The sequence below is a fragment of the Sus scrofa genome, chromosome 16, assembly GCF_000003025.6.
Source record: "Sus scrofa isolate TJ Tabasco breed Duroc chromosome 16, Sscrofa11.1, whole genome shotgun sequence".
In the NCBI taxonomy this organism is placed as follows: domain Eukaryota; kingdom Metazoa; phylum Chordata; class Mammalia; order Artiodactyla; family Suidae; genus Sus; species Sus scrofa.
In genome coordinates this window covers 13,880,393-14,168,750 of record NC_010458.4, presented here as the reverse complement: position 1 = coordinate 14,168,750, position 288,358 = coordinate 13,880,393, and the positions used below count along the sequence as shown (strand labels likewise).

Here is a 288,358-nt window from a genome sequence, read left to right as displayed (position 1 = left end):
AAAACCATGTATGACTCTAGTGTTTATTTATTAGTATTCTAATTTTTCTCCAGTTTCAATCATCCATTTAAATGATATTTTCCTGTTAAAGGATATTTGGGCTTGGAGAGCAATGGCAGCATCCAGATTCATAATCTCATTTTTACCCATCTAAGCAATGATAAAATCAATAAGAGCAACACATATTTTCAACATCAGTAGGAGACAGAGAAAACCACAACCCTAGAAAATCTTTAAGTAGAAGGAAATGAATAAAAGAATCCCAATGGAATATCAACTACCATTCCACGTCTGTTCTCAACCTGTGGGTAGAGGAGCATGAAAGGGGGTGATGAAAAGATTCCATGGCAAAGAACAGACAGGAACAGAGAACTCAGAAGAAGCACACAAAATCATTGTCAGAAAGAGAGTGAAATATTAGGTATAAACATACTGAACACAGACTGGGAATCATTAGTTCATAGTAGCCATAGACTAATGATTTAGTTAGTTAATTTCATTTAGTCATGAACCAAAAGCTTGGAGATGTGTGGAATCATAGTGTCAACTTCTTGAAGAAGAAACTTCAAGTGTTTCTGGGGGAGAATCTGAAAAAAAAATTGGCATATCTTGGAGACGATGGAGTGAAGAAAATGAGGGAAATAGAGGGGGAAATTAATTATCTTTCAGAAATGAAAGAGAAAAGACAATACCAATTTTTTTCCTTTCTCTTCTCACAATCATAAAATAAAACACACGGAATTGGGCAGAACTGACAGAGGAAGGAACAGCAACTAGGAACCCTGCCAGTTCCTGGTTTATTTATTCTAAATAAAAGACAACAAATAAATAAAAAATTGCAATGCAAAACTACTGCAAAAATTCAGATGTTGCAAGATAGGGATTTTTCTACTGGTGTAAAATCTCAACAATAAATGAACCACAAAGCTGAAGAAAACTCACAAAACATTGCAAACTGAACTAAATATCCTAAAACTATTAGAAATATGAAATATCAACTTGAAAAAGAAATATAAAATATAAAAATAGACATACAAAAGGATTAAGGAAAGTTAAAAAGTTTGTTGAAATCAGGAAATAAATATATATAAAAGGCAAAATATTATCAGAAAAGAAGGGAAAATTACAGGGTGCCCATGATGAATAGATCTGAATGAGCATTTAAAAAAATATATTGAATCAAGGCAAGAAAATAATCAAGGTAGTGAATCTGAGATTTATAAAAACAAGTATAGAGGACCAGAACAAAAGTGTCTGAGATAAAAGACAAGCAAAGAAGGGTGAATATTTGTATTATTAGTTTTCCTAAAGAAAAAATATATAAAAATAATGGACCAGAACTAATACTTCCAACTATAATCCAGAAACAATTCCAGAATTAAATGTATTCTTGATATATAAAGTCTCTCTTGTCATATTTGGGTAGAACCAGGCTGCTTCTGACCAATGTACTGTGCATGAAATTATTTTGGGAGACTTTGGGAACAAATAACTTAATATATGATTTTCCATGCTCTTTTCTCCTGCCCCAGTGATCCTGAAACCCCATATTAGGATGTACGTGAAAATATATTACTACCTCTCAAAATACTAAGCCACCAAATGAAGGAGAGTTGAAGAGAGACTTGCTGGGACACACTTTGATATTTGAAGGAGTGAGGAATGAAGCTTGTTTTACTATACCACTGAAATTTTGGTGGTTTACAAGGCAACACAACTTAACCTATTCTGTCTGATATAGTTATTCTTATTAAAAATATGAAACAAACTATGATTTTGTGAAATGATATATATAAATTAATAATGAATTATAAAATAAATACCAAACTCTAAAATTGATGAACTCTGCCTATTAGAATTACTTTGGGTAAAGTCTAGAAATTGCTATTTTTAAAAGGTTCACCAAGTTCAGCTATGGATGAAGATCTCCTTTATGAAAATACTTCAGTGAAAATCTGTTTCAAAACAAGATATATGGAAAGTTTATCATTACAGAAATCGTTATTTTTCTTCTCCAGAAGATTTTTTTCAATGTGATTCCATATGATCATGAATGATTTGCACCTGTTGATGTTTTGCAAAATTCTTCATTTCTAAGATGATTGCTTTGTGTAGTTGGCACTTCTTCTATTTGAATTAGCATCATCCTCTGAATAACTACTTGTTTCTGAGCTAGGGTTCTCATTAGAGTTTTTATGGCTGATTGCATTTGATGCGTACCATATAATCACAAAGCTTAGTCACATAGCTTGGAACAAGTATGGCATCTAGTCTTTCTTAGAAAGTAATTAGGTAAAATTTAACATCTTTAAAACTAAGATGTCCTTTTCTTAACTAAGTTCTTTTCCACCTGTCTTCAACTTCGTTTTCATATAACATTTTTAGCTTTTTTTTCTAATGATTCTTCTATGTCCTTCTATTTTTATTTTAGATGCAGCTACCTCTGTAACTTCTGAGTCTTTAAAAAATTATATGTATTTTTTTTATCATTTCCCCTGGAATAATATCTTTAATGAATTATCATCCTAAAAATCTCTCCTTAACACTTATTTTCTTTCTCATAAGAATCTCCTGTTGATAATATTTTTATCCACATGTATTCTTCCCTTATAGTGGTTTGGATTTTTTTATTCATTCATTGTCTCATCCCATGTAAAATCAAGTTGCTCTTTTAGGAAAGATTTTCTTTTCATTTCACTTACAAACATGAAACACACAGGGCCTACCATGAGCCTTCTATGTTGGCAACCACTTCAAAAAGTTAGTTATGATGTAGTGCAAAGGGAGTATTCATCAAAGACTGGGTGGGTATGGGAAGGTTGAAGACCTGTACAGGGTAATTTACAGTGTGGTGAAAAAGAAACTATTCCTAAGTGTAATTCATGTTGTATGCTATCCATCATTCAACTTTATATGATTACTAATGCACTATATTCTTAATAATATATTGATCTAGAAATTCCACATGTTGAGTTGTTAATCTTCTGAAGATGTCTATAATGGCTAAAAGCTATACATTTTGCAAGGTTTTATTAGTAAGTAAGGTGTATGGCTTTAATTATGTCTCCCAAATTATATGATGAACTCTTAATCACAATTGCCTCAGAATGTGATCTTATTTGGAACTAGGGCCATTTCAGATATGATTTAGGTTGGGCCCTTAATCCAGTATGACTGGTGTGCTTATGAGAAGAGATATGACACAGAGAGAGAGACACACACAGGGAGAGTGTCATGTGATGATGGAGGTTGATATTGGAGTTATACAGCTGCAAGCCAACAATGGCAAAGATCTCCCAATACCAGAAACTAAGAGCAAATGACAGATTGTCCCCTGGAGGTTTCAGAGAGAACAGTGCCTTGTCAATGACTTGATTTCAGACATTTATCCCCAGAACTGTGAGAGAATATATATTTGCTTTTAGCTACACAGTTTGCAGTACCTTGTTACAGTAGCCCTAGAAAACTAATATACAGGTTAATGATAACACTTAATCTAGTTTGGGTGACATCTTGCCTTGAGTTTTGAGGCTACAGACCCACCAAGGTATCATCAACAAACTCATTTTTATTGTGGCTTATCCTAATTTGCTTTCTGATTTTGTTTAAGGAATATTATACAAATATGTAATATAACACATAGGTAGATTTACTTCCCTAAGCATGAATATTGAAAACTCAGCCAATACATAGTAATATAGTAGCTAGGCACTGCCCATTATATTTTGTTTAGTATCTATTCCAACTGGTCAGTGCCTATTTCACACTTGTTAAATATTTTGACTAGCACTCTTGAAACACATCATTAAAATTGTCATCCTTAAAATTAAAGAACAGTGCCAGATAGGTAAAAACCCAGAAAATGTGGAATCTACAAACCACTAACTTAAAAACCAATCTTCTGCAATGAACTTTCAAGTAATATAAGACTAATCTGGAGCAAAACTTTAACTACAATGTGACTATGACTGTTGCAAAGGCCATTTATATTTTTTAAATATACATTTAAATATCTATGAACTTTTATAAATGTGCACCCACAGAAAAACTCAAATCCTCTGTAAAGCCGTTTGTATGATATCAACTATCGAAGAAATTATTTCAATCAGTGTCTTGATTACAGGCGCAAATGAAACAACAGAAGAGTCAACTGGTAGTTAAAATAGTTCCTTGATGTGAGAGGAATAAAATGGTTTTACATAGCCTGTTTTATTTTATTGAAACCGTCTCTTTTAGGTCTTTTAAATGTATTTACAATTGCTTGACCTTACTATTGGATTGGATTTTCTAGAAATGCTTGGGATTACGAGCTAACTCATAATATAAAGAAGTTTGCATTCTTAATTTTAAATGTCAGGGAAATTCTTTTTTGAGTCTTCTCAGCCCTGTTATTTTCCTCATGATTATGGCAGTTAGCTGTGTGCTGGAATGACTCTCCTGCTGTGGGGTTAATCAGATGAGAGAAGACCCTGCTGGGAGTTGTGGTAATTACACTGGGATAGTTCATCTCTTTTTGAACTCTCTCTAGGTCTTCATCTTTTCTAAGCAACAGTGATACTAATTAAAAATGGACGTTAATTATAAAAGTTTAAAATATCCTTCCTTTACAAGTTCATATATTTTTTCCACCAATGAAAGAGATGTTTTTAACATTCTTGTGGTTCTCCTGTCTAGCTCTTTGAAATGAAAAAAAAAAAGTTTTAATAAGACTATTTTTGTAAATGACAAATCTTCCTTTATACAAGATCATGTATTTTATTCCTGTTTAGGAATATTTGGGTCCCTAACTTCTCTTCATTTATTAATAAATAAACATATTAAACTTTATGGCTTATAAAATTGGCATCCTGCTTGCAAAAAAGCAGAGTGTTTACCGAGGCTTTGAAAACCAATCTTTATAGAGGGTTGCTAAACATCAACTAGCTGATGTTTTTTTCTAAAATGACAATAGCAAATAGAATTTGATATTAATGTATGTATATATCCATTGAAGTGTTTCACCAAAATTTCTTTTTTCCATTGAAATTCAATTCATAATAAACCTTGTATTGCAAATGAATATAAATAAAATTTATCAATAAAACTGTGCCTCTGAAAATAATACAATCAGCCAGAAAAATCACAAATACATTAGTAACATATGTTGGCCAAAGACAATTGAGAAAATTGCTAGTAAAATTGTGCTAATAGGATATGAATAGGAACATTATTATATGAAAATCTTATGCATTTTATGTGCTTAATTTAACAGCGAATCAGTAATTCAAAGTTTAGAACTATTAGTTGTGCTTTGATTTAAATTTATTTTTTATTTTGCATTAAAAAAGTATTAAAATGTCCAGAAAACATTCTCTGAAGAGTAAACATTTGTGACTCATAAGAACCAGATAAAGTTCTAGCAATTATTCCATGAAATCTGGGACAAAAAAGCTAATTGAGTGTATTATCATAAAACTCTAGGGGGAGAAACAACAAGTTCAGCAGAACTGTCAAAGGTTTAGAATATCTCTACCCTATATAGGATTAATCTCTCTGGAAACACAAGATTTTAAGCAAGTCATAAAAGAATAAGCCACATTTTAAGTGCTAATGTGACTGAAAAGGTTGTCATTTAAAGGATAACCATAGCATTTTTCAGTATTAGATACTCAAAAAAGTTAGGGTTCTCAATTTTAAATACTTCATCAAATTCTAAAATACACCATTATATCAAAAATCAAATATGTTAATATACTATTTAATAATAAATTGTATTTCTCAGTTTTAATAACATTTGAGTACTATAAATAATGTCAAGTGCAGTATAATTTCTTTGAAAATTTTGAGATTCTAATTTCTTTAAAGCTATGATCACCTTTGTGGATTCTGAGATTCCTTATTTTTAAAATTCAGAATATACAGTTCAGGTTAAGAATATGTAATTCATATTTATTTGTAGACACTATTCTAATAATAACCCCCTGGTGAAGGCCTGGATCTTGTAATTCCCCACAAAACAACCCAAAATGGATTAAGACAACTGTGATCCCTAAATGGTACTAGTTACAGGATCTGTACAAGTGGTGTGTACTAGAGAAGTAATATAGCATATAGGAAAACAGAACAAAAAAGTAAAAAGCTTGGTTTTCAATTATTTAACCATATGACTTTGGGGAACATAATTATTTGTGCGAGTTCCCTGCTGGCCTAGTGGTTAAGGATTCAACATTGTCAGTACTGTGGCTCAGGTTCAAAGTCTGGCTTAGGAACTTCCATTTGCCATGGGAAGGGCCAAAAAATTTAACATATTTGAGTCATAATTTCTTCACCAAATTTGTGATGAGAATTCAATGATATAATTAAATTTAGTAATGTTAAGTGGATATATGTAATCTATAATAGCATTGAGAAATCCTATACATAGGAGAGACGGGATTAAGATGGCAGAATAGAAGGACTGGAGCTCAACTTCTCTACTAAAAACAACAAAATTCACAACTAAAGACTGAGCACTCCTCAACAAAATGGACCAGAAACCTTAAAAAAGATACCATACTCAGAAGAAAAAGAGGAGGCCACATCAGGAGGTAGGAGGGGCGATTTCGTGATGTAAACAACCCCATACCTCCTGGGTGGGAAGCTCCACAGACTGGAAACTAACTGGTTCACAGAGACTCACCTACAGGAGTGAGAGTTCTGAGGCCCACATCAAACTCTCACGCGTGGGGATCTGGCACTGGGAGAAAGAGCCCTGGAACATCTGGCATTGAAAGCCAGTGGGGCTTGTGTGCAAGAACTCCACAGGACTGGGGGAAACGGAGACCCCATTCTTAAAAGGCACACACAGACTTTCACATGCACTGTGTCCCAGGGCAAAGCAAAGTCTCCAAGCTAATCTGGGTCAAACCTGACCGCAGTTGTTGGAGGACAACCTGGAAAAACAGGGATGAACATGGCTTATTGTGAGGGAAGGACATTGAAAGCGAAGATCTCGGGATTATTCAGCAGCAGTGCCTTTCTCTGGAGGTGGTCATTTTGGGAAAATCTGGCCCCACACATCAGCCAGCTGCTGAGAAGCCCGAGGGCAAACAACAACCCAGGTGGGATCACAGCCCCACACCTCAGTAAACAGACTACCTAAAGACCCCTCAGGCACACAGCTGCATCTAATCCCATACAGAGACTAAGCCCCACCCACCAGAGGGATTAGAATTGGCTCCACCTACCAGTGGGCAGGCATCAGTCCCTCCCATCAGGAAACCTACAGCAAGCCTCCATACTGACTTCAGCCACAAGGGGGGCAGACACCAGAAGTAAGAGAGGCTACAACCCTATTATCTGTAAGAAGGTTACCACACCAAAAACCTATCAAAATGAAAAGACAGAGGAGTATAACTCAGATGGTAGAGAAAGGAAAAACCCCAGAAAATCAGCTAAGTGATGAGGAGATTCTCACCCCCCAGGAAAAACACTTTAGATTGTTGATGCTGAAGATGATGCAAGACATTGGAAATAAACTGGAGGCAGAGATGGATAACTTATAGGAAACACTGAGCAAAGAGATACAAGATATAAAACTTAAACAAGAAGAGATGCAAAATACAATGACTGAAATAAAAAATTCACTAGAAGCAGCAAATAGCAGAATACAGGAGGCAGAAGAACAAATAAGTGAGGTGGAGGACAGATTAGTGGAAATTACGGATGCAGAACAGAAAAGAGAAAAAAGATTGAAAACAAATGAAGAGAGTCTCAGAGAACTCTGGGACAACATTAAACACACCAGTATCTGTATTATAGGGCTGTCAGAAGGAGAGGAGAGAGAGAAGGGGACAGAAAGAATATTCCAAGAGATAATACCCAAAAACTTCCCTAACATGGGGAAGGAACCCCTCACTCAAATCCAGGAAGCACAACGAGTACCATATAAAATAAACCCAAAGAGGAACACCCAGAGACACATATTAATCAAACTGACCAAAATTAAAGACAAAGAGAAAATCTGGAAAGCAGTTAGGGAAAAGAAACATATAACATACAAGGGAACCCTGAGAAGGTTATCAGATTTTTCAGCAGAAACTCTGCAGACCAGAAGGGAGTGGCATGATATACTTGATGTGATGAAAGGAAAAAAACCTCCAACCAAGATTACTTTACCCAGCAAGGCTCTCATTCAGATTTGAAGGAGAAATCAAAACCTTCACAGATAAGCAAAAGCTGAGAGAATTCAGCAACACTAAACCAGGTTTACAACAAATACTAAAGGAACTTCTCTAGGCAGAAAAGAACAAGAGAAGAAGGAAAGAAAAATGAGCAGCAAAAACAAATCCAAAGCAATTAATAAAATGGCAATAAGAACATACATATCAATAATTACCTTAAATGTGAATGGACTAAGCGCCCCAACCAAAAGATAAAGACTGGCTGAATGGATACAAAAACAAGATCCATATATATGCTGTCTTCAAGAGACCCACTTCACTTCTAGGGACACATACAAATTGAAAGTGAAAGGATGGAAGAAAATATTTCACGCAAACGGGGATCAAAAGAAAGCTGGAGTAGCAATACTCATATCAGACAAAATAGACTTTAAAGTGAAGACTATTTTAAGGGACAAAGAAAGGTCATTGCATAATGATCAAAGGATAAATCCAAGATGAGGATTTAACAATTTTAAATATCTATGCACCCAACACAGGTGCACCACCATATATAAGGCAACTGCTTACAACCTTTAAAGGAGAAATCAACAATAACATAATCATAGGGGGGGACTGTAACACCCCACTTACAGCAATGGACAGATCAACCAGACAGAAAATCAGTAAGGAAACACAGGACCTGAATGATGTATTAAACTAGATGGACTTAATAGATATTTATAGGACAGTCCATCCAAAAGCAACAGAATACAAATTCTTCTCAAGTGCACATGGAACATTCTCTAAGATTGATCACACCCTGGGCTACAAATCCAACCTCGGTAACTTTAAGAAAATTTAAATCATATCAAGCAACTTTTCCAACCACAATGCTATATGACTGGAAATCAACAACAAGAAAAAATCTGCAAAAAACACAAACACGTGGAGACTCAACAACATGCTACTCAACAACCAATGGATCACTGAAGAAATCAAAGAGGAAATTAAAAAATACCTAGCAGCAAATGACAACGAAGATACGACACTCCAAAAACTATGGGATGCAGCAAAAGCCGTTCTAAGAGGAAAGTTTATAGCAATACAAGCCCACCTCAGGAAACAAGAAAAAGCCCAAATAAACAAGCTAACTTTACATCTAAAGTAGCTGGAGAGAGAAGAACAGACAAGACCTAAAGTTAGTAGAAGGAAAGAAATCATAAAGATCAGAGCAGAAATCAATGAACTAGAAACAAAGAAAACCATAGAAAAGATCAATGAAATGAAAAGCTGGTTCTTTGAAAAGATCAACAAAATTGACAAACCCCTAGCCAGACTTATCAAGCAAAAAAGAGAGTGGACTCAAATCAATAAAATTAGAAATGAAAAAGGAGAAGCAACAACGGACACCACAGAAACAAAGGATCATAATAGACTACTATATGCAACTATATGCCAATAAAATGGAAAACCTAGAAGAAATGGACAAATTCTTAGAAAAGTACAATCTTCCAAGACTGAACCAAGATGAAATAGAAAAGATGAATAGACGCATCACAAGAACTGAAATTGAAACTGTGATTTAAAAACTTCCAACAAACAAAAGTCCAGGACCAGAAGGCTTCACAGGCGAATTCTATCAAACATTTAGAGAACTAACACCTCTCCTTCTGAAACTATTTCAAAAATTGAGGAGAAAGGGATACTCCCAAACTCATTTTATGAGACCAGCAACACCCTAGTACCAAAACCAGACAACTATTCCACAAAAAAAGAAAATTACAGGCCAATATCACTGATGAACATCAATGCAAAAATCCTCAACAAAATACTAGCAAACCGAATCCAACAATACATTAAAAGGATTATACATCATTATCAAGTGGGATTTATCCCAGGGACACAAGGGTTCTTCAATATCCGCAAATCCATCAGTGTGATACACGACATTACCAAACTGAAGAATAAAATCCACATGATCCTCTCAAAAGATGCGGAAAAAGTCTTTGACAAAATCCAAATCATTTCTGATAATAACCCTTCAGAAAGTGGGCATAACAAGAATCTATCTCAACATGATAAAGGCCATGTGTGACCAACCCACAGTGAACATCATTTTCAATGGTGAAAAGCTGAAAGAATTCCCGCTGAGATCAGGAACAAGACAAGGATGTCTGCTCTCTCCACTACTCTTCAACATAGTTCTGGAAGTCCTAGCCACAGCAATCAGAGAAGTAAAAGAAATAAAAGCAATCCAAATTGGAAAGGAAGAAGTAAAACTATCGCTATTTGCAGATGACATGATACTATACCTAGAGAATCCTAAAGACTCTACCAGACAACTGTTAGAGCTCATCCACGAATTTGGCAAAGTCGCAGGATACAAAATCAATACACAGAAATCGACAGCGTTTCTATATACTAACAATGAAAAAGCAGAAAAAGAAATTAGGGAAGCAATTCTGTTTACCATCATATCCAAAAGAATAAAATACCTAGGAGTAAATCTACCTAAAGAGACAAAAGACCTATAGTCTGAAAACTAGAAGACATGGATGGAAGAAATCAAAGATGACACAAATAGATGGAAAGATATACCATGCTCTTGGATTGGAAGCGTTGATATTATCAAAATGACTATACTACCTAAGGCAATATACAGATTCAATGCAATCCCTATCAAATTACCAAGGACATTTTTCACAGAACTCAAACAAAATATTTTAAAGTTTGTTTGGAAGCACAAAAGACCCAGAATAGCCAAAGACATCCTGAAAAAGAAAAATGGAGCTGGAGGAATTAGGCTCCTGGACTTCAGACTATACTACAAAGCAACAATCATCAAGACTGTATAGTACTGGCACAAAGACAGAAATATAGATCAGTGGAACAGGATAGAAAGCCCAGAAATAAAGCCACACACCTACAGCCAACTCATCTATGACAAAGGAGGCAAGACTACACAATGGAGAAAGGACAGCTTGTTCAATAAGTGGTGCTGGGAAAATTGGACAGCCACATGGAAAAAAATGAAATTAGAACACTCCCTAACACCATACAGAAATATAAACTCCAAATGGATTAAAGACCTAGATAGAAGACCAGACACTATCAAACTCTTAGAAGAAAACATAGGCCAAACACTCTCTGACATAAACGACAGCAACATCTTCTCAGATCCAGCTCTTTGAGTAATGACAGCAAAAACAAAAATAAACAAATGGGACCTAATCAAACTTAAAAATTTCTGCATGGCAAAGGAAACCCTAAACAACACAAAAGGACAACCCACAGAATGGGAGAAAATCTTTGCAAGTGAATCAACTGACAAAGGATTAATCTCCAAAATTTATAAACACTTCCTACCACTCAATACCAAAAAAACAAACAACCCCATCAAAAAATGGGCAGAAGATCTAAACAGACAGTTCTCCAAAGAAGACATACAATTGGCTGAGAAACACATAAAAAGATGTTCCACATCACTCATTATTACAGAAATGCTAATCAAAACCACTATGTGGTACCACCTTACACCAGCCAAAATGGCCATCATCAAGAAGTCTACAAACAAGAAGTGCTAGAGAGGGTGTGGAGAAAAAGGAACCTAGTACACTGTTGGTGGGATTGTAAATTGGTGCAACCCCTGTGGAAAGCAGTATGGAGATTCCTCAGAAAACGAAAAAATAGAACTACCATTTGATCCAGCAATCCCACTCCTGGGCATCTATCCAGAGAAAACCATGACTCACAAAGACACACATACTCCGATGTTCACTGCAGCACTATTTTCAATGGCCAAGACGTGGAAACAACCTAAATGTCCATCGACAGAGGAGTTGATCCAGAAGAGGTGGTACATATATACAATGGAATATTACTCAGCCATTCAAAAGAACAAAATACCAGCATTTTTTGCAACATGGATGGACCTAGAAACTTTCATGCTAAGTGAAGTCAGCCATACAATGAGACACCAATATCATATCCTTTCACTGACATGTGGAATCTGAAAAAAGGACAGACGGAACTTCTTTGCAGAACAGATGCTGACTCACAGACATTGAAAAACTTATGGTCTCTGGAGGAGACAGTTTGGGGGTGGGGGGATGTGCTTGGGCTGTGGGATGGAAATCCTGTGAAATCAGATTGTTATGATCATTATACAACTACAGATGTGATAAATTCATCTGAGAAATTAAAAAAAAGTGAAAGAGAGGAAAAAAAAAGAAATCCTATAGATAGCTTATATCATTCTGACTTTACTCTTTCAGTATATGATATATTTGTGCGAAATTTCAAGGTTCTTTGAAAAAAATAAATCATAAGTCAACAATATGGTTGTATTAGAAAATATACTGGAGAAACTATTTAGCAATGTGTGGACCAAATATATATGGGCATGTTATGATGGAAATTTTGTATACCACCTCTTAAGTTACTAAGTATTTGATTTATAATGACTCATTATTTATAAAATCATAGTTATGAAAACCATCCACTTTGACAGTGAAATTATATTCATATATTGCACCATTACAAAGTTACTGGTAATAGACCGGTTTTTTCCCATTTTATGTTCTGGCCTCCTTAGTCAAAGATTAATTGACCATAGGTGTCTGGGTTTATTTCTGGGTTCTCTATTCTGTTCCATTGGGCTGTATGTCTGTTTTGGTACCAGTACCACACTGTCTTGATGACTGTGACTTTGTAATATTATTGCTTGAGGTCTGGAAGTGTTATGCCTCCTGCTTGGTTTTTTTTTTTTCTCGGGATTGCTTTGGCAATTCTGGTTTTTTGTGATTCTACATAAATTTTTGGATTGTTTGTTCTAGTTCTGTGAAAAATATCATGGGTAATTTGATAGGGATTGCATTGAATCTGTAGGTTGCTTTGGGTAGTATGGCCATTTTTACAATATTAATTTTTCCAACCCAGAAATGGAATGGCATATCATTCCATTTCTTTACATCTTCTTTAATTTCCTTTATTAATGTTTTATAGTTCTCAGCATATAAGTCCTTTACCTCCTTAGTCAGGTGTATTCCCAGGTATTTGATTTTTTGGGGTGCAATTTTAAAAGGTATTGTGATTTTATACTCCTTTCCTAATATTTCATTGTTTGTATACAGAAATGCAAATGATTTCTGAATGTTAATTTTATATCCTTCTACTTTGCTGAATTTGTTGATCAGTTCATGTAGTTTAGGGGTGATTCCTTAGGGTTTTCTATATATAGTGTCATGTCATCTGCATACAGTGACAGTTTAATCTCTTCTCTTGCTGTTTGGATGCCTTTTATTTCTTTTGTTTGTCTGATCGCTGTTGCTAGAACAAAGGAGGCCAGAAAATAAAAATGGGAAAACGACAGTCAATTCTGCAAGAATTGCTGGGAAACCTGGACAGCTGCATTCAAATCAATGAAACTAGAATGCATCCTCACACCATGCATGAGAATAAACTCAAAATGGCTGAAAGACTTACATTAGGCAAAACATTCTCTGACATCAAGCTTATGAATATTTTCTCAGGTCAGTCTCCCTAAGCAAGAGAAATAAAAGCAAAAATAAACCAATGGGACCTCATCAAACTGACAAGCTTTTGCACAGCAAAAGAAACCAAAAAGAAAACAAAAAGACAACTTACAGAATGGGAGAAAACAGTTTCAAATGATGCAATGGACAAGGGCTTAATCTCTAGAATATTAAAAAGCAACTTATACAACTCAACAGCAAAAAAGCCAACCAACCAATGGAAAAATCGGCAAAAGACCTGAATTAGACATTTCTCCAAGGAAGATATACAGATGGGCAAGAAGCACATGAAACAATGCTCAACATCCCTGATTATTAGAGAAATACACATCAAAACTACCACGAGATACCACCTCACACCAGTCAGAATGGCCATCATTAAGAAGTCCACAAATAACAAGTGCTGGAGGGGGTGTGGAGAACAGGGAACCCTCCTGAACTGTTGGTGGGAAGGTAAGCTGGTACAACCACCATGGAGAACAGGATGGAGGTACCTTAGAAAACTATACATAGAACTACCATATGACTCAGCAAACCCACTCTTGGGCATATATCCAGACAAAACATTCCTTAAAAGACACATGCATCCTCATGTTTATTGCAGCACTATTAACAATAGCCAAGACATGGAAACAACCCAAATGTCCATCGACAGATGATTGGATTAGGAAGAAGTGGTATATATACACAATGGAATACTATTTAGCCTTAAAAAAGAACCACATAATGCCATTTGCAGCAACATGGATGGAACTAGAGACTCTCATACTGAGTGAAGTAGGTCAGAAAAAGAAAGACAAATACCATATGATATCACTTATATCTGGAATCTAATATATATGCAGAAATGAACCTTTCCACAGAAAAGAAAATCATGGACTTGGAGAATAAACTTGTGGTTGCCCGGGAGGAGGGAGAGGGAGTGGGAGGGTTTGGGAGCTTGAAGTTAATGAATGCAAGCTATTGCTCTTGGAATGGATTAACAATGAGATCCTGCTGTGTAGCACTGAGAACTATGTCTAGATACTTACAACACAGCATGACAATGGGAAAAAAAATTATGTATACATGTATGTGTAACTGGGGCCCCATGCTGCACAGTGGGGAAAAAAAAAAAAAGGTGTGTTGGGGAAAATAACAATAAAAAATAAATGTAAAAAAACCAAAGTTATCGGTAATAAACAATTACAAAATTGTTGGCTATAAATCTTCAATTCAAAATAAATACTCAGTTTTAATGAAGCAGCTCAGTCTCTCATTCTGCTTAATTTAAAAAGAAATACTGCAACATTCTCCTTTTGAAACCATAAATGATAGGAACAGATTTACCAGTGAAGGTCCACATTGAAAGTGTACAATGAAAAATATGTGGTATAAATCAGGAAAATTTTCCAGCAATTCATAAAGTTGATCCTCATTGTTCAAGGATTTTATATCTGTGAATTTGCTAACTTATTAAAACTGTTTGTGTCCCCCAAAACAATTCTTGCTGCACTTTTCTGATCATTTTCAAAAATGCACAGAAAGTGAAAAACTTGTAGTTCCCACTATAGCACAGTGGGTTAAGAATCTGACTGCAGCGGCTTGGATCTCTGTGGAGGCATAGGTTCGATACCTAGCCTGGAGTGGTGGGTTAATGGATCTGGTATTGACACAGCTGTGGCATAGTGGCAACTATGGCACAGGTGGAAACTGTGGCTTGGATTCAATCCTTGGCCTGCGGAACTTCCATATTCTGTGGGCGTGGCCATAAAAAATAAAATAAAAATAAAAATAATGAAAGTGAAAAACTTGAGAGTTACCCAACACTTATACTCTCACTGAGGATGAAAAAGGTACTGCTCCGCCTTTTGGTTTCAGCTCTCATACTATAAACAAGTGTCCTTTTTTGTGGTCTATCTGTGCCACATTTTTAGCATTTTTGTGCTTTCTGTTAGTGATTTCACTGTTTAAAATGGCCCTGAGAATAGTGCTGAGGTATTATCTAGAACCTAAGCACAAGCAGATTGCAATTTGCCTTCTTGTGAAACTAGGTTTAATTTTTAGATATGAGTTATACGACTATTGTTACCTGAGTTCACTGTTAACAAATCAACTATGTATGTGTGTATGTACACATAATTTTATATATATAAAATAAGCGTCTATACACAGAAACGCAAATAACAAAAGGTTATGTATTGATTGGTTGACAAAAATGTAGTGATCAGATATCTAACCTTGTATTTCCTTTAAAAGCAATTGTTCAGTAATGGCTAATTCTGTATTCTCCAAGACTGTACAGAATATTACTGTCTGAATAATGAGAATCATCTCTATTTCCCTTCCTTGATTATTTTTTATTTGTAAAAATATATTAACTTATTACTTGGTATAAAAAGTGGATTGGTTCCATCAATTGCACTCTTTGGTATTTATCAAAATAAGTTGAAAACTTACATCCACACGAAAACCTGCATATGAATGTTTATAGCAGCTTTATTTGCAATCGCTAAAGCTTGGAGGCAACCAAGATGTCCCTCAATAGTAAATGAATAACCAAACTGTGTACATCCAGACAATGGAATATTATTCAGCAATATAAAGAAATGATCTGTCAAGCCATGAAAAGTCATGGAAGAACATTAAATATATACTGCAAAGTGAAATTCATCTGAAAATATTAAGTATTGTAAGATTCCAACTAGCTGACATTCTGGAAAAGATACAACTATGGAGACAGCAAAAATTTCAGTGGTTGGCAGGGATGCACCAGAAGGAGAGAGGAATGAAAACACGGAGCACAGGGGATTTTTAGGGCATTAAAACACTGTAATGCTGAATACATGCCATTATATATCAGTCAATATCCACAGAATGTACAACACAAAGAGTGAGCCCTGATTTAAACTACGATCTTTAGTTAGTAGCAATGATCAACATTGGTTCTGCAATTGTAACAGATGTTACACTAATTCAATATGTTAATTACAGAAGTGGACTGGGGTGGAGATGGTGGTGGTGAGGAGGATATAAGGACTCTATACTTTCTGCTCAATTGTTTTTGTAAACCTAAAACTTTTCAAATAATAATAATTTTAAAAGGAAAAATAATTAAACTTCCTAGGTTCAAGTAAATTAAGCCAGGTTTAACTAATTTAGCAGAAATAAAATGGGGATTTCAGAGAAACAAGAATTGAGGAAAAAAGGTATTTGAGGCACTTTAAAGCAATACTGGGAAATATAATACAAAACTATTGCATCATCGACAGATACAATACTGTTATTTCTGTGGCCAGTGTAGTTGCTATTGGACTGAATACTACAGTAAACATCAATCCCCAGGGCTATCTCTGGAAACTTGAATTTGCTGCCACCACCACTACCCACAAATAGCTGTTTCTGCTATGACTTCTTTTATGTGTCACTAGCTCCTGACTGAATGAATGTTCATGGCTGGCTCAGGCAATGAACTGAGTCTTAATCTAGTGTCTGCACACCGACCTTTAAGGAGACTCTGCTTTCAATTAAGGTGAAGACTTCCGCACACATTACAAGGAGGTTCAGATTCTGAGGAGCCAAAAAGAATATTAATGTCACTGCAATAACATATTAATGAAATAAGTAACATGAAGATGTTGCTAACAGAGTATTTTTATCCATTGTAAAAATTTAGTAGTTGATGAACTAGTATAAGCAGTCATGCTTTTGAAAACTTAGACACCAAATCAGGATTTCCTACACATGCATTTTTTTTTTTTTTTTAGATTACTCGTTATGGCCTGATTGATGCTCATGAGGTTATACTTCTATTCTTCATTTGTTTTTCTAATACCAGTCTTGACAATTTCCTGTTTTACTATATATTTTTATAAGCAAGTTATTTCAAAGAACATTTTACCTATAGCTAGACGTCATCTACAGCATTTGTTTTTATGTTCCTACAACTTCACCACCATCATTATTAAGTTACCAATGCCCTCTAAAACTTTTTTATTTTAAATTTCATTTCAGCCTCTAACAAAGTTACAGCTACTTACTCTGTATAGGACTTCAGCCCTGAAATGCTCTGCCTCATCTCTTGCATGAAATCATAACCTATTACTCCCTATTTCTACTTATTACTTTGCTACTTCTTAGCAATTTATTCAAGAATGCCTAAAATCTAGACGGATATGAGTATCTTTTTGTTATACTCTCTCCTGGATGAACTCATCTAGGCTTATGTTGCTTTAAGCACCATTTATATACTCCTAATTCTCCCAGCTAATATTTTTGTTTCACTCTCCTTTAATACAGACTGAAATTCCCCCAGTGTCCTCTAATATCCTTTCATGCCCTATAAGTTAACATATCTTAAAACACTAAATCTACACCTCTGCCTATGGACTATTTCTAAATTAACATTGCTACCACATGGATAGGTTAAAACTTGGTCATTTACCTTAAAATTAGGACTCTGGGTCATAACAGCCAACCTGTCCCAAATCTTATCTGTTCTGCTGTATTTTCCCTTTTCCTTCTACCGCCAATGCTTTAGTTAGACACTTATTTTTTCTCTTCAAAGCTTTTTACGTGTTCCTAACTTTTTACTCCTCCCAATCACTTCCCTCACTAGTTTCTTTCACACAATTTATATGGTGATATTTAACATATATAAATCTCCTTCAAATTCTCCCTTGGCTTAACACAGTATAAAAAATAAGGTTCGTGCCTTAACTTGGCAGTCAAAGGCCTTCACAATGTGATTCTTACTACCTGCTCTTAAATCTAGGCTTTGTTCTCAATATAAACAAACTGTGACTGTATGTATTTACCTATATACCCCATCCTCTTTTACAATTTGAAGTTGAGAAGGTAGAATGCTGTATAGTAAAGATACATGGTAGGGATTTAGATAAATCTGAATATGAATCCTGCCTTTGCCTCTTACCTATAACTTGAGCAACATCAGTTCTGTGGACTGCAGTTTTCCAATGTATAAAACGGAGATATCTGACAAGAATGTGATGAGTTATAAACAATTTGATATAGTTCAAAAGTCTGGTCAATGAGTTCATTTTTATCTGGAACCTGCACAAACCTCTTGTAACCACCATTTTAGACATTCAATGATCAATTACTGAGTATCTATGTGCCAGACAATGCACTAAGAACAGGAGGGGGATACATGTTTCTATGAACAAAACAACCGTATTTCCTTTGATTGTTCCTGTCCTTTTCTCTTGCTTTTGATACTGCTGATCCAAATGTTTTTCTCTTCTTACTTTTCTGATAAACTACATTTGCAGACTCAAAAATTTCACATGCATATCCTCCCTCTCAAACTTATGAAATTTATTCAGCTTTAATACAGCTTACATGCACATCCATTATGACATTCATTACTTGATTTCCATTTATTTGTTCTTACTATTAGACAATAAACTCTACAATATTACAGAGTCCATATCTTATCATTTCAGTAGTACTTATAGCACATAATAAATAAAAGTAGAAATAATCCTATTTTCAGACATTTTAAACCAGGTGTTTATATTTACACATACATATTTAAAGCTATATATTAAGAACCATGTTGAAAAGGTTGTAGGTTAAAAAGTATAAAAATTATTACTAAAAGTAATTTGAGCATAAAAAGCATTTCAATGGGAAAAAAAAGTTGAATTGCAATGTAGTGCTCATAGTTTATTTGACTAATTAGTAGTTCAGGTAATAAATTCAATAAGAGTTCAGGGAAGAGAAACATCACTGTGGATTACTCCAGTTAAGTGAAATTTCCATGGAGAGTTCAACTTTAATGAGAGGAGAGAAAAGGCAAGGACATTCCCGGTGGCAGGAACGAAGTAAACAATGGAGCAGAGGCAGGGATTTGCAGCATATTTTATGGGGAAAATTAAATCAATTTTCTAAAGTAAGGAATTCACTTAGGGAAGTAGTGAGTGATAAATTTGGAGACATACAGACTGGCTTATGAGATATTTGAAGTCCAGTGTTTTAGCAGAGCTGTATGATTTAGGTACAGGAGAGTAATGACAGTTGATTCAGGAGATGCAGGTACAAAAAATGTTTTCAGAACATTTGGTCTGGCTTTGAGGTACCTGACAATTTGCCTTCCGAGTGTCTCTAGATCTAGGGAGATAGATAAAAGCCAATGGTGCTAACATTTATGTAAGTTAATGAGGACCAAGAGTAGAGTTTTGGTACCTTCTTTAGTCTTCCAGTGAATTTAATTCATTTGATGTCAAAGTCACTGCAACATCAATAAAATATGAGAAGTTCTTATAGAATACATAGTTTCCATAATAGTTTGCAATTTTATTGATTTCCAAAAGATATCTGAAATATACTGTATTAAAATTACATGGGATCCTTTAATTGTTTGCAATAAATAATACGTGTACTTCCTTACCCCATAGAAGAAGGAAAATGAATGGAATAATTTCTAGTTTCAAGATGTTTACAACCTATTATGGAGACAGTTGAATTTATCAAAATGATATCAAAAATAATGACTGGTCTATATTGTGCTTATAAAAATAAAAAGTCTCATAGGAGCAAAATTTCAGCAGAAATAATTAGAGCAAATGTCATTGAAAGAGTTCACATAGGCTCTGTTTTGTAGTTTGTGTGGAATTTTGAGCCACAGAGATGGATAAGTAAGTGTACAAGTGTAAGAATATCAAATAGGTAGAGAAAGAAAGACTGTTGAGGGTGGTTTTAGAAATTGGCAGGAACTCCATTGCGGTTTGAATAATAGACAAAAGGAAGAGTATTCTGAGATATGAAGAAGGTGAAATTGGCTATGGTTATGTGACTGCTGTGCTCATGTGTGTGGTGGGGGTGTGTGCGTGCACTTGGGGAGCAGATCTTTAAATACCACTCCATCGTTTTTTTTTAATTTTTTTTTTTTGTCTTTTCTAGGGCTGTGCCCATGGCATATGGAGGTTCCCAGGCTAAGGGTCAAATCGGAGCTGTAGCCGCCAGCCTACACCACAGCCACAGCAACGCGAGATCTGAGCCGTATCTGTAACCTACAGCACAGATTACTGCAAGTCCAGATCCTTAATCCAATGAGCAAGGCCAGGGATCGAACCCACAACCTCATGGTTCCTAGTTGGATTCGTTAACCACTGAGCCATGATGGTTTTTTAAATATTATTTTGGGTGGAGTTGGGAGCCATGGGTGAGGTAGGAGAAGGATGAAACCAGAGACTAAGAGTGATGTACTAGGGCCAGATCATAAGCATAGGGCAGAGATAAGCATAGGGCTGATGCAGGCCTCAAGGAAACACTGGAGATTTGTGAGCAGAGGAATAACATGGGTTATTAAATATCTTTGTTAGTGAAATGTAAGGGAGTTTGAAAATTAGACTCTGTGGGGAAAAAAAAAAAATCCACAAAGAGACCATTCAAAAGATTTCTGCAAGAGTTCAAATAAGATGCAAAGGTACCATGAAACTCTGCCTCCCTCCAAACACAAGTTAAGGATGTGTAGGGGAAAATAAACTGGATTCTAAAAGGTAAAATATGGTCATGTAATCCACAATTAAATACTGCAGTAACTATTTTAGATAACTAAAATTTATACTAACATTTTTTTTTCAGGCACAGTACAAAAACTAATTACATACACAACTAACATATAAAGGAGGAGAAATTTTAATTTTGTCAAAACCACAAAACCTTCTAGAAACAATTATAACATATTGCTTCTATTTAAAAGTTATATTCACTAACAAAGAAGTATAAAGTTTTGATTTTTAAAATTTATAAAATGTAGTTATATATATGGAAAATTTCAAAACTCTTTGAAGATTAAGTATTACTATAGTCAAGTACACATAAGGGCTACACATTCCTTAAAAAAATTTATTCCTCTTGTATAAAAATAATCTCTTATTGGTGATGACTTGTTTTCACTTCAACTAGAGAATAATTGTAAGAACCATATTTTGCTTTATTACATATGCACAATATTTTTGAATTTTGATGAAATTCAAAGGGCTAAAATAATCAACTTAGAACCAGAAATTTTGTAATTGAAAGTGGAGAAAACTTTATAAATAATACATTCTACTGAAGTGGGAATGGGCTATACAAGCCTGTTTCAATGGACTTGAATTATCTGTTACTGTTACTCATGAAAGGACCGTGGCTGTCAAAAAATATACCCTTGTCATTTAACAGATGGTAGAACCAGAATTAGATCCTAGGACATAACTCTCATTCTAGGTTTTCTTTTACCATACCATTGAGCTCTCTTAGGCTTTAGAGTACTTTAGATATCAACTCTATTTTACCTACTATAATTTTTTAAATTTGGAGAATCAGTCAATCTTAAAACAATGGGTTTTTCCCCTGTTTCCCTCATTAAAAACAATGTGATAAAGTATGTTTAATAAGAGTGCTCTTAATTTATTAAGACAATGACATTTTAATTGGGAAACATTATATCAGCACTTAAATGATGTAAGATTTTAAGAATTTACATAAACAGCATAGCTTCAACTTATTTTACCTATCATAAAATCAAATTGTGAAAGCCTTCTCTATAATCTTGGCATCTCTATAATCTCTATAATCTTATCTTCATTTGGTCAGTTATATAGTTTTAACTACCTTGTAAGATATTCCAGAGACAGTTTATCCTTTGTAGTGTTTGTTTTTCTTATAATTAAAGGAGAGTCTTATTTTTTAATATAGTTTGCAAAATGACTTACAAACATGAACTTATGCCTTTTCTACATATAGAATATTTGATGAGTACAAACTAACTTCCATAGTCTTTATCCTTATTTAAGGTACCTTCAATAATATTTTACATATTTTTCCCTTTTGTGGAATATATAGAGGCACTTATAAGCCTAGAGTTTTCTAGGAATACTACTAAATGGACAAAAACTTTTCTTTGAATTTAGTTCTTTACTTCTTAACATGTACATTAAGTAACATTCAGTATGCCAACTGAATCTCCATAGAAATATTTTTTCAATTTTGAGAGATCCCATTGGGAAACAAATACACGAGTTGCAAAGTGGCACAGCTGGGGCTCTGCTGGGGTAAGATAGTGATGTGGGAAAGGTGAACCACACTGCAAGGGACCAGGAGGCAATGCCAGGAGGAAGAAGTTCCAGTGACCTGGGTGATTCTGAGTCAGTCAGGGAGGTCTTCCTAGAAGAGGTGGAAGCATGCTTTTATCCTTATTCTGAGTAACTGACACTTAAAATTGTTTCTGGTTTCCAACATCTTTTTAAAGGATTTTAGTGTTCATCAGCATTATTTTTTTTTAGGATCTATAACACCATGCTATCTTGCTATCTTGGCACTGACTAGAGTGGATCTATCAAATAACTGAGTTCTTTCACAAAGCTCATCTGTGTTAATTTTTTTCTTTTTTAATAAACTGAGGCAAATGATTCTTTCTTCTGAATTTATTATTGGTCTTGTTCTTTTTTGGGGGGGTCTCATCATCTACTTTTTTTACTTAGAGATTTTTGTTTTGAAAGAAAGCTTTTGTAATGGTTGCTGTGGTTCCTACACTTCCACACAATTTTAAGAGAAGAGAAAAATGATTGGAATTCCAGGTTATTTTTGTCTCAAATATCTTACCTTATGTCATGAGAAGTAAATTCATTATTGCCGATGAACTAGTAATAATGTCTCAGGAATCTTACTTCATATTCTTTTATGCTATGACAGAGAAAACTCTCTTTCATAGTCTTAGAGTAAAATAATGCAGGAAAACAAGGGCATCCACATCACAGGATGAGGTCCTAAGTGGGGCATGGGTAATTTCTAGAAAAAGAAATATGCCAGCTTCACTTGCTGACATAAGGTTTTTGAGCCAGTGCCTATGATCCAGCTAACCTTGAGCCAGAATCCATAAAATGAGATAAATAAATGAGAAAAAGATAGCACATTTTTGGATTCTAAGACTTGGTCTGGTAGCCTGGGTAGCCCTGCCTATATATTACCTACTTTTTCTTTTTAATGATAAAAGCAAAAGCTTATAAAGATGAATTCTTCAACCAAGGATAAAAAGATAACGAGGATTTAGAGAGCTGAGCATTTTGTATCACCGAGCATTTTTGCACATCCTAAGATTAAGGAAATCAGTTGATAGAAAATGCTGAAATTTAAATAAAGTGTCTTCCTTTGCCTTTGTAAAAGCAACACATTTTTGGAGATGAACATATTTGAACATAATATATTAAATGTGTCCTCAAATTATGACAGCATTTTAAAACAGCTCCAGTTTAAACACTATTGTTCTATTTAGTCCTCATAAAGCTCTTTCTTTCATGCATCATTGATTTATAGACAGTTGTCACAAACAGGATAGGCCCATATGTTAAAGAACTTGCCATTTTTTTGTGACTGCCCTCAATCAGATTCAACGAATTAATGACAGTAATAATCAGCCATCCTGATTTTCAACTTCATGATCTTAACTACTCTACAATTTCAGGTTTGTTTCTTAATCTAAATCATTAATCTCCTTAGGACTTATTATTGCCTCTTTTAGGCATATTGATGTGCATTCAATTTGCACTTCTTTTGTTATGCCTCTTTCTAGTATGGGTTTTCATAGCAAAGTATTCTTGTTGATTGATGTGTGGGTGTGTTGTTACATTGTTTCACATTAAACACCTAATTTTCCCCCCACTGAATATCCTTGAGTCCACCATTTTAAATGTTCTAACCTCATATATGTCTTTGTAATGTCCTTCCATGTAAGATCAGGTACAGTGGGTTGACTATATTTTCCAGTGAAAATTAAAAATCCATTTGTTCAGCTTGACTTATGCTTAGTGACAGCTCTGTGTATTTTTCACTGTGATATGAATACATGAAGGACACAGCATAAAAACTGACTACATTATATTTCATCTACATTGTGAGATAAATGTGATTGGAGTAATTACTACTAAGTTTTTATTCCTTTTTTCATTAAAGCAGTTATTGTGCCAAGGACAAGGATAAATAATACCCAATACCTGGCTTTTATTAGTTTCTGTCTTTGTTAAATGTGAATGATGCGAATGGCAATAAGTAAGGCTATAAAAATCATAAATAAAACATTAGCACATTTTTTAATAGTGCAGGTGTAAATGTCACTAATGAAGTAAGAATAAATATGTGATGTTAATTACACTGGTTTCACTAAGTATAAAATGTAAAAGGAAATGCAGTGTTTGACAAGAATGAAAACAGAAAATCAAATATATTTTTTCCCCAAGGAAATACTCATTTTTTTTTTTACTTGCCACAATACTGATTTGACCATGTGTTAAACTTGTTTTATAGAGTGATATTCTAAGCAGAATGAGTTACCATGTTTGTCTATTATACTTTCACCAGCTGGCCCCAAACTGATATACATATATACACATCTCTCTCTCAAGTCCTAGAGTTAAGTTTTCTCTCTGTTTCTTCTGTCAGATTTTCAGCACACAGTACATGCTTTCATCAGTGCTTTATATTCTTTTCTTCTGTAAATGTAAAAATTAATCTTTTTTTAAAAAAATGTATGCAAACAGATAGGAAGGCCAAGTGTGTTAGATTTATATTTAACCAAGAATAGACCAGGAATCAACATTTAAAAACCCAACTGATAAAGTTCATGAACTAGAAACAAAGATTAAAAAATTTATTTGCTCTGTTTGTTTTGTTTGTTCCTCTGCTTGGTCCTGAAAGAAAAAGAAAGTGTTGAAGTTCATATTTGCTTTTGGATATCTCACTGTTTCCACTGGGATGGGTTGGGGAGACAGGGTACCACCTCACAGTTTCACAGAGTTGATAGCCACACAGAGATCAGATTCTAATAATTCCTCCAAGAGATTAACTCTAAATATCATTCACTCTTCTCTGATCATTGAATACCATTATATACAGTAAACCAAACCAAACCAAGCAAAATGCCAAAAAAAAAAACCCTCTCATTCTGCTAGCTTTATAAATTTATACATATGCAGCAATGGTTAAAATCGAAAAGGTTTATTAGCTTATAAATAATTTTGGGTCCCTGTTTTAGAGAGGAGTATCTCTGAATCAGAGGAGATAACTGACTCTTCTAACTTTACAGTCACTAAGTCTCAAAATCAAAATTCAAACTGTATTTCAACACACTTTGCAACCAAGCTTCAATGTTCATATATTCCAGAGAATTATCTCTAGCCCAGACCTATATCCTAAGGGTCATGCCAATTACAAAGATGTGGTTTTCAACACAATCATTTGGATTGTGCAAACACATTTATATCCTAAATTGCTAAAAGCCATCCTTCAGTTTTACTTATTTTAATGAATGACATTACCATGCAACTGATGTCTTAGGCCTAGAATCTAGTCTTCATATTTCACAACTCTTTCCCTTCTCACTACATTCAGTCCATCACTTTGTCCTGTCATCTTTAACCAGCAGATATTTCTTACATTCGTTCACATTTGTTCATCACCACCGACATTATTGATTACTACAGAACATTTCCCCATCTCTCTCATGGCTTTCCAAACACTGCAGTGACTTTCTAATAGCTCTACACAGTCATCATCTCCTCTCCCATTAATCACTTCTTCACAATGTAGTCAAATGATTCTCATACCAAATGAAATCAGAAAAGAAAATACCATATGATATCGCTTATATGTGGAATCTAAAATATGGCAAAATGAACCTATCTATGAAGCAGAAAGAGACCCATGGACATAGAGAACAGATTTGTGGTAGAAAAGGAGAAGAGGGAGGGAGAGGAATGGATTGGGAGTTTGGAGTTAGCAGATGCAAAGTACTACACCTAAAAAGGATAAACAACAAGGATCTACTGCGCAGAACAGGGAACTATATCCATTCTCCTGGGATAAACCATGATGGAAAAGAGCATAAAAATGAATATATATATCACTTTGCAGTATGGCAGAAATTGGCACAACACTATAAATCAACTATATTTTAATTAAAAAAAATAAGAGCCTAGTGTTCCAAATTCCTTTCATTTTATAACACTGTTCTCCTTACTTTTCATAGTTCAGCCACTCTAGATTTCTTTAAATATCTCAAACAAATCTCATGAACTCCTGCTTATAGTGCATTTGCATTGCTCTCCTACTTGGGAAGATGTTCACAACTGGAAACTTACTAAGCCCTTATCTACATCTATTCATCCTTTTTATTTAAGTTTAAATACCTAAATTACCTAGAGTCACCAAGAAAAGGAGAGAAAAACCCCAAATATACAAAATAAGAAATGAAAAATAAGTCACAACTTATACTCAGAAACACAAAAAAACATGGGAGAATACTATGAACAATTGTATGCCAACAAATTTGACAACCTAGAAAAAATGGACAACTTTCTAGAGACTTACATCCTGCCAAAACTGAATCAAGAAGAAACAGACCAACTGAACAGACCAATCACTAGAAATGAAATTGAAGAGGTCATAAAAACACTCCCTACAAATAAAAGTCCAGGACCAGATGGCTTCACAGGTGAATTCTACCAAACATACAAAGAGGAACTTATACCCATCCTCCTTAAACTCTTCCAAAAGGTTGAAGGAGAAGGAACACTCTCAAAGAATTTCTGTGACACCACCATCACCCTAATTCCAAAACCAGACCAAGAAACCATCAAAAAAGAAAACTACAGGCCAATATGTTTGATGAATATACCTGCAAAAATTCTCAACAAAATTTTAGCCATCCAAATCCAACAACATATTAAAAAAGATCATACACCACGACCAGGTGGGGTTCATCCCAGGTGCACAAGGATGGTTCAACATACACAAATCAATCAACATCATACACCACATTAACAAAAGAAAAGTCAAAACCACACGATCATCTCAATAGATGCAGAGAAAGCATTTGACAAAGTCCAACATCCATTCATGACCTAAACTCTTACCAAAGTGGATATAGAGTTTGGATATAGAGGGAACATACCTTAACATAAGGAAAGCCATTTATGACAAACCCATAGCCAATATAATACTCAATGGAGAAAAGCCAAAAGCCTTCCCATTAAAATCTGGAACAAGACAAGGATGCCCACTCTCACCACTGTTATTCACCATAGTACTGAAAGTCCTAGCCACAGCAATCAGACAAACAAAAGAAATAAAAGGCATCCAAACAGCAAGAGAAGAGATTAAACTGTCACTGTATGCAGATGACATGACACTATATATAGAAAACCCTAAGGAATCACCCCTAAACTACTTGAACTGATCAACAAATTCAGCAAAGGAGAAGGAAATAAAATTAACATTCAGAAATCAGTCGCATTTCTGTATACGAACAATGAAATATTAGGAAAGGAATACAAAATCACAATACCTTTTAAAATTGCACCCCCAAAAATCAAATACTTCGGAATATACCTGACCAAGGAGGTAAAGGACTTATATAACATTAGTCAAGGAAATCAAAGAAGATGTAAAGAACTATAAAACATTAATCAAGGAAATTAAAGAGACATAAAGAAATGGAATGATGTTCCATGCTCTTGGGTTGGAAAAATTAATACTGTAAAAATGGCCATACTATCCAAAACAATCTACAGATTCAATGCAATCCCTATCAAATTACCCATGATATTTTTCACAGAACTAGAACAAACAATCCAAAAATTCATATGGAACCACAAGAGACCCAGAATTGCCAAAGCAGTTCTAAGGACCAAAAACCAAGATTGAGGAATACTTCTCTCAGACATTAGGCAATATTACAAAGTCACAGTCATTAAGACAGTGTGGTACTGGCACCAAAACAGACATACAGACCAATGGAACAGAATAGAGAACCCAGAAATAAACCCAGACACCTATGGACAATTAATCTTTGATGAAGGAAGCAAGAACATAAAATGGGAAAAGACAATCTTTTCAGCAAGAATTGCTGGGAAACCTGGGCAGCTGCATTCAAATCAATGAAACTAGAACACACCCTCACACCATGCATGAAAATTAACTCTAAATGGCTGAAAGACTTCAATACAAGACAAGACACCACCAAACTCCTGGAAGAGAACATAGGCAAAACATTCTATGACATCAACCTTACAAATGTTTCCTTAGGTCAGTCTCCCAAGGTAACAGAAATAAAAACAAAAATAAATCAATGGGACCTCATCAAACTGACAAGCTTTTGCACAGCAAAGGAAACCAAAAAGAAAACAAAAAAGACAACTTACAGAATGGGAAAAAATAATTTAAATGATGCAACGGACAAGGGCTTAATCTCCAGAATATTAACAAGCAACATATACAACTCAACAGCAAAAAATCCAACCACCCAATGGAAAAATCGGCAAAAGACCTGAATTAGACATTTCTCCAAGGAAGATACACAGATGGCCAACAAGCACATGAAACAATGCTCAACATCCCTGATTATTAGAGAAATGCACATCAAAACTACCACAGGATACCACCTCACACCAGTCAGAATGGCCATCATTAAGAAGTCCACAGATAACAAATGCTGGAAGGGGTGTGGAGAACAGGGAACCCTCCTGAACTGTTGGTGGGAATGTAAGCTGGTACAACCACCATGGAGAACAGTATGGAGGTACCTCAGAAATCTATACCTAGAACTCCCATATGACTCAGCAATCCCACTCTTGGGCATATATCCCGACAAAACTTTCCTTCAAAAGACACATGCATCCTCGTGTTCATTGCAGCACTATTAACAATAGCCAAGACATGGAAACAACCCAAATGTCCATCGACAGATGATTGGATTAGGAAGAAGTGGTATATATATACAATGGAATACTACTCAGCCATAAAAAAGCACAGAATAATGCCATTTGCAGCAACGTGGATGGAACTAGAGACTGTCATACTCAGTGAAGTAAGTCAGAAAGAGAAGGACAAATACCATATGATATCACTTATATCTGGAATCTAATATATGGCACAAAGGAACCTTTCCACAGAAAAGAAAATCATGGACTTGGAGAATAGACTTGTGGTTGCCAAGGGGGAGGAGGAGGTAGTGGGGTGGATTGGGAGCTTGGTGTTAATAGATGCAAAATATTGCCTTCAGAATGGATTAGCAATGAGCTCCTGTTGTGAGGCACTGGGAACTATGTCTAGTCACTTATGATGGAGCATGATAATGTGAGAAAGAATAATGTATACATGTATGTATAACTGGGTCACCATGCTGTACAGCAGAACAAAAAATTGTATTGGGGAACTAACAATTAAAAAAAAAGAAAGAAAAAAAGACTATTACCTTAAAATAGCACTCACTGAGTTTCAGATTAATACAATTTCCATTTTACTTTGTTATAAATATTATATTTTATTTTATTTTATTTTATTTTATTTTATTTTATTTTTGTCTTTTTGCTATTTCTTGGGCCGCTCCAGCGGCATATGGAGGTTCCCAGGCTAGGGGTCGAATCGGAGCCGTGGCCACCGGCCTACACCAGAGCCACAGCAACGCAGGATCCGAGCCGCGTCTGCAACCTACACCACAGCTCACGGCAACGCCGGATTGTTAACCCACTGAGCAAGGGCAGGGAGCGAACCCGCAACCTCAAGGTTCCTAGTCGGATTCGTTAACCACTGCGCCACGACAGGAACTCCTCTATTTTATAACATTTTCATTTAATATTGAATATTAGGAGTTCCCATAGTGGCTCAGTGATTAATGAACCTGAATAGCATCTATGAGGATGCAGGATTTATTCCTGGCCTTGCTCGGTGGGTTAAGAATCTGGTGTTGCCTTCAGCTGTGGTGTAGGTCACAAATGTGGCTCAGATCCTGTGTTGCTGTGGCTCTGGTGTAGTCTGGAGGCTACAGCTCCGACTGGACCCCTAGCCTAGGAAGCTCCATATGCTGTGGATGCAACCCTAAAACGACAAAAAAAAGACCAATAAATAAATAAATAGGAGTTCCCGTCATGGTGCAGTGGTTAACGAATCCGACTAGGAATCATGAGGTTGCGGGTTCGGTCCCTGCCCTTGCTCAGTGGGTTAACGATCCGGCATTGCCGTGAGCTGTGGTGTAGGTCACAGACGCGGCTTGGATCCTGCGTTGCTGTGGCTCTGGCATGGGCCGGGGGCTACAGCTCCGATTCTACCCCTAGCCTGGGAACCTCCATATGCCGTGGGAGCGGCCCAAAGAAATAGAAAAAAGACAAAAAAAAAAAAAAGGGTAAATAAATAAATAAATAAATAAAACTGAATATTTACTTGTGTGAGTATTTAATGTCTTCTCTACTTTGTGTACAAATACGTCTTGTGAGTAAATTGAACATGTCTGATTTTTCTCATTGTTATATCCTGTGTGTCTAGAACAGTGCCTAGGACAAATTGCATAAAACATAATAATATGTCAATGAATTTAAGTCATGTTTCATGCTAAAATTGTTTCCATTTTATACTACAATGTTACCTAAATTATGTGTAATATCAGGCTAGAAATATTGTCTGTTTTCCAAATGGTTATTATGAAAGATTTAACTTTGAATAAATTTTGAAAGAATACAATGAACATCATCATAATCTTCACTAAAATTATTTTTGACATTTTGCCACACTTGTTTCATCTAGCTTGCTTTCTTTCTCATTCCTTTGGTTTTTCTTTCTGAACCACTTGAAAGTGAGCTTCACTAAGCATGACATGATACCTTCCCCCAATTACTTCAACATCTATGTCTTAAGAACAAAAACATTTTTATCTGTATCATAAATACCACGATAACATCTAGGATATTTAAAAATAGGTGTAAATCTATTGACGATTGTAATAAAAGAATTAATACATACTTCTGAATTTTATTATATCCATTATAAAATAAAATAAGATATATATAGTATTTAACAATATACTATTGCACCTATCTCAATATCCTAGAAAATGAATTTGATAGTTTCTCTTTCTACAAAGATTCTACGTGTTAAAAAGAGGATTCAAGTGGAAGTCACTGGAACTCTGAGGCATATTTATTATTCTACCATACATATCATGAAAAATCATGATCATATTACTGACATTGTTTCTAGGATTAACTGGAAATTAGACTATTTCTGAGGGTTTAAATAGAAAATGCAATGGAAAAAATTTCTATGCATATTTGGCTCTCAAGTGGATAACAGATGATTCTCCCAGTGTATTAAGATATTTTCTTCTCTAAAACTGGCTCTGTTATCATATGTGGATATATTTTTTTTCTGAGCCCATTATAGTATAACAATCACTGATAATTTCTATAGGTAGAGGTAAAATATTAAAACCTGTGTAATACTTTGTTCAAGACATATTGTTACAATGTTTTATTTATTTATTTTTAAATGTTATATTTAAAAATATTCAGTGACCAGTCTTAGAATACCGTTGAACAGAGTTGACCAAAAGACATTCTAGCCAGAAAGGAGTCCTTCATTTCAAGTTTTATTACCTGAGGATGTTTCTACCATCCATGTGACATTGCCAATTCCATAATTCATAACTTAATACCTTGAAAAATGCATAGATCTCTACCAGAAAAACATCTATCCAAGCATACATGTCACTCCTTTACACTGGGTCTCTGACTGAGGAATGAATTGAAAATATGTAAGGGGTATTTTTAGCACACTGTACTTAGCATGCAGAGAATGGTTTGTATTCAGGAAAAAAAATCAGATAAGCTGAAAAAGTTGAAAGAAAAAGTAACTATGGAGAAACATCTAATGAGAAATAAACTGATATATTTCAACAATATTTCATTCATACTCATATATTTGTATGAGAGTCCCCCCCCGGAATAATTCATAATTTATTTTATATTTTATTTTTAAATTTTATACATTTTTTAAATATTACATTCCATTCGCAGTTATTAAAAAATATTGGCTATATTCTCTGTGTTGTACAATACATCCTTATAATCTATCTTACACTCAATAGCTTGTATCTCTTATTCCCTCACCCATATATTGCCTCTCCCCTCCATACTGATAACCACTATTTTGTTCTCTATTTCTATGAGTCTCCTTTTTTTCCATTATATTCACTAGTTTGTTGTAATTTTTAGACCCCACATATAAGTGATACAATACAGTATTTGTCTTTTTCTGTCTGATTTATTTCACTTAGCACAATCCCCTTCAAGTCCATCCATGTTGCTGCAAATGGCAAAATTCTGTTTAGTTTTTTTTACGGCTGAGATGTATTCTATTGTGTGTGTGTGTGTGTGTGTGTGTGTGTATCACATCTTATTTGTCCATTCATCAGTTGCTGGACACTTAGGTTGCTTCCATATCTTGTAAATTATAAATAATACTGCAAAGGGTATTGGGTAACAGGTATCTTGTCAATTTTTTTTTTTTTTTTTTTTCAGATATATACCTAGGAGTGGAACTGCTGAGTCATATAGTAGTTCTAGTTTTGGTTTTCAACCTTCCATGCTGTTATCCACAGGGGCTGTGCAAATTGCATTCCCACCAACACTGTATGAGGGTTTCCTTTACTCCATATCTTTGCCAGTATTTGTTATTAATGTTCTTTTTGATGGTAGCCGTTCTGACAGTTGTGAGATAATATCTCATTGTGGTTTTGATTTGCATTTCCCTGATAACTAATGATGTTGAACATCTTTTCATGTGCCTATTTGCTATCTGCATTTAACAAAGCCAGAGGAATCAAGTCCCCTGATTCCAGATTACACTACAAAGCTACAGTCATCAAAACAGTATGGTACTGGCTCAAAAACAGAGAAATAGATCCATGGAACAGATTAGAGAGCCTAGAGATAAACCCACCCATTTATGGTCAGTTAATCTATGACAAAGGAGGTAAGAATATACAATGCCGAAATATTGTATCTTTGATAAGTGGTACTAGAAAACTGGACAGGTACATGAAAAATAATGAAATTATAGCACTCTCTGACATCATGTACAAAAATAAACTTAAAATACATTAAAGACCTACATGTAAGACCAGATACTACAAAACACCCAGAGGTAAACCTGGGCAGAACAATCTTTGACATAAATTGCAGCAATATTTTTTGGATCCACCTTGTAAAGTAAAGGAAATAAAAACATAAATAAACAAATGGGACTTTTTTAAACTTAAAATCATTTGCACAGCAAAGGAAACCATTGACAAAATAAAAAGACAACCTACAGAATGGGAGAAAATATTTGCAAATGATATGATTGATAAGGAATGAATATCCAACATATATAAACAGCTCATAAAACTCAACATCAAAAAAAACCCTCAATTTTAAAAAGGGCAGAATAAATGAATAGATATTTTTGTAAACATTTTATTTTATATTTTACGTGGAAAAACCCTTAATCTTTCTTTAAAGGCATCCCAGAACAGCATCCAAGATCACTATAATCTAGTTGTAATACTTTGTTTTTAGATTTCTTTATATGTATTTGCCACATATATTAACTGAAAAAAAACACTTATTTTATAAAATAAATATTTGCCATAATTTAACTGGGAAAAAAACCATGTGGCTCAGCAGGTTAAGGATCCAGCACTATAACTGCTGTGGCTTTGGGTTTCATACCCAGCCCAGGAATTTCCACATGCCATGTGTGTGGCAAAAAAATAAATAAATAAAGTAACTATTTAAGACAATAAATTCATCTACTTCCTGTTCATTAATTTTTCATTCATATTGATGCTATGCCAGTTTTTTAAAATCACACTATCTAGATAATTAAATTAATTCATTAAAAATATTAGATAAGAAAAACATCATTGAAAATGAAAAAAAAAATATAACATGGAAATCATGTTGACATTTAAAAACTACAACACAGAGAATTTGATGATCTTGCTGAAAAAAGGAAGATATAAAATTTCTATTTACTGGCCATAGTTTGACAGAAATGGAATCAGTTTAAAATCCTATTCACAGTAGTAACAGAAATCCATAAAATTACTTAGGAATACAATCCATAAAAATGGATGTTATATATAAACAACATTAGCCAAAATTTTTAAAATGCAATACAATTACTAAAAACTACAAAAATGCAAAATAGAGGGGAGTAATTAATATTCCTAGAGATTTTAATATTTAAAGGTATAATTTACACAGATATAATTCATTAATAAAATCCAAAATGTTAGGTGGAAAATATTTTTAATATTTATATGGTAGAATAAATTTCAAGAACTGTAGATATTCTTTTGAAAATAATAACTGAGATTGAAAGAAATATTTTACAATCTTCAGTAGAGTGGATATTTATAGTTTACAATCAAGCAATTTCATTTTTATTATATAATGCATATACATTTTCATAGAAGAAACTAAGAAACATAAAAAATACTGAGAATACAGTAAGAATATTTTTTCTAAATTCAGTATGTTGGAAAGTCCATCAACAAAGAAATGAATAAATAAATTTTAATATTCATACAATTTAATAATTTGCATAGATAAATATGTATGAATTAGACCACAGTGAAAAATAACGTAAGTATGGTGTTGCATGTTCAAGGAAAAAATTCTAAGAAAAATGCAATCAGTATATATACTTCAATAAAGTTTAAAAATATGCAAAATTATGATATAATATTTATGTATACATTTAATTATGTGTGTTATATTCAGAAATACATGGGAATAAAAAACATCAAATTCAAGATAATAGTTATCTCTGTCAAAAGGAGTTTATGCAATAAATGAAGACTGCAAAGGTACCTTAAACTGCCTTTGCTAATTTTTTTGATTGAATAGATTAGTACATAGATATTTCTGGAAATAGTTTCACAAAATTCTGGAGGTCTTAAGTATTTCATAACAATATTATTTATTTATTATTTATAATTTATTTATTGCATCTTGTCTTTTTAGGGCCACACCCACAGCATACAGAGGTTTCCAGGCTAGGGGTCTAATTGGCGCCATAGCTGCTGGCCTACACCACAGCCACAGTAATGCCTGATCCAAGCCTCATCTGTGACCTACACCACAGCTCATGGCAACGCCAGATCCTTGACCCACTGAGTGAGGCCAGGGATTGAACCTGCAACCTCATGGTTCCTAGTCAGATTCATTTCTGCTGTGCCACTACAGGATCTTCAACAATTTAATTAATTAATTAATTTTTATTACTCAATGAATTTAATTACATTTATAGTTCTACAATTATAAATTATAATAAATTACAACCAAATTATAGCATTTCCATCCCAAACCCCATCATAACAGTTTTAAAGAGCAGAAATCTTAGTATACATTACATACTTTTTAATTTAATTAATTTATTATTATTATTATTTCCTTTTAGGGCTGCACCTGAGGTATGGGAAGTTCCCAGGTTAAGGGTTGAATCGCAGCTGCAGCTGCAGGCCTACACCACAGTCACAGCAACATCAGATCCCAGTTGCATCTGTGTTCTACACAGCAGCTTGTGGCAATGCCAGATCCTTAAGCTGCTGATAAATGCCAGGAATCGAACCTTCATTCTCATGAAAACTGTGGGGGTTTCTTAACCTGCTGAGTCATAATAGGAACTCTTTATTTTACTTTTTTTAAAAAAATTATTGAAATATAGTTGACTTACAATGTTATGTTAGTTTCAGGTATATATAAAGTGATTCAGTTATATATATGTATATAAATATGTATTGTGTTTTTTACATTCTCTTCCACTATAAGTTATTACAAGATATTTAGTATAGTTTCCTGTGCTATAAAGTGAGCCCTCTGTTGGTTACCTACTTTATAGTAGTAGGGTGTATATTTCAACCCTAGCCTTCTAATTTATCACCACTTTTATCCCCTTTAGTAACCATAAGTTTGATTTTCATATCTGTGAAATCTATTTCTGTTTTGTAAATAGCTCATTTGTATCCTTGTTCAGATTCAATATATAAGTGATATCATATGATATTTGCCTTTGCCTGGCTTACTTCACTTAGCATAGTAATCTCTGGATCCATGCACGTTACTGCACATGGCATTATTTCATTAAGGGATTGATACAATGTTAAAATATATTTCATTTACATAGATGCTCATTACTATTTTTATTATCATTACTGATAAGCAGTTGTATCATGACTTCCATGGCTTTTTTTTCACATTCACTTGTTTTATATTATATAATATGTGTGTGATGGTAAGAATATTTGGTCTTAAGAATTATCAGATATGAATATATATCTTCTTGAACTAGAATTTTACATAATAAAGAACTATACTAGTTGCATTACAAAATGTAATTTGTACTAACTCAAATAATAAGAACAAATGAAAAGCAGGTTATGAAGAAGGTATTCTCTACCAGATGATAAAATTTTTTATAAAGGTCCAGTAATAGAGAGAAAATGCATATGAACATAACCAAATAGATAAATGGAAAGAAAAAAGACAGTTCCAGAAGATGTAAATAAATATGAAGACTCAGGAAAAACAAATAATAGAAGAGTAGTATTAATACACATATTTGTAATTGTTATGGCTGCGCCTGGGGCATAGGGAAGTTCTTGGGCAGGGGTCAAATCAGAGCTGCAGGTTTAGTCTACACCACAGCCCTCACGGGATCCAGGCCACATCTGCAACCTGAGACCTACACCGTAGATTGAAGGCAATACCAGATCTGAGCATTGAACTCTTATTCTCACAGGGACAATGCTGCTCCTTAACCTGCTGAGCCACAGTAAGAACTCCATAATAATAATATTACTAATATAGCTATATGGAAAGACTTTTATGCTCAGGCATTAATTAACTGGTGGATGTAAATCAAAACATCAATGAATTCTTTGCTATCCATTAGGAATGGTAATATTGCGGGCAATAGATAACTTCATATATTCTATTGTTAATAACCACTTAAAAATCATTTGGAAAAATCATGAGGGACTCTATTAATACTTTAAATATAGACAATGCTTTTAAAAATAGAACTTTAACATTTTGGACTTCACCTCTACAGAAATTCAAGAAAAGAAAATTTCTTAAATCAAAAGATGCAGGAAAATTGTTATTTAGGAAATAAGTGAGTAAATGCAAATTTGTGAGGCCACTTGCATGTTCATAAACAGGAGAACAATAGAGAATAGTGAATATAATATACATATATATCATAGAGAATATATAAAATGAATATATTTATTTAAAATATTTAAATTGCTAAATTTTGGCAAGGGTATAGGTCAAATTTTCAGAGAAAACAGATAAATACATGTAAATGTATTTAAGGATGTCATTTAAAATAAAATTAACTGTGTGAGTGTGTAAGTATCTATGTGTGCTGATGATCATAGAGAAAAGTGTAAAGGGTACACATAAATTATTTTTAATAGAAACCTAAGGAATTTGCATTGTAAGTATGAATTAATACATATGTTTCTGCATATCATCATTTATTTTGTTGCCATTAGCCTCTATTATTTGTGGGAAACACTTTTAAAAAGTCAGTCAGCACACAAAATAAATTAAAAATCATGATTGTGATATACTTTTTAAGTGATCCTAAGTCATGCATTTTAGAAAAATTAATATTAATTAGAAACAGAAGGATATAAATTATAGTAAAATTTATCTCCTACTATGCTAGTGTGTGACTTTTATCACAGTAGAATATACATATAATCCTCCTAAGACTTACTTCTATAGAAAATACATATATTTCTTTTTCTCCCACATTGTAATCTAATGCTCTATAATGAAGATTAACATCTGGAAAAGTAGAGATGACTTAATTGGCAATTGGAGAACCAATTCCATTCATGTGTTCAAGTCAAATTTTTTGGTAATGATTGCAACATGGTGTGAAATGCTTATTGCTAGTGAATCAGAGTTGGTCTGAAGAATACGTTGCTACAAAAAGAGCTTCCGATTCTCTAACTTTTAATAAGAAAAGGTTGTAAGATAGATCTGGCAAATCAGAACTCTGGAATAGTGTATTTCCATCTCTTCTAGGTGTAATACTGCCTCTTATTTTTTTAAGTGATGAAATCCCCTACTGTGCCTCAAACCTAAGGGAGATAAATGAAATAAAATAAAAATAAATATAATATTATAGTTTATATACTCTTTTAATCAATGAGATAGAAACACTGGAAAGGAGCTTAGATATGATTTAACCAAATCCCTTGGAAAAATTGGGACACAAAGAAGTGAAGTGATTTGCACATATTTATGAGAGAAAAGCTAGTCATTATTAGAACAGATTAACATTTATGATTGCTAGCCCTTGTTTGGTGATTTTTTTTTGTTTGTATAAAGAAAAAAATAACCAAGCACTTAATTTATCTAGTTGAAAAATAAATATTTAGTGTACACATTGTATTAATCAGATATTTTGAGAGGATTGAGAATAGGGTTAAGAACTAGATTACTGAGATAGGTTTAGATTCTAAAAGGGGAGACAGATAATAAAAAATAATAAAAGGGGACAAAATTATAAATTCAAATGTAATGCACAGAATAAAATGAATGAATTTGATATCACCTGACAAGGTAATATTTGAGCTAGGTCTTGGATAACAAGGGGTCTGCCTCATGAAGAAATAGGTTAAGGCCATTTCAGGCAGACAGACTTTATACTCTCAAATTTGAAAAATCAGAATGAATTTTAGGTATCCAAGATATTAAAAAAATGGCATATTTTAGTTAAAGCAGCTCTGATAATTGGCTGTTATGAATAAACTGATCTATAGAAAGGCAATAACAGAATCAGAGAAATCAATTACAAAGCAATTGCTTTAGTTGTTATCATACAGTGCTTTGACTAAAGCAACCACAATTTAGAAAGGGGTACCATTGTATACCTAGGTTTATACTTTGAGGTTAAACCTAACAAATCTTCAAAATAAATACAGCATGAGACTTAAGACAAATTAAGAGTACATTCTAAGTTTTGAACTTGAGCAACTCTATAGACTGTGGCATACTGTAGGAACAGGGCTGTGGTACAGTAAGAGTTGGGAATTCAAATTTGGACATATTGCATTTACAAACTGTATATATCTTGACAACAAGACAGAGTTGTCAAGTAGGCCATTAGTTATAGATATGAGTCTGGAGTTCTGGCACTCTTCTTGGAAAGGGGATAAATGTGAAGGTACCTGCACATAGACGTTATTTTGAATCATGTTGTTTAAGAAGTTTCCCTTTAGTGGGATTAAAGATAAATAGGGGCAGGAGTCTCCTGTGGCTCAGCAGATAATGATGTGGCATTTTCACTGCAGGCTTGACACTGCTGTGGTTCAGGTTCCATCCCTGGCCCAGGAACTTCCACATGCTGCAGATGCAACATAAACAAACAAACAAAACAAACAAATAAAAATAAATAAATAAATAAATAAATAAATAAATGGAATAGTGTAAAATCAAGCTCTGGGTATGACTAGTCCCATGAAGAGAAGGCAGCAAGAAAGTACATGTGTTTCAAGAAGAAAACTGGAACCAGCTCCATTAAATGCCATGGATAGGTCACATAAGACTTTTTTTTTTTTAAGTGTTATGGCCTTCAGATTTGTCATTTTGCAAGTCACCATTGACCGTGACAAGAACAATTTTATGGCATTCCAGTTGTGGATCAGTGGAAATGAATCCGACTAGGAACCACGAGGGTGGGGGTTCGATCCCTGGCCTCACTCAGTGGGTTCAGATCTGGCATTGCCGTGAACTGTGGTGTCACCAGTGTGGCTTGGATCTGGCATTACTGTGGCTGTGGTGTAGGCTAGCAGCTGTAGCTCCAATTAGACCCCTAGCCTGGGAACCTCCATATGCTACAAGTATGGCCCTAAAAAGACAAAAGACAAAGAAAAAGTAAAGAACAGTTTTATAATAAAGGATGGAGGAACATTATTTGAATTTATACATGATGCTATTTAAAAAAAAAAAAAGAACTGAAATAATCTGAATAAGTTTGAGAAAGAAAGATCATTAATAGGTTTCATCTAGCTTGTACTAACTTTCATGATTTGAGAAACTTCAATGGCATTTTCAATAAGAAAAATTTGGTCCTATATAATTAACCTGAGAATTTCATCTAGGCAAAAAGGTTAACGCCGACAGAAATGAAAGTTAAATCATAACTATTCAAGTGAAATAAATAGTCCTGCTTCACTGTGTAAAATGATTACCTCAAAAATGATGTATGAAGTGAGTCTGCTGGTTAGAGAGAACATCACATGGTTGATTACATGATATGTAAAATTACCCAGTACTTTAGAATAATAGATAACAATCTTGCCTCATTTCTATTTTTTCAATCCATTTCAAAAATATATTGCTTTCTAATTTATTTCTCTTCTTGAACTATATCAATGTTTAGACAGGGATTCCCTACGCCTAAATCACTCTAGAAATAAAAGAGACTGTAGAACAATTATTATGTTTTAACAATTCCAGATATTCTTTAAAGTTACTTTCCCTGCAGTAGAAGCTCCACCAATCAGTTATACAGTTGATTGGGTAGTTCTTTTTTCTGTGTTTAAGGCAGTTTTATTTTGATTGTTAAGACCATCATAATGATTTGAGAATATAAATTGTGTCAGTTGTATTCAGAGACTCTAAAAATGTACCCTCAAAAATAAACAGGACTGAAATCTTACTCTTCAATTAAGTACAGTTAAGTAATTCATTTGGTTAACATTGTTGGCTGGAGTAGGCAATAATTTTTTTTTTTTCTTTTTATGGCTGCACCTACATCTGCTGCATATGGAAGTTCCCAGGCCAGTGGTTGAATTGGAGCTGCAGCTGTTTCCTAAGCCACAGCCATAGCAATACTGGATGCAGCCTGCAGCAAGGCCAAATCCTTAATTCACTGAGCAAGGCCAGGGATCAAACCTGCATCCTCACAGAGACAACGCCAAGACCTTAACCCGCTGAGCCACAAAAAGAACTCCTAGAGTAAGCAATATTGAACCCCTAGAGAAAAAAAATACATTATCTATTGGTAATGAGTCAAGCTTATCTTGAAATGGAAGTCCAACTAATTGTAAGTACTAATTTTAATGAGTAATTTATATTTTTGATGCCATGAAGCTTCCCCCATTTCCATTACAGGCACTCTTTTTTTTTTTTTCGTAATAGTAGAATACCATATTGAGGTATACTTATTCAGAAACAACATATATCCAACCCTGGAATTACCAGCATTACATGGTATGGTATGGTATAAAAGATTCTTAGGAACATCCCTGTTCTTTTTGCTCCTGCAAGGTCTGGGGAGACAACAGCACTATAACTCTCAAAAATGAGGTTAAATACTACTCCGATTTATCATCTTGCTTTGTTTCCTTGAGAAAGACACACAATGCCTATGCTCATTTTGTTCTTTTTAAGGGTACTTTGACTTACTTCAAAACAATTGAGGGAATTTTTCCACTTAAAAAAAGCTATTTCCTAACATCCATTTTTACTGGAAGATTCTCAACTTAAAGATCTTCAAATGGGGTTGTTATCTGTAACAAATGCATTAATTTGGCATATGATTTTATAATAGAAATTTATAGAGTTAAAAGCAGAGAACGGAAATACTACACACTGAAAGGTGGACTCCAACTGCTCATAATTGTTTGTGAATGCAGAAAGTGAGAATAAGGGGAAAAAAAGCCAAATATTTCTGATTCATTTTCATGATCCACTGGCCAGCTGCTACCAGGAGAATCCTTAATGAAGCATACGGTTTCATGCTGCTTGGCCCCACAGCATGAGCTATGCTTCACCTTCTGGTACATTCTTTACTCTTTCCTAACACCAAAAAGGTCCATGTGTTTTGAACACATTAAAACAAGATATGTATATATTATCCAGTTTTCTTTGAAAGTCACTGACAGCTACCATACCATTTTCGAGAGTGACAGCATTCAGTGGAGCATTGTTCTGTGAAATGGAGTACCGAATCACATAGTGTGAAAGGAAAAATGTAAAATCAAAAGTTTTCCAGAAGCTATTATTTAGTAACATTTTTGTTAAGGAGTTAATAGTATAATAGCTCACCTGTAATTTTTGTTTCTTTTTCTGAGAAAAATTGGGTTTTGCTAACAATTGGATTGTAATATTATTACATGTGTTTGATGTTCCGATCACTTGTTAGTTTTGTGTTGCATTTCCTAGCACTTTAAAAAACTATGTGGTCTTTGACATCACGGCTTACAATTGAGTGCTGACAGCATATCAATGAGATTTTCTTACTAAGGTTATTCTTATAAGTTTTAAAATAGAAATTTATAAATGCACTTTAAGTTCTAGGATATCAGAAGTAAACAGCATTTATTTTTTTTTTTTATTAAGCTACCTACTGGTTACAGAGATTGCTCAGTTGATTTGAGAAATATAAATATGGAGCTCATTTTTTTTCTCTGCATCTTGTCTTGGTCTTGAAATTGAGATTGATTTTCAAACATGAACAGTTTGTAGAATTCCATCTGTGAATACTAACAGTCATTAAAAGATGAGCATGTATCCTATGTTTATCTACTAAAACATGCCTTAACTCAGAATGTTTAACCCAAGTTAGAAAATTCATTAAGTGTGCCTTCTTATACTATCTAGTTCATTATATCATGAGTTTGCTCTATGAATAATACATTATGCATACAAGGAAATTAGAGAAATCACACCAGCACGGAAGGCCACACTCCCAGCACTAACTGATTTAAAATTACAACCTAAGCACCTCCCTGAATATTGTGGGTAAAACAGAAATTCACTGTAGTTATCAATTGTTATAGAAAGAAGAATGGTAATTTTAAAAATCCTTAGGAACATATTTTTATTTTTTTCTAAGAATTCCTCATCTTTGGTTCCTCAGAAAATAGGCCCATAGGACCTGAGACAGATGGGAAGGTAATCTGTTGAGACAGTTTTTTTTTGTTTTTTTTTTGTTTGTTTTTTTATCAGAAAGGCCTGTATTGAGAAGTAGGATTAGACAGGGTCAGGAGTAGAACTTGAACATTGTGGCACAAGGACTCAGCTGGTTCAAAGCACAGCTTGGGAGCTAGGATGGATCTTGAAACTAGGAGGCCAGGACTTAAAATCTGACCAGAATTAGTCACTGGACATGTGCTGCTCTAAGAACAAGACATAGCCTTGGACAAGGTGGCTTTCTTTCTCTAAGAGCAATTCCTGGTGAGTCTCAGCTTTCACTCCCTGCCAAGTTTCTATCTACCAACACTACTTTCATGAAAATTGACAGTGGATTAAGGGATCGCTCAGTGCATTAAGGGATCTGGCATTGCTGTGAGCTGTGGCTGATGTAGGTGAGGTTGTACATGCAGTCGGTGGGGTTGTCTATTATTTAAAGTTTAGCATTGCTTTCATAATTAACAATATATAATATTACCTTAAATATTGAAATAGATCAGAAAGTTTTCATCCATTTTAAAAAAGAAAATGTTATATATTAATTTTTTCTGTGCTGCTAATGGTATTGATAGCTTAGAAATATGTGTGTTGTTATATTTGAGGGTATTAATATTTGTCAAAAAAAGCATTACAATGTCAGTTTTTGGTATGAAATCACCTAAATGTTTTGTTGTAGTTTGAGCACGTGTTTAACAAGTATATAAATAAATACTAATATGGAAAAAAAAGGAGAATTAAAAAAAAGGTCTTAAAGAAAATACAGCATTTGAAATATCTAAATATAGTTTATTATGAAAAATGTACTAGATAAATTTTAAAAAGAAAAAAAATCCCTATAACTTAAATCATATGATAAACTTACATAGAGTGGTGCTTAGCAATGTGATAATGGAATTCATTAAAACCTTCCACCCTTCAGAATTCCTAGAAGGGATCCTTATACTATAGCTTCTTGCCAATCTTTCACAGGATCAATGTAATTATCCACTTTTTACAGGTGAGTATATTGATGTTCAAAGAAGATAAAGAAATTTAGCTTAAAAACATGAAAATGTGATCAGGCCCCATATTCTCTTGAGAAACTTCCATCTAAAATCATTGATTGTGCTAATAGGAAGAATTGGAAAGAAAAAAATTACAAAAAGAAAAAAAGATGAGACACCATCTTGCACACTATTATAATGGAACATCTGTATATAGTAATGAAAGAGAAACATATCAATATGCATTGACTTGCTGGATTGCTATACCCCATATTTTGAGCTGTGATGATTTAGTTAAGGAGTTCAACAAAAGTGAACATCTGTTAGGTACCAGGGACAGACACAAAGTATCTTGCATTCACTGGAGCCAACTTTTGGAAATTAGACACTTTTCTCTCTCTTTTCTTTTTTTGCTTTTTTAGGGCTGCACCCATGGCATATGGAAATTCCCAGGCTAGGGGTCAAATCAGAGCTACAGCTGCTGGCCTATGCCACTGTCACAGCAATGCCAGATCTGAGCCACATCTACGACTGCATGTACAACCTCATCTACATCAGCCACAGCTCACAGCAATGCCAGATCCCTTAATCCACTGAGCGAGGGCAGGGATTGAACCTGCATCCTCATGGATACTAGTCCGATTTGTTTCCACTGCACCACAATGGGAACTCCCTAGAGACTTCCTCTTTAATTAGTGTGTCTTTAACCATAGAAAATGCATTGGTATAGGAATAAAGCTTTTTAAAAAGGGAGCTTGGATTTGTTGCTTTCTTAAAAAAAAAAAAAAACTAACAATAATTGATAACAATATATATGCATGTAACTTTAACGGTATCATTAAATAATCTATAAAATGCAATTATGAATTAGAATTTCAAAAATTTATCTGCAACTGAATGCATAGTGACATTTTGTCTTTGACTTGTTGAACCTGTTCCTTTCATGGAGTTAGCGAATAATTTGGTAGTGGCTAGGCAGATATTTCTGTACATATTTCAAAAAGGCATGATGCATTTCTAGAGTCTGTGTTCTTGCCTTTTTGATATGCAAACTTAATTCTAATGTAATTTCCAGTATGACTTTATCTGAGGATCCCCTTATGGCTTCTCCATGTGCTAAAATTTAGGAAGAAAGTTTACATAGAATGTTAATGTTTATATGTGAAGTTCTGAATACAAAGTCATGTGAGAAAAGTAAACATGATTTCTGGGACTTAACAGTTGTCAAAATAGAACAGAAAATAAAGATTAAAGTAACTTCTCATATGTAATTTTTAGAGGTATAGGCCTAAGGTCTGAGAAAGGAAAAAAAAAGAAAGTAAAGGAACAATGTGTTAAATAGAATCTATGTGTACAGAGAAGATTCTATATTTTTTCCAACATTTATTTAAGATGTTTAACATTCTGCAAAGGTAAAAGAAATGTACACTCAATATCCATCACCTACCATTAACATTTACATTAATTTTTTTTCTAGGGCCACACCTGCAACATATGGAAGTTCCCAGGCTAGGGACTGATTCTGAGCTGTAGTTGCCAGCCTACACCACAGCCACAGCAACACAGGATCTGAACCGCATCTGAGATCTACACCACAGCTCACAGCAACGCTGGATCCTTAATCCATTGAGCAAGGCCAGGGAGCAAACCCACATCCTCATGGATACTAGTCGTGTTTATTACCGCTGAGCCACAATGGGAACCTCTACATTAATTTTTATATGTTTAATTTAACATATATCTGCACATGTATCCAGCCTTTTTCATCCAAGGTTCTTTTTTTTAAGTGTTTTATTCCTTCCTTCCTTCCTCTCTTTTTTTTAAGGTTGTGCCTGTGGAATATGGTAGTACTGGGGTTACGAGCCCAATAGGAGCTACAACGACTGGCCACAGCAACACCGAATCCGAGCTGCATCTGCGGCCTACATGGTAGCTTGAGGCAAGGCCAGATCCTTAACCCACCAAGTGCAAGGCCTGGGATGGAACCCACATCCTCACAGAATGGACACTGTGTCAGGTTCTTAACTCACTGAGCCACAACAGGAACTCCCTTTTTATGTGTTTTAAAATTAATCATGTTATTATTTTAAAAGTATTAGTGAAGATTCTTATGATATATCTTATGAAGATCTTTGCAAAATATTTTTCTCAATCAGTCCTGTCTTGAACTTTCGATTCTATTTAAAATTGGAACTCTCCCAACATAACCCCTCCTTCACATATTTGGACATCCAAGTTGGTATTAACCATCTATCTATATTTTTACATTTCCCAGCTACTATGAATATATAAACACCATAAAGGTGGGAAGTTTTGTCTTTCATGCTCTAATTTATTTCAAAATCCCAGAACATAATCTGGTGCATAATATGACCTCAATATATGTTGTTTGTACTTTATTTTATTGTGTATATATATATGATGACACAAGATGTCTCACTGCAAAATATTCTCGTTTATAGCATTTAACTTCACACTTTCATATGCAATTATATAATTTTAACCTCTTATATAATTGTGAATTTATTTACAAGCCCATTCTCAATAGTATCTTCCATTAATTAAAAAAAATTTTGAGACATCAAGGGAAGACCACGTGAGGACTCAGGGAGAAAATGGTTATGTATAAGCCAAGGAAGGAGGCCTCAGAAGAAATCAACCCTGGCCACACCTTGATCTCAGGACTTTCACCCTCTAGAACAGGGAAGAACTTAGTTTCTGTCGTTAAAGCCATAAAGACTGTGGTACTTTATTATGGAAGCTCTAGCAAACCAAAATCCACCCTAGAAAAAGTCTCAACCATTAATAAAACTAAATTGGTAGTTTAAAAATCTTGACCCAAAGAACACAGCATGCTCAAATAAATAATTCTAGTTCTACCAAATATTTAAATGTTATATTATGTTATATTCAGATAATTTCTCCTCCAGAGAATAGATAAAAAGGTTCTGAGGCTAGCCTGACATAGATATAAAAGTTTCAAACAAAATATAAATAAACTGAATACAGTAATGTGTAAAGAATATAATACCTGATCACCTTACTTGATTGATCCTAAGAATTCAAAGGCAATTAATGCAATTCACCATGATAACATATCTTTAAAGAAGAAAATAAAAATAACACAGGCAAATCATTTTATATTATTTAGTGTTCATTCATAATAAAAATGTAGCAAGTTGACAATAGTAAATAATAAATTTTCTTTGTTTTCTTTCTAAAGTTATATCTCTACCCTAGACATATAATGTCTAAGGCATAGTTTTAATAAAGAATAATTACAAATAAAACAATTTTGTCCTTAGTTTGCATATCCACCATCAATTTTATTTTCACTTGTTGATTCTGCTATCATCTCTCGCCAAATTTCTTTTCTTTTATTTTTTTGTCTTTTTTTTAGGGTTGCAACCACAGCATGTGGAAGTTCCCAGGCTAGGGGTTGAATTGGAGTTGTAGCTGCTGGCTTACAGCACAGTCACAGCAAAGCCACATCTGAGCCACGTCTGTGACCTACACTGCACCTCATGGCAATGCAGGATCCTTAACCCACTAAGGGAGGCCAGGGATTGAACACACGTCCTCATAGATACTAGTTGGGTTCATTACTGCTAAGACACAATGGGAACTCCCTATTGTCAAATTTCCACTACTTGTTTCTACTACTTTTTTCTAGTTGTTTCTATTACTTCTTTATTAACATAGATATAAAAATTAATAAGGTAATTCAAAACCATGAAAACATAAAACATATAGTCTTTCCTGTCTCAAAGTCTCTCTCTAGAATTACACAGGAAAGATGAACAAACTTCCAAGATCAAAAGAGTAGTGTTAAAATGACAAAGCAGTAGGTTGGGTTTTTGATAGCTTTCCTATTCTCTGTCATGCCCTGTTTACACAAAACTTGGCTCCTATGTTTCCTATTTTAAGCTGTGCGGTGCTTTGCTGTTTTGACAATCTGTTTATTATGATGAGGTCTCAGTTTTGACTTAATCTTGACATCAGTTGGCTTTTAGCTGAGAATCTGCAATTGAGATGGTGAAGCTGTCATTCTTGCTGACCTTTTAACAGCCTGGTGACAGAGACTCATTTCCTTTTGCTAGACTTTTGTTAACCAGAGATTCTGCAGGCCAGTTTAAATTAGAGATTTGGAAACACAAGCTAACAACCTGACAAATAGGATTAAAACATTCAATGTGTGAAAACATGCTTGTTATTCCAGCAGATGATAGAAGAATTTTGGGTTGGCTTGCATAAGCTGCTTTTCAAAATACATGAGCCAAATTCAGCAGATAATTTTTTATTTTTCCCTTTAACTTTGCTTGTGAAGATGCCTCCTGAAAGTAAAACTCTTCAGTTTTAGACAATGTGGTATTTTAGAGTAAAAATTTTCTCAATAAAATTAAAGGGCAATAGACTTTGTACATCACAAATTAAAAATATGTATATAAATAAAGAGTGTTGATTATGGCTTAAACATAAAATACTTTTAAAATATTGAAAATAAATGTCTCTAGATTGTTAAGGTATAAAAATAAACAATGATAGTTTCAAAAACATAAATCTCTTTAATACAATATATATTTTCAGTAGCTACATTACTATAACCTAAACTTTAAATCTTGACAATACGAACCGATTTATCAGTACTTATGCTTTAAATTTAGATACACATTTAGAGGAAAGAATGTTATATATTTTATTTTTATCAAAAATTTATACCCTTAAATTGTATATAATTGTCTTCAGACATTTTCAGTAAAGGTGTATATATACATCACCTATATTTTGGGGTTATATTTTTCTCTCCTCACAGTTTTCCCTTATAATCCTTCCCTATCACATGCCTGATTCATATTAATCCTTTAATACTAATTCTACCTCATCATTATAATAAATCATTTTAATAAGCATTTTCAAAAACACTTCTGACATTCTTCTCAAGCATTTAATAGCACAAATTAAGTAAATGGCAAATCATGATTTCATTTGTATTCACTGTAATAATGTTATTCATAAGACATTATTTTGGCATTTGTGTAAATGCAGCTCTCAATTTCCATGGAAATTTATTTTTATTTTGTTCTTAATTGAGTCAATTTGACTCATTGTTCTAGATGGTTTAGTTAACTGGCTCAGAGTATCTAAGAATTAACGCAGGTACAAATAAGAGAAAAGAAGTTCCACACTTTTAGCAAGTGTTTCATTTGGCTTGTTTGATGTTTTAAAATATATTAATAATTAAGATTTGGGAGAATTTATCTATCAGTCAGAATTTCTGACATCTTCAAAAAGATGGTTGGGGGTGGTGGTGCAGGAATAAACTTTGTCTTTGGAGTATGTTCTCCAGTATAAGAATCTATTTTTCCTGCATACCATGCTGCTTCACTAGTTTTTTTTTTTATTTACTTCTTATCTCTTATAGACCAGTGTGATTGCATTGCTGATGACACAGGGTTTTTAAAGAGTATTGGGGAAACTGTCCCTGTGTCACCTGTTAAGATTGGTTTGTCACCCATCAAGATTAGTTCTAATCTCAGTCTAGGAGCAGGATCTTATGTAACTAATACTGTTATCAGTAGACAGGTAATTAGGTAGAGTACAATTTGTTAGGGTTTTAGTAAACCGAGAAGGAAATATTTGTAACAGAATCAACCACTTGCTTGGACTAAATACACAGTATTGATTACATGCAGGATACTCTCCCACCAGACAGATAATTGTCAAAATGGATCGGTTGCTTATGATTCTCCATGTTCATGACAATTGCTATATCTTAGTTCAAGGAACTGGGAAAATGTTACAATACCAAATTGGTTTTGAAGACACTGTCAGAAGAAAACATTAAATATTCCAACTATGATAGTCCTTGATGGTGACTATGTTTTGTTTTGTTTTCCTTTGTTTCTCCTATACTTAAATAAGATTCTAAACTCCACTTTTTCACCTCATTCAAGGCACTGCATTAGAACTAGGAGCTTAGATGATACTAGAAAAGTTGAATCAACTTTTTTATATCACAAAATACAACCTTATAAGTAAGCAAATTTTCTATTTGGCCATTATTATTGACTATAAGGTTCGTTGTCATTGTTTACAAAAGAAGACATGGAATAATTAATCTTCCTTGACACTTGATTTAATTTCCTCATCTTTCAAAGATGAGCCTTAAAATGCCTCATATCAGTTCATCCTGCAACACCCTTCCTCCTGTTGGTAAACTTTTATATTTTGTTAATATTAGTTTTTATCTTCTCTTTTGCATTTGCACTGTGATTGAAGAGAAAGTCTATCATTTGCAAAGACAGAAATTCTTATTTGGCCATTTTTCAGTGATGTACAGGGGACTGTCCAGATTCTGACCTTTACAATATAATTACCCTTTCTGGGCTTCTTTCATCCATAACTGTGTATAACAACGACTTGGTTGGCCCATCCCATAAAGATGTTTTGAGAGTCAATAATGATTGAGTTGAAATCAAAAACAAATATTAATAAAAGTCTTTTTATGCACTCACAGAGCAGTCTACAAAAAATTTAATACAAGGGCAAAGAGTTGGAGTTTATCTTTTTCTTTTAAATAATTACTAGCTGACTACCTAACACATTGAAGGGCAGATTCAGAAAAATTTTCCTGGCCCTGGATTGGAATTTGCACTAATTTACATATCTCAAAGCAAAATAAGTTTTATCACTGAAGGTTCCTATACAAAAAAGAAATATTTTTAGGTTAGATGAAAATGCATGTATTTTGCTAGTCATGAAACTAGGACTATTTTCCCTGATGCTTAGTAAAATGCTTATTAGGATATGAAATACTCTACCTTTAGGTAAGGAGTACTCATATTTTTCTTAAATCCTCTTGAATCCTTTGTAGTAATCTAAGTATCTGTGAATAGGCATATATTGAAAACAGATATTGGTATTTCTGTATTGCTAAGAAAGGTGTTTTATTTAACTTTGCCTTTTTTTTTGCTCTATATTATAATTTGTATTTGACTCTGAATATAAATAAAAGAAACATGAGGAACTCAGGCCAGTAACTGCCAGCACGGTTTTAACCACAGGGGAACTTGGTAGTTGGTGTCAAGTTTCCAGACAATTGATCACTAATTTGACACTGCTAACATGAAAGGGTATCATTTTATTACACTTTAGAGTAGATATTTGTAATAAATGATGTCTCTGAAAATAAGGAGATGTTTATGCAATTAAAATAGTAGTTCTCATGCTAACGTTGGCTCATACTATTCACTAGAATTAAACTCTTTCCAACTCAGAAAATGCTGCAAGAGTCAAACAGCCTTCAGGACACCAGAGTCTAGTCAATGATATGCCATTAGGCCAGAAGTTTTTGCCTATAGTAAGGATGTGACCATTAACATTTGTATTTTTCCTGGACTTCTAATCAGAGATGTCCTTAGGAATATCCCATGCTATTTCTGCAGTGCCTTGAGGGAGTTCTTAGGTTTGTTTTCTCAGTAGCTAAAGTGTTATTACTTAGCAAAGCTTATACCTCCAACTTTTAGCTGCAAATTTATTATCTCTATTTTTTTTTCTCAGCCTGCTCGCGTCAAGGAATTATTTAAGCATATTGGGAGCTAAACTAATACAACTGGTTCTTAAGTACAGTTATTCAAATGTCATGATAGATCTAAAATAAAGAGATATGCTTCATTATGGGGTAAACACTTTAGGTTCTTTGCAGGCAGGATACTCCCCCTCCAGACAGATAATTGTGCGAAATGGATTGGTTGCTTATGATTCTCCATGTTCATGACAATTACTAGATCTTAGTTCAAGAAACCAGGAAAATTACACAATCATTTCTATGTCTGGAAAATAAACATATTTATCTTAGCTGAGTGGTTTGCTTACTAATTTTTAGCTAGATTTATCATTAAAATGAAAATATCAAATTAGTGTTTTGCAGATAAAATGCCAAACCAAAATATATGAATCTATTTTGTTAAATTATTCTCAAGATTTAATAAAAAAGTAAAATACTTTCCAGGAGTTCCCGTCGTGGCGCAGTGGTTAACGAATCCAACTAGGAACCAAGAGGTTGTGGGTTCTGTCCCTGACCTTGCTCAGTGGGTTTACAATCTGGCGTTGCCGTGAGCTGTGGTGTGGGTTGCAGAAGTGGCTCGGATCCCACATTGCTGTGGCTCTGGCGTGGGCCGGGGGCTACAGCTCCGATTCAACCCCTAGCCTGGGAACCTCCATATGCCCCGGGAGCAGCCCAAAGAAATAGCAAAATGACCAAAAAAAAAAAAAAAAAAAGTAAAATACTTTCCATATGAGAATAGAATCTTTGTTTATAAGGACTAAGCGATACAATAAAGCCATTTAAATAGCTAAACCTGTACCTCAAATTTAAAGAAAAAGTTTTAGAAAAAGCACATACATTGTTACTCAGAAAAACAATACTAATGAGTATTGTACATTACAATTACATGCATTAAAACTCTTCATATGCATCACTTGTTCATGAATCATTGTTAGATTTTATAAGTCAGAAAACAATAGCAATGACGAAAATTAATGTGATTTAATAATTATATTAGTTACACAAATTATTCAAAGGCAACACTAGTAAACTCTTCTTAAAGGTGCACTGAATTAAAAAACTACTACACTAAAAAACGGTTTATCTTTTTTATGTAACCTAAACACAAAACTATACTTATATTTCCATTAATTCTTCTATGTGCAATACACAAATATTCACTTTAGGGTAATTGGAAAGAATGTTTTATCAGTAATTATAAATTATAAAATATTTTACTGTATTATATTTTATATAAAACTAGATTTATATTTTTGGAATGAGTTTTAGTAGATAGTTAAGGCATTTAATTATGAGAAATAAGAAATGATTTTATTTAGCTGAATTATTTGAGGTTGATTATTGAATACCTTGAAATTATTCTAAAATTTATATTTTTATACTAAATGAGAAAGATAATTCTGCACTGAAAAATCCTTAAACTGATATTGCATTTCAATTGTTTTATGAACATGGCACATTTTGTAAACATTTTCACTTGAAATTAAATTTACTACTTGGTTGAGAATAAAAGGCTATATAGTTCATCTTGAATGTACAAGCATGTAAAGGAGAAGGAATTTTGTATATTTAGCAGAAATATCTATTTCAGGTCTATTTTCTATCCATAGCATATCTAGATATGCTACCCTATGCTACAATCAAAAGGCAGATGTATATACATAGGAAACAAAGGTAATACCACATAGTTTCCTTGCCTCCTTTGTCATAGATTAGTTGGGTGTTGGTGCGTGGTTTAATTCTGGGCTTTCTACTCTATTCCACTGATCTATATTTCTGTCTTTGTGTCAGTACCACGTGGTTTTGATGACTGTTGCTTTGTAGTATAGTCTGAAGTCCAGGAGCCTGATTCCTCCAGCTCCATTTTTCTTTTTCAGGATGTCTTTGGCTATTCTAGGTCTTTTGTGCTTCCAAACAAACTTTAAAATATTTTGTTTGAGTTCTGTGAAAAATGTCCTTGGTAATTTGATAGGGATTGCATTGAATCTGTAGACTGCCTTAGGTAGTATAGGCATTTTGATAATATCAACTCTTCCAATCCATGAGCATGGTATATCCTTCCATCTATTTGTGTCATCTTTGATTTCTTTCATCAGTGTCTTCTAGTTTTCAGAGTACAGGTCTTTTGTCTCTTTAGGTAGGTTTACTCCTAGGTATTTTACTCTTTTGGATGCGATGGTAAATGGGATTGCTTCCCTAATTTCTTTTTCTGCTCTTTCATTGTTAGTATATAGAAACGCTGTCGATTTCTGTGTATTGATTTTGTATCCTGCGACTTTGCCAAATTCGTGGATGAGCTCTAACAGTTTTCTGGTAGAGTCTTTAGGATTCTCTAGGTATGGTATCATGTCATCTGCAAATAGCGATAGTTTTACTTCTTCCTTTCCAATTTGGATTCCTTTTATTTCTTTTACTTCTCTGATTGCTGTGGCTAGGACTTCCAGAACTGTGTTGAAGAGTAGTGGCGAGAGCGGACATACTTGTCTTGTTCCTGTTCCTGATCTCAGTGGGAATTCCTTCAGCTTTTCACCATTGAGAATGATGTTCACTGTGGGTTGCTCACACATGGCCTTTATCATGTTGAGATAGATTCTTGTTATGCCCACTTTCTGAAGGGTTTTTATCAGAAATTGGTGTTGGATTTTTGTCAAGGGCTTTTTCTGCATCTATTGAGAGGATTATATGAGGCAAGGATATACAATGGAGAAAGGACAGCTTGTTCAATAAGTGGTGCTGGGAAAACTGGACAGCCACATGGAAAAGAATGAAATCAGAACACTCCCTAACACCATACAGAAATATAAACTCCAAATGGATTAAAGACCTAGATAGAAGACCAGACACTATCAAACTCTTAGAGGAAAACATAGGCCAAACACTCTCTGACATAAACGACAGCAACATCTTCTCAGATCCAGCTCTTTGAGTAATGACAGCAAAAACAAAAATAAACAAATGGGACCTAATCAAACTTAAAAATTTCTGCATGGCAAAGGAAACCCTAAACAACACAAAAGGACAACCCACAGAATGGGAGAAAATCTTTGCAAGTGAATCAACTGACAAAGGATTAATCTCCAAAATTTATAAACACTTCCTACCACTCAATACCAAAAAAACAAACAACCCCATCAAAAAATGGGCAGAAGATCTAAACAGACAGTTCTCCAAAGAAGACATACAATTGGCTGAGAAACACATAAAAAGATGTTCCACATCACTCATTATTACAGAAATGCTAATCAAAACCACTATGTGGTACCACCTTACACCAGCCAAAATGGCCATCATCAAGAAGTCTACAAACAAGAAGTGCTAGAGAGGGTGTGGAGAAAAAGGAACCTAGTACACTGTTGGTGGGATTGTAAATTGGTGCAACCCCTGTGGAAAGCAGTATGGAGATTCCTCAGAAAACGAAAAAATAGAACTACCATTTGATGCAGCAATCCCACTCCTGGGCATCTATCCAGAGAAAACCACGACTCACAAAGACACACATACTCCGATGTTCACTGCAGCACTATTTTCAATGGCCAAGACGTGGAAACAACCTCAATGTCCATTGACAGAGGAGTGGATCCAGAAGAGGTGGTACATATATACAATGGAATATTACTCAGCCATTCAAAAGAACGAAATACCAGCATTTTTTGCAACATGGATGGACCTAGAAACTATCATGCTAAGTGAAGTCAGCCATACAATGAGACACCAATATCAAATCCTTTCACTGACATGTGGAATCTGAAAAAAGGACAGACGGAACTTCTTTGCAGAACAGATGCTGACTCACAGACATTGAAAAACTTATGGTCTCTGGAGGAGACAGTTTGGGGGTGGGGAGATGTGCTTGGGCTGTGGGATGGAAATCCTGTGAAATCAGATTGTTATGATCATTATACAACTACAGATGTCATAAATTCATTTGAGTAATAAAAAAAATCACATAGTTTGCTGCTTATAAATAAAGACAGATTGAACATAAAAACTGGGAAAATAAAGGAATACCATGGAAGGACTAATTATAAGAAAAGTAGAGTAGCTGTAAAACATCAGAAAAAAGCAGACTTCAAGAAAAGAAATATTTCCATATTTCCATAGATAAAGATAGACATTTCATGGGGAGTTCCCACCATGGCTCAGTGGAAATGAATCAGTCTAGTATACATGAGGATGCAGGTTCGATCCCTGGCCTTGCTCAATGGGTTAATGTTCCGGCATTGCAGTGAGCTGTGGTGTAGGTGTGGACTTGGTCTGTGTCAGTTGGATCTGGACGGTTGCTGTGACTGTGGTGTAGGTCAGAGGCTACAGCTCCAATTTGGCCCCTAGCCTGGGAACCTCCATATTCTGTGTGTGTGGCCCTTAAAAAAAAAAAAAAAAAGACAAAGGAGACATTTCATGATGGAGGAATCAATCAAAAAGATATTAAGAAACCTAAATCTGAATAACTAATAAAAGATCCAAAATCAGTGAAATATATAAAGTGTAAATAGTTCAGAAAATTAGTGAAATTAAAAATAGTTGCTTAAAAACCCAGTAAAATAAATCTCTGATGAAGAAAAAAGATTACACAAATTACTAATATCAATAAGGAAAGAGAGGTAGGAAATATTGACTTATTCTATAAAGCTAGCATTATTATTATAAAAAATCCAAATTAGAATATTATGAGAAGAAAAAAAAAAACATGATCATCTCAAGAAATGTAGAAAAGCACTTGACAAAATTCAACAACCAGAAAACTATGAATAAAAGAAAATATCCTCTCCCAATAAAAGACAATATGATAAAAGACAGCAGCAATCACTCTAATAGTTGAAAAAGTTAATATTCTCCAAATGATTAAAAAATAAAACAATGATTCTCACCTATGCTTTTATTTAAATTTTACTGAAATCTATACGCAGTACAATAAGGCAAGAATAACAAAGAAAATGCATGTACAGATTGTAAGACATAAAATCTCTCATCATGAAATAAATTTATCACATATTTATAAACACATACATATTAAATATTTATGTGAATATTCTAAGAAGTCTATAGGAACCTATTAGAAATAAACTAATTAGCAAGGTCATGGGATATAAAGTCATTACACAAAAATTAAAAAATGAACACACATACTTAGGGTTAAATTTAAGAATCTATGATAAAAATTTTTGAAAATTAAGAACAAAGTTATACAGCAGAAATTATAACAACATTGTACATCAACTGTAATTCAATAAAACTTAATAAAAAGAACAAAGGTGGAAGACCTCATCTTCCTGATTTTAAGATTTACTCTAAAGCCACAATAATCAAGAGAAAGTGGCATCAACATAAAGGTAGATATAAAAATAGAACAAGTAGAACAAACAGAAGACTCCAAAGCCAATCACATACATAATCACTTGATACTGTATAAAGGTAATATCATTCAATTGCACACAGATTCTTTACAAAGAAAAAAAAAAAAAAAGGAAAACCATACTGAACTCCTATATACCCATATGATAAAAATAGATATATTTACCCATATCTAAACAATCACATTTACCTCCATACACAGCACACACTAATACATAAACATGGGTTCTATAACTTGGAATTGTATAAAAATTTCACATCCTGAGATACTCTCTAGCAAAAAAAGGAATAAAGTACTGACCATGTAAAATGTTATGCTGAGCAGGAGGCAAATGTAAAAATAGGAACATTCTGTATAATTACCATCTATGTAAAGTTCTAGAAAAGGGGAAAAATAAAACATTTTATAGCAATAGAAATTCCTATGCAAGAACAAATGACTTTTATTCATGTAAATATTCTACTTTGGACTTCTGATTTTCCTATGTAAAGGAATCTTTATAAATCTAGGAATTATTTGACCTGTAGTTAAATTAATATATTACTTTTGCTCACTTTTTAAATGATTGGAGTCTCAAGAATTTACACAGGAATTTTGTAGTAGGTGATACTTCTTATAATATTGGTTTGGCTAAAAAAACCTGAAACAAAACAATCACAAATTAAGGGTTGTGCTTTCGGTTTTGTCAGTAATAAATATTTCCAATTAGGAGATTTTACCTGGGATGACACTAAAAATATTAAAGTTTAAATGTATCAACATTATTAAAATTCTTCCTCCCATCCCTTTTCTCTTTTTTTGCATAACTTTAGATATCAGTCTGCCGTCCTATTGGATAGGGATTTACAGATTTGAAGACGAAATAAAAGGTAGCAGCTTTGTATAGATAATATTTGGTAATAAGAAAAGATAGACAGAGATAAGAATCTGGAAACTGCAAAGGGAGAGAGAAACAATAAGTGACTGGAAGAGGGGTTTGGGAAATAAAAGAGATGAGGTATGAATGGAAGAGTTAACCTATTGTAAAATACCATCCAGTGGGGGGATTTTAAAGAGATTTTGCTGTGTGCCATGCATTACCATTTTCCTTTTTTTTTTTTTCTTTCTTTCTGAAAAGACCCTATATATAAAGCTACATTAATTTTCATTTAAAAATCAAATTAATGTTAATTTTGATCCATCCTATGCAGAGGTTTTCATCAAATGGCTCAATTTTATTTGTATCACACATATGTTGGGTTATGATATGGCATTTAAAAAACTGGCATTTTGATGCATTTATATCTACTCATCAGAAAGTTATCTTCTCATTCATGGTTATGACTTTCGGAAATTCAAAAAATTGTGTCTAACTTATTTTCGTTAAATGGTTCTGTTAAAAAAGCCACTCATAGTAGTTAATAATTAAAAACAATTATGCCTCCTACAATGTAAAAATTGTTGAGGAAATACAATTGGTTATAAAAAACAAAATTAAAAAAAAACCAGTAGAAGAGTTTTCTTATGGCCTAGCAGGTGAAGGATCCTTGTTACTGCAGTGGCTTGGGCCACTGCTGTGGCTGGGTTTGATCCCTGGCCTGGAACTTACACATGTCAAAACAAACAAACAAACAAACAAACAAACCGAATTATTTCCTTTTACACAAAGAATGCCAAAGAATATTCAAATGTATCTGTAATCTTGAACTCTTATTTATCTCTTATCTTCATTCAAAACATGCCTATTAATTAGTTTGTCCATTTTGTCATGATGGGGACTCTATATTTGTAGATGGTGATTTTTCAAAATACCATTGTGTCAGGCTTTTCTCTCGTCTTTATGATGGCAGATAAAATCAGAATTGGCATAGTTCAAATGGAATGGAATAGTTCAAAAGTAGTTCGGATAATCATAAAATTAGAGAATGCATCTCAAGCCTAGCACCTATGAAGACTGAGGCATCATATCATGCACTGCTATGTCCTTGGCATGTCCTATGTTTGCTGCCACATAGTAATTGTTCAGTAAATGTTTGATAAATGAGGTACAAAATAAGACTTTTTTTCCCCTGCTGGCTCTAAGAAGTATATTTTAAGCCTTGGTTGGGTAATGAATGTTCCAACTCTTCCTATATTTTTACTACATATAGAAAAAGGCAATAATTTCTAGTGGTAGAATAGGTTTATTGTGGAGACAGACTGCATGGTTTCAAATACCTGTTCTTCCACTTACAGATTGTATAATCTTGAGTAAGAAGCTAACCTCTGTGTAAAAAGTCTTAATTGTAAAAACAGAACATAATAATAGCTCATATCTATTATGGCTGATATGATAATCTAATACATTTATATCAATGCTGAGAATTAGTGAGCACTAAAGGGATCCTGCTTAGCTCATTTAATGAAATATTTGTGTACCTACTTTTATCAATATTCTAGTAGTATCTTTTAGAGTGACTTCAAATGACATAAGGCAAAATTGTTAGTATTTTATAAATTAAGCAGCAGTTGATTTCTTTTTTCTTTTTTTTCCTTTTTTTTAACTGTTATTTCCCCAATACAAATTTTTTTCTATGGTACAGCAAGGTGACCCAGTCACTCATACATGTAAACATTCTTTTTTCTCACATTATCATGCTCCATCATAAGTGACTAGACATAGTTCCTAGTGCTATGCAACTAATCCATTCCAAAGGCAATAGTTTGCATCTATTAACCCCAAGCTCCCAAGCCACGCTACTCCCTCCCCCTTCCCCTTGGCAACCACAAGTATATTCTCCAAGTCTATGATTTTCTTTTCTGTGGAAAGGTTCATTTGTGTCATATATTAGATTCCAGATATAAGTGATATCATATGGTATTTGTCTTTCTCTTTCTAACTTACTTCACTCAGAATGAGTCTCTAGTTCCATCCATGTTTCTACAGCAAGTGATCTTGTTTAATTGACATAGAAAGGCTATCTAGAAAGATACTTCTACTAAAAGAAAAACATGAAAAATAAGTGATTATTTTCAAAATAATTTAGAAATGTAAACCATCAAGATAATTAATTTTAAAATCATTTTAAGAAATAAACTCTAGTTCCATCCATAATAACAATCTATGCATTAGCCCAACAAAAAGATAAACCCATAGAAAAAGAAAGTACATCATATTTAGCAAATGAGGGTAAACATGTTAATGGTCGCCACTGAAAAATGTGTCCTTTGACACAAATAATCATCATTTGCAGCAACATGGGTAGAACCAGAGTTTATTTCTTAAAATGCTTTTAAAATTAAATATCTTGATGATTTATATTTCTAAATTATTTTGAAAATAATCACTTATTTTTCATGTTTTTCTTTTAGTGGAAGTATCCTTCTAGATAGCCTTTCTATGCCAATTAAACAAGATCACTTGCTGTCATATTTTAGAATTAATAGCAAAAAAAATACATAGGTAGGCAGGTGGAGAGAATTTTAATATTTCAGAAACCATTAATATCAACTGTAAAACTTTTACCCAAATATAGGGTCAAGGATATAGTTTTCAAGTGTGCTCTACAATGAAAATATGAAGAACACGAGAGATTACTTTTAATATAGAAGTACATTTTAAAACTCCACTTTCTTTAGAAATTATGAATATAGATTCTACTTGGGCTTGTTTTCCAGGGTAGAAATCTTTCTGATAGTCATTTTTATTCATTTTACTTGTTTGGATTCACATTTTCAGTGAAAAATTACATATTGGTTTCAGGATTTTCTCTATTGAATGAACATAGTAAACCCAGTCCCAAAGTTGCTGCAGTGGAGAGGTAACAAAACTAAGAATGTGAAGCTGAAATTGGTGACATATAAACAGTGCTAATACTCATTTTCCATACAGTCATATTATTCAGGTGTATGCTGGAAAAAGAGAGCCTTGAATAACTCTAAGAGTTACTTTAGAAAAATAATAAAGTGACTTTCCACTGTAAAAACTGATCATCTTTTTCAAAGAAAATATAGCTCATCATTATGAAAGTTGTAAAATTGAATTTATTCTATAGTACATAGAATAAACAGTAGAGTGTACTGATGGTGATAACCCTCCTTAGGTCACAAAATTATCATTCTCATTCAGCTGCATTTAGACAAAAGTTAATATCAAAATTTAAAGACTTTACATGATACTCCGAAAGACTCCAAGAAATCGGTCATATTTAAATGAATAAAGATTTTTCAATGAACAATAAATAAATGAGTATGATTTTTTGAATTGTTAGCTTTTTAGATGTACTCCTTTAAATTTACCTCTAATTCCTGTTATCTCAAGATATAATACAAAAATTCAAACAAAGTAAAGGTAATGTACAGTTAATCATAGACTATCTGGATTATTCTGATCACAGTATTTTGTATCCATCTGAAAACCATGCATTTATTTGAGATCTCTAACAGATATTATAATTATCAGATAATAATCAAATGAACACAGATAACAGTATATTCTTAAAAATTTGTTATATCAATTACCAAAAAAATGGAGCAGGATAAAAATATCTTCAATAATTGGGTAGTTAAGATAATTTCCAACAATGTAAAAAGCATATTCATGGTATGGGTAAGAAAATAGATTTTTGAACTATGGGGACTTGGACCAATGTCTTTAGTTCTACCTATCAACTAGCAGCAGTTTTTCCCAAGTAATTTAGCCCCTCTATTTTGTTTCTTGTTCACTAGAAGTAGGATAATGATATCATAATAATGTCATGAAATTGTTATAAGTAATATATGAGATAATTGTCTGGATTTAATGAGATTATAATTGACTAGTCCAGATAAATCACTTTCTAATTTATAATCACGAAGATTTATCATAGAGGTATTTGCTTTTCACCCACTTATGTTTATTTATTGAAATGGAAGACATATTATTTCCAGAATTAAGTTAGTTTTTATGATAATTGACTAATAATTAATGTATCACCATGAAATAGGTGATGCCAAAAAGTTTGTGACTAGAAGATATTAGGCACAGTCAAGTCATAATAGATGTCAAGTCTGAACTGCCAGTAAGCAAGAACTATTATAAACTATGTATCAGCCCAACAAAAAGATAAATCCACAGAAAAAGAAAGTCCATCATATGTAGCAAATGAGGATAAAGTGTTGATAGTCTCCACCGAAATGTGTCCTTTGACACAATTTTTTTTTCTGCTTTTTGTGTTATTTTATTTTTGTCTTGGGGCTATACTTGGCTTTTTTCTGCAAGTCTAATATACTTTAAGATAGGTGAATGTTGTTTAAGAGGACAGAAGTTAGTTGTCAAATGACTACACAGAAAAACATAATTTTTAACAAGTGTGTTGGTAGTATACTATTAGTAATTCAACCAAAATTTTAAAATAATATCCTTTTCTATAATATGTCATTGTTACATGGGTCTCCTTATAATTTCTACTTTATCCAAATTAAAAAATTTATTACTCAAATTCCATAGTTTTACTGGTTTTTTTTGGTATATTTTATAGGTTTTGAAAAACACATAATGACATGTTTCCGATATTATAGTATCATATAGTCCTCTGTGCTCTGCCTATTTATCTCTCCCTTACTCACAGCCCCGGAAATCATTTATATTCATACTATTCCCATTATTTTGCTTTTTACAGACTGTCATATAGTTGCAGTCATACAGTATGTAGTCTTTTTAGAATGACTTCTTTCATTCCGTAATATGCATTTAAGATTCTTTCATGGCTTTTCATGTCTTGATATCATATTTATTTTTAGCACTGAATAATATTCTATTATCATCATATACCAAATTTTATTTATCCATTTGTCTATTGAAAGATATCTCATACGCCCCCAAGTTTTGGAAATTATGAATAAAGCTGCAATAAACATAATATGCAGATTTTTGTATTGACATGATTTCACCTTTTTTTTTTTTCAACTCTTACAGTTACATACCAAGAAGTATATTTGCTAGGTCTTATGGTAAGAATAGGTTTAATTTAGAAAGAAACTGCCAAACTGTCTTCTTAAATGGCTCTAACATTTGACGTTCTTATCAACAATAAATTAGAGTTGTGTTGCTCCATATCCCTGCCAGAATTTGATACCCAGTGTTTTGGATTTTTGTCATCCTAGTAGGTATGCAGTGGTATCTCCGTGTTGTTTTAATATTCAATTCTCTGACATATTGTCTGGAGTATCTATTCATATGCTTATTTGGCAACTGTATGTCTTTTTGGTGAAGCGTTTGATCAAACTTTTTGCCCATATTTTATTCAGGTTGTTTGTTTTTTATTATTGAGTTTTAAGGGTTCTTTCTATATTTCGGTTAACTGCTGTTTATCAGATATGTCTTTTGCAAATTCTTTTTCCAGTCTGTGACTTATCTTCTTACTCTTGTCAATGTCTTTTACAGAGTAACTTTTTTTTTTTAATTTTAAGGAAATCTAGCTTATTAATTTTTTTCTTTTGTGGACTATGCCTTCAATATCATAATTAATAATTCATCATCCTTTGCAAGGTTGCCTAGATTTTATCCTATATTATCTTCTATAGTTTTATAGTTTTCTATTTGACATTTAATCTGTGATCAATTTTGAGTTAATTTTTGTGAAAGGTATAAAGTCTGTGTCTAGATTCACTTTTGTATATGTGGATTTCCAGTTACCCTAGTACCATTTGTTGAAAAGACTTTTTTCCCATTTTGCTGCACTTTCTCCTTTTTCAAAAATTGACTATATGTATGTGGATCTATTTCTGAGCTCTCTATTCTGTTCCACTGATGTATTTTCCTATTCTTTTGCCAGTAGCACCTTGTCTTGATTACTCAAGCTTTATAAGTCTTTTTTTAATAATGATTTTAATTTTTTCCCTTATAGCTGATTTACAGTGTTCTGTCAGTTTTCTACTATACAGCAAGGTGACCCAGTCACTCATACACGTAAACGTTCTTTTTTCTCACATTATCATGCTCCATCACAAGTGACTAGATATAGTTCCCAGTGCTATATGGAAGGATCTCATTGCTTATGCATTCCAAAGGCAGTAGTCTGCATCTATTAACCCCAAATTCCCAATCCATCCTACTCCCTTCCCCTCCCTCTTGGCATCCACAAGTCTGTTCTCCATGTCCATGATTTTATTTTCTTTGGAAAGGTTCCTATAGTAGATTCCAGATATAAGTGATATCACATGGTATTTTGTCTTTCTCTTTCTGACTTACTTCACTCAGTATGAGAGTCTCTAATTCTATCCATGTTGCTGCAAATGGCATTATTTTGTTCTTTTTATGGCTGGGCAGTATTCCATTGTGTATATCTACCACATCTTCCTAACCCAATCATCTGTTGATGGACATTTAGGTTGTTTCCATGTCTTGGCTATTGTGAATAGTGCTGCAATGAGCATGCGGGTGCATGTGTCTTTTTCAAGGAAAGTTTTGTCTGGATATATGCCCAAGAGTGGGATTGCTGGGTCATATGGTAGTTCTATATATACTTTTCTAAGGTACCTCTATACTGTTTTCCATAGTTGTTATACCAATTTCCATTCTCACTAACAGTGCTGGAGGGTTCTCTTTTCTCCATAACCTCTCCAGCATTTGCTTTTTGTGGACTTATTAATGATGGCCTTCCTGACTGATGTGAGGTGGTACCTCATAGTAGTTTTGAGTAACATTTCTTTAATAATTAGTGATGTTGAGTATTTTTTCATGTGCTCATTGGCCAAACGACCTGAATAGACATTTCTCCAAAGAAGATATACAGATGGCTCTACATAAGTCTTAAAGTTGGGTAGTATCAGGTCTTTGACTTTGTTCTTCTCCTTTCATGCTATATGAGGAAGTTTTTTTAATTTAATAAAATAAAGACTGAGAATTGTTATTAAAATATATTTTATATTCTAGAACAAGAACTGGGAAACATTTTTGCTAAAGAGTCAGACTATACATATTATAGACTTTTGGACAAAATAGTCTCTGTCTCAACTATTTAGTTCTGCTGTTTCAAGTGAAACAGACTTATAAAAAATATAAATGAATTATAGAGTTGCTGTGCTACAATAAATTTTGATTACAAAGCCAGGTGCTAGGCCAAATTTGACCCATGGTCCAGTTTTCTGAATCCCTGTTTTAGGGTGAGACTTCCTCACAGACAGGAACATCTATAGGAAAGGGAACATATCTGTTTTTACTACCTTGTAACTGGTACCAACAATGTTCTTGGCACATGTTATGGACTTAGTAAGTATATGGTAAAGAGATAAATACAAGAATTTTTTTTTCCATTGGAAATATCAATTAACATTTTAGTTCATAGAAATTATATTTTACCTATAATTTAGTAGTGAAGATTCCATCTTCATCAACACTTAAACTTCATTAAAAGTATTCTGGTTATAAGAAGCTAATGATTAATGTATATCTCTCAGTGAGAAGAGTATTACTGAATATTACTTTATGAATAACATACACAATCATCCACATCTTCTTATATAGCTTATACTTTGATAAGGAGTCTATAACATAGGAAGGAAAAAATTGATACTATTATCACTAGAGAACCTTAATTTCTATGTTTAATACTGATGATTCTATGTAAGGTTTGTAATAGAAAAATACATGGAGTTAAAATACATATTATATATACAAGTTTTTTATGGCTCTGAAGTATATTCTCTCACCCAAACAGATACAATGCTAACATTTTTCAGTAAATTTCATTGTTTAAGTGAGAGGTTTCTTTTGAAAACTCAATTTATTTCATACTTTAATTTAGAATTTCAAAATGTCTGCATAAAGTTATTTAGAAGCACATTTCTGTAAATTGCAGCCTATTTTAGTAGTCAATTGTGGTATTAATATTCATATTTCATTCTAGCCTGCTAATATATTTTATTCTAATCAAAATATGCAAACCTTTTGTTATTATTCACTGTTAACACCCCATTAACAAATCTCATGGGTAAAAAGTGTTCTTTAGCACATTGAGAGTGCAGTCTCAAAGAGGGATTTTATTCTTGTGGGATCTGAGAAGCATACCAGCAGAGATAATCGTACAGGAAATCGTCTAGAAAGGGGTTTTGTATTTGCTTGGAAAAAGTTATATTTATGGGTTAAAATTTTATTTATTAACATAGGTAAAATGAGAAATATCAATTTATAAAAGTCATACAGGAGAATTAACTTTAATAAAATTAATTTTGATAAAATTAATTTAATAAATTATTACATCTCAGAAATTGGAGATGCACATTACAATTAAAATTTATACTATAAAATCTTTAATTATTTTACTATTGAATATTCATGTGGCTTGAACACTACCCAAGAATGTATAAAAATTAAAATAATATCTTCATAAATTATAAAATTACCATATTTATTGGTGTCATTTTTGACCTTGGGAAAGCAATACAAATGATTGATGACAAAAATTCTTGGGGCAAATTCTCAGCAACAGCCATTGACTATCCAAGCAAATATTTTAGTAGATTTCATTAATGTCAATAGGGATCCACTATTTTAAGTAAACTCTTCAAGGACAGTGAGCTAACTGGTCCTGTCTAATATCAATTGTATTTTCTGAGTTTGTTTCCATAGTAGCATATTTAGATCCATGGTAAATAAAAGCTTTATTTATACCTTATATTAATTTTGAACAAGAGCCAGAAATAAGTGTTAAAGAGTAAAAACAAAGATTTATTATAGTCTATTTAACTGCACTTTAATTATGTTTTAACAAAAGGTTTCTTACTGATGCAAAATCACAAGTTATGACTGCCCAGTATTCACCATTGTGGCACTGCAGTCCAACTCACCTTGACCTTAGAAGTCCTAATTTCCTATCTCTCAAGCAGTTTATAGGACATTTCCACTTTCATGTGCTGCCTTTGCCTCCAAGTGCATGGTTTTAAAATTGACATCATAATTTTCCTTCCTCTCAGCATTCCTATCTCCTAAAAAATAAGGCTAGGAAGGTTAAGTTTTTCTTTAGGGCAAGTCCAAACAACAATTATAGGTGCCCCTAAAATTTAATCTTCCCTATAATCTGCATTGAAATATTTTGTGTGGGGGGGTCTAGGCTCAAGTTCTTCATAAAGAATGCATCCAGTAAAAAAAATAGTAATACTTTGACATTAATCCTCAAAATAGCACAAGAGTTAATATTAACTACACGTCACTGAGGTAAGAACTGAGGCTTAGAGGACTTTGTCAGCTTGCTCAAAATTGCATTGCTGATGGGACTGTAAAAGGCTATAAAAAAAAAAGTAGCAGGTATTTAGGGAGAAAAAGAAGAAAGATATATCTGTGAGAGAGAGTACAGAATTGAGTGAGGGAAAAGTGATTCACTGCATATGCCAATTGAGCAATATTATGAAATATTGATGCTATTAAATATTAATACTATTAAATAGTGAAGAATATAGGGCATTTTTCTTTTCATTTAATTTTATTCAAAATTGGCCAATTTGAATTGTGATTTTTCTTTGATTTAGTTAATATAACGTTTTGTCTACTGCGTAGGAATTTTTATAATTTTTAGTATTTCGAGTATGTTCTTTGAAATATTCTCCCTACCTTGATTTATCATTATTGGTCATCTAAATACTTCTATATCAGCACAGTTCTGTAGAACCTTCTGCTCTAACACAGAAGCCAGTTGTTACTTGCAATTGTTGAAATTTGGTTGGTGAGATGGAGGAAATGAATTTTTAATTTTGGTTAATGTTAATCAATTTAAATTAAACTTTCTATGTTTTATTCTGATAAATGACAATAGTCTCTTACCTAGTCTATGCTAATTTAACAATCTGAATATCATTTTATTCCTCTTATGACTGTTTGTTTTTTGGTTTCTGTGAAAGTATGTTGGGCTCTAAAGGATGTGCAAAGACTTATTGGGAGTAAAACCTGGTAATGATAAAGAGGAGCGGGAGTAAGAGAGTATGTTGGAAAATTCTACAGGCTGTGATGCAGTTCAGACACATGTGACAGGAGAGGGAGAAAGGGTAGAAATGACTCAGGTTGCAGTAAAGCTCTGAGAAAGCCTGAGCTAACCCAATGGAGAATGCAAGAGCAAAGATGACCTATCAGAGAGTTCTGTTTGGGGCAGAAATTTTCAGAAACCAGTACTCCCACAAACTGAGTTGCTGGGAAATTATGTGGGGAGAAAGTGAACCTAGCTCTTATGCTACAGTGGATTCTGAAGGTAGCTGGAGGGTATCAAATTGTCTTCTTTACTATAAATTTTTTCTCATATGGGATCTGAGCTGTATCTCTCCATGCTACCAGAATTACCCCTTTTGCTCTGCAGATCTTATTCAATATACATGTTTGTGGTGCAGGTGCCCATGGGTCTCTCTTGCCAAGGGCAAACTAAGAGGGTTCAGCGGATTAAAGAGAGGCTTTCTCACGGCAGTAGCTCTCGGGTCGCTGCTGTGGTGTGCTGTGGTTCCACCAAAACAAAATACTAAGAAAAGGAAGGTTAGTGGGAAGAACTACAGGCCTTATCCTGCGGGTGGCCTTTGGGACACAACTGGTATTCATCCTCTCACCCCTTCTCTACCATTCTAAATTACCATCATCCTCAATTATCACCTTAGCAGATTTTGGCAGTTTCTCTGGGCATGTGACCCAAACCCTTATGTCTTAGGGGTCTGAGCCTGTAGCAACCATAACCTTCCCAGACTAGAGTTGTTGCACTTTCCATTCACAATCAAAATTTGACAAATGAATATCAAGAATGCCTTGGTTGATTCTCAGAATTCTACTTTTTCCTCCATGTCCTTACTGTAAAACAGCAGCTCTGTCCTGCTGATCAGAGTCAGTGAACTATGCCACAACAGTTTCATACTTTTCTTACTGGCTGGTCACTTGACACAGGAGTCCAAAGTGCACAGTGCAGAGTATAGGGACCTCAAGGGATTTGGAAGCTGACCAATGAAATAGATATGTCTATAAGTGGTAGTAACATATGACAAATTTGACTGGACAGTGTTTTGACAAGGGGTTGAATGAGAGGTAAAGTCCCTCACAGCATGAGGGAAGTTAAAAGAAGTTAAGAGAGAGGGCTTACTTGTCTAGATGATGTCAGAGCTAGAGAGCAATCTCTGGGTCAGAGAGCACCTAAGGAAAGACTTAGAGTCTTAAATAATCACCATCTTTTTCTTATCAAGGACCAGTAGATGCTGGGTGTAATTCAGTGGGACAGGCAAAGAGAGCACACTCTAAATGACTAAAAAAACTAAACATGTAAAAACGTGAGTTTAGTGCTGGTGTGTTTTGAACTAATGAGTCTCAACTGACTGTAAATAAATAAACAATTTAGGGGTCAATATTCGGGTCCATTGTTGGTTCATTTATATGACAGGCAGCTGCAACTTGTTAAAAAGGACTCTTTCTGTGTCTCCTGATAAGAATATACCCACTTTGTGACCCAGACCTCTAACCCTATAGGGCACACAGTTGTATCAAAAGGAAGCCAAAAGATTCCAATGGGTCTTTAAGAGTGATAGTAAGCATGGTCACTCTTGTTTCCAGCACTTTGTTATCAGTCTTACGTATTCTTAGGGTTGGAAACAAATGTATCTGATTCTTTGCACACGAACTACATCCTACAGAATGACATCCCACTTTCACAGAGTAAAGCCTCCAGACTGGTGCCTCACCTGTTCCTTCAGGAGACCATTCTGGAGTTCTGTCAGGCCACCTATGCCTGGATGTTGTGACATTTCCTTGCTATGATGTGTCTGCTGGTTAAATGCTATATTGTGTGGAATTCCATATCTATGGGATAGACATTCTGCTAAGCCCCTGGATAGTGATACTGGTTGAGGCTCTGCATGCCAGAAAGGCAAATTCACAGCTGGAATATTTATCTATTCTTGTGAGAATGAACCTCTGATCCACACAAGATGGAAGAAATTCAGCATAACCAACTTGCGACCACATGGTCATTTCTTTCAGGAATGATGCCAAACTAAGAACCTATTACTCTCTTTGGCTAGTTAAATTTGTCACATAGCTGTAGCAATACTTAGCTCAATTTGGTAAGTAGGAGTCCATGCTTTTGGAGCAATATATAAACTTCATCTTTTTCACCATGACCACTGTAGTGTGTACCTATCAAACCAGTCAGAGGCGACTGATAACAAACCCTGACTAATCCTTACTGGTTATTAGCTTGTCTACTTGCTTTCTCAGTGACTTCTGCAGGGATAATGCTTGCTAGTGGGCATTGCTGGTAACAGAGAAGTCATCAACAATCTCTACACACTCTAACTCCCATATGTCCTGCCATACATTTCTATCCCAGACATATTTGCCTCTGATCTTTCAGATCTTTCCCTTGAAAGTCCCTGAATAAGCAGCTAGGCCATTTGCCACAGCTTATAGTTCTGAGTAAATTTTCAAGTTGGACCATTTTCATTTCTTATAAAGAGGATAACCAGTGTACCAGTCTAATTTTTATCCTTTGGAAAGATTATCTCTCTGCAGTGTTTTTCGAGAACAAGCCAAATATGTCTATGGTATAACTGCTGTTTTCTTTTGGCTTAAATTCGCATATTAAAACTACCCATCAATAAATAAAGATCAAGCTCCTTCAACTGGCCATGTAGGATCACCTTATGGGCATGGAAATTAAGCAAAGGAAGTGCACCATGGTGGATGACATGGGAGTCCATGTTACCAGCTCACGCAACTTACTATGGCCCTGTGGCCTGGCTTAGAATTGATTCCAGATATACCATTTCCCAACTGTGATGGAATGATGCTAAGCCCATACAACATTATGTCTCATCAGGCTTGTGAGAACCCAGCTCATAATGGGTATGTTGTGTCAGGGTCTGATGGTTGATCTCTATCAAGGCCTGGTAGCATCCAGGAGCTATTTACCAAAAAACATATAATCATCTGCTGCAGGTACCAAGATCTTGCTCCATACTTTCAGGAATCTATGTTGTGAGTCTCCCACAGAGTTTTTTCATAAACCCCACATTGCAACATTTCCCCCTACTGAAAACCCCAACAGGATCTGCCAGATTGCAAGTTCCAAAGAGCAGGAGTGCTTGGGTCATAACTTTAACCTAATGTCTCTTGGTCTTACTCAAATCTTTTCACGTCCCCTAGATTGTGAACCAGAGCAGTATCACTAGGTATGAAATGTATTGCCTTTAGAATCCAATAAGCCTGATAACTGTGGTGCTTTCTTCTTTGTATTAGAGGATGCAAGATGGAATAATTTGTCTAATAATTTGAAAGGAATGTCTTAGCATGCCCTCCAGAACTTTATAGCAGTAGTAGGCTTGTGAAACTTTGTCAGATTTATCTCTTATCTCAGAAGCACACATTTTTTATCAGTGCCTCTAGAAGGCTAGACAGCTCTTGCTCCTTTTGCCTTATAATCCTAATATTATTGATATAACTGAACTATGTGGTATTTTTTGGGATGACCAGATAAGCCAGACCATTCTGAACTGAAAGCAGGAGTGTTTCATAGCAATAGAGCAAAAGAATAAAAGGATATTGTTAACTGCTGACTTAATGCAAACTATTTTTTTTCTTTTTTGCTGGTTGGAATGGCAAAAAAATGCTTGTCAATCAATAGACATATACCATATACCCAAAGCCTTTTTAAACTACATTAGCAATGATACCACACTCAGCATGGAGCTGTGATCAGGACTACTAACTGTTTTATCTTGTTCTAGACTATAGTCATTCTTCAGGATTCATCTAGTAGCCACAGCAACCAGGCTGGATGAGGGGGAGGTTAAATGCAGATACGATGGAGATCAGCCTTGCCTTCTTTAGACTAATGTTGGCTCTATATCTACCATGCTGGGATAGGGCCCATGACTCTTTGAGAGCAATTCCCATTAGACCCTGCAGTACATTAGCTGTGCACCAAGTCTGCTTTGGGGAGCATATCTTTCCCTGTGAAATTTTCCAGGTAAAGTTTTTGTAATTGTCTATAGTCAAGCTGATGATCACATACAGAATTATGGTCTGAGGCTGAACTCTGTTTAAACCATCTTACTGTTCCTCCAAGGCTGTTAAGGTAACTGAAGCCTTCTGATTTCTGGTAGTCTACAGTCTGGTCTCAATTACTTCGAGAATCAAAAATCTCCATTGATATCAGTAAGTCAAGAGACTGTATCTCCCTGACTGTATCCCCTGGCCTGCATCAGAGATCCAACACGGAGCTTCATAGTGAAACTGGTATCCTCCCATCAGTATAATCCTGATGGCTTTAGTATATATGTCCTTTGACCCTTCTGTAGAATAAAATCCTGTGTTCCTTCTAGCCGCGTATGATATATATATTCCTGCATGCCTATATCCTTGGGCCATTTTCTCTTCCATCTGAGATGACAGAGAACTCAAGCATTCAACTTATTTCTGGAGGTGCATTACTTTCTCTAGACTTCTTAGAGCCTCCATAGTAATGAGTTTACCTAATTTGCTGGGAAGTTTACTTAATTTTCTGGGAAGTTTATCTAATTTTCCCTGTGGGGAAGTTAAATTTTCTATTTCAAAAGATTGTTCCTAAATCAATAAACTCTTGCTCATTTAGCTTTATGTACTACATCCATTGATCACACATTGCCAAAATTCAATCCCACTGGTGCCACCCAGGTACCTGCTGGTAATTGCTAGCTACTTTGATGTGTAATCTCTTCTTTCCTTCATTAGGCCTGGGATATGTCCATCTTACATACGCTTTTCTTTAGTATTTTTATTGGCCTGGAAGCTAAGAGGGAAGGTGAGAGCAGTTCTTTCCTTGTGCACAAGAAGTCTCCCTTGCACTGTATTTCCATATGACGGAAGTGCTACTTCTTATTAGCAGGGGATGAACAACCTCTTCAGATTCTAAGGATTCAGAGGAATCATTAGAGCTACAATCCTATTGGGATCCATCCAGATGTTTCCATGTCATGTTTTCTTTACCCAATGGCTCTGATCTTAGCATAATAGGTTTTACTTGGCTGACAAATTGATCTTTAAAAGTGTGAAACTAAAACTGTCAAATTCCAAGTATGCCATCAGTGGTGTCTATTCTCCTACTATGAAAGCTAAGGGCCTACTATTAGAGGTAATATACAAAAGTGTCCCTCTCTCTTTCAAAAATCACTTTTATAGTTTGATAACCATCTTAAATTTCTATTGTCCTCCTGGAAAGTGTTAATGTACCTTAGTAACAACCAGACAACTCTAATATTTTTATAGGTATTTTTGAGTTGAGTGGTTAGAAAAGTATTTTTTTTTTTTGATAGTGACATTTAATTTGCGGACTAAATGAGTAGACAAACCAAGCATAGCTAGATCAAGGAAAAGAACATTGTAACATATGAAACAAATGGAAAGTCATGCATTTGGAAAAAATAGGTTGGTGGGCTCTAGGAATTGAGAAGAAACTAGGATGAATTAAAAAAAATACTAGATAAAAATTAGCAACAGAGGGAGGAGGCAGCTTATGAGTTTTCCTGCAGGCTCAGGTACAGAATGATTTTATTCTATATGTCAAGAATAGGCAATAAATTATTTTAGTCAGATAAATTATCTGATTTGACTCTCTTTATTAAATGATTAATTTATTTTTTTGGTTAATGAATTCAGTGGTAGCACTTTTCTGTGTCATCAGTCTTTCATGAAGCTCATGGCATTACCTTTCTTTTCGCACTGATTTGTTTTGTAGAATGTGATCTTCTTGAGGACAAGGGAATCTTATTCATTTTTATATCTTCAGATTTCAGCTCTGTTCCCAGTAATAAAATATGACTTTCTTAGTTTTTTGAATAAATAAATGAAATACTGATTTAATAGAGTGGAAAAGGCTAATAATGCTTGCCGAGCACATTTATTTGGCTAGTGATGCATGCTTTTGAAGTGACAAATAGGGAATTATTATTTAGTATTGGAAAATAGATTTTAAAAATTAGAAGGGTATAGAATCTGAAACGTGAATTTGTTCATTGATTCTGGCAAGCTGTGAGAAACCTAAAAATAAAAGTGAGGATAAAGATGTAGGTATTAGCTGAGAGTAAGGAAGAGAAATCAAAGACATTGTACATATAAAGGCAAAAACTGAGAAATGGAACTTCAAGGTAAATTAAAGAAATGTCTGAGAAAATGGACAGAGTACAATAACAGCTATTTCTAAAGTCCAGCTGTGAAAGTCAACATTTGGTCAAGAAAACAGAAGCTTACTAAATGCCCCCTGGTTATATGATATAATGATGAGGGCTCATAGCACTGTTGGAAACACTGAAGAAGCTGAGGTCACAACAACCAAAAATCCAACAACCCAATTATAAAATGCATAGAAGACCTAAATAGACATTTCTCCAAAGAAGGCATATGGATGGCCAACAGACACATGAAAAAATGCTCAACATCACTAATTATTAGAGAAATGCAAATAAAACAAAGATGAGGTACTACCTCACACCAGTCAGAATGGCCATCATTAACAAGTCAACAAATAACAAATGCTGGAGAGGGTATAGAGAAAAGGGTACCCTCCTTCACTGTTGGTGGGAATGCAAATTGGTACAACCACTATGGAAAACAGTATGGAGGAACTTCAGGAAACTAAATATAGAACTACCTTATGACCTAGCAATCCCACTTCTGGGCATATATCCAGATAAAACTTTTCTCGAAAAAGACATATGCACCCGTATGTTCATTGCAGCACTATTCATGATAGCTAAGACATGGAAACAACCTAAATGTCAATCATCAGATGAATGGATTAAGAAGATGTGATATATATATATATATCACTCAGCCATAAAAAAGATAAATGCTATTTGCAGCAACATGGATGGACCTAGAGACTCTCATGCTAAGTGAAATAAGCCAGAAAGAAAAAGACATATCATATGATATCACTTATTTGTGGAATCTAAAATATGGCAGAGATGATCATATCTACAAAACAGAAACAGATTGTGGCCAAGGAGATCAGACTTGTCGTTTCCAGGGAGGTGGGGGGAGGAAGTGGGATGGACAGGTAGTTTGGGTTTTAGGATGCAAATTGTTATATTTGGAATGAATGGGCAATGGGGCTCTACTATATAGCACAGAGATAGAGCTGACTGTAATGTGACAAAGAATAAGTATCTATAATTTTAGAAGATATATAGATTTTTAAACGTCAAAAATCTATAAATAATCTAGTTTTAACTAAATTAGCTTAATATCTTGATAACACATAATAGGATAATTAGTTTACTAATTATGAGCAGTAAATCTAGGAGATAAAGAAATAAATCTAAAATTATTTTTAAAAATGAATTGGAATCTACCTTTCTCTGTTAAAATTAAATGTGTATTTAAGGCTTTGATTTATTCCTTTCTATTAGCTACAGTTAAATAAAAGTAGCCCTTAGAATATGATAACTTCATTCTAAATTTAGTGTAGAATTATGGCAAGTGATATGTGCCCAGTTTTAGGGCCCAAATTTCTGATCTTTGATTTAAATTTGTTTAAACATGCATGAAGTTTGCATTCTACTTTTATTTTTCAATTTAATTTTTTTAAAGGCCGCACCTGCAGCTTACAGAAATTCCCAGGCTAAGGGCTGAATCCAAGGGGCAGCTGCCCGCCTATACCACAGCCACAGCAACACAGAATCCAAGCAGTGTCTGTGACGTACATTGCAACTTGAGGCAATGCTGGATCCTTAACCTGGTGAGCGAGGCCAGGGAAAGAACCTGCATCCTCACAAGACAAAGTTAGGTTCTTAATCCACTAAGCCACAACAGGAACTCTGTACATCCTACTGTTATGAGGCAGATCAGAATTGCTGATTAGATTCACTCACTCACACTCATACACACACACACAGAAATACATATACACAAATAATAACTTCCAGCAATTGTGTTAGAAAGCAATTCAGTTATGCATGGTAGAAATGTAAACTGCAAACAAACTTTTGAGAAAATAGCTGGCAGCATAAATTAACATTAAACATTTGCATTACCTTTGACTCATCAAACCAGAATTCTAACGGACATAACACTACACATATACCTGTAAAACTATAGTGAGAGAACTTAAATGTCCATCAGTGAGGAACTTAAATGTCCATCAGTGAGGAATAGTTGACCTTTCCTATATCCATTCAATGCGATTTTAACTCCACATGTCTATGTCAAGCCATCATTGCTCAGAATAGAGCATGCTGCATAATTAGATACATGAGAGGAGGAATGAGAGGAGTGGGGAAAAGAGAGAAGGGGAGGAGAGTTGAAGAGCAAGACAACTGAAAATATATCAAGAGGTAAAAATAGATAGCTACCAAAGCACCCGAAGTGGTGCCTTCTGGGACTAAGATGAGAGGCCAAGAGAAGACTCTTCAAAAATCAATACCACAATCACACTTAACTGAAAACAAGCAAAAACAGGACTGTAAATAGAACATAAAAATGGATTTCTTAATGAAGATATTAAGAAGTTTCATTTAAATATAGAATCTGATTAAGCTTTTTCCTCACTCACTCAACATATAATTATAAACATAGTCAACATTTAATATGTTCAACCTCTGAAAATACATCAGTCTTTGTTTTGGGGGGCATTTTTATTATCCACATGTAATATATTATTCACTTTAATGAATTAATAAGGAGAGCTATGGTAATGTTTTCCTCCTAAATTCCCGGAGTAGACAGCAATGACATATTAAAAAAAAAAGAAAGAAAGAAAAAATAGAAAAAGAAAAAGGAAGGTCTTTGTGAACTCCAACACTTTCTGTGAAACTTTTTAAAATTTTATCTTAACCGTGAAATCAAGAATTGCCTTTTTTTACTTTAGTACTTAAATGGTTAGCAGATCATTCGATACCATTGATTAAAAATATCATTGGAAATTTAGGGATTTCAATAAATGTAGTTCATACTTTATACTCACATTTAAATTCTACTTTGAGAACTTACTTGATGTAGAATAAGAGAAACATTTCCTAGATTCTCTAGTTCACTTTCAATTTATAACATTATCAAGTTAAATTTCAACTGCTTTTCAATTGGATTTTAATAGTCATTACAAAGTTAGGTTTATAATGCAATTGCTGACAGGTTCTTAGCATCCTGATATTCATTATTCATTTCTGCTACAAGAAAACTCAAACTAAAAACTTTTTTTTTGTTTGATAGTTCACACTGTTCAATGACTGACTTCAGTAAGCAATAGAAAAGGCAAGATATTAAATTTTATTTTTTCTAGTTTTTTAGTTTCCTAGTTTCCAAGCAGTTGATTATATAATCTGATATTGTGACATTTTGTACCTTAGTAAAAATTTTTATATATTGGAAAAACTCTTTTATTTGCACAGTGAAATTAAACTGCCAACAAAGATGCAATAATTTCATGGTTAGTTGCTATTTGCCAATAATGTGTCCCAAACTAGAAATCAATCCAAGTGAAGAAGGGAAAAATAGGGGAAAAGAGAGAGAGAGAGAGAGAAAGCAGACAATGACTCATCTGCACAAAGAAATTCGAAACTGTATTAATCACTAAAAAAAAAAAAATCAATGTAACATCAAGCCCAGTCTCAATGTGTTTAGCAGTTTGAGTTTAGATAACCATTTATAAAATTCATTTCTGTATTTTTGGTTTAATCTGTAGTATTACATAATGGTAAGAGAAAATTCTCAGGGTGCTGAAATCAGAAACTGATGTATTAATGATGTGATTGATAAAATCTGTTTGAAACAGAAAACTTAAGTCTATTGTCAAATGCAATCTCAGTGAGGAGCCTAATTTCACTTTCATGGTAGAACAATAGAGATATATAACTCTGCCTAAATTTGCCTCACTCTACAGTTCATAATTAAATACACTGTCACAGGTGCCTTTTCTACTTCTAAATTAGTGATTAACAAAAGATTTTATCTAGATGGTATAAATTGCTATTCAAATGGAATACTTTATATCTGTATGTACAAATCATCCACACAACTTTTAGAGAAAATTTTGATTTAACTTATGTGTACATGTTGATAAAGGTTTATAAGACACTGTTTGGCTGTATAGTTTACAGTTCTATAATTTTTTTTTGTCGTTTGTCATTTTAGGGCCTCACCCATGGCATATAGAGGTTCCTAGGCTAGGGGTCGAATCAGAGCTACAGTTGCTGGCCTACACCACAGCCACAAGCAACAGGGGATCCAAGCGGTGTCTGAGACCTACATCACAGCTCACGGCAACGCCAGATTCTTAACCCACTGAGTGAGGCCAGGGATGGAACCTGCATCCTCATGGATCCTATTAGGGTTCATTAATCACTGAGTCACGATGGATCTCCTGAGTTCTATAAATTTTTAGTGATGATAGTTAAATTAGTCACATGTTTACTACTTCAAATCACACAAACATGTTTTACATATGCGCTTCCTAATTCTCAGAAATTTTGAATACATTATTTGCTTTTTCAGAGTGGTATGTTTTTTCTTGAGGTTAGGAGTTATAGTTCAAAAAACAGTAGTATATATTTTCCGAAAATATATATGTGTGCATGTATATATGTAAATGCATGTTGAGATTATATTTTACTTAATTATTCTATTCTATTAATCTGGATTTTAACACAGAATTAAAAGATTTTCCTCATTTCTTATTGCCTTAGTTTGTCATTTGAACAATTTCAAATAATAATAATTTTGCTAAAACTTCCATTCCATGGAAAATTACATGGTTTTGGATAGAGAAAAATATATTGATTCTAAAATCTTAGAAAAACAGGTTCCTGGTACTAGACTCACTGTGGAAACTTCCTCTACCCTCAGCTGTTTCCTAATTGTTTTAATCTTACATTGTAATGTGGTTAGAATAATCAGAGATATTTCACCTAAGGGACTGAATATATCATATCAATATTGCATAAGAAATCAAATGTATTACCACACATTTATTCACATGGTCATTTATTCTTTTCCTAACAAGTATTAATCACCCTCATTTCCATGTACTTGTTATAGTGGAGGAGATAGAAATACATATAATAGGAAAGATATTTTCTGTTTGAAAAGCATTAGTCTAATATGTGATATTAAACTTAAAAATGGTAATATAGTATTATGCGCAGTGCTTTTTGAAACATTAAGCAAGAAGCTCTTAATTCTGCTTGTGCAGGGAGGGAAAAAGTTAAAGAAAAGGTGATATTTGAACTATGTCTTGAGAGTTGAGTATGTGTTTTTTACGTAGATTGAGTTTGAAGATAGAATGGGCAGGGAGGGAGTGATTAAATAGGATTGCAAACTTTCTAGGCAGAGGGACAAACATATGGAGGTAAAAAATAAACTGACATACAGCTACCTGAAAATAAGAGCACACGGCTTAGATCAGGCATGTGTGTAAGAGATGAGACTTCACACCATAAGAATCTCTCTCTTTTAAAAAGAGAGAGATAATAGTAGCAGATCTGTGAGTTACCTCTTTCCTACTTGAGGTTAGTTTAATTGAGACACCAATTTTTCTCTAGGACAATAGCCAAATCAGGGCTATGATACTTGAGATAAGGAAAGCATAAAAAGTGATCTCGAAATTTATCTTAGCTTTTTTCCTAGGTGTGTTTTCCAAAGGGGTATGGGAAAATGGAGTACAAAAAGAAAGTGGCTATATTACTACATGGATTAAACAGAAATTGGAAACCAAGGTGGCCAGGGCAACTAAGTTTTGAAAACATACGAAATATTAAAATTATATACAAAGATTCTCTAATACCTACGTAAAAATTCCCCTGGTGTCCATGGCTATAGATATTCAAGGGAAAACTCTGGAATACTTAGGACAGAACAGATACTGGCAAACTTAGAGCCAAACAGGAATGTCAGAGTTGGGTCACAGTGCTGAAATACACTGATGTATGAAGCCAGCCAGAATGAAGATAACAGTGAAGATTCTGAATATTCAGTTGAGACTCTGAAATGCACTAAGAGAAAGATCAAACAGAAATAAATCTGCTCTAATGGGCCTAAAATCAAGTTTCAACAGGATCAAGGTGAACCATGAGAGTTAGAACAAATATCAGAACAAATATCAATACCCTTCAGAAGAAGATAACCTAATCCCGATTCTCAGGATATTATCCGTAATGTTCAGTACACAATAAAAATCACTACATATATTAGGATATAAGACAGTCAAGTGATATTAAGGAGGTGAAACTGCCAATAGAAGTATACTTAAAAATGATGCAGATATTGAAGTAAGCACAAGCATTCAAGACAGTGAGTATTAATTTGTTAGAGAAAAGAGTTGACAAAATGGTTTACTAAGTAAACACTAGGCTGGTATTAGCAAACAAACAAAAAATCCCATATAACAATGTTGATGGATTCTCTCTTCTCTACATGCAAAAGAATGATTTTTCACAATCATCTAGCCCTTAGCACATTTTGTATAATTGAGTTAATATTCCATGAGCAGGCTTAGTCAATATGAGCTATAAGTTAGTACAGAATCCCACAGTGAAAAAACTAGTCAGTCACCTGAGACTTTAGCTGTCAGTGAACTGATAAAAACCTAAATGTTTAGTTTTTTCTAAGTAGCTAAACTGAAGGAATAGCCAATAAGGAATAGAATGATATAAGTAAGCCACTGGGAACAGAAGGATGCTTGAACTAGATCCAGGCCTTGTCCCTGTAGGTGAATCTTTAAAGCAAAAATTCCAAATTTGATACCAGTCCCTTATAACTTAGTTCTCTATAGCAATACCATTGCCTCATTTGGTCCTCACAGATATCCTATGATTATGTCCTCTGTTGGATGAAAACTGAGGCCATAAGACATTGGATAACTTGCTCAGATTCACTAGGATACCATGGAATTATTATCTAAATTATCAAACACATTCCTCTGAAAGGTGGACTATATAAAAAAAATCAAATAAATATGCTTAGAACATGTATGCAAGAACATGTTCTGGTTTGTAGCATACTAAAAATAACAAGAGTGTCAGAGCAAAACAGATCCGGGTTCAATCTATGCCACCAGGTAGCTGTGTGATTTGGCCATTACATTTGGCCATTTCTGAGCCTACTGTTTTTTATTTGTAGGGTAAGATAATTCAGGTCTTTTTTTATATAATTTGGAAGATCCAATGAGGTAAATTTAGAAGGTGTATAGCACAATAATGGTTAGCTTTCAAACTACTATTTTAAAAAACCACCAATTATACCTAAAGAAAAACAAGCCATAAATACAGTCTAATTCTTCCATGTGCATCTTCCATTTTAAGACCAGAAGTTAAGATATTAATCTTTAAAGTTCCTGTCATGGTTCAGTGGAAACAAATCTGACCAGCATCCATGAGGATACAGGTTTGATCCCTGGGCTTGCTCAGTGGGTTAAGGATCCATCTTAGCCATGAGCTATGCTGTAGGTTGCAGATGTTGCTCCGATCTGGCATTGCTATGGCTGTGTTGTAGGCCAGTGGCTATAGCTCCGATTCGACCCCTAGCCTGGGAACCTCCATATGCTGTGGGTGCGGCCCTAAAAAGACAAAAAAAAAAAAAAAAGATATTAATCTTAATTCACAATAGTTGAAATTATAAAATCAAGGTTTGATTATTATTACATTTCCTTTTAAAGTGTCTTTGTAATAACTGTTGCCTGTTAAATTATAGAACTGTATAGATAAGGTTAGCTATATTTTACAGATAATGTGATGATTGAGAAGAGTTCTTTGTTTTAGAGGAAAATTGAGGTCTTAGAGGTTAACCAAATAGTTAATTTAAAAATTATGTTTCCTTTTATGAGCCTTATTATGTGTCAGATATATAATAATATATGTGCTGATAATATCACAATGTGTAAATAAGACAAGATATTAGCCTTCAAGGAACTTACTCTCTGATGGAGGAAGATGGGCCTGTCTCCTCCAAGAGACAAAAAGAAATGTATGCCCGTGAAGTGATATCTGAAGAGGAGTTGAAAGTTATTACCCTTGCATGAGGGATGACTTCACAGTGCAGATGACATTTACAACATCTTGAAGGTTTAAAAAAAAAAAAGTACAGACAGTGGTAAGAATTCACCAGCAAAGGAAAGTGTATGACAAGTGTGCAAAACAAAGAGGTGTACCTTGAGCAGTGCACACTGGGATAGGAAGCACTGGAACCTGAAGTCTTTGGAGTCCTCTAGGCATCACAAACTTAGACCCTCTTGAACGTTAAGTAACCAGGAGATGAATTGGTAAACCCATTCTCAGATCAACCCTTAAGCACATGGTCATTATCTGAATCTGCTCATTGATATCACCAGGGAAGCCAAGGGAGTTGCCATGTCTGGGCTTTGTTTACCCTAGAACAACTGAATTAGAATCTCAGGATGAGAAATCTCTGTTCAGGTGATTCTCATGTGTGTCCAGCACCATGAGCCACTGACCTAGTTACTCCAACCAGGGTTAGATGCTAACAGACAATAGATAAAACTGAAAAGCCTTTCCTTTTAGTTGATTTAAAAAGAAAACTTCTCAAGGTGACCTTCACTATGCAGGGTATAAATTATCCCTTTGGTCTCTTAAGAGAAGAAACTCAGACTTTCTACTCTTGTGTTTCAGAGCTTCTAGCAAAGTACTCTGAATGAAGATATTCTTTAAAGGTTTTCTTATTCATGGAGATGATGTTAAAAGACACTGTTTAACTCAGAGCTTTCCATCTTTTTTTTGTATCAGTTAAGATATATCTATATCTCTTTATAGATATAACTTTCTGTAATATGTTAACTATAATACTTTTTATAATTTACAATATATTTATTACGATTATAAAAATGATATACATGTTGATATATTACACACATTGTAAAATACACAATATAAAATGTATAAAGGTTAAAATAATATAAATTTAAGAATATTTTAAAATTTAAAAAATTCTGATAATACAAACTAGATTTTTTTTATCTTTAAAAGACTTGGGAAAAGTTTAAAAGGACATTATTACCTGAAAGCTTTACAAGGCACTTATATTAAAGGCATGGTCCGAAGTATCCTTATGAACCATCTATTAGATCTTGCCACTAATTAAATGAAAACACGACACACACATAGATGTAAATTAGCTTACTTATTGGGAAACATTTTTCTTTTTTCAATTCTCTACAATTTCTGCTGTTTGTATGGGCAGGTTCCTCTTTTGAAACTTTGAGATACTGTTTATTACAAAGCTTTCTGATTAAAGAATCAATGTTTTTGGAACCTAAACTGTTAAAGCCAGACTTTTCAATATCAAAGTTTCTCAATTTATATTTTTCTTTTCAAATTTTGTGGAGAAATGTCAGTATTTTTGTTCTTCTACTCATTAATAAATTAAAACCTTGGAGTTCTGCTCAAGGCTCAGCGGAACTAGCATCCATAAGGATGCAGGTTCAATCCCTGGCCTTGCTCAGTGAGTTAAGGATCGGGTGTTGCTGTGAGCTGTGGTATAGGTCTCAGACATGGCTCGGATCCCACGTTGCTATGGCTCTTTTAAGCAAATGGACAGCCATGGGTGCTGTCCAAAAAGACAGAAATAAATAAATAAATAAAACCTAAACACAGAACCTGCATAACTCTGAAAATTGAACACAGACATGTAATTTCACTTCATTCTGACATCCAAATGAAATACAACCCATGAAAGAAGATAGCAGAAAAAGACAACATAGTAAGTAAACTTCAGAATCTTGAAAGCAGATGACTGAAGTGTTTTACAAGAAAGCAAATCTTAAAATTTCATTGAAAAAGCTGATACAAACTTTGAAAAAAGAATATGTCCATAAATAAAAATAGGGTGTTTAGCAGCTTTTGAAACAATGTTTATTAGCTAACTTATAAAGAAATTCACAACATATTAAGTAGAAAAACAAGATTCAGAGTGGGTAATGAAATACGCTGTTTATTTTTAACTAAAACACCAAAGGTACAAACAATATAGGTAGAAAGATCAATAGGTTGATACAAACAGGTGATAAAGATGTAGAGAAACAGATACACAGATACAAAGATAGATATATCGATTAGACAGATGATTTTTAAATTTTATTACATAAGGCACAAAAAATGGTATAAGAGGTTGTTAATGCCAGTACCTATGTTAAAAGAAGGGATAGTAAAAGAAAGGCGGGACAGAGATGAGAAAAATAAAGGGGAAAAAAGAAATGCTAAAACAAAAATTTTAAAGTACTCCTGATAAAAAATAACATACAGGATATGATCCTATTTGCTTAAAATTAATCATGTGAGTGATTTAAGTTACATGCTTAATGATAGCAATAGAAATTTTCTTTTATTCAAGTATTATCAAGTTATTTTATTCTCTGAGAATAAGCATGCAGTGTTTATCTACAAGCTTATAGAAATACTTTTTAATTAAAAAGGCAAATAGGGGAGTTCCCATCTGGCACAGTGGAAATGAATCTGACTAGGAACCATGAGGTTGCGGGTTTGATACCGGGCCTTGCTCAGTAGGTTAAGGATCCAGCGTTGAGGTGAGCTGTGGTGCAGGTTGCAGACGCAGCTCGGATCCCATGTTGCTATGGCTGTGGTGTAGGCTGGCAGCTGCAGCTCTGATTCGACCCTTAGCCTGGGAACCTCCACATGCCACAAGTGCGCTCCCCCAAAAAAAGCCAAAAAATAAAAATAAATTAAAAAAGGAAAATAAATGACTAAATATTTTATTAAATATTCATTTTATTTGAAACATATAAAGCACATAATATACCATTTACTGCCAAACTACTTTGTGTTCTTCCATGTGCTAAAAGGATACAAAGACAAGCAAAACTCCAGGGTTTTTAAAAATTATCTTTCTTTAAAGTAGATGTCAGTGGAATTTTTGTTAGATAAATATTCTAAAAATATGTTATAACATAATCTAGACAATCATTTGTCAGTATTTCCAAAGATTTTCCCATGAGCCAGAAAGAAAAGCTTTAAAATATGTTTAATATTTATATATCATTTATAAATTGGAATGTTCTTTTAAACTAATTCCTTACTAGAATTTACTCTAAATTTAGAGACACATTTCTTATGTTCTTTATCATATTAAAAATAACTTTAGCAAGAATAAACATTCTAGGTATAATTCTATACTCTGTGGAAACTCTGTGGGTGATATACAATATTCCAGCTCCTTTTGGCCACCAGTGTCCAAGCTGTGATGTGTTTTGTTGCCTACAGCAGTTGGAGGAAGCTGTATAGTGCTTAACACTATAAACTTAAATAGAACTAGTTTCTACTCTTGGTCCATTAATTGCCTACCTAAGTAAATTCTGACAAACAATTTCATTGAGCATCAGTATTCTTACATTATTTCAAGTAAAAACAAATTCCAGGAGATCCTGTCATGGCTCAGTGGTTAACGAATCCGACTAGGAACCATGAGGTTGTGGGTTGGATCCCTGCCCTTGCTCAAGGGGTTAAGGATCCGGCGTTGCCACGAGCTGTGGTGTAGGTCATAGATGCGGCTCAGATCCCATGTTGCTGTGGCTGTGGTGTAGGCTGGCGGCTACAGCTCCCATTTGACCCCTAGCCTGGGAACCTACATATGCCGTAGGAGTGGCCCAAGAAAAGGCAGAAAGACAAAAAACAAAAAAATAAAAAAAAAAATCCATATTGTAAAATTGTTTTGACATTTAGGCAGATATATAATAAAAATCATTATTATTATTATAATTAGTTGCATTATTATTTCTAATGATAGCAGTAGCAGTTATAATAATAAAAGTCATTATTCGGGTTATAATTAAAACTATGAACAGAATTTTAGAAAATAGTAGAAAACTCATATAAGCCATTCATGTTCTGCACGGTTTATAAATATCCAAGGAAAGACATTAAGTATTCTGAGAACTTCCTAAATTTTCATTGTCTATATAAAGACTGGACAATGTTGAATATCTTTGAACTAGGATGAAAAAACAAAGAGCAACTAAGAACATTGTCTCTAAAGTTCTACTTCTGCTGCATTGTTTGGTTATGGGTCATTCCATAATTGCAGAGTGTGTCCATGGTACATTGCCACAACATGATATACAGCCTCATCTCTTTTCTTTACCTTTTTACACCCTTTAAAAATAAAAATAAAAATGAATTGTTCACTAGAGGAGACAGTGTGTGTGCAGTCATAATAGGTCCTGGGATCAAAGCTGAGTGAGCCAAGAATTTAGAATCCCAGTGGGTGAAAAATATTGAAAGAAGATGTGAGGTCAATAGGGGAGAGATCCTGAAAGGGAGGTAGAATTTCTGGCATAAAATCCCAGAAATTGACCAGAAAGAAGGAGTCAGGATAGGAAAATCAAAGCAAGGAGGAGTCAGTGTGTTGTGTGGATCATCTGAGTGTTTGCTGAACTTATTAAAATGATGACAATTGTTGAAAAGATTGTATTTTATCCATTGTATGTTATTGTGTCTTTTATTGTCAATTAACTGATCATAGGAATGTGGGCTTATTTCTGGGTTCTGAACTCTATTCCATTGATCTATGTCTCTGTTTTTGTGCCAGTACCATACTGTTTTGATTACTGGAACTTTGTAGTATAATTTGAAATCTGGGCAGGTGATACCAACAGTTTTATTCTTTATTCTCAAGATTGCTTTGGTAATTTGGGGTCTTTTGTTGTTCTGGATTATTTTTATTTTTATTTTTTGCTTTTTAGGCCTCACCCATGGCATAATAGAGGTTTCCATGCTGGGGGTCTAATTGGAGCTACTGCTGCTGGCCTACACCACAGCCACAGCAATGCCAGATCTGAGCCATGTCTGGGACCTACACCACAGCTCACCAGCAACACTGGATCCCACTGAGCGAAACCAGGAACTGACTCCGCAACCTTGTGGTTCCTAGTAGGATTTATTTTCTGCTGTGCAACAATGGGAACTCTGTTCCAGATTAATTTTATGAATATGTATTCTAGTTTTTTGAAACAATGAGATTAGAACATTTTCTCACACCATAAACAAAAATAAACTGCAAATGGATTAAAGACCTAAATATAAGACCTGAAACCATGAAACTCCTAGAAGAGAACATAGTCAGAACACTTATCAACAGAAACTGTAGCAATTTTTTTGGATCTGTCACATAAGGCAAAAGAAATATAAGCAAAAATAAACAACTGATACTTAAAAGATTTTGCACATCAAAGGAAACCACTAATAAAGCTAAAAGACAACCCATGAAATGGGAGAAGATTTTTGCAAATTATATGACAGACAAGGGGTTAATATACAAAAATATAAAGAGCTCATACAATTCAATATCAAAAAACAAACAACCTGATTAAAAAGGGAAGAAGACCTGAATACACATTTTTCCAAAGAAGAAATATAGATGGCTAAAAGGCACATGAAAATATGCTCAACATCACTAATTATTAGAGAAATACAAATCAAGTCAATAAAAAGATTATTATCTCACACTTGCCAGAATGGCTATCATCGAAAAGTGTAAAAATTAAAATGTTGGAAAGAACGTAGAGAAAAGGGAACCCTTGTACACAGTTGGTGCAAATGTAAACTGGCACAGCCACTGTGTAAAACAATATGGAGTTTTGTCAAAAAACTAAAAATAGAATTATCATTTACTCCAGCAATTCCACTCCTAGGTATACATCCAGAAGAAACAAAAACACTAATTTGAGAAGCTACATGCACCTGAATGTTCATATTGGTATTATTTATAATACTCAGAATACGGAAGCAACCCAAGCACCCATCAACAGATGAATAAAGATGATGTATACATATACATATTTTATATCTATACAATAAAATATTATTCAGCCATAAAAATGAAACTCTGTCATTTGCAGGGACATGGATGGACCTAGAGATTATTATATCTACTGAAATTAAGTCAAAGACAAATACTGCATGTTTTAAGTTACACGTGAAATCTAAAAAATAATACAAGTGGATATATACCCAAAACATAAACAGACTCACAGAAATAGAAGACCAACTTGTGGTTAGAAAAGGGAAGAGGGAAGGAGGAGGGGGAAGTTAGGGGCATGGGATTAATAGATACACACTACTATGCATAAAATAGATATATAGCAGGGATACATTATACAGCAAAGGGAATTCAAACCATTATCTCATGATAATTTTGAATGGATTATAATCTGTAAAAATATTGACTCACTGAGTAATCATCTGGTCATTAATAAAATGATTTGAACAAAGAGAGTTAGGCATGATAAAACTACGGCAAGCATAGATAAAGAAGTGAGGAAAAATGGTCTAGCAGTGAAAAGCAAGGAGATCATTTGTCCCAATTTCAGGTCTGTGGCACTCCAGGATATGGAAATAACATCATCTCTCTTGTGAGAAACATGAAATGGAAATGAATCTTCAGAAAATAAGCAGCTTTGAGTTGAAGAGAATCGAAGGGAATGTTCAAAGAAAAGGCTGAGGATATAAAGGATTTCCTAATGTTAGATTTGTAAGTGGGCATATGTGGTCAGAGGGAATTCTGATGAGATTTTGGGATACCTCATGCCACATAGTGCTACGAATCACGGTGGTGATTAGGTAACTGAAGAAGCTTCAACTCTAGAGAGGGCTCAAGGTAAGCAGGAATGGGCCATAATAGGATCTCTACAGAATGTTTGTTTAGGGGAAAGGAGATAATAATTTATAATTTTTGCTCCATTCCTGAGTGCACTTAATCTTCAGGTTGTAGGACTAAATTCTTGGTCTGAGATCTGGTAGGAGATATTCATGATTGTGATTTGCAAAAGCTCTTCTACAAAGAATTTTGGTTTTAGCTGCGAAAGAGTGAGCAATTCTTTCCTACCTAGTGGTCTTAAATTCAAGGATAGTCCTATGGGCATTGTCACAGCACAGTAAGCTTCTGTCTCTCAGTGCAATATTCTTGTCTTTATGGTCCTCCCTAAATACTCAGGAACAACTCTATGATTAAAAATTCACTTGAGTACAATGTTTATTTTATTCATTAATTCATATTTCAAAAAAATTTTCCATTTCAGTGCAAGATAAACTAGCATTTTGACTACTTAACTTTTTCAATGTCTTTCTTAACAATTTGTAAAATAATTATTATATAATAGCAATTTAATAACAATGCAAAAAATATTGGAGCATTCTATGTGGCATGGTAAACAGGTTCTGAAACCAATTTCAATGTGGGTGTGGGGTTCTCACACCAACAAAGACATCTCGGGACACCAGCTCGGTGTCCTATTATTCAACTCAGTTCCAAAGGTATCTACCTGGAAACAGTCTGAGTCCACAGGTTAAAGGGCTCAGTCCAAGACTGCCCTCCACCTCACTTCAGAAACTAACTGCAAAGTTGGGTTGTTACCTGTACTTCTGACCAACTGTCTATAAATCAGAAGTTCCCAAGACCCTCATTTTGGGTGTGATTAATTTGTTAGAGTGGCTCACAGAACCCAGAGAAACATTTTACTTATTAGATCACTGGTTTACTATAAAAGGATGTAACTCAGGAGTAGTCAAATGAAAGAGATGCATAGGATGAGGTATGGAGCAAGGACATGGAGCTTCCAAGCTCTACTCAAGGGCACCACTCTCTCCAATTTGGAAGCTCTCCAAATTCCATCTTTTGGGATTTTAAAGGAGGCCTTATTACATAGGCATAATTGATTAAATCATAGGCCATTGGTACTTGATTCAATCTCTAACCCTTCTCCCCTTCCCAAATCAGGGCAGTGGGACTGAAAGTTCCAAGCCTCTAATCACGTGGTCAGTTCTCCTGGCATCCAGCCCCCATCTTTAGGTTCAACCTAAAAGTCAACTCACTAATATAAGAAGATACCTTTTATGGATCTTATCACTTGGGAAATTCCAATGATTTTAGGAACTCTGTGCCAGAATCAGGGATGAAGACTAAATACACATTTCTTATTATGAATCATAACATAGGAATAAGTTAGTTGTTATGGACAGTATTACATACATGGAGTCCTCAAGTATTCAGATACATTACATTCAAAGAAGAAGAAAAAAATTCCTGTTTTTTTCAATAAGATACATTTATTTATTTATTTATTTATTCATTTAATCTTTTGTCTTTTTAGGGCTGCACCCACGGCATATGGAGGTTCCCAGGCTAAGGGTCTAATCAGAGCTGTAGCTGCTGGCCTATGCCACAGCCATGCCAGATTTGAGCTGTGTCTACGACCTACACCACAGCTCACGGCAATGCCAGATCCTTAATCCACTGAGCAAGGCCAGGGATCGAACCTGCAACCTCATAGTTCCTAGTTGGATTCATTTCTGCTGTGCCACTATGGGAACTCCAAAAGATACTACATTTAAAGCATTGAATGATTAAGAAAAATTAATTCAATCTAAAGTAACCTTGAAAAGAATAATTCAAATAATATTTTCATTTACTGTAAATCAATTTTGATGTCTTATTACATTGGAAGAGGAAATACAGTCCTACTACTGTAAATAATGATTAGTATTTTTGTGCAAATCTGTTTGCTAAATATTCATAAATGTTAAATATCAAAAACTGTTTTATATGATGTAGAATGCTACTTACAGTTGAAAATTTATAGGGAGCTCTTACACATGATATAAAATACTTTTTAATAATTCCAAAGTTTAGGCCCCTTCTTTTCAAAGGCTCTGTAATCACTGTGACGAAGGAGAAAAAGGCACAGCACTCCTGAGATAGTAAGATAGTAAACATTTTTTACTGAGCAAATCTCTTTCCTCCTTTATCTAGAATTAGTAAAAATAACTTTGAATCAGGAAACAGAATGTTGTGTTGGATTTGGATTTCACACAATATAGCCTTTCCCTCCAGTTGGGTTTCAGTGGGAAATGAAATGAGTGCAACTTTAGGGATTTAAAGCTTTTATTTGTGACCATTTACCTTAAACTATGATAAAATACTTTGTTTGGTTCCTTTTTCCCACTTCACATGCATTACTTTATCTCAGCATTAACAGAGAAATTTCTATAATATGTTTATCTAAAGGAACAAGTAGACCTGGAAGAAATGAATATAAAGGAGAATGTGAATTTTATATTAAGTTTCTTTGCCTCCAGAAAACACTCTTAGCCTCCATTCACTAAGCTGTTCTTAACCACTTGGATCTATCCAGCCTCTGACAACATGCTTTATTTCTTCTTTCTCTTCCTTCATTTGTAGATTGAAAGGGTGAAATTCCTTTGCTTGGGGTCCATTTCCTACATTTTGAAATTCACAATTGTTTTAAAACTGTGTGCTACAAGTTCAATTACCATGCATTAGCAGTGTCATATATATTTTTTTGGGACATGTGAGACCATATTTTCTAAGTATGTGTTTTCCCTTTTAAGAAATGAATCTCCATAATGCACAGGCAGCTTTGTTATCTACACTTCTTGGATATTCTTCGCTATGGTGGGGTGGTGGAAGAAGTGGCAATTATATTTTTTATTTTCTATTGTCAGTTTTCCTTCAAAGCATCAAATAGGATATTGATATTTTTTGGCACTTAAGCTATTTACTTACTGTGACTTAACGACCCGTTATAAAATGAGCCATATTCCCACCGTGCATTTCATACAACTATTACTAGAACTTCTTTTCAGAAGGATTTATCTACTAATCAATATTTTTCTTATTGTGCCATTTCCAGAAGTACTAAAGAGACTTCTCTCCTGAAACAGGATTTGATTTTGTTATGGCTTATGGTCTCTAATAGTTGTACAATGTACAACAGCAAATCTAACAGGTGGACCATCTAGTCCTTGTGATGTTGCCATGGTCACAATTATATTTGGATATTTCCAGGGAAAGTGAAAATCCCTCATTTGCATTATCAAGTAAAAAGAAAAGTGTTATAGAAATTTGAAATTATATTTGAAATCATTTTCTTTACTGAGAAAAAACATGTGAAGACATCAATTATTAGATGTTTTAAAATTACTGTTTTTGAAATATTATTTTAAAAAACTCAGACATAAAAATTCATTACTACTGATAAATATAATCTGCATTCTTTCTCTTCCTTTTCTTAAACTTGGAATTTTGGTATTGAAATTGAAATAGGTAGCCTTGAATTCTGCAGGGACTACACAAAATTCCTTTTGAGCAACAGCACTCTCTATGTGATATATATTTTCTAGAGATGATTTACAGGTTACAGACATGCTGTGACCTTTCTCTCCCAATTGCAAACATATTAAGCAGAGCTGATTAACAGAGATGAAAAACACTGGGTTATTTTCTCTTATGGGGGTATTTGACAAAGCCCTCTTCTCTGAGCCCTCCCACTTCATTCGCTTGCAAATCACTGTGCCTATAGAGTCTTTACTCCCCCAACCCAAACCTGGAGCCCTGCAGCGCCATCAGCGGCAATATCTTCCTATGTGAGGAACGACTCTTATTAATCAGAAACGCTGAATGGAAACCAATCAGACAGAGAGTTCCTTTGGCTTTAGCTTCCTGCCTGTCTGAGTTAAAAGTGATGCTCGCTGGAAGAGGGAGGCACACTGAGATTCATGAAGATTCAGCTGTGAAGATACTATAAAAAGAGAAGGAATGAGACAGAAGCAACATCGGAATTGTCAGCGCTGATCAGGGCTAAACTCAATTCCATTCCTAAACAAGGTAAATGTCATTTACTTTGCTTGACAATATAGCTCTTTAATTTTTAATTTCTTATAATGCAATAGTACAAACACTGCTTTTCTCCTAGCTGTTATATTTCGCTCTTTCCCTCTTTCTCTCTCATAATTTAGAAGCAGGTAAGAATACATTTTGTAGTACTTGAGTAAGATATTAAAATGCTCTGTGAAAAAACTGCAGTGTTTTCTTATCTGACTTTTCCAAAACCGATACCTATCCAAGCTCTTTTTATAGCGCTCAAATTTGCATATGGAGCATTATTATAAAAATAAAACTAAACTTCACATTGTGTTAGTAGATTTAGTGGATTTGAATTACATATTAATTATGTTTCTGTGTACTATTATTATATTAATTTGAAATGGACTCCTGGTTTTCTCATAACTTTTGTTTGCATAATTTGGTCAGAACTGTCAAAAATACACACATATTTTTCTTATTTTAATAAGATACAATTTCTTTATTTTTAATATTAAAATGAAATGATTGATATATACATAGTAAAAATAACGCATATATAGATGGACATAGGATGTCAGGATTATGGTGATCACTTTACCTGGTAAAGGAGGTTTCTTGATATATTTGTGGTTTCACTCAGGTCAGTATTCTGAATGTGTCCATCTGTTAGCTATAATTGCTCTCTGTTATTGTAGGCAAATGTATCTTAATGTAATAAAGACTGGATAAAAACCAGAGGAGGGAATTTCAAAGGCAAAACTGATATGTTTTATTTGAAGTGCTATGGAAAATACAAAGACTTGATGGAGCATTGTTTTTTTTTTAATTTCTTTCCATACTCAATATAACTATTCACAGCAATTAAATTTTCAGGCATGCTAATCTCAGAAAAGGCATGATGAATTTTAACTAAAAGGTTATTAATATTCTACAGCATTTACATTTAGATACTGTTAACAGTGTATATTCTCAGAATATATTTTAAATAACAAAAGTGCATAAAATAAAAGTGATCACATGTAGTAGATAAGTTTATATTTATTTGCAGTATCAACTTTTGATAAGAATTTCATAATTTAGATTTGAGGAGAAATTGGAGGTCTTTTCTGGAGATCTGTTGTCATTTAATACTGTGTTATATATCTATGAGATTACTAATCAGGATTTTTTCACAAGGTCTTTGAAATCTAGGAAGCATGAAAAGATGAGTAATTTCTGTAACAGCAAAAAGTGTTAACTTTTGCATGACAAGAGGAAATCTTCATTTGGCTCTCTTATCTGTGGAACTAGAAGAGTTGCCCATCTTTAGTCATAGCTAATAATGAATTTGATCCTTCAATATTCTTAACTTGGAAAAATATGATTTACAAACCTCTGACATTCAGTAGAGGATAAATCCCATCTTCAGATTCAGACACTGCTTCATTACCTAGGCAATGGTATGTTAAGTGTAAAATATATTTGTGCTATAACTAGGAAACTGGTTACTACAGGTTTGAAGGTAGATTTAAAAAAAAAAAAAAGAAAAGAAAGTGAAATAACATGCTATTCCAGCACATAGTAGCAAATAACTTGGACATAACATGAATGGCATGCATTTGTGGTCATGTTATCAAACACATTATGAATTCAATTAAAGTTTTCTCAAAGAAAGAGTACAAAATAATTGTACACACTTAATAGATGTTGAAATACTGTCATCTATGTGTTTGTTTTGAAAAATGAAAAAGTGTAAGATAAAGCTCATGGTAAAAGCAAATCTAATTCTGGAAATAATGAATAAAAATGCTTCAGAGGAAGAAGATCGTAGTATCAATTTAGAAAGAATTCACTAACTTATTATAACTCAGAAAGATTCGGTAGGACTAGTAAAGCTAGTCGTATAAGATAATATTTCTAGGATACAAAAATAATTTTTGCCTTTATTACTCTATTTGATAGTTTAAAAAACAATTTTAAATGGTTCATACAATTATGCCACCATTATTTTATTCATTGCATAATTGAAATAAAAATGTCTTGTACCACTGCCCATGTGTAAAAGATCACAATATTTTTCTGAAATTACATTTTTAAATGTTTTGTTGCTAAACTTGATAAATTGTATGTTGGGTCAGAACCTATTCTGAATGTCACCTTGCATGAAACAATTTCACTTGATATTTTGCTATGGCCCTCATACATGCAAAGTTTAGCCAGTTAAATGTCCCTTGCACGGTACTTTCACAAAATGGGACTAAAAAATACTAATTGGAGGGTTTTTTCCCTACTAGATTACCTCCTTTTAGACATCAGTAGTGATATGAAATAGACATGCTTTCCCTACAGTATTTGCACAATGTGTAGGTATAGTTAACAGAATGCTTTGCACAATGCTTAAATTACATACATAAAATGTGTGAGTGATATGGCAATATACTATATGCAAAAAAGTATAAATTAGGTTGAGAGTTAATTTTAAAAATACACGTGAGTGTGTCATGAATAAACATTGGCTGTAACTTGTTCTCTATGGAACTGAGGAGCCTAGATGGGTAATTATTTAACATTATATAAATGCTTCATAAAATGGATCATTAGTTTGTCATATTTTTGAAACTTATTTTGTTCCCTCAAAAGAAATTTTAAATATAAAGTATACATAAGTCTAAAGTTTTTTTTTTTAAAGTGTGATACTTTAGAAAAGGTCCAATATGATCTTTTAAATATTTATACTTCTGACTTCAACAATATATATGCCTGTATATATAATACATATTAATATCAAATCAATAGTAATATTAACTGCAGAGTAAGTTTGGTTTATGGCGAGTTACTTCATTAAGAACTCTAGTTAGTTTCTTAGACATTTTATTTTTTAATTTACCTACTTAAGTTTTCTTAAAGAAAACATGCTAAATGGGACCAAAGGACATTGGTTTTAATTGTTTGTTTATACCTGATATAAATTTATAAATAAGATTATCTTTATTGTAGAACATAAGATATATTTCCTAAGGTAAATAAATTTCTTTCTTTGTATCCTGGATATCTGTTTTCAAAGATGAGTTGTCTTTGACATGTCTATGACATTATCTTATTTAGACATTTACATAAAATTCTAGAACTTTAAAAAAGGAGTTATAACTACCTCCAACTCTGATGTTACACAAGAAAACTGAGGTTTAGAAAGATCAGATTACATAATTAAGACTGTCAAATTATATATGAAAAATTGGCAACATTATGTGAACATATATCATTATATGGAAACATTATGTAAAAGTTGAGTCATGAAAATCATATTAGGAATATACGCACAAAGAATGATTAATTGACAATACTGACTCCTAGATTGTTTTAAATATTCTGGAAAAGTTTTTTGCTCTTATGAATCACTTCAAATTCCTCTGCCTGGAACCGCCATTATCCTCATCATTAAAATATGGTAAGGAATGCACAGTGAGGAGAGTGTCTTTAGAGCACTCTTATACATTTTCATAGCACTCCTAATATGTTAATGCACTTATTCCTAAATTTAGCACTACTAAGAGATGGTCTTATAGCCACATTAAGAATGCAAAGTGCCTGAATAAAAGCAGGTCTCTGGAGCTTAACCAAGACATTTTATAATAGCACTACCAAGAAACACCTCCCAAATCATAAAAGTCATAATAATGGATCTTATTGCTTATGAAGAGAAAATGGAAACCTCATGAGGTATTTTTGTTGTTGCTGTGTGTGTGTGTGTGTGTGTGTGCGTGTGTGTGTGTGTGTAATACATATTTATTTTTAAAAGAAAAAATGGGGAAAAGGAGACCTGTATATTTTCTCAAAGTGAATTTTAAGGTTTTCCTTTATTTCCATTTCATTATTTTGCTAAATCATAAATCAACTGCAGAGGGAATGAGTGCTCTCATATTCTCTGTTTCTCTTCACAAGCAGGATACTTCTTGGTCTTTCTAATTAATCAATGAAACAACACAGCATATGCAAGTTTCATAAGTATGAATTTAAAAACCTGACACATATATCACTCTGAGATTGACCTTACAATTGTAAAGAATGGAGTTAGCAGTGGCTAATAGTTATTTGAGTTTTGAGTCTAAAGATGAAGATGATCCTAAACATATTGTAAGAAATATATACTTGACATAATTTATATTGGAATATGCTAAACTCAGTATACTTTATGTATTATTAATGAAGTAACCAATGCATAATGGACTTTCTCCTCATATTTACTAAAACAGGATCTTAGGAAAGTCAAAAAAAGAAACAATATTTATAAGAAGCCAATATAATAAGGACAACAATATAACAATGTGTAATCTAAAAAATAAAGACCAATAATTCACTTCCTGTGACAAATGACAGCATGTAAAATATTCTGCTTTTATAAATTAGGCCATCAACCCTAAAAGTTTTCAAAACAGGTTTTCCCCCAGAAAATTTAAGTAACTTCTTATCATCTATTTTTTTCCTATTGAAGCAGGTTATTGATATAATTTAATGTCCAGAAATAGTTTTCAAAATATTTATGTTTGTGAGTTATAAATACTTCACAATGCAAAGAATATATCAGAAGTCTAAGAGTGTCAAATCTATTTTTCACTGTAATGGTAATTATGCCACAGATGAAATATCAGAGAAAACTTACAAAGTAAAATTGCAAAGTAGCATCTATATACCTATATCTTTATATCTTTATCTATACACTTGCATCTATATCTTTTCCTGTGTATCTGTATCTGCAGGTATGTGTGTTGTGTATGTGTATGTGTAAACAAAATATACATATGGAAAATAAAAAGGAATAATGCAATTATTTCAATGTATAAATTAATTAAAGCCTTTAAATTGTTACATTATAACATTAGACAATAAAAATCTCTTTTGTCAAGCAATTATAGATATATAATGAACAAATTATAAAATAGCAATTAAAACTATTTTTTAAGTTTGGAAAAATTTTAAAAAGTCTGTGTGTTATATCTAATTTGGATAATTTTTAGAATAGGGAGAATTAGACTTCCATTTTTAAAAACTGCAACTGGAAATAACTGTTCTCCATAGAATGTCAAAAGTCTTGAAGACCTTATAAAATATAATCTCTTTCCATCAATTTTATGGTGGGTGGGAAAATAAAATAGGAATTGTAATGCTATCTCATATTATATTAGGTAAAAATTAGATAATTATTATAAAGTAAGATCCTTATTATTTTTAACATATATATAATACAGAGATAGCACATTGTGTGGTAGAATTTTAAATTATTTGTCTGGTCATTTTCCATAGCTGATGATCACATCAGTAGGCATTTTACATTTCTTGTATTACTGGGTAAATTTTTATTTGCTTAATTCAAATTTTCTTTATATTTAAAATATGATACTGTGGTTAAATAACATCGCTTTATGTCTAACATATGTAACAGTAATTTAATGAAACAGTCAAAGATAAATATTTGTATTACTTCCACTCCTCTCCTTCCAGTTTAATGTTACAACTATTAATACATTATAAATCAACTATACATATACTGAGCAGAGATTGAAATAGTTTTAATTATTAGAAAATAAATAATATTTTTCTTTTGCCCCAAATCTTGCCAGTTTATTTAGACGATGTGACATTTTATATGTAGTTTCAATTCATTTATGCTTTTTAGTACGAGGGCATTAAATAAGAATCAGGTTTGTATTTCTGACAATACTTATTCTTTCAAGGACTAATAATTGATACACTAATATAATAATATATATGGTTATGTATGCAAATCATATATGCCTGTTTTTTAAGTTTTAGAATTGGGATCCTTGATATAATCATTAAAATGAAGGACACTATTATCTTACTGGCAATAAATATATTTTTATTTATAATTAAAATTAACTTCGGTCAGTTTAGAATAGGGAGTTCTATTGAAATACAAATAGTGAATATCAATAATAAGCTTATGTTTTTTTAATATAGCAGAGTTATTTTGGGACAGTAAATGAAATTTTTTAATCAGTACTCTCATATCTATATACTTATCTCTTCATATTTAGATAGATAGATAAACAAGTATGTTGCATCTAAAGCTCACTACTTTGGACTTGAGATTTGCATTAAATTTCATTTGCATTAGGTAAATATGAAAGATTATCTTATTCAAATAGTTTCTACTTTGGAAATTTTTTTTTAATTTTAGGAAATTAAGAGGATAATTATTCTGTTAGAATTTTTAAAATAAATAAATATCAGGACACTACTTGAGTATATAATTACTTATACCCAAAGGTAAATACTGAAACTGATGCAAATGACAGAACATAGACTAAGAAAGTGTGGGATTCAACTGCAGACTCAGTAGTAGAATCACACAATAGTTTAATTTAGTACAGATGCTCTCACTGATGTCTCCCCAAATCCATGCTACTTGTAGTTGCTGCTGACAAATGCAGCTTAGCCTTTGGGATTACTGCAACCCTTTATTTAAACACATGCATGGAGATTCTTATTCATTATATGCAAGATTAAACTGTGTTTATTGAAGGCTTTCGTTGAAATTGAGCTTTCCAGGGAGGGAGAAAATTTAACTTCACGATAAATATGCCATTTCTATGTCTTGCATTGTAGTTCAATGACCATGTTTTTAAATTACCCTCTTGTAAACTTAAAAGAAAACATAAGTAAACACCCATGTGGAAAGAGTGTTGAGGGAATTCTACCTCAGAAGAAAAATTTTATTTAGATTATGAGTTTGAAAAAACATGTCACCAAGCATTTATAAATAATATTTTGTTATATGAAATATGGATTTGAAAGCAAATTTTAGAAAATAACTAGTTGATCATTACACAATTCTATACATAGTCATACAATACAGTGGCTTTCTACAAATAAGAGTTGTTTTATAAACTATCATTGATGTACATTTTATTCAAATTATAGTTTTATATCATTTTTCTAAATGTAATTATTTGATTTTTTTGATTTTTCATCCAGTATTTTGACTTGTGTCAACAGGAACCCATGGGAAACTAATATTTATCTCCATGATGAGAAAATTTTATTTTTAAATTTTAAAAATTTATTTATTTATTTATTTATTTATTTAGACCTTGCCTATGACATGAGGAAATTCCTGGGCCAGGGACCAAACCCATGCTACAGCAGTGACTCAAGTTGCTGCAGTGACAATGCCAGATCCTTAACCTTCTGTGTCACAAGACAATGCCAAAACAATTTTTAAAGTATTAACAGTCAATAGTCAAGTTGTTTTGCATCAGTTTAATATATAGTAAAGTAAGCATATGTTAAGATTACTGAAGGGATTTTTAATCTTAACATGTGATTAAAAAGGTCTCAATAACAAATATACTAATAAGATACATCAAATGATATACTGATACCCTTATAACTCTATATAATGAATTAATTACCATTTCTAAAATGCTAGGTGATATGTATTGTGCTGAAAGTCTTAGATGTATTTTCTCTTTTATATATAACTGTAATATATGAGGAAGGAAATTATCCACATCTATCCCCTTTTTCCTTTCTCTTCTGCTTAAATTCTAATTTATTTGAAGGCTAAAATAGAGGTCCACTGACCTCTACCAAATGAGTGTAAATCTATGCTGATTCATAGGAAGCAGATTTACTTTTTCCATGCAATGAACTGTGATAATTTACTTCTCTTGCTGCTTCTAACTTCTTGTGTTTTTTTATCTTCATTGCAGTTTTAGGTTTGCTGCTACTTCTGTTTCCATATTTACTGTTTTGCTTCTTTCCCCTTATCAGTTTTTTCTACCCCCACTCCTCCTCTGCTTCAGAGATAGAATATATTTAACTACAAGTGCCATTCCCTCTTAATTTGGCTTGCATTTTGGGGAGTGGATTCAGTGGACTGTAACAGAAATGTAGCTTTCTAATATGAGGAACTCCTTAGATGTGGAGCTAATAAAAATTGGTCAATAAATTCATGGACGATTTTAGAAACTCTTCTCCTATGTTCCACTTCTCCCAACTTTTACTCTCTAACTGATTCAAAATTGTCCCTATAGGGAGTTAAATATTACCAAGGTCACAATTTATTAAGAAGAGATAAGTAGAACAAGGAGACATGGTCCTACTGACAAGTGGGTTTGACTGCAAGTCCAGGAATGTGGTCCTGCTGTGTATACAGCTGCATGAGAATTTTGGAGAATCAATAAGAAAAATTGGGACTTGAAAATATAAGGCTATCCTTATATAGTTATTACTCATAAGGTGTGAGCAAGTTTGAGGAGACAAATTGGCAAAGTTTTTGACATTGACCGTTTGGCTTCAGGATTATTCAAATTAATGCACGAAAACTTTTCATATTTAGAAGCTGATTTTCATGTGATAGAAATGACAGTCTATCATACATTTTACAGGTTTGCTTCTCATAACATCAGTAGCATAATATTGTGTCCCAAATGTGTGTAGGCTTATTGAGAACTCAGAATCCTATACACACCCTTTGTATTCTTCTCTTTTAAATCCACTCAGGAAAAAAAGATCTTCAGATTTTTAAATAATTAATTAATTCATCTGTTGGCTGATTATTATTATTATTATTATTTTTACCTTTGAACTTACTCCTTATTGAACACCTGCATGCCCTAGGCTCTGTGCTGGGAAGACCTTCGCATGGAAACTGTTCTTGTTTCCACACAGCTTCAGATGTTAGAGATTCCTCTTTTGCCAGAAGTGGCAACATTTATCTGTTTGTAACTTCTCTCTTTATTTTGTCTTAGTTTTAATTGGCACTAACCTTTATTTCACCCCTAATGAACAGTATTAAAAGAAAAGCATTCAAAGAAAACTTTGTCCACTCTGTACTTTCTCATCAGTATAAATAAACATTATCACATCAATTTCAAGATACATAATGTTTTAAAGACTGCTCCATGAATCTAGTTGCTCTGTGTAAAATGAACTCTTGTTTGATGTTGTCCCTAAGATCGAAATCAACAATACTAATATGAAATGGGGCACACAATGGGGATTATAATTCCCCTTTAAAAGCTACTTTTTCAAATTAATCTAAGGCCATCACTTTTTTTTTTCTATTCCTCCTCACTGCTTCCAAAATACAGACATATAAATGTATGATTTGTAATTCTGTCTTATAAAATGAAATACCAAATCCTGACATATTACATTAGTCTTACTATCTAGATAGTCTTACTATCTAGTCTTCAACCTCTCTTATAAAAACCTTCATATCTCTTTGTTGTATTATCATAATCTTTAAACTGCTCACCTTGCAAAAAGTATTAGCAGTTCCCCACAGTATGATACATTCCCCACAAAAGTACATTTTCTGGTTTTTGTCGTCTTTTGTCTTTTAAGGCCCACACCCATGGCATATGGAGGGTCCCAGGCTAGGGGTCATACATTCATAGAAAAGTATGAGCAGTTCCCCGGTAGTATGATACATTCCCCACAAAGTACATTTTTGGGTTTTTTTTGTCTTTTGTCTTTTAAGGCCCACACCCATGCATATGAAGGGTCCCAGGCTAGGGGTCAAATTGGAGCTGTAGCCACCAGCCTAGCCTACACCAGAGACACAGCAACACTGTATCTGAGCCACATCTGAGACCTACACCACAGCTCACGGCAACACCAGATCCTTAACCCACTGAGCAAGGCCAAGGATCAAATCCACAACCTCATGGTTACTTGTCGGGTTCATTAACCACTGAGCCACGATGGGAACTCCTATATTTTTGTAAATTAAGGATATGTGTAAGTAGCCCTCTCTCCCTTACCCCCAACCCCGAATCCATCACATCTGGAAATACATCAGTATATCTCAACCCTGGTTCCAAGTCTTCAGCAATTGGTTTTTATCTTATATTTTAATATTTTCTGCTAAATTTTGAATCTTAAATATGTGTCCACAGCCTTAAAGGGCCCAAAGTATACATTTCAAGTGATCAGAACTATCCTGAAACCTCTACAAAAATACTATACTTATGATTTATTGTGAATTCCCTGGGGGGAAAAAAAAGGTCAAAATTTTCATATTCATGGAGTTTACATATCACCCTGAAAAAAGCTCTGGGCTGATTAACAAATTATCAGGTAAAATATTTGTAGCTAGTACTACAACTTTATCAAAACAGTAAAAATGCACTATATTGGTGGTGTCAGTAGACATACACTCTCTTCCCAGGTCCATTTACTGATTTTCTTGGTAATTTATCTTAATTTCTGAGTGCTAATTGTCTTGTATGTAATAAAATGCAATGGACAAGAAGTTTAAATAGGTAATGTAATATGGTCATAATAGCAAGCAAAGTCCTGGAATCAGACATTTAAAGTATAAAAATCAGCTTTACCATATATTTCATGTATGAGTTTCAGGAACTTTTTGATGTTTCAGAGGTCTTCAAGCTTGCTGAGCAAAGATATTAGCAGTATCTATATTATAGGTATTAGGAAAAGACACTACTGATCCCATGAAAACTACTCTTTATTATTATTAAGAATGTCACAGATCAGGATCATTATATCTAGGTAAAGGATGTTGAAATTTAGCTAGTTTAATTTGAAGACTACTTTCATTGTTTTTAAAATCAGATAAAGCAGATCAGGAAGTCAGTTACAACATTATGAATATAAATATTCATATATACATATTATATGGTTATTTAAGTTGACATAGCATACAGCAAAAATCCTTTCTATTTTGAACATTTTTGTGCTGTGAACTTACACCATATTGAAATTAATATAGGATATTTACTATCACAGATAAAATACCATAAAGTTTATCGCCGTAAGTTAGGATGAGTACATTACACATGGATCTTGTAGATTTGAATGAGTTACGGAAATTTTAAATCAATGGTCATAAAATTTCATAGTATCTCATATCATCACATATTTTAATGCCAAATATTTAGCTTTCCTTTTCTATCATTTTTATGGTTTTCTCTCTTTTATTCTTTGAATTACATTAATGACTATAAAGTGAACGGCATTCTTGACCTTAAAATGAATAGAGCTTATAAAGATGGTTTATTTGTATATGAATTTTATTGTGATTTGAAAAATACATTTCAAACAAAACTGGTAATAATGATTGTATGCTTGTGAGTAGCATTTGCTAAAATTAACTTGGAAGTTATATTTGAGGGTGAACGCTAATGATTGGACAATTTATTTCTAATTTTTGAAAATGAAGCTACTTTTATTCATAAAATATAGAAACTATTTTAAGTTATATTTATTAAATATTTACCATGTGACAGTATTTTTCTGGGTGCTGAGGTTTTAGCAGTGAACATGATATAAATAGTTTCTAATTACAAGAAGATACTTTCTTGGGGAGAAATGCAGGTAATAAATAAGATAAATATGGTAATGATGGATGCTGAGAAAATAGGCAGTAGAATGGAGAGTTACTGAAGGAATGGGTGAAACATATCAAGGTAGTAAGGAAGGTTATTTTGAGAAGGTGATATTTGAATTGGTTCTGAATGGAGAGAAGAAAATATGAGAAACATCATTTTAGGTAGAAAAAAATGGCAGATTTTAAAGCTCTGGTATGTTAAATTTTGCTCATTTTATAATATCCTAATTACAATTAATTTAATTGTAAAAACTTTATTGTTATATTATGCTTACTTACTTTTAAACTTAGTAATAAAAAAGTAAACTGGACATTTCCATTTTTCACAATAATGTCAATGACCTGCATTCTTGCATTTTTTCTTGCTTCTTCAAACAAATGCTTCTGATATGATATTCACCTTTGTATGTATACAAAGTTAGACTTTTACTAAATGTTACTATTTATACAGCGGTGTTAATTTCAGACTGCTACTATCGAATATTTAAATATTAACTGACTGTCCAAAATACTTAGTTTTTTAGTTTCTCCTGGATATAAACTGAAGACTCACTGAAGCTAAGGCAGGGAAGAATATCTTATAGTAAAGAGGACATATATACCTGTACATATGTCTGTATATTTTTGTATCATTATCTATAATGATAAGGGACAGATAGCCTTATAACTTTCCCCCAAAACTCAAAAACCCCAAGAATTCCATAATAGATTTAGTCCTCCTTTATCCTGAATGTTGAAGGGGGTTCTATCCTTCTCTAAGGCACTAAGGACAGCAGGATCTGTCCTGGAATTGTCTCAAATGTCTCTAAATGTTGATTACTTCCTATCTGTGTAAATTTGTTTTGAACATTGTTGTCATACTTCTTATATAGTTTCTAAAGGGAGGGATCTAATTATGTGACTTCAGTTCTTCTCTACTTCTAATTATCTGCCATCCTACAGGTTCCACTCTCATCACTTTGTTATGTCATGCCTACCCTTATATCTGGCACTTTCATGGCTTCTCTTTCTTTTTTATTGATTTCCACTTTTCAATGAACTCTGATTAAATTTTCAGAGATGTTTATATTTATTAGTCTAATTCTTATTTCTTTCTACCAGAACACTAGACAGTCTTTTGGTTGGTATTCAATATTTTCCTAACCATATCTGAATTAGGTGATCCTGGTCATCTTCTCTTGGGTCCCTGATATGTTTGCTTAATGTTTTTGCCAAAAAACTCACCTTTGACCTCACAAGGACTCTTTGGGCACCCTTCTGTAAAAGTACCTGTCAGCACAGTACTCAATGTATATTGATAAGACTACATCATTTGTGCAAAGTAAATAATTATAATGACAGTATTCTCATCCAAAATAACATGTAGGTAATATGCCTCTCACTCTACTATGCTGTGTCCATTTGGGCTAAAATGTCATTTACAGTTATAAAACAAAAGTGAAAATATGCCCAATTTGGAGTTTTAAGATTATATAATAAAAAGCTATTGGATGTTTTCAGTAAGGAAACACAATGATTTGTGTTTTGGGTGAATCATGTTTTCTTAAATAATTCCTTCAGTAAGGTTTTTTTTTAGGACCGTAGGTGCAGCATACGGAAGTTACTGGGCTAAGGGCTGAATTGGAGCTACAATTGTCACTCTATCCCACAGCTATAGCAACACAGGATCTGAGCCACACCTGTGACCTACACACTATAGCTCAAGGCAATGCCAGGGATCACATTAACCCACTGAGCAAGGCCAGGGATCAAAGTCGCACCCTCATGGATACTACTCAGAATTGTTACCACTGAGCCACAACAGGAACTCCCCTTCAGTAAGTTCTACACTGCTTAAGGATGAAACTTATTAATATGCCACATTGGAAGGTATGGTAGTTATAACTGTTGATCTGATGCTAACTCTATATCTCCTAACTCCCTGCTTCTACTTTCCTAAAGCAGATCTGCCTGCCCTTCTCTTGAGCAGCAGAGTAGGAAACAAATCGTGTTTATTTAAATACTAGTTGTAATGGTTAAGAGCTTAGATTATTGAGGCAGAAATAAAAGCTCTATCTTTTGCCTCCAGTGTGGTCTAAATGAATTTATTTCATCTTCCTCAGTTTCAACTTCCTCAGGTGAAAATGTGAATAATCATAACATTAGGGTTGTTGCAAGAATGGTTATGATATTATATGCATCAAACTGCTTATTATAGTAGCCACGTAAATATTAATTTTGCTATTACTATATTCACAATGCACAATAAACATTAATTTTGCTTACTATTATTATATTTACAATGTACTCAAACTGACATTTCCTAACACATTTTTTATATTTATTTATTTTTAGGGCCACACTTGCAGCATATGAAGGTTCCCAGGCTAGGGGTCTAATTGGAGATATAGCTGCTGGCCTATGCCACAGCCACAGCAATGCCAGATCTGACCTGTGTCTGTGACCTACACCACAGCTCACGGCAATGCCAGATCCTTAACCCACTGAGCAAGGCCAGGGATCGAACCTGCAACCTCATGGTTCCTAGTCAGATTCATTTCTGCTGCGCCATGATGGGAACTCTCTAATACATTTTTTAGAGAATGTTATCATTATATTTGGGGAAAGTAGTTATAATATTCCATATATATTTCAGGATTTTTCCTTGTCTAGACTTTTAAAAGAAGATAGAAAATGAAAAATAATTATACTTCCAAATAATTAATGGAAAAGATGCTTTTGCCCTATGCTAGGACGTAATTAGCCAATATATTTTCTCCAAAGAAATCTTCACTGGCTTTTAAAAATACCATATGATCAATCACGAATTCAGAGAATAGGAATAACAATAGGAACATAATATAAAAAAAAACAAAGAAAAGCTGTTGTTTAAAATTATGTGAGTGATCATAATTTCAAATGTCACAGAGCACTAAAAATTGCTCCCAATTATCAAAATATGGAAAATATGCTTGAAAATGTATTAAAAATACAAGTCCTGGAAAAACATTTGTCACATTTTCATTATTAATAAAAATAGGGCCAAGTTGTCATAATGGTTTCTAATGCTACATTTAAATGAAAAAAGTTTATCCTACTAAATATTATCTCTCTTTTGGAAGGAAATTTTAAATTAAGAAAGAATGATCCAATACAATCAGGGATTATTAAATCAAGAAGGAAATATATTTTGGTCAATTTATTGATTTTATTTTACAGGTAAGGATACCTAGACCCTGAAAAATTTGCTTAAACTGATCCTAGAGGAGAAACCAAAAGTAGAATTTAGGTTTCCAGAAATTATGTGCTTAAGACTATCTTATCAATGTAAATCATTATATTTTTTAGAAATAAGTTTTGATTCATACCCTTTACATATAAAGTATGGCATTATACTAAGCATATGAAACTAAAGGTAAAAAATGACTGCCATTTAATTCACTCCTGTGGTTGGGCCTGGCTTTCTCTATAAACCCTACAGAAAGAATAGGATGGGTTAACTCAACTTTGCATGTAGAGAAGGAGAAACAGCTTTATGCCAATGTCTATACTATCTGCAAGAACTAAAGTGGGGTTAACTGATTGTTTCCCAAAATTTACATTCCAATGTAAATTACATTCCAATCTGGTTTAGTAAAAACAACAAGGAATGGGACTAAAAAGATTAGATAAGGACTTTGTATTCTTTTACCACTCTGGGATTTCATTTCTTCATTTTAAAAAATATGGAGGGAGAAAAGAAGACATCTAAGAGCTTTTATCAGTTCCGAAATTAATTAAATTTATGAAAATAGTTTTATTAAACATGCTGCAACCAATGGCTCACTGAAGAAATCAATGAGGAAATTAAAAAATACCTAGAATTAAATGACTATAAAAATACAACAATCCAAAAATCTATGGGATGTAGCAAAAGCATTTCTAAGAGGCAAATTTATAGAAACACAAGCCTACCTCAGGAAACCAGAAAAATATCAAATAAACCACCTAACTTTACACCTAAAGCAACTAGAGAAGGAGAACAGACAAAACCCCCAAAGTTAGCAGAAGGAAAGAAATCCTAAAGATCAGAGCAGAAATAAATGAAATAGAAATGAAGAAAACCATAGAAAAGATCAATCAAACTAAACGCTGGTTCTTTGAAAAGATCCATAGAAAAATGGACAAATTCTTAGAAAACTACAATCTTCCAAGATTAAACCAAGAAGAAATAGAAAAAGATGAACAGACTGATCACAAGTACTGAAATTGAAACTGATTTAAATAATTCCAACAAACAAAAGTCCAGAACTAAATAGCTTCATAGGTGAATTCTATCAAAAATTTAGAGAATAATTAACACCTATCCTTCCGAAACTATTCCAACAAATTACAGAGGAAGGAACACTTCCAAACTCATTCTATGAGGACACCCTGATACCAAAACCAGACAAAGATATCACAAAAAAAGAAAATTACAGGCCAAATCACTGATGAACATAGATGCGAAAATCCTCAACAAAATACTAGCAAACCAAATCTAGTAATACATTAAAAGGATCATACACCCGGATCAAGTGGGATTTATCCCAGGGATGCAAGGATTTTTCAATATCTGCAAATCAATCAGTGTGATACACCACATTAATAAACTTAAGAATAAAACCATATGATGCTCTCAATAGATGCAGAAAAAGCTTTTGACAAAATTTAACACCCATTTCTGATAAAACCCTCCAGAAAGTGGGCATAGAGGGAACCTACCTCAACATAATAAAGGCCATATATGACACAACCACAGCCAACATAAGTCTCACTGGTGAAAAGCTGAAAAAAATTCCCACTAAGATGAAGAATAAGACAAGGATGTCTGCTCTTGCCACTACTATTCAATATGGTTTTGAAAGTCCTAGTCATGGCAATCAGAGAAGAAAAAAAAGGACTCCGAATTGGGAAGAAAGAAGTAAACTATCACTGTTTGCAAATGACATGAGACTATGCCTAGAAAATCCTAAAGACACTACTAGAAAACTTTTAGATCTCATCAATGAATTTGGTAAAGTTGCAGGATACAAAATTAATACACAGAAATCAACTGCATTTCTATATACCAACAATGAAAGGTCATAAAGAGAAATTAGGGAAACAATCCCATTTACCATTGAGTCAAAATGAAAATATCTAGGAATAAACCTACCTAAAGAGACAAAAGACCTGTTCTTTGGATTAGCAATGAGTAGCACTGGGAACTATGTCTAGGCACTTATGATGGAGCATGATAATGTGAGAAAAAAAAAATGTATACATGTATGTGTAACTGGGTCACCATGCTGTACAGTAGAAAATTGACAGAACACTGTAAATCAGCTATAATGGGAAAAAAATAAAAATAATTATACAAAAAAAGAGAAAACTGTAAGATGCTGATGAAAGAAATCAAAGATGGCACAAACAGATGGAAAGATACACCATGCTCTTGGATTGAAAGACTCACTATTTTCAAAATGACTATACTACCCAAGGCAATCTACACTCCCTTCAATAAATGGTGTTGGGAAAACAGGACAGCTACATGTAAAAGAATGAAATTAGAACACTCCCTAACACCACACACAAAAATAAACTCCAAATGGAGTAAGGACCTATAAGACCAAATACTACAAAACTCTTGAAGGAAAACAAAGCCCAAGCACTCTGCGGCATAAACAACAGCAATATCATCTTAGATCCACCTACTAGAGTAGTGACCATAAAAACAAAAGTAAACAAATGTGACCTAATTAGACTTAAAAATTTTTTGCACAGCAAAGGAAACCCTAAACAAAATGAAAAAGACAAACTACAGAATGCTAGAAAATATTTGCAAACTAAGTGACTGACACAGGATTAATCTCCAAAATATATAAATACCTCCTGCAGCTCAATACCAAAAAAACCAAACAACCCCATTAAAAAATGGGCAGAAGATCTAAACAGACAATTTGCCAAAGAAGACATACAGATGGCCAAAAAACACATGAAAAGATGTTAAACATCACTAATTATTAGAGAAATGTGAATCAAAACTACTATGAGGTACCACCTTACACCAACCAGAATGGCCATCATAAAAAAATCTACAAACAATAAATGTTAAAGCGGGTGTGAAGAAAAGGGAACTCTCTCACACTGTGGGAATGTAAGTTGGTGCAAATACTATGGAAAGCAGTATGGAATTTCCTCAAAACAGTAAAAATAGAATCAGCATATGATCCAGCAATCCACTCCTGGGCATCTATCCAGAGAAGGCCATGAATCGAAAAGATACATGTACCCCAATGTTCACTGCAGTACTATATACAATAACTAAGACATGGAAGCAACCTAAATGACCACTGACAGAAGGATGGATAAAAAGATGTGGTACGATTACTCAGCCATAAAAAGGGATTAAATAATGGCATTTGTGGCAACGTGGAAGGACCTAGAAATTATCATGCTAAGTGAGGTTAGTCAGACAGTGACACACAAACATCATATGCTACCACTTATATGTGGAATCTAAAAAAAGGATACAATGAACTTATTTTCAGAACAGAAACAAACTAACAGACTTTGAAAAAATTATGGTTACCAAAGGAGACAGGTTGTGGGGGAAAGGTATGGACTGGGGTTTGGGATGGAAATGTTCTAATATTAGGTTTTGATGATGGTTGTACAACTATAAATATAATAAAATTCACCGAATTAAAAAAAAAAGAAGAGGGACATTTGGACACAGAGACACACAAGGAGAATATCAGGTGACAATGGAGGCAGAGATTGGAGTTATGTGATCACAAGCCAAGGAATACCCAAAGATTGCCGGCAACAAGGAAAATCTAGGAGAGTGAGGCCTGGAGCACATTCTCCCTCCGAACCCCTAAGAAGGAACTAACCCCATTGACACCTTGATTTTAGACTTTTGGCCTCCTGAACTGAGACAATACACTTCTGTTGCCTTAAGCTACCCAATAAAGGATGCTCTGTTATGGCAGACCTAGGAAATAATTCAAATGAGTTGAATTTAATATCTTCACTTATTATGCCCTGTTAGGCATTATTTGGTTTGATTTAATAAACACTGAAACCAGGAAAAAAAAATTAGTTGTTTCTCTAATAAGCTGCAATCTTATAGGAAATAAACAGACAATGGGGATAATTAAAATTCTTGAAAGTCTCCACAAAGGCTTTGATATTAACTCTTATACCTGGTCCTTTTGAAGGCTTTTCTGAGATGTGAGGCCCTCTGTGTTTGTGTCCACTCTAGTATTATTAGATCAATTGAATCTGTTCAGATGAGCTTCTCCATACTGCCTAAATTTCCCACATTGATAACAGAATTTTTGTGCATTAAAAAAATGTTAGTTTGAATTTTAATGTTGCCACAAATTTTCAAAAATGTATTAATTTATCATGTTTACAGTGCCAAACATTCTGTGCTGTTTAGCATTCAGTTGGCACATTCATAACTATTATAACAAATTTAAAGATCAGCCACCTAAGAGAAATACAGTTTTCACAAGAAATGATTTATCTGAAATTGTTTTTATTCATAGAATTCAAATAGTGTAACCTACTCATTTGATTGAACATATATAATATATACACATATATATATTTCTGCAGTTACAAAACTATGCTATTTTATACTATTTATATGCATAAATTACTTCTATATTATAGCAAAGATTACATAAAATGGAACAATTTGTAATATAATTGCTCAATCTTTGGGAAAAGAAAGAAAGTATGTCAATTCACCAGTCTTGAAGATAAAAATTGGATTCATTTGAAGAATACGTCATTGTAATATCAAATCAAATCCTTTAAAACACTCCATTTGAAAAATACTAGATTTTTTTTTTTAAGGAATATAGTTGTTATTTCTTTGAGACATTATATACTGGCATCTTTCAGTCATTCTATCCTTGGATATCATGTCATTGACCTATGCCGAAAAATAATTTCTTGGGTACCCCAGGTGTTAGGCCCCTCAGTTAAACCTAGAAGAAATTATTATCCTTAACCATGTTTTATCTACAGCGTTATGAGAGTAATAAAAGGATGAGTGTGTAAGGTAAGTTCTCCCAAAGAGCAGTACCCTCTGTTTCAATGTCTAGAGGAAACATAACAGTACATGTATCTGGCAGTCAAACATTTTGCTTTCACAATCTGTTTACATGAAAATTATTTATAGGTAAACTAGCTTCTCACCTCTGATTTCCTCCTAGAGTAACTGATTTCCTTGTGATGTTCTGAAGAAGGAAATTAAACTATCCACTAATCAAATTAATCCCACTGTAAAATAACTTTTTGTAATAAGGAACTACAGATTCCATTTTTCCTTTGGCAATGAACAATTATTTATAATGGTATCTTGCCCAAAACTATGGGGAAAATGGGTAGCAGCTGTGCTGAACAAACCATGTATATAATTAGCATACAGGATCCCTTTACCAGTGGTTCCGTGGTTATGTGAAATATATATTCTTGATGTGTATTTTATAGAAGCATCATATTTTGTATTACTTTTAAGACTAGCCATGTACATGGAAACAACCTTAATATTATTAGTCCTATTCATATACATGTAGAAAAAAATCATGTGATTTGTTACCTGAGGCTCATGGGATTACTCTCTTCCCTTTATAAGAGTTGATATTAAGGAGTTCTGGTTGTGGCTTAGTGGTAAGGAACCCTACTATTATCCATGAGGATGCAGTTTCGACCCCGGCCTCGATCAGTGGGTTAAGGATACGGTTGCTGTGAGCTGTGGCGTAGGTTGTAGTTGTGGCTTGAATCTGGTGTGGCTGTGGCTTGGCAGCTGCAACTCTGATTCAGCCTCTGGCCTGGGAACTTCCAGATGCCAAGGGTGTGGCCCTAAAAGACAAAAAAAATAAATAAAAAGAATTGATTTTAAGAGATTTTCACTTAATATTCCTTCCATCTTTTGTACTTTATTTTTATAATTTTATGATAGCTGAAAAAATATTTTTCTTTTGGAGGGCTATGCAATTTTAGGAATGTTAATGAAATATTGCCCATAATCTGTCAGTTAATAAGTGCAGTTCATATGCAAAACTGATTCAAGATCTCACATTTAGAAAATCAAGCTACTTAGCACAATACTTTAGCTCCCTCTTTTGGTTGGCCCAGATTGCAATATGAAAATATAAGGAAATACCCTAACATTCTGTCATTTCTGCTGGCATTTTTTAATATTTGAGGCAACATTTATTCTATCATTACTGTATAAAATTAAATCACATTTCTAATAAGTCAAATCTACATCTGGATTTTTTTACTAGTCAAATGCTGTTATTGAACACTTTATTTTCCAAGTTAAAGATCTATTTCAACACAATTTACTACATATTATTTAAAATAAATGAATATTTACAAATTTCATGAAGATTTTAAAATATTTCTCCAAATAAAATATAAGCATACATAACACTTATATCTATTTCTCAATCTCTATTAATATCTGTACCTCCAAATCTATATTCTCATCTGTAGTAGCAGATTTTTGCAGCCTAATGTTTCCAGTCTTCAAGTTTGTCCTTTCCTTTCATAACTGAATACCTAATCCTGGGTTCCAGCTTGCATGATAAAAGCAAACTGAGTCCACCTCTCCAAATATTTCTTTAAAATTTCTAGAAATGTTTCCGGAATTCTGGATTTCACCCATTACTACCTGCCTAAGGTTCCTCTTCTAGTTTCTCAACTGACAACAGAGCTAAATCCTACTAGGCTCCTGCTTGTTTCCCACAGCCTTACTAATTCTAGGTTAGAATAGTAATTGATGATAACAGTATACTTTAATATTTTTTACAAAAGGATAAAAGAATTAAGATGATGTTAGGGAACAGAAGACATCAGTAGAGGAAATTAAAATGCGGTACAGCACTGCTAAATCTAAATAGTCCAGGCAACTTCCCAGGACAGGACTTCGTTTATATCCTTCCTTTGCTTTGCTTCCTTTCCTTTGACTTGCTGCAATGTCTCTGGAGAGCTTTTCTCTGACCAACAGGTGTTACCTTGACACTAAATGCTGTTTAGGATCCCAGAATGCTGAATCCGTCTCAGACTATGAGAAGGGATTATATAAAATTAAAGTAATTAACTCTGATAACATTAACCTAGACATGGCAATATTTTTAAAAATTTACATTATTAAAGAGTAAGCGTAATGCCACTGTGTGAAACATGAGCATTTGTATTTTTCCATCAGAAATTGCAGTCATTAATTCACCTATATCTACAGGATTTAAAAGTCTCCCTGAGAACAGAAAGAGTTTTCATAAGGACAAATCACACTTTCTGACTGTAGAGTCTAAAAAACAATTCTACCGATTTTGTCAATAATATTTTGTCACTAATAATAACTACCCATGGCTCAGAAATATTTTGTACTATTTTTCTCTCCTAATTTTGGATAGATATAAAAATACTTAACTTTCCGATACTTAATATGTGGTTAGTGAAAGATAATAAATTATATATAGCTCAGAAACTTTCTCTGCACAATATGTGAAAACCAAACCTGTAAATAAACAGAAGCCCAAAGCAGTTTGAATGGCTTTCCATTTTTTCAGTTATACACATTTATTAAGATACTAAAATTATTTGAATCAATTCTAACTTAATGTTTCTTTTAAAAAATGAATAAAAATTAGAATCACTGTTTTTCAGCTTTATTAGAACCAATGTCTAACCTTTATTATGAAAACAAAGATATGTTTCTCACACATATGCCATAATTGGAAAAAAGCACATATGTTAAGAAATAGTGGGTCCTCGGAGTTCCCGTCATGGCTTAGTGGTTAATGAATCCGACTAGGAACCATGAGGTTGCGGGTTCGATCCCTGGCCTTGCTCAGTGGGTTAAGGATCCGGTGTTGCTGTGAGCTGTGGTGTAGGTTGCAGATGTGGCTTGGATCCTGCGTTGCTGTGGCTCTGGTGTAGGCCGGGGGCTACACCTCCAATTTGACCCCTAGCCTGGGAACCTCCATATGCCACAGGAGCGGCCCAAGAATGGCAAAAAGACAAAAAAAAAAAAAAAAAAAGAAAGAAAGAAATAGTGGGTCCTGAAGTTGATAAAGTAACATGGGTTAACAAATGGAACTTGACAAGCAAGCACAGGCATTTGAATCTGATGCAGTGGCAGCAGCAGAGACCACCAGTTTATACAACACAAGTGGGAGTTTACAAATATGTTCTCTGAAATGAGATCATATGGTTTCACATTCCAACCTGGTTATGTTCTAACTACAGCCCCAGAAGAGTGATTTGATCCTTCTGAGCCCTAATTTATTTCTGTAAAAGAGACCCAAAATAACTTTTCATATATATTCATTTGTGAGGCTTAATGAAATATAGCTCAATAGTAAGTGCCTATTATGATAAAATAAATATTAGGCAGAAAACATATTTTAAGAAAAGTACTTTGATATTGTATATCAGCAATCAAAGGGAAACCAGAGTGAGGAAGAATAGCAAGAAGATATGAATGATTTTGAGGTAATGAGTTCCTGAATTTATTAGGCTTGAAGTTTGTCATGTTGAAGAAGAGGAGACAAAAAAAATAATAATAGAACATGATAGCACTTTGGTACTGAAACTCTGATCTCAGTGCAACCCTTTCAAAAACTCAGGGTTTAATTTAAGTGAATACAAGTATGGCTTTCCTTGCTGTGGATTAAGAAATTATGTGTTTGAAACTTTGTAACCTTAATTTTCTCTCAATTTCACCAAAATTTCATAAATAAAAGTTATCAGATCCTAAGTTTAAGCTCTTAAAAGCATTCTTAACCACTGGTTGAAGAAAACAGAATTTTATTTCATGATTTATTTCCACATTGGATTTAAGTTACTCTTGGATTTAAAACCACTACTCAGAAGAAAATTATGTGGTGAATCATGCTAAACTTCCTCCCAAAATGAATAGAACCAAATCCTCAGATTTTTAAAAGCAACCATTGAAAAACTCAAAGTTCACAAAGAGCTAAATCTTAAATTAGCGTCTTTATCTTTCAGGATGAATAGCATATAGGTTTTACCTCTTTTGGCCAACTGGGTTCACTTTCTGAATTGATGGCAGAATAATATGCACAATCATTAAGATTTTTGTATATAAATCCTATAATTGTTTGTGTTCACATTGTGGCATTTTGTGAGAGCACTATATTTTTCAATAAACAGCAATCTTTCTCACCTTCATCCCTCTGTTTATCCTAGTACAGTCTATTGATTTCAGCACTGTGTTGTAGAAATGACTGCTGAATGTATGGCCAAAACCTGTACTTGATACTCCATCAGTGTTCTGGAAAATCCAAGACAAAGTTATTAATTGTGGGTACTCATATGCAAGTACTATCTGTTAGAGATTTATTGAAATGCTGTAGTATCTATTTCTGAGGATGGTTACAATTAAGGAAAAAAGAAACTGTTCAAAACCAGTAAAAATGTAGAAATGTTAAAGGATATTTTTATCTCACTAATAAAAAATAAAATGTCAGTACACATTGCCTTTGTTTTATATATTCAATCCCTCTCTCTGTTGATCTATATTAATTCTGATGGTGATGATGATGTCTCATTAGATTAAGATGACAAAATCATGAACTAAAAATAATTCTTCACTAATTTATTATCAGGAGATAATGACATACTGAATGGTCTGCAACGCAGCATTGGCACAGGTGACTCTCTTACGCTTAATAAGCAGAATCCTATTAGAAAAGACAGCTGTGTCAAGTGTTTGGAAGCGTATTGGTTATAATATTATGCAATGGAAATATGAATTAAACAATTCTGGGAATCACTATTAATGTATAAGAATCCAGAGCATATATTTTAGAATTTGTTTTTAGTAATAGGCATCTTCCTAAGAGCCAAACATTTGAGAATCTTTTCTGGTCTTTAATTAATATATTACCTTTGGTATTTCATATCTCTGATACTTAATGATGCTATTTAAGCAGCAAGCATATGTTTCTTTGACCAATATATATAGAAAAATTAAAACTAAATGGATCTTCTCTCATGGCAGACTTGTTTTCTACATAGAAGAATCCATACCAAGGGAAGTAAGTAATCTTTATAAAGCCCAATTTTAGAAGGTTAATTCTAACACAGTTTAACTTCTTTGTTTTCCTATTATTGCAAAGAAAAGACGTTCTATGAAGATTAATAGTGATAGCATGATAATTCAAAATAAAAATACTAAATACTCTCCCTTTCAAATTCTGTGGTTTAACAGAGATATTTCAGTTATTTATTAATCTTGTTGGTTGCACACCATTTCTATCTAAATTTTGAATATTTTTAACAATTAAGTGCCTTTAAAATGAGATTCAAGTATGTGTAATATGTGCAAAGTGAACGATAACATGTTCAAATTGTTGAAATTGTCTGCTTAGTTATATGTTCCATTACATCCCATTTTTTAGTACAGACTGAGTGCACTGAGTCACCTGAACTCCTGGTCTATTATTCCTCCTCCAAATCAGACCATCATTCTACACTAAACTCTAAGTACATGATAAGGATAATTAATTTTATTGTAAAACATTTTTGATTCACAGGTTCTTGTTTATTGAAAAATCCTTAGGAAAATTGTGGGAGGTGAGGGTGGCAGATAAGGATAAAAATAAAAATAAATCAAGAAACAAGAGAAGGTCCTTGTATGACCCAACAATAATTACAGCCCATGAACTGGGAGTATAATTAATTTAACCTTCTGCACATGAAGCTGGGCAGAGGGGTGCGAACTGAGCCTATTCCTTTAAAAAATTTCCTTATAAATTCTTATGTGTGTATATACACACAGACACAGACACACATGAACACACATATGCCCACTCACCCCAATAAGTCATATCAGTGACAATTTTACTACACTTGTCTTTGATATATTATTTTAATCATCTCCCTTGATTTGTTCAGTAAAAGCTACCTACTGTAGAATTACTTTAAGAAAGGAACTAATCTTTAACTCACCTTATTAATTTTCAAAATTCATACTGCTTTATTTGAATTATAGCATAGTGATTATGGTGTGGATACTAAAGCCAGACACCCTAGGTATAAATCTTGACTATCACTGAAAAATCACAACACCAGAAGATGACCAATAATACAGTTTGAGTCAAAGTTATGTGTATTAAATTGCTGTTAACAAGGCATACTGCCCATCACGAGGAAACTGGAGGTATTTTGGTTAGAGGGAGTTAAGATAAGTTTATTCTAGAGTTTGGGAATATGCTGGAGCATTTGGGAAGTACTTATAAAATCAGGGACCAGCATTTGATTAGGTAATATTAGGAAACTGGGGCAATTCTGTACATGTATATTAATTTCTATGTGGAAGCTGGAAAAAGTTTGAAGTTGCCTTTGATAAAGATATAACAACTAAGAGAGGAAGATATTTGGTCATTTTGGGGGTGCCTAGTGCCCAGGATTTCTGCCTTGTTCACTTGTAGAGTGAGCTCATATAATGATGCTCTTCTGTTACATTGTTTGTGCTCAACAGGATAAACCATAGCCTAGATCTTAGTTTCCAAGCCAGGTACAGGCTGTCAGCTCTCAGAGCTGATTTTTATTTTCTCCCTTTCCTCCTAATGGATGTTTATCTTGGGCAATTTATTTAAACACTCTAAACTTTCATGTTTTTGTGTATAAAATTAATAATATAGCTCCTTCATCAAGTGGATTTTGAAATTAAGTGATTTAAGATAAATGCTTCAGTCCTAAAGATTAGGGAATTTAGGGAGCTTAAAACAAACGAAAGTTTAATTTTTCTCCTCCTATATATCCATTACAGGTTGGCTGGTAGGGGTGACAGGGAGCTTTGTTGTCTTCATTTTGGGTCCTAAGTGTGAAGTCTTGCTACCTGGTACGACAAAGGGGAAAAGATAGTGGTGGGATTATTTAGCAGCTTATAAATCTTCTTCCCAAAAAGAACACAGATCACATTCAATTAAACTTCACTGGTTAAATAGCTACAGGGAACTTCAAGATGGCAGTGAAGCATAATACCAGTGGGCTAGAAGAAGGATAAATGAGCTGTTTGTGCACAGAACAGATGATTTTTCAAAACTGTGAGGCAGTTGAACAGTGCCTGGTCCATACCATATGCTTAATAAATGCTAGACATAACAATAATAAATGACATTATTCTCATCTCCATTTTCCTTCCCTCTATCGGATTTAATAATAATGATTTATCCCTCCTATGTGAGTTTATTTTTGGATGAACTTTCCAGATGAAATAAACACTAGATCTTTAATATCAGCCTCTGTTAATGAGATATGAAGCAATTTTATGGTAACTACATTGTGTTTGGGTAGGTGATTTGCAAAGGTAAACATGCTAATGTATTTTTACAATAACTATTTGTAAAGTTGAGTTAGAGAGTATTTGAAATTTAAAACTTAAAGTCATGGTTGTTGCCTTTTTATTTGGGGGGTCTGTTTAGATTTGATTTGATCAGTAAAATTAAATAATCTGTAGATTCACTATGAAGTTGCCAAATGGTACACTAGACTCACATTATGCTGTGACTGTGAACACTAATTGAAAACATTGCCATGGTGATTGCTATAGTAACATTTAAATTGGCATCAATGCCAAAGAATCTTTAATACTGATCTCATAGAAATTAGTTCACAGTACATTTCAAGAATATAAATAGATTTTTCTGGGATTTTCATTCACATAACGCTGAAAAGAAAGAACATGCATATATATTTTAAAAATAATAATAGATTTAATAAAATACTTAAATGCAAATGGTCATGACCTATAAATGATTTTATAATTTAATGATAGGAGAGTACCTACTAAAGTTTTCATTCATATTGAGTATTTTAAGTCTGTTAAATTATTTAGTCCCTCAACATATATTTCGTTTCTTTATTTTTAATATTAAATTTTATTTTTTTCCACTGTATAGCATGGGGACCAAGTTACACATACATGTGTATATAATTTTTCCAGCCATTGTCGTGTTATGATGTAAGTATCTAGATATAGTTCTCAGTGTTACACAGCACGATTTCATTGCTAATCCATTCCAAGAGCAATAGTTTGCATCCGTTAACCCTAAGCTCCTGATCCCTCCCACTCCCTCCCTCTCCTCCTGGGGCAGCCACAAGTCTACTCTCCAAGTCCATGATTTTCTTTTCTGTGGAAAAGTTCATTTGTGACTTATTTTAGATTCCATTTATAAGTGATATCATGTGGTATCTGTCTTTCTCTTTCTGACTTACTTCACTTAGTATAAGAGTCTCTAGTTCCATCTATGTTGCTGCAAATGGCATTATGTGGTTCTTTTTTAAGGCTGAGTAGTATTCCATTGTGTATATATACCACATCTTCCGAATCCAATCATCTGTTGATGGATATGTGAATTGTTTCCATGTGTTGGCTATTGTGAATAGTGCTGCAATGAACATGTGGGTGCATGTGTTTTTTTAAGGCAAGTTTTGTCTGGATATATGCCCAAGAGTGGGATTGCTGTGTCATATGATAGTTCTATGCATAGATTTCTAAGGTACCTCCATAATGTTCTCCATAGTGGTTGTACCAGCTTAAATTCCCACCAACAGTTCAGGAGGGTTCCCTTTTCTCCACACCCCCTCTAGCACTTGTTATTTGTGGACTTCTTAAAGATGGCCATTCTGACTGGTATGAGGTGGTATCTCATGGTAGTTTTGATTTGCATTTATCTAATAATCAGGGATGTTGAGCATTGTTTCAAGTACTTGTTGGCCATCTGTATATCTTCCTTGGAGAAATGTCTATTCAGGTCTTTTGCTCATTTTTCCATTGGGTTGTTGGCTTTCATATTTCTAATCTTCTCCTCTGCTTTGTGCAAAATGATTTAATATAGAGACCCCCCCAAAAAAAGTCTATTCTGGTTTTGAATAATAGTCTGGAAAAGAGAGTCATAAGTAACTTAAAGATAGTTAAACTTAATTGAGTTTTTTTCTAAGCTTTTTATGAGAATTAGCGTCAAGTCAATGAGTATTATTATTAAGTTTTATGAATTAAGAAACTAAGACAGAAAGAGATTAATGTCTTGTCAAATCTGTCTAGTAGATAGCACAGCTAGCTATCTGAAACAGTTCCACGATAGTGGTCTTAAAAATGCTTCCTGTTTGGAGTTCCCATTTTGGCTCAGTGGAAATTAAATTGACTGGTGCCCATGAGAATGCAAGTTCGATCCCTGGCATCGCTCAGTGGGTTAAGGATTCAGCGTTGCCATGAGCTGTAGCGTAGGTCACAGATGCGGCTAGCATCTGACATTGCCATGGCAGTGGGATAAGGCCAGTGGCTAAAGCTCCAATTAGACCCCTAGCCTCGGAACCTCCATATGCCGTGGGTGTGGCCCTAAAAAAGACAAAAAATCCTGCTTCCTGTTAACTCCCTGTCCTAAATATTATGTACTCTATGATACTGAAGCATGGAAAAAAAATTTCTTACATTTACCAGGGAAAGTCAAGAAAATACTATAACTTGATAATAAATACTAATATTTAATTAACACTGTTTTCTAGGGCTGCTGCAACAAAGTATGACAAACCAAGCGGTTTAAAATCACTTAACTTTTTTATCTTAATTATATAGGCTAGATGTCTGAAATCAAGGTGTTGGCAGATCTATAGTCTTTCAATAGACTGGTGGAGGTTACTTCCTTATTCCTGCCAGTTTATGTGTATTAATTAGCTTAACTGAAAACATTAAAAAATCAGTAATAATGCAACATGCATATTAGGGCAACCAGGGAACCATTGATTAAATAACATATTCAAGGTCACCTAGCAAGGATTTGAAATCAGGCATCTGAACACTAGAGGTCATGCCCTTAAACATGGACCTCTAACAATATTTAGTCTTAAAATTTAAACAATTTTCTAGGTTGACTCCACATAAAAATGAAATCACAACAGATATTAGAATATTTGCAAATGTATTTGTCACTAAGAAAGATTACAACATCTTCTAGGAATTTTATCTTTTGAATATTTAGAGACCATTTGAATAACCCAGGTATAAGACAATCTATATTTATTCACAGAAGCACTGCAATATGTTAACTACATAGTTACAGTTATGGTTTCAATCCAAGGGCCAATTTCCAGTGTGCATGTTTTTGATCTCTTGTCTTGACATCACTAACTCCTCCTTGTTATACTTTCCTCTCTGGTCTACAAGAATGCCCCCGCACCCCAACTCTCTCAGTTGCTCTAACCACTTCTCCTATACTTTCCTCTCATTTACTTCTCTCAGACATAGGTGAAACAAATCTGGCATCTACTGCTATAGGGCCCTTGATCTAGATTATATTCTGACTGAACATCCCTCACATTCCTAACAGGATAGTTCCCCTTTTTCAAATATTTACTCAAATAACACTTTCTTCATGAGACCCAGTTGGAATTTCCCTTCTCTTCCCCTTCCTCGTCCTTATATTCATTTCCTGCTATAATGCTCTGATTTTTTTCAATTGCATGAATGCCTTCTATTAGCGTTTTCATATTATTTCGTTTGTTGGATAGTATTTGTCTTTTTCTGTATGTTTTATTTGTATCCCTAATGTATACCCTATGCTTGGCAATAATAGGCACCAGGTAAATATTTGAAGCATAGCTGAATGGCTTACTCTAATAGACCAGACTAGAGGATCATTTGGACCATATATATAATCTTAGTTCTCTAGAATCAGTCTGAGACCTAGATTTGGGTGCAGGTGATTGACTGAAAGTGTGCTTCTCAGGAAGAAACTGTAAAGAAGCAATGAAGCAGGAGAGAGAAGGAAAAAGAACACAACACAGCACCCACATGGTCTAATGTTGAATAGAGCTTTGGCTTGATCCTTAAAGAGAAGGCTCTAAGCATAATATGGAAGAGAGAGCTGACCCAGCTTTAGGCAAGGAGTGCCTCAGTGTTGTGGTGACTGAAGGAATTTCCCTAGCATTGTGGTTCTCATCAGAAGAGAAAAATTTTCAGAAGAAGGGGGCAACTATAGGCAATATGCAGAAAACCTTCACAGCAGCTGGCTGCTATGTAGATGGGCTTGGCAAATGGGATCTTCATGGAGCACAATAGAGTCTAGTATGGAATCTAGATAAGCACTTACAGTAAACTATGGATATGCATATGACTGTAAAATGGTTAACGTGATAGTTTAAATGACCCTCTCAAATCTCATTTATAGTTTCCTTGACAAATGCATACTGTTTTATTGCACATTAATAGTATATAATTATATAACAACCTAATCAATAGGTTCAATTTGAAAGAAAATATTATATTTATACATTATGAATCTAACATATTTCAAATTCTTTTTATACACATGGTTTTATTTAACTATTTTACCTCCTGATAAGGTAAGCTTATGATTTCTGTTCTAGATATGATGAAAATAAAACCTAGTTAATAAATTTGCCTAAGCTCATTAAGATAGTGACAAATTCAGAATATTAATCCATCTCTCTGTGTGTCCACTTTTCATTCTACTCTTCTGCCTACATATATAATGCCAATGTAAAATTACATATTTTTCAAATTTTAAGTTCCTATTATTTTAAAACATGGAGTCCATAAATTTAAATTTGGAAACATTACATCAATATTTGTACTTATCTCTAACTGAAGTGTAACATGTCTCAAAACTATGTTTATGGGTATCAATTTATAGAATTATTAGATGTACCTATGACTTTATGATTAGTAGAAATAAAATATCCTACTAAATACCTTGTATGTTCATTTTTTTCTTTACAGTAATAGTATTGATCAGATCTGCTACTGGGTCTTGTTATTTATTGCATTAACTGAGAACTACATCACAAGTTTTTTAAAATAGTTTAATAGCTGTATTTTTAAAAAATTGATTTCCTTTTAAATGCTATACCATATCTTAATCTGTGTTAAAATATTCTGTCATCAATCTGACAAAAAGTTTTACAAAACAAAAAAACGTTAAAATTCCACTTTAAAATCCATAATACTACTTTGATTTTTGATTAAAACATTAACTTTTCATTGGTATCTATACTGTGGTAATCATTATAAATCCTTGCATATTTGCTTTGCAATTTGCTCCTCCAGAGCTACTTAATTTCCTATCCTCAGTACTGCCAAGCACAACCTACCCCCATTCACTTGTTCCCATTCTCCCCGGCTCCACACTAAGACATAAAGCTGGATAACAGTTTGGTCTGAACTTTTGCTTTCTAGAGCTAACTCAAGAAAAGAAGTTATGTCAAACCAAATACAGTTTTAAATTTGGATAATTTTTAGCACTATGTGCTCTTTGTTAAATGAGAAATAATTAGTGTCTGCTGATGCATGTGAGACAGTCATTAACTTGCCTCTGACAGACTCTGATGTTCATATTTGACACTGGAAGCTGACATGAAACCCCAGGTAGAAAACTCATCTATACTTTTCTCCACTGATTAGCAAGTTTAAATATAAACTGAAGTTTTTCTTTTATTTTCCTGATAGGTTACATATTATTCAATAAATGACTTCTAATGTCAGTAACCTATTCAGGGGTGGGTCATAAACAAACTTTATCTTGCTATATATGTAGAACATATTCCCAGAATACAGGATTCTTAAGCAATCTGCTGTTCTAGATACATGACTAGAAAAAAAGTAAGTGCTTTATATGTACTTGGTGAAGGAATTACTGCATGGATTTTTGGATGACTTCATGATATGACCTCATATTACATGTAAGTTGCAGGACTTATTTACCCTTTCCCTACTCTTAGACTTTTAGTTCATTTTTACCTTTTCTCCAGTGTTTCTGCCAAGATATAGTCAGGAAACAGATGACATACTCAATGATTGGCAAGAATTTAATAGAGGGGATGGGAAGTGTTAAAGGAACTAACCAGGGATAGTGTAGTGTTCCTGGTGTGTGTGTGTATGTGTGTTAAATATTGCTTCATCTTCTGACACTCCAAGATGCTACTAGATCATCTTATATATTTCCTTCTCTAGTCCTAAAATGAGCTATTTTCCCAAGGATCCCTGGTTCCTTTAGTTGGAAAATGGTATTTGAAACCAAGATCTGGGCACTAGGTGAGTTCATGGGTACTGGGTGGTATTGCTGCTAGGCCATCTCAGGTAATAGAGCAAGGAATACATATGTATGTATACAAACTTGTATGGATATACACTTATCTATAAATATTTCAATACATAAGCATCCATAATTTATATTAAAGTACATGAGGTTTCTTGTTTTTTTGTTTTGTTTTGACTGCACCAGTGGCAAATGGAAGTTCCTGGGCCAGGTATCAAATACCAGTTGCAGCTGTGACCTACACCACAACTGCAGTGATTCTGGATCCTTAGCCCTCTGTGCAGGGCCAAGATGGGATTGAACCCATGCCTCGGCAGCGACCCAAGCCACTGCAGAGACAATGCTGTATCCTTAGCCCTCTGTGCTACAGTGGAAACTCCTAAAGTACATGAGTTTCCATTGAAGTCTCCAACTCTATTCCACATGCATCATGCTGTCCTCTTCCTCTTGTTTATCTCTAAATTTTTACAACAGTAAGAAACCTGACTTCTAATATCTGCCATCCATTTACTTAATTGATTTTCAGTATACATGTGGAGCAGCCTAATTATTAACCTAATCCTTTGGAGAAAATACTTCATTATCTAGATTTTGCATATGTGCAATTTCTTTTCATTTAGTCTTGGGGACTTAACTCATTTCCAAAGTTATTTGGGGTAGCAACTTCCCTCTTCACTGAGATTGTTTCATATATTTTTATTAAGTTAGATTCTCTTGTCATAGCCTGCGTTCTTTCTTGGACCCTATCTCTCCAGTCCCCAGCTCCTAAAATGATTTTTAGGAATTGTGCATACATTAAGGTTTATTCTATGCTGTAAAGTTGTATGGTTTTTGACAAATGTATAATGTCATGTAGCCACCACTGCAGTCTCATACAGAACTCCCTGCTCAAAGTTCCCCTTTGCTCATCTATTAATCCCTTCCTCCCAAACAACTGCAACCACTGTTATTTAATTGTCTCTATAGTTTTGCCTATTCCAAAATATCATATAGTTTTTTTAATTTCTTTAAATTTCCCCATTACATTATTTTTTTTCCTATTTTACAGCATTATGACCTAGTTACACATACATGTATACATTCTTTTTTTCTCACTTTATCATGCTCCATCATAAGTGACCAGATATAGTTGCCAGTGCTACACAGCAGCATCGCATTGCTAATCCATTCCAAGAGCAATAGTCTGCATCTATTAACCCCAAGCTCCCAATCTATCCAACTCCCTCCCACTCCCCCTTGGCAACCACAAGTCTATTCTCCAAGTCCATGATTTTCTTTTCTGTGGAAAGGTTCATTTGTGCCATATATTAGATTCCAGATATAAGTGATATCATATAGTATTTAATATAAGACAAGACACCATCAAACTTCTAGAAGAGAACATAGGCAAAACATTCTCTGACATCAACCTTACAAATGTTTTCTCAGGTCAGTCTCCCAAAGCAACAGAAATAAAAGCAAAAATAAACCAATGGGGAGTTCCCCTCTTGGCACAGCAGAAATGAATCCAACTAGGAATCATGAGATTGTGGGTTCTATCCCTAGCCTTGCTCAGTGGGTTGAGGATCCAGAGTTGCCATGAGCTGTGGTGTAGGTCACAGATGCAGCTCAGATCTGGCATTGCTGTGGCTTGTCAGCAACAGCTCCGATTAGACCCCTAGTCTTGGAACTTCCATATGGCGTGGGTGTGGCCCTAAAAAAAGACAAAAACAAATTAACTAACTAAATAAATAAATGTGATGTGGAATACTGGATTATACTTCAGACAAGACAAAAGAATATTAGTGGGACAATTGATGACATTTGAATAAAGTGTATAATTAGTTAATAATATTATATTAAAGTTAACTTGCTGACTTGAAAAATTACACTATGGTTATGCAAGATTTATTTGGGAAAGATGGGTGAAAAAATAAATAAATAAAATAAAATTTAAAATATATAAATAAAATAAAATAAACCTAATAAAATAAAAATGGGACCTAATCAAACTGACAAGCTTTTGCACAGCAAGGGAAACCAAAAAGAAAACAAAAAGACAACTTACAGAATGGGAGAAAATAGTTTCAAATAATGCAACGGACAATGGCTTAATCTCTAAAAATACAAACAACTTATAGAACTCAACAGCAAAAAAGCCAACAATCCAATTGAAAAATGGGCAACAGACCTGAACAGACATTTCTCCAAGGAAGAGATACAGATGGCCAACAAGCACATGACAGAATGTCATATAGTTTTAATCATTCAGTATGTAGCTTTTTCAGGCTGGAATTTTTTACTTAGAGCTATGATTTTAGTTTCCTCATTTTTTTAAGAATTGAAAGCTCATTTTTTTTTTATCTCTGAATAATATTATATAGATAACCACAATTTGTTCATCCATTGACCTACATTTTGTTCCAGTCTAAACCTACTGATAACTAATGTTTTGGCTGAACCAGCCCTGTGTTTCTTACTATGATTGCAAAACACCCTAAGCAATAACTGTCAGAAAACTTTGAAAAAAACCCAAAAGTTTATTACTCACAACTTCTGTAAAGCACAGAGCACACCTGGTAGCACATCTAGGTCCTGGGAGAAGGAAATAGGTAGTAGGGAGGGGGGCGGGTAGAGAGAGAAAGAGAGAGAGAGAGTGTGTTACTGAGCCCATGAGTCTGGGGTTCTGTTTTTTTCTTTTTTGAGGTTGAGCCTGAGACCTAGGTTTTCTCACTCTTTATTGGTAAATTTAAAAGATAAGAGCAGGAATTTAAAGTGCAGGAAGAGACAAATAAGCAACTCAAATGGTCAGTTATCTAAATCAACCAGGATTGCTAAAACAAAGGAACCTCAAAGGAAGGGAAGGAACATCTGCTTTTTATCTAGTCCTGTGGCTGGTAAAGTGTTTATTTCAGATGGACAATTAAGCATTTGCATTAGAGAAAAAAAAAGGAAAACCCAACTGCTATCAGGGCTTCATGTACAACCTTTGAAGGGTATCTTTTTTGCATAGTTTTTAGAGATTATGAATAAAGTTTATATACACAGTAATATGATTTTTTATGTGAGTGTGAACATCACTTTTCAATCAAATAATTATATACCTAGGAACATGATTCCTAGACTATGCAATAAAACTATGTTTAGCTTTATAAAAAACTTTCAGATAGTCTTCCAATGCAGCTGTTCCATAGTGCATTCCTACCAGCAATAAAGGAGAGTTCCTGTTCCTCCACAAACATAGCAGCATTTGATAGGGTGATTTTGTGGATTTTAGCTGTTGTAATAGTTTTGCAGTAAACGTTTGTTGCTTCAGTTTCAATGTGCAGTTCCCTAATGCCAACTGATTTTAAAAGGCTTTGTGGGGTATGCTTATTGACCTTGGTATATTCTCTGGTAAGGTGTCATCTTTTCAGACTTTTAGAACATTTTTTAAAATTAGGCTGCTTATATTTTTATTATTGAATTTTAAATGTTCTCTGTATATTTTATATATAAATTCTTTATCAGATATATGTCTTGCACATAAATTTTTCCTGTCAGTGCCTTGTCTTTCCATTTTCCTAATAGCACTTTCACAAGGCAGACATTTTTCATTTTAGTAAAATCTCTTATCGCTGTTTTCTTTCATAAAATGTACTTTTCACATATATAAAACTCATTGACAAACCTGTTTACCAAGATTTTCTCCTGTGTTTTCTTCCAGAAATTTTGTAATTTACATTTTATGTTTGTGTCTATGACACATTTTGAGTTAATTTTTGCGAAAAGCATAAGGTTTGTATGGAGATATATTTTTTAAAAAGGTTTTGCATGTGGATGTCCAACTATTGCAGCACAGTTTGCTGAGAAATCTATCCTTTCTCCACTGAATTGCCTTTGTCCTTTTATCAAATAACAGTTAACTACATTTGCTTGGATCAATTCTGTACTGTCTATTCTATTCAATCTATGATCTATTCTTTTGCCAAATCCATGCTACCCAGATAACTGTAAGTTTATAGTAAGTTTTCAAATTATTTTTGCTTTATATTTTTTATAACACTTAGCACTATCTGCCACTTTAGTTTTTATCTTCTGTTACCATCTCTACAGGTAAAAGTACTTTAATTCATTGCTGTATTGCCAGTGCCTAGAACATATGCATATGACATGATTCATCAACTTTGTTTAGACAATAAATACACACATTTGTAATTCATTTGTTCTTATTACATAAATATAACTCCACTGTTTTTACAAGTTTTAAGAATATTTTTTATATATTAATGATATGGACTCATCCTGTATAAATTTTTTTTCCTCCTTTTTTCATTTGACTAAAGGGAAGTTCTCTTGTGAGAAGTGTTGAGACTGGGAACGCTATACTACTTAATTATTTTTTCTTACCGAAAGCTCTCTATTCATCTGATTTCCTACATCTCCATAAGTCCTTTTTCGTGCTTTGTTTTTTGTCTTTTTCCCCCAGATGAAAGTGTTACTACTGCGTGTGCTTATGCTGAGGAGATTGTGTGATCTCCCACAGCTTTATTGTAATCTAATCTCATCTTGCATTTTTATCATTTTTCCACACCAACTTGAAACTCTTTTTTCTGGTTTCCAGTGTCTAAGAACACTTTGACTAAAAAGCCCCCATTTTCTGTGATAGTATCAAATTCTACTTTTCCCATACGCCAATAATACTTTGTTAGCTAACATTCTTCAACAAGTTGTGGCCATAGCTCTCTCCTAACAGATTTTCCATCTCTGACTCTGACTAAAATTATTCACTTATAAGGCATATCTCCAAATTAGAATATATCTGAAATAATGTACACTAATTTGTACCTTTTTATCTTTGTCCTGTTATGTTATAGGGGATGCCTTTATTAAATTGATATAATAGTATCTTGGCCAACTACAAAGGAGAATCCTGGTAATCCAGGATCATATGTAAGATTTGATCCCCTTGATCCTCATTGGAGGACTAATATTGTGAAAAAACTTGCTTTTCTACCTCCTTTTGTTTGAAAGTTGATGTTTTTTCCATAAATCATAGAGAACTTTTATTTTTTTAATCTAGCTCCACTCTTGCTATAGATAGTGATTATTTTTCTCAGGTTCTATGAATAAGTTTTCATGTATTTATGTAAATTTTTATATATTCTATATATATTTATATTCTATTATTTATATTATTATTGTTATTTTGATAGGATATTGGCAAAACCTGTTGAAGGGCTTCTTTTATGATACTAGTTTAAACTACCAGTGTTCTAGAGATGACCTAAACCTAATTTTTTAAAGCTTAGTTTAGTAGTGGTATTAAGGATTGCTTATACAAATCTGGAAGCTCATATTTCTTCCATTAATTTTTTAATAAGAAAAATGAAATCATTTTTAACTAAATATGACAATAATTGGATGTAGAATTTTTTAAAAAATATTTTAGAGAGCTTATATATATATTAAATACATATGATCAATTATATATACACACATATATTTATGTAATAAATGCAAGAATTATCAATTTCTATGAAAAATAGATATGTTAAAACACATATCCCCAAATAGTTCCTTGATTATGTAAGACATAATTTTGGTGTCTATTCATAGTCACAGGACTGTTTCTTTATATACATGTCATTTACCTAACTGAACTGTCAGATTTGTCTTACCAACTCATATTAAAAATACAATAAAGTATTGGAAAGATTGCTGGCCAAGGAATCAAACAAGATATGTATGCCTTTTGCCAAAACCACAAAATAACTGGGTCATCAGAAACAATTTTCTTCACCTCTCCACATCTTATATATCTCATCTAGAAAAGGATTTAAAATAAATGACTATAGCTCAGTTGTTTTTTTTTAAGATAAATACATTAAGATGTCCAGAGGTGCTTTGTTGATTATAAATCTTAAAATAAGATACTAAAATCAGTCATATACACTTGTTTTATATGTACATTTCATCTGAGAAACTGCCCAAAAAACATGATTGGAATTATTAAAATACTTTATCTGAGTTTAAACCATAGGTATAAGAAAAAACGATATACTTTAATTTTGGATGCAGATTTTATATGCTGAACATCCTACTTAATTACAGTAATGGACTTTTTTTTTTTTTTTTTTTTTTTTTTTTTTGCTTACAAATAGCCAGCAGCCATTTTTCTCAAGTGCAATTGAAATATAATTAAAAGAACAAGGGAATGATAACAAAACAATTTTCAGTTTTTAAAGTTAACAAGATTCAAGTGAATTCCCTGATTACAAAGTCACAATTAAACCAAACTTAAAATATTGTACTTCATAATGCATCTAATAGTATTTATTTATCAACAAAAAATGTGATTAAAATGCAGAGTGCTTAAGGGCGATAGAGGTAATTAAGCATAGAAAATTTAGTAATCAGCTTGTTGCTACTGAATGAATAAAGGATATGAAGAATTTTAATAAACCCTATGGGATAAGAGCTTGCTAACTTTAAAAACAAATGTAACAAAACCTTTTAGAATGTGCATTTTTGTCTAAGAGCTAAGGAATGTACAGATGTTAAATTAGGCACAGGAGGATACATTAATTTTTCCTAAAAGTGAAAGAATTATGCCTAGAATTATGAGAAAAATAAAAATTTTTAATAAAAGGGGTTTACTGTTCAAACAAACACTCTATAATTTATACCAATCACTTTGTAAAGTTCATACTTAATCCCATGTTATGCAAATTTTCATAAACATCTTTCTTAGTTCATTGCAGACTGAATTTCATTTTTTAGGAAAAATTCACCAGGACTCTTTTAAAAGGCACATTTCCTCCCAGTTAAACCCTTTACATATCTCTATTAGCTTGTTTATACAGTGGAATATTGTCAGTCTCGTATGTGATCCCAGGCTTTTATCCATTTTAGGCATGAATCAAACCAATCAAATAAATTTGCAAATATATATTAAGTATGTATTACATGTCAACAGCTGTTTCATGCAAGATACAGTGATTTGCAAAATATCCCACAATCATACAAGTTACATTATAACTAAAGGAAACAATCAATAAACATATAATGCGCTAAATGAAAAAGATAATTAAAATCACTGTAAATTATATGAAGGAAATAAATCGATGTTAAGAAAGAAATCATTAGAGACTGAAGTTGGGTAAGCTCTTTGAAAAGGTTGTTACAGAAGACTTTGCAAGAAAGCAGAATATGATGTAGAAACTGAATAATGAGAAGGAGTTGGCTATGGGTGAGTCAAGCAAGACTATTCAAGGTCTGAATGTGAGTAAAGCAAAGACCTTGATTTGGGCAAGCACTTAAGACACATGAAGAAGGCTTTCAGCTGGGCACATATGAAGCAATATTACTTAACAGCAGTACAATGAATATAAGGTCCATTGATTTCAGTCCCACAGAATTCAAATCCTGGATGCCTTCCACTTTCCCAAAGGTGCCTACCATTTTGCGATATCAGCAAGTTTGTTCAACAGGCCAAGACTCAGTTTACCCTTCTCTATAATTTGGTCATGCTTTCCTTGTAATATTGTTGCAAGGAGAGTTAAAGAAACATTGTTTAAAAAAAAAAAAAAAGACTCAGCCAATTGCCTAAAACACAGAAAGCAAGTTAGAATAAATGTTGGTTGCCAGCATCACAGATGTTCACAGGCTATTTCTGGAGCAGTACAGCCCAAGTACAAGGGAGTGCCTGGATTTAACTTTCAGTCTTTCTGTAGCTGTTTATATAAATTTGTACAGTCATTTAACCTCTTTTGCCTCAGTTTCCTTAAAATAATATGACTGATATAAGGGATTACAGAAGAATATACTTTAAAAGTTTGTCATAAATATATGAATTATATGAAATTAGTAGATCAGTGAATCACTTTGCTTCCTGTTACTAATTATGCTGAAATGCCGTTAGTAGTAGCAGCATTAAAATATCTTTATTTTGGGAGTTCCCGTCATGGCTCAGTGGTTAACGAATCCAACTGGGAACCATGAGGTTACAGGTTCTATCCCTGGTCTTGCTCAGTGGGTTAAGGATCCGGCATTGCTGTGAGCTGTGGTGTAGGCTGCAGATGCAGCTTGGATCTAGCATTGCTGTGGCTGTGGTGTAGGCCAGCGGCTATAGCTCCAATTAGACCCCTAGCCTGGGAACCTCCATATGTTGTGAGTGCGGCCCTATAAAGCAAAAATAAATAAATAAATAAAAATAAAATAAAATCTCTTTATTTTGACCAAGAATAATTTTCTAATAGATTGTCCTTTCCCCTGATGAAACTGGCACTCAAAAATGGCTCAATCATCTACCCAGTTCACAAACTAATAATGTAGGAATTATATTTTATTTCTCTTTTAATCCTTTATAACCAATACATGAGTAGGTAGTATTTTCTTTTCTGAATATGAATATGCAAGTCTTACCCAGTTGTTAGGTCTGGTTCCCCAGAAACAACCCTGAGGCAGGGATTTGGATGCAAATGATTGGTTAACAGATTGCTTCCAGGTCAGGAAGTGAGGGAGGAATGGGAAAGCAGGATAGGAAAAAGAATCCAAGTTAGGGTGTAATTTCAGTCTAAGTTCTAGCATCAGCATGATTCTTTAGGGGAGCTTTGGGATGTAAATAGCATGTTAGTGTAAATACTTCTGCACCTGTTAAGCAAAGGCTCAGGGATTCTGTGGAGAAAATTATAAATGTGGAAGCACTTGAGGCTCCCTGTGCCTGTAGGCAAAATGGCTCCTGTAGCCAAGGGAAGTCCTCCAAAGAGAGTTGCAGGTGCAGGTCATTAGAAGAAAAACACACAAAAATTGTAGTGCATGTAGTGTGTGTGTGTGTGTGTATGTGTCCACATTAAAGAATCAAAGGAAACCTGAGTAGAGTGTTGGTGTCCACTTCAAACCACCATCGTCATCGCTTTCTGGACTGGATTGATAGACTTAACTGATCTCCCCTCTAACCAAATCCTTTCCTATCCTCTAAGCCTGTTTTTCACTCTATATAAGGGTTGATCTTTTCTAAACATGGCATGTTAAAGTCTTCCAACTGCTTTCCAATGCACTGGAAATGACAGCAAATTTCTTACTATAGCTTATAGAAGCCTTTGGGATCCTAGCCTCTGCCTAAGTCTCTGGATCCATCTAATAGGACTGGACTTTTCTTCTCAAAAGCTTGTATTCTACCTAAAGTGGAAACCATAGAGCAGACCACAGGAAATGAAGATTGCTCTTCGATTTCTTTTGCAAGAGCAATCTGCAAGGATGGTGGCCAAAAGAAAAATTTCCCCATGGGAAGAAACCAGGGTACCCAGTGTGGTCAGCTAAGGAATCTGTAGTATTTTATCAAAACAGTTATTCTTGAGAATTTCTGCCTGCACATTTTCTACTGCACAAGCACTGATCAATAAAATGCAGGGCGTATTCTGAACTAATGGCCATTAGCTAGTACTTTTACTCTTTTTGTTACCATTACTTGATATTGCACTGTTCTGACATTTATTTCAGAATTCTACATCAGTTGTGCTTAAATTGACCAATTTCCAGTAGTTTACAGGATTAATCTAAAGCCACATAAAATTGCCGAAAATAATAGCAATCTATAATAAGAATGTCAATGGAAAAAATCAATAAATAATTCATAATTAGAATAAAAAGTTTTATTTGAGCCAAACTGAGGATTATAGCCTGGGACACAAAGATTCAAGAATTTGAATTGTGTTCCACCAGACTACAAAATGGGGGAAGATTATTAAGGCAAAAACCTTTATGCTTTAAAAAATTACATTAACTTGGAGTTCCCGTCATGGTGCGGTGGTTAATGAATCTGACTAGGAACCATAAGGTTGTGGGTTCAATCCCTGGCCTTGCTTAGCAGGTTAACGATCTGGCGTTGCCATGAGCTGTGGTGTAGGTTGCAGATGCGCCTCGGATCCCGCGTTGCTGTGGCTCTGGCGGAGGCCAGCGGCTACACCTCCGATTAGACCCCTAGTCTGGGAACCTCCATGTGCTGCGGGAGCGGCCCAAGAAATGGCAAAAAGACAAAAAAAAAAAAAAAATTACATTAACTGTCAGGAATTAGGATTGGAGCTGGCAAGAAGTAGGGATGCTAGTTAAATAAGGATTAGTTGGTTCCAAAGTGGTTATGTAGTTACAAGGGGAGACCTTGAGACCATAATGTTGCAGCTTCTATCAGATGTTGTTTTGAGAATGCCTAGTGGCTGGTGGTGCCCTTGAGTCAGATATAGTTCAAGAAATTCAAGTTCTCAGTGGTACAAGAATGTGTCTAAAACCATGTCTATGATGGCCACCCAGATCCATTTTGGATGACTGGGGCAGAGTTACTCCATTTTGGTTTTTAAATGCATTCTTTTCTTAAATGGTTAAAGCAAATGTGCAGCATGTTCAACAGGCCATGGATAGACTTTTAGTTAGCATTAAATTTAAGTTAAATCATGGACAAGCCAGAATGACGTCATCATACCTCAGCATGTGAAAGTTCCTCTCATTAAGAATAACTATCATCACTCAAAATTTCAGAAAAAAAAAAATGACATTACATTGATTTCTCTCATTATGGAGTAGTGTGTGGATTTGTGGCCACAGAGGTGTGTTTTGTTAAGTAAGAACATTAAAAAAAAAAGGTATGGAAATTTGGGTACATGTAGCTGGACAAGCCAATAGCTCTGTACCATAGCAGGCATCCATTCTCTACTCTGCAATTAACATTCTCCATTATGTCATCTATGGATAAATATATGCAAATGGCTATATTGGGAGCAACCAGGTTAGATGATGATGATATTGATGATGAAAACACTAACTTAAGAATTTGTATGATAGCAGAATGCTAACTTATTATGAACTACAACTATTATATAAAAATTGTTCTTTAAAATATATCTATATTACTATGTAAATATCATCTTTTATTAGACGAGGAATTTAGGAACACTCAATATGATCTTTGGTGTATTACAGAGCTTACTTGGTATTAAAATACTTTATATTTTAAATTAAAAAAATACATTTATATGCTGTAATGCAGTGGTCGTAAAATTAGCTCTTAAATTCCTGTTTAATTTATTTGTGTTATATACGTTTCCCTACTAATATGTATGATATATAAGTTTTTAATGAGAGTTCCCTGTTGTAACATGGAAATATAATGTATTTATAATATATTATTTATAACATTTAAATAACATTCAGAAAAGTTTATACAATTTATAGGTTATATGAAGATGAAACATAATCTAAAAAACCACTTTTCTTCCAATACTTTTCAGGGAAACAGACAGTACATAGAATTTGATTTCCTGCTGAAGCTGCAGATAATGAGGACTTATCATTGCCTACCACTATTCATCTGGACCTATATGTTTCATGCAATTGATGCTATCCCATTTCAAGAAAAAACTAACAGTAATTTACCAAATGAAAGGATAGTGAGTCTGACACAAGATGAGGGTAAAATCCTACACCGTACCAAGCGTGGCTGGATGTGGAATCAGTTCTTCTTGTTGGAAGAGTATACAGGTACAGACACACAATATGTAGGCAAGGTAAGAATCTTTATATGATAAATCCAGTGATAATTATTTTTTACAGCAACTCTCCTTATTTCTAATGAAGATTTTAAAACATGTGACTAATGAACAATATGCAGAAGGCATGATAATGCAAATTCTTTTGGTAGAACAGTGTCAGGAATGTGATTCATTCAGGTAGCTAGATTAGGTCAGTACCCATATTAAGCCTCAAAATAAAGTAACTAATATGTGGACTTAGCTATTAATTAGTCAGCTAGATATAATTTAGTGTTATGTGTGTGTGAATCTAAAAGATTAAGCAAACTTTCTTTGAAATTTAAAGACATAGATAAATAATAATGTGTTATATGAGGCAAAGAAAAATGCAACTGTAATATACTAAAATTTGCTAAAATATATTGGTCTTTGATGATGAATAATGTGTGAGAATTAAGAATAATATGCTATGTATGAAAAACAAATATATTCTAATACTTCTAGATGCTTTCGTTTCTTAATCAGTCAAACTGAACTACTTCCTGCCTGAAATCTAGAACAAAGGGTTTGAAGCAGAATGAGGAAGAAAAGAAAAAGGAAACAGAAAGAAGACACTACCTTTAGATTTCATTTTGTTTTAGTAGACCAAGTGAAAAGTTGCTCATTAGTGGTTGAGAGCAAATGGCAACAAGGAAGATGTTACTCCCTTCTTGTATCCAGTTTTGAGGAAACAGATTTATTACCCTCTCTTCTTCTGGGTCTTGAAATAGGTGAAAGGATCTTTCTGATGGCCAGAATTTTCTTTTTATCTACCCTCTCCTGACCAATCTCATTCATTCTATTCCAAACATAAAATAATTTTTTTGTTCACTGTGAACTATCCCCAATTTATGCCCAGTGTATACTGAGATAGTTTCTAAAGTCTGGTAGTTTCTAAAGTCTGAGCATAAAACAAGGTAAGTAATTACTAATACTCACAGCACTCATAGATCATATATTTATTTTTTTTATTCTTGGCACAAGACACTAGAAGTGCCTTTAATGGTATAAACAGTATTTGACTCACTGGCAACATCAGGCAAATAAGACAGAATCAACCAAAAATGAAAACAAGAAAAGTAGCCAATATCACAAAAGCCATGCTTATTGCTATTAAATCAGACATGCATTTATCTGTGAAATTGCAAAAATCTTGGCCTAATTCTTCATTTTCTGTATGTGAGGGTATACTTTTCCTTTTTTGGAAACCTATTATTTCCTTTTCTTTTGATACCTCTCTCCTCTGGTTCCATAGGTCATACTCATGTTGACTCATACAATTTACTTGCTGATTCTTTTTTTCCTCTTATTTCTCCTCAGGTGAGTCATATGGCACTCTCCAGTACCCCTCATTTAACATCACTTTTCACACTATAGTTAATAACTAACATCAGGATATTACAAGTTCAACTGACAAATGTTTGTGTCTAAGGACTTGAAATTGCCTTATGATTCTTTTTCTAAGGCAGTATATAAACGCCACATTCAGTTCACAGGGCCTTGCACAAAGGGATCCATCCTTGGAGATTCACAGATACAGAAGAATAGATACAGATAAAAAGAGATACTTGTAATCCTAAGGCAATCAAAGCTCCACTATAAGCACTTGTTTTTAGCTGTAAACAGAAATGTTCCTTCTAAAAATTGAGTGCACATTGTTTAATTGACCACTACTACTGTATTGACATTTAAAAATATACATTATGCTTTAGATGGTTTGCACCATCTTGCTTATTTTTAATTCTGTAGTCTGTCAAAAATAGTAAAAGTGTGTGCCTATTTTTATTGAATTACTTTTCATAAAATATTTTATCACTGGTCTTGGGAAATTAGCCTCTTTTCTGCCATGGACAAGATAGAATGTAACTTTTTGTGTCTATTTGACAACTAGATCATGAACCCAAAATAGAAAACCCATTATAACAATCAATATTTTTTTAATGAGGTTGTTCAAACCAAAACAGTGTGTCAAAACTATTTTTGTATTATCCCTTGAAACAATGTTCATATGAAAAGGAACCTTAAAAGAAATAAAACACTAAGACTACTTTTTGGAAAAAATACTTTCTCTGTTTTGTAATAGGGTCTTGTCTTAGATATGCCACCCACCACATATTTAGTTCATTGTAAATGTGATTCTGCTACTCCTTAGCATTTATTAAGCTCTCAAGGGTCTGTAAATTCTCTCTTAACCTGCTCTCCTTTTGACATAATTATTCATATATAAATACAGAGGCTTGTGAAGCTGTCACCCCTGAACCTGGGCAAACACATGAGTTATGATGACAGTTTAATTTCTTAAACACCATACAGATTGTCCTTTTGACAGCCTTGCTCTGGTGGTCCTGGGTAAACTCAAACCTGTCTTCTAAAACACACTGCATTGGTAATATCCTGTGTGAGGTAAAGATCTACTTTATTTACTAGGCACCAAGATTAGGAAAGAATAGGAGCTTCCAGTGGAAAGAGATTTTTCATAACCTTTTTCCCTTATTTTTCAGAAGATAGGTATCACAAAAAATGTTAAAATATATTAATTTATAGGTGATATAAAATTGTATAAAGTTGGAAGGATGTTTCATCCTTGGATATAAAATCTATGGTCTCATTTAAAGGAAGTAGTTTTAGAACAAAGTAGCAGCAGCAAAATTTATTACATGTACACACACAAATATGCAATTTACAAGTTTTAGTTCTGACTGTGCCCTTCAATAATGGCACAGAATTTATAAATCAATTAAACTTTCCAAACCTCAGATTATTTTTAGGTTAAATTAAATTTGTCATTAAGATTTCTTCAACTTTCTGATATTTTCTAGCATTATGGAGGAAGTTGGGTCTGTAAGCAGTAAATGCTAGTAAAAAAATTAAAAATTACATGTGGATAAATTCAAGAAGATGGGATTGCATGTGGCACGATAAAAGAACACACACTCACATGCCATACGCCTATACACAAAAGCTAATCTAATGAGATGAGGTTAGACCACTACTATGAAAGACCTCAGATTCCATGCTGAGCTGATTTTACACACAGCACGGGATATGAGTACCCTTGAAAGCTCTTGTCATTGTGAGTGGAGTACAAGTCTGGGATGATCAATTTGCTTTCATTGTCAGGATATACTGGAGGACCAAGAGAATGAATAAAGAGAATATTTTTATAAGGAAATGCTGTAGAATATTTTCTTATATCATTTAGATGTTGTAATACAAGAAAGTAAGAAATATTGAAATTAACAGTAATTTTTGTTTTCACAATAATTCAATCTGAGGTTTACTAATTATGTTTTCTATAATAAGGGAAATATTTGTTTCTTACTCAAGAAGATTACAAAGTCATAAAAACTGCCATGTAGTAATTTTCATAGACACATGTGACTGAATTACTGGGGCAGAATAGTAATACTGCTCAAAAGAAGTATTAAAATAAATTTAACAAGAAGCAAAGCAAATCACCTACAAATCAGATTTTAAAAAGTAAGTGCCCCCCCCAAGGCATAGCAAAGGCTCCTACTATTCTGTTAGAAAAACTTCATATGAAATTTATTTTTTACACGTTAGATCTAGATGTTGAAAAATCATTGCTGTTATGGGTTAATAACTGATTGAACATATATCTATAATTATTGAGAACTGAGCAGAATTTAAGTATTTTACTTTAGTACCTGGATGTTAAAACACATTTATTGCATGGAGAGACAATGTTATAAAGATAATATTTATTATATTTTAAGGAAAATATTAGTATTCATAAAATAATTTTGAAATAATTGACCACTGCATTTTAATTCATAGGTATGCATTTATACTTGCTTTGTTGAGGACAACTGACATAGTGCTGTGGAACTGCCTATAAATAGTCCTCATCTAAATTTGATAAGGTATCTTTTTTATAGAATTAGCTCTCAATTTTTCATAGTTTTAATTCAAAAACTTTTACTACTCCATAGCTGAGATAATCAAAAGTATAATCAGAGTTTTAAAATGGAAAGGAGTTCCCGTTGTGGCTCAGTGGTTAATGAATCCGACTAGGAATCATAAGGTTGTGGGTTCGATCCCTGGCCTTGCTCAGTGGGTGAAGGATCCGGCGTTGCCGTGAGCTGTGGTGTAGGTTGCAGACGCTGCTCGGATCCTGCATTGCTGTGGCTCTGGTGTAGGCCTGTGGCTATAGCTCTGATTCGACCCCTAGCCTGGGAACCTACATATGCCGCGGGAACGGCTCAAGAAATGGCAAAAAGACAAAAAAAAAAAAAAAAAAAAAATGGAAAGGAATTTTAACTTTATGAAACTCTTGGTTACAACTGGATACAATTGGTATAGGTTTAACAAAATGATGGAAAACAGAGGTACCAACTGCCAAATATAGTTAGAAGCTTGGTTTATACTCTACTGAGTAATCAAACAGTGGGGAGATTCTCTCTTGAGCTTTTTGTATGTTGATTTATGCACTAAATATGGATATTTCCCCCAAGCATATATAAAATAATGTACTTGGACAGGCAATTTTCTTGTAGGCTTTTAGTGTATGGTAATATGATTTGTACAGAGACAGAAATAAAGTCTGAAATTTCCTGAAGGATATTTGATAAATTTTTATACCATATTATGGTGTTTTTCAAGAATCTAAATAAATGGTCTTTATAAAGGTTTTAGAATGTCATCACTTACAAGGCAGTACATATAGCAGCTGCTTCTGATTTATGGGCACATTGTATCCCAAAATACTCTTTATAGGTTGGTTGTTTAAAACTAAGAACGTATGTGAAAATTATTAAGCATTTCGTTTAGGTGCTCTGGATAGTCTACAAAGGCTTATTATTTCATACTGAGTTCTAGAAAAATCTACTTTTACAATACAGTGTTATCATTTAATTCTTACTGAGGATCCCCTGACTGCCAGTACTGTATTACCACATCATGGCACCTTCAAGTGAAACAGCCTTTTCACTTGAAGTTATTTTTCATTTCTCAAAAACATATTGCACACTGTTTCTTAAGTGATATCAATCTCTTGGACAAAATGTATATAGAAAAAGAACTCAAATTTACTTAAGTAGAATTCAGTGTTTAATATTGCATATTTCTGCCTATGTTTCTGTGTTCCCATAATTAGGTAGCCTTAGCTCTAGGCAAAGTGAAATCTTCCCTTTTTCAAATATTTGACCTCTATCTTACTATGTTCACAGTCTCTTTTCTAGGAACTGTCTAACCCTTTTTCTTGTCTCATGTCTTCTCTCTGCTTTAAGTCTTACATCAAATGTATCCTCCTACATAAAGCCCATCTTCATTCTCCCCAGATAGAATTTCTTGTCAAAATTATGAAATCATCTATCAAAACCTTATTTAGAACACATTTAAACTATTTTGGTGTACTAATTTAGCTCTTAGAATCTGAGAACTTTGGGCTTTTGAATTAGTATTTTTTTCCTCAAAATATTTGACATCATATATTCACTCAAAATTAATATTCACTTGCTCTCTCAATAGATCTTTATTGAGTATTAATTAATTTCGGTCCTGAGAGATTGAGACTAAATATAGAAAGAGCAGAGAAAACTTAAAAAAACATAGTTCTTTTTCCTGACACATGTTACACTAAATTTGATTTCATTCCTGTATTTGTTTTATTCAAGAGCCTTCATTTTAACCAAGACCCTTCCATTTTGCTCTAGGACCTCAAACATACTTTAGAACAACTTTCACTCCAAAATAATTACCACCTTCTTAATATAAATAATTTCAAACATGTATTTAGAATTTAAAAATAAGATTACAAAAATTCTGACAGAGTTAGGAATTGTAACTACATCTATAAATGTTTTCTTTAAAATATGATTTTTCCCCTAGACTATACATAAATGTTAAACCAGCCCAAAATATTGAATGTGATAAAAAATTATTGCAAATTATATGTGTGATTTTCCTGATATCGTCCATTGATTTTGGTGCTTTTAAACTATTTCTAATACTCCAACATTCTCTTCATCTACTTCAAAACTTGCAGAGGATCAAACCCACCCTTAAAGACTCATCAATGCTAAAGAAGAAAAGAAAAAAGAAACAAACAGAAGTAGTAGATTCTTCAGGAGGGCACAGGGAGAGGGATGAGGAAAATTATTTAAGTACAAACAATCATTATTGTTAATAGCAATAATTATCATTATCATTATAATAAAGGTAATTTGTGCTACCTATAAAAATTAGGTATAGAAAATTAAAAATTAATTAAAAAATCAAATATAACTATGATCAATATAAGGTTAAAATGTTTACATCCTTCTACTTACTTACTAGTTATATTTTTAACACTGGTGATTTTATATTGTTTATACACATTTTATTTCGCCTTTGTCATTCAATGCCATGTTTTTAGATTTTGTTAAGAGGTCAATATTAGCCATGCCATGTTATATCATATAAAAAATCATAATTTGTTCTATTTAGACTCTGCTTTTATACACGTGTGCACACACACACAAACACACACAACCTTGTATTTTATAATTTTTAATGTACTTTAAATTATCTTTATTTAGGCTAAATTACTGAAATTGAAATTTGCAGAGTCAAAGATATGATTAATTTTAAAGCTCTGGGTGCATATTGGTCATTTCCATTTTAAAAAATTTAAACTACTTCTCTTTCAAAAACATACCAAATTATGACATTTGCATTTGGGTATTTATTTGTAAAGTTATGATTGTATTTTAATGTGGATTTTAGCCTTTTATATTATTACTCAATTCGTTTAAAAATCTTCACACCTACAATGTGTGAATCAAAAAAAAAGAAGAGTCAGTAGATGAACTGGTCTCAAATTAATCATGTTTATTCATTAACTTAAGAACTGCCATTTTTCCCTATTCCAGTGAACACAGACATTTTTACCAGATTATCACAAATATTTAAATGTTCATTATGCAAACCTTTTGTAATTTGTCCACAGTAAATCCTTACAATTTGCATTATGGCCTTATAGCTATGGTGGTGGTGTTCATGGAAAAGGTATTAGAAAGATATTCTAAAAAATGTCCAGCCTTCTTTACACTGATTTCATAAGGTAATTGTATTCACTCTAGATATGTAATTAAATTTATACTTAGTGTAATTTCCTCAGCAAATATTCCATTTCTTAGCCAGAATTTCCTAGTGATGTGATAACTATAAATCATCAGTCAGAACTATACATTAAACAATAGAAGCAAAAATAAGAATTCAAGATTAATGAATAAGTGAGTTGGCAAAACTAAGGGGGAGGAGACCTTTTTTCCTACAGTTGGAAGCAATATATTTATACGTTGTTATTTTGTGAAAGTTTCAGCTCTCTCAGTACTTTCTAAAAACAAAAGGTTTTTTTTTTTTTTTGAAAAATTAAAATTGTATTCTCCCAAAGTTTATATTATATTGTTCTTACTCTATCAATACAATCAAGATTTGTTGCTATTGTGTATTAATGGCTTTAGGAAAAAAACCCTGTAATTTTAAAAACGATTCTGGTAAATTTGTGTCAATACTTGCAAAGAATGTGTATTGCTTAGTTATAGGGTAGAGTATTCTGCAATCTAAGATAGAGATGATAATGGTATTGTTCGATTTTCTATCATTACAATTTGTGTGTCTCCTTGTTCCAATTCTTACTAAAAGAAGAATATTAAACATCTTCCATTGTAAAAATTCTCTCTTTACCTTTGTCAATGTTTTCATTTATTTCTATGCAAGCATTATGTGCATGACCAATTATATTTGTTAATTGATGTTTCATAATAACCTTTTATCTTTAATAATACTACTTGCTTGAAGTTTAACTTGCCAGATGCAAACTTACCCATGCCAACTCATTTATGGTTGTGTTTTTATAGTTTATCTTTTTCCATCCTTTTCTTTTCAGGCTTTCTGTGTAATTCCATTTAAAATGCAGTTCTTATATAAACAGCTCAGAGTTAGTTTATGCTTTTTTTTTCCAGTCTGACAATCTTAAACATTTAATTGGAATGTTTCGTACCTTCATATAAAAGAAAATTAATGATATACTTAGATTCAAGCCTACCATTTTCTTTTGCCCCGTTTGTTTTCCTAACTTGTTTCTGCTTTCTTACCATCTTTTGGGTTAACTGCATATTTTTAAAAATATCCCAATACACATCATCCTTAAGCTACTATACTGTAAATTAAATGAATATTATATATTTTATAATCATCTACAATATATTTATAATTATATGTAATAGTCTTAAAGGAATATAATTTCCTTTGCCTGTAGAACTTTATTTTTGTCATGTATTTTCCTCCTCTCTATATTATAAACTGCATCATACACTGCTAACATTTATTATTTAAGCATTTATTTATTAAAAAGTAAAATATAAAAAATATGTTATATTAAGCCCTGGTTGCCATTTCCAGACATTCTTTTTATTCTTTTGCATAGATCTTAATTTCTATGTGCTATCATTTCCCTTCAAACTGAATACTTCCTTTAAGTTTTACTTATAGTGTGAGTTTGTTGGAAACAAATTTTCTTAGCTCTTTTTAATCTGAAAATATCATTATTTCACTTTTATTTTCAAAAATATTTTAATTTGCTATAGAAATATAGATTGATCTGACAGTTTTAATTTTTTTTTTTTCCTTTTAGACGTTTAAATTTTTGCTACATTGCATTGTGGATTCTATTACTTTTAATAAGAAGTTAGTCATTATTCTTAGCATTGTTGCCTTGCATATAATTACTATTTCTTTCTGGTTGCTTTTAAAGTTCTGTCTATTTCACTGGTTCTCAACAGTTTACATCAGCAAGTATCTTACTTTGATACCTACAGATGTTCTTCTAATCCTGCTTGATATTCAGTGGCCTTCTTAGACCAGTAGACCTTTTTTCATCAAAGTTTAAAATTGTACGATCATTTTATTTTTGTGATCTGTTCTACAAAATTAATAAACACCATGGGGATGTAGATTTAAACCACTCAAACACCAGAATGACCAAGAGTAAAATCCCAAGTGAATGTGATATGATGACACTGGAATTTCAAGAATTCAAGTTGAACTAAAAATGCAAGAAACATTAAAAGACACTGAAATGTAGAAACACAACAGACTTAGACTAAAAAAAAATCTAAACTTTAAATTCCATCCCAATCAATATCCTTGTGTATTTATTTTAACTTTATTTTGAAAGTTAAAAAATATGGAGGGTGACTCAAATTGTACAAATAATTATACACCAGTTAGCAAAATTTACCAATTATGAATATCTCACTCATTTTTACAAACTGAAATATCTTTATTGATACAACTTGCCCATCTCAAGTGTATGTCAATGGTTTTTAAATATATTCAGTTGTGCAATCATTACCACAATCAACTTTAGAACATTTTCATCACCTCAAGAAGAAATCCCATACTCATTAGCAGTTACTGTCCATTTCCCCAAACCTGTCAATCTTAGATAGCCACAATCCCACTTTTGTTTTCTTTTTTTAGGGCCACATAAGGTATATGGAATTTCCCAGGCTACAGGTTGAACTGGAGATGCAGCTGCTGGCCTACATCACAGCCACAATAGTGCCTGACCCAAGCTATGTCTGCAACCTACACCACAGCTCACAGCAACGCCAGATCCTTAACCCACTGTGTGAGGCCAGGGATCAAATCCATATCCTCATGGATAGTAGTTGGGTTCATAACCCACTGAACCACAATGGGAGCTCCTCCTACATTTTTAAAATAGATTTGCCTACTTTGTATATTTTCTAAAAATGAAATCATGCAAGATGTCATTTTTTGAGCCCAAATTCTTTCACTTAGCATAATATAATTCATCCATGCTTTGCATGTGACATTAGATACTTCCTTTTTTAACATCAAATAATATCCCATTGTATGGATATACTACATTGTATTTACTCTTTCATCAGTTGATTGAAATTTGGGCTTGTTTCCACTTCTATTTATGAACATTTGTATAAGTTTTTGCATAAACTTGTCCTTGGGTATATACCTAGAAGTTTAATTACTGGATCATATGGCAGCTTTTTTTAATCTTGTAAGGAAGTGCCAAACTGTTCTCCAAAGGAGATGCACCCATTTTACATTCCTACCAGCAGCGTTTCGCTTGATTTTTGATTACTCTCTTTATGCAGATTTTATATTATGGCTGGACCTTCTCAATTTTGTCATTACTTCTAGGATTTGTCTCTTCCTGAGCTCAGGCTGAATTGAGCAAGGCTGAACTCTAATTTCTTTCTTCCTTTTTTTACTTTTTAGGGCTATACCTGTGGCATATGGAAGTTCCTGAGCTAGGCGTCAAATTGGAGCTGCAGCTGCCAGCCTACACCACAGCCACAGCAACATGGGATCTGAGTTGTGTCTGAGAGCTATACCACAGCTCATGGCAAAGCTGGATCCTTAACCCACTGAGCACGGCCAGTGATCGAACCTGTATCTTCATGGATACTAGTAGTTTCATTACTAGAGCCACCAAGGGATCTCCAACTGAACTCTAATTTATATTGCCAGCTGATGAAATCCACAATCCTTAGCCTTCTTGCTGACATTTTATACTAAGTTTCTTGGAGTTAGCTTTTGGGCATATAAAATTTAGTCATCAGCTTGGGGATGATGGGGACTTGAGGGTTCCATTCTCTGTGACTCCCTTCTGCTTAAAATTGTGCTTTCCAATTTCTATCTACTCTAGCAAACAAACACTGACCACTGTCTCCTCGGCCCAGTAATACTGATTCTTCCCGGGCTCCAACATACATACATATATATGGTCATAGGCTTTGGAATATATCATCCCTTTTGACTGATATTACCTGTTATCAAACAGTTTTGCCTGGTTTTTTTTAAGATTTTTATTTTTACCATTATAGTTGATTTTCAGTGCTCTGGCAATTTCTACTGTACAGCTAAATGACCCAGTCATATATATATATTTTTTTTTCTTTGTCTCACATCATCCTCCATCATGTTCCATTGCAAGTGACTAGATATTGTTCCCCATGCTATATGGCAGGATCTCATTGCTTATCCACTCTAAATGCAGCAGTTGGCATCTATTAATCCCAAACTCCCAGTCCATCCCATTCCCTTCCCCTCCCCAAACAACCAAAATGGATCAAGATGTGGTATATATACACAATGGAATACTACTCAGCTATAAAAAAAGTTTTGTCTGTTTCTGTCTGCCTGTATATCTGTTTGTTTGAGTCATGCTTTCATAATTATTGTCAGTGTATATATTTGTCCATGAAGCTACTTATAAGGATAAAACCTGCATATCAAAATTGCTTTTGCTTTTCAGAAAATATATCATGATGTAAATATGCATGTTTCATGAACTAGTAAGTCTTATTGTAATATTGTAAGATTTTAAAATGTTTCCAATGTGCTAAATCAACATAAGCTCTATTTTTCCCCCCCAAATAAATATTCACTTAGCATAATATATACAAGGTTCATCCATGCTTAGCATGTAACATCAGATACTTCCTTTTTAAAAATAAAGATTTTAATTTTTCCATTATAGTTGATTTACAGTGTTTTGTCAATTTCTACTGTATAGCAAAGGTATACTTATTATTTCTGTTTCATGGTTTATTTTATCAGGAAGAATTTTCAGAGAGCTTTATAAAGGAGAGTGTAATTCACTTCCTTACTGTGGTATGTCACTCTAAACAATACAATCCTTGGTATTTTAGGGTTCTCTTGTACATTAAGAAAGATGATGGCTTAATATTTTCTTTCTGGCAAGGAACTCAGACCTTCAAATGTAAACTGCAGTGGCCATTTGCAAATGTTTTCTATTCACTTCTTGTCTGGACCAGCAAGTCTATTAAAGACTGGCCTTTCTGTTTTTACATTGGCAGCTCAAATGCCCTGTGACATTAATGAGAAATGTCACTTCTTCTAAGGACATTCTGAACATCTCCACTCAACCCACCAGTATATCTCATGCATCAATGAGAGTATGAGGGCAGAAGTCAGATGTCACTAGTTAGTCCACATCTTTTAAACTATATACTCTTTTACTATATATAGAAGAGTTATATCAAATAAACATAAACAACATAATTTTGTTTTACTATGTTCTGTAAAAATATTTCCATCATATCCATTCTGACTGGCTTATTCTTTGAAAATACAAATTTTTACCCCCTAGTTCAATGTCTGGCATATATTACTACTCAATTCAATGTTGATATTAATCTAGACTTTTGAGCACAGGACTGTGATATTATCATCACTATTATACTTACTGCACTGATTAAGCACAAGATAGAGCTGAAAATGAATTGCCAGATAGCTTCCAAACCCAGTGAACTGCTTAAATGGAGTTTTGCAAAGGGAAAAAAAAAATCACATGGCATGGCTTTTTACTTACTCATTTTCATAAGTACAAAAATCATTATTTTGTTCACTAAACATGGCTTTTTCTTAATATGAAGTCATGATTTTAGGAAAATGGAGCAGAAGAAGGAAAATTATGTTTTAAAATATATTATGAAAGATATTTAAGTAAAACTGAGCCATAACAAGTAACATAATGTTATTTTGTTGATTTTAATGTAATTTAAAATGTAAAAATGCATTATAAATACTATTTTAACTTTAAATTTATTCATGATATTAAAATAAAAAATATCACAATATGAGAATGAAAGAAAATCCAAAGAAATATTCATTATTATGAATATTATGATAGTATATTATAATGTAGAGACAGTATGTTATGATAGAGAGTATATTATGACAGAGAGACAGACACTCAAGTCAGTGAATTTTTTTGTTGCTAGAATCCTTGAAAATCTTTGGTCATGGAAGAAGTTGAAATTGATGAATATTATTCTAAAATTATATGTTTGTAATAAATGCGAATTCAGTCTTAACTATATATCAATAGTTTTTATACCTTGCATTGTTCATCTTAAAGGATGTTTTTAAGTAAAAAATACAAAATGCCATAATGGTGATTGTAAGCTAAAGTACAAAAGCAAATGATATATTTATGCAATCAGGAATCTACCAAGACTTTCCACAGGCTATACTGACCTTAGTAATTTAAGTATTGCAACTTCTTAAGCCATTAACTAAAGTCATAGAGCTAATACAGAGAGTATATTGAGTAATTAATCTTAAAGTCCCACCTCATGATCAGTTATCACTTCAAAGCAGAGAAAAATATAAACTTACTATTATCTTGCTGCAGTCACCAATCCTAAGAATAAGACTCAGTGTTCCTACTCCTTGGTTTTATCCTGCTACCTGCAACCTGCATCTAAAGTGCAGCCCCAGAAGAGTTTTTCAAATGTTTTGCCATATGCTGCTGGTCCTAATAAGAATTATTTTAATATTTTTATTTATATGCATGATGAAAAGCAACCAGTACAGAAAATATACAACATGGATTCAAGAAACACCAATGAATTGAGTTTATCATTGATATTTCTTTTTTATTCCTCTTTTGTAATTGATCTGGTTCTAGTGATTTATCTTATATATTCGTAAGTGTGGTGACATGTACTGCTCCTGTCAGTCATCAGTCTCTTGTCAGCTTTCTCATAGTATTAAATTCCTAACTACTCCTAATACCCCTGATTTTTTTTTTTTCCTGCTTTCAAGTTACCTTTCTAATCCTTACCAGAGTAATTTTTCTAAATTATGCCTTGCAGTGTTCTCCTCTCCACACATTTTTAATGGTTCTTGCTTAGGGAAAATGCTCAAATGTTGAGACTACCATTCTTTTAAAACTCTTAACAGTTGAATATTCACTATCATTCACAGCATAATCAAATTTACTTAATTTACCATTTAATCTCCACCTCTCCCTGGTTTATTTATTGCCAAGACCAGCTCAGCAGGCTAGGGCTGAAGAGCGGGTGCTGTGAAACTTAAGGAAAAAGTTAACATAAAACAAGACACAGAGACATTTATCTTAAGTAAAGGTGAGAACCTGAGTTCTCAAGGTCTCAGGGACCAAGAGCGCCACCTCAAGAAACCACACTGCTTTTACTGTGCTCTTTGGGATTATGTCAAGTGAGGAGGGGGCTATAGGTGCAGGATATAGCTTTTTAAAATTATTTTATAAGTTCTTTTATTATTTTAAAAGTCACATAGCTGGTAGATGGTTAAGCTTTTACTCTGACCTTTAGGAATTTAACAATCATTAGCATTTGAGGAAACTTGGTGTTAGCTATCTACACATAGCATTCTAGCATAGTATTCTAGAGAATCATCACTGTGCTTCCACAAATGGCATGCCTATCTGTGGCAACTCCGTGTGCCTAGGTTTGCACCTCGGTTCTCTTTTGCTAATGCATATTCTGCTAACGACACCTCATAAACCACTTGGGGCCATGAGGTTCCTCTTTCTCTTATTCTTAAGAGGACGTATCATGCAGTGCACAGGTCTGGTGTGCCTAGACCAACGCATTATGTCCTCATTCAGCTGACCATATGAATAACTTATGCCTTTAGGTCTTTGTTCTTAAGCTTAAGTCATTTACCAGCAATGCGACTGTTTTTCAAGCAGGAATATGGGGTAAAGTAAAGCAGGACAAGATGGAGTTTTCAGCAAAGAGGCTAAGAAAATATTGTAGAAACATGTCTCACGATAATTTATACCTTCCATTTTAGTCTCTGACTATTAAGTTCTATTCAATTTAAAAGGTCTACATTTGATATCGCTCTTTATGATCCATTTACCCATTTGTCAGGTAGCAATTATTGTTTTCTCTGTGGTGTTAGTGTATATTCTATAATGCTTTATATCTTCTTAGCACACAATTGTATCTGTGTATGTATGCATACAATTGTGTTCAGGCTGTGGGGGAAAAAAAAAAAAAAAACCTAATTTCTTTTCAATTTCAATGTCCCTGGCACGGTGTAGGCATATGAACACACACACACATGTTATAGCAATAAGAAAAATTTCATTTGTAAATAGATTAAACTTTGCAAGCAAATATTCTAAGCAAATCCTATGCCAAAGCACATTTCAACAATGTGTTTGATTTTACCAACATATACAGATAATATGCTGCATGATAATGATTCATTCTAAACTTTCTTTTTGACTTGCAGGTTTTTATAATTAATGAATATTGTGCATTGAGAGCACAATGGGTAATGTTATTTAAAGTTGTTCCAACTAAACAGATATTTCTCTAAAGTTGGAATGAAAGAGTGAGAGTGATAATACATGCTGTAGTTAGTACTCCCCAGAGTATAAAAATTGCCTCTTTAACATGATGTGTTCAAGACTATAACCTTCGTTTGCATTCTATGAGATATAATACGACTGATGAATGAATCCTAATTTTCTCTCATGTCATTTCACTCCTGGTAATATGTGCTTCATCTTGACCATTTTTTATGGTGAATAATGCTGGAATCATAGAGTACACATTCTCTTTTCTGACTTTCCAGTCAAGGCTAGAAATAGAGGCTCCTATTTTAGTTTTGCATACAGCTGAAAAGAAGCAGAGTTTGCATTTATGTCATAAGGAACTTCACAGAAATAAAAGGTAGCTGAAATGTGTGAATTGTGATAAGAATGGTCTCTTCTATGTCAGAAGCATTTTTGAGGTTTTTACTGCTAACATTCTTTTCCTTGCTATGGATCAGAAAATTTAGAGGAAATGAAAGCTTATGTTGGTATTCAATTTGAATTATACGTGAAGATTCCGGGACTATTCTTTTTGTATTCGCAGTAGACATGTGAATAATTGTAGGGCTTGCAACATTTATGAGAAAAATAATCTTATTTATATGTATACAGCTATACAAAACAAGGTCAAACTTGCAAAATTAGTTTTTTTTCTCAAGTAAATAAGGTATTCTCTATGTAAATATATGGGAAAATTTAGTGAAAGCAGAGAAATGAAGGGGCTGATTATGAGTGAAAAAAAACTTCAGAATGTACTCAATTGTACAGTCATACTTCTTTGGAGTTGTTGCAATAATTTAGTTATTCTCTATGTTTATTTTAGGCTAATAAGTCTGGTAAATATAACTTGAACAATGAAGCTTGGTCGTAAATATCCAAACAACACAATATTAGGAAAATCCTTTATATTTACATGTTGCATGGAACCACATGTATTATGTGTATGTATAAATACTGATGTAGTAAGTTTTTCCTCATATACAGTTAAGGTTAGATAAATTGTTAGAAAAAATATAAACAAACCTATGAGGATTATTCTTTACCATAAGGCATTGTGGGAGTTTCCATTGTGGCTCAGTGGAAATGAATCTGACTAGCAACTATGAGGACGCAGGTTTGATCCCTGACCTTGCTCAGTGGGTTAAGAATCCAGCATTGCCGTGAGCTGTGGTATAGGTCATAGCCTTGGCTCGGGTCTGACATTGCTGTGGCTGTGGTGCAGACCAGCGGCTACAGCTCGGATTCAACCCCCAGCCTGGGAACTTACACATGCCACAGGTGCAGTCCTAAAAAGACAAAAAAAAAAGAAAAAAAAAATAGGCATTTTGCCTTATGGTTACTTATTAGGCTACATGAAGAAATTTAATTGATTAGAAAGTAGAGTAATTTAAGGTCAGTAACTATAATTTAAGTTATATATATAAAGAAAAAGTCAATGACTATTTAGTTTAGTGACTTTTCCATAAAAACAAAAACCTGACATTTCTCAAAATATTAGAATTCAGGATTTACTACTATATTTTACACATTTCATTTTAATTTAATAATGCAAAGTGTCATTTGAAATGCTCAAATTTAAAATTGGTTTTGTTATGAAGAACACATAAAAATTTTAACCCATCCATCAGCAGAAGACAAGGAAAATAAAATTCTGTCAGCTAAAACAAGGAAAAGATAATTAAAGAAGTAATCAGACAAAGGAAATTATCTGTATATCAGACAAAGGAAATTTTGATTTTAAAGTACGAATTAAACTCTAAAACTGTGTGTTGATATCTGTTAATTCTAACACTATGCTATATGACATCTAAGGTTTAAAATGAATGTTTACAAGAATTGTATAGTCAGTGGCATGGGAAGCATGAGCATATATTCATGGGAAAAAGCTAAATTTTTTTCATAACCCACATAATTGGCATCTCTGCCTTGTCTTACCTCCATGCTCTAAGTCATCAACTGTTATTTCAAAAATATAAAATTACCATCCTCCTACAAACCTTTTTCTGACCAATTAACATAAGAATAGATTCTCTACTTTATTCACAATAACAGAAATAATATCAAAACAATTATTAAATATAGTTCTCCTCCAATGAAACTTGTAAAAATGAACAAGTTTGAGATTTAGCAAGGACTTTTGAAGTACATTTTATCTATAAGTATCCAAACATAACAAAAAATGAAATAATAGTTAATAGTCGATGCTGCAATTCTCCCACCAGAAATGTACTCACCATATACAACCTTAGAAGTATTTGAAGATACACATACAATATAATTCATTATATCATTCTATATTATTACCAATGGCAACAACTAAAACAACCTAAACATTCACTGAAGATGGCTTAAATAAGAACGAACAATTCCTTCACAGTGAAAAAATAAGTATATAGAACTACTTGGTATGAGAAGCTGAGATAAATTATTTAGTTAAAAAAAGGGGCAGGGGTGGCAGAAGACCTTAAGTGTTAGGAGGACAAACAGCAGTTAACATTGTATATTTAAACTTCTTATATGTTCAACTGTATTTCAGGTCAATAAGCTGAAAAAGCTGAAGACAGATGGGATCTTTATATTCACTTGGGTTTATACATTTGTAGGGGAATCTTAATTCTTTACCATCATATGTTGCTTTCATGATAAGGAAAAGTACTACTCTTCTATCCAATTTTGCCTGGCATGAGACCCTGTCCAGATCTGGTCCCATTGCTCTCTAAATTCTTGGCACTTCCCCCTAACAAGAGTTAGACTACCTTATCATACCAAAATGCTTATTGTCTTTAGATCAGATAATTCATCTTATACCTCCATCATTTTATAATTTTTTTTCAAGTGTCCTGAACTGTCTCTCACCTCTTTGAGTTTGCCATCAACTGAATACCTATTCATCTTCCAAAATTTGCCTCATGTATCATCTTCCAGAAAAGTTTCCCTCAAATCTTCCCTGGGTTCGCTCACTTTCCTGAACATTTTTCTATAAATACTCTAAAACACCATTTTACTTATTTATTTGTTTGTTTGTTTATTTATTTTTCTTTTTATGGCTGCACCTGTGGCATCTGAAAGTTCCAGGGCTGGGGGTCAAATCAGGGCTGTAGCTACTGGCTTATGCCACAGCCATGGCCACAGAGGATCTGAGCCACATCTGCAGACTATGCCACAGCTTGTGGCAATACTGGATCCTTAACCCACTGTCGGCCAGGTTCAGCAGTGTTTGAAGACTAATGAATTGTTTCTAGTTGTCAAATTCTTGTTTCCTGCCCACAAAGCTAGTAAGTGTATTACTAACAGCAAAAGAGAGTTATTTTGTTTTAATGATATAATAGGAAAACTGTTTTACAGGTATGACCAGTTAAACTTTAATACTAATGCTACCTGTATGTTTTAATTCGAAGAGATGTTTTCTGATAGAGAGACTGACAACTGTTTTGTTTAAAAGGTACATGGTGGGTAGGTAGAGGATATTCTAATAAGTCTTATGTAATTGATGAATCTCCTCATTGCCTGTCCTGATAATATTACTAGGGGACTAAAAAGAATTGAAAGTATGAGCTGGAAATTTTTACTAAGGAAATAAGTGTTTGGAATTTTGCTAAATTAGAAGCTGTTCTACTGATCTCTTGTCAGAAAACAAAAATAACAGGTGCCTAAATATAACAGTATTTTTAAAATATTTTATTCATAAAGTCAAAATTCTTGCATTTAATCAACACTTTACCTCTCTGGGAAAAGAGATAAATGGAGAAAATTAGCACAGAATTTACAGTTTTATATATTTTATCATTTTGATTCCTAAGTATTCATTAAGAAAGGATAAAACCTAACTTAGCAGGCCAAAATCTAAGAGGGTAGGAAACAACTATTTCCTTGTGGTGGTCTCAGAAATCTGACTTCAGAGAGATAGAGAATCAAAAACATATTTCTCAATCTCCATGTTCTATATTGAGTGAGTTTGTGTGTATGTGTGTCTGAATCATGATAGACGCTTGTTCTGTACTGAAGATAAATTTTACGCAGATAAGAGAATCTTTTCTTGAATAAAACAAAACAATATTATAGCTCTGTTACAGAGCTTATGAAAACATGATTCACAATTTCTTGATCATATTTAGCATTAGCATTCATAATTTCTTTTTTATTTTATGGATTATTATAATGTTAATCCTGTCATAGACCTTGACTACCATTAAGAGCTCAGTTAATTTAGTAAAATGGATTAATTATCTTTATCAGGATCCTATCAGTATTTATTAGGAAAGGTTTTCAAACTCCTAATCGATGCTTATCTCCATTGATCTATTGGCATCCAGTCACAATATCCATTGAAATAATGTGTCATTTAAAAAGGATGACAAAGGAGTAATTACCAATCTGTACCAATGTTCATATTATATATGATAAACTTGAATTTGTGCCCTTAACGCTAGAAAAATATACACAAAAATGATGTAGATCCTCCTGGGTGTGTCTATTTCAGAAACTTTTGGAAGAAGGCTAATGGTAGCTATTGATTGATTGATTGACTGATTGATTTGATGCTTGTTTCACATGTTTGTAACAAGCTACAAAATATTAACTGTAATGCTCTTGCTAGGCTCAAATATCAGCAATGAACAGTTGCTATAACCACAAACCAAGAAAGATAGAATTGATATTCTATGCCTTTGTACTTAGCCTTATTTTTTCCATATGCTTTGAGAGAGTCTAAGACTTAAGTGGCTTTTCCAAAATAAATTTAAAGGTACTCCATGAGTTCCCATGGTGACAGAGTGGTAACAAGGACAAGTACTATCCACAAGGACATGGGTTCAATCCCTGGCCTTGCTCAGTGAGTTAAGGATAGGGCATTGCCATGAGCTATGGTGTAGGTCAAGACGCAGCTCAGATCTGGCATCTCTGTGGCTGTGGCGTAGGTCAGCCGGGGAACCTCCATATGCCACAGGTGCATCCTAAAATGACAAAAATAAGATAAAATAAGATAAATAAAATAAGATAAAATAAGATAAATAAAATAAAATAAAAGTAGTCCAGCAGGAGGCACCCCAAAGGGGACTTGAGATAGTCCTCTGGATTCGCTTCTATCTTACAAAAGAATGAAAATTATTTGGGGTACTGTTTTATACTCTGCATTTTCCTCTAGACAGAACAAACACTATTCCTCTAAAAGGACAGAAGTCTAAATGCTACAGATTGAAATTTATATCATTACCGGTAGTTCTAAATGATCAATTCTAACATGATTTAGTGAGTTCTGATCAATTATTATTCAGTATTTATATAAAGAGAACAGATTTTGGAGTTCCTGTCGTGGCATAGCGGAAACAAATTTGACTAGGAACCATGAGGTAGCAGGTTAGATCTCTGGCCTCCCTCAGTGGATTAAGAATCTGGCGTTGCTGTGAGCTGTGGTGTAGGTCGCAGACATGGCTCCGATCTGGCGTTGCTCTGTTTCTGGCTAGGCTGGAAGCTACAGCTCTGATTAGACCCCTAGCCTGGGAACCTCCATGTGCCATGGGTGTAGCCCTCAAAAGACAAAAAAGAACAAAAAAATAAAAATAAAAAAATAAAGAGATTGGATTTTTTTTGTAGGAAAATATATTGACAGTTTTTAGGAGAGTTCTTTCCATTAGGAAAATTTTGTGTGGAAAAATAATTATTAAACAAATTAGAAAGTGAGATCTTTAGAGCAGAATCAAAACCAACACACACACAATAATAGTAAAATGAGAATGTCTGGGGCTTTGTGATCCTATTGGTGGATTGTACAACAGAAGAGAACAGAGGTAAGGAGACTGTAATAGGAGGTTAACTGCTTTGATGAAAGGTCGATAAAAATTAGTAATAAAACCTTGTGTTTGGCAGCAGAAAGAGCTCTATACTAATAAACACATAGTGCTGAATTTTGGTGTAGTGGTCAGAGTGACTCTGTGCTAGGGCTTTCAAATCATAAAGAAAATCTCATACAACAAAATTAAAATTATGTGTGGATCTGTTAGTTTTTGTGTTGGTTGATTCATTGATTGGTGTGGGTAGAAATCAAGAGCATCAAATTTTTTTTCTTATTTTCCTTACTTAAAATATTATATATGGGATGATCTCGAAACATAGAAAATAAGAGGAGTAAAAGTAATAGAACATAGACATCATTAATAATTGTTCAGCTAAATGGAAAGGGTTTTGCATTTCAGCAGGATGTTAGAAGGGGTTAGTGCAGTTATACCTAAAATTTCTAAAGGTTAGAATATACCAACTGATACCTAGTTTACAATTGGAGCTATAATATATATTTGAAAATTAATGCAAATGAAATGACAAAGAAAACACTCAAATTTTAGAGATCATATGACTTCTCTTTCCTTAATATCTACTAGTCATTAAAATCATGCTAATTTTTAGTTGTAGTTTGTTTCCTAATTGAACTATTAATACTTTCGAGAAATTTTTATTTTTTAAAGTGGTTATCTTTTTTAATGTTGACAAAAATGTATAAATATTTTCAACATAAAGTCTCCAGTGTCATAATTAAATTATTAATTGGGTAGTCTAATGTGATGTTTAAACTTCCCAGTTGTTGTTTTATAATAGCACACCAAAGGTAAATTCTTTGTGTCCTTGAATTAATTGTTTTGATTTTTATCCTCACGTTTAACTAAATACTACTGAGTATAGAATTCATTTTCCAAATAACTTAAACATGGACATGAACATGAATAGCTTTGATCTTTTAGTGTCCAAAGTTATTGGTGAGAACATTCCCAGGAAGGTGATCAAACTGGAAGCATTTAGGATGCTTTCTCTTTATGTAGTGTTGTAAAATTTCATCATAACATAAGAGAAAGAAAATCAAAAGTAGAAGGGTCCAAATTCATATTTCATCACTTTATCATTTTTTAAACATTTTTGGAGATATTCCTGACATAAAATTAATCATTTTGAAAATAATTCAGTGGAATTTAGTACATTTTCAGTGTGCAACATCACTCCTATCTAGTTCCAAAACATTTTATCACCCTTCATAATATGAATTCCATGCCCACTAAGCCATTAGTAGCTAGTTCCCCTGCCCCCCACCCCTGTCAACCACTAGCCTTTTTTCTATCTTTAAGTATTTACCTATTTTGGATAGTTCACATAAATGGAATCTATGCAATGTTATCCTTCATTTTTGGTTTCTTTCATTTAGCATATTTCTGAGTTTTATCCACACTGTAGCACATATCAGTACTTCATTTCTTTTTATAGTTGAATAATATTATATTATATGAATATACCATATTTTGTTTATCCATTCATCAGTAATGGATCTTTGATTCCACTTTTTTGTTATTATGAATAGATGAATGGATTAAGAAGATGTGATATATCACACAATGGGATACTACTCAGCCATAAAAAAGAACAAAATAATGCCATTTGCAGCAGCATGAATGGAACTAGAGACTCACATACTAAGTGAAATAAGTGAGAAAGAGAAAGACAAATACCATATGATATCCTTATATCTGGAATCTAATATATGGCACAAATAAACCTTTCCAAAGAAAATAAAATCATGGACTTGGAGAACAGAGTTATGGTTGCCAAGGGGAAGGGGGGAAGGATGGACTGGGAATTTGTGGCAAACAGATGCAAACTATTGCCTTTTGGAATGGATAAGCAATGAGATCATGCTGTATAGCACTGGGAACTTATAGTCACTTATGATGGAGCATGATGGAGGATAATGTGAGAAAAAGAATATATACATGTATGTGTGACTGGGTCACCTTGCTGTACAGTAGAAATTTGGCAGAACACTGTAAACTAGCTATAATGGATAAAATAAAAATCATTAAAAAATGAATAGTGCTGCTATGAACATTCAGGTACAAGTATTCGGTTCAATATATGTTTTCAATTTTGGAAGGTACACAAGTAAGAATGAAAATATTATTAAGTGAGATATTGATGTTATGAAAACCTTTCCATGTTTTGTTGATCTTTTGTATATCATCATTGGGAAAAAGCCATTCATATCTTTTAACCATATTTTAATTTTGTATTTTGATGTTAAGCTCTAAGAATTCTTTATATATTCTGGATACTAGAGTCTTATCAGATATATCTGAAAATATTTCCTCCCATTATGTAATTACTGTTTTTTTTTTTTTTTTTTTGATGCACAACATTTTGGTTTGTTTTTTTCTATTACATCCAATTTATCTATGTCTTCTTTTGTTGCTGGTATTTTGCTGTCATATGTAAGAATCCACTACCAAATCCGAGGTCATAGAGATTTACTTCTATATTTTCTTCTAAGAGTTTTATATTTTTAGCTCTTAAATTTAGGTCATTGGTCTACATAGACAGTTTTGTTGTTGTTGTTGTCTTGTCTGCTTATTTGTTTTTCCTTCTAGTCTGTGCTTGAGGCATGGAGAAGTTCCTGGGCCAGGGATCAAACCTGTGCCAGAGCAGCTACTCTAGCCACAGCAATAACAATGCTGGATCCTTAACTTGCTGAGCCATGAGGGAACTTTTTGAGTTAATTTTTGACACCAGGTTATTTTTATCCGTACTTTTGTCTAGTCACTTATTGATATTTTAGCATAAGTTCATAGATTCTTTCTGGATTTCAAATTGTCCTTTTTTATAGTGAAATATTTTACTAGGGTGAATATAATTTCTTTCTAATTATAATAAACATACAATTTAGAATTTTTTTAAGTAAATTTGTCTTCACTGTGCTGACGCAGTATCTCCTGGGTGGAGTTTCCTATTCTTAATTTACTTATTTTCGAGTTGCCAGTTTTCTTCAAACATATCATTAACATTTTGTTTGTTTATATCTATATCTATTGCTATAGCCAAGACTCCTTAGTTTGTAGGAGACTTTCCCTTTGTGCATATGAAAGTTCTCTACAGAAAAATAGACTTTATCTCAGGAGGTACCTTGTGGGACTAATGCATGCAAAGGAGGAGGGCATTCTTTCCTTAAATAAACAAGGGAGACTAGTGTAAGAAAGACTTCTGGTTTTTTAAGAGAAACTCTCTCTTGTTTCAATCTGAAGGTCAACTTTCTCTTTCCCCCATGTTGATCAGGGGAAAAGGATAACAAAAAAATCAATCAACCAATAATGCCATTGCATAAACAATTTTTTACTAACTCCTTCAATGTTCATCCTTCTCATTTTCACTTTCCTTTTAATCTCAGCGTTTGGTATGGAAACAAACAAACAAAAACAGAACAAACTTCTCTTCCTCCCTAGACTGTTCTTTTTTGATTTTCTCTGTGTTTTGTGTCTCTTTTCTCAGAATAATGTCTTAGTAAATCCTACCCATTTGCTTCACTCCAGGAATTGGCTAGAAATAAATGATGCATTTGTCTTTGTTCTCAACAATATTATGAATTTAGATTTTTTTTTCATATTTCATTTGGTTTGTGAGAAAGAATAGGAAACTCTTTGTTTCCTTAATCTGTCTTTTTAAATCAGATATCTCACAATTACTTTGAGGTGGTATTTAACTAGAATCTGCATGTAAAATAATGTTGATTTATTTAAAATAGAAGATTGCCAGAATGTATTAATTAATTTGAAGTTGTATAGCATGGAATCTGCAGAATGCCTATATTTGTGCATCCAATTTGCCACCAAAGAAAAAATATTTAGGAAAGTAATTGCAAATATTCATAGGGATATCAATTTGACAACAAAATAATCTTCTAACTAGATTTCATGATTCCTAACATGTTATAAGTCTATTTCTCATTTATATTATATATAATTGTTTTTAATTAATATCATATAAAATATCCTCAATATCACTCCTCTAGCAAACTTGATTACAAGTTTCAAAGAGAAGTTTCTTTTAGTATTTGATGTGATATTAAAGTCTAGTAAATTTGATGAATGCTCTACTAAAATTCAACTAAATAAAGGCATATTTTTGAGGGAGCAAGTTAATGAAATGTAAAAATCAGATATATAGAAATTGTTCAATTATTCCCACTGTAATATTTTAAGAAACTATTAAAAACAAAGTACTAAGTACAGAAAGATAGTTAAATGTTCTCAGATAAATGAAAAAAGCACACGGGAGGATGACTTCATTGAATTATGCTAATGATTATGTCTAATGTTCATTAAGCACTAGCCATGACCCAGAACATTTTCTAAGTTTTCATATGTTTTAACAAATGTATTCCTTATCTTTAACAGTGATTGCTACTATTAGGATGATTTTATGGAGATGCAGAAAGGTTAAATCACTTCCTCAGGTCACATAATATCAATTTGAAGACCTAGGATTTGAATCCAACCTGTCTCTAGGAAACATACTTTATTTAAACCACTACAGCATACTGACACTTAGAGTAGCTTAAGATATGATATATAAATAGCTACACTGCAAACTGTAACTGCTAACTACAGAACAATTAGTGTAAGAAACTGCACCTGAAAATATATTATAAGCAGGGTAATGGTCCAAAGTAGCCTATATTCTATATTCAGAATCAGTGAGTTTGGTACATTATATGGGACAAGAAATCTGAGGTTGCTAATCAGCTAATCCCTCTGATGGTTAGAGGGATTGAGGGAAGGAGAGAGGCAGCAAGGGGGACAGAGGGAGAGAGAGAGAAAGAAAAAGAGATAGAGATGGACAGAGAGAGAGATGCAATTACAAGAGATATATCGGGAGCTCCCGTTATGGCTCAGTGGTTAACAAATCTGACTAGGAACCATGAGGTTGCGGGTTTGATCCCTGGCTTCGATCAGCAGGTTAAGGATCTGGTGTTGCCATGAGCCGTGGTGTACGTCACAGATACAGCTCGGATCCCACGTTGCTGTGGCTCTGACCTGGTCGGTGGCTACAGCTCTGATTAGACCCCTAGTCTGGGAACCTCCATATACCATGGGGGCAGCCCTAGAAAAGACAAAAAGACAAAAAGACAAAAAAAAAAAAAAAGAGAGAGAGAGAGATACACAATGTGAAAATCATTTGAGTTGCTACGGCTGATTTTGAAGATGAAGTAAGGGGTTTATGAGCCAAGAAATCAGGCAGCCCTTAGAAACTTAAAAAGGCAAGAAAATGGATTTTCTTTTAGAACTTCCAGAAAGAAATATAATCTTGATAATATCTTGACTTTAGCCTAGTTAGATCTGTCAGACTTCTATAAGAACTGGAAGATAATAAATTTATTTTACTTTAGGCAATTAAGATTATGATAAACTGTTACAGCAGCAACAGAACACTAATACAAAGTATAACTAAGTGTCCTTAATATTGTAACATTTAACCTAAACCTTGAAGAATAATAAGAAATTAATACTTAAAGAAAGTGGTAAGAAGTCACTCCAGACAGTGGAAGCTAATGTGTGAAAAGAAAGATGGAGCTAATAGTTAAAAAGAAACAGAATAGTTGAGGAATGAGAGAATAGTGATGTTTGGTTTTAGAGGAATGTTTGATAGCTTGTTATGATAATATTCTAACAGTCCATTTTAAATTGTTATTTAAATTGATTTTTTTTTTGTCTTTTGTCTTTTTAGGGCCATACCCACAGCATTAGACTGAATTTTATAATGATGTACACAATAGTCTGCATTTGCTTTTATGAAGCTTTGTCAAAGCTTTTATAATTTAAAAACTATTACTTATTTTTCTTTCTAACATTGTAATATTTTATCTTCACCACAGGACGTGAGTTTTTAAGAACCAAGGAGAGGGGATTAGTTTTTCAAGAGTGGGAAAAATTGGGCATTCACCAAAATAAAAGCTGTAAATTTCTCAGAAATCTAGTTAAAGAGAGAATCAATGCTCATAAGTGATAATTAATCACAGATGAAGGAAGCTGGGGAAATGTTATTGTTCATTGGAATTTACATATTTATAAAAGGAATGAACAACAAATGGATGAGTCAGGAAATCATGGTTTAAATACCTCTCTGCAACAAAATTGTAGCATGACCTTGGACATAGTAATTCATCTGTCGCTCTAAGCTAAAGAGGTTATGCTCAATTATATTGAGATCCACTGTGAAGAAAGAAAGCCAATAGGGTTATAGTTTAGTGAGAAAGGAGGAAGAAATGCCTAGATAAGTTTGGAGAGGTAGAAGGAGGCAAGGCCATGTATGTTACTGGAAGCATTGATAATATTTTGGCTTTAAATGTTTTGACAGTGTGTGTGAGAGAGTGTGTGTGTGTGAGAGAGTTAGTGCAATGAAAAGGCATGGGTGTATTTTAATCAAGTGATTTTCACATAAACGGATTCTGTTTTGGAAAGAATCAGTCTGGTTGTTGTGTTTAACATGGATTCTAAAAGAGAAAGATTCAGGGATACTGATTAGGAGTCCACCAAAGTAATATAGGTGATCAATAGTGGCAGCTTGAGTTAAGATGTTAACAGAAAAAAAAAAATGTGATGATAGGACTTGCAGATAGATGGGATAAAGGGGATGAGATAAAGAAAGGAAGTACTTTTTGTTGTGATCAATTGTACAATGGATAGCACTACTGACTGCAATGGACTGGAGCCCACTGGAAAAGGCAAGGTCAGGGGTGAGTAGTGGATGACTGCAAGAGGAATAGAGAATTCTTTGGAGGCTATATAAAGTTTTAAATGGCTTATTTAACACATTGGTAGGTATGAAATGCAAGTGTTTAAATGCCAGATTTGAAAAGAAAGTGGAAAAATTAGCAAAGAGATGTCACATGTGATGTCATTCACATAAAATTTGAATGTGAAGACATTTGACAAGGCAATCTACTTAGAAGGAAAGTATAAATAGAAGACAGGGATAAGGGCTCTTATTGTGTAATGATAAATTCATTGAGGCAGTATCCACGGTGATGTCTAGGAGAGAATATAAGCACAGCTGCAGTGCACTAGTATATAAGTATTATTATAAAATATTCTTGAAGTATAATAGAGAAAACTTTAATAGAATGATAGTGACATTTTCAAAGCCGCTCAAATAATTGAATCAAAATTATATAATGTCTGTATAGGTCAAATTACTGTCTCATTAGGTTTTCTAGGGAAAAATGTTTGATATGTTACTAAATATAAACTTTAATGTTTTCCAATAAAAACGGGAAAATACATAGTAGAATTATAAAAGCTTCTATAAACACTGAGATTACATTGAAGTTAATATGAAAAATCTACTGCAAGCAGTGTGTTTTATGCTGGTACCACATAGAATATCAATTATATAGCAAGCTTCCTAATTACATATTTATTCTATTTTCCTTCACTGTTTTGAGAATAGCTTCACTATTCAACTTTGTTCTTCCCTTAAACTACTTGTTCCTTAGGAATGGAGATATTTTGGATTAATTCAATGAGCATTAGTCTTAAAACAGCAAAATTCTTAAGGAGATTGTTTTGTTTTGTTTTACTGGACCTATGTGTTGAAGATGTCTTTCAGCCTAAGGAGCATCTCTCCAGCAATGCAAAGAAAACATTTTAAAGGTGAACTATTTCTTAATCTGTCCCCTGTCCACAGTATCACCACACTGTATGTTCCTAAAACACATTTTCATTTTTCAGTCTTATATTTTGTGTTATATTTTCTGCAAAAGTTAATCTTACTAGCATCATGACAATGAATTGGATTTTTTACTTACACAGTTTTTAATGGGAATTTCCTTTGTAAAAGTTGTTAAACATGACATGTCTTCAGAGTTGTTTTAATATTCCTTTGTCAGTGCAATTACTCTTATTCCTCCAGTGATCACAGTCATGAGAACTTTTTAATATGAGATGATGTAAGCATTTATTGAATGTTTAATCTTTATATGGTTGATTTTATTTCCTTTTCTGGACAGTTTTCAGAAACCTTTTGTCAAGTGGTAGCTTCAATTCAAATCATAAAATATTTTCTCATCTAAATAATTATCATTCATAGAAGTCTGGCTTTCATTTAATTCTATAAATCATTTTTCAAAGCATTGTTCATTTTATAGCTTTGTCAGAGAGATTAATATAGCAATTTCCCTATGTACCACATTTTTGACTGACTAAGATGGTAACCAAAGAACATTATTCTGTGAATTTTTGCTTACATTTGGCTTGTGGGCATATCAGTATTCCAGTAATAAAAGGGAAGTGTTTAGGACACTGGCATCCAAGTGTCAGGGTGTTACACAGTCCATTTATACCCAGTAGGGATAACACAGTTTTGCTCCTCTATTTATTCAAACCCATGAATCAATCATCTCAATTTTTTAATTTGTGATGTTCAGGCTGTTAGGAGATAATGATAAAAGCCACATTTCTTTGTGATGACCAACTATTACTTAAGTTTAATGTAATGTTCGCACAACTGAACTTCCTTTGCCTGGTTCTCTAGGCCACACAGTCACTGACCTTTAGCCATCAGGAATTAGATCTAATTTCCCATACTTGTAATGAATAAGCCCTCTGCCGACATTGTTGACAGTTCTGCTAGAGTAATTATTAAATTGATCCATATAATCAGAGCTTTGTTTTCTCTTAAGACTTATTTCTAGCTATTCCTGGTCTCCTGAAAAAAAAAAAAAAAATCTTTTCTAATGCCTTTTTTTGTGTTAAGCAAGACTTTTTCATCATGCTGACAATGTTCTAGGAACATTATTTCAATCCTACTGAGAATCTCCAGACAAGCTCCTAACATACCCACAGAATATTTGAAACAATGGAGATGGTGCTTATCAAATCACCACATTGTTGTTGCCATGGAACAATAAGCAGGAGTTCACAAGTTCACAGGACTGTGAAATCACAAGTCCTGAGGTTTCTTACTACTTTCCATTGGTCATCTCTTATACTGATATGCTCATGATACATCCCTCCCTAGTATTTTCATCCTTTTACGGGATGAAACTGGAATCTTTTTCCATTTGTTATATATCTATTTCTATTTATTATTTCCTTTCCACCCAAGATAATTTTTAAGCTTAGTGGGCATTTACCTATAGAGCTGGTCATAAAAGCAGACTTCTTAACACTTGGCCACTCCCATCCCTATCTCTAGGCAGATGAGTTATTTGAAACATAGAGAATATAGGACAAATGCTGCTTGGTAATGGAAATGAATTTCTAAGTAGTCATAATTAGGCCATAACCTTGATATTATGACTCATCCCAAAATATATTTAGAAACATGGATGGTAGTCAATGACATCAAAATCAGGCCTTAGACATTCTTTAAACAGAAAATTTTTAAATGGGTCTGGCATGACTGGAGAAGGAATAATGGAAGAAGAATTTTCTTACAGGGAAAAATGGAGTGTTTTATAATTGCATCCCCCCATTCCTCAATTCCTACTTCTAGATTCCAGTGAGAGTCTCACATTACATCCTCTTATACCGAAACTGAGGACATATTCATTTAAATGATTAAGCCAACTCATGGAGTCTTTTTATTCACGCATTTTTAATAACTAGTGTTTCAACTGCTACTGAATAGAGCAATTCTCCGCATGTAATAAGCTTTGTGATAAGGTTACAGAGACTAGAGATAATAAGGTTTATTAATTTTACTCTGTGGCTAACTAGCTATGTGATCCTGAGTAAGCCACTTAACCTCCTAAGGATCTTTTTCCTCCTTGAAAAATAGAGATACAACACTCTTCATGTAAATTTGCTGTTAAAGTGAAGCTTCAATAAGTCTGGTACTGTAAAACTCATACATGGACCTGAGTCATAATACATCTTCAACAAGTAAAGGTATTTAAAAACCCAGTTAGAATCAAGTTCCAGCTCTTTTTTTTTAGCATGATAGATAATACAGCCATGCATTGTACAGCTTACACACATACTTAAGGGGCTAGAAAACAAACCACAAAGAATGAGAGGAGTTTTAGGAAAAAATTTACTTATTTTTAAAACATTGTACTTCTAATGAGCAAAAAGTAAAATTTTGATGAATTTCCCCACCCTTACTTTGTGTTGAATTAGAGATGTGTGAGATTGGGAACAGCAGCATAAAATTTGTTTCCCTGATTCTTTCAGAATAGTAATAACAAGGGATAACGATATGTAACTTGAAGAGAAGAAATATACTGATCAAGGCCATGTTGACACTTTTACACGTATTTGCTGATGTTACATCTGTTACATGGTTAGCAAAACTGAAATAAGAACTGGTGTCAGGGTTGGATAACACATATTTGTAACCCTTAGGGCTACCATGTGGTCTGAGATATGTCATGTCCTAGTCGTTAGGAACTTTAGCCACAGCCATTTTTAGCAGCTCCTTTTCTGTTGATATTGGATAAATTTCTGGACACATGAGTTATTTTATAGGGTACTAGGGGAATTTGTTACCTCTCAACCCACCAGTGATTGGCAGAGCTCCAGTATTGCTGAGTAGTATTCAGTACTCCAGTAATGCTGAGTAGTATTCAGTTGTTTGGATATATATAAGCTGGTTATCAATTCTCCTATTAACTGTCAAATTATTTTGAATAAAACTTATATGAACAATATAAAAATTTTATGTGTTTAGATGTGAATTTTCATATACGGGTACACATAAAGGAGTGCATATAGTTAGTCTATACAGGTTAAGAATATAACTGATTTTATTAAAAACTGAAAAAGAGTTTATCAGACTTGTAAAATAAATTGCTCTTCAAATTGGACAGTGTTTTGCAACAGTCGATCTTTGTCAATTTAGTTTTCAAATTCAGATGTTTTGGAAGATGTGTAGTATTTCCCACTGAACTCTCAAGGGTGAAGCATTTTGATGAAAAATAGTATTATTAAGAATGTTTTTATATGTATATTAATTATTCAAGTATCTGGTCTTATTTTGCTTTTGTTTTGTCTTTTTAGGGCAGTACCCACAGCATATGGAACTTCCCAGGTTAGGGGTTGAATCGGAGCTGCAGCTACCAGGCTATGCCGCAGACACAGCAATGCCATATCCAGATCCAAGCCACCACATCTGTGACCTAAACACAGCTCACAGCAATGCCAGATCCTTAACCCACTGAACAAGGCCAGGATCAAACCCCACATCCTCATGGATACTAGTCAGGATCGTTTCTGCTGAGCCACAAAGGGAACTCCTCAAGTTTCTACTTTTACGAAATGCCTGTTCTTTATCCATTTTGTATTGGATGGAATCTTTGTCTTCTGTTTATTGATTTCTAGTATTTTCAGATTTATAGATATGCCCTAATATATATATACACTGCATATATTTTATTCTAGTCTAGGGCTTTATTTCACTTTTTTTACAATGATTTTTTGACTTTGTATTTTTGTTTTGTTTTAATTAATATATTTTACTTTCTAAAGCAGTTTGAGATTTACCAAAAAATTGATCAGAAAGCAGAGTTTCTTCTCCACTCACTCCATACAGTTTCCCCTGTTACCGACATCATGCAACAGTGCCACACATTTTTTTTTAAATTGATGGAACATTGTAATATTACAATTAACTAAAGTCCATAGTATACATTAGCATTTACTCTTTGTATTATATAGGTATTGACAAATGGATAATGTCTTGGATCCCCCATTACTGTGTCATAAATAGAAGTGGGCCCTAAAAATCCCATGTGCTAAATCTGTTCATCTTTCCCTTAGTCTCTTGAGACCCTGGCACCATTGATAACATTTTTATCTCTAAAATTTTGCCTTTTCCAGAATATATTTAGAAACATACAGTGTATTTCAGACTAGCTTCTTTCACTTAGTAATATGAACTTAAATTTCCTTCACGTCTCTCTTTTTAAAGAATTATATTTTGACAAGCGTAGAAAAAAAATATAATATAGAAAATGTTCAATAAAACCAGGAAAGACAGGAAAAGATTAGACAAACAAGAAAAGGAACAATGAGCCAGGGCAATGACTAAAAATAATCACAAATATGGTATATATTAAACCAAGTAAGTAATCAATAGAGGCTTTAAGTGTAAATGGTTTAAATACGCCAATGATAGAAAAAGAACGGATAAAAGATACATTACTAGATTCTGTCTAAAATGAACACACTTTAAATATAAAGACACAGAAAGATTAAAAGTGAAGAGTTAGAGAAAGATACTCCAAGATAGCAGTAATCAAAAGTTGAAGTAGCTATATTAATTTCAATCATAGCCAATATCATATCAAGAACACCTATTAGGAGTAAACAGGAATAATACATAATGGTAAAAAAGGTCAGTTCTCCAAAAAGACAAAATGGTACTTAATGTACATATAAATTAACCATTTAACATCAAAGGTAACCATATAACATCAAAATATATTGTCTTCTGATGAGTATATTTTCATTATTATTAAATCAAAATATTGTTTTTATTTTCTTTTCTATTGCTTCTTTTTATTTTCCATATGGCTTATTACAGGATATTAAATAAAGTTCCTGGTGCTATAGAGTAGGACTTTGTTATTTATCTTTTTTATTGCCTTTATGTTAGTGCCTATTGGTTTTGTATAAAATGTTTCAACACTTTTGTAAGAGAAAGTCAAGGTCTAATTTTTCCAAGATTTTTTGTTAATTGCAGCTATTACACTTAAATCTGTAATACATCTCAAATTAATTTTTGTGGTGATGTGGGCTATGAAAATTTCTTCACTTTTAAAATACTGGCATCAAATTGATTCAGCAGGATTTACTAAGAATTCTTTAACATTAAAATTTTTTTATATTTTTTTATTACTCAAATTAATTTATCACATCTGTAGTTATAAAATTATGTTAACAATCCAATTTCACAGGATTTCCATCCCATAACCCAAGCACATCCCCCCATCCCCCAAACTGTCTCCTCCAGAGACTATGTTTTTCAATGTCTGTGAGTCAGCATCTGTTCTGCAAAGAAGTTCCGTCTGTCCTTTTTTCAGATTCCACATGTCAGTGAAAGCATTCAATGTTGGTGTCTCATTGTATGGCTGACTTCACTTAGCATGATAATTTCTAGGTCCATCCATGTTGCAAAAAATGCTGGTATCTCGGTCATTTTAATGGATGAGTAATATTCCTTTATGTATATGTACCACATCTTGTTGATACACTCCTCTGTCGATGGACATTTAGGTTGTTTCCATGTCTTGGCTACTGTAAATAGTGCTGCAATGAACACTGGAGTACATGTGTCTTTGTGAGTCGTGAGTTTCTCTGGACAGATGCCCAGGAGTGGGATTGCTGGATCAAATGGTAGTTCTATGTTTAGTTTTCTGAGGAATCTCCATACTGTTTTCCACAGGGGTTGCACCAATTGACAATCCCACCAACAGTGTACTAGGGTTCCTTTTTCTCCACACCCTCTCCAGCACTTATTGTTTGTAGACTTTTGGATGATGGCCATTCTGGCTGATGTAAGGTAGTACCTCAGAGTGGTTTTGATTTGCATTTCTCTAATCATGAGTGATGTTGAACATCTTTTCATGTGTTTCTCAGCCATCTATATGTCTTCTTTGGAGAATTGTCTGTTTAGATTTTCTGCCCATTTTTTGATAGGCTTGTTTGTTTTTTTGGTATGGAGCTGCAGAAGGTGTTTATAAATTTTGGAGATGAATCCCTTGTCAGTCAATTCACTTGCAAAGATTTTCTCTGTGTTGTCTTTTTGTGTTGTTTAGGGTTTCCTTTGCTGTGCAGAAACTTTGAAGTTTGATTAGGTCCCATTTGATTATTTTTGTTTTTACTGTCATTACTCTAAGAGGTGGATCTGAGAAGATGTTGCTGTCGTTTATGTCAGAGAGTGTTTGGCCTATGTTTTCCTCTAAGAGTTGTATAGTGTCTGGTCTTATATATAGGTCTAAAATCCATTTTGAGTTTATTTTTCTGTATGGTGTTAGGGAATGTTCTAATTTCATTCTTTTCCATGTGACTGTCCAGTTTTCAAGCACCAGCTATTGAACAACCTGTCCTTCCTCCACTGTATATTCTTTCCTCCTTTGTCATAGATGAGTTGGCTGTAGGTGCGTGGGTTTAATTCTGGGCTTTCTATCCTGTTCCACTGATCTATACTTCTGTCTTTGTGGAGTACTATATGGTTTTGATGACTGTTGCTTTGTAGTATAGTCTGAAGTCCAGGAGCCTGATTCCTCCAGCTCCATTTTTCTTTTTCAGGATGTTTTTGGCTATTCCGGGTCTTTTGTGCTTCCAAACAAACTTTAAGATATTTTCTTCAAGTTCTGTGAAAAATGTCCTTGGCAATTTGATAGGGATTGCATTGAATCTGTAGATTGCCTTAGGTAGTATAGGCATTTTGATAATATTAACTTTTCAATCCACGAACATGGTATATCTTTCCATCTATTTGTGACATCTTTGATTTCTTTCATCAGTGTCTTCTAGTTTTCAGAGTACAGGTCTTTTGTCTCTTTAGGTAGGTTTACTCCTAGGTATTTTATTCTTTTGAATGCGATGGTAAATGGGATTGCTTGCCTAATTTCTTTTTCTGCTCTTTCATTGTTAGTGCATAGAAATGCTGTTGATTTCTGTGTATTAATTTTGTATCCTGCGACTTTGCCAAATTCGTGGATGAGCTCTAACTGTTGTCTGGTAGAGTCTTTAGGATTCTCTAGGTATAGTATCATGTCATCTGCAAATAATGATAGTTTTACTTCTTCCTTTCCAATTTGGATTCCTTTTATTTCTTTTACTTCTCTGATTGCTGTGGCTAGGACTTCCAGAACTGTGTTGAAGAGTAGTGGAGAGAGCAGACATCCTTGTCTTGTTCCTGATCTCAGCAGGAATTCTTTCAGCTTTTCACCATTGAGAACGATGTTCACTGTGGGATTGTCATATATGGCCTTTATTATGTTGAGGTAGATTCTCGCTATGCCCACTTTCTGAAGGGTTATTATCAGAAATGATTTGGATTTTGTCAAAGGCTTTTTCCACGTCTATTGAGAGGATCATATGGTTTTTATTCTTCAGTTTGGTAATGTGGTGTATCACACTGATGGATTTGCGGATATTGAAGAACCCTTGTGTCCCTGGGATAAATAGCACTTGATCATGATGTATAATCCTTTTAATGTATTGTTGGATTCGGTTTGCTAGTATTTTGTTGAGGATTTTTGCTTTGATGTTCATCAGTGATATTGGCCTGTAATTTTCTTTTTTTGTGAAATCTTTGTCTGGTTTTGGTACCAGGGTGTTGGTGGTATAATAAAATGAGTTTGGGAGTATCCCTTCCTCTGCAATTTTTTGGAATAGTTTCAGAAGGAGAGGTGTTAGCTCTTCTCTAAATGTTTGATAGAATTCTCCTGTGAAGCCGTCTGGTCCTGGACTTTTGTTTGTTGGAAGTTTTTAAATCACAGTTTCAATTTCAGTTCTTGTGATGGGTCTATTCATCTTTTCTATTTCATCTTGGTTTAGTCTTGGAAGATGGTACTTTTCTAAGAATTTGTCCATTTCTTCTAAGTTTTCTGTTTTATTGGTGTATTGTTGCATATAGCAGTCTCATATGATCCTTTGTACTTCTGTGATGTCTGTTGTTATTTCTCCTTTTTCATTTCTAATTTTATTGATTTGAGTCCTCTCTCTTTTTTGCTTGATAAGTCTGGCTAGGGTTTATCAATTTTGTTGATCTTTTCAAAGAACCAGATTTTCGTTTCATTGATCTTTTCTATGGTTTTCTTTGTTTCTAGTTCATTGATTTCTGCTCTGATCTTTATGATTTCTTTCCTTCTACTAACTTTAGGTCTTGTCTGTTCTTCTCTCTCCAGCTGCTTTAGATGTAAAGTTAGCTTGTTTATTTGGGCTTTTTCTTGTTTCCTGAGGTGGGCTTGTATTGCTATAAACTTTCCTCTTAGAACGGCTTTTGCTGCATCCCATAGTTTTTGGAGTGTCGTATCTTCATTGTCATTTGTTGCTTGGTATTTTTTAATTTCCTCTTTGATTTCTTCAGTGATCCATTGGTTATTGAGTAGCATGTTGTTGAGTCTCCACGTGTTTGTGTTTTTCGCAGATTTTTTCTTGTTGTTGATTTCCAGTCATATAGCATTGTGGTTGGAAAAGTTGCTAGATATGATTTAAATTTTCTTAAAGTTACCGAAGTTGGATTTGTATCCCAGGATGTGATCAATCTTGGCGAATGTTCCATGTGCACTTGAGAAGAATGTGTATTCTGTTGCTTTTGGATGGACTGTCCTATAAATATCTATTAAGTCCATCTGGTTTAATGCATCATTCAGGGCCTGTGTTTCCTTACTGATTTTCTGTCTGGTTGATCTGTCCATTGCTGTAAGTGGGGTGTTAAAGTCCCCCACTATGATTATGTTATTGTTGATTTCTCCTTTAAAGGTTGTAAGCAGTTGCCTTATATATTCTGGTGAATCTATGTTGGGTGCATAGATATTTAAAATTGTTAAATCCTCATCTTGGATTTATCCTTTGATCATTATGCAATGACCTTCTTTGTCCCTTAAAATAGTCTTCATTTTAAAGTCTATTTTGTCTGATATGAGTATTGCTACTCCAGCTTTCTTTTGATCCCCGTTTGCATGAAGTATTTTCTTCCATCCTCTCACTTTCAATTTGTATGTGTCCCTAGAAATGAAGTGGGTCTCTTGAAGACAGCATATATATGGATCTTGTTTTTGTATCCATTCAGCCAGTCTATATCTTTTGGTTGGGGCATTTAGTCCATTCACATTTAAGGTAATTATTGATATGTATGTTCTTATTGCCATTTTATTAATTACTTTCGATTTGTTTTTGCTGCTCATTTTTCATTCCTTCATCTCTTGTTCTTTTCTGCCTAGAGAAGTTCCTTTAGTATTTGTTTTAAGGCTGGTTTAGTGTTGCTGAATTCTCTCAGCTTTTGCTTATCTGTGAAGGTTTTGATTTCTCCTTCAAATCTGAATGAGAGCCTTGCTGGGTAAAGTAATCTTGGTTGGAGGTTTTTTTCCTTTCATCACATCAAGTATATCATGCCACTCCCTTCTGGCCTGCAGAGTTTCTGCTGAAAAATCTGATGATAACCTTATCGGGGTTCCCTTGTATGTTATATGTTTCTTTTCCCTAGCTGCTTTCAAGATTTTCTCTTTGTCTTTAATTTTGGTCAGTTTGATTAATATGTGTCTCAGGGTGTTCCGCCTTGGGTTTATTTTATTGGTATTCGTTGTGCTTCCTGGATTTGAGTGAGGGGTTCCTTTCCCATGTTAGGGAAGTTTTTGGCTATTATCTCTTCGAATATCTTTTCTGTCTCCTTCTCTCTCTCTTCTCCTTCTGGCACCCCTATAATACAGATATTGGTGTGTTTAATGTTGTCCCAGAGTTCTCTGAGACTCTCTTCATTTGTTTTCAATCTTTTTTCTCTTTTCTGTTCCACACACGTAATTTCTACTAATCTGTCCTCCACCTCATTTATTCGTTCTTCTGCCTCCTGTATTCTGCTGTTAGCTGCCTCTAGTGAATTTTTTATTTCAGTTATTGTATTTTGCATCTCTTCTTGTTTAAGTTTTATATCTTGTATCTCTTTGGTCAGTGTTTCCTGTAAGTTATCCATCTTTGCCTCCAGGTTATTTCCAATGTCTTGCATCATCTTCAGCATCAACAATCTAAAGTCTTTTTCTGGAGGCTGAGAATCTCCTCATCACTTATCTGATTTTCTAGGATTTTTCCTTTCTCCCTCATCTGAGTTATAGTTCTCTGTCTTTTCATTTTTATAGGTTTTTGGTGTGGAAACCATTTTACAGATACAAATGTTGTAGCCTCTCTTACCTCTGGTGTCTGCCCCCTTTGTGGCTGAAGTTGGTATGGGGCTTGCTTTAGGCTTCCTGATGGGAGGGGCTGAGCCCTGCCCATGGGTAGGTGAAGCTGATTCTAATTGCTCTTGTGGGTGGGCTTAGTCTCTAGATGGGCTTAGAGGCAGCTGTGTGCCTGAGGGGTCTTTAGGTAGCCAGTTTACTGAGGGGCAGTGCTGTGATCCCACCTGGATTGTTGTTTGCCCTGGGGCTTCTCAGCAGCTGGCTGATGGGTGGTACCAGATTTTCCCAAAATGGCCACCTCCAGAGAAAGGCATGCTGCTGAATATTCCCAAGAGCTTTGCCTTCAATGTCCTTCCCTCACAACAAGCCATATTCACCCCTGTTTTCCCAGGATGTCCTCCAAGAACTGCAGTCAGGTTTGACCCAGATTCTTATGGAGACTGCTCTGACCTGGGACCCAGTGCATGTGAAAGTCTGTGTGTGTCTTTTAAGAATGGTGTCTCCATTTACCCCAGACCCATGGAGCTCCTGTACACAAGCCCCACTGGCCTTCAATGCCAGATGCTCCAGGGGCTCTTTCTCCCAGTGCCAGATCCCCACACGTGAGAGTTTGATGTGGAGTTCAGAACTCCCACTCCTGTAGGTGAATCTCTGTGAACCAGTTAGTTTCCAGTCTGTGGAACTTCCCACCTAGGAGGTATGTGGTTGTTTATATCATGAAATCACCCCTCCTACCTCTTGATGTGTCCTCCTCTTTTTCTTCTGGAGTAGGATATCTTTTTTAAGGTTTCCGGTCCATTTGGGTGAAGATTTCTCAGCCTTTAATTGTGAATTTTGTTGTTTTTAGGAGAGAATTTGAGCTCTAGTCCTTCTATTCTGCCATCTTAATCCCATCCTCCCACATTCAAATTTCATTGGCACCTTATCAAAAATTTACTGAATATATATATCTGTGAGTTTATGTCTAGATTTTCTATTTGTTCTTATTTATCTTTATAATACATCACTGGCTTCATTATTGTATAATAAATCTTGTAATATAGAAATGTAAATTATCTTTGTTTTTCTTCAAAATAGTCTAGGCTACTGTAGGTCATTTGCATTCTCATGTTAATTTTAGGTTGTTATTTTGTTATTGTAAAATACTTGCTGGAATTTTGATAGGGATAGCATTGACTCAGAATTTGATATATGATATAAAATATTCTATATTTTAGGTAAAGGGGAGGAAAGCTATAATACAGACCACACATAAATAGCCTATTGGCTAGATTTTGGAGAATCCCAGTCCAATTTATTACATAGCATAATGTGATGAATGTATATTTTAAAAAATGTGTATTAGGCAGATATTAGGTTTTGTGCTATAGAAATATCATTGAGATTGGCTTGGTTAATAATAGCATTGCCCACTGTGTTCAGCTATTCTAAAATCTCATAATTTCATTTCTATATCTAATGTGTTTGTTTCTTATAAAAAATACAAGCTAGTCATTTCCATAATAAAATTCAACTATGATTTGGATTTGTCTACTACTTTTTTTAGTTTTATGAAATGTGCTTCACATGTTTTGAAATTTATTATTAGTTACATGTACAAAAATGATTGCTATATCTTTCTGATAACATTCCTTTCTTACTATGAAATTTCCTCTTTATTACTTCTCAAAGTTTATTTTGTCTGATATTAATATAGTCCATATGCTTCTATACAATATTCCTTGCTATAGCTTTTTTTTCTTTGCTTTAAATATATTTGTGTTATTAAATTGAAATCATACCTCTTGTAATCTACATATAATACAATGAAGTGTTTTTTAGTGGATTCTGATAATCTCTTTATTACTTGAGGCCCATTGATATTACTGGCCTATTTGTATTACATTTGTTCTCCTTTTTTTTTTAAATTGCTTTGCTTCTTGCCTCTGTTTATGGAAATATTTCTGTCTCTATTTCCCCATCCTTCTCTTTCGCTCCTAAATAGTATTCAATTTTACTTTCACTTTTATCTTTTCAGTTTAATTTTCTTGTATTATTTAGTGTTTGCTCTAAGGATCATGAAAGGACTATAAGGCTAAAGATAAATATCCATCCTTAATTTACTCATGTCCAACCAGAATATGATGGCATTATTGCAAAATGTTATAACTTTTCAAAAATACAATTCCATTTGCACCCACTTGGCTATTATTACTATGTAATTTACTTTTACTATGTTCTATAAACCTCATAATACAGTAATATTATCCTAGATTTAAACAGTCAATTGTCTTTAAGGAATATGTTTAAAGTCTCTTCTATTTATCAACTGTTTTGCCCTTTACAAGTCGCCTCACTTCTTTGTTTTATGCCAAGGATTCAATCTAGGATTAATTCTATTCAGCCTAAAGACATTTATTTAATGTTTTTTGAAATTAAAGTCTTCTTACAGTGAATTCTCTCAGCATTTTTCTCTCAAAATGTTATTATATTTTTTAATATGAATCTTCATTTTTGAAGGTTATTTTTACTGAACAATTCTGGGTTTCATTATGTCTTATGAAAATTCAGTTGTCTTTATTGTTATATTATTTTCTCTGAACATATATTTATTCCTTGGATGCCTTAAATATCTTTTCTTTCAGAAATTAGAATCATATTAAATATATTTTAAAAAAACATTAAAATGTTTGAAAATTAATAACACACTTCTAAATAATGAAAGAAGTAATCACAAAAAAATAAGAAACATGAATATTTTCTGTGAATCTTAGTTTTCACTTATTTGACTGTCATGTACCCAGATTTACTTTGGTTTTGTAATTATTTTCACTGCAATTCACTGAAAATTGTACAGGTGATTTATGCCTGAGGGCATAAACTTGGAGAATGATCTCTTTAAAATATTATTCTCTGCCATACTTTTCCCTTCCTTTTTAACCATAAGTACATGTATATTAATTGGTTCTCCAATTACCTCTATGTTTGTTAGTTCACATATCTGAGTTGTTGGTGTTTCTGCTTCTACTGATATATACGATATGATATGACATATTATGTACAATATTATTCTCCTGATATGTTAGTAATTATTTTATATTACTATATTGTGGTCATCGTAGATGACACAATGTCCTATCAAGTCTTGATTTTAGGAACTGATCGAATGAGTCTACATTAGACTTTTTTTCTTAGGATGTTTGTTTTATTCATAGAACAAAGTCTTTTCTCTGGGTATAGCTGACTCAATTGTTAACTTAATGCCAGGGATATTCACATAAGACTGAACTATTCTGGTTGTGTCAAAACTCCTACCTCTTTCCATTCTTTGCAATGGCTGAAATTCTCTGTTAAAATCTTAGATCCCCAGAAGTATACTATGTATGTTGTGCCTGCCTTCCTGTACATCTATAGTATATGCTTCTACTATAAATTTTAGCAGAAATCTATACATATACCTTAGTTGGGCTCCTCTGTGATTCTCTGGTTCTTTCCTCTCTGTACCCTCGCCAGCAAATTGATGCCACAAGAGCAGCCCTGAATTCTGATCTCTGTTTTTTCAACGCAGCAGAATTGCTAGTCTCTTTTCATGTTCCTCTTCCCTGTAGTAAAATTCTTCCCAGGCAAAAGGCTAAGGTGAATTATAGCTGATCATATTGTTTTTTTTCTGCTGTTCAATTCCTAAAAACTGTGAGTTCACATATTTTGCCCAGATTTGTATTTGCTTAATATGAAACAGTATATCTAGCTAATATATCTTAGCCCCAGATTGAAAGCTTGATGGTATAAAGTGTTCTTTATTAGTGGCCTTATATTTAGACTTTATTTATCATATACCAAATATGAATATAATAGTATTGAAGCCAATATCTAAGTCAATTTAAAGATAATAAATTGTTTTATCTGAAATAAACAAGCAAGTATATCATTAAGACTGACACGCAACATATTATTCTTAAAAATATATTTAAAATGTATTTTAACACTATTAAAATATAAGAAATACATTGTAATTGTTAGTTATTTTAAGCAACTATCAGCAAAAGTCTGTGGTTTTCCTTGTTAAAAAATTGAACAAGACATTATAAAATTCCAAAGATATTTTTAAAGATATGTAGGGATTGTTGCCAATAAGATTTGGGCACTATGGCATACTTTTGTAACTAAGAGCACTTTAAACAAAAATTAAAACAAATAAACCATTGAAAGACCTTTCTAATTTTTAAAAGAAAATTTATTAGAGATGAATTTACTTTGATTTTTGCAAACATTGCTTTCAAATGTTGTATTATTATGAGATAAATACACTGCTTGAAATTCTATCTATGTCATTTCTCTTCAAGGATGTCTCAGAAACAGACTATACTGCTGCAGTCCACGTTTTAGTAATGCTTGAATATCATGCAGAACTCTTTTTAAACTAGGCCAAGATATTTCTTCTGAAAACTTGATTGAAGAAACTCTTCATCAGGCCATAGGTGCAGGCTGGGAGAAAGAAGGCAGTAGAGCAGGAGTGGGGACCATGGGCATTTGGGCACTTCTTCCTGTAATTTAACTTGTGTTTTCAGGGCATGTCCAGGCCTGATCATATATATACCTCTTCCATTTGATGATAAAGTGCTGTCATGCACACTCAAATTTATGGCTTGATAGGTCAGATAATACACAATTCAAGTTGAACATCTCAGGTTGCATGGTAACTCGGTACCCCATGGTTAAGCAATCAGTTTTAAAGCTAAGTAGTAGGACAAGAGATTTTTTCCTCCAAAGGAAATTAATTATTGACAGAGGATAGCAGCACTTTGCTTCCAAATTAGGAGGGTCTACATTTCAATTCACCTATAGGTACTTGTCAAAGGCTCCAACCAGCATCTGTACCTGGTGCTGACACTTTTGAGCACTTTTGGCTCTATTGGATTACATGGCCAAAGTGGTAGAGCAGCTCACACACCAGTCCACACCTGCTGCAGAGAGTTTTCAAGTTCAGAGTCCCACACAAACCATCATCTTTTCAGGTGACTTGGTAAATGGATAGAAATAAAACACCAAAGGGAAGAATATGCTGCTTTCAAAATCTGAAGAAGCCCTCTAGGCATAGTTGTGCCTCTTTTTGGGTTCTAAGATGGGCCAGATGTAACAATTTTTCCTTTACATAGATTGGGTTTGAGACACACTGGGACACTATGAGACAAATCCCAGGTAAAATTCTGTCAATCACCTGACTTTCATACTCCTCTGTTCAAGTTGGTGGATCACATTGATATTTTGGTTCTCCTGTAATCGGTGCTAGTTCAGAGTCTAGTGATCTCAGAATAACCAATCATTTCCTTTTCCCCCAGTGCACAGTTATTCTGATAAAAGGCATAGGTTTTTGGAAGGAAGACTGGGAGAAAGACTGAGCACACATATTTTGGGTATGCATTGGGGTCCTTCCTCAAGAGGACCTGGCATGCTCTATATTCAACGGGTTCTAGGTCTCTAACTTGGCCCAAGTTTGGGAATTTCTTGAGTGGTCATGACTCTGTTATTATGATTCATATTGGTCTTTTTTTCTCTTGACCTTGAACATATCTGCTTTCATAGGTTAAGTATGAATTTAGTAGGCTTCCTATCTATTTCACTTAGGAACATCATAATCAACTAGCCAACACCATAGGTCTATATGAGTCAGACCATTCTGATTGCTGTTTTGATTCTACTGTCCATTACGGTAACCCTGACACTTGTTTTTTTGTAAGTTGAGTGCGGCACTTGGCCCCTGTTACTCTGGAACCCAATTACTCCCATTGCATTTAGGCTTCCCATTTCAGTGATAGTAGTTCCCACTGTAAGATCAGGCTTATAAAGAAAAGTGATGACGAAACTCTTCAAGTATGCCTTGATCTGTTCCTTTCTGTGTTTCTCACAGTAGTGGTGAAAAATAGTAGTGGTCCCTCTGGACCCTCTCAGTGTTAGTAGATCTTAAATAACAAACCTATTCTTAATATTCCAATGTCTGTAAGGACTACTGTTTTTCTTTCTTTCTTATCTGAAAACCCAGACAAATACTGCTTTTATTTATATAAAAAATATATATATATAATATATATACACACAAATTAATTCTCTTTCTGGAAAATATATATAAGGGTATATTATATTTTATGTGGAAATATATTTGTATTATATTCTTATATAAAACATATATGCATATATGTATATATGCGTATATGTGAAAATATATGTATATATATATGTGTGTGTGTATATGTGGAATTGGCTCATGATTATGGATCCTGGAAAGTCCTAAGATCTGCAGTTGGAAAGCTGGAGACTAGAATTATGATGAAATAGTTCTGATTCCAAGTCCAAATGCTTGATAACTGGAGAATCAATGGGGTAACTTAAGAGTCTGAATGGAAGGCAGCAGGCAAAAAAGCGAATTCTCCCTTATTCAGTGTTTTTTTCTTTTTTTTCTTTTTTTTTAATTCTGGCCTTTAAAAGATTAGGTGAGGCCTACCTACTTTGGGAAAGGACAATCTATTCAGGCTACAGATTCAACTATTAATCTCTTCCAGAAGCAGCCCTATAGTCACATCCAGAATACTGTTAACCAAATATCTGGACATTCTGTGGCCCAGTTAAATTGACATATAAAATTAACCATCACCAGTTTAAATCTTTAGCCTATTTTGCAAGTATATGTTTACTTTTTAAATTTTTCTAAAAACAAACAAAAAATGTAACAGGGCAAAACTAAAAATGATACTGTGGGAAAATAATAATTAGCTTTTGAAATATTTATCTAGTATTTATTTTTCTTTTTTTCAGTGTATTTTCTTAAGTTAAGAAGAAGTAAATTATTTCCAGGAAGTGAGGGCTACTTAGTTTATTGATATTTGAAATAAAAGCAAAAATAAACCAATGGGACCTAATCAAACTGACAAGCTTTTGCACAGCAAGGGAAACCAAAAAGAAAACAAAAAGACAACTTACAGAATGGGAGAAAATAGTTGCAAATGATGCAACGGACAAGGGATTAATCTCTAGAATATACAAACAACTTATAGAACTCAACAGCAAAAAAGCCAACAACCCAATTGAAAAATGGTCAAAAGACCTGAATAGACATTTCTCCAAGGAAGATATACAGACGGCCAACAAGCACTTGAAACAATGCTCAACATCCCTGATTATTAGAGAAATGCAAATCAAAACTACCACAAGATACCACCTCACACCAGTCAGAATGGCCATCATTAAGAAGTCCACAAATAACAAGTGCTGGAGGGGGTATGGAGAAAAGGGAACCTTCCTGCACTGCTGGTGGGAAGGTAAGCTGGTAAAACCACTATGGAGAACAGGATGGAGGTACCTTAGAAAACTATACATAGAACTACCATATGACACAGCAATCCCACTCTTGGGCATATATCCAGACAAAACTTTCCTTAAAAAAACACATGCACCCACATGTTCATTGCAGCACTATTCACAATAGCCAACACATGGAAACAACCCAAATGTCCACTGACAGACAGTTGGATTAGTAAGATGTGGCATATATACACAATGGAATACTACTTAGCCTTAAAAAAGGATGACATAATGCCATTTGCAGCAACATGGATGGAACTAGAAACTCTCATACTGAGTGACGTAGGTCAGAAAGAAAAAGACAAATACCATATGATATCTCTTATATCTGGAATCTAATATATGGCACAAAGGAACCTTTCCACAGAAAATAAAATCATGGACTTGGAGAATAGACTTGTGGTTGCCAAGGAGAAGGGGAGGGAGTGGGACAGACTGGGAGCTTGGGGTAAATAGATGCAGAATGTTGCCTTTGAAATGGGTTAGCAATGAGATTCTATTGTGTAGCACTGGGAACTCTGTCTAGTCACTTATGATGGAACACTTAATGTAAGAAAAAAGAATGTATACATGCATGTGTAACTAGGTCACCATGCTGTACAGTAGAAAAAAATATAAATAAATAAATGATAAAAAATTAAAGAAAATAATTATATTTTTGTACTCATTTTTTAATGAATTTTATGTTTGACTAAATTATTTTTTTAGACTCCAAAATATTTTGAATGAGTGGAAAATCTTTGAAAAGTAAATTGTTTCCATAGGTATATGAATCAAAGTAGAATGTTGAATCATATCTAATTTAATGTAAGAGATACAGATTCAGTTTTCTGCACATTTTAATACACTAGAATAGGATGTTAAATGAAATATTTATTAAATGCAAAAAAGGTATGATATAATATTTTATTAAAGGATTATTATACTTAAGTTAAATATATGGAAAAATAATGGGGAAGTATACAGAAAAATTAAAACTAATTTTAATTTGTGTATATATACATAAAATTTCCACTGAAATTTTATAACAGTATATAGCCTTATTCCTGCTTTATATTTTGGCAGATTATTAGTAATTTCCATAATATTAGTATGGGGTAAGTATTTCTGACATAACACATGATCTTTGCCCCACATCATTTAACATTCTACAATTTAAACTAAATTGCATCATTATCCCTGGATTACCTTTGTTTCAGTCAATATATTTAACAATATTGATAACCAATGAATCACTTTTTTTTTTCCTGTGTATAAATGTGAGAACATTAGTACATATGCTGTGGGAGACATTATGATTTATTTCCTACATTGCTCCTTACTAGTTTTACTTATTTTTCCTTTATTTTATTGAGAAATTAGTACAAATTCATTCATAAAAAGGTATAAGCATAAACAAAAACAAAAGAAAAAGTTTAAAACTGTATAGCTACTTAAAATATTATGTATCTTTTGAGCATATTTTTATGAAAAAACAGATATAAAAATTGAAATTATATTATACACTATATTTTAAAAAATTTTCTCACTCAAATGATTTACATCAACCATGATTTTTTTTTTTTTGGTCTTTTTGTCCTTTTAGGGCCACAATCATGGTATAGGAGGTTCCCAGGATAGGGGTCAAATTGGAGCTGTAGCCACCGGCCTCCGCCAGAGCCACAGCAATGCCAGATCCGAGCTACATCTGTGACCTACACCATAGCTCATGGCAATGCTAGATCCTGATCCCGCTCAACAAGGTGAGGGATCAAACCTACAACCTCATGGTTTCTAGTCGGATTCATTTCCACTGCGCCATGAAGGGAACACCCCACATCAACCATAATTTTAATGGGTGTATCCCCATAATATGTAGACTGTAATTTTAATGGCTATAGATGATGGCATTGTACATATTCTAACCACATTAATAAGGTGAATATTTTAGTTGTTTCCATTTTTTTTTTTTGCCAAATTAAATAGAGCTTCCAATACATATAAATTTTCTATCTACCTATATATCTTTTTTCCTTTCCTAGTTATATTTTTTCATTAAAAGTATCTGCTTTTCTTTTTCTCTTCTTAGAATAAAAGAACTAGCAATTCATATACATATACAAAAATATTATAAAAAGCTTGAAAAGAGTATTCGAAAAATGCAGTCATTAAAATAATGTTATTATATATCTAAGATGTAATTTTAGTTTAAAAAAGGCAATGTTTTAATTACTTATGATCTGATTTTTCTAATAATCACTGACAATTAAACCTGATGTGTATAATGTAAATGTATACGTTTAGACAAAGGAAATATTTGGTTTTTAAGAAATACATGTTGAAACTCTAACAATTTTATAGATAGATAGATAGGTAAATAGATTGATGGAGGTAAATCTTTTTCTTTTGGATTTTATAGTTTAGTGGGCACAATGAATAATTTCACCAAATGGTATCAGCATCATGATAGGTAAGTGAAATGTGATTTACAATTACAGAGCAAGCATATTTATTCTAGCCTAAAGAGTCAGGAAAGGTGTCCCTAAGAAGAAAATTTTAAAATGAGATTTGATAAACATATAGGTAGGGGAAAATGCAGAGAAAAGGAAGGGCTTTAAAGGGTGAGAGAGATATCTGCAAACATCAGGTGTGGCAGCTGGAACAGGCCTTCTGAGTAATGAAGAAAATGAAATGAAGCAAAACAAAACAATTGGTATGTATAGGGTGTATAGCAAAGTGGATAAAGGTGGCAGAGACACATCTGGAAATGTGAACAAGATAATGCATGATGCATAAATAAGGCTATACAATCCAAGCAATTAATATAACAATAAAATAGATTATTTTTAATATTAATATTATCCCCTTTAATAGAAGCAGTGTAGATTCAACACACACACACACACACACACACACACACACACACACACTGCCCAATATAATAGAAATTTTTATGAGACCAACTCTGGCTTGTAAGACTTTGGTTCTTATACACTGTACCTGGTTGAATATTTTTAAGCTGAGAAATAACATTACTAGATATGTGATGCAGAAAAGTCAACTTTAGTATGGAAAATTGTTTGGAATATAGCAAGAGGGAATGGTTCATATAAGATATGATGAATTTCTGTACTGGCTCAGTATGGAAGTTTAAGGCGTTTCTGTACTGGCTCAGTGGAAATGAATCTGACTAGCATCCATGGGGATGCAGGTTCAATCCCTGGCCTCACTCAGTGGGTTAAGAATCCAACATTTCCGTAAGCTGTGGTGTAGGTTGCAGAATCAGTTCAGATTCCATGTTGCTGTGGTTGTGGCACAGGCTGGCAGCTGTAGCTCCAATTTGACCCCTAGCCTAGGAAACCCCATATCCTATGGGTGTGGCTCTAAACACACACACACACACACACACACACACACACACACACACACACACAGAGTGAATGAAACCAGGGAGGTAACCACAGAGATGGAGACCGATGGATTGGGAGGATATTTCAGAAAAGAAAAGGCTGAATATAATTTTTTTTAACACTGAGCTTGAAAGTGAAGGACAAATAAAATATAAATCCAAGTTCGTAATTTTTTCTACCATAAAAAATAGATTCAAATAGTCGATAATTCATTGGATAGAACAGGACACCAAAAAAATAGGTGGAGCCAGGATGGAATAGGAATTGTGAAGTGTATGATGGAAGAAATTAGGGTAGAGATAGGCTAGTAAAGACTCAAGTTGCAGAAGAGTCAGATTTGCAAAAATGTTAGGATATTTTCAAACTCAAAATTTCTGTGAATACATGATCCACCTGTATCTTTTAAATATTCAATGAACAACTTTCCACACTAGGACATTTACTTCTAAGATGGGGCCGAATTAGAAGAAAGGAAGATCATTTATGAGATGAATCCTGATACTTTCATCAAATTTTACATATAGCCAATAGAAAAAGCCCTGTGTGTTCTATATCATTTGAAATTTCAAATCAGTCTATAAAACATGTACATTAAAAAAATGAGAACATCATTGTTGAAAGATGTCATAAAATCATATAGGGAATAATCTATGAGATTAAAATTCTCTCTATGATTGGTTTCTCTGATGACCAAGCCTGTGCATCTGAAAACAATATTACATTGAAGACAGGTAAAATTTTAAAATTATGGTATACATCCTAAATTTATTATCATGCTAAGTGCAAAACTTCCCCACATGATTTCTTTGAGTTTAGTGATTTTAAATGTAATCAAGCATATATAACTATTTTACACTTCAAATCTAAACTCATGGATTTTTTTCTTGTTAATATACTAGAGGGTTAAATCATAGAAGCATTCTATTAAATATCTTGGGAGCACTGTTTGAAAAATATATTTTTATTTTAAATTTAGTCTCTCACAATGTGTAAGTATTTAAAAATTTGGAGAATGATAAAACTAAAATGTTTGGTCTCCCCACAGTGAAAAGATGACCATTGCAATCATCATTCCAGTGATATAATGTGGAGATAAAATGCTATTTGTCAAAATTATTTTTTCACCGTAATAACAATGCATATATTTATAGAACTCTTATTTTCTACCCTTCTGAAGCTTCACACTGACCAAGATAAAGGAGATGGAAATTTAAAATACATATTAACTGGAGATGGGGCTGGCAGTCTGTTCGTGATAGATGAAAATACAGGAGATATTCATGCAGCAAAGAAATTAGACAGAGAAGAAAAGTCCCTGTATGTTCTGCGTGCCAAGGCTATAGACAGAAAGACCGGGCGGCAGGTGGAGCCTGAATCCGAATTTATCATTAAAATCCATGATATCAATGACAATGAACCAAAATTCACAAAAGACTTATACACTGCCAGTGTTCCGGAAATGTCTGGAGTTGGTAGGTATTTGTTAATCCGTGTAAACTAAATTTTTATTTATTTTATGTTTGACTAAAGTAATTATTATGGACATATAGCTATAATGTGTGGTTTCTTTCAAGAGAAGAACTATTACTGAAACTATTATTTAGTGTTAGCTATCTCACTTCTAGTGATTTTCAACTGTATGTTTTTAATGTCTTTTGCTATTTTGTAAGTGATATTGAAGATGATAACTGAGAACAAGTATTCCATTGCATTTCAACCATCTTCACCCCTACTCAGCTACCATTCAAACGGCAGTCAAGTTGAATGTAACTTTTGCTTGAAATGAAAGGGATTTCAAATAGTGTCAGCAGTTTTAGACAGTTTTGCTTGCATTATTTTGCATAATAACAACTAATGCTTGCATTTGACAAATTTCTTTTGATCGTCTCATTTGATCATTGAAACAACTTCATGTGGTGAGCATGGGAAATAGAACTTTAAAATCCCATTCTGTTAATTAGAAACCTTGGATTCAGAAAGATTAAGTAATTGAATTAACATCAAATATACTGATAGCATAACAATGATATTTCGATTCTTTTTAATGTTATTTTATGTTCCACCAGTAATTGTTTATCATGGAAAACTAAAAGTAATTGTTTTGTTTTTTAAGGCTGCCTATAATTTTAGATGACATTTGTTATTATACAATGCTGTTTTCTGTATATGTAACTACATTTAGCTGTAATTATATGAAAGGATTAGATTTGTTAATGAGATGAGAACTAACGCTTAAATCATAGTATATTTCTAAAAAAATTCAGTGGCATAAACTTACTATAATATCCCAAATATGCAACTGATTTTCAAAATCTGATATTTAGTTGAATATTATTTCAAAAACAGTTACAAGCATATAACTCTGACATTACTGTAACTAATACATGGGTTTGTCTAAAATAATTTCTTAAAGAAAAAATTATCTTATGTCCACCTTTACTGAGTTATTGATGTTAAACACCTCTTAACTATGTGTGTCATCTAGCCATTAGAACTAAAAGTTTTAAAGAAGTTATTTCCTCTAACCTCAGAGGAAATCCCATCTGTCAGAGAAAAGTGCAGTTCTTCTGACTTTCCAGGAATTCATTCCAATAATATGACAGGGATTTATCAAATTAGATAGGAGTTCTATGAAATAAAAAAGCCTGGGATGAAATATGTCTGTGTCTGTGTGTTTGTTTTTAATTCTTTGAGGGGGGGCCACAGGTGCAGCATGTGGAAGTTCCCAGGATAGGGGTCAAATCTGAGCTACAGCTGCCGGCCTAAACCACCACTACAGCAATGCCAGATCCAAGGCACGTTTGTGACCTACACTGCAGTTTGTGGCAAAGCCAGATCCTTAACCCACTGAGTGGGGCCAGGGATCGAACCCGCATTTTCATGGATACTAGTCAGGTTCGTGACCACTGAGCCACAACGAGAATTCCTTTTTTTAATATTTTAAAATATCTGTTAGCCTGGTACAGTTCTATGAAAGTACTGGATTGGTCCATATAGGTTGATCAGTAGATTAATGTAGATATACATCATGTCATTTTGTGGGTTAATTATGACCTCCATTTCCGCTTCCTATTGATAAGCATTCTAAAGTAGTCTGGTTTTTGGATTAACATTCCTTTAACTGTGGTAAAACACTGTTGTTTTGTGTGTGTATGTGTGTGTGTGTGTGTGTTATCTTGCCAGATATTTTGACACTTAATAGTACAAAAACTTTCACTTATTCTTCTCCAAAAAGATATGATTAGACTTATGGGAATAAAAAGTATAATTAAGATGAAAGATATTTGAATATGATAAATTTTGATAATAATTGATTTAAATTTGTATAACTTAAATTTTGTAAAGCATTACTTCACAATTAAAAACAGAGTACTTAAAGTTTTAATGTGGCACAGAGGGCTAAAGATCTGGTGTTGTCAATATTGTGGCTCTGGTCACTGCTGTGGCACAGGTTATCAATACCTGGCCTGGAAAATTCCATATGCTATGAGTGCAGCTGAAAAAAAAAAAAAGAATATTTGTCAGAAAACATATATATATATTTAAATTGAAATAATCTGCATTTTCTTATATTATTTTGTGTTATTTAATAGGATATTATCTCTCAATCGGTATATTCTCATAATCTATACACTTAAAGATAGTCTTTCTCATCTGAAATATTAATAGAATCTACGTTCTATTAATAGTTTTCAAATACGTATTACTATCAGAACTAGACTAAGTGCTTCTCTTTTATTTTTTTAAAACCTTCACTTGTTCAATACCTATATTAAAATATAGAATATATGTTTACACATGGGAAAAGGCTTACACATTATCTTGTACAAAAAAAAAAAATCCTTCATATAAGGCAATCCAATTTATTTATGCTTTAAATTGTGGGCAATACAATTTCTCATTAACAGACCTTAAATATGAGAATTTGGGCCATTCCAATTACATTCCCTGCAATATAATTCTAAAAAAACTGAGGAAAGCATAAAAGAGGCAGCTGTACGACTCTGGTTGCAGACTTCAGTACAAATAAATTAAGAACTACAGGTACGAGGTTCCTGTCAGGATTTAGTGGAAACAAATCTGACTAATATCCATGAGGATGCAAGTTCGATCCTTGACCTTGCTCAGTGGGTTAAGGATCTGGTATTGCCATGAGTGGTTTAGGTCACAGATGTAGCTCAGATCTGGCTTGCTGTGGGTGCAGAACTAAAAAGACAAAAAAAAAAAAAAAAGAACTACAGGTAAATCTTGATCATATTTATAAAGTGTAGTTATTAATTTTGGTACTAATATTGATATTACTGCACTAATTGACTTCTCCTTGGCCCGCCCATAGACTTTGTATATGTATCTATTTTTAAACATAAATGTACATTTTTATAAGTATAATATATACATGGAAGATACTATACTTGGTTTAATTACCTCTTATAATAAATAAGTGAAATTGGGAGTTCCCGTCGTGGCGCAGTGGTTAACGAATCTGACTAGGAACCATGAGGTTGCGGGTTCGGTCCCTGCCCTTGCTCAGTGGGTTAAGGATCCGGTGTTGCCGTGAGCTGTGGTGTAGGTTGCAGACGCGGCTCGGATCCTGCGTTGCTGTGGCTCTGGCGTAGGCCGGTGGCTACAGCTCCGATTCAACCCCTAGCCTGGGAACCTCCATATGCCGCGGGAGCGGCCCAAAGAAATAGCAAAAAGACAAAAACAAACAAACAAACAAACAAATAAATAAATAAATAAGTGAAATTGAGCTCAAAAGAGTTAAACTGGCTTGCCCAAAAACTTAGACAACTTATTACTATACTAGTTTTAAAAAGAAAAAAAAAGTTAATAAAATGCAGAGCTAGCAGGATAATTTTAATACTGTAATATTTTTATCCACTATAAAATAATTATTATGCAAAATATTTTGAAAGCTTCTAATTTTATTAGATTTGTAGCAACTCCTCAAAAACAGCATTTTTATTATTTTATTCTTTTAATTCAAATTTCTCTCAATAAAATTAAATCCAAGTAACAGTAAGGGAAGGGAAGACTGCATATTACAATACTACAATAAGATTTATGTAATAATCATAATTTATATTATGTCTAAATAAAAAGTAGATTTATTTATATCCTGAAATTGTATTCTTCTTTTGTAACCCTCTTACCTAATTTAAAGTAAAATACAATTTAACATTCTACTTTTGCACATATGATTTTCTCTGCTGTTTCCTATGCAAATAACCATTTACAGAGAAATGTAAAGGGTGATACTTGGAAACTTTGTTATACATAGATAACCCATATAATATCACATCACATAATAATGCCTCTCTAAAGGAAGTAATGCCCAGTGATTTACTCTAAACTTATTTTTGTTGTATTAGAGATTTTAACTCAAAGAACTGAAAAACTATTATTAACTTTGGGGGTAAATGAAGTCAAAGAGAATAAAGTATAAATTCTTTATTCTCATTTTACTGGGCTTTCCAATGTTCTCCTTTATACTGTCCCCTTCCATTTGGTTATTTTTGTCTTCATATTTTGTCTTTCCTTTTTTCTCTCTCACAAAATCCTCTCCTTGCTTCTTCCCTCTGCCTCTGCTTCTTTTTGTCAGATTCATAAGCCATATTTCATTTTGGTTTTCAAAAATCATGTGTCCCCTCCCCCGCTACTTTTTAGTTAAAATCAAGTGACTTCAGGAGTTCCCATCGTGGCTCAGTGGTTAACGAATCTGACTAGGAACCATGAGGTTATGGGTTCGATCCCTGGCCTTGCTCAGTGGGTTAAGGATCAGGCATTAACGTGAGCTGTGGTGTAGGTTGCAGACGCAGCTCGGATCCTGCGTTGCTGTGGCTCTGGCCTAGGCTGGCGGCTGCAGCTCTGATTGGACCCCTAGCCTGGGAACCTCCATATGCCGCGGAAGCAGCCCTAGAAAAGGCAAAAAGACCAAAAAAAAAAAAAAAAAAAAAAAATCAAATGACTTCAATTGACTCTTGAAATCAGAAACACATTAGCATCTTCAACCCAGAACACAAAATCTGGATCATATATAAGGATATATAGTGAAAGAAAATGGGATACACTTTGATTTAGATATTTGTAGGAGATCCCTACATTTTATGTTTTCCATTTTTTGTGGCCATTCGACTTTGATTAAAGATTATCTATCAGCTATATTTGCATGCATTCATCTCCCTCATGGCAAATTCTTATTGTGTAATTTTGGTGGTCTCTCATTTTGGTGGGTATTTCCCTTAACTGGTCCCTCAAAAACTTACCCTCTCATATCATCCCCCTAAAAAAGAATCTGTATGTAATTTTTCACATATCACACAAACAACTCATCAAAGGATGCTTCATACCCTAATCTAGGCCCTTTCTTAGAGGTTCACCTCCTGTAAATTCAATTATGTGTCCAATCATATGTCCAGATAGGCCATTTAGTAAAGTATTTATTTTTTTATTTAAATTTTTATTATAGTTGATTTACAATGTTCTATCAATTTCTGCTGTACATCAAAGTGTCCCAATCTCTCTCTCTCTCACACACACACACACACACACACACACACACACTCTCTCTCTTTTTCTCATATTAACTTCAATCTTGTTCTTTCACAAGTGATTAGATATAGTTCCCTGTGCTATACAGTGGGATCTTGTTGTTTATCCATTCTAAGCATAATAGTTCTCATCATTAACCCCAAACTTGCAGTTCATTCTACTCCCTCCCTAGTACAGTGTTTAGAATGGACCGTCTTTCTTCAGACTGCTTAGGTTGAATCCCCTCCTGTCATCTACCAGGTGTGTGATCACGAGCAACCTCTTTGTGCCCCAAGGCCTACATCCCATGTTTATCATGAGGATAAAATAATGATACAAATCAAGTGCTGAAAACCCTGCCTAGACTATGTAAAGAATTTTATAAATGTTGTGACTCTCGTATGGCTTTGCACTAGAAACTCTGCTGGGGTTTAGAGAGAAAATATTGAACAAAAGCAGACCTAGCCCCTGCCTTTGGAGAGTTTGTATCACACCGGAAAACTTTTTATAGATAACAAATGATATAAATTTTGCTATTAGGGGTTCACTATATTTTACTTTATATTTAATAAAAATGTAAAATACTCATTTTAAATTACTTGAGAATAAACAAAACCATATAGCTCAGAAAATTTAGAGGTATGTAGAAATCAAAGTGGCATATTACTTTTTTGTCTTTATAAACAAATATTTATAAAATTAGTACAAAAACACATAAACCACTTTTTATCTAATTTTGATACTAAATAGTATTAACTGGGAGATGTCATTAAATTTACTAAAAACAGAAAACAAAATAGGAAAACACAGTAGTTCCTTTTGTGGAGCAGTAGAAACGAACCTGACTAGTATTCATGAGGAGGTAGGTTCAATCCTTGGCCTCACTCAGTGGGTTAAGGATCCGACATTGTGTGAGCTGTGGTATAGGTTGCAGACGCGACCCAGATCCCACATTGCTGTTGCTGTGGTATAGGCCAACAGCTGTATCTCCAATTTGACTCCTAGCCTGGGGACTTCCACATGCCATACCCGCAGCCCTAAAAAGCTAAGTAAGTAAGTAAGTAAATAAATAAATAAATGCATCCATTCCTTAAAGTTCAACACACTAGGTATTTCTTTTTCTCATTTTGCTATGAGAAATATCAATGATATGCTATTAGTGTTTATTAGTGTCTAACACCATTCTAATTACTACCATGATTCTGAGACAGAGGACAGTATTTTACATGGGTGTTTTAGCATTTCAGTCACATTATAGGATTGGTTTCCATTCTAAAAATTCTTTTTTTTTTTTAGGCCAAGTAATTTGGGGTAAGTTCAAAGATCACATACCTATTAATAAAGAGCAAATGATCAAAACCAACTTAACAAGAAAAAACATTATTAAATAGTATAGAAGAGTGTTTCTATCTGTGCCTGTAATAAACTGATAGCCACAATAAAAGAAAAATGAGAGTTTGGTAGCAAAAGAAATATCATAAAATTGATTAACTACTTGCATTTCACATCTCAGTTATGCTTAATAATTCATATTTCAAAGAATCCTCAAGTATGAAAACAATTCTTAATATAACTAATATATGTTCACATAGGGTTATATAAAAATAAATTTAAATCAGAAAACCACTTTGGTTGAACTTTTGAACATTATTGTGGGTTGGAAATCACTTTACAATTTTTGCTTTGGTCTAACTTGGACATGAGTGGGTGTTTTTTAAATGATAAAAGAGTACATCTAGGCCTGACTGAAATGCAGTGTGTCCTCATATAGGACATACCAATTTTGCTGCAGCTAAAGAGACAGAGGCCTCAAGAGGAAGAGCTCAAGTTTTCATTTTATGCTAATTAATTTTGAGAAAATATATACACGACTTGCAAATTCATATATTGGTATTCAAATACATTGATGGGAAATAAAGATGCCAGTTTAATCTTAGTGTGCAATACATTAGTTCTAGAATCTGCATAAGCTATTCTGCATAAGCTGCATAAGCTATAATTCTGCATAAGCTATAATGTTGGGAAACATTTTCTACAACTCAATTAGACAAGCTATGAGTGTGTAATATACGGAGAGTATTAAAGTAGATGACAGGGCCAATATGGAACCCACTCCTCCAAAATAATTTTAAAATCTTTGCAAGAATCATATTAATATTTTGAAAAATTGTGTATAATATACTAGAAAATGTCCTACAAACTCGTTTTGCTCAGGGGACACATGGTAGGCTTTAGTAATGGTACTTTTAGAATCATGCCTTGAAGCTTTGTGGAGTTCTACAAAATATAAGAAAAAAATCCATCAACATATTACATTATATTTAGCTCTGAAACCAAACCCTTTAAAACTCTTTTACATTTAAAAATAATGGTAGTGACAAAGTTAAGAGAAAATAATTTTATTTTTATAAAATAAATTAAACTAGGAGTAATCTTAAATTATAGTATTGCCTGTGACACAATTATACACTTTAACTTTGAATGGGTATACCACTGATTTACATCCATGTAGCAAATAACACATAGCATATCAATAAATATGTATGACCATGTTAACTACATTTTTTTAAAAGGCATGGACATTTAATAATCATGTATACCTGACACATCAAAAATTTTAGCAGTCAATTTTATGTCTTTTGTTTGTTTCTTTATAACAACACCACCTCTTTATTTTCATTAATTTACCATATAGATTAATTTATCAGACTGAAATGTAGCAGGAATGCTTTCAATGTTGGGTTTTCTTTGAACACACATTTCTAGTTAACAATAAATGTATTAACTGAAAATTGCATGTGCCCAGTACTCAGTGAAAAACTTTTGTGTCATAATATTTTCAACCAACTAAAAATTCAGTGCACTTTTTTCATTATATTCATCTTTATGATAAAATTTTTTGGATTTTAGCTCAGACAATATTATTAAGGAATATTTAAATTAAAAAATAAAATAGATCAGTAATTTTTTGAGCAGCATAATTTAAACAAATTTCTTGAAACTTATAACATGATCTAACACACCACACTTCCAGTATCATATTTTCAGAAAGACAGCTTCAAATTTATAAGTATTTAAGTGTCTGTGTTTGGGTGGGCATTCATGTAGGTACGTCTGTTATACAAGTGACTGCAACAGATGCAGATGATGCCAACTATGGAAACAGTGCCAAAGTGGTCTACAGCATATTGCAAGGACAGCCATATTTTTCAGTGGACCCAGAATCAGGTATCAACATTTAATAGTTGGTCTCTTTCTCATTATGTAATACATCTTGATGCACAATTAATTTACAGATTTATTTTTCTTTTTTTAAAAAGCTATCTATTAAGTATCACGTTTTTATTGACTCCTTACATTTATTCTATGAAAGCAAAATCAAATATTCTATCCATTTAAAAGCTTTGAACCCTTAAATTCCTTAGACTGCTATTTATTGAGTTTAAATTTATGGCTCTATATACAAAATTTTACAGAGATTCAAAACATTTTGTTTCCTAGGAAATATTCAAACAAAAAATGTAACAATCACCAAAATCAAACAAGTTTATTCATCTAAAGATTTTTGACTGAAGGTAATTTTTTAATCAAAATGATAATTAACTGACTTTGCAAAACTCCTTCCCTGAACAAGAGTCCATGAAATAATTTGTTTCCATTCTGTGACTTATGTTAAATTGGTTATGGATTGAAAGACTTTTTTAGGTACATTGACGTGTTATCATGTTTGTTTTGATTAACTTCTGTAAATGGATCTTGCATGGCTTCATTTTAAAATTCCTTGATTATATTACAAAATTTTTGTCTACTTTTTCCAAAAGGCATAATAAAAACTGCATTACCAGACATGAGCAGAGAAAATAGAGAGCAGTACCAAGTGGTTATACAAGCCAAAGACATGGGCGGCCAGATGGGAGGCCTTTCTGGAACCACCACAGTGAACATCACTCTGACAGACGTCAACAACAATCCTCCACGATTTCCCCAGAGTAAGGGAGGTTTCAGTGATCTTATGCGGAGAGTTTCTCAAACATACTACAAACAGTCCCATACTTTTACTGCTAGTTTCACTATTAGTTTATGCATAAAGCAAATACACAACCCTCACCCCCAAAGAATATCGCAATTTCCCACAAATTAAAAGTGACTATGATCATTTTCATCACGGAATAGGTAATGCAAAAAACAAGGAAATGAGGTTCTTTATGGCAATTTTAATTATCGTCTTCTACCTTTTGAAGAGATATAAAATTTCCCAGACTACTTTTCCTCTTATCTCTTTCCTGGCTAGGAGCATGGACTCTCAAGTCTGACCACCTGGATTCAAATACCATGCCTGTCACTCTTTTTGTTTGTACATCAAAATTATAACCCCTTACAATTAATTATAATACCTTACTTAACAATTCTAAAACACAAGGTTGTTGATGTTTTAATATCTATGAAATCAGATACTAAAGTAAAATTAATGCAAGTTGATTTAACTGGTCAGGTTTTTCTTGCTTATGAGCCCATAGCATTGGGATATACCTTGTTTGTATGGCATCAGAGACATATTAAAATTTGCTGGTATCTGTTACCTACTTGTGAAGATTAAATCAATCAACAGCCTTTTAGTTGTTTCTGTTTTTAGGGATGTATTTGAAACCAGGGATTCTTTGCATGCCATGAGGTCCTACAAAAACAGACTCTGACTCTCTGCTGAAAATGTTTCCATTTCACAGCAAATAAAATTATAAGGGGCCCTATCCTGAAATGTTCTGTTAAGGGCTTGCAAATTTAAATTTATAAAATTAACTCCAACACAGAAAAGCATTAATCAAACTTGAAATCTTGATGGTATAATTCTGGATAGTGGGCATATTGCGTATGATAAATGTTAAAAAATAAAGTCTGCTGCGAATATGAATATTAAGCCTAATTAACATAAAACAAACTTTGCATTCTGTTTCCTTAACTATAAAACAAAAGAGTATAATTTGATGACTTCTCAAATGACTTGCTACTCTGTAATTCTATGATCTATTATAATCTTAGTAGAAGTTTTGGAATCATAGTAGCAATAGTAAAAAATGTTCTTGAACTAAGAACTGGGCTAAGCATGTTAAAGATATAATTTCATGCAATCTTCATAACAAACCTAAAAGTTAATTGCTGTCATCATCTATAGACAATAAAATTAAGGGCTAGAGAATTTAACTAAATTTTCTAGTGATAAGAACTCAAATTCAGGGTAGTTGGATTTAGAAATCCCTCTTCTTAACCGCCAAGCAAATTGGAATCAGACAGACCAGGAAGTCAGACTTAGCTTTTCCTTCTGCTTTTCCCAGTTTTACAGGATGATTTCCTTGAGCCCTATTTCTGAGAATAATATACCTACATGGGTCATATGAGGAATAATGTCAGAATATAATAAATTTAATAAATTAAATTCTTACTATATAGATTTCAACACATTAAAGGTTTAAAAACATTTCTAACTTTCATTTTTAAAAAGTTTGTCCTATTATCTCTTGAATAAACCATCACAAACAAAAATGCTTTCATGCACGGTACAATGTAATATGATTGGCTGAAACTGCAGGAGACAGAAGGTTCATATCTCACTTAAAGACATTAACAAGAAAAAAAAAAGAAGTCAATGTGTATAGATTTATTTTTTTCTATCTTTGAGTTAGAATATAAGAATAAATGTGTGTTCTTTAAAATAATTTAGTGTATATAAAAAAGCGTAATGACTATGTTGAAAGCTCTGTATCAGTAGGAAAAAATTGTCTTTTTGTGTCCTCTTAAGCCAAAAGTTCTACATTCTAATATCAGGACTACCATCTATTATCTAAATAACCTTGAGACATTCACTTAATCTTTCTGGAATGTAAATTTCTCATCTACAAAATGAGAGTTTTCTGCCTTTACAAATTATTTTTCCAGCTCAATAAATCTACAACTTTTGACAGCTTACAATTCAATATAATGAAAAACTGACCAGATCTAAAATTAATTTACTTAAGTAAAAAAGGCAAAGGAAATGAAATATTTTTGTTATCTAAAGATGAAATGTCAAAACAGCTTTGATTTAATTTTCAGGTATGTATCAATTTCATTCTCCTGAGTCTGTACCTCTTGGAACTCATCTTGGAAGGATAAAAGCCAATGACCCTGATTTGGGGGAGAATGCTGAGATGGAATACAGCATTGCTGAAGGAGAAGGAGCAGACATGTTTGATGTCATCACTGACAAGGATACCCAGGAAGGGATTATAACTGTCAAACAGGTTTCTTCTCACTGTCTTCATTTTTTCATTGAGCACTTTATAATTTATTTTTAATTTTCAGGGAAGAAAAGCATAGGACTTATTTCTCCCATCCTTTACATGGTGTCTGTCCTTCATATAAGTAGGAATAGTTGTGATTTCACTTTTCAAATAAGTTAAGCATCTTCATCACTGACACTTAAATGTTGATATAAAACCTCAATTGCTTGTGCATATAATAGACAACCATCAAAGTAGGTTAAAATACTCTCAAAAGTCTGTGTTTTGTTTCTCCATGCCAGAAAAAAAGGGCATGCAGCCATCACATTATTTCATGCACTTTTCAAAATACATATATTGTTAAATGTTATGGTTTATTCAAATACATGAAGTCTGAATATGCTATGTGTTTTATGTTGGATTTCTTGATTTTTAATGAGGTGTAGGAGAACATTATAAATGTTATATAGACTAGTTCAACTAAATATTAATTTATATCATCCTGATTTCCCTGCTTTCATTCACATCTTGCTTCCGCAGTGTTCAGATTAATCAAAGATACATATATTTAAAAAAAAAAAAAAAAAACACCAGCTTTAGAAACACAGGGCCTAAGCAAGCAACTTCTATGAATAGCTTGCTAAAACTCAACTTTATATTTCTACTGATTTAAACTTTGTGTAACTTATAATAATAATAATAATAAATAGTAAAAATAAATTACCTATGTACTTATTAGATAACGGTTAATTTACCTGTAACCATCAAAATGAAAAATTCATTACTAAGTGGGACTCAATGTCTATACTATAATACTCAGTCACTCTCTATAAATGTTAGGCAAAACAAATATTTACTAATTTATTTGATATACCCATGAAGCAATACTTGGCAAAGTTATTTAACCAGAATTACTGGTACTATTAAAAGAGGTGGTTATTAAATTTTGAAATTGTCTTCATTGTTACATCTGCTATATATTAATTTTTCTTATTTCATTTAATTTCAGAATTTAGACTTTGAAAGCAAAATGTTGTACACTTTAAAAGTGGATGCAAGTAACACTCACCCTGATCCACGATTCCTACACCTGGGACCGTTCAAAGACACAGCTGTGGTCAAAATATCTGTAGAAGATATAGATGAGCCTCCTGTGTTCAGTAAAATTTTTTACCTGATCGAAGTAGATGAAGATGTAAAGGAGGGCAGCATCATTGGACAGGTCACAGCGTATGACCCAGATGCCATGAACAATTTAATAAAGTAAGTATTTCAAGAAAATTTAAGTTTGCAGAAAAATAATAACCACACTATTTACAAGCTGTATGCCAAAAAACAAAAACCCACAATGTTATGATCAAGTACAGTTATAAGATAAAACTCTTCCATAGCATAGACTCTTAGCTGGGCTAAAAGTATCTTGTAAATGCTCTGGATAGAGTATTTCATTTGACTCTTGTCACACTTTACAAAGTAGCTCCTGTTACTATATCTTTTTGCAGATGATAAAGCTAAAGCACTGAAGACTTACATAACTTGCCAAACAGTTACTGGCAAAGCTGGGTTTGAGGAGCATGTTGTCTGGCTCCTGATTCTATGATTTTAATCCATTAGTTGTAGATGATTCTTTTTTATTTATTTTTCTTTTTTTCTTTCTAGGACTGCAGGTGAGGCATATGGAAGTTCCCAAACTAAGGGTCACCTTGGAGCTGCAGCTGCCTGCCTATGCCACAGCCACAGCAAAACAGGATCTGAGCCGTGTTTGCCACCTACATCGCAGCTCACTGCAACATGGGATCCTTAACCCACTGAGCGAGGCCAGGGATCGAACCTGTGTACTTATGGATACTAGTTGGGTTTTTTACCACTGAGCCACAATGGGAACGCCTATGTGGATGTGACTCTTGTCTCATTATTCTTGGATACATCATAGCTCAAATAATAGATGGTCTAAACAAATCATTTAGAAAAAAATATTCTTCTGGAAAGGCTCCTAAGAGATACCTTGAAAACTGTCAAAATACTTTCTATTGAAAGGTAGTCCCAGACCCAGTGCATATCAACATTTTGGAGAAAAAAAAATATCAATTATATTATACTAAGAACTCAGAGAGTTGGTAAAGAGAGTAATGATATTTGAGAATGGTGAAACTGTTAAACCTAGTATAGTATTCTTCAGTAAAGTGCAATAATTTCTCAAAAGTTTAAATGCTCTCAAATATGCCACAAACTGAATAAGTGATTCCTATTCATGGTGTTTAAGGAGACTACAAAATAGATGTAAGATAAATGGATGAATAGGATGGGGAATGAAGATGGGAAAATGTGTCAAAGACGTAGAGGCTAAAGACATAAATAATAGGTTATCTATTAATGCGTGGCTAAAATGCCTACAATTATGCTTTATTTAAAATTAATTTTTAATTAAGGAAAATAAACAATTAAATTATTATTGGAAATGCCCAAATTTCCTAGAATTTATGTCATACATAGAAAATTAATGAGCACAGTATTTAATATATAACTATTAAATTTGGTTTAAGATGTAATAACTAGTCAAGTGTTAATTTACAAAGCAATATTTGTTGCACTAAACATATCCTAATGAATATTTAATTTCTTGGTCAATTAATGTATTATTAAATAAACAATTCATGAAATTTTAATCTGCAGTTAATACTTCAAGTTTAGCTTGAAATATTTGGTATATTTTAATTAGACTTCATTTAACCTTCTCTTTTAAATAAATGTTAGGGTTCAAATTATGTATATTTAATATTGTTCAACATTAATTTTAAAAGATGAGTCATAATGATGCCAATACACAGAAGATTATTTTACTCTAACAATATTGTATCGGCATACAGAAATGCATTAAACTCATAAAATGAAAAAACAAAATTCATAAAATTAAATGAACAAGTAATCTAGTTTTCCAATGGCCTAGACATACATACTAGCATGTTTATATCCAAAATAATGTTTGATCAGGCCACTCAAGATAGGTGTTCTCTTGCCCTCTGTACATACCCTGCTCAACCAATTCCTGCTTCACTTACACCTTACTCACCTCACTCACCTACCTACATACTTGCTCCATTCCTTCTAGTGACTGTTCTATTCTTTAAATCAGAACATCCCCACCATGATAGCTTATCAAAGGACAGTGAGGGGAGTGTCCCTCTGCTAGTTTCCCTAGTAACCCATGAGCCAATGCGAACTCAATACCTACTGGTAGCCTACCCCTCCCTCCTCCACCCCAGCAAAGACTTCTGCCGTGTCCTGCCTGCCATCTACTCCACATAGTGGGGTGTTGCTCCAGGACCTTGCTTCAGAAGTGTAAGCTCCCCCATCCATTAAACCATTGATGTCTTTGTTACTGACTCCAGGCTCTTTTTACAATCTTTTGGTACCAGGATGATGCTGGTCTCTTGGTATGTATTTGGAAGTATTCATTCCTCTTTAATTTTTTGGAATAGTTTGAGAAGGATAAGTGTAAACTCTTCTATATATGTTTGATAGAATTCATTGTGAAGACTCCTGGTCCTGGACTTTTGTTTGTTGAGCATACCATAAGATTGTGTTTACCATGAGGTATATATATAGTAATCCATACATTTATGACTACACACACACACACACACACACACACGTGATTTTTTTTAAGTCACAGATCTCTTAAGTTCAAACATTTTAACAACCATGCACTTTTTCTCCCTAGTTCCCCTCCACATTTACTATTTTTGACATCCAATTTTACACATTTTTGTTTTGCATATCCCTTAACTACTTATTGTGTATATTGCTGATTTTACTACTTTTGTCTTTTAATCTTCCTACTAGCTTTATACATGGTTGATTTACCCACTTTACTGTAAACTTGCCTTCACCAATGAGATCTTCCTTTGGTAACTTTCATATTTCTAGTTCTGCTTTTCTTTTTTCACTTAGAGAAGTCTCTCTAACTTTTCTTAAAAAGCTGTTTGGTCTCTTTAACTCTGTAAAACTTCTGATGTCGCCAACAAATCTGGATAATACCTTACCAAAGTATTCCTGCTTTTGGGTTCCTCCTTTAAATCACTGTGTAACTAACTCCCTTCTGGCCTGAAGTTTCTGTTGAAATGTCAACTGAGAGCTGTATGGGGACTCCCTTGTATGTAACTTGTTGCTTTACCCTTGCTGCTTTTAATATTCTCTATCTTTAATTTTTGCTGTTTTAATTACAGTATGTCTTGGCATGATCCTCTTTGGGTTGACCCTGTTTTGGACTCTGGCCTGAATGCCTATTTCCTTTCTCAAGTTAGGAAAGTTTTCTGCTATTATGTCTTCAGATGTGTTCTCTGCCTCTGTTATTTATTTTCCTTTTGGACCCAAAAATATAAATCTTAGTATGCTTAATGTTGTACCAGAGGTCTCTTTTATTTTTATTCTTTTTTTTCTTTTTGCTGATCAGCTTTAGTGATTTCTATTACTCTGTCTTACAGTTCACTGTTCCATTCCTCTGTATCATCTAATCTGTTGATTACTTCTAGTGTATATTTTATTTGGGTTATTGTATTCTTCATCTCTTTTTGCTTCTTCCTTATATTTTAACTCCTTATTAAAAATTTCTAACCTCTTACCATGTTCATCCAATCTTCTCTCAAGTTCTTTGAACATTTTATAATAATTACTTTGAATTCTTTATTGTATGAATTACTTATCTCTATTTCACTTCTTCTTGTGGGGTATTATCTTGTTCCTTCATTTGGAATGTATTGCCTAATTTTGCTTAATTTGCTGTTTTTATTTCTATGCATTTGGTAAGTTGGTTATATTTTCTTATCCTGGAGAGGTGGTATTTTGTGAAATCCTATGCATCCCAGCAGTGCATTCCTCTCTGGTCACCATGGATATATCCCCAGGGGTGCCCCCATGTGGCCCGCATGGGTCCTTCTGTTAAAGCAGGCTGAGTATTGTGGGTGGTCTGTAGGAGTGGTTGGCCCCAGGTCTAGCAGGTTGACAGGCCCTTCCCTGTGTGGCGGCTGCAAGCTGCTGGGTCTCAAGAGGAAGAGTCACAAAGTGGCTTGGCTGTGGGGCCCTGGAGATCCCTGGGCTAGTGCTGACCCATTGCTGGGCAGAGCTGGGTTCTGAATTTGGTGATTGTGATGACAGGGGTCCTGAATCAACTATCAGCCTGTTCTTGTGTGGAGTTAAGTCCCAGGGGATCCTTGGACTGATGTTTGTGGGTGAGGCCAGGTTCTGGGTCTAGTTCTGGCCACTGGCGAGCAGTGCTGGGTCTTAGAGTCTCTGGCTGCAGGGTCTAGAGATCAGAGAGCTAGTGTCAGCCTGCTAGTAGGTGAAACATCAGCACTGTGATGTTTCAGGTCAAACAGCTATCCAGGTGAGAATGCAGACTTAGCCACCAGCAAGCTGGCTGTCATAAGTTCCTCCAAGTCCACAGCATTCCTGAGACCATACCCTGCCGACCAGAGGGCGGGACATAACTGCATCTACCAGCAAGACAACACAAACTATTGGGTTCTACTTCCAGAGACCTTGGGACCCAGCTCTACCTGGGTGGGCAGGCACTAGCCTAGGACAGGCCTCATCAACCAGTGGGGAAGGCATCAGCCCCAGGGCACCCTGTGGGCCCCAGCCCCACAGATTTGCAAATGTTTCCTCAACAAGTCAGTGGATTATATATCCATTTCCTTAAAGTAACTTTCAAAGAGCAAAATTTCTCAATTTTAATAAAATCCAGTTATTAAATCTTGAATTTATGGTTCAAACTTTTATTTTCTAACATAGAAAGCACTGGCTGATCCTAAGATTCTCATTCTATTTTTTCATCTAGGAGATTTATTATTTTTAGTATTATATCTATGATCCATTTTAAATTGTTTTTATATAGTGTGAGATATAGACTGAAATTTTATTTTTCTTTTATGTATATGGATGCCCAATGTTTCCACCCCTGTTAGTTACAAAGACTATAGTCTTCATTGAACGAATTTTGTACCTTCGTCAAAATTCAATTGTTTACATAAGTATGGCTCTAACTCTGGACTCTCTCTTTGATTCCAATTATGTATTTATCTATGTTTATAAAAATAACACAGTTGCAGAGCTGTACAAAAAGTCTTCAAATTAGGTAGTATTTATCATTTATCTTATTTTTTCATTCCTGAAGTTGTTTGGTAATTCTAGGCCCTTTACATTTGCACATATCAACTGCTACAAAAGAGCCTGTTGAAGTACTGATTAGGATTTTGTTGCATCCATTGACCAACATAGGCAGAATTGATAATATCTTAATGATACTGAATATATTACTCCTTATACAATGTGTATTTCTCCACTCATGGAGGGTTTTTTTAGGCATGTTTTGTGGTTTTATGTCTACATATCAAAAACATATTTTATATTTTTATAATTTTATTGCACTGCCAAGAACTGCCAGAAATTATAAAAGCAGAAGTCCTTGCCTTCCTCCTAATCTTATGAAAAAATCAGTTTGTCATCATTAAGTATGATGCTGTTAACCTATTTCTGCTTTTGTATTTAAAATATGTTTCTTATAAGAAGCATACACTTGTTCTGCTTTATTGCACAACCTAACACTCTTTGCCTTTAACTGTAATGTTTAAATCATGTACATTTAATGTGAGTATTAATACTAAGTTTAATTTATTATTTTGCTGTTTATATTTGAATTGCTCTATCTTCCTTACTTTCTGCCTCCTTTGAATTGATACTGTATTTTATTTTGCAGTCCTTTTTACTTCCTTTTTTTAATGCTTCCTTTTTTTTTAATGCTACCACTGTTTTTTGTTTTTTTGTTTTTGGGTTTTTTTGTTGTTGTTTTTTTTTTGCTGGATATAGAATTTTAGGTTGAGAGTGGTAGTTTTTTTCTAGCTCTATAATGAAGATTTTGCACTGTCTTTATTTTTCTCTTTGTAACTTATTTGTTCCTTAAGATGCATTTAAATTTTCTGAATAGTTTTAAGCAATTTATTATGATGTGATTTTCCATAATATGCCTCATACATTTTTGTACTTAAAAAATTATAAGTTTATTAAGCTTCTTGGATCTGTGAGTTTCTGGCTTTTTTCAACCAGTGTTTCTTCAATATTTTTTGCCCTACCTTCCTCTCTTTCAGATCGTTTAATTCTAATTATGTTAGGTCTCTTGAAAGTGTAACACAGCTCAATGGTGCTCTGTTTAATTATTTACTTTAGTCTTGCCACCACCCCCTTTATTCATTTTAAATTGCTCCCATTCATTTTCAAGTTTAATAATCATTTTTTCTTCAATATCTAACCTGCCTTAATTCCATCAGAGAATAATTTTCAACTCACAGACTTTAGTTTCTTTTCCAGAAGTTCTATGAAGAGCTATACATATATCTACTTATATCTACCTATATTATTGCTTAATTTTCCCTCTAATTAAGCATACAGAATGTTTTTAAAACATCGTCAGCTAATTCTGTCAATTGTGTCATTTCTGGGTTAGTTTCAACTGATAGACCTTTCTTTGCAGTCACATTTCCTGTGTTTTGCAAGCCTGTGATTTTTTTTGACTAGATGAAAAATATTGTGTTTATACTGTGTGTAGTATGGAATAGCTTTGCATTTTCATAAATACTCTTGAACAGTATTCAGATGTGTGGCTAAGTTACACAAAACAGTTTAATCATTCTGCCTCTTACTTTAGCAACCCTTACTTCCACTGGCCCTTCTTATTGGTTATATCTGTGGCTTCATTTTATCTACTCTCATGCATGTTCTGATCAGAACTCAGCTGAAGTGCTGGGTGGGATCCTCTTCAACTGTCTATGGTTTTCTCTTTGTGAAGCTCTATCCTCTGAAGTCCCCTGCCCAGAAAATTCTAGCCACCTTGGTTTCCCTTGATTCTCAACATCATCACCTGAACTCAAGAGACTGGTAGATCCATCTGGGCTCCCATTTCCTGCATTATTATATAGAAAACTTCTCAGACAGCAGCCAGTTTGGGAGATCATATCATCTCTTCTTTTCTCAGGATTTATTCTCTCTATCTCCTGGCATATAATGCTTCAAAAAAAACCAATTATTAAATATATTTATTCTGGGTTTTAGTGGTTTTGAGGCGAGGAGAAAGGGATAAATACAGTTCCTGTTATTTTATATCTGAAGAGGACATTAAAAATATAATTTCAAATAATGTTTGATTATATAACTATAGCCATTCATTTTAGAAAAAATGAATTGCAGTTAATTTTGTAGTAAATTATATCTATAATTCTCCCCCTCCAGCAGTTAACACCAGTGCTATTTTATTTTATATCCAACAAATAGATCATCTTTGAAACAATTTATCCACCTCCTACTTTTTAATTAGAGCTTATATAACATAAGCTTATATATTTTATTATGAAAATTTGCTAAGTTATTAAATTCTTAATAAAATTCTATTGTACAGATATCATACTATTATGTAGGTAATGCACCACTGATGAAAATGTAGACTGTTTGGATTATCATCTATCTACCTATCTATCTATCTATCCTTCCCTGTATCTGATAATTTCCTCAGGACACAATTTTAGCAGAACATTCCTTGATCAAAGACACAGTAAGACTTGCAGCCTTACTTTACAGTATATACAAGTAGGTGATGCATTTTTAAATTCATAGCTATCCCAGAAATATTCACTTTGTATAGGGTACTCAAGTCTTGAAAAAATAATAAGCAGTGGTTTTATCTGTAAAATCTCAAGAATTACAACAAAGGGAAGAAAAATATTTGGAGAACAAATGATTCTGAAATTACATCTTAAAATTACACTCCCAAATCTGACAAAATATAAAGCCATGCACTCCAAAGTCTGACAAAATATAAGGCTATGCCTGAAAATATAGTATTAAGCCAATTCCTTTTAGTATAAAAATGTATGCAAAAAAAGCTTTAAATATTCGATTATGTGTGAAAAGCCAGCAATAATTCAACAAGGAGACAACATTGTAATATTCTGACGCTTCTGTTTGCTCTGATAGCATTTAGAGGGATGACTGATCCCCAGAGCAGAAACAGGCTATGATAATAAGCATCATGGAGAAACATTTTCCAGGGAACGTTTGGGAAGTAATTCTCATCCATAAGTAAATCTGTTCATCAAACGTATTTTCTGAAATACATCTGCCACTTGCAACATGAGATTATGGTGACAATTAGCAGCTGTTGTCAGCTCTGCTTCACCTCATTAGTAATCATAGATTTCCCAAGTTATAGGACTGATTATAGCTTTACAGGTTCTGAAAGAACATGTTGTCTCATTTCACACCTATTTTATGCTCAACGTACTTAAAGTTCAACAAATTTTTGAAGAAATCAGTTTTACTGCAGTCAAATAGAGAAGTAAGCACAAAACAAACTTGCTTGTAAGAAATTTAGTCATGCCACAGCAAAATATACATGATTCCACCATAAGCTGGAATAAGTAAATAAATGCCTTCACATATAGCAGTAATTCCTTAACATTTGCTCGATTTTATCACAGAGAGTAAAATCATGTCACAAATATTTGGAAAAAAAGATCTGAACTATTTGTTCAAGCATTGTATAGCCACATTCTCTTTTTAAAGGGAAATGAAGGCTTCATAGTTCATAGTTAGAAAACACATTTCTGGAAACCAGTGTCTGGAAAAGAATGAACAAACTCTTAGATGAATTATACTGACTTAGTGAAAGATGTGCCTGGAATTCAGAAAAACAAAAGGAATGATATATTCCTGCATATTACTGATATGTTCTGTTGCCTGTAATTTATTTTACATGTTTTCTTGTACTAGGAAAAAAAACCCCCAAAAACAAAACAGGGATCTGCTAAGTGTTTGATTCTTAATTATAGAACATTAAAAAAACAAATAAACAAAAACTAGAACCACAGATCAGCTTCCAGTCTCAGCTCTCTTGTGATCTTTTCTACCTTGTTATATTTGCTGTCTATATGATTGGCTCCTGTCTCTGCAAAAGGTATGAATTCAAAAAAAAAATTATACCAATGATATTTTTTAAAATGTATTATTAAAAAAACAACATAATGAGATCAATTAAATATTGTTTTAATAAGCTATCTGCTGGGACATAGACATAGCTTTGTCCTGAGTTAAGTGTCTTTCAACCTCTTTCTGGTCATTTATTGTAATCCAGTGTATTTATTCTTAATAGGTAAGCCAGAACATCCTATTCTGTGTTGAAATAGAACATTGGCTACTAATTAAAAGAAAATTGTCTCTGGGCTTTGACTAACTGCAAGACATCATTGGCAGTGGGGCAAATTTCTGAAAAGAGACCCGGAAGTTTGCAGTGTTAATGTTAAAGTGAACTATTTATAAATCATCAAAGTGATTCTCCTTCATGAATTTTTAACTTGAAAACAGTGCCTTTTAAGGTTGAACCTAAGAGTGGGACAGCCAGAAGCATAGATCTATTTTGATCCCACATAAGTTCAAAGTGAGTCAAAGCTAGATCTGTATAATGTTAGCATTGATGACTATTCCTCAATCATAGAAACCCCTGTACTAATCTCTAGGGCAAGGAGCAATGGGCACCATGCTATTTTTATTTTTATTTTCCTCTTGATCTCTGATGCAAATGATAGGAAGTAATCCAAGATCTATTGAGCCATAAGCAGATAATGGTTAACTACTGACCTTTCCAATACTGGAGATAAATATATAAGGGGAATATTATGAATGAGTTCCATTCAACACATAGATACAGTTGAATTACGTTCTTTTATTTGCTTTCTTTGTGTTTCTTTTCGGATTGTTTGTATTCATAAGCAGAAATTGGTATAAGTATTGGAGGAAAAGAAACATTTTTTTAATGTTCCAGTGACTTTCTCATCTCACATTAGGAACTAAATTAGAGGAGGATTGAAACTTAGAGATAGGAAACACTATATTTTGTTTTATTTTAGCATTATTTAAGCAATAGAAATTAAAAAGACAAAATTTGATGACTTTCATCCTCAATTTTAGTACATTAACAGGTATTTTAAAAATAAGAACTATTTTACAATTAATGAATTCTTAGTTAAATCCCAATATAACATTTGCTTCTAAGACACATCTTAAGCATTTCTGTGTAACTGCTTTTATATCTAGGTTTTAAATTATCCTCTTTTTACTTAAGGTTTCCCATCCCAGAAGGATAGTTATTCTTGGATAATGACCATATGTCATACGAGTTTTAAAAAAATCTAAAAATAATAAGTATAGAACAGACTTGCGGTTGCCAAGGGGGAGAGGGGAGGGATGGGATGGACTGGGAGTTTGGGTGTGGTTAGTAGATGCAAACTATTACATTTAGAATGGATAAGCAATGATATCCATGAGCTCTATCACACACTATATTAAATTGTTAAAATTATTTTTGAAAACTGAACTTACTAATGGATCCCTTAATTTAAGCATAGCTCTTCTAACAATAGACTATGTCACATGTTCTTTATTAAAAATAATCACAGAATTTAGATAAATATATTTTCATTCAATATTTTAAAAATCACCATTGCTTCACAATACTTAGAAATCTAAATATCTTATTATGTTTGTTGAAGTCGGTGACTGATGGTGGATATATTACAGATTTATGGAGGAAGCTGTTAATTCTCTAATTCACTAGATTAAAAAGGAGTTCATTTGCTAAATGCCTTTAATAGATATCTTGAAAAATGAGCAAGATTCCAGATGCTGATTATTCTGTTAGTTCTTTGCATCGTTCCTTTAGCTGTCCTTATTCTAACCAGTTTATCCCATGTTTTATAAACCTGTTCTACAAAGCCTTGTCTATGGACTTTACAACATGGGACTCACCTAAGTTTTTTAGAATAATGGAAAACAGTTCCCACACTAGACCTACTGTATCGGAATCTATTTTTATCAAAATTCTCATGTGATTCATAAGAACATTAACTTAGTTTCCTGTGTGGCTCAATTAAACACTTAGCAGCAGAAATCCCAATCATGCAAAAATGGTAGCTAGTACAACATAACAAAAGGATTTTCATATAAGCTAGAATTTTACTTTGCTGTCTTCTTCTTCCACTCCTAAGGGTTCATATGATTAGTTTAGGCCCATCTAGCTAGTCGAGGTTAATCTCCCATCTCAATGTCTTTAGCCTTAATCTGCAAAGTTGACTTTACCATGTAAAGTTACATATTCACAGGTACCAGAAATGAGAGATGGACATCCTTTGGATGAGGGTGAGCATTATTTTGCCAACCACTTAATTATAAAAAGTTTATGGTCAATTTTTCCATACACAGCGCTGATCAGAAAGAGTCATGTAGTTCTGTGGTCCTTTGTCATTTCAGTTTTTATTTGGAATTAGTTGAAGGGAGAGATTGGAAGACCCTTGATTCATTTGAAATAATCCTTGAATAGAGAACCATTCAAGAGCCATGTATTTTACAACAGCTTCTCCATATTCACTTATACTTATAAAGACTCTGTGTTCACATGTTTTTATATTTTTTTCAACATAATTTCAATGTATCCAATGCAATTGGCTCTATCAAATGTAACATGTCTGAAGCACTGCAATAGAGCTATGATAGAATAAATAAAGTGACAATTAAAAACTCACTTAAAAGCTGTCACAGGGATTCATGACTATAAATAATTACTTCCAAAGTACACATAATCATAAAATAGTCATAATAAAAACAGCCAAGTATATCAAATTGTCTAATGACAATTATATCTAAAATAATTTCAAGAAAATTACAATTTTTTACTTGTCACCTTTATCAGACCATTGTGTGAAATTGTCTGTAACTTTAAGAAATGGGCTTATGTGTGTCTTCTCCGCTAGATACTCTGTTGATCGGCATACTGATATGGACTGGATTTTCAGTATTCACTCAGAAAATGGCTCTATTTTCACTTTGAAGCCTCTAGATCGTGAATCAACTCCTTGGCACAACATCACCATTACAGCCACAGAAATAAGTAAGTTGGAAATACATTCATCTTAACACATTATTTTTCACCAAAGTAGGGAAATAATAGCTTTAAATAGACTTTTTGTCTTGAGTAGAACAATTTTATTAGCAAAATCTGAGAGTAGTGATTTACACTATGTTGGATTTTTGAATTAATGATTATCAAATATTCACTTATTTTAAACTTGATTTTCTTTTACACATACTGTAGGATAAAAATATAATCTAACTTCATAAAAATAATTAATCAGTCTAAGAAAATTATTGCTTATAATTATTTATGATTATAAATAATTGCTTATAAATAATATCCATTCTCAATTTTATCATGTTTTTGCTTATCATGTTTATATTGCTTATAAATAATATTCATTCTCCTCTTTTAATCATGTTTTTCATCTGAACAATGTAAGAAAGCTGAGATAACTATCACCAATCCAATCAAGAAGTGAATACTCCAGAAATGATCTGTTGCTAAGTTACAAATGGTGAAATGATAACACCACTACTCTATAAATGAAATTGAAATTTTACACATGTTCTCCCTGCAGATAACTCAAAACAAAGTAGTCACATTCCTGTCTTCATCAGAATTCTAGACATAAATGACCATGCTCCAGAATTTGCCATGTACTATGAAACATTTGTTTGTGAAAATGCAAAACCTGGGCAGGTAAGTTACTATAAACTTAAAAAACATTTCTCCTCACAAAGATAGAAGGATTAATTAATTAATTTCTCTTCACAAATATTGATGCAGTGCATTAATTTACTTGCACAATTTATTTTCATGCAACCTATTGTCAGTCTTTGTCACTTGTTTAATCTTCCTGTACCAAAACCCTCACAATGATCTTAAAAATATGACTTTAAAAATATATTTTATATAATCCATGATATTATAGGAAAAATTATAATATACACTTAATTTATATACCAGGCACATACTGAATATCACACATAAAAAGTTCTTACCCGGATTCATAATTTTACTGATACTGAGTTATAATCACATATAGAATAAAAATACATTATTAAATATAATATGAAGTATGAAAATAAAATTGTTCTGTGTTAATATAAAGGAAATCATAATAATTGTTTTGTTGATTATATTTTGCCCCTTCCAATTGCTCAATGAGGACATTTTGGTTTGATACAAGTTATATTTTCTTTATGATTTTTCAATTTTATTACCTGTGAAATAAAAAAGATTTATAGGAGTTACAAAATCCTCTTATATAGTAATAGTTCAGATATCTCTAAAGTAAGAAAATGCAGAATATGCTCATTTTTTACACTAGTACAGTGTTTTACAAATGACAGCAACTGCACAAATTTTACTGCAGGAAATTTTAACCAGTTGTTTTGATATTTCTTTAAGGAAAAATTAAGTAGACGTTAAGAATCGTATATAATTCTATCATGATTTATTATTATTATTATTATTATTATTTTAATAGTTATTTCCCCAATACAATTTTTTTTTCTACTATACAGCATGGTGACCCAGTTACACATATATGTACACATTCTATTTTCACACATTATCATGCTCCATCATAAGTGACTAGACATAGTTTCAAGTGCTACACAGCAGGATCTCATTGCTGATGCATTCTAAAGGCAATAGTTTGTATCTATTAACCCCAAGCTCCCAATCCATCCAACTCCCTCCCCCTCCCCCTTGGAAACCACAAGTCTATTCTCCAAGTCCATGATTTTATTTTCTGTGGGAAGGTTCCTCTGTGCCATATATTAGATTCTAGGTATAAGTGATATCATATGGTATTTGTCTTTCTCTTTCTGACCTACGTCACTCAGTATGAGAGTCTCTAGTTCCATCTATGTTGCTGCAAATGGCATTATGTGGTTCTTTTTTAAGGCTAAGTAGTATTCCATTGTGTATATATGCCACATCTTCCCAATCCAACTGTCTGTCAGTGGACATTTGGGTTGTTTCCATGTGTTGGCTATTGTGAATAGTGCTGCAATGAACATGCGGGTGCATGTGTCTTTTTCAAGGAAAGTTTTGTCTGGATATATGCCCAAGAGTGGGATGGCAGGGTCGCATGGTAGTTCTATATATGGTTTTCTAAGATACCTCCATACTGTTCTCCACAGTGGTTATACCTGCTTACATTCCCACTAACAGTTCAGGAGGGTTCCCTTTTCTCCATACCCCCTCCAGCATTTGCTATTTGTGGACTTCTTAATGATGGCCATTCTGACTGGTATGAGGTGGTATCTCATGGTAGTTTTGATGTGCATTTTTCTAATAATCAGGGATGTTGAGCATTGTTTCAAGTGCTTGTTGGCCGTCTGTATATCTTCCTTGGAGAAATGTCTATTCAGGTCTTTTGACCATTTTTCAATTGGGTTGTTGGCTTTTTTGCTGTTGAGTTCTATAAGTTGTTTGTATATTCTAGAGATTAAGCCATTGTCAATTGCATCATTTGCAACTATTTTCTCCCATTCTGTAACATAGGCAAAACACTCTCTACATCAACCTTACAAATATTTTCTCAGGTCAGTCTCCCAAAGCAACATAAATAAAAGCAAATATAAACCAATGGGAACTGATCAAACTGATAAGCTTTTGCACAGCAAAGGAAACCAAAAAGAAAACAAAAAGTCAACTTACCATGATTTTTTAATATAGAAAATAAAGTGAAATACAGTCTTTCTTCTATTACAGTAGAGATTATAATGAACTAAGTATTCCTGCCCCTTTCCAACTTGTATGTTGAAGCCCTAACCCCAGTGTGGCTGTATCTGGAGATGGGGGCCTCTAAGGAAGGAATTAGGGTAAAATGAGGGCATACATGGGGCTCTGATATGATAGGATCAGTGACCTTCAAAGAGACACTAGGGAGATCACTATCTCCATATACATGCTCAAAGGAAAGGCCATATGAGTTTTTAGCAAGAAGGTAGCCATCTGCAAGACCTCTCCCAAGGAAGCCACCATGATGATGCTCTAATCTTGGACTTCCAACCTCCAGAGCTGTGAGAAAATAAATTTCTGCTAATTAAGCCTTCTAGTCTGTGGTCTTTTGTTATGGCAGCCCAAGCTGACTAAGATAGAGATACAAACCACATTCAACTTGCATACACATAAATAAATATGACGATTTTCTTTTCTTTTCACCAGCAGAGAATCATTACAGTTATTTGGATTTAAAATTCTTTTCCTTTTTTCACTTTGTAACATGTAATGGGCATATACCCAGTTTACTAAATGATTTTTAATTTGATTCTTACTTTTCATAGCATGGCCACACATTAGTCAGCTTATTCAACTATCTATTTATTAATGGAAATTTGGTCTACTAATAAAATGCTAATCTAGTAGACAGCACTACAGTGATCATATAATACTTTATGTTATACACTACCTGTTATCATTTTTCTCTGATATAATCCTCAAGGTAGAAATAGATTTTTTCTAAATTACTCATTAATGTTTCCAAATAGCATTTGAAATATGTTATATGCCTAGTAATAACTACCATCAAAGGTGGATAATTGCCTATTTACTGGGAAATACCAGATTTTAAATATCTACCAATATATAAAATTTCATAATAATTTTAATGTAAATTCCTCTAAAATTACTGAGGCTGAATATTTTTTCATAAATGTGGCCATTTTTAAAAAGTCTTCACAGCCATATTAATTTCCTAAGGCTACCATGACAAATTTCCATCAACTAGAAAGTTTAAAACAACAGAAACATATTCTTTTACACAGTTCTGGGGGCAAGAAGTCCAGAAATCAATGTGTCAGTAGTTCCTGCTCTTCCAGAGGCTCTATGGGAGGATTCTCCCTTGCACTTCCTAGCCTCTGTGGTTGCTGGCAATTCCTGGCATTCCTTGGCTTGTGGACCCAAATTAATCTTTGTCTCCATTGTTACATGACACTCTTTCTGTATTTCTCTTTGTGTTCCCATTTCCCTCTTTTTGTGAGAATTTCATTCACTGGATTAGGGACCATTTGAATTCCTATGACTTCATCTTAACCTGATTACACCTGCAAAGAGCCTGCTGCCAAATCAAGTCACATCACAGGTACTTAGGATTAAGACTTAAACATTTATTTTGGAGGGACACAAGGCAACTGACAATAGCCTATAGATATTCTTTACTTATTCCTCTATTGGTATGATTTTCTTTTATTGATTCATGTGAGTTGATATATTACCAATTAATACTTGATAATGATAAAGTATAATTGATAACAACTAATTAAAATTATTTTAATAAATACTACTACTATTAACACATCTATTTCATTGTTCATATACTTGGTGCAAAACAATTTCATTGTTAAAATTAACAAGGTTAAAAACAAAACACAACACATGTTAAGGTACTGACATATATTTTGTCTTAATATAGGATTAAACAATCATATCAAGACCTGAGTTAGATAATGAAAATATCAATGTTGTCTAAGATTAAAATATTACTAAACATTAGTTATTTCTATTCTGGAACAGAAGTTTGAACAAGAATATTAGATCCTATGTAAATTTTTTCTATGGCATGCTGCAATCTTCTAAGGAGAAAATGTGTAGCAAGTTTGTATTAATAATTATGTACTTTCAAAAGCATTATATAAAGAAGCAAACAGTGACATGTCACTGTCAATAAAATTAACAAAATTCTAGCTAATATCAAGTTAAAGAGAAAAATATTAACTAGTGAGTATGAAGGTTGGTGTGGCTGTTGAAGGCACAAAATAACCAAAACAATGGATATATTAAACTACTGTGAAATTCCAAAAATTCTTCCTCACAGAATGTTGGACTATTATACCTGGAAATGCGCAACTGTTTTTTTTAGAGGAGAGATTTGAAAGTAATGGTAATTAAATGACTGTGATTACAGATCACACAGATGGCAAAGCCAGGACTAGAAAACAGGCACCCTGATGTGTAGCTTTGTGTTTTATCCACAATAAAGTGCTCATTGGAATTCTCCTGCCCAACCTACCATTTGCTGCTTCATATTCACACTTGGCACACCTCTAACCTACAATGAGCACAGCAGAGAGGTGCTATAATTTCTCAAATTCAACACTGATTTTACAAAACTTTAAAGTGTTTATTTATAAATTCTAAATTTTTCAATTAGCATTAAAAAGAAAAGCAAAAAAACGAATAAAGTAGGCAATATGACTGTAATTATGGTGCCATTTAGCTTTAAAATCTTCTGCTTTCTGATGTTATATGGCATATTGCTCATGTTTCCAAAACTATATTTATAGTTTCCTTAATAATTAGGAGTAGCTGTGCTAAGCACTTGTGTTTTTTATAAATGCTTCTGTTATGTTCTTTCCTTTGAAACAATCATTATCTAATGGAGGCAACAGATTGGTAACCAATTAAGAATAAAACAGACTGGCAGTATATATTAACAATGTTAAAAGACAAAAGATATTGGAGTGGTCACATTTTTCTTTAAAATTGGTTACTATAGTGGCCAGGGATCAGACAATGATTCATAGAGGGGACTGCAGACTGATAGCTCATGGGCATTTTTCATTTTTCATTAAATAGGTTACATTAGCCAGAACTATAAAAAAAACTTGGCAAATTTTTCTGAAAAGGGCATGTTTTTGTTTATTTAATTTCAGTGATGTATTTAAAGCACAAAGACTGATTTGAAATGTACTAACAAGAGTTGCTTTCTGTGCTTGATTTAATTAATTTTTCTTCTGTTTTAGTTGATTCAGACTGTCAGTGTAATGGACAAAGATGATCCTCCCCGAGGCCACAAATTCTTCTTTGAACCAGTGCCTGATTTTCCCCTCAATCCAAACTTCACCATTGTTGATAATAAAGGTATAGAATGTTTTTAAAGCCAAATATTATGAAAGCTTAAGAGAGAACATTTAAAACAGGTCTTTTTTTGCCCCCCCCCCCTTTTTTCCAGATAATACAGCAGGAATCATGACTCGAAAAAATGGGTATAGCCGCAACAAAATGAGCACATATCTATTGCCGATTTTAATCTTTGACAATGACTATCCAATTCAAAGCAGCACTGGCACACTCACCATTCGCGTGTGTGCCTGTGATAATCAAGGGAACATGCAGTCCTGCAATGCTGAAGCTCTGGTCCTCTCTGCTGGCCTGAGCACGGGAGCTCTCATCGCCATTCTTCTCTGTGTCATCATTCTACTCGGTAAACTCTGACCCTTCATGAATGATTTGCCCCCGAATTATGTTCATTCAACTCGGGAATTCTCTCCCTTATTACGAAGAGATTATGCACTGAAAAGCACTCTTCTTTATAGCTAAAGATTGAAAATTTTAACTTTATATTAAAATTGTTCTTCCCATTGGGGAAAAAAAAAGGTTTTGACAGTGGGGATAGTTCTAGCTTTCAAGAGATGAATAACAAAGATATAATAGCTAGTGATATAAATATATTTTAAAATATTTTATATTTATAATGTTTAGTGTTAACTATCATGGTCACATTTCTAAGGACATTTCATTTAATAACAGATTTAATTTTCATATCAATTCTGTAAATACTTTTTTTCTTCTACAGAAAGGTTAACTTACACAGTCACTCATTCAGAAAGTGTTTTATCTAGCATTCCCATATTGTTCTATTTCAGAATTCTTCTAACAACTATTCTCAAAACAAAAGACTACTTTACAAATATTATTCCTAACAAACACTACACTATGTATATCAGACGTGGAATTGGCCAATTCATTTAAGTTCTCACAATAAGATAAACTTTTTTTCTATACAATTTGTTAAACACAGGTGCAAAACACTAAATTAAAAGTTTAAATTCATTTATGAAAATATCACTATGGCACTGTGGTCATACCTAGTCCAGCAATGTTTTCTAAATAAAGTCATGCTTCCAATTGTAAATGTTTTATCTGAGCATATCCTAACAGGACAACAATTTAATTCAATTAAACAGTTGTTCCACTGTAAAACATTCCCCCAAAACTTGTTTCCAACAAATATTCATCCAAAACAAATGCTTAAGGCAGGAGAGCTAGCCAAATTTATGTTCCAATGCTCATATGTGCTGGCTCCTTTTCACTGCAAATCCTTTCAAGCTATCTGGATGAAATCCCTTTGGCCAGATACCCTTGCAGGACTTCAGTGGGGAACTGATGAATATGAGGGTAAAACATTTGTCTCAGTTAAGATGAACCAACCACTTAGAAAAAAATTTTCTTGGAGTGGTTTAGAACTTACACACTACTGCCATCATCCACAGCAGTCCACACCTCCACCTGCTGCTAGGAAGTTCAACTTCTCTGTAAAATATTGTTGTACCCCCATGGAGATTAAATTTTGGCTTACCCTTTAAGCCAAATGCTACTGATACCATGTGCTTTATTTCCTCAAATAGTTCTACTCTTAGAAGAACTAATTTAGAACAACATGAAAATACGTATACATCAAATTTGATCTTTTAATTTCAATATAAATATAATACATATATGCATATAAAGACATGCACGAATACATGGGGGAAAATCTACCTGAAATAAATTTAGATATTATGACATTATCCAACTAAATTGTACAATATTTTTCTCTATGCAGAAATCCTAGAAGGTTTCTTTTATTCTGAAAATTCTGTCATCTTTCTGCCCTGAGCAATATAGAAGGCACACATTTCTTATATTTCTACCTTCCCAATTTATTGCCTAAAAGGGGAGTAATTATTGATCATTTTAGTTAAAATGGGTTCTAACTCATTAGAATTCATGATAAAAGCTCCTTAAGCATTCTTATTTAAAGTCTATGCTAATGGCTGGATATAGTTACTATATTTCTGAAGTTATAAGAGTCTGTTCTTTGCAAGGTGATAATATAACATGGACAATAATATTTTAGACCTACCCTGTGACAGTTTGAAGAAATGTAGCTTGTAGTTTATACCCATGTTACAAGGAAAAGTAGAGGATTAAAACCTAGGATGGGACTTTTTAAACTTGTGCTTCCTTGGACACCTTTGGTAGTGAAGATGAAGCTTATGGACTTATTTAGAATAATTTAAATTTATAAAAATAAGACATGTACCACAAAAGGAAATATACTTATCCAAATTTAAAAAAACACAGAAAGCAAAAAGTGCTTAATTATTGCCATATGTGCCTTGTTCTAGTGTGAGTCTAATGATCATTTGAGTATGTTCTAATTATAGTGCAATATAAAGTATCTGCTTTCTAAAGGTTTACCTTCTGTGTGGTTACTATTACTACTTATACTGGTTATATATGTGTGTGTGTGTATGAAAAATGCTAAATTCAAGTTACAGATAAGTGGAAATAATGAAACCTTTCTTTTCCTATTCCTCATCTTAGCCTCTCTGAATTCTATTCACATACCCCAGATTAATAACCACAGACAAGAGAAAAGAAGCAGATAATTTTGACCTAGCAAAGGAGAAAATACTCAGAGCAGATTCTGAGGATCACTTGTGAAAGTCTGTAAACAATATATTAGCTAAGAAACCCTTAGAACAATTTTACTATTTAGTTGTTCTATGCATGAAAAGGTAGAGAATTTATGAATAATGTATTCAATATTAAAATTAGAAGAACCCCTTTTTTCTACTGCATGGTTCACTAGATTGGTGGATTTCAGACCTATGTTGGACTTAATTATGTTCATGCTTATGAAGAGATATCCCATTTTTTTCTTTTTGTCTTTTTAGCACTGCACCCTCGGCATATGGAGGTTCCCAGGCTTGGGTTCAAATTGGAGCTGTAGCCACTGGCCTATGCCATGGCCACAGCAAATGCCAAGGCCAAACCACGACTGCAACCTACACCACAGCTAACGGCAATGCCAGAACCTTAACCCACTGAGCGAGGCCAGGGATTGAACCTGCATCCTCATCCGCTAGTCAGATTCATTTCTGCTGAGCCATGATGGGAACTCCAAGATATGTCCCATTTTTAAGAGTAGTTTTTTAAAATGTCTTCAAAATGATTTTCAATATAGCTCAGCACCTATAGACTGCTCTGTGGAGGTCAGTGAAAGTACTAATGAATTTTTTTCTACCAATTAGTAGAATCTGAGGAAAGCGTTTTAGACAATATGACAAGAGCATCAGACAGTTCTTTAGCATAGTTATATAGGCTTCAAGGGCCATGGCAAAATAATGGGTTCAATGGAAATGAGTTTCTGTAATCAGGAAACAAAAATTGAGAAAAGGATGATAGGTTTTTGAGCCAACATTTTCTGACTTCTCATTGAAACATTAATAGCACTGAGAAAACATTTAACTTCCCTAAAGTGAGGGAAACCTGCTTTTACTTTTTCCTGGCAACAGGTAAGTATGATTTTTCTTTATTTAATTGTTAACTTTTCTTATATATAAAATTAGGGACTTAGTCCATTTTCAATGAGAAATTTTGTTGGAAATCACATGGTCTTCCTTACATTTTATTATTTATTTATTTATTTTAATTTGAGAGATGGAAGTTTATTAACACCCTCTAGAGGTAGGTTTTTAGTTATCCATTATTGCTTGACAAATTACTCCAAATTAAACAGCTTAAAACAACAAACATTTATCACGTAGTTTCTGAAGGTCGGGAACACAGAACTATCTGGTAGTTCTGGTCAGGATCTTGCAGCCAGGCTGCTATCCCAGGGCTGTAGAAATCTCAAAGCTCAACAGGGCTCCCAAACACACTTACATGAAAGTCTAAGGTTCTCCCTGACTAAAACAGACTCTAGTTTCTCACCATATGGGTCTCTTCACAGCATCTCTTGTAACATGGCAATTTCCCAGACAAGCAATACTAGAGAGAAAGAGGAAAGAAAGCCCAAGATGGAAGCCAGAGACTTTTTTATTTATTTTTTTTTCCAGATGAAATACTTTAATAACTTTCCATTGCTCTTAGGATAAGTTTTGGGCTCCTTAACATGGTCTATGCATCTTGCATGTTCATTTTTTTCAGCAGATGTTGGTGAGTACTTACCATGTGCCGGATGCTCTACTAAGCACTTAAGAAATATGTTCTGGGCTTTCTGTATATCTTATGATACAAATGTAATGTTGAATTTCAAAATGTTTTTATTTTGCAAGTGTTCCTTGTCAAATATACGCATAACAATTTATTTATTTATTTATTTTTATCTTTAGTCTTTCTAGGGCCAAGCCCACAGCATATGGAGGGTCCAAGGCTAGGGGTTGTATCAGAGCTGTAGCTGCTGGCTTATACCACAGCCACAGCATCGTGGGATCTGAGCTGCATCTGCAACCTACACCACAGCTTGCGGCAACACCAGATTCTTAACCCACTGAGTGAGGCCAGGGATCAAACCCACAACATCATGGTTACTAGCTGGGTTTGTTAACCACTGAGCCACAATGGGAACTCCAGCAATTTAAATTCCAGCAGTATAACAAGAAAGAAGAAAGTATATCATACATGGAGAAATTCATAGTTAACTTGATAATATAAATATGTAAATGATAAAAGAATACAGCATATAGAGGGAGAGCAATTAACATTTCAGCCCCAAAGCTTGACTGCAACTGCGTAAGTCAGGGAAGTCCTCAGAAATGAGGTAATATTGGAGCTCTCTTACAAGATGAGTACAGGTAAGGACGAGTTTGAGTTTGAATTTTATTTTATAGCTTATAGAGTTATATTTCAGATTCTAAGCAGGCTTTCAAAACCAAGTCAGTTAAAGAGTTTAAACAGATGTGACATATGGGAAGAGATGAGATCAACAGCATATATATATGTATATACATATATAAACACATATATGTATGTGTATATATACACATTTGTACACTATATACATATAAAATATGCATACAATGCACATGTGTATATATACATATATGTGAGTAATGTTTTGCATGTATTCCTTGAGCCATTAAGAAAGCATTATATTGGGGTTCAGTTTCTCTTGGAATATAATGATTGTAGCTTTAGAATTCTAGTATTTTGAAACAAACATACATTCGGGAAGGATGTGGTATTACATACTTACAGTTGGCTAATCACATTAGGTATAATCGAATAGTTTTTCAATGCCAGAGTCCCATAGGAAATTAAGTCTTTAAATAAATGGCACTGTGATATCTGCTTGTTTATCAATACAGTGCATCTAGTCATTGGCCCAAGTCATCCTCTATTTGTATAGGATAGTTATTCTTTACATTCAAACAATTTTAACACTTTTAATACCACACCAGCTTCACACAGAAGTAAGCTATATTTAACTTAAACCTGAATCTCACAATTTTCTCTCTTTCCTGTCTCTCTCTCTTTTTGTTAATAGTTTTAGTTGTGCTATTTGCTGCATTAAAAAGGCAAAGAAAAAAGGAACCTCTGATAATTTCAAAAGATGATGTCCGGGACAACATTGTGACCTACAATGACGAAGGCGGCGGGGAAGAAGATACCCAAGCTTTTGACATCGGCACATTAAGGAATCCAGAAGCAAGAGAAGACAGTAAACTCAGAAGGGATGTAATGCCTGAAACAATTTTTCAGATAAGGAGAACTGTACCTCTGTGGGAAAATATTGATGTACAGGATTTTATCCATCGGAGATTAAAAGAAAATGACTCAGACCCAACTGCACCTCCGTATGATTCACTGGCAACATATGCCTATGAAGGGAATGATTCCATAGCAGATTCACTCAGTTCTTTGGAATCTCTCACAGCAGATTGTAACCAAGATTACGATTACCTCAGCGACTGGGGGCCTCGATTTAAAAAACTTGCTGATATGTACGGGGGTGATGATAGTGACCGAGATTAAGAGTATGGTATGACTTCACAGATGTCAATGGAAGTACTCTCTTTGTTACTAGATGGAGTGGCCTGCTTTCTCTTCCTTGGAGGAAATTTTTAAAAAAATCAAAATTACAAACAATACGTAGGTGTTGTCTTAGTAAGAGTTTGCTTAATCAGTAAGTTTCTGTGAATGAATATGAATGACATAGATTTTAATAAGTATTAATAACCAGTTCACCCTCTTTGCCTCACAAACTCTGAAGGAAAGTATATCACATCTATAATCAATAAAAACATACAAAAGGCTTTTTGTGCCTTTTCTTAGCTATAAGAACTTTATAAATAATGTTTTATTAACTGACTTACAGTTACCTTTAATATTAAATGAAACATTGTGCAACTGCTTTGTAAATTAATATGAAAAAAAATCCCTAAAGAAATAGGAATGATTATTACTGCCATATTTATTTAGTTGAATAATGTCTTTGTGTTAATTCATTCATATTTTTATAAATGTATATTTATATTTTTATATTTTTATGAAATAAAATAGTATTTATAAAAATAAATTTCACTTTATTTAATTATTAGAAGCAGTTTTGATTTCACTTTATAAATTTTTTAAGCATCTTTAAAGATAAAACATGACTTTCTCAATTATTGTGTGATTTGGAACTAGAATGTGGTGGGAATATAAAGGAGCTTTAGTATAAATTGCGATTTTTTTTCTGCTTCAACCATTCCAAGATGGACATGTGTATATAGAACCACTGATATCTATCTATCAATAAGGATGTGAGACACATTTGAATATAAACTATTATAAATATACTTGTGAATAATTAATTTTAATTTTTTCTACAACTATTTTCTAGAGGATCGACCACCAGGGAATTTTATTTAAGGGAAAGTATGTGTCAGTAATATTATGCAAAAGAAGAAAAAAATCTAAATCACCCTTCCTTCTTCAATAGTATAGTTTTCAAAATGAGAAATGAGGGTTCCAATTTTTTCTTTATGGTTAGATAATGTGCACAGGATATAATTCGGGTAATATTTAAAAATGTATCAACAAGTTAGTGGAGCTATTTTTTAATGACAATTTTGTTTAGGAAGTTGGAAGTCATTGTATTTGAGGAAATCTTGAAAGAAATAGTGACATGTAGACTGGAGTTAAGAAGTCTTCAGGAATGTAAATTTATTAATAATTGGTATTGCCCAGAAAACAGAATATAGAAAAGAGAGAATTTTGCATAATAATCACCTGCAGATCTTTTAAAGACTGCAATGCAGAAAGCTTACCCTGGTTTGGCCCGGAGAAAAAATACTGAACCAAAATTCGGAAATTTAACAGTGAGACTACATGATATCCATTTTATGTGTCATGGTTATCTTTTTCTTTCTCTTATATTATTCCTCCTTTGAGGAGCAATGTCATGCCCAGAGTGAGTCCTAAGTGGAATTTATATAGAAATTTAGCTTTCGCTACTCTGTTACCAAGCTTTTTTAAATGGCAAATACTTAACAAATTATAAACAGACACTTAGGTATGTTTTTATGTTACTATGTTGTAAAATTTTTAAAGACCAAGACTATTTTAATAACTTTACCACCAATAGCTAACACATATTAAAGACTTAATGTAATGCTAAGAAAGCAAAAACACACTGGGTACTTAAACATTTGAAAATTTTATCATTGGAATTGCCTAGAAAACAGAAAATTTTTAGTTTCAGTTTTAGTTAAGAAACTATTAGTTTTTAACCTTAAAAAGTAGTTTCCCCACTGCTAGAGATCTCCCAGCATAACTCAGACAAATATTTAAAGAAGATGATACAGAGTGGCTTAAGGAAGTCAGAAGAAAAGAGTTCTATATCTATTAATGCCTTTTATAACCACTATTGTATAATCACCAGAGGGATAAGTGACAATAAATAAACACATTCTAAGGAGGCCCATAATGACTATATAAGTAACGACTGCTTAAAAAAAGAAGAAATTGTATCAAATCAGAACTGAGGGAATTGGTGGCTACATTGCCTGCCTGGGTTTACCATGCTGTAAATAGGAAGAGCACCATAACAAAACAAGCTCCAGTTATACACCTATAAATGCTATGAGAAAATTGTATTGATACCAGATAAGACATATTAACTTTTTAAGTGCAATTATGAAGAATTGTTAATATGACTACAATTTTCAGGCTATTAGTTAATGTTCAGAGTTCTCCCTTTCCTTGATCTGGAAATCACTGATATACTACTAAAGTTTTTGTAAGGACAGAACTAAGTATTTCATACTTAATAGGTACATGATTATTTTTGCTATAAACTGAAGGTTCAGACTTGATTAAAGAAATTACCAGATCTGTGTAATACTAATATTTCCTATAATTTTCCAGTAATCTTTGAAACTCCTACAGTGGAAAAAATGCACTTAGGAGTCATATCAGATTTTATTATTTCATTACTGACAAGTAAAAAAGTTATCCAACTTCTACAGAAAAACAAACTTGATAATATTAACCCTATTGGGTTTGGTTAATTTTATTTCATTGGATGCACACAATACATTTAAAAATATTAGTTTTCATCACTTGATTCTTTTGGAGTTGGTAAGACTTTAGGAAAATGAATTCTTAGTGTATACCTAACTTTTTCAAACAAAATAATTAGCTCTGAGTGCTTAAACCTGAAATAGAATTAAATTAAAACCATTTTAGTTACCGTATTTCTAAATATAAATAAAACAATCACTGGTTTATTTTGAATGTTCAGTGATTTTCAGAAAAATGTAATATATGTCTATATTTATTATTTGAATATTTTTCATTAAGACGAACCTACCTACATTATCATAACTTTAACACACAGAATGGATATTATTACATTCAATTCTACTCTCAGACACGTGAAATATATCCCAATGACGTAAAAATCAAACTTAGTAAAAAGTGTTAACAACAAAACAAGCCAACAACTGAAAAAAGAAAAGTAACATCTTACCTTAGCCAGTGGTGAAAATGATCACAGTTGATAATTTGTTTTATCCTGGCAAAAGCAGCACAATTGGCTTCCAGGTTTCTTCATTATTTTGGTTTTGGTTTTTCTTTAACTTTACTCAGCCTCTTTCACTGGTTCCTTCTTATCCTTCTGACTCTGTATTTTGGAATCCAGGCTCTAACCTATATCTTTTTTTTTTTTTAATCTCTATTTAAATCTTGGCCCTTGATGATCTTATCTATTCTCTAAGTTATTATATTTATCTTTATCTTAATATAGCTATATCAATAATTAGATATAAATTGAAAATTTTCAAATTTAGAAACTCTTATCTTTACTTCTTTCTTATAATCCAAACATATATATATGTAACTAACTATTCTAAATACCCACGTAACGTGTCTAATTAAATGGGATATGTACAGATGTTAACTTCTAATTTTTACCCCTAAATCTGTTCTACTCTCCACCTGTCTTATGTAAGTTGATGACAAATTAATATCTGTAATTGCCCAAGCCAAAACCTCGCGGTCATCCTTCAAGCACCTTATTCACATCCAACATTGTAGGAAAGTCTTGTCACTATATCATCAAATTAATCTGATATACAATGACTTTTCATCACATCTCCTGCTACAATCCTGGGTCTAAAAGTCTCACCTGGATTATTGCAGTATGCTTCTAAATCTTACTAACATTTGCCCTTCCATCTACTTCAAACATCAAACACAGGGTGGGCTGCCTTCCTTTTTCTCTTTTTGTTTTGCTTATTCTGTTTTAACTAGGTAGGTTTGAGCATCTCATTTCTCAATTCAAAACTTACTAATTGTTCTTCAAAGTGAGAATTGGTCCTCCAAATGATCTTCTATATCAGGATCATATTATCTCTTTGATCTATTTCTTTAAATCATGTCACTAGTTATTCTGGGCTTCTTGTTCTTTCTCACAAATGCTAAGCATTTTCCCTTTGATCACTCTTCTTAGAACAATCTTTCCTCAGATATCCATGAGGTTAACTGTATAACTTTCAATTCCTGGGTCAGATGCCACTTTCTAGATGAGGACTATATTAAACAATCTATTTAAAACTGCAATCCTCCAAACCCACTTTTCATTTCTGTGGTTATTTTAAAATATTTTCTCAGCAATTATCGCCACTCAACATTGCACATAATTTATTTGTCATCTAATTGTTGTCTGCTTCTAAATTCTTTTTGGTTCATTAACTGGGCCCAGCGGACAAGGAACGACCAAAGAAAGAGGCAAGCCATTCCAAATTAATAGGTGCCAGTTTTGAAAACTAAAGGCTTGCCTTTACAGTCATGAGACAAGTAGATCTCTGCACTTTGCCACCAAAATCTTAAAGGTTTATATAGAAGTCTTATCTGGATTCAGTCATAGGTTCAATCTAGTCTCAACATACCTTTCTCTCTCAAGGCTGTGTCCTTGAAACAGTTCATGGTGTGGTAATTGTGGGCGGAAGGTGCTTTCCAAGGGTAGAGAGTGGGTGAGGAGCCTCCAACTGCAGGATCAAGCTTGCAGGTCAGCCAGCAGTCACTTCTTGATAACCTCCTCCAACAAAGATTGGTACCTTTGGGTAACAATATTCATCTATTATTTCACTAAAATACCCCATGTGTCTGTATTAGTGACTCATACCTTGTTAAAGAGCAGCAAAATATTTGCCAAATGGTGAATGACATGCTCCATAGTTAGCTATGATGATTAAGTTGGTAAAATATAAATACATAGGAGATTACAATAAAACAAATGTAAACAAAAATAATTATACTTAAATTCATAACAATGTTCTTGCCTTCAATTTATTACTGATTATGGCCTAGGTTTTTAAATCAAAATACTGTTTAATGAATTCTGGCTAATCATCATTAAGTCACTATTTGAAAAGACCTTTTCAAAATTACCAAAAAAAGTATGAATAATTTTTCAGTTTTTTAAAACAAAATTTCATTGAACTAAAATTGCACTCACTGAGCTTTGCTTCTCAAAAACTATGACAATGATATTTTACTAGATTTCAGGCCATCAGTTCCAAATGTGACAATCAAAACAGAAGCCAACACAAAGAAAGAATAAAATAAATATTGTCCTCTTCTGCTGTTTAAATTATTTTTACAATCTCTTAATAACTGGACTGCTCTCAGCCTACTATTTTCTGGTATTGGAGAGTAGACTATAGACAAAGGCAAAAGACCAACTCTAAGAAAGTGTTTTTTACTTAAATATATTTAAATAAATGCCAGTAATAATATGTGCCTATTTTTGAAGAATAAATATTATTTGATGATAATTTATATGAAATAGAAACACTAATTTAATCAATATGTTCAAAATAGCAATGCACCAAGATTATCTGATTTGCAGACCTTGCGGCTGTTGTTTGATGGAATATGGTCAACTCAGTGTAAAAACGAGAATGAAAATCACATATTCTCAGGATTTAAAAATCAAGATATGGAGTTCCCGTCATGGCTCGGTGGTTAACGAACCCAACTAGAAACCATGAGGATGAAGGTTCAATACCTGGCCTCACTCAGTGGGTTAAGGATCTGGCATTGTCGTGAGCTGTGGTGTAGGTCCAGATGCAGCTTGGATCTGGTGTTGCTATGGCTGTAGTGTAGGCCAGTGGCTGCAGCTCTGATTCAACCCCTAGCCTGGGAATCTCCATATTCTGCAGGTGGGGCCCTAATAAGACAAAAAGACAAAAAACAAAACAAAACAAAACAAAAAAAACCAAACCCCCAAATCAAGATATTTTCTTTAGAAATCACTTCCTCTGGATTTTCTTGAAGGATTTGTTAGTGAAACTAAGCATTTTTTCTCATATCTATGTGTCACTCAATTTCACAAACTGCCAGTTCATGTCTGGAATATTTTTCTTTTAGGTATTTTTATTTTGTCATTGCTTCTAAACATGTAAATATATAATTATGATAGCAATATTTTTAAAATAATAATATAAATATCTTTCACAAATATGTGGCTTGTATTTTTACTGTAATTTATTTCAGTGTAACCAAAATGATATATGCTATGGTTTATGGTTTTCCTGCCATTTTTTGCTTGATTTTTCTGTGTCCTTACTGCTATATCAACTTCAAACTTAGTGTAAACTGTCTAAATTTTCTAAAATCTCAGAAGCACAAAAAAGTAAAGAACGAATATCATCTCCTTGAAGAAATCTTTCCTTCAGTCACTGAGCCACTCTATTGGGATGGATTAATTGTTTCATATACCAAGGACATCCCCCCATTAACCTGGGCACTTCCTGGGTCTCTAATTCAGAGTTGAAGTCCTGATTCCCATATGCCATGTCAATTTGCTTTCCTTGCTCCTTCTCCCCATCACAATTAAAATAATCCAGTCTAAGAGTTACCATTTTGGTGCAGTGGAAATGAATCCAACTAGTATCCATGAGGTTGTGGGTTTGATCCCTGGCCTCACTCAACCGGTGAAGGATCCAGCATTGCTATGAGCTATAGTGTAGGCTGCAGTTGTGGCTTGGATCTAGCGTTGCTGTGGCTGTGGCATAGGTGCACAGTTGTAACTCTGATTAGACTCCTAGCCCGGGAATCTCCATGTGCTGCAGGTGCAGCTCTAAAAGGCAAAAAAATAAATAAATAAATAAAATAAAATAATCCGGCCTAATAAATAGCAAGGTCCTATTGTATAACATTGGAAACTATATTCAATATCCCATGATAAACCATAATGGAAAAGAATATTTTTAAAAAAATGTACACATAACTGAATCACTCTTCTGTAGAGCAGAAATTCATATAACATTGTAAATCAACTATAAATCAATAATTTTAAAAATAAAACAATAAATAAAATAATCCAGTCTATATATCTACCTGGTGATAGCATTGCTTATTTGTGTCTAATATTATAGATCCATTATATTTTTCCTCTGGTTTTATTGAGACATAATTGACATACAGCACTGCATAAGTTTAATGAGTTCACTTACAGTCATCATGAAATGATTACCACATCAGTTTAGTGAACATCTGTAATCTCATGTAGATAGAGAATTAAAGAAATAAAAAAGAATTGTCCTTGTGATAAAAACTCAAAATTTACCCTTTTAATAACTTTTATATATAATGTATAGTGGTGTTAATTACTTTTATCATCATGAATATTATATAATTAGAACTTATTTATTTTATAACTGGAAGTTTCCCCAATTCCAATTTCCCTTGCCCCTATCTCTTGTCTCTGGTAACCACAATCTGATCTCTTTTCCTATGAGTTTGTTTGTTTGTTTTTGAAGTATAATCAATCTGAAACACTATGTTAGTCCCCGTAACACAACATAGTGATTCAATGTTTCTACATTTCAAAATGGTCACCTTGATAAGTCAAGTTACCATCTGTCACCATCCACAGATAGTACACAATTATTGACTACATTCCCTATATTATACATCTCATACTCATGACATTTATTTTGCAACTGGAAATATGTACCTCAATCTCCCTTACTTATACCTTTCTGTCAGTTATTTCTCTTTAGGTGGGTAAATTACCTGTGCTTGGAGAAATTCCCACAGAATTATGCATATTATTACTTTGTCTTGGAAAATAAGTACTATGGAATGTGTGTAGAATTAGACATGTCTAGTTTTCCTTAAAAGCTAAAATAGATTTGAGTTTACTCTGAATCTTCTGTTAAAATTAGAAATGATGGGTAAATTTGTATTCACACCTTGAAGGAGGGTAACAGTGGGAAGCTTGCACTGTTGCCTTGTGCAGGACCGGGGAAGAGGAAGCACAATGAAAGAACAGGGATTGGAAGTCAGAAGTGACACCTTACATCCTAAATTTCCACATGATGCTTTGAAATTTTTAAAGACCACTTTGAATTAAGCCTTGGAGCAAACAAATGAAGATAGGGGCCTAGGAGTGGTTAAATCTAATTCCATAAAGGGTTATAGAACATCATACCTGTCATTAATCATATTAATTCTAAAGAGAACAATCTGGAACTTGGGAAACTCTTACTAGAATGGAAAAAGAGAAATAGGCAATGGTGACACCAATCTCATTAACTTTTTTTTCTGGTCATTGCATAAAACACATTTTTTTTCCCCATGTGTATTCAATTACATTAAATCACAGAGATAAGCCAAGGCTACATTTTCATGGCCCTTCCCTCTGTCCCCTACACACTCATTTCCCAGCATGATTTAATTTGTCTAAATCCAAATATTTCTCACTTGCTGAGACAACTTTTCAATAATGAAAAGTCCAAAAACATTGCCAAGGGTAAAACTAAAATAATACTGTGCTAAACAGTTCACACATTGTTCCCAGCCTTCATTTGGGTCTATATAATGAAATATTTTGAAAATGTAGAGGATCGTTTATATATTATCTAAGTGTAGATATTCAGATTTTAATATTAACAAGAAAAATATACTTTGAATTACAACTACCCAATCAATGGAGAATTATATGAAGCTTAGAGTATTCTAAATATCTCCTTGTATTCCTATATTGATGACATCATGCTATATACCACACAACTTATAAAAATGTAGCTAACAGATTCACACTTGTTTAAATTTCAGAATTGTTGATGTATTTACATCATGAAATAAGGTATCTTATCAAGAAATAATCGTATGATATAATCTAGTTTTGACTTGGGTATTATTTATTAAATTATATCAACCTAATTAACTGATGGAAATGTCAATCTAGCGTCACTAAATAAGAGACCAGACATTGTCTGAATAGGGGAAGTTATTGTACTGATTAAGTATTGGTTAATAAAATAGTGGGGAAGTTATTTCCATTTCATGGTCTGTAAAATTAATTCTTTAACCTTGCAGCTATAATGAAAGATCATATTCTGAATTTTTCATTAATAATCTACTCTCATACTTATTATCATGAAATTATATTAAATATTCTCAACCTTTATTCATTAAAACTTTAATGCAATAACCATCAGTTTTGCTCACTGAATAACAAATAATTTAGAAACAAAGTTAAGGATACTGAAATGCAAATCTATGTTAAACGGAAGAGTGATCTGAATTCTGAAAAAATTTTGTTTAAAAACTGATTCTGATTCAGCTGAAACTAAGAGAGCTAAACTGCTTGCTATTAGTTCATGTATGACATATTAATTAGTATGATTTGTTATTTTCAGCAGCTTAAGAAAAAATGTTTTATTTATTCTCTAAATAGTATATTCATCTTCCTTTTAAGAATAAATAGGCATGCCACCAGCAACAGAAGTCTATAAATAAAATAATATTTCAGAAGAAAAACAAATGTGTACTTAACAATTTTAGGCATCTATTGTTGAAAAATTTCTGCATCTGCGGCAAAAATACCTTTGAGAATTGGGACCAAGGATAGGAATGTAAGATTATGAGGAAATTCTGCTCATCTTTGAGGAAAAGGCTCTCTTTACAGATTCATATGAGGGTCCAACAGGAAAAGCAGTAAATGTAAGTGATCAAAAAGAAAAGCCCCAAGCTAAAAACTGTTACAAACCTCAAAGGGTAGTTGCATTTTCAGAATTTTTTAAAAAGTAGAATACTGTTCTGAGAAAAAAAGGGAGAAAGTTTATCCTTATTCTTCGATTATGAGGAAAGGAAATTACTTCATTAAATTTTAACTTAAAATTAAATCGCAAATAGAATAAAATCTACCATAGAAATGAGTAAGTTCTAATCCACTGAGAACCAAGATGATAATGATTTAAGGAATAATATCCTCATAGGAAAGTTTTTATGTTCTCTTATAGCATTCATCATCTTTCTAGACAAATCTTCATTATGAACACAAAGTCTATCACTGTGTATCAACAGGAGAAAAATAAGTTTACTGCCAGGGAGACAGTAAACAAGAAGGAAGAACATATATTCTTCCCTGGTTTATCTTGCTTATCTTATTTAAATTATGTTTTTTACCATTTCTCCTTTTGGATTTGCCATGTGTCCATCATCATTAGCTTACTCAGCAGTATACAAAGCCAAAGGAAAAATCTTCAACTCTGTAACTGTTTATAATGAATAGAAACATGCATATGCATATATTATGACCCCGTTAAGTACTTGGGTGCAAAATATATTCTGGAATCAATATTTTGATGAAATTTCTCAGACATTTATTTCTGTGAAGCAGAAATTTTGAATGGGAAAGAAATCAAGTATAAACACACAGATGCATATATATATATATGTGTGTATATTTATTATGTATGTATATACTTGTATCAAGAATGTTCATTTTATCATATTCTAATTAGCATCTCATAGATAGTTTTAGAGTTCCCGTTGCGGCACAGCAGAAAGGAATCCAACTAGTATCCATGAGGTTGTGGGTTCTATCCCGCTGACACAGCCATGAGCTGTGGTGTGGGTCGAAGACATAGCTTGGCTCCTGAGTTACTGTGGCTGTGATGTAGGCCGGCAGCTGTAGCTCTGATTCTACCCCTAGCCCGGGAATTTCCATATGCTATGGGTGCAGCCCTACAAAGCGAAAAAAAAAAAAAAAAAAAACAACAACAAAAATAGCATCAATCATAGGTAGTTTCAAGGGAAAATTTAAAAAACAATGCTTACAAACAAGCATTACAAAAATTACTGTTAATACCATTATATTAAAATTTGGGAGTTCCTGTCATGGCGCAGCCGAAACGAATCTGACTAGGAACCATGAGGTTGCAGGTTTGATCCCTGGCCTCGCTCCGTGGGTTAAGGATCCAGCATTGCCATGAGCTGTGATGTAGGTCACAGATGTTGCTGTGGCTCTGGCATAGGCCGGTGGCTACAGCTCTGATTCGACTCCTAGCCTTGGAAACTCCACATGCTGTGGGTGCGGCCCTGAAAAAAAAAGACAATTATTTAATTAATTAAAAAAAAATCTGTCCAATACTAAGCTGTAGACTTTCACATGGATACAACACTTAATGGCTCTGTCATCTACAAGTGTTCTAAACCCATGCACTGTGCTAGAAATAACTTGAGCAAAGGTGAAAATAAGGCTTGAATTTTCATACTTTAGACACTTCAAGAGTTTCTTAGTGAGCCTCAGAGAAGTATTTAATGATATATTTTTCTCCTCATATTTAATTTATCAAAAAAGAAAAATGTCGGGAGTTCCCGTCGTGGCGCAGTGGTTAACAAATCTGACTAGGAACCATGAGGTTGCAAGTTCGATCCCTGCCCTTGCTCAGTGGGTTGACGATCCGGCGTTGTCATGAGCTGTGGTGTAAGTCGCAGATGCAGCTCAGATCCCGCGTTGCTGTGGCTCTGGCGTAGGCTGGCAGCTACAGCTCCGGTTCAACCCCTAGCCTGGGAACCTCCATATGCCGCAAGAGCGGCCAAAGAAATGGTAAAAAGACAAAAAAAAAAAAAAAAAAAAAAAAAAAAAAAAAAAGGAAAAGAAAAAGAAAAATGTCATACCCATGTTCAATACGTTTAATTGAAGAAAGGGATTATATCTGAAATAATTGACAGAATAAAGAGAACCAAAAGAGTGAAGCACCCAGTGACCAATGACAATGAGAAGACTTTCCATCATTTCCAAAAAGAACATGGAGAGAAGCAATATGATAGGAACAAAGTTTGGAACAGAGTTCCTAGTCAGGATCTGTGAGTGAAAAATCTGTCTAATGTCACAGCTATAGCAAGGAGAGAAGGACATCAATATCTGACCACTCTTCCTCATGCTCTCTTATTTACTTCTGGTATTTTCCACTGGTTAAACCCTAAGGGAAGCTAGAAGACATGGAAGCCCAGTTATGCCGTCACACACTGCTTGATTTTAGCAACCTTGCAGCACAGAGCAGTTCAACACAGTAGATCAGAGAAGCTTAGAAAATTGACCTGGACAAATAATAAAAAAGAGCCATTAGGGAGTCTTTTATTAAGAAATCTTAGTGTAAGTTCCATCAAACACACATAACACTCTACACATATAAAACTAGTATTTCCTGAGTGAACTCAGTGCCAGGCATTGTGCTAAGTGTTTTATGTCTATGTAAGCATTTATTCCTCTTGAAAACACTATGAGGTTAGTATTATTATTATCCCTATTCCCCAGTAGAGGAAACCAAAGCACAGAGAGATATTTTTTCCCCCAGGAAGAAGACTGAGGATTCAAACAAAAGACATTCTGGTTCCAGAATATATGATTTTGTGTACTTTTCAGCATTGCTTTCAAATGATTTTGTAGTATCATTACTGGAAACCTAGAGCCAAGAAGCACCACTGAAACTAACCGGTAGAAGTTGCAACAGGTTTTTCAAAGGGAATCCAAATACCTTGAGGTATATGCACTACATACCTGTCATTGCCCCAAAATGTTCAGCAGAGTCAGGCAGGAGCCACCCTTATGAACATGCTCAGTCCAATAGGAAGAAATAGTCATTTTCATTCTACCCCTAGAGATTCTGTATGAATTCTCCCCTAAACCTGGAAGCAAACTCTAATATAGCGCTTTATCCTAAAATTTGTTTAATACATACCTAGTAGCTGTTCAGTCAGAGAATCATTCACTCAATTGACCTAAACATAACTCCTATGAATCTCCTAAAGGGATTCTGAATACTGAATAACTGTGTGTCTACTCTTTCCAAAGGACCCAACCCTGGTGAGCATTCTTATAACCCAAGGCAGGTAGTATCTCCTATCAACCTGAATATGATGTTATAAGACTATGATCTGCTTCAGAGATTTTAAAAGAAATTGTCATATAGTTATAAATCAAAGGAAAATCTGAATAGAGCATGATTTCAAATTATTTTTGAGAAACAATTTTACCAGAGTAGTCAATCCATATTAATTCTATGCTTTTAGTTTTTATAAGAAACTGAAAATTTCTTTCCAATTCTATATCTCTAGGATGGAAATTTCTGTTAGTGGTGATAACATTCTGACTAATTGATCATATCTAAGAAAAAAATTAACCTACATGTATACAAGTCTATCATTATAAAATACTCTCAAGATCAAACTATGATTATACAATTATTCTATATACACCCCCCCAAAAAAAAATACTACACCAAAAACAAAAAGGTCATTTTGGAAGTATTAGACCTTAATGTTAAAGCAGTGACTTGATGTTAATAATCCTGAAAAATTTAAAGGGCATTGGATTCATTAAGTCTAAAATTAATAAATTCCCAGAAAATATTATTATTATTGTTGTTGTTGTTGTTTTAGGGCCTCGCCTGCAGCATATTTAAGTTCCCAGGCTACAGGTCGAACTGGAGCCATAGCCACTGGCCTAACACCACAGCCACAGCAACTCCAGATCCAAGCCACATCCGTGACCTATGCCACAGCTTGCAGCAATACTGGATCTTTAACCCACTAACCCACTGAGCCACAAAAAGAACTCTTCGGAAAATATTCATTTTGATTATTTAGTGGGTTTTTGTACTTTATTCATCTTAGCATTGTTTCAATAGAAAATATGAGAGAGAACGATTATATATATCTAAAAGAAATAATTCCTATTTCTTGGTAATAGACTATCTTAAACTATAGTATCTGACAGTAAAATAGGGGACATTCATTAATACATTAATTTATTAATTCAACTCAATTAATATCCCAGGTGAGATGTATAGCTTTCCCTTTGTTTTTCAAAATTTAGTAAATTAGATCCCTTTTAATATAGGATTTAAATGAACTAGATACATTTTTCACTTTATTTTTCTTTGGGCGTCTACCACATCAGTGTGGCAGTTCCAGAGGAACACAGATCAAATTCTACTTATTTACTTATCTCTACCACATAGCACATGTCAATACCCTGGAATTAGTTTGCTTATATTTGCTGGTTACCTGAATGAAAATATTTGGGAAGAATATTCCTTGTCTTCACAGAGTAGAAGAGAATAGAAAAACTTTACTTCACAAAAGTCAGAAGGTATGCAAAATGATTTTATAGAGAGAAAATTAAAAGACAGGAATCTTTCCAAAGGTATTGTCTTCACTAAAAAAAGTACTGAATAATAATAATAAAGTCAAACTCTCTTGTTTATCCTTTGTCAGCAAGAGAATTAACAAAAAGAAAATGAATGCAAAAGACTATGAAGATTTTCTTAGCAATTGTGCTTACAGGATCAGTGAACCAATGACTGAAGGAAGTATTGCTATTCTAAGACATGATGACAAAAAAAATTTATTTAAATGAAGAAGATACTTGGAGGAGAGCATGTTTGCATGTTTCTGAGAGGTTACTGAGTGGCATCCTTGTTAAATAATATCTCTTTTAAGGAAGGAAGACATGAGTAATTGATCATAGAGAAAATAGTTTACTTGATTTTATATCTAAAGAACACTGTTTCTCTAAATCACCAGGATGAATCACCAGTTGGCATTCATTGCAGTCATATACCAGTGAGAGCAGATGGAATATAAAATGGTATGAAACATGTCTACTGAGGAAACAAGTATTTTAAAAGTTAATGAAATACAAAACAACAAGAGTATAAAGTAGGCCTAACGAATGTTAATGTAGTAATTACAGCATAATTACACTTACACTTTTAATGATTATCTAAATGATAAATGATAATAGTAATAATAATAATGCCAGTAATACATTTGTCATTTTTCCAAGCATCACCTTAAACATTTCTGGCACAGCATATTAACTGGTCCTACAAATAACACAGAGAGATTTGCTTTTATTAATCCTATTTTCTTGGTAAGATAAAGAGACTCAGAGGGAGTGGCAGATGTAGCATTCAAATTAGATTCATCCTGCTATGCTAGCTTACAAATATTATGCTCTATTAATTATATTAAACCATATTTTGTTGAATTCTAGTGTGAACAAATAGATAAAAGATATTTTATTGGAATATCTTAAAATTTACTAACTTGGAGTTCCCGTCGTGGCGCAGTGGTTAACAAATCTGACTAGGAACCATGAGGTTGTAAATTCAATCCCTGCCCTTGCTCAGTGGGTTAAGGATCCGGTGTTGCCGTGAGCTGTGGTGTAGGTTGCAGACGCGGCTCGGATCCCGAGTTGCTGTGGCTCTGGCGTAGGCTGGTGGCTGCAGCTCCGATTCGACCCCTAGCCTGGGAACCTCCATATGCCGCTGGAGCGGCCCAAGAAATAGCTAAAAGACAAAAAAAAAAAAAAAAAAAAAAAAAAATTATTAACTTAAGAAACATATTAGTGCTTACTCCACACTAGGCTGGTCAGTAGAGATAAAACAGTAAACAAAAGAGACAACACATTACCTTTTACATTACCTTACCTCAAGGTGCTTATTATTTTAGTGGACAGTATTCAATATTACTTACTGAGTACTGACTATTGTTTTGCTACTATTCTCAGATTTTTAAATCTATTAATTGATTCAATCTGTCATTGAGGTAGATGACAGATTGTTATTGCCTGGATTTCTGACATGAGTAAACAGACTCAGACTAGATAATGTGCTTAGGTTCCTACAGTTAGTAAACAACAAAGTTGGAACTATCCTCCAGGATGTTTGTCTCTGACGTTTGCAGACGTAACCATTACATAATAACCCAAGAATATTTTATCACAGTGCTATCATCACTTTAAAAATGCTCATTTTAGGCAACCCAAAAATCTCTTCCCTAAGGATGAATCAAATAATAAGAGTGTAAAGACAGAAAAAGTCTTTTAATAAATTAAATATTACAGTTTACTATATGAAGATATATCAGCTTCAATATCAACAAGAATCTGGGGACCTTAGGCTGAGAGCCATGCCTGTAAGGAGCAGAGCTGTCAGCTGATTGTAATACTGACTTTGATTTAGAACAAAACGAGAAAGAAATTCCTATTGTTTTAAAGTAAATAAATTTTTGTTGCATCTCTCAGTTACAGCCTTACTTTACAATGAACCCCCCAAAAAGACAAATATTAAATAATTTAACTCAAGTCTTCTCATTAGAAAAGGATATAATTAACACCACCAGGAGTTCCCGTTGTGGCTCAGTGGGTTAAGAAGCCGGCTAGTATCCATGAGTTTGTTGGTTGGATCCTTGGCCTTGCTCACTGGATGAAGGATCCAGCATTGCCGCAAGTTGCAGCATAGGTCACAGATGTAGCTCAGTTCCTGTGTTACTATGGCTGTGGCCTAGGCCAGCAGCTGCAGCTCCAATTTGACTCCAGCCTTGGAACTCCCTTATGCCCTACGTGTGGCCCTAAAAAAGAAAAAAACAAAACACAACAACAATAAAAAACACCAGAGAAATCATGTACTTGGAAGCAAAAACTGAATCTAGCTTATCTATTTGCTATCCTCTAAATATAGAATAGGAGCAATTTTAGATTTTCAAACATTTACCAAATATTATTATTAGGGGCACTTGAATCCCCATGTCATTTATATGAAATGCCCTATACTTAGTCAATTCTACCTGGAAATTTGGCTTTAGTATCCTACACATCACACATCACACATCTCTCTCTCTCTCCCTCACACACACACACACACCCCAACCAGTCAAAAAGTGTCTGGCTAATGTTCATGTAATCTCTGTCACTGTGACAACTATATTCAGTGTTGCTATAATACAGGAAGATTAAGGAACAAGAGCTGGAAACAAAATTTTGTTTTGTTTTGTGTTTATGAGTGTGGTATCAGTAAAATAGTGTCAATAGACCCATGTTACTGCAAACTAAAGTATGAAAGAAAATTAAGTAGAAAAGAGAAAGGCAGAAGAGTCCATCTAGAAATTTGGGAATTTATTTATTTATTTATTTTATTTTATTTATTTATTTATTTATTTTTGTCTTTTTGTTGTTGTTGTTGTTGCTATTTCTTGGGCCGCTCCCGCGGCATATGGAGGTTCCCAGGCTAGGGGTTGAATCGGAGCTGTAGCCACCAGCCTACGCCAGAGCCACAGCAACACGGGATCCGAGCCGCGTCTGCAACCTACACCACAGCTCACAGCAACACCGGATCCTTAACCCACTGAGCAAGGGCAGGGACCGAACCCGCAACCTCATGGTTCCTAGTCGGATTCGTTAACCACTGCGCCACGACGGGAACTCCAAATTTGGGAATTTATAAAAGAGAGGTCTTTTATTCTATGTATTGAATTGGTGGGGGTTTTTTGTATTTTATTTATTTTTTATATAACAATTTTTATTTTTTTTCATTGTATCTGGTTTACAGTGTTCTGTCAATTTTCTACTGTACAGCATGGTGACCAAGTTACACATACATGTATAGATTCTTTTTTCTCACATTATCATGCTCCATCATAAGTGACTAGATATAAGCAATGAGATTCTAGTGTTTTTTTTTCAAGGATTTTTTTTTTTTTTTTTTTTTTTTGGTACATGCTTCTAGTATAATAGAGAAAGGTGACCCATGGGATACAATAAAAACACATTTGTCCTTAAAATTAATACAGTGAAATATGTTGGGTTTGTCTAATATCTATTATAGTCATTTTCTAAAGTAGCTAACGCTTTTAGCTTAACAAATGGTCATGCACAAAAATGTCTTATTTTGGTGTCCCTTGCAGCAAGTGTGGCCATATCGTTGATACCAACAATTAAAATGTGAGCAGGATCATGTGTTCAGCCCCCGGAACTGTACTTTTCGCCTCTTCCACTGCCTTTAATGCAGGAAGGTTGGAAATATATGCATAAGGGTAAATTACTAAGGATAATGGTAAAAGATATAGTTAAGGTAGAGCCAATACACTAGCTCAGACTCTTGTATGATAAAGAGATACACTGCCAACTGGCAGATAGGTACATACGTAATAAAATTGCTGTAAGTTATTAAATGTCAAAAACATGGTTTCTATTCCATTATAGGTTTGGGAATGTTCAATTCTTCACAATTATCAAGACTGTGAACTCATTTTAATGTGAAATACTCCCAGACACACAAGCTATACTGTTGTGGATTTATCATTTGCCATGGAGTTTAGTTTTAGTTATTTCTTCTTTTACTTGGTAGGTAATATTCCTGACTCTTCCAGGTTTTTTTTCCCCCCCAGGTTTGGATCACAAAAACTTAAGAAAGAAAGGTGGGGGTTGGTAAGAAGGTTGCTATAAAACAACTCATTCCTTTCTGTTTGCTCCACATCTGGTACCTGTGAACAAAGACACACCTGTACTTGGAACTTTGTCCCTAAATATTTGTTTTCCAAATGTAGCAGGATGTTTCCCCATTATAGCTCCTTCAAAGTATCTCATCAGTGTAAATCTTATGCCCTCCAAATTTCTTAGGCAAAAATTATCTTCTATTAGTAAATAATGATGGAACAATAGCTTAATTCGATGTAAGTGATGTTTATTTTATGCTCACTCAATAGTTTAAAATATGTTTACTGAAGGGGATTTTCCATATAGTTATTCAAGAAATAAACTGGGCCCTTCCATTTTGCAATTCCACCAGTCTTTGCATTTAGCCAGGCAGGAAGGAGGGAGGGAGGGAAGGTGGAAGTGAGCGAAGAAGGGAGAGAGAAAGAGAGAGAGAGATTTTTGGAGAAGGCTTGAAAATATTGTATTTAACTCCCTTCCACATTGAAGTGCCTTGAATGTAAACATACAGCACATGTAAGGGGAGTTGGCAACTGTAATTTAGATATAATCCCATGAAGAAAAACAAATGCTTTTGATGAATGAGTAGTCAAAATAATAGCTATTGTCTGAACAAAGTCCAGACTACTGTGCCTTACAAACTTTAGTGATATCTCTCAGTCTCTTCCACTAGTCCCACTGAAGCCCTTCCCTTTAGACTTATATTATAAACAAGAAGTTTCCATACTGCTTTTTGGTATATACTTTTGATAAAATTTTAGGTAAAGAAATCTAAATATGTCTCCAGAAAAAAATCATTGCTTGTTTTGTTTGTTTGTTTTGGCAATTTTATTACTTCAGATTTGGTGTGGGGTTTCTGTCTGAGGGATTCCAGGTTCAATGCTAGAGAATCTAGGGCAACAATTTGACAATTTGTCAACTTATGTTAGGGACTGATTAATCACATCATTGTGTCTCTGGTAGAATTTCCTTTTTTTTTTTTTTTCTTATTAAGGCCACACTTGCGCAACTCTCCCAGCTAGGGGATGAATAAGAGCTGTAGCTGCCAGTCTACCTCATAGCAATGCAGGATCCAAGACACATCTGTGATCTACACCTAGTTTGCAGCAATGCCAGATCCTTAATCCACTGAGCAATGCTGGGGACCAAACCCTCATCCTCACAGATAGCTTTGGGCTCTTAACCTGCTGAGTCACAATGGAAACTCCAGAATTTCCATTTTAACATCTTAAAGGAGAAGCGTAAACTCTTAGAGAACAAGAGTAAAAGTGAGTAAAATTGGAGAGGCTAACATAAGAAAGAATTGAGATGGAAGAAAATCCTAGGAAGAGGAGACTCAAAGGAGCTCAGAACATAGCTGGAAGAGTTTCTTCAGGTAGGAGAAAATGAAACAAATGAATGCAAATACAAGCAATTTTGCTGGATTTCTGCTGGGACTTGAGTGAGTTTCTTCTGATTGGCTTCTGGTTTCTAATGAGTAGTAGATGTGAAGTGTTGAAATTGGGAAACCTGGAGAAATTTGGCTTTGAATTATCTGACTCTAGAATATTTCAAAGTAATTTCACAGAATATCTGTCCTGGAAGATGCACTATGAATAAAAATTCATTGTCAAATGTAGAGAGCATTATCTTCATACTCAATAAAGATTCTCACACTACACTAGCATATCATAAGGTCCAGAGTTTGGTGCTGAAAATGGACATGTCATCTAACGTTTAATTCAGTGATTCACCAAAAACATCTAAAACTATAACGTTCTTTATCTATTTAAATACCATTGAATTTAGCATTTCATATCAGCCACATGGGAGAGTAATCTTAATACATTTTCTTAAGTGCTAGTGATTATAAGAACATTCTCAAAGTAATAAAGAAAAAACAGATTATGCCCATCCAATTGGTTCTCTTTAGACATATACCATCAAACACAACATTTTTTTTTTTTTTACTTTTTTTTTTCTTTGTAGGGACATGCCTGCGGCATATGGACGTTCCCAGGCTAGGGGTTGAATCGGAGCTGCAACTGTTGGCCTATGCCACAGCAATGCAGGCTCCAACCACATCTGTGACCTACACGGCAGCTTGAGGTGATGCCGGACCCTTAACTACTGAGTGAGGCCAGGAATCAAACCTGTATCCTCACGGATACTAGTTGGATTCTAAACCTCCTGAGCCACAAGAGGAACTCCCACAAAAATTTTTAATGATTAAGCTGAGTGGATATGTGGATGATTGTGGACTGACTCAGTTTCAAACTTGCTATGAAACCATATTGCAGGAAGAAAAAATACACAGAAGTTACTGTAAGGGAAAGACTGTTTTCCAACATTCCAGAGATATGTGCTTACATCTGAACAATAAAAGCAATAGTCACATTTTTCCTAGATCTGATTGGAATAAATATTACTCTTTTTCCATGTGGTGAGTTTATTGAAAGCCCATGGTGAAATTATTGGCCCATTATATTTCAGAGTGAAAAAAAATGAGGGCCAAAGGTAGAACTCTTTGAAGTTCACAGGGTTTTATGGCTATTTATTGAAGTAAGGGTTCCAATGTATTCATTTAAGAAGACAAAAGAATTCTTTAAGCTCAGCTGAAAGAAAAGATTTCTGCAAAGCATGCAGAAGTTACTGCATAGGTCAACTCAACAAAATCATTTCCCATCTCATGTGAAATCACCCTTATTGCATAAGCCCAGAAATATTTTTTCATAATATCGTTTCAAATAATTATCCACACTAGAAGTGAATGTGGGAATTTATAATATTTCTCTTGATTATCATCTGAAATTCTGATTTTCTTCTTGTGAATTCTTAGAACTATGTGATATATCAACTAACACTGTAAACCTTGGGTCATGATTACAATAAAACACTTGGATCAATTTTATAATATAATTCTACTCTTATCTCTCCAAAAGGCACCCTGACAATCTGTGCACATAAAATAATTATTAAAAAAAAAACTTACAATTTACAGCAAAATAAGAAAAATTCACATCAATTTAATTAATCAAAAATTCCACAGCTGGAAGATTCTACAAAACAAAACTGAGTTGTTATCCATCATAAAGAGTTTATTCTGGAGTTCCTGTTGTGGCTCAGTGGTTAGCGAATCCGACTGAGAACCATGAGGTTGCGGGTTCGATCCCTGACCTCGCTCAGTGGGTTAAGGATCCAGCGTTGCTGTGAACTGTGGTATGGGTCGCAGACATGGCTCAGATCCCAAGTTGCTGTGGCAGTGGCGTAGCCCGGTGGCCACAGCTCCAATTGGACCCCTAGCCTGGGAACCTCCATATGCCGCAGAAGTGGCCCAAGAAATGGCAAAACAACAAAAAAAAAAAAAAAAAAAAAAAAAAAAAAAAAGAGAGTTTATTCTGTGACAACCATGGACAATAAAGAAAATAATAACACAAATTTACTTATTCAGTTTACCTCATTCCATTGAAATATGTCCCCATTGCAAGTCAACCAAAGAATACTGTATGATTTACCCAATATAGAATGTGGTCAAAATAACTCAGTTTATGATTAAATGTATATTTAGGTTTATTAATCCACTGCATTAAATACTACATATTTTGCATAAATAAAAATACCTATCATAGCAAAAGTGTAATCATTCAATTTTGTGTCAAGATACTCACTAGTAGTTTGTAAAACTCTCCATTTGGGGATGGATTTTTAGAAATTTCTTTTCTTTCTGAGACATCCTCATTCAAATTGTCTTATTTCCCTCTATTGACTTTTGCCAGTTTCTGTATGCTCTATAAGCAATAGATTTCTCTGAAACGCTCAATGTCCAAAAATTATTAATTTTATTAAACTTTCATTTTACTAAGAAAATTTATAAACTCATTATGTCCTTTGCTCTTTTTTATGATTTTATTTTGCTCTTTGAAAATTTTACTTCTATCACTTATTGTGACTCTCTTCTTGTACCTCCATCTCACTTCCTGACACAATAATATCAATGCAAAATATTGCATTCCATAGTGTGACCCCTTTACAACTCTATTTTGGAGGGTGGTTACTTTACTACTTTTTGCATGGTAGAAACATTATGCATTTTTCTTAAGAATCCACTACTTATATTTGGATTTAAAAGGTAATCCTTGGCAAAATACCAAAAGGACAATCAGAATCTCAGGAAACAAAATTACACCCCTGTTGATGAACCTCCTGGTTATCTCGCTCTAAAGTGTCCCAATTGTAGCTACAGAAAAAAGATCAAAGAAGCCATTGGAGTCAGGGAAAGTAGGAAATGGAATAGGAGCACTTTCAGTTTTAATTTTTTAAGGCCCATTACATGTAGCTTTAAATGGTCCAGCATATCCTTTGATCTTCATTGGCAGATGTCTCCACTCATAAGCATTCAAAAATATTCTTCACAGCTTTTAGATAAATATAGTCATAAGCATTAAACAATAGGCTCTTGTACTGAGTATATGGTGATAGAATGAAAGATGTAGGCTTATCCTTAGCAAATGTGGTTAAGGACTTTTTGATCTGTGCCACTTGAAGAAACAAGACAATTGAGGCAAACTTAAAAGAGTTTGGGGGCCCACTCTGGGCATCTATCCAGAGAAAACCATGACTCATAAAGACACATGTACTCCGATGTTCACTGCAGCACTCTTTTCAGTAGCCAAGACATGGAAACAACCTCAATGTCCATCTACAGAGGAGTGGATCAAGAAGATGTGGTACATATACACAATGGACTATTACTCAGCCATTAAAAGGAACAAAATACCAGTATTTTTAGCAACATGGATGGACCTAGAAATTATCATGCTAAGTGAAGTCAGCCATACAACGAGACACCAACATCAAATGCTTTCACTGACATGTGGAACCTGAAAAAAAGACAGACTGAACTTCTTTGCAGAACAGATGCTGATTTACACACACTGAAAAACTTACGGTCTCTGGAGGAGACAGTTTGGGGGGTGGGAGGATGTGCTTGGGTTATACGATGGAAATCCTGTGAAACTGGATTGTTATGATCATTATACAACTACAGATGTTATAAATTCATTTGAGTAATAAAAAAATAAAATAAAGGCAAATATTTAAAGTTTAAAACAAAAAAACAAAAAAACCCATCTTGGAGGCCTTTTTAGGTATAAAACAATTCAATGAGTTTTTTTTGTTGTTGTTTTGTTTTGTTTTGTTTTTAACTGATGTCCCTATCCTGCTGGTGCTGTAAGTAAACAGTTTATCTAATGGCTAAATTTGCAAAGCCTACAATAAAGAGCCTGACTCCACTAAGAGTAATTTAAAACTACTCACTCTAACCATAGCACTTACTTTTCTGTATAGAAACTGTATGATGGTTGTTCTCCATAGTCAGTGATATCTAGTCTTCATTTTTTTTTGTATACCAATTACTTAATGTGATGCCAAGACCTGAAAAAAATTAAATTCTAAGGTTTTATAAAAGAACATAGAAAAATAATAATTTATCTGAAAATATCATGATTATCCTTATTAATATTTTCCTATGCAAATTCTAACTATATTCTGAAATCAGAGTTTAATGTTTGCATATTTCTAGACACACCTGTGTTTTCTGTAACTCTGAACGTTATTCATATGGCCTTTTCATTTATTTATTCATTTATTTACTCAGGCAGTCATTTGTTTATTTAGAAAACAGTGGACGAATGTGCTATACTCAGATTTATACAGCATTAATATAGCTGTGAAGAAAACAGACAATTCTGGTGTAGTCACATTTTATTGGATGAAGCTTCTATCCCAGTAAAGAATAGAGAGAAGCAAATATGTAGATATTAAATAGTATAATAGAAGACATTAATAAAGTAGAGCAGATCAAGCAAGACAAGAATTTTTTAGTAAATGTGTATTATTTGATGAATATTAGGAAAAGGCTCCCTGATATGGTAATATTTGAGCAGACACTAGACAAAAATGAGGGGTGGGGGTAAGTGCTTGAAAATCCTAGGGGATTATTTCCTAGGAAGAGAGAAAAAAATGCAAACTCATCAACAAATAACCCAAATAGGCAAAATGAGAATGAGAAAGAGGGAAAGAGGTAAGAGATAAGGTTATAGGCATAAGAGTGGTTTAGATCAGGTACATCCTAGAAGAGAACCATCACATGAAATTTAGACTTTAGTCTGAGAAGGATTGAGAAAACTGGTAGCATTCTATGCAATATGATATGTGACATATTCTAAAAAGATAAAATTTGGCATCATAGACAAGGATGGCTGCTGCGGAGGCAGTGAGAAGTGGTCAGACAAGGGATATACTTCAGTTGAACAACCAATAGCATTACTGATGTCTTGCTATGAAGTATGATGGAGAAGGCTCAAGAATGATTCCCAGATTCGGTCTGAGCAAGTAGAAGAAAAACGTTTCATATTCATTAAAATTAGAATACCATGGAATATGTTGGTTTAATGGAAAATACAAAGAGTTTTATTCTGTACAAATTAAGTTTGAAGTGCTTCCTAGGCATCTAAGTACAAATAACTGAGGATGTAGTTTTAAGGAGTTAAGGAGTAAAATCTAGGCTGGAGATAGGAATTTTTCAGCTCATCAATGTATGGAACATTTTAAAATCTAAGAGATGGGATAATATTATCTAGGTAAAGATCAGTTTGTCAATTGCTGCTGGTGGTTGAAAAAGATGAAGTTTTGAAACTGTCCATTGGTTTTGGAATCCAGGGTCTATTCATGTTCCCAAGAAGACCTATATCAGTGGAATCATGGGTAAATTTCTTTACCCAAGGGAGAACCAAATCAGATAACTTCCTCTAAATGAGGAGCCAACAAAAGTTTATGTTAATTCAAAAGTGTTCAGAATCAAAGAGAGTTTTGAAAGTGGGAGATATTAAAGCCACAGATATATGTTGATGAAAATAATTCAGTAGAAAGAAAACATGCTGGTAGAAGAAGGAGAAAACAGGGACAATTTCTGAAATGATGGTAAAGAAGGGAAGGGAACAAAATCATAAGTGGATATTTTTGCCTTAGAAAAGAACCCAAACAGTGATCCACTGTGACAAGGAAGGAAAACAAAGAACCGAGGTTCAGATAGTTTTTATAGATGTGTTGCTAGATGCATATAGAAATTTTCTTCTCACTGCTTCCATTTTTTTCAGTGGAAAAGAGCTAGAGTTATCCTGGAAAAAAGGAAAGAAAAGAAAACCTTAAATGACATAGGGGAAAGGAGAGGTGTGACATAGATATAGCAGACAGTGTATCTCTGCCATCAATTGTACTAAAATTAATTCTATCTGAAGGAGGAGCACATACTTTTTACTTTTTTAAGGTTCTAACCCCCAGTAGAGTAGAACTGACCCCAGGTAAAATATACCACTCTTTCTTTTGGGTTACTGCTTGACTCTGAATCTTGTTATTCTCTTGTAACATTCTCTAGTACTTTAGTTTTATCATGATCTCACTCTGACAGATTATGTGGCTCAAAGTTCAGAACTCTTGTCCTACAATTTATGGTATGCCTAGTACTTTTCACATAATATCCTCTAACTATATGTTTCATTGAAAGAAGTAATGATACCTTATACAATAATGAAGTCTTAATTAAGAGATACAATTGCCCTCATTATAAGCTTAAATATCAGACAATTCACATGGAATATATAAGGCTATTTCAAATTGTACTATTTACAGAATCTCAGAAATCTAGAGTATAAGCAGAAATGTTTTCAACAATCCACGCAGAGAACTTAAAATGTCTTTTGGTGCTTCTGAAGCTTAAATCTTCACTAATAAAGAAAATCAATCATCTGGCCCTGTGTTGGGTGAGAGACTTTATCTGGGCAAGTATTTGAAACTGTAAGTAAATAGGAGTATTTCATTCAGATACAATTATTCGTTTTGTGTCAGTTAGATTGTAATTTTTACTTGAAATTTCAATATGCTCCTAAATAGTAGATTAAAGATCAGCATTAATTTCCAAATAGAGGAGATGTTACTCATTTGCATAACAGTCACATTTGAGAGCAGAATTTAGGGTATAATTGTATTAAATTGGGTTGGGATGAATACAATTTTAGTAACTCTTCTATATTTTCAGCCAGAATTACTTCAAAAAAAAAAATTAGTTCTATCCCTGTCTGCTTCCATACATAAAACTCTCTCATAAAATACTCTTAGCTCTAGATCTACTATCCACATGTCTATTTGAATCACTCCCTGGCCAACTCAAAGGCAAATTAAATTCAACAAGACCAAAATGAAGTCATGAACTTTTTTCGCTCAAAAATCATTATCTTCCAGTATTCCCTATCTTTGTAAATGACAACTGATTCCACCCAGTCATATAAGCCAGAAACCACAATATCACACTCTCCTGTAGTCTTCGGTATCTAATATACCACCACACTACTGTTAATGTTTTCTCTCCTAACCTGTTCAAATGTGTCTACTTCTTTCCAAATGCAAAACTGCTATGCTTCTTCAAGATACTGTCGGATCATTCCTGGAGTTCAACAATAGCCTTTTAATTTGTCTTCATTACCCTGGCCTCTTTCAAACCATTTTATTTATTCTGCATTCATGAACAGTTTTAAAAAGTTAAAATCTTATTTATTTACTCCATGTTCTTTAAAACAAAAAAAATATCAGTGCATTATCATTGTTCTTAAACTCTTTAACATGAGGCTGAGCGTCTGGCTCCTATATGCCTCTGAAATTTTGCCACAAATACACTCCCCATTCTCTCTGAATACCATCTATTTTGTCCTTTTTATATTTCTGCAAATGAGACAGTCTTCTGTTCAAAGACACTATCAGTTGTTGTCTCCATAGCCTGGGACATTAGTAACTTTGCCTCATATATCTTTCCACTTTGTGAAAATGTGTTCTTTCCAACTCAATGTCACATCCCCAGAGAAGATTTCTCTGATCTAAAATAATCAATTCTTTTTCTTATACCATTTTGAGGTTATTTTATATTTATTCAATGTTACAACATGCACTATTTCATCAGAACTATGGTATTTTACATATTTGTATATTTTGTGGTTATTTGCTTGGTTACTGTCTAATCATTAGATGGAGACTCTGCCACAAGTTGCAGTTAAGAATCTGTGTGTTTTGCTCACAATTATTTTACTAATGTCCACTTCAAAATGAGCTCATAGAATGTCCTCATTAAATACCGTTAAAAGGATAACTGAATAAAAATACACAGACACACTTAACAACAGTGTTTTATAGTATACATAAAAACTTCCCAAAGACAGAACCATTCCAGACTTATCAGAAACACTCTAGTTTTAAACTAACAAAGCATGCGTTCGTTTTCCTTCATAGAGGTAAGGTGCCAAAAGCAATTCTTGAATCAGTTGTTCAGAACTGCCCATGCTAAAAGGGGATTCTGGAAATTTTTATTTCTTTGAACAGATGGCAACTGCTTATATAAAAAAATACACGTTATGTAAAAATAAATAAATACTTAAAATCAAATAACAGTATATTTAAGTTAATGACATCTACCTATAGAGGAAATATTCATTCTTCCAATGATTGTTCATACATCAACCCTCAATTTTTAAATTTTCTTGGTCTAATTTGAAGCCAGTTCCCTCACAGTTGAGGAGAAGAGGACAATTTTCTCATATGTAATTATTTTGTTGTGTTTTATAAGACACAACATTTATAACATAATATTTAATGAACCCAACTTAATATGTAATAAAAGTTAGTATCAAATTTCTAATCAATATGAATTTGAACATTAATGCAAATTTTTATAAAGGAAGTATTTCACAGAATCAAACTTTAAAAAAATAAATATATGCTGTGTAAAATATACTTGACTCCTAATTATATGGATGACTCAGTTTATATTCTGTATTTGTTACAGCTTAAGTACAATAGTCCCTGAAAAGGAACAGGGAGAATTATATTTCCCTGGAGGCTCTGTAGTCACTAGCTGCTTGGCCTCGGGCAATGCATGCTGGCATCCCTAGATCTTGTTTCCTTACATCTCAAATAAATGTGCCACTCTTGCTTATTTCTAAGGGAACATTCAAAGCCACGATTCAGAGGTTTGATTTTCTAATTCAAATAAAATACCATATTAATGCAGTCATAGATTTTTATCCCTGGAGTTTCTTTAATGGGAGAAATTAAAATAGCTTAAAGAAAATCACAAAAGCATAAGTAAAAAGGGTGAGTAGACCTGGGTATTATTTCCCAATTTGGACAATTTTGTTGCTGAGAGATTGTTTCCATGGTACGCATTCTGTCAAAATCCCTCAGAAAAGATGTCTATATTACCATTATTTGCTCTGACAATATCAGCTGTTAACACTCTCATACTTCCTTTTCAAAACAGAGATTGAACCAAGGACAAAGAATGAAATGGTGTAAACTCATTACTGCACCAAAATTTAATTCAAATGCATTATCATTGAAAAACTATAATCTTGTGCTCTTAAGATGAGATACTCAGGGAGACTGCATCATTATCTTTCCTTAGAGACCATTAGAAAAAAATCCTCTGCAGGGAAGTGAAGGCCAACAAAAATCACCATCTCATCTATTTAAAACTAGAAGATGTTTCATCTTTCTACTTATTAGATATATTTAGAAACAAAATAAAATTTGAATTTGAAAACTAGCTTAATGTAGTAAGAAATAAATGCTTATATGTATATATTATATGTATATATTTACATATGTATATATACTTATCTGTACATGTGTCAAAGTCAGAACATGTACTATCTAATAAATGTGTCCTCTTGACATACATTTTCTAGCTAATAATGTATCATAATTACCCATTCAAGTAACTTAATTAAAATCTAAATCACTCTTTTAAACAGCTATTCTTTTTATAGAGATTTTTGTTTTGTTTTTTGTTTTCTTTTTAGGGAACACCTGTGGCATATGGAAGTTCCCAGACTAGGGGTTGAATTATAGCTGCAGCTGCTGGCCTACACCACAATCACAGAAACTCAGGATCTGAATCACACCTGCAACCTGCACCACAGCTTGCAGCAATATCATATCCTTAATCCACTGAGCAAGGCCAGGGGTCAAACTCTCATCCTCACAGATACTAACCTGCTGAGCCACGAAGGGAACTCCAAGTTTTGTTTTGTTTTGTTTTTTTACATTATACACTCAGAACAAACTAAAATTAGGCAATGTATTACTCAACATATTTTTGTACACTACATGTAATCAAATTGTTGAGTTCTGGAGTTCTCTAGTAGTTCAGTGGGTTAAGGATCTGGTGTTGTCACTGCTGTGCCTCTGGTTACTACTGTAGCTTGGGTTCAGTGTTGAGTCTGCTGATTCACCATTTTGTTAAAGTTAATCATGTAATGAATTGCCATTGATAGAATTGCATTGTTTCCTCAGCCCCTGCCCCAGAGCAACAAAGCATTGAAATGGCAGGTAGCAGGTGAGTACAAAATTATTATAGCCAAAGTACATCTACAGAGAGAGACAGTGTGCAGGCCGCCCTGTGAGAAAACAAGAGAGCCTGTTCGCTTTATAACTATTTCTATATGCTGCGGACCTGAGTGGGGATCTGATCCTTCCTGCCCTGGTCCACTTTGCCTGCATAAGGACTGAGTGTTGATTGGCGTCTGTGTGGGGGCACATTTTGATTATCCCATTGGTTTAGGGCAGGATGCCTCATTTGTGTGGGGAACAGGAGATACAGAGGTGGGGTGACGAGTCCACATACCCTTCCTAGGGGTGAGTAGAGAGAAGTCCAGGTTGCTCAAGGTGGGGGTGGGGACATTACAATGATGCATAATAAGGATCTGATAATTCTTGTTTTGGCCAGAGGCTTTGGGTTTAATCTCCTTAAAGGGGACTTGAAGCCTATAACACCATACCTTGACTATTTATTACTTTTTATGAGTTTATGTTTTCCTATATATTGTTCACCATTTTATATGTGCGGTGTATACCAGAATACAAAATCTGGAACAAAGCAAACAGTTTGCTTCAGTATAATATTTACCTTTTATACAATAATATATCAAATTATACAGTGCAAACAATAATATTGTTAATTCTTTATGTGGGATATATGAGATCTCAGTTATTTAATTCAGATTCAAAAGTACTTTTCAATGATAAAACTAGTATATAATTTTGCATTTAATCTAAAATAAAATGCTCTACTCCAGATTATTTACATTTAGCCATTCAACCATATACAACATAGGACCTGGGAAACATTATGTTTTTTGTAATAAATATACACCCCAAGCACATGGATTTCTTTCCATTTGAACTTTAACTGAAACAACCTCTTGTAGGAATTATTGCAAATGTTTGTTTGGTTTGCTCTTGATCTGCTCATTTCTACTCTTAATCCATGGTTTTCATATCTCAACACTTGTACTTAGTGCTCATGTAAGCTTCTCTCTCTAATTTATCTGTTATCCTAACCTTTGTTCTGAGTTACGTTTACTTTGGCTTACCCCTGCATTCATAACTTGGTCTCTGATTTTGACACCCCCCCAAAGGTCTTGAGGGGGATCTTCTCTACTCAAGGTTTAGGATTAACAGAAAGGCACTGGCTACTGAAAACCCCAGGTTTCACATGAAGGGAATTAATGTGAAAATTTGCATTGGTTCTTGTTGATACAACCACCTGGTTGGCTATGAGAAATGGAGACTGGGTTGTTCTCTATTCTCACTTCTTGCATCTAATACATATGGTCTATGATTGGTAACTTGGCTCAAAATTCAGTTGACATAACTGTACTTCCAGTAGGTTTAAAATATTCCATTCTGGTATCTTTTAATCGTGAGAGACTGAGGGTAGCAAATTTCAATAATGTTTCTCAAGTTCCTCTACAACTGTATCAGCACAACAATATAGAACTCGGTTTGTGGTTGAAAAAAGTGGACAAATTTTCTTATTATCTGTTTTATCAAACAAGGAAAGTTATACTCTATTAATGAGTAAAAATCCTCTTCTTAGAGGATTACAATACACTAGTCCCTAACAAGTGGTTACTTGCCTCAGGGCAGAATAGTTTTCCTAGGCTCCCAGGGGAAGGGCACTGCTTCTTAATTACATTTCACCAATTAAGTGTTTGCCTTCAATTTTGAGAAAATCCACAGAAAGAACTGCAAATCTTTTTAGGCTTTAGGTGCAAATTCTAAATTTCTATCTCTAATTAACCTACTTTTACTAATTGATAAAATTATAATGAACTGAAAGATCAAGAACGTCTTTTTTCCTTCCTCTTTTCATGCAGCAGGAGTGTGAAAAGTGTCAGCTCTCTTGTAAAGAATTGTGGTATTGGTTCTTTCTCTTACTCTTGCTGCCTTTCTGTACTTCCTATAGCTGAAGAAGTGGGCTAAAGAATTTACCTTTTTTCCTGCTTGATCAGAACTTCCAGCCAGGGACCTCTCTTTTCTTTCTCTTTGTGTAATGATAATGTCTTCACTTTCTCATCTTTGCAAGTGGCAGTATGATCCTGTTATAGGTTGAACTCTAGTCTCCCAAAATATACATGCTATAATCTTAACCCTCAGAAACTCAGAATGTGGACATACTTAAAGACAGAGTCTTTCCAAAAGTAATCAAGCTAAAAGGATTCATTAAGGTGGGCTCTAATCTAACATGACTATATTAGAAAGTAATATCTCAGAAACATATAGTTGACCTCTGTAAAGTAATTCTCTACTTTAAGTTTCACATGTCTATATGCCTGCATGCTTGCATTCCAGAACTTTTAAGATTAAGCCCCAGTTTAATACCTACCCAAATGAAGTGATGATGAAAAACGACCAGTCAATTTAAGAGAGATGTTTAGATTTTAGTAACCAATCTAAAAAATGTCTTGGGGTTCCCGTCATGGCGCAGTGGTTAATGAATCCTACTAGGAACCATGAGGTTGCGGGTTCGGTCCCTGCCCTTGCTCAGTGGGTAACGATTCGGCGTTGCTGTGAGCTGTGGTGTAGGTTGCAGATGCGGCTCAGATCCCGCGTTGCTGTGGCTCTGGCGTAGGCCGGTGGCTACAGCTCTGATTCGACCCCTAGCCTGGGAACCTCCATATGCCGCGGGAGCGGCCCAAGAAATAGCAAAAAGACCAAAAAACAAAAAAAATTATAAAAAAATGTCTTGAGAAACCTATCCTATCTATTTTAAAGTAACTCTGTTTTGGTCCTATATATAGCACCTATACTTCACAGAGTGAATGGCTGAGGTCCCTCCTGAGTTATATGAATCTCTTTCCCATCAACTTTTTTTTAGGGAAGCACCTGCAGCATATGGAAGTTCCCAGTCTAGGGGTTGAACTGGAGTGGCAGCTGCCTATGCTGCAGCCACAGCAACACAGGATCTGAGCCAGGTCTGTGACCTACACCACACCTCACACAACACCGGATCCTTAACCCACTGAGCAAGGCCAAGGACCAAATTCACATCCTCAAAGATATTAGTGGGGTTCATTACTGCTGAGCCATTCCAGGAACTCCCCTGGCAAATTAAATTCAGGCCTAATACAGAATATTTTGTCATGGTGGTTGTTTTGTTACTTTTCAGTGCCTCTGATTATGGAGACTGATAGGTAGATAGAGATTCTTTCTATCCATGATGGGGAAGTCCACAATAAAAATAAATAAATCAGTTTTGGCTAAGACTTTCCCACAACTTTTCACTTTTAAAGGGATTTTTACTCAAGTGCTCATAAGGACAGGAATCTAGGCAATTTTCCACCTGCCCCAGGAATGAGGTTTCATGGGATGATATATGAGGTTTCATATGTCAGGGACTGAAAAAAGCAACAGGGAAACATCTTTGGATATCCGTTTGGATTTCTTTTCAGAAGAAGAAATTGGCCCTGTTCTGCCCTCTTCTTTGCTTCCTAACTCAAGTCACAGGGTAGTGTTATATAAATATAAATATGGATCTAAATAGGGAAGTACTTTATTTAGAAGGAAAACTATTACAAAGGGAGAATATGCCTCCATCTCAGAAATCTACAAGTATCTCAAAACCAAATGGAAAAAAAACAGCTTTTCTTTTACGGGGTAACAAAGATTAGCAGAAACGCTTTAGGGGAAGTTGCAACAGCAAGGGCGCACAACAGGTGGAGTCTTAGGGGAACAGTGTCTCCCTGCAGTCAGCCGGTTCCCTGGGCAGGCTGACAGGGGGGTGATGCCGCCTGTCAGCTCTTGCTCAGACTTGGAAGAAGTTAAAATTCTGGAACTTGTAGTGAGGAGAGAAGCCTGACTAACGTCTGCTCAAGACAAAGCAGAGGATATGAAATGGGCAAAGAGAACATTCTGTCAGTGGGGGTGAAAAGCTTCTCTACTCCAGGAAATGTGGTTCCTCTATTCAGAACTGGACCATTAAGGACAGGGGCTACGTGGTTTTTACAAATGCCTACCTTTACAAATGCCGACTCCTTCAGCAACCAAACCCTTTCCTTACAGGGAAAACGCTCTCTTTGGAACATCGTCACAAGCAAAGCCCGTTAACAATTCCCGGGAAATAACAATAGAATGGGGGTGATAAAGTCTGACCTTTTTTTTCCTTGGGGCTTTTAGTCTCACTTGCTCATGGGCTGCCATGTGCAGAGGCCATACAACTGGCACTTCAGGCCGGAGCTCCTGGTGCCGAACGGGGCTGCCAGCCCCTCAGCTCAGGAACACACTCAGCTCAAGATGGCGGCGGCGGCGCCTGAGCCCTGAACCCCTGCCTGGAGCCTGAGCAATGCAGCCCCGCCTCCTCCTCCTCCCACCTCCCGGCCCCTCCCAGGGGACAGAGCCCTAGAAAGCAGCTCCACCCACAGTCTGTGGGGAGAGCGAGGATTCCAGAACCGGAGTTCACATCTCTCTGTTCTCTGATCAGAGAACTGATCAAAAAATTAAGTTTTCCTTTATTTCTGAACTGAACTCCATCACGTTCTGTTGGCATGAACTGCACTGGGCATGAGGACCTTTGTTGGGGACCAACTTGGGAAGGTCAGTACAACTTCGCTAAGGCACTTCTTTGGGGAATCACAACATCTACATCTGGAAAAAAACAAAGCTGTGAAGTCTCAAAACCAATCTCTGTGTTTTTTTAAACTTCATATATGGAAGCCGTTTTCTTTTTTAAACTTCATATACACAAGCATTTTTCTTTTTTAAATTAAAAAAAAAAAATTTTTTTTTTTTTTTTGCTTTTTATGGCCGGACTCTCGGCATATGGAAATTCCCAGGCTAGGGGTTGAATCGGAACTGCAACTACTGGCTTACACCACAGCCACAGCAACACAGTATCTGAGCCACATTCGCAGTCTACACCACAGCTCACGTCAATGGTAACACCAGATCCCCAACCCAGTGAGCGAGGCCAGGGATTGAACCTGAGTTCTGCTGGATATTAGTTGGGTTTGTTTTTACTGAGCCATAACAGGAACTCCATATTTTATTTTTTTCAGAGCATTTTTTAAACAAATACTTTTATCTCTTTAAATGTCAATTTCTAAACATGAACTTTTATGAAACATTTATATGTGGTTTTAAAGACCCATTTTAAATTGTTTAGTATGACTGTATTTAGTTATATTTGAAACATAAAAAAGTAACATAGTCTTGTTATATTTGTAACATAAAGAAAAACTACATTCCAAAAATTCATTAATGCAGAACACCACAATAAATCATATGAATAGAAGTATCTATGCAATCTATTTTCACATTAAAAAGTTACAATTTATTATGGAACATCAATATACATAATGCATGAGCATTTGGAAAAATTACTTAACTATAATATCTCTTTTTTTCATACTTTTATTTAAAGCAAATATAGTTGAAAATGCACAGGTGACACTATAAACAAGAGAATACCTTTAATTATTAAGTCTGTATGAATAATGTGATAATCATCTTGCCTGTGACTTGTTTTTACCACTGATTGGAATGGCTATGGCATTGCTTTTAACTGAATAGATCTTCAATTTGTTGAAAACATTTCTGTTTAGAAGTATTACTTAATAAACCAACACAAATATAGAAAAACAAAACTACTAATTAGTGATTGATCACTTAACCACCTAATTATTTTTTAGATAGAAATTGTAGCATCCTAAAATCTGCTAGCACTGATTTGCGCTAGATGGAAGAATCACACTGGTCTCCTCTAAGTGCTAAGAAGGGAGTTACATTTTAAAAATATCGTCCTTGGGCCTTGTCATCTTGCCATATCATAGACAACTAAAAGCTTCTGATAAAATATTGATGTTTTCAGAAGCCATTGTCACTGGCAAACATCTCAGTTTGAATTAATTTCTTAGATTAAGAATCCTGTGACTAAGCAGAATACTGCAGGGATGAAAGATGACAGAGATGAAAGCAGTAGTAGGATCACTGGGAAGGTACTGAGCTATGATTCAGGGTTGACCTAGTGATATCACATCAGGCAAACTACTTTATCTTTTAATTTCTCAGCCTCCTGTTTACAAAGAAGGGTTGATACTCACACTCATTTGTAAGATGTAGATAATTTCTTTTCAAAATAGGGTATTATTAACCTATCACCCTGATCTCCACAGATAAGATAATTAGCCAGGAGAAATTCAGAAGAAAAATTATACTTGCAAATAAAAGAAAGGTGTATTATGAAAATTACTGGTTCTCATCCATGGTACATAGCTGGAAACCCATAAGGACAAATGTTTTTCAAATTAAGATATTTTGGATTTCAAAAATCTAAATTTGATGAGTATACTATATATTGCTTATCCTACCCCCAACCAAATATATGTATGCAATCAAACATGAATATTCACTAATAGGGATAAATGAAGACTATAGATACTTCATACCAGCTCAGGTCAGTTTGTGGTTCTCTTTTTTCTTTCTCTCTCTCTCTCTCTTTTTTTTTGGAATCAAAAAGTAATCTAGTTTTCAGAAAATTTCTATCTCACAATTTAAGTAAGTTAGAATTTTGTTCCATGTAGTCAACATTGAAGATATTACAGAGTAAAATACAAACTTTGCCTTAAATTTGAAAAGTAAAGTCAGGAATTTTCAGGAATTTCTGTGTTTGGGAAGAAAAACAGAATTTCTAGGGATTCCTATTTTCTGTCATTTTAGATATTATTATAATCAATTAATAAGTAATATTTCAATATTCAATGTAAAGAGCAAATGATGTAAGAGATAGGAAGGAGTACTCAGAACATACGGCAGGCAATGTAAATAACTAATTACTGGCATGAATAACTGTGAAGTCGTATGGTACGATCTGATGGAGAAGTGTAGAGTAGGGAAGCCCAGAATCAGAAATAAGCAAGGTGATGTAGGGAAGCGGGTGGGATTGGACTTCAGAGAGCTCACCATGGGAAGAGGAGGTTGTTATAAAAAGGGAAAAGTGAAAAGGAAATGGCAATGCCCTGAAAGGCACTTTTCTCCCACTAACTCATAGTATTGTTAAGGATTAACTTCATTTCCTGTGAAACTAGGCTCTGACGTCTTAAATTTGATTTAGACATATAATCATTACCAAAGGACATAGTATGAAAAAAATGGCAATTTGCAGTATACTTATATGAAATAGTTTTCAACTGTTCTTACAGAAAGGTAAAATTAAAAGTACCATAAATGACATATTAAGCAAATTCAGATCATTTTACGCTTTAACCTTTTCATTGATAGATAATAAATTATGTGTAATGATTTAGAAAACTAAATGCCAGCATCCCAGGTAATATATGGAAGTAAATATTTTATACTTTGTTTTAAATTCTATTTTAAGGATTAAACACATTGGAATAAAATCAAGATCTTCATTACTGTGAGAATATCTTTTTATTCATCTTTCTCCCAATGTGTATATCTATCCATACATGGGTGTCTAAATATAGATATAAATATACATTCTACATAATACAACAAGAGATTTGGAGAAAACAATATTATATATTCTGAATAAAATATTAAAACACAGTAGTATTTAAAGATATGCTCCTAAATATAGAGTCATTACCTGATAATCTAGAAGACAAAGCACTTATTTAATCTTTAAACTTTCATGTCATTGAAAGGCACTTTTTCTTGATTTATGAAATAGAATGTGACCTTAGCCCATATATCACATCCATCACATCCTGAGGGTTATGGGAAGTTGAGTGCAAGTATTCATCATTATTCAAAGTGAGTAAAAGGCAATAGCACTGACAAGTGTAAAGTACCCAGCAGGACTCATGTGCACCTTGTAGTACTACCCATTTTTTTTATGTAACTCTATATAAGAAAAACTTAGCATCCCTGTGTTAGCTTTCCTTTTGTGTTTCTTTGTTTCCTATGCTTTTATAATTTGCTTACATTGTTTTGCTTACCACACATGTCATTTTCTGGTTAATAACTTCATGTAATTAACCACTTGAAAGTTTTAATTGGTTTCCAATATTTAAATTAATAAACATTCTAAGTATGGCTATATACACCAAAAACAACTCAAAAATGAGTTAAAAAAAAATAAGAGGCCAGGAGTTCCCTCATGGCTCAGTGGGTTGAAAATCCAGCATTGTCACTGCTGTGGCTCTAGTTACAGCTGTGGCATAGATTAGACTCCTGGCCCGAGAATGTCTACATGCCATGCATGTGGCCAAAAATAAATAAATAAATAATAGGCTGATAGCCTTACTATGTTAGTATAAAACCTCTAAACCTGTAAAGGATCTACTTCCCAAGAAGATGACATTTAAGTGTAATTTTATTTTTTTCATTGTTTGACTTTTTTCATAATAAAAAAGTAGGAAGATTTTCTGAATATTGTTTACTATATATTGACAGATGGGCTATGATGAAAGATAATGCGTTTCAAGAAATGACGAATTCATTAATTTACATAAAAAAGAATTTTTTTAAAATTTATTTTTGTTGCTGTTGTCTTTTTGCCATTTCTTGGGCTAGTCCTGCGGCATATGGAGGTTCCCAGGCTAGGGGTCTAATCGGAGCTGTAGCCACTGGCCTACACCAGAGCCACAGCAACTCGGATCCGAGCCGCGTCTGCAACCTATACCACAGCTCACGGCAACGCCAGATCCTTAACCCACTGAGCAAGACAAGGGATAGAACCCGCAACCCCATGGTTCCTAGTCGGATTCGTTAACCACTGTGCCACGATGGGAACTCCCAATAAAAGAGAATTTTATATTTCGAATATATTTCCTGAAATTTTACAGCGCTATTTTTTAAGCAAGTACATTTTTATATAACAAACTAAACTTTAAGTCATCATCTAGGTTATTATAAACTATTAAGTTATGAGTTGTTATTATCAAAGAACTTATAATAAGAAGAAATAAACCAGATGTGTGGGATGAAGGATGGAGTAAAAAAAATTCCAGGAGTTCCCGTCATGGCGCAGTGGTTATCGAATCCGACCATGAGGTTTCGGGTTTGGTCCCTGCGCTTGCTCAGTGGGTTAATGATCCCGCGTTGCGGTGAGCTATGGTGTAGGTTAAAGACACGGCTTGGATCCCGCGTTGCTGTGGCTCTGGCGTAGGCCGGTGGCTACAGCTCCGATTCGACCCCTAGCCTGGGAACCTCCATATGCCACCATTTTTCTAATGGTTAGTAACTGGGCTGTAAGTGTCCACTTATGTTATTTCATTTTAATTCTCAAATATCAGTATCATTAACTTCATCACATGTGAGGAGATTAGAAATAGAAAGAGTGGCATTACGTGTTCAACATGAAATAGCTAATAAGTAGCATAGCCAATACTGAGTGAATGCACAAATCCCTACATTTTTAATGATATTCTTTTCTAACACATTAATCATTTTTCCTCTTGAAAGTAATTGATAAGTTGTCATGAAATTGCCAATACTATTTTCTTATTGTTATTTTTATATCCTTTAATATGCTTAAATTGATTTCTAGCTATATACCAAATATAGTTATAAATATGTTCTCTCTATAAAACTGAATCTCAATTACTAGTGCCCACCAGATCTTCAAATGAGCCTTTGTAAGTGTGCATCTGAGACCTTGAGCTTTACCTTAACGTGCCTCTCTTTTGAGGCCTCAGTAGTCAATCAGATAGCAGACTGCTTTGGTTACCTAAATGCAAACAATTCCTAGATCCCTTGTGGCAGTGCCTAGTCCATCCCTCTGCAAGTTGAAAAAGCAAGTCACTGACTGAATTCCTCACCTTTCTTGTAGTGAGGTGTCAGACACCAGGCTAGATTTTGGCTGATTGAATCCAAAGTGAAATATTCTGGGAGCTTCTGAAAAGACTCATAAACTGAAAGATGAAAAAAGTAGTGACTTGCTTTCCTTCTTGCTATGGAACATTGTTTTGGGAGTACTAAAGGCTAAAAGCCATGCTCATCACAGAAAGAAAGGCCAGAAAATAACAGAGAAGCTGACTCTGAAAAAGCCCAACATTACTGAGTGATTAAAATATCCCTGGAATCCACTACCCTTAGATTCCTTGGTATTGTTAAGTAAGTAAATAGATAAATAAATACATAAGATTCACTTTTCAAAAACCTCTAATGAAGTATTCAATAATTACAGCCAAAAATACCCTAGCAAATAAAAGGTCTTAAAATGACCAGTGATGATGATTTGGGATTATGTATTTACACCCCTTCCCCATTTTTTGAGTTAAAACATGAGTCAATATATAATTGTTCAGTTATTTAGGATTGAGTTTTTCATGAATGCTAAGAATACAACTGATACTTTTTATATGCAAACACAATTATGGAAAGGCATGTTGAAGATTCAATATAAAAATGTGGCTTTTATGACAATATATTTTATTCATTTTTACCATTTCACTTTATCTTAAACATTGATTAAAGATTACTAAAATTGTCTAAAGTAATCTTTAAAAATATTTTTTCCAGTATCTACTTTCCACTTGTAAATTTTTGTGATGTGCTTATGATATGCAGTTTATACGCACAGACATTGGGTACATTTTTGTCACCACTAGAAAAATAAAACTTCTTCTTAGTAATTCTGTGAAGCCAAAGATATTAGTCACATTCATGCTAATGTTAATGCATTTCCAAATTGGGGTTGATTTCTTAAGCAGCCTTCCAAGATTTCCAAAAGAATGATATTCACAGCACCACAGCTTCATTGCAGTATAAGCTTGAATTTAGTTTTCCTTCTCTTAATTTTTTTAGAGAATCCTTCTGTGTTTAGGACGAATCACAAGAACCAAATGACTCACAAAACTATGAATAGCCAGCTGCTTCAACCATTTCCTAAAACTAAAGAAAAAAAAAAAAACTTTCCCTGGCTAGAATTTTTTTAAAAAGTAAGAAATAAAAAGAAAAATATGCACTCATTTAAGACTCTAGCACATTATATGTAGTACAATGATTGACAAAACATTATTTTTTTAATATTAGTATAGAAAGAGTTCTCAGTCATTAGAAGAAATTTGTCTACAAGATGGTTTGGAATCATTAGGGTGGCACTGCCAAGAACATTTTCATCTTATATAGTGAATACATTGGGGGAATTGCTGGAGAATGGACACCCCAAAAACCTGACCACATTTTGTACCTGAGAGGGATTCCAGTCAAACTCCGAACCTCACAAATCGTCTTACACTTTAAAATCTTTCAGGCAGTAGCTACAAATTTCAGTGTACAGGGGTTTCTTACTAGAATGGAAAAGATTCTAGAGAGAATCTCTTAAAAAAAAGTATGTTAAGTAAAACAATGAGTGGCTTTTAGATTCATACTTTGCAATATCATGACATGTTACAAGTGATTATTACTCAGGAGCCATGGAATTCTTTTAACTATGTGTAGTGATTTTGAGATCTTTATTAATTATTCATAGTTTTTTTAAGTTAAATTCAAAATTTAAGTTAATTTCAAGCAAAAGTTCTTACAATTAAAATATTTAGATATAATTAAGCTTGATTTTCCTTAGGATTGAAGAAAATGCAGGACTTCCCTTGAATTTTAATTATTTCAGTCTCTAAAGGAAATTTGGTCATTCTCTTTCCCCAATATCATTTCCCTAAATCTAATGAGGAATGGAATTTTTTGCCAGACAAAAAATATAGAAAAAATATCTAAATTCTCAAGCTTTTTTTCCCACAAACTTCTCCTTGGCAAACATATGATCATATTGCAAACACGTTAAACACACACACACTGTGACAAAATAATAAAGTCAGATAAGTTACTAAAAAACATATTTTCAAAGAAGCAAAATCTAATATTTACTTCCGGAGACATTTTGGAATAAACATAGGAAAAGACATATAAAACACCAGGGTGCACTGGAATTAATAAGCTAAATATGTGGGGTTTCATGACCATTTCCTCAAAAATCACCCTTAATTATTCCTTTACAGTCCATTAAAAATAGATCCAATAAAGATTTTTCAACAGAAAAAAATAAGTATGAATAAGTTACTGAAAATTATGAAACACTTGGAAAAAAGGTTTTATGATCTAATTTGTTAATTTTATGTTCCACTATAAAAAGAGACATATAGGGATAAAAAGCAGGTGTATGATAATTCTTTACTTACAAAGTATGAGCAGCTAAGCAAGTGAGCAAGAAAGAATACGCACTACAATTAATAATAAAATAGTAGTAATATTAATAAAATAACAAGTACAAATTGAAACTTAAACAAACAGCCATGGAGTAAAACTAAACTTAACAAAAGATTAAGCAAATTAATATCAAGACATCACTCTGGAGTTTAGAACAGAGTTGAAACATAAAGAAGAAATAGACCACAGCTTTAGCCTATTTTAGCACTATGTTTGAAGGAAGAGTGTAATTCCTTTTTTAAAAGACCTCAGCATTTCACATCAATTTTCAGTAATATTTAATATACTGTATTTTGTGTTATACACGAGGTTATATCACGTTCCATTTCTAATGTGTTATTTCTGGTAATATATTTCTTTTCATTTTATCTTAATGGGAAACATACTCATTCTAATTATGTTGTAAAAAAACTGTCAAAACTGAAATGTCAGTGCTTAACATAAAAGTCAAATAAAAAAGTAGCTATTTGTAAAATTATATACTGAATACTGTTATTGCTGCTATTTTAAGACAAACATTTTTAAGCCTGTAAAAGAGAAAACAAATCATGAAGTTATTGCTTAAAACAAATTAAAAAGAAAGGATAGCAGCCAACAGAACAACAAAAAAAACAGCTTGTTCAGCTAAAATCTATTTGAATCAATGTCCAATAGGTAGCTTTTTTTTTTTCCTTCTATTGAAACCTGACTGTAACAGCAAAAGAAAAATTTCCTAATGGAAACTTTGAAATATAGGCATTCCCCTGAGCACCTCACATTTAAATGCAAGGATTATATAAAGATTAAGGTTTATGGCCCATATCAATGATGGAAAGAAACTATTTTATTCTGAATGATTAGGATTAAAAAAAAAGGCAAGATAAGGAAGCAAGGAAAAAGCAAGATAAAGAGGTCTCAATTATCTACTGTTGCAAAACAAATTACTAGACCGTTTGGTGGCTTAAAACATTACGTTTATATTATTTCACACAGTTTCTATAGGTCAGACAATTAGGTACATAGGATTTGAATTGTCCTAGTTTGTGGTCTTTGTGAAGTTGTAGTTAAGAGTTTGACTCAGGTTGCTCTTTAGTCAACTGAAGGCTTAACTGGTTGAAAGTTCTATTCCCAAGATGATTCTTCACTCAAATGTATAGTCAGTTGGTCCTGGCTCTTTGCAGGAAACCACAGTCCCTGACCATGTGGACCTCTCCCTAAGGCTACTTGAGTGTCCTCACATGACAGTAGGCTTCTGCAGCAAGATATTAAAGGAAAAACAAGGAGGAACCCCAATTTCTTTCAGATTTAGCCTTGAACAACTCATGCTATCATTTCCACAATATTACATTGATTATATAGGTCAGAGATGACTGCATAGTATGTGAACAGCAGGAGATAAATTTCCCTGGGGCTCTTCTTGCAGTCTGGCAGCCACCAGAAGGAACAAAGTTTTTTTGAAAAATGATCATATATCATTTTTGAAAAATGATCATATATCATGTATTCAATTCAGTTTTAGTGTTAGTGCTCTAACAGAATCTACCTGAAGAATCAAAAGTACCTCACATCAAATTGAGCTAATGATTTTTGTGTAGTGATTTTGTCTCATTTTTGATCCTATCCAAAATAAGTATGCCTGCTGGGACCTTTCCTAGTCCATTGCTACACACATGATTTCTCAAATTTTCTTCTGGTTTTGCTGCTAGGGAAGGTCACTCAAGTTTTTGGAAGGGCTCAAGGGTCAGGATATCTTTTTTTTTAGAATCTAATAAAATGTTCCATTTGGAGTGAGATTAGACTATACAAAGTTTGGATGAGTGAGCTTTCTTCCAATGCATGAAGAAACTTGCATCCAGTCTTCAGGGATTCCATTACATCGAGAACCCCGACAAAAAAAAAAAAAAAAAAAAAAAAAAAAAAAAGGAGTTCCCATCATGGCTCAGTGGTTAACAAATCCGACTAGGAACCATGAGGTTGAGGGTTCGATCCCTGGCCTTGCTCAGTGGGTTAAGGATCAGCGTTGCCTTGAGCTATGGTGTAGGTCACAGTTGTGGCTTGGATCCCACGTTGCTGTGGCTCTAGTGTAGGCTGGCAGCTACAGCCCCAATTAGATCTCTAGCCTGGGAACCAAGGGAGTGGCCCAAAAAATGGCAAAAAGACAAGAAAAAAAAAAACCCTCTTAATCCAGAATGCATAAAACTTGCTTGTGGTAGGAAAAGCAAACTTTGAGTTCAGCATCACTGGAGGAGTGGGTCATTATATTCAGTTTTCTTCCCAGTTACAGAATAATCACAAAGAAGGAAAACTTTAAGGGAGACAGATGTGTATTAGAAGTGGTGGTGGGCCTCACTTATCTTCTTTATTTGATATTCTCATAAAAGGAAAAATAAGCCCCTAAGGAAAAAAAAAAAAAAACAAACAGAAAAAAAAAAAGGAATAAGACTTTAGAAAATCTGAAAAGGTTAAAATTTCACATATTCTTTCTTCCATTATAGTCATTATCACCATCATGATCATCACAATAACAGTATCAACTAAAGCAAACATTTTGTACCTGTATTAGACCACATAGGGATCAAAGGGTTTTACAGATATCATTTAATTATCACAAACTCCCTATGAAGTGAAGTCTTATTAGGATTCCATTTTTATAGATAAGTAAACTGAGGCCCAAAACTGTTAAGAAAATTACTCAAAATCAGATAATGAGTAATAGAACAGTGTTTTAAACCACTTAATTTTGAGTCCCCTTAATGACTCTTTTCACTGTTCCTCATTACAAACATAAAATCCTATATAAATATAGAATATTTACATAGCACATTTATCATTCATACGATGCTATTGTACATGTGTCTGTCCTCTCACAGTTTGTGAGCTCTCTGAGGGTTCCACTTGTCCTCATATCCCCAAATTCTTAGCACAATGCCTATTAGAGCAGATTTTCTATAAATGTGTACTGAATCTTATCTAATAATTTTAAGATAGAAAACACATGTATTTATATCAAGGCAGAGATTAGACAACTTAGCATCTTTTAAAAATTTCAGTATGTTTGACAATTATCAGTTTCTCAGACAAGTAGAAATATGTGGGATGAAAGACAAAGATTGATAATAGACATCACTTATATCCTATGATTTCAGAGAGGTAGTGAGAAATTATAACCTTGTCATTTCTAATATACTTTATTTTGAAGTACAGAGTGTGTAAAAATAAGTTTCTTTTAGATTTAAAGGGATATAGAAAAGGGATGAAGTTTAAACATGGCATTTACTTAAGATATTCTTGAAATGGTCTATCCTTCCTGAGAAAGGCGGGGTGGGATGAGATGCAAACACGCAGAGAGAGATTTCTAAAAGAGGATCCATCAAATATGTGAAAACACAAGATATTTTCCTCACTGAATTTGAATACTCATTTATGAAGGTAACAGAAAAACAGAGATTAAATTGTTCTACTCAATCAAAAAGAAATTTCATAGAAATTAAAAACTAGGTGGAGGTTTTCTAGAAGAAAGCAAAGCCTGAGTATCATATGAAGGAAGAGCAGCCATAAAAAACGTAGACAAGAAACAAGTATAAAGGGGATTTTTCAAGTGAAATGCTGTATTTAGTGTACTGTGCAATATGACCCTTCTTGTAACCCCATGCATCCTGAATAAAATTATAGAAAACAAATTATGCTGGTGTGATTAGATGCCTTCTGGATGCCAGTGAAGGGGATGAGTTTTATGTCAGAGCTGTCTGAGGCCAAAAGGACAGCCATCTATCTGAATTATCTTTGGTAATTCAGCAGATTTTTTTTTCTGGTAGATATCAAAAATAAAGAGGAAAATAAATTACGTTTTACTTTAAAGTTTGGGTGGTCTGCATGATTTTGAATGTTTTTATTTGCTTTAAATTGTCCCCCTCTGAAATATTTCCCATGTTAATATTAGTCTCAAAAATATCATTTTGAAGGGAAATATTCTATGCATGTGTGTTGGTACCTATGATATCAGTAGAAAATATTACGTAATATTTGTTAAGGGAGTCATGCACAAAACAGTGCACCATGAATTCTAGAGTAATGATTAAAAGAAACAATGTTTTGCCTATAACTAGCCAAATATCTTCATTTTATGTTGAATTCATATTCTCAGAAAATTTATTTATTTATTTATTTTGTCTTTTTGCCATTTCTTGGGCTTCTCCCGCAGCATATGGGGGTTCCCAGGCTAAGGGTCGAATCAGAGCTGTAGCTGCCAGCCTACACCAGAGCCATAGCAACATGGGATCCAAGCCTTATCTGCAACCTACACCACAGCTCACAGCAACACTTGATCCTTAACCCACTGAGCAAGGCCAGGGACCGAACCCACAACCTCATGGTTCCTAGTCGGATTTGCTAACCACTGAGACACAACGGGAACTCCGATATTCTCAGAAAACTTATGAAAAGATTTTTTATGACTTTTTTTCCAGGATAATTTTGAAGGGTCATTTAATAAACTATTTTCTAAGAATGTGTAGATATACACACTAAATTTATATTTGTACATACATTTATATATATTAAAGTGCTTTAGAGAAATATCTGATATTAATGCAGTAACTGGGTGTTATTATGCCTACTTTTTGTTTATGAAGAAATAAAGGCCTGGCGTAATCATGTTTTAAAAATATTAGGTGTGACATAACAAGTTACCATAAACTAAGTAGCTTAAAATAACAAAAATTTATTTTCTGAGTTCTGGAGTCCATAAGTCCAAAACCAAGTGTGAGCAGGACCATGCTTCCTCTGAAGGCTCTATTCTTCTTTGTCTTTTCCTAACTTCCAGTGGCCCTTGCAACTCTTAAAACTTCTTTGTTTATAGATGCATCACTCCAATTTCTGTTCCATCTTCACATCATCTTCTTCCCTGTCTCTCTTTGTCCCTTCTCCTCTTCTTTTAAAAACAATAATTGTTGGATTTAGGGCACATCCTAATCTAACATGATATCAACTTGATTCCTTTGCAAATATCCTATTTCTTTCCTTCCCTTCCCTTCCCTTCCCTTCCCTTCCCTTCCCTTCCTTCCCTTTCCTTTCCTTCCCTTCCCTTCTCTTCCTTTCCCTTTCCCCTTTCCTTTCCTTTCCTTTCCTTTCCTTTCCTTTCCTTTCCTTTCCTTTCCTTTCCTTTTTCCTCTCCTCTCCTCTCCTCTTTAGGGATGCCCTTGGGGCATATGGAAGCTCCCAAGCTAGGGGTCAAATCGGAGCTGTAGCCACCAATTTATACCATAGCCACAGCAACATGGGATCTGACCCATGTCTGTGACCTATACCACAGCTCACAGCAATGTCAGATCCCCAACCCAATGAGGGAGGGCAGGGACTGAACCCACATCCTCATGGATACTCGTTGGATTCATTTCTGGTGCACCACAATGGGAACTCCACAAAGATCTTATTTCAAATAAGGTCACGTTCACAAGGTACTCAGAATTAGAACTTAGACATAGTTTTTTTTTTTAATTTTTTATTTATTTTTTTAAGGGCTGTACCTGTGGCATATGAAAGTTCCCAGTCTAGGGATCAAACCACAGCTGCACCTGCTGGCTACAGCCACAGACACAGCAACATGGGACCCAAGCCATATCTGTGACCTATGCCACAGCTCACAGCAATGCCAGATATTTAACCCACTGAGCAAGGCCAGGGATCAAATCCACATCCTCATGGATACTAGTTGGGTTCTTAACCCCCTGAGCCACAGTGGGAACTCCCTGAACATATCTTTTTGAGAAACACAATTCAACCCACTATAGATGCTAAATATTTGCAATCTATTTCCTCACTGTATCCTGAGATTAACCCAAGAAATTATGTACTATTACTTCCATCTTTTATTTGGAAAACCCTATAGCTTAGAAATAGAATACCTTATACATGACTGTTAAACAAGTAGGAGGTGCAAATAGGACTCTGAACTAGTCAGCTTCACTTCAGAGTTAAAAATCTTAAGGTTGTTGTGGTTCAGCAGTAACAAACCAAACCAGTATCTATGAAGATGCAGGTTTGAGCCCTGACCTCACTCAGTGGATTAAGGATCTGGTTTTGCTGTGATCTGTGATGTTGGTTGCAGATACGGCTCGGATCTGACAATGCTGCGGCTGTGGCGTAGGCCAGCAGCTGCAGCTCTGATTTGACCCCTGGCCTGGGAACTTCCATATGCTGTGGGTGCAGCCCTAAAAAGAAAAAAAAAAAAGAAAAAAAATAGTCAAACAGGACACTTAGTTAATATTCCAGCTGGATATCATAGAAAGTCATGTTAAATGATGTCTTCTGACTCCATAGTGTGTGTGTTTTTCATACGTTATTGAAAACAATATATTGTTTTGATTCCTCAATGACCAAATTATTGAAAAATTAACCAGTACCACTTTTCTCCTTTTGTTGTTCATACTTTTCTCCTCTTGATATTTACTGAGTACCTGCTCAAAGCCAAATGCTGATTTAGACACTGGGTATTCAGAACTGAACAAAATAGACAAAAATTTCTGCCCTGATACAGCTTATGGTCTAGTAAAGGACTTATATTTGGTGTAGGATCCATCATAGTAAAAGGGAAAAATACATATACATTTATATATTTATTTGTGTATATGTACCTGTATGTACATTTTTAAGGATCAGTATATTTTTCTATTGAATATAATTATCATAGGATTCAGCTCATTTTTAAGGAGATTTTCTTAAAATAATATTTTAAAAGGTATTACAGGAAGAATTTCCAGTCTGATCCTCAAAATATAAAAAAATGATTGGAATTTTGGCTATTTTCTACAACCTGATTCCTAATTTGGGAGTTTTTAGGAGACAGAAATGGGAAAGTTTGATGCACAGGTGAGGGTAACCTGAAATGAAGGTATCAGGAAAAATTTATGAAATACATGCAGAATGTTTCTGTCACAAGTGCCTTGTGCCTCTGCAGTGCCTTAGCTAATTCTGCTGCAGTGTTTAACTGTCAGTAGTACCTGTTATTAAGTAATGGACTAGTACTGAGGAGTTGGGTGACCTTTGAAAATGCCAACTTCTGATCAAGACCTAATGTAAGAGTCTTTAGAAAACTGCAGATCTCTGTATAGGATGTCACTGCTCCTGTAGTCATCATCTTATGGCATTCAGTTAATGCCAAAGTACTATCAACTTTTGGTTGCCACAAAAGGGTGATAGCTATTGTTTCTCATTATGACATTCTGAATTAAAAACTACACCATCAGAAAAATCAAAAAACAAAATTCAATACTGTAAAATAAACAAATTTGAAGGCCACTTTTCCAGCCTATTTTCTTTGTTTTTTAATGCAGCTGAACACTGAAATCAGTGAAATAAGTAAAATTAAAATTTTACATTGTGAAATATGTCACAAGTTTTTGTTAGACTTTCTATGTCATAGGTTAGAATAAAAAGTTCAGGGATAACTTGTTTTTCTCCCAAGGAAGGGTTAGATCATTATATGGGTACAAACAGTGTTGTGAGAATTAAAAACGGTTCCCATTGTGGCTCAGCAGTAACTAACCCAACTAGTACCCATGAGGACACAGGTTCAATCCCTGGGCTTTCTCAGTGGGTCAGGGATCTGGCGTTGCAGTGAGCTATGGTGTAGGTTGCAGACGTGTCTTGGACTGTGTGTTGCTGTGGTTGTGGCCTGTGCTGGCAGCTGTAGCTCCAATTTGACCCCTAGCCTAGGATCTTCCATTTGCCTTGGGTGCGGCCCTCAAAGGACAAAGAGACAAAAAAAAAAAGACAAAAAAAAACCCAACCCAGCTATAACTGTAATGGTAAAAGTCTTTTGATTTGTTTAACGTACTCTGGAGAACTCATTTAGATATGATTAGCATGCACAGTAAGATTAAATACCTCTAGTAGTAGTGGCTATTTGTATGATATAGTCAAAAAATGTAACTTGCTATTTCTTTGGTTATATATGGCACTTAAACTAGAAAGATAGTATAATTTGATAGAACCATAAAATCATAAAACATAAGAAAACTACATAGTATTGATCTCCCAAATATTCTATGTATCAGTTTTTCTTGAGATATAGCTTCATCCTGAAAATTATTAAAAAACTGTATGGAATGTATATACATGTATGACTGGGTCACATTGCTGTACAGCAAAAATTGGCACAATATGGTAAATCAGCTATAATAAAAAATGTTATGTGACATTTAATAAGGGATCTCTTTCAGAGATCTTGTTGATATCATTGTCCTTTCTATAGTTTTTATTAGATTTTTAAGAGAAATTTTATTTCCAAGCCCTAATGCTGTGAAGAGATGGATTTCTCCAGATTTATTTATCCTCTGCATATTTTAATTATTGCAAATGATTCCGATTTTGAAAATTTATTTTTGCCTAACAGAATCATATGGCTGATTTTGTAGAACAAGTCTATTAATTGTACATGATCTAATAATATACATTTTCATGAACTAATCCTTCCCTTATTATTTTTATTTGTTTTAATTTCTCATTTAATTTTATATTTCCTTTAATTATGACTATAATAAATAAACTATAATACAAACAAACAAATGAAAGAATGAATAATCAATAAAATAATAAGAGAAAAACTACTGCAGTGGTTGTAATTGGGAGACTATTGACATTTTAGTATTTTTCTTTGTGGTTATAAAACTGTACATGTTTTACACTAAATATAAAAAGCCATTATTGAAACTTAAACATAATATAATTTAGACTGTTATTGACACATATTAATGATTCTATTTTGTTATAGATATCGAAGTACCATAGTATTCTCTAAACTATTTGCTGTATAATTTTGCTATTCAAATTATAGTATAAGGCATTACCTAGGGGCATGATAAGCAATGATAATATTATGAGCAATATTTATGGCTTCACTTCAGGATGAATCAGCATCTGCACTTTAACACAGTTCTAAGATTTTGTTTGCATGATTAAGTTTTAGAATTACTGATGGAGAACAAATCAGACAAAATATCCCATTTATAAAAAATAACTCCATTGTCCAATACATTGGAATATGTTATGTGTGATATCCTCTCCCTCTGTTTAGTGTATCTTAACTTTTTCAGATTTCAGATGTTACAAACAATAATTTAAAGATTTAATTTTAATTTAACATATTGAACTCTGAATATTGCAAAATATATGATAAAGATGACTTTTTTCAATATTGATTTGTATGAGTTATTTATATATTTTGAATAATGATCCCTTTTCAGGCATATCATTTACAGATATCTTCACCAATTCAGTAGTTTACCTTTTTTGTTTGTTGGTGGTTCCCTTCACTGTGCAAAAGCTTTTTAGTTTAATGTAGTCCCATTGGTTTATTTTGCTTTTGCTGCCCTTGTCCGAGGTGACAAATCAAAAAAAAATATATTGCTAAAACCAATGCCAAGGAGGTTACTGTGTATGTTTTCAGCTAAGAGTTTTGTGGCTTCAAGTCTTACATTTAAATCCTTAATCCATTTTGAGTTTATTTTTGTATATGGTATAATAAAGTAGTCCAGGTTCATTCTTTTGCACATTCTTTTGTAGCTCTTTGATTTCCCAACATTTATGGAAAAGATTTTCCCTTCACCATGTATTCTTGCTACTTTGTTGTAGATTTATTGACCATATGAACATGAGCTTATTTCTGGACTATCTATTCTGTTTCATTGAGCTATGTGTCTGTTTTTCGGGCTAGTACCATACTCTTTTGATTACTATACCTTTGTAGTATAGTTTCAAGTCAGCATGATACTTTCAGGTTCTTCTTTCGCAAAACTGCTTTGCCTATTCAGAGTGTCTTTGAGCTCCATGAAAATTTTAGGATTATTTTTTCTAGTTCTATGAAAATGCCACTGGGATCTATAGATTGCTTTGGGTAGGATTAAAAAAAATAACTATAATGATTCTTCTAACCCATGTGCACAGTATAGTTTTCCATTTGTTTGTATTGACTTCAATTTCTTTCCTCAGTGTCTTATAGTTTTCAGAGTATAGGTCTAACTGCTGCATTTGCAAAAAAATAGGCACAGGGTCTTAAACTGACATTTTATCAAAGACATACAGATGGACAACAGCCACATGCTCAACATCACTAATTTTTAGGGAAATGCAAACTAAAACTACAATCAGATATTATCTCAGACTTGTCAAAATGGCTATTATCAAAAAGACAAGAAATAGAAGTGCTGGTGGAGATAAGGAGCAAAAGGAAAACTTATGCACTGTTGGTGGGAATATAAATTGGTGCAGCCACTATTGAAAACAGTATGGAAGTTCCTGAAAAAGTAAAAAATAAAACTATAAGATCTAGCAATTCCACTTCTGGGTATTTACCCAAAGAAAATGAGAGCATGTATTCAAAAATATATTTGTATACTTCTGTTTATTGCAGCACTATTTAAAATAGCTAAAATGTAAAAGCAACCTATGTGTCTATCCATAATTAAATGGATACGGAAGATGTGGTAAATATATATGAACAATGTAATTTTACTCATCCATAAAAAGAACAAAATCTTTCAGCAACATGGATAGACGTTAGCGTATTATGCTAAGTGAAATAAGCCTGAAAATACAAATACCTTATAATTTCACTTGCATGTGGAATCTAAAAACAAACTAAACAAACAAATAATAACAGACTCAGATCTAGAAAACCAAGTAGAGGTTGCCAGAGAGAGGGTAATGGGGGCACAGACAAAAGATGTGAAGAGGATTAAGTGATACAAACTTTCACCTATAAAATAAGTAAGTCAAGGGGATATAATGCATGCATAGGGGTTACAGTTAATAATATTGTAACAACCTATATGGTGATGGATGGTCACTGGTCTTATCATGGTGATCATTTAATAACATAAAAATATCAAATGATGATGCTGCACACCTGACTGAAACATAATAAAACATTGTATTTTAATTATAACTCAACAAAAATAAAAATAAAAAACATAAAAGTGACATTTTCAAGTAAAATTATTTAAAATACCAAAGAATACAAGTTTCACATAATATACTTTGAAATCATTTGTTTAAAGCAAGAGAAAAGAAAATAGATGAAAATCATTTCAGGTACAGAGTTGTGCAGAAGGACTAAAAAGCAAGATTAGATGTATAATGCAGTATTTTCTTCTATTTTCTATGCCAAGAATTTGCATATATGAAAAGAAAAATATATTTTTACAATTCATTTAGTAACTATCAGATATATTGTAAGTATCTATTTATCTAGATGTTAATAATATACCTTTAATACTATACTGCCAGTAAAGTAGAGGTTCATAAAAGTATTTTATGTATGCCAGTATCATAAAAAAGTATTATTTTAATAATTTAATTTAAAATATTATGCAGAGATAAATATAGTTATTTTTTTCAGATTTCCATTCTTATCCTTGACATTGGACATGCACTTTACTATTCCTTGCATCAAAATATTTTCTTGGAGTTCCCATCATGGTGCAGTGGTTAATGAATCCGACTAGGAACCATAAGTTTGTGGGTTCGATCCCTGCCCTTGCTCAGTGGGTTAAGGATCCGGCGTTGCCTGTGAGCTGTGGTGTAGGTTGCAGACGTGGCTTGGATCCCATGTTGCTGTGGCTCTGGTGTAGGCCAGTGACTACAGCTCCGATTAGACCCCTAGCCTGGGAACCTCCATATGTTGCAGAAAGTGCCCCTAGAAAAGAAAAAAAAAAAAAGGTGTGTATATATATATATACACACACACACTTTTTTTCTATATAGTGTATGTTTCTTAAACAATTTTCAGTGTATTTTTATCAGAGTTTATACATCACTAGTTCAAAGAATATGCCAAGACTGACAATTCACACACATTTAGAATAATCTCACCCTTTTAAAAGGTGTAACATGCTTTCTATGGTGTGGTGAATGAAATGCGAGAATTTATATGCTTCCCTGCATAACCTCCGAGTTTTAATGAAATCAAGTCCTTTTGATAATGCTCAGTAGAAAGATCTAGAAGAGAATTAATTGTTTAGTTCTTTGAGCTAGTCCTCACACAAAGCTTGTTTCAAATCCTTAGGGCAATACATAGGAACCAAAAGAGAGGGGAGAAAGTGGCCAAATTTCTAAAAGACTGTTGATTTTATTATCTCTGGCATATTTTCCAAACATAAGCCTATGCTGGTGCTTTCATAGGGCTTTTGTTAGTCTCAGGCACTTTTTTTAGGATTTAAATACATATTCTGTTATTCCATATTTTCTTGAAGGGTGCGAACTCCTGACCTGTCAAAGCCAATTTACTTTTGTTCTTGTTTTTGCTTTTTAGGGCTGCATTCACGGCATATGGAGGTTCCTAGGCTAGGGGTCTATTTGGAGCTACAGCTGCCAGCCTGCACCATAGCCACAGCAACACAGGATCCAAGCTAATCCAAGCCACGTATGCGACCTATACCACAGCTCATGGCAATGCTGGATCCTTAATCCACTGAGCAAGGCCAGGGATTGAACCCACAACCTCATGGTTCCTAGTCAGATTCGTTTCTGCTGCACTATGACGGGAACTCCTACTTTTGTTCTTGATGAAGAAAAGGCAAAGGATGATACCAAGGTCTTGGAAGATACTATCTTTCAGAATTTTTTGATTCACAAAAATAATTAAATTTTGATATGATATTGAATTTGATTCCATTCATGCCCAAAAACCCATATAATGCTTGATTTTCTATAAGGACTGGGGTTTTAAAAAATTAATCTTGGAGCCCTGGTTGTGGCTCAGCAGGTTAAGAATCCAACTAGTATCCATGAGGATACAAGTTTTATACCTGGCTTTGCTCAGTAGGTTAAGGATCTGGTCTTGCAGCATCAGTATAGGTCACAGATGTGACTCTGATCTGGCATTGCTGTCTGTAGCTGTGGCATAGGTCGGCAACTGCACCTCTGATTCGACCGCTACTCTGGGAACTTTCATGTGATACAGCTATGGCCAAAAAAATTAATCTCAAATTCAGTTTTATTGCACTAAATCCTATATAGCTACTAAATTAACAAAAATATCAGTGAAACGAACATAATGCAATGTATTAAATTTAGCTTATGCTTGTCAGTTTTAACATACATTTATATTACAAATCCTGTTGTAAAGTTGACAATATCATTTTTGGAAAAAGATAGGCTTTTATTGTGAGATAATATTATTTTTATTATTCTGCTTCTAAAATACCCTTCTTTTTATGAAACACGGTGAGAGTAAATGGTGTTTTTGTTTGGACTGCTATATATTTATTTGTCTTACATTTCTAAATTGAAAAGAGATTTTTGTAAGTTTACTGTTTAATAGATACTTAAAGGAAACAATACTCTAAAGCACCTGCCACATTTCATGGATATGGGTTTTAAGTTTAATGTTAACTTCACATTAAAATTCTTTCCCACAGGAAAAATACTAAAAACAAATGAACCTAAATTTCAGGTGTTTAAAAGTTAAAAAAAATTCTATAAACCATCTAAAAGATTTTGCATATATCTGTTCTTTTAGTTTGATTTTTGGTTTCTGCTTTATTTTCTTTAAAATACACACATATTACTCAGCATTCATTTTAACCTAATCCTACATTTTTCTTTATCTTATATATACCCTAATTTATTTCAGTTATTTATAACATTCATACTATCAAATTTTGTTTTCTGTTTAACATGGATTAATATTTGACATTTTTATGACTGGTAAAATCTAAATCTGAATTGCAGTTTCATCCTGACTCCTAACATTCATCTTAATAAGTATTACTAAAACTTATTTCATTACACAACTGAAGAGAAAATGGTAGTAAAATGATTTAACTCAATTGCTATAGATACTATAAACAGTGAGAGATATTTATTTAAGCCCACAGCATTATTAAGAGTATGGTTTATTGTTCAAATTGGACTGTTTCACATTGCCAATTGTCAAATATGAAATATGATGTCTTTAAAATATTGAATTACAAAATATTTATATTTACATATTAATGATAGAAAGTAATAAAATGGGATAGACATTTTAAATGAATAGTAAGTTAAGACTAGTTTATACTTCTAAGTTCAAAATAATTTGATAGTATAATTTAAACAATTTTGAGATATACATCTATATTATTTTAAATTTCTGAACTTGATAAGCAAAAAGAGCCTGCACTTGATTTTCTAAGTTCAAAACAGATTTTTAAGTTAAAAAAAGCATAAAATTTCATACTCTAAATCATCAAAACTGAAGAAAATCTATTATGAAAATCTATCAGTTTCCCTAATTTAAAACATATGTTTATCAATAAAACTGTACTTTTTTGTATTCAGTAGAGAAACAATCAGGTGTCTTAAAATTATAAATGAATTTACAGGAAAAATCTCAAGCAATACATCCTTCAAATAATTTTTTTTATAACTTCCTTACTTTGCAAGGTAGCTATGGAAGTTATGAAGTAATTAACCAATAAAAACTCCTGAAGAGGAGTATTTGTTTAATGAGAACCTACAAAGTCTGTATTTCTAGGAAATTGTATCTGCTCCTTTTCAACATGGATTCAGTCTGAATGTTGTTAATATCATTTCTTGGGACATTCCAATTACACTTCAAGGAATCTTCCAATCCTGTTTCTAAAGAAGTATTTTTGCATGACTAAGCTACAGCACAAATGAGACAGAAGATTAATACTTAGAGCTAGAGCATGGCACAAATAAAGATAAAACATTCCATAATAATGAGAGACTATTAATTACTAATTATTATGCTATGCAGTCTTCCAAGCACTTTACTTATATTAACTCATTAATTCGTCCAACCAGCCTTAAAGTGAGGTTCATTTATTATATTTTTTTTTTTTTTACAGAGGATCAAATTGAGTAATAAGCTATATTTTATTACTGTACATTTCTCCCAAATTTAAATATTTCTAAAGGATATATCTAAAAATAGTGATTTCTTAAATGTAAGGAAGAGTAATTTATCCAAAGTAATACCGATGTACCTGTTCAAGTTTAGATTCAGCTCCAGGCCATCTGCCCTTATTCTCTTAATCACACTAAGAGCCACACTGCCACCATGTAGAAAGCAATGAATGAGTTTTGTGTTAAACATATTCACTGAAGTTCATTTAAAGTTTAGACTTTGGGCCTTTACTGACTAACATAAATTGAACTATATTAGGTGGTCAGTAAAGGCCCTGACAATGTCACTCAAATTAAGAAAATTAAGAAATTATAAAGTTTATTAATAACATTAAGAAAATGTCACTTAATAAAGTGTCACTTAGTAAAATTAAGAAAATGTCACTCAAGTGCCCACTGACCTGGGAACAATACTTGTGGTAAAATCATGAAACCAAATTATTATCAGAAAAAGAAAATGTCCTTATTTATCCCTAAGTCTCTCACTCCTTTTATAGAAAAGAGGTATTTCAAGTCATATCAGACCCATACTCAACTGAACTTATCTGCTGTCTATGTAAGTGTGTTTAATTCTAAAGGCACATTGTATTTCATAATATGTATTATTGTAAATGATTTCGCAACACAGATTTTTAATTCTATGCATTTTAACAGAAGGATGTTTAGCAGCTTTAACAGAAATATTGTAGAGTTGGAAGATCCAGAAATATCAATTACAGCTATGAATCTGATTGCAAGAATAAGCAGATGAGGAAAAAAAAATATTTATAGAAAACTGTCCTAATAAATTTTTATATTGGTGAATTTCACACTACACCTTTGTATCATAAGTACTTGCATTATTTAGATAAACATTATTCTTTCTTTAAATCCAACATTGTATAAATAAATTGTTAACATTGTTGCCTCGTGCTCATAGTATTACCTATCCATTCAGATTAATTCCACTCTATTTTTTTCTTCAATAAGTCTTTTTTCAAACTTAAGTTCTGAACCTTCATATTTTCCATGGCTATTCTTTTTTTTTCATTTATTTCTATTCCAAGACAACGCTCATTTATACAATGTTATGTGATCTGTCTTTAATCAAGCTACTGAATAAGAATGCTTCCATCAACACTGATTCCTAAAATACCTTAGATTTGTAAAATGTCTTAGCCCTTTGAAGAATATTTACTTGGCATGTGGTTATGTGTAAGATGTGGTACAGATTTGTATAATAAACACTGAAACAGGCCATCACAGTTTTTCCAGCAAGTTAAATCATCTTTTAAAAATGGTAAATGTATATTCTATAAATATCTCCATAGGAAATTATATCTTAAATATCTGCTGAAGAGAAAATATTGGTATGCTGTTTAAAAAGTATTGAGAATGATATAGAAAAAAAATCTATATATAGCTGTGGCTGGTACCCCCATTCATCCATATTTAAACTAATAATGATTTTACATTAGTTCATTTAAAATTCATGACTGTAAACTTCAAATGGACACTAAGCATTGCTTAGTGGTTCTATTATTTGATATATCACATCCTGGGATGACTATTTCATCTCTGTCACTTTCCTCAATTACCATATGTAGTCTCCTCTCTCCATTCCTCATATGTAGTAGATGACCTTGTGTTCAAGCAAACAGAATTGACCTGGGCAAGAGGAGTTTCCTTGAAATGTACATTCCACTATGATTTCATACTTCAAGGATTCAGCCTTGAGAGAGCAATTGGCTGTTGAGACCATCTGAATAGTATATGTGCCTGAACCCAGTTAAACCCACTGTATAAACTTCTAAGATTCTGACAGGTAGGTGCAGAGATCTAATAATTTTGCAGCGGCCCAAGTCAAGGTTCTTATGTAAGTTTCCTTGCTTATTACAACTGCCACCTACCAATTAGGAGAAGCTGGCCTCTTTCTTCAGCCTCTCCTTGCCTTCCATTTATGGGAATCAGTTTCAGATCTCACTCTGGATCTCTCATGATTATGAACCTACCTCTTGCCTTATGCTTTGTGAATAAAATATAATCCATTTGAGTGTATTTAATTCATAATCCCAACTCCCAATATGAAATTCTACCTGAATGTCTCTCGTTGTTATTCAGTTCTTTAATGCTAGAATATTTTTTACTTTTCTTGCCTAGGAATAGTCTCTTCTTATACTCTAGAATCCAAAGCTATCCGCAGTTCTAAAGATGTCTTTTGTTTACAGCCTTAGTTTATCTTGTCATTCATTCTCTCTATATACAAACAGGTTCTAATATGTCACATCTTAAAACACACACTCTAACATTTCTACTTCAAAATGTCTTAAATATCTGACTTATTTAGTAATGGTCCACAAAGTTGCATTACTGGAAAACAATATACTGACCAGCCCACGTTTAATTAAATACTATCCCAGCCTCGCTTGCCATACAGAAGGACAATTTGTTTTTATCCCCACCTTCAAAAGACATCGAATACATTATTTCTTTTTATAATAAACTTATTTATATCAGTTTTACCTTTCCATCACTAAATGGCTCCCTGGAACTTGATTTTTTCAAAATCACCAAAATCTCCTACATCAATTCCATTTTCCCTTATCTTATTCAATTTAACCTCATTCTTACAACATAATTATTCCTCTATTTCTACTACAACTTCCTATGCTACTTATACATCAATATGTTTTATAATCCCGATTTGTCTCCTAACCCTTACATAAGTCAACTCCTAAAATTTCTCAAGACTTATTCCCAGAATAAGTTCTCTCACCTTTGGGGTCTTATTCTACTCAATGGCTTTAGATACCGTGAGTTTGCTCTTGCATCCTACAATTATTCTATCACTTTCAGATTATTCAAAAATCTAAATAACTTTTAATATTTTCAACTTCATGTTTCATAAGTATCTCAATTAAAATTCTCAAAAATTGCTTTTTTATATTGTCCCCCAAACCCTGTCATACTTCCTTTGTTTTTATTTCAAAATAGGACATGTTTTTCATATCTTGTTTTCTCCTTCATCTACTTCTCTTTGTTTTCACTGCCACAATTCCAACTGAAGTATTGTCTTTAATTGTTAAAGGATAAGCTTTTATCCTAATGTCATGATAATAGATATTAGGATAAAATGTGTTTATTTTAATCACTTTCACTTGTTTTGAAAGCTTATTTTATATAAAGTATCATTGTCACTGTTGATGTCATCATGATGGAGGTTAGAAATATTTTTCCAGGTAATTGTAAAACTCATTATATTTTACATTAGTCTGTAAAAATTTTTATTTTCCTAAATAGTCAATTTAACTTATAATTGTGCTTTGAAATAATCATTAGCAAATGCCCAGTGGGAATATGTGATCCACAGATTACCTAACTGATTGATTTTACATGTCTTAGCCTTATATTCCCTTGCATTTACTAGTTGTTTACTGCTCAAAATGATAAAGACAAAGGAAGAGGAGGATAAGATAGAAACCTACCACTGTGAACTTCAGCCATTTAAGCAGAATCTTTGAAGTCATAAGAACAGAAAATAAGATGAAATATGAGATGAGATATCAGAAAGATCTCTGAAGACTATAGAGAAATGATTTTTTTTTAATAAATTTTCTTCTGGAATAATTGTAGATCTAGAGAAAAATGAGATATAAAAAGCAATCATTTATCCTTCACTCAGCTTCATTTAGTAATAGCATCTTATAATCACAGCATATTTAACAAATTATGAAATTGAATTTAATAAAATACCAATAACTAGTTAGCAACATTATTTGAATTTTGAGTTTTTCCATTTATGTTTCATATTTCAGTCCAGAATATTGCATTGCATTTAGTCATGTACATATAGCATTCATATCTAAATTGATGATTATATCCATATCTATGTTTTTATCTATATGTATTTTGCCTAAAGTTAAGTATAATTTTTGTGTATTGTGCCATTTCAAGAAATTAGACTCTTTCTTCTAAGTTCTTAAATTTATGGGTATACAGTAGTTCTCAGTATAACTCTATTTTTCTTTAATATTACTGAGATAGTAGGAATTCCCCCTCTTCTATCCTTGAAGTTGTATCACCAGGCCAAAACCATAATGTCAGCAGGGCCTGACTTCTTCTGGAGGCTCCAGCAGAGAATTAATTCCTTACCTCTTCCAGTTTCCAGTGTCTACCTGCATTCCTGACTTATGTTCCTTCTCCAATGGCTTCCCCCATTGTTATATTGTCCTCTCCTGCCTATGTCGAATCTCTCTCTCTTGTAATGATGCATGTGATTGCAGTTAGGACCCACCTTTATACTCTAGCCTCACTGTCTCAAGACTTAATTTAATCACATCTACAAAGACCTTGTTTCCAAATAAATTAATAATAAAATTCCAGAGATTAGGAGGTGGACCTCATTTGTGGCATCATTTTTAAGCCTATGGCAGATAATTTTTATCTTCTCTGATTTTTTCTTTGTTAACTTGATTAGATATTTATCAATTTTTTAATTTATCAAAGAACCATTTCTTTTCAATTCATTGATTTATTACTATAATTTTATATTTAATTTTATATTTATCGATTTTTGTTCTAATAACAATGTTATTTTTATTCTAATAACAACAATTTTTGTTCTAATAACAATTTTTGTTCTAATAAAAATTTATTTAATGTACTAATAAATAAGATTTATATATTTTGTTCTATTAACAATTATCGTTAATAGAACAAAAGCTCTAATAATTATTTTCTACTTATGTTGGGTTAACTTTTCTTTCATTAATCATTGTTATTAGAACAAAAGTTCTAATAGTTATTATCTTCTACTTATGTTGGGTTAACTTTTCTTTCTCTTGTGTCTTCAGATGAAAGAATAGGGTATTGATTTTGATTTTTTTTCTAATATAAACATATTGCTATAAGATTTTCACTGGAAGCTGCTTTAGTTCAGACCACATATTTTGACATTTTTTTTTTTATTGTCATTTAAATTTTTTTTTTCACATTTCTGTTGAGACTTTCTCTGAATACCAGTGTTATTTAAAAGAGTATTTAACTTCTAAGCATTTAGTGATTTCTAGACATCTTTTTGTTATTCATTTATAATTGATTTTCCTTTTGGTCTTAGAGCACACTCTGTATGATTTCACTTATTGTATTTGTATTAAGATTTATTTAATGATCACAAATGTAACCTTTCTTGGCAAATGGTCAGTATGCATTTGACAAAAATATGTATTCTGTTCTTATTGGGTGGAATGTTCTAAAATGTCAATTAGATCAAGTTGGTTTGTCAGGCTATATTCAGTTGTTGACATATTTTCTGCTTGCCTGATTTATGAATTATTGAGAGTGGAGCAAAATCTTAAACTGCAATTTTGGATATGTCTGTTTCTCTTTTCAGACCTATAATTTTTGGCTTCTTGTATTTGAAGCTCTGTTGTTGGATACAAACACATTTAGGATTGGTATATCTTAGAAAATTAACCCTTTTACAATAATCTAGTGTCACTTTTTGTCCCTAATGAGTTCCTTTATTTTGAAATCTATTTAATCTGAAATTAATACAGCTGGTTTATCCTAATTTTGAAGTTAGTTTTTACATGTTATATCTTTTATTCTGTTCCTTTTGTTTACATATTTATGTTTAAATTGGAATTTATTTTAGGCAGCATATAGACTTGTTCCATTTTTTAAAAAAATTAAATTAAAAATCTGTCTCTTTTGTCAGCTTGAATTTAGACCATTCTCATTTAAGCTGATTATCTATAAAATTGGATTGAGATCTATTATCTTTACAGCAGCATTCCACTTGTTCAATTTGTTCTTTGTTTAGTTTTCCACTTTTCAGTCTTCTCTGGTTTTAATTTAGCATTTTATGGCTTCATGGTTTTTTTTATATCTCTTCTGTTTTCATATTATTTATATTTTTGTCTGACTTTTTCAGTGCTTTCAGTAAGGTTTATAATATACATTTGTAATCAACATGAGGCTATATTAATACACTATTATACCACTCACATGATTTTGTATTCTCAATATCTTTCATTCCATATTCTTTTGGTGTCATATGTTTTACTTTTACATATGTATATTGCTCTATATGCCTAAGTACATATGTGCATTACCATTTTTGCTTTAAAGAGTTGTCATTTTTTTTCAACAGCTGATTCTCTTCAATTCTCTATGTAGATCCAGGTTTCTGAGTATATATTTCTTCTTTTTGAAGAACTTCCTTTAACACTATATATAAAGGAGTTCTGCTGACAGTGAATTTCTTTGGGTCTTGATTGCTTTACTAAGTCTTTTTGACTCCAGTAAAGTGGAAAGATATTTTTACTGGGTTTAAAAAGTTTTCTTTTGACACATTAAGTATTTAAATGTTATCTTCCTCTTTGCATTGTTTTTGATAAGTCTATTGTGTTTTTTTTTTATCATTGTTTCTCTGAAGGTAAATTGCCTTCTCTGGTTATCTTAAATATTTTCTTCTAGCCTTTGTTCTTTGTAGTATGACCGTCATATGCTCAGATGTGTGTATGTGTGTTTGTGTTTATGCATGGTGCACATGCAAGCAAACAAGTGTGTGTCTTTGATATTTATCCAGCTTGGTACTAATATTTTTCGAACAACAATTAGCTTTCAGTAATATTATTTTTGAAACATATCAGCCATTATTTCTTCAAACATTTATTTTCCAGAATTCCAATTATGCATTTATTAGACCATTTGCTATTGCGATACAGATCTTGGATTTTTCTGTTGTTTGATTTTTACTCTTTTTCTCTTCTTGCATTTATATTTTAGTAATTCAATAACCTTATCTTCAGTATTACTGATTCTTTCCTGAGCTATGTTGAGTCTACTAATGAATTTATTAAAGACTTTCTTCCTCTCCAAACATTATTTTGAATCTATTGTTTCCATTTGATTCTTTTTGTATAATTCCCATTTCACTGCTCAAATTATCTATTTGCTTTTGCCTGTCATCTACATTAGAGCCTTATTCATATTATTCATAATTATTTTAAGTACTCTGTTCATTCTGTTTCATGGTATGTCTGAGCCTAATTTTCATAATTACTTTCTGTTGTCTTTTTGTATGTCTCATAATTTTTTGGTTGTTAATTACTAGATATGTTGTATAGAATAGTATGTACCTGGCTCTTGAATAGTGTGGAAATTAAGGACACTGACCCCTGTACAGTGGAAAATCTGTATGAGACTTTATAGGCAACTCTCCATATCTTCAGTTCTGCATCAAAGGATTGAACCAATAGTGGATCCTATAGTAGAATAGTTCATATTAAAAATTTGATATATGAGTGGATCCATGCAGTTCAAACGTATTATTCAAGGGTCAATTGTATACAGAGATAAATATTTTCATGTTTATCCAAAACAGTTTTTAATTGTTTCTTTGTTGTTTCAGTTCTAAACATATCATAATTTTCTTAAAGAATTCTCATTTTATATATAGGTATTTCTGAAGTATTGTTACTTTCCAAATTGTGTTATTTCAGCTATCATATTGTTACTTACTTTTTTTTACATTATGACCAAAAAGGAGAGATATATTATTTTAATATTTGTCATTTTCTGAGACTTGTTTTGATGGAGGAGATCATGGTGAATTTTTATTCCAGAATCAGCTTCTAAATATCATCGGTTTCTATTTATGCCAGAAAAAAAAAAAACATACTGTTTATCGACTCTTGACTACTGAAATCACTAAGGATTTTTTTTTTTAATACATGCTAGTGTATGGAGTTACCATTGTGGCACAGCAGAAACAAACCTGACTAGTATCCATGAGGATGAAGGTTAGATCCCTGACCTTGTTCAGTGGGTCAGGGATCGGTGTTGCCAGGAGATGTGGTATAAGCCATAGAGGCGGCTCAGATCCTACATTGCTGTGGCTGTGGCCTAGGCCGGCAGCTGTCACTCTGATTCAACCCTTATCCTGGGAACT

The 288,358-nt window shown here is 33.6% G+C and overlaps 1 protein-coding gene across 1 annotated transcript; it reads left to right on the top strand.

Annotated features, from left to right (window-relative positions):
* CDH9 (cadherin 9) lies at positions 92,253-230,040 on the top strand. Its single transcript, XM_021076628.1, has 12 exons — positions 92,253-92,924; positions 136,598-136,873; positions 187,597-187,891; positions 196,059-196,178; positions 196,772-196,939; positions 199,038-199,225; positions 200,214-200,467; positions 212,053-212,189; positions 212,734-212,855; positions 217,913-218,030; positions 218,122-218,373; positions 223,486-230,040. Exons 2-12 carry the CDS (start codon positions 136,646-136,648, stop codon positions 223,971-223,973), a joined length of 2,370 nt encoding a protein of 789 aa, XP_020932287.1. The 5' UTR covers positions 92,253-92,924; positions 136,598-136,645; the 3' UTR covers positions 223,974-230,040.

Coding starts and splice junctions, on each gene's coding strand:
- CDH9 (XM_021076628.1), top strand. CDS start 136,646: ATGAGGACTTATCATTGCCTACCACTATTCATCTGGACCTATATGTTT. Junction 196,179..196,771: donor TTCAGTGGACCCAGAATCAG/GTATCAACATTT, acceptor TTTTTCCAAAAG/GCATAATAAAAACTGCATTA. Junction 196,940..199,037: donor TCCTCCACGATTTCCCCAGA/GTAAGGGAGGTT, acceptor TTTAATTTTCAG/GTATGTATCAATTTCATTCT.